This window comes from Homo sapiens, chromosome 12 (assembly GCF_000001405.40).
Source record: "Homo sapiens chromosome 12, GRCh38.p14 Primary Assembly".
Classification (NCBI taxonomy): Eukaryota; Metazoa; Chordata; class Mammalia; order Primates; family Hominidae; genus Homo; species Homo sapiens.
The window spans coordinates 8100092-8305021 of record NC_000012.12 but is presented as its reverse complement, the minus strand read 5'-3'; the positions used below and the strand labels follow the sequence as shown (position 1 = coordinate 8305021).

Here is a 204930-nt window from a genome sequence, read left to right as displayed (position 1 = left end):
AATTGGATAAAGAGTCAAGACCCATCAGTGTGCTGTATTCAGGAAAACCATCTCATGTGCAGAGACACACATAGGCTCAAAATAAAAGGATGGAGGAAGATCTACCAAGCAAATGGAAAACAAAAAAAAGGCAGGTGTTGCAATCCTAGTCTCTGATAAAACAGACTTTAAACCAACAAAGATCAAACGAGACAAAGAAGGCCATTACATAATGGTAAAGGGATCAATTCAACAAGAAGAGCTAACTATCCTAAATATGTATGCACCCAATACAGGAGCACCCAGATTCAAAAAGCAAGTCCTTAGAGACCTACAAAGAGACTTAGACTCCCACACAATAATAATGGGAGACTTTAACACCCCACTGTCAACATTAGACAGATCAACGAGACAGAAAGTTAACAAGTATATTCAGGAATTGAACTCAGCTCTGCACCAAGTGGACCTAATAGACATCTACAGAACTCTCCACCCCAAATCAACAGAATATACATTCTTCTCAGCACAACACACTTATTCCAAAATTGACCACATATTTGGAAGTGAAGCACTCTTCAGCAAATGTAAAACAACAGAAATTATAACAAACTGTCTCTCAGACCACAGTGCAGTCAAACTAGAACTCAGGATTAAGAAACTCACTCAAAACCACTCAACTACATGAAAACTGAACAACCTGCTCCTGAATGACTACTGGGTACATAATGAAATGAAGGCAGAAATAAAGGTGTTCTTTGAAACCAACGAGAACAAAGACACAACATACCAGAATCTCTCGGACACATTCAAAGCAGTGTGTAGAGGGAAATTTATAGCACTAAATGCCCACAAGAGAAAACAGGAAAGATCTAAAATTGACACCCTAACATCACAATTAAAAGAACTAGAAAAGCAAGAGCAAACACATTCAAAAGCTAGCAGAAGGCAAGAAATAACTAAGATCAGAGCAGAACTGAAGGAAATAGAGACACAAAAAAACCTTCAAAAAATCCATGAATCCAGGAGATGGTTTTTTGAAAAGATCAACAAAATTGATAGACTACTAGCAAGACTAATAAAGAAGAAAAGAGAGAAGAATCAAATAGACACAATAAAAATTGATAAAGGGGATATCACCACCAATCCCAGAAAAAATACAAACTACCGTCAGAGAATAGTACAAACATCTCTATGCAAATAAACTAGAAAATCTAGAAGAAATGGATAAATTCCTCGACACGTACACCCTACCAAGGCTAAACCAGGAAGAAGTTGAATCTCTGAATAGACCAATAACAGACTCTGAAATTGAGGCAATAATTAATAGCTTACCAACCAAAAAAGTCCAAGACCAGACGGATTCACAGCCGAATTCTACCAGAGGTACAAGGAGGAGCTGGTATCATTCCTTCTGAAACTATTCCAAACAATAGAAAAAGAGGGAATCCTACCTAACTCATTTTATGAGGCCAGCATCATCTTGATACCAAAGCCTGGCAGAGACACAACCAAAAAAGAGAATTTTAGACCAATATCCCTGATGAACATCGGTGCAAAAATCCTCTATAAAATACTGGCAAACCGAATCCAGCAGCACATCAAAAACTTTTCCACCATGATCAAGTGAGCTTCCTCCCTTGGATGTAAGATTGGTTCAACATATTCAAATCAGTAAACATAATCCAGCATATAAACAGAAACAATGACAAAAACGATATGATTATCTCATTAGATGCAGAAAAGGCCTGTGACAAAATTCATCAACCTTCATGCTAAAAACTCTCAATAAATTAGGTATTGATGGGACGTATCTCAAAATAATAAGAGCTATCTATGACAAACCCACAGCCAATATCATACTGAATGGGCAAAAACTGGAAGCGTTCCCTTTGAAAACTAGTACAAGACAGGGATGCCCTCTCTCACCAGTCCTATTCAACATAGTGTTGGAAGTTCTGGCCAGGGCAATCAGGCAGGAGAAGGAAATAAAGGGTATTCAATTAAGAAAAGAGGAAGTTAAATTGTCCCTGTTTGCAGATGACATGATTGTATATCTAGAAAACCCCATTGTCTAAGCCCAAAATCTCCTTAAGCTGATAGGCAACTTCAGCAAAGTCTCAGGATACAAAATCAATGTGCAAAAATCACAAGCATGCTTATACACCAATACAGACAAACAGAGAGCCAAATCATGAGTGAACTCCCATTCACAATTGCTTCAAAGAGAATAAAATACCTAGGAATCCAACTTACAAGGGATGTGAAGGACCTCTTCAAGGAGAACTATAAACCACTGCTCAACGAAATAAAAGAGGACACAAACAAATGGAGGAACATTCCATGCTCATGGGTAGGAAGAATCAATATCGTGAAAATGGCCATACTGCCCAAGGTAATTTATAGATTCAATGCCATCCCCATCAAGTTACAAATGACTTTCTTCGCAGAATTGGAAAAAACTGCTTTAAAGTTCATATGGAACCAAAAAAGAGCCCACATTGCCAAGTCAATCCTAAGCCAAAAGAACAAAGCTGGAGACATCACACTACTTGAGTTCAAACTATACTACAAGGCTACAGTAACCAAAACAGCATGTACTGGTACAAAAACAGAGATATAGACCAATGGAACAGAACAGAGCCCCCAGAAATAATGCCACATATCTACAACCATCTGATCTTTGACAAACCTGACAAAAACAAGCAATGGGGAAAGGATTCCCTATTTAATAAATGGTGCTGGGAAAACTGGCTAGCCATATGGAGAAAGCTGAAACTGGATCCCTTCCTTACACCTTATACAAAAATTAATTCAAGATGGATTAAAGACTTAAATTTTAGACCTAAAACCATAAAAACCCTAGAAGAAAACCTCAGCAATACCATTCAGGACATAGGCATGGGCAAGGACTTCAGGTCTAAAACACCAAAAGCAACGGCAAGAAAAGGCAAAATTAACAAATGGGATCTAATTAAACTAAAGAGCTTCTGCACAGCAAAAGAAACTACAATCAGAGTGAACAGGCTACCTACAGAATGGGAGAAAATTTTTGCAATCTACTCATCTGACAAAGGGCTAATATCAAGAATCTACAATGAGCTCCAATAAATTTACAAGAAAAAAACAACCCATCAAAAAGTTGGCAAAGGATATGAACAGACACTTCTCAAAAGAAGACATTTATGCAGACAAAAGACACGTGAAAAAAATGCTCATCATCCCTAGCCAGAGAAATGCAAGTCAAAACAACAGTGAGATACCATCTCGCACCAGTTAGAATGGCAATCATTAACAAGTCAGGAAACAACAGGTGCTGGAGAGGATGTGGAGAAATAGGAACACTTTTACACTGTTGGTGGGACTGTAAACTAGTTCAACCATTGTGGAATTCAGTGTGGCAATTCCTCAGGGATCTAGAACTAGAAATACCATTTGACCCAGCCATCCCATTACTGGGTATATACGCAAAGGATTATAAATCATGCTGCTATAAAGACACATGCACACGTATGTTTATAGCAGCACTATTCACAATAGCAAAGACTTGGAACCAAGCCAAATGTCCAACAACGATAGACTGGATTAAGAAAATGTGGCACATATACACCATGGAATACTATGCAGCCATAAAAAATGATGAGTTCACGTCCTTTGTAGGGACATGGATGAAGCTGGAAACCATCATTCTCAGCAAACTATTGCAAGGACAAAAAACCAAACACCACATGTTCTCACTCATAGGTAGGAATTAAACAATGGGAACACATGGACACAGGAAGGGGAACATCACACATTGGGGCCTGTTGTGGGGTCGGGGGAGGGAGGAGGGATAGCATTAAGAGATATACCTAATGTTAAATGACGAGTTAATGGGTACAGCACACCAACATGGCACATGTATAAATATGTAACAAACCTGCACGTTGTGCACATGTACCCTAAAACTTAAAGTATAATACAAAATAAAAAATAAAAACTTTGGCTGTTGGCTCCAAATATCCTGCTTCATCATCTCTCCACTCCAGAAACTTTTCACATGCTTACAAAGGGTGTTCGTTTCTCATCTAAGTATTTGCCCCCCAGCTCCACCTGCAAGAAGGTGGAAGTAGGGCCTCTGCCTGGGAGGGTAACTCTCAAATGTAAGGCAAGACCTGTCTCTCCACCAATATCTCCAGGACTGAAGGACTGTGAAAGTCTGCATATTGATCAAGCTTCTCCCTCCCTTATCCGAAGGGACTTACTTCCTTCAAGACACTTTTCCTCTTCCCAACTAGCTCCATGCCCCAATCCAGTCATCTTCCAACTCATCTCTCCCCACCTGCATGCCACACAAGAGGAACGTGACCACAGCACCTGGAAGTTCCTTAAAATTGAATGGTGTGTCAGGCCGTGTGTAGTGGCTCATGTCAGTAACCCCAGCACTTTGGGAGGCTGAGGCAGGCAGGTCATTTGAGGTCAGGAGTTCGAGACTCCTGGTGAAACTCCATCTCTACTAAAAATATAAAAATTAGCTGGGTGTGGTTGTGCTTGCCTGTAGTCCCAGCTACTTGGGGGGCTGGGGCAAGGGAATCACTTGAACCTGGGAGGCAGAGGTTACAGTGAGCCAAGATTGTGCCATTGCACTCCAGCCTGGGTGATAGAGTGAGACTCTGTCTCAAAAAAAAAAAAAAAAAAAGAAATCGAATGGTGTGATTAGCTTATGATTTTTTAAAAATGGGATGATGTATTCATTTTCTAAGCTGCATAACAAATCAGCACAAATTTAGCAGCTTAAAACATCCATCTATTACCTCTCCTTTCCTGTGGGTCAGGAGTCTGGGGGTGCAGCTTTAGCTGTGTCCTCTGCTCAGGTACTTACAAGGTTGTGATCAAGGTGTCGGCTGGAATTAGTGTCTCATATGAGGCTTGGGGTCTTCTCCCAACCTCACATGGTTGTTGGCAGAATTTATTTCCATGCAACTGTGGAACTCATGTGGCTGGCTTCTTCAAAACCAGCCAGGCATGGTGGCTCACGCCTGTAATCCCAGCACTTTCGGAGGCCGAGGCAGGTGGATCACCTGAGGTCAGGAGTTCGAGACCAGCCTGGCCAATATGGTGAAACCCCGTCTCTACATAACTTAGTAGAGCATGATAGCGCACACCTGTAATCCCAGCTACTTGGGAGGCTGAGGCAGGAGAATCACTTGAACCCAGGAGGCAGAGGTTGCAGTAAGCCAAGATCGTGCCACTGCACTCCAGCCTGGGCAACAGAGTGAGACTCCATCTCAAAAAAAGAAAAAAAAAGAGAAAGTACTTATATTCATTCTCAAGGGCTGCCACAACCAAGTACCAAAAGCTGGGTGACTTGAAACCAGAGAAATTGATTGTCTTGTGGCTCTGGTGGCCAGCAGTCTGAAATGGAGGTGCCAGCAGGGCCACACTCCCTCCTGCACTTGTCGGGGAGTCCTGCCTTGCCTCTTCCTAGCTTCCTGTGGTCTCCTGGCAGTCTTCAGTGTTTCCTGGTTTGCATACACATCAGTCCAATCTTCCATCCAATCCATGGCCTTCTTACCTGTGTCTCTGTGACTCGGCGTGTCCTCTCCTTTTTTATAAGGACACCAGTCATTGACTTAGGCCCTCCCTACTCCAGGATGACTTCATCCTAATCAACAGCATCTACAATAACCCTCTTTCTTTCTTTCTTTCTTTCTTTCTTTCTTTCTTTCTTTCTTTCTTTTTCTTTCTTTCTTTTTCTTTCTTTTCTTTCTTTCTTTATTTCTCTTTCCTTTCTTTCTTTCTCTCTCTCTCTCTCTCTCTCTCTCTCTCTTTCTTTCTTTCTTTTTCTTTCTTTCTTTTGAGACGGAGTTTCCTCTTGTTGCCCAGGCTGGAGTGCAATAGCGCGATCTCAGCTCAATGCAACCTCCGCCTCCTGAGTTCAAGCAATTCTCCTGCCTCAGCCTCCTGAGTAGCTGGGATTACAGGTATGCGCCACCACACCCAGGTAATTTTGAATTTTTAGTAGAGACGGGGTTTCTCCTTGTTGGTCAGGCTGGTCTCAAACTCCTGACCGCAGGTGATCCACCCGCCTTGGCCTCCCATAGTGCTGGGATTACAGGCATGAGCCACCACGCCTGGCCCGCAATAACTCTATTTCTAAATAAGGTCACATTCTGAGCTACTAGAATTTAGGATTTCAACATGTTTTGAGGAGGACTCAATTTAACCCATAAGAATACTATGTGGGCCACACATGCTGCTTCACATCTGTTATCCCAGCACTTTGGGAGGTTGAAGCAGGAGGATCATTTCTCAGGGCGTAGGGGGACACCAGATGCATAAAACCACAGCGTTGACTGGTGTGGGGGCTCACCCTTGTATGTTTGGGAAGCTAAGGCAGGGCGATCACTTGAGCCCAGGAGTTTGAGGCCAGCCTGGGTGACATAGTGAGATCTCACTTCTAAAAAAAAAAAAAAAAATTTAATTAGCTGGCCATGTTGGTACCCACCTACAGTCCCAGCTACTCAACAGGCTGAAGCAGGAGGGTCTCTTGAGTCCAGAAGATCAAGGCTGTGGCGAGCTGTGATTGCACCACTGCACTCCAGCCTGGGCAACAGAGCAAGCCCTGTCTCAAACAAACAAACAAAAAAATCATCTCCCTTGTCTTCTGATTCCATGAGCGACAGCTCATAGAAAGGAAGTGAAGCAGTGAAAGCATCCCCCAAAAAGGGACTTTTCAAAACCAGCCTAAGCAACATAGCAAGACCTTGCCTTTAGAAAGTATTTAAATTTGAAGGAAAAAAAAAAAAAAAGCAGTACTATGGCACAGAGTTGACAGCTACAGGTGTGGCTACATCCAGGTCCTAAAACTGTATTATCAGAATGAACCCTCACCCTCCCCCCGCTTTCCATTTTACTTTCTTAAGCATGAATGTGGAATTTCCAAGATTGTCTCTCCTTTGGCTAATCTGCTTCTCAGACCCAATCACTGTGGCCAGGGTGGTGGAAGGATACTGACATCCAGGCTGGGACCACATGCCCCAGCTCCAGATCAGGGTGGGGAATGGCCAGTCGCACACATGTCATGGGGGACTAGTGATTCCTCGGCGGAAAATCGGGGACTGTCATTGGAGAGGAGCGATAGAAGAAAGGCTGAAACAGTGCAATGTATCTCCTGCACCAGCCTGGGCCTCGATGTCTTGAGTACTGATGACCCAGTACTCAGTCTAGGGCAATCCCAACTCCATCTGTGGGGCTGCCCACAGTACATGGACCCCCTCACTGGATTTGCTGACCACACGTGCAAACAGCCACTTCCCAGCCCCACTCCCCGCAGTCCCCCTGAACACTGTCAAAATTCCCCTCAGTTCTCACCAAGATTAAAAGCAATTCTGAGGATGAGCGGCTCATTCTGCTAGTTTAACTCTCTCGATTCCTTCCCTCTCCAGAACTCTGTACTTACTGCTCCGTCACTGGTAATGACAATGAACATCTTCACAATCTCAGGTTTTATTGCAAAGTGATTGAGGACCAGTTAGAATAAGTTATGCTGCAGAAACTAAAGAAATCTCGTCAAACAAGTGGTATGTAATAGAAAGTCTTAGGGCAGCCGTGTATATTTTCTCCCCCAATGACTCAATTGAAAATGAGAAGCTGTTACCGCCATGTTCCGGGCAGAAGCTATCAAAAGTATAAGCCATGATATTATAATTTGATGATTTTTCACCCTTCAAATGGATATGGCCCAGGGGTGAAAAGTGGATGCTCCGTAACTAGATGATGGTCAAGAGTTATAAAAATGAGGTCGTCTCTGTTCAACATTTCTCCTTTCTTGAAAGGATACTCAAAGTCATGCTCAGGGCCTCTAATGGCCAGAAATAAAGTTCCTCCCAGTTCCAGAGCACCTCAGGACAACCCCAAAACCAGAGCAACTGCTTATTGCCATGTAGACTATGTACTGTGCAATTCCTGGGGTGGCATTTTCATAAATATGTGGGTGGCGCCCCCTGGAGGTATGCAATGCACAACTTGCACAAATGGTAAGTCATCGTAACCCAAAGTCCACAAAGAAGAGGTAAACAAAATTCCCATCGATGTTGCCATCAGTCATGAGTCTGCCTTTTCTTCATGGGACAGTAGCAAAACCAATTTGGCCAAGTGTGCTTGGATGATCTCTAAGATGGAATCAGGGTCTCTCACTTTCAGCACTATTGACATTTGGGGCTGGATCATTCTTTTGTCTTAGTGGGAGTTGTCGGGGCATTGTAGGATGCTTAGCAGCATCGCTGGCCTCTACCCATTAGCTGCCAGTAGCACCACCTCCTCCAGCCGCAACCACCAAAATTGTCTCCAGACATGGCCACATGTTCTCTGGGGGGCAAAATCACTCCCGGTTGAGAAGCCCTGAAGTAAAGACATAATACGCAGATCACATGTAAGTAAGACAGCCTAAGGGCCACACAGGGGATGCTGTACCCATGACAAAGACAGAGTCTTAAAGAGGTTAAAGAGGTGGAGAAAGAGAAAAGAAATGAAGTCCCAGCTGCCGAGAGAAACAGATGCTGACTAGATGTTGTTGACAGTCATCTTTAAACTGAGTTAAAAGATGCTGAGAAGCCATCAGCTCCCATCCTGCTCTCCAGGGACAACGCTGCTGAAAAAGGCCTGGAGATCAACAAAGCCCCAAACACAGGTGCACTGAGTAAAGAAACCAGAGATTGAGACAAAAAAGACATTCCCTCAAAGACTACTCATTTCCAAGAGGGGAGAAAAAGTGGAGTCATGAAAAACAGTTGAGGCTGGGTAGAGTGACTCGCACCTGTAATCCCAGCACTTTGGGATTACTCCCAGGCTGAGGTGGGAAGATTGCTTGAACTCAGGAGTTCAAGACCAGCCTGGGAAAAATAGCAAGACCTTGCCTCTAGAAAAAGGGAAAAAATTAGCCAGGTGTGGTGATACATGCCTGTGGTCTCAGCTACTTGGGAGGCTGAGGTGGGAGGATCGCTTGAACCCAGGAGGTAGAGGCTGCAGTGAGCCGGGATCGCACCACTGCACTCCAGCCTGGGTTACAGATCCTGTCTCAAAAAAGAAAAAAATTAAACAAAATTAAGGCCGGGCACGATGGCTCATGCCTGTAATCCCAGCACTTTGGGAGGCCAAGGTGGGCAGATCACGAGGTGAGGAGATTGAGACCATCCTGGCTAACACGGTGAAACCCCATCTCTACTAAAAATACAAACAATTAGCCGGACATGGTGCTGGGTGCCTATAGTCCCAGCTACTCTGGAGGCTGAGGCAGAAGAATGGAGTGAATTCGGGAGGTGGAGCTTGCAGTGAGCCAAGATGTCACCACTACGCTCCAGCCTGGGCAAAAGAGCAAGACTCCATCTCAAAAACAAAAAGAAAATTAAAATTTTTTTGAGACCAAGTCTCACTCTGTCACCCAGGCTGGAGTGAAATGGTGCGATCTTGGCTCACTGCAACCTCTGCCTCCTGGGTTCAAGTGATTCTCATGTCTCAAACTTGTGCCTCAACATGACTACAGGCATGTTGTCACTATGCCTAATTTTTGCATTTTTAGTAGAGATGGGGTTTCACCATGTTGTCCAGGATGGTCTTGAACTCCTAGGTTCAAGCAATCTACCCACCTCAGCCTCCCAAAATGCTGAGATTACAGGCATGAGCCACCGTGCCCGACCTCTAACTATTCATTATGGAAATTTCCCATATGCATAAAAAGCAGGGAGAGAATTACACCATGAACCCCCATGCACTCATCATCCCACTGCAAGAACTTGTCAATATTTCTCCAATCTCATTCCAGTTTCCACTTTTCTTTTCCTTCTTGCTATTTTAGGATATTTTAAAGCAAATTCCAGACACTTCATTTCACCCACATCCATAACACACCAGGGTGCATTCTTGATGTAAGGATTTTGTTTTGTTTTATAACCTCCATTACATTGCCACAGTTAATAGATTTAACATGAAGAAACTAAGATTCTTGCAGGTGGAGAAAAGATCTAATTACCACCTTAAAGTCTCCCTTATTAGCGCTTCTCAGATCTGAACGTGTATGCAAATCACCTGAGCATCTTGTTAAAATGCAGATTCTGGCCCAGGAGGTCCTTCCGGGTGAGCCCTGAGAGTCTTCAATTCCAAAAGCTCCTAGGTGATGCAATGCTGAGGGTCCATGAATCACACAAGAGGAAGAGTCGGCCAAACACCCACAACAACTGGGTGCAAAGTCCTGACTGTTCCTGACTGCAGGGCCTTCAGTGAACGGGGAAGCTGGGGAGCATTTGGGAAAGAAGGGAGGTTTTTCGTATCAGCTCCAGGCCTTGTAGAACTGCCAGGGAATAACAGACACAAGGTCAGCAAAGTCTAACCAACAGCACGAGTGCATTCATATTCCACAACCACTGCAGCAAAGAACCATGAAATGGGTGGCTTCAAACAATGTCTGGGCCGGGTGCCGTGGCTCACACCTAAATAATCTCAGGACTTTGGGAAGCTGAGGTGGGTGGATCACTTGAGGCCAGGAATTTGAGACCAGCCTGGCCAATATGGCAAAACCTCGTCTCTACTAAAAATACAAAAATTAGCCATGCATGGGGGCAGGCACCTGTATTCCCCACTTCTTGGGAGGCTGAGGCAAGAGAATGGCTTGAGCCTGGGAGGTGGAGGTTGCAGTGAACTGACATTGTGCCACTGCACTTCAGACTGGGCAACAGAGCAAGCCTCTGTCTAAAAAAAAAAAAAAAAAAAATTGTCTGGAGGCCAGAAGTCCAAAATCAATCAAAGGTCAGCAGGAGCATGCTTCTTCAGAGGTTCTAGGGGAGAATCCATTCCTTGCATCTTCCAGCTTATAGAGGCTACTAGAATTCCTCAACTTGTGGCTGCATGATCCAATCTCTGCCTCTGTGATCACCTTGCCTCCTCCTCTTCTGTCTGGGTCTCCTCCTCTGGAGGAAGAGTGTCAGGCCTCTGAGCCCAAGCTAAGCCATCATGTCCCCTGTGACCTGCATGTACACATCCAGATGGCCAGTTCCTGCCTTAACTGATGACATTATCTTGTGAAATTCCTTCTCCTTGCTCATCCTGGCTCAAAAAGCTCCCCTACTGAGCACCTTGTGACCCCAACCCTTCCTGCCAGAGAACAACCCCCTCTTTCCTTTACCTACCCAAATCCTATAAAATCGCCCCACCCCATCTCCCTTTGCTGACTCTCTTTTTGGACTCAGCCCACCTGAACCCAGGTGAAATAAACAGCTTTATTGCTCACACAAAGCCTGTTTGGTCGTCTCTTCACACGGATGCATGTGAAATTTGGTGCTGTGACTCGGACTGGGGGACCTCCCTTGGGAGATCAATCCCCTGTCCTCCTGCTCTTTGCTCTGTGAGAAAGATCCACCTATGACCTCAGGTCCTCAGACTGACCAGCCCAAGATACATCTCACCAATTTCAAATCTGGGAAGCAGCTTCTTTTTACTCTCTTCTCCAACCTCCCTTACTATCCCTCAACCTCTTTCTCCTTTCAATCTTGGCACCACACTTCAATCTCTCCCTTCTCTTAATTTCAATTCCTTTCATTTTCTGGTAGAGACCAAGTAGACACGTTTTATCCATGGACCCAAAACTCCGGTGCCGGTCACAGACTAGGGAAGGCAGCCTTCCCTTGGTGTTTAATCATTGCAGGGACGCCTCTCTGATTATTCACCCAGGTTTCAGAGGTGTCAGACCACGCAGGGCTGCCTGCCTTGGTCCTTCACCCTTAGCAGCAAGTCCCGCTTTTCTGAGGGAGGCCCAGGAACCCCGACCTGTTATCTCTGTGCCCTGATCCCTTATTTCCATGCCCCACCCTCTTACCTCTGTGCCCTGATCCCTTATTTCCACAACCTGACCTCCTATCTCTGCACCCCAACCCTTTATTTCTGTGCCCCAACCCGTTTCCCACTTTTCTGGAAGGCAAGAATGCCCCACCCCTTCTCTTCATGTCTCTATTCTCTCTTTTCTCTGGGCTTGCCTCCTTCACTATGGGCAAGCTTCCGCCCTCCATTCCCCTTTCTTCTCCCTTAGCCTGTGTTCTTAAAAACCTAAAACCTCTTCAACTCACACCTGACCTAAAACCTAAATGCCTTATTTTCTTCCACAATGCCACTTGACCCCAATACAAACTCGACAGTGGTTCCAAATAGCCAGAAAATGACACTTTCAATTTTTCCATCCTACAAGATCTAGATAATTCTTGTCATAAAATGGGCAAATTGTCTGAGGTGACTGATGTCCAGGCATTCTTTTACACATCGGTCCCTCCCTAGTCTGTTCCCAGTGCAACTCATCCCAAATCTTCCTTCTTTCCATCCCACCTGTCCCCTCAGTCCCAACCCCAAGCATCGCTGACTCTTTCTAATCTTCCTTTTCTACAGACCCATCTGACCTCTCCCCTCCTCGCCAGGCTGAGCTAGGCCTGAATTCTTCCTCAGCCTCTGCTCTTCCACCCTATAATCCTTTTATCACCTCCCCTCCTCACACTGGGTCCGGCTGACAGTTTCGTTCCATGACAAGCCCTCCCCAACCTGCCCAGCAATTTCCTCTTAAAAAGGTGGCTGGAGCTAAAGGCATAGTCAAAGTTAATGCTCCTTTTTCTTTATCCCAAATCAGATAAGGTTTAGGCTCTTTTTCATCAAATATAAAAATAAACCCCAGTTCATGGCTCGTTTGGCAGCAACCCTGAGATGTTTTAGAGCCCTAGACCCTAAAAGGTCAAAAGACCGTCTTATTCTTAATATACATTTTATTACCCAATCTGCTCCCGACGTTAAATAAAACTCCAAAAATTAAATTCCTGCCCTCAAACCCCACAACAGGACTTCATTAACCTCGCCTTCAAGGTGTACAATAATAGAGTAGAGGCAGCCAAGTAGCAACATATTTCTCAGTTGCAATTCCTTGCCTCCACTGTGAGACAAACCCCAGCCACATCTCCAGCACACAAGAGCTTCCAAACGCCTAAAGCGCAGTGGCCAGGCATTCCTCCAGAACCGCCTCCCCCAGGAGCTTGCTACAAGTGCCGGAAATCTGGCCACCAGGCCAAGGAATGCCTGCAGTCCGGGATTCCTCCTAAGCCATGTCCCATCTGTACGGGACCCCACTAGAAATCGGACTGTTCAACTCACCTGGCAGCCACTCCCAGAGCCCCTGGGACTCCAGCCCAAGGCTCCCTGACTGACTCCTTCCCAGATCTTCTTGGCTTAGCAGCTGCAGACCGACACTGCCTGATCGATCGCCTCGGAAGCCTACAGGACCATCACAGACGCTCTAGGTTACTCTCACAGTGGAGCGTAAGTCTATCCCCTTCTTAATCAATACGGAGGCTACCCACTCCACATTACCTTCTTTTCAAGGGCCTGTTTCCCTTGTCTCCATAACCGTTGTGGGTATTGACAGCCAGGCTTCTAAACCTCTTAAAACTCCCCAACTCTGGTGCAACTTAGACAATACTCTTTTAAGCACTCCTTTTTAGTTATCCCCACCTGCCCAGTTCCCTTATTAAGACGAGACACTTCAACTAAACTATCTGCTTCCCTGACTATTCCCGGACTACAGATACATCTCATTGCCACCCACCGTAACCCACAAGTAGAAGATACCTCTACTCCCTCCTTGGCGACCTATCATGCACCCCTTACCATCTCATTAAAATCTAATCACCCTTACCCCGCTCAATGCCAATATCTCATCCCACAGCATGCTTTGAAAGGATTAAAGCCTGTTATCACTTACCTGCTACAGCATGGCCTTTTAAAGTCTATAAACTCTCCTTACAATTCCCCCATCTTACCTGTCCTAAAACCAGACAAGCCTTACAAGTTAGTTCAGGATCTATGACTTATCAACCAAATTGTTTTGCCTATCCACCCCAAGGTGCCAAACACATATACTCTCCTATCCTCAACTCCTCCCTCCACAACCCCTTATTCTGTTCTGGATCTCAAACATGCTTTCTTTACTATTCCTTTGCACCCTTCATCCCAGCCACTCTTCGCTTTCACTTGGACTGACCCTGACACCCATCAGGCTCAGCAAATTACCTGGGCTGTACTGCCGCAAAGCTTCACAGACAGCCCCCATTACTTCAGTCAAGCCCAAATTTCTTCCTTATGTGTTACCTATCTCAGCATAATTCTCATAAAACCACACGTGCTCTCCCTGCCGATCGTGTGTGACTAATCTCTCAAACCCCAACCCCTTCTACAAAACAACAACTCCTTTCCTTCCCGGGCATGGTTGGATACTTTCATCTTTAGATACCTGGTTTTGCCATCCTAACAAAACCATTATATAAACTCACAAAAGGAAACCTAGCTGACCCCATAGATCCTAAATCCTTTCCCCACTCCTCTTTCTGTTCCTTGAAGACAGCTTTAAAGACTGCCCCCACCCTAGTCTTGGTTCCCTGACCGGGAAGCGAGGTAATTGACGGAAAGTCAAGGCAGCCCGTTAGGTGGCTTAGGCCTGCCCTGTGGAGCATCCCTGAGGGGGACTCCGGCCAGCTTGAGCGACGCGGATCCTGAGAGCTCTCCCGGGTAGGCAATTGCCCCGGAGGAATGCCTCGTCAAAGCAGTGTGTGGTAGGCCCCCATGGAAGATCAACACAGTGGCTGAACACAGGGAAGGAAGAGGCACTTGGAGTCCGGACATTTGAAACTTGGTAAGACTGGTCTTTGGAACTTGCCCACTCCATTTGAGTGGAAGCGTGGCCTGATCACCCACGGTGTGCCTGTACTGGCACTTTGGTTTTTGTTTTTGACTTGACTTGAATTGCTTGATACTTTGGTTTTGGTTTGACCTGGCTTGGATTTCTGGATACTCTGATTTTGGTTTTGATTCTGGTTTGGTGAAAACTGAAAAAGTGTGTGTGTGCCCTTCTTACCCATTCTTTGTTCTGTGGTGTGCGTGTGGTGTGAGCTTGGTGTTTTGTCTCGAGGAAACGTGGGTCAGATACAAAGTAAGCCTACTCTGCTGGGAACTATGTTGAAAAATTTTAAGAAAGGATTTAATGGAGACTTTGGGGAACTTAGAACTTTGTGTGAAATAGATTGGCCAACATTAGAAGTAGGGTGGCCATCAGAAGGAAGCCTGGACAGGTCCCTTGTTTCTAAGGTATGGCACAATGTAACTGGTAAGTCAGCACACTCAGACCAGTTTCCATACATAGACACTTGGTTACAGCTGATGCTAAACCCCCCACAGTGGCTAAGAGGGCAGGCAGCAGCAGTGCTAGTAGCAAAGTGACAGATAGCCAAGGAAGGATCCCGCTCCACCCGCAGAGGGAAATCAACTCCTGAAGTTCTGTTCGACCCAACTTCAGAAGATCCACTGCAGGAGATGGCACCAGTGATCCCAGTGGTGCCCTCTCCTTACCAGGGAGGCAGGCTCCCCACTTTTGAGTCCACAGTGCTTGCGCCTCCACAAGACAAACATATCCCTAGGCCACCCAGAGTAGATAAGAGAGGAGGTGAGGACTCGGGAGAAACCCCTCCCTTGGCAGTTCGTTTAAGACCCAAAACGGGGACACAAATGCCCCTGAGAGAGCAGCAGTATACTGGGATAGATGAGGATGGTCACGTGGTGGGGAGGCGTGTTTTTGCGTACCAGCCCTTCACCTCTGCCCACCTTCTCAACTGGAAAAACAATACCCCATCCTGTACCGAAAAGCCACCAGCTCTGATTGATTTGCTCCAAACTATTATCCAGACCCATAACCCCACCTGGGCTGATTGCCACCAGTTGCTCATGTTCCTCTTTAACACAGATGAAAGGCGGAGAGTGCTCCAAGCAGCAACTAAGTGGCTAGAGGAACATGCACCAGCTGATTACCAAAAACCCCAAGAGTATGTAAGGACCCAGTTACCAGGAACTGACCCCCAGTGGGACCCACATGAAAGAGAGGATATGCAAAGGCTAAACAGAGACAGGGAAGCTCTCTTGGAAGGATTAAAGAGGGGAGCCCAGAAGGCCACAAATGTTAGCAAAGTCTCTGAGGTCATTCAGAGAAAAGAAGAAAGTCCAGCACAATTGTAGGAGAGACTGTGTGAGGCCTATGGTATGTATACTCCCTTTGATCCCGATAGCCCTGAAAATCAAGGCATGATTAACATGGCTTTAGTTAGTCAAAGCGCAGAAGACATTAGAAGAAAACTGCAGAAACAGGCTGAGTTTGCAGGGATGAACACATCACAGTTATTAGAAATAGCTAACCAGGCATTTGTAAACAGGGATGCAGTAAGTCGTAAGGAAAACCACAGAGACAATGAATGTCAGGCCCAGCGAAACACCGACCTGTGAGCGGCAGCAATCAGAGGGGCCCCCCACAAAGAGGCAAGGGAAGGGGGGCCCCGGGAAGGAAACTCAGCCTGGCTGTCAGAGCTTGCAGCGTAATCAGTGTGCTTATTGTAAAGAAATAGGACATTGGAAAAACAAATGCCCTCAGCTAAAAAGAAAACCAGGTGACTCAGAGCAGGAGGCCCCGGACAAGGATGAAGGGGCCCTGCTCAACCTGGCAGAAGGGTTATTGGACTGAGGGGGACTGGGCTCAAGGACCCCCAAAGAGCCTATGGTCAGGATGACAGTTAGGGGTAAGACATTGATTTTCTTGTAGATACCGGTGCTAAACATTCGGTAGTAACCGCCCTGGTCACCCCCTTATCCAAAAAGATTATTGACATCATCGGAGCCAAGGGAGTTTCAGCATAGCAAGCTTTCTGCTTGCCTCGGACTTGTGCTGTAGGAGGACATAAAGTGATTCATCAGTTTTTGTACACACCTGACTGTCCCTTGCGCTTTTTGGGAAGGGACTTGCTTAGCAAACTGAGAGCCAGTATCTCTTTTACAGAGCATGGCTCTTTGCTGCTAAAGTTACCCAGAATGGGAGTCATTATGACCCTTACGGTCCCCCGAGAAGAAGAATGGAGACTTTTCTCAACTGAGTGGGGCCAAGAGATAAGACCAGCTCTGGCTAAGCGGTGGCCAAAAGTGTGGGCAGAAGACAATCCTCCAGGGTTTGCAGTCAACCAAGCCCCCGTACTTATAGAAGTTAAGCCTAGGGCCCAGCCGGTTAGGCAAAAACAGGAGCCGGTCCCCAGAGAAGCTCTTGAAGGTATCCAGGTCCATCTCAAGCACCTAAGAACTTTTGGAATTAGAGTTCCTTGTCAGTCTCCATGGAACACTCCCCTCCTGCCTGTTCCCAAGCCTAAGACCAAGGACTACTGGCTGGTACAGGATTTGCGCTTGGTTTATCAGGCTACAGTGACTTTACATCCAGCAGTACCTAACCCGTACACATTGCTGGGGTTGCTGCCAGTTGAGGACAGCTGCTTCACCTGCTTGGACCTGAAAGACGCCTTCTTTAGCATCAGATTCGCCCCTGAGAGGCAGAAGCTGTTTGCCTTTCAGTGGGAAGATCCGGAGTCAGGTGTCACTACTCAGTACATTTGGACTGGGCTTCCCCAAGGGTTCAAGAATTCCCCCACCATCTTCGGGGAGGCATTGCCTCGAGACCTCCAGAAGTTTCCCACCAGAGACCTAGACTGCGTGTTGCTCCAGTACGTTAATGACCTTTTGCTGGGACACCCCATGGCAGTCGGGTGCACCAAAGGAACAGATGCTCTACTCCGGCACCTGGAGGACTCTGGGTACAAGATGTCCAAGAAAAAAGCTTAGATCTGCCGACAGCAGGTATATTACTTAGGATTTACTATCCGAAAGGGGGAGAGCAGCCTAGGATCAGAAAGAAAGCAGGTCATTTGAAATCTACCGGAGCCTAAGACCAGAAGGCAGGGGAGAGAATTCTTATGGGCTGTGGGGTTTTGCAGACTGTAGATCCCAAATTTTGCAGTATTAGCCAAGCCGTTCTATGAGGTCACAAAGGAGGGGGGACCTGGAATTTTTGAATGGGGATCCCAGCAACAGCAAGCCTTTCATGAGATAAAGGAAAGACTTATATCAGCCCCAGCCCTGGGGCTACCTGATCTAACAAAGCCTTTTCCATCGTATGTGTCAGAGAGAGAAAAGATGGCAGTTGGAGTTTTAATCCAAACTGTGGGTCCCTGGCTGAGGCCGGTGGCCTACCTCTCTAAACAACTAGACGGGGTTTCTAAAGGATAGCCCCCGTGTTTAAGGGCCTTGGCAGCAACTGCCCTGCTAGTACAATAAGCAGATAAGCTGACTCTTGAACAAAACCTGAACATAAAGACCCCCCCCATGCTGTGGTGACTTTAATGAATACTAAAGGACATCATTGGCTAATGAATGCTAGACTCACTAAGTACTAAAGTTTGCTCTGTGAAAATCCCCGTGTAACCATTGAAGTTTGTAACACCCTGAACCCCGCTACCTTGCTCCCAGTATCAGAGAGCCCTCTCGAGCATGACTGTGAAGAAGTGTTGGACTCAGTTTACTCTAGCAGACCTAACCTCCAGGACCAGCCTTAGGCATCAGTAGACTAGGAACTATACGGGGCTGGGAGCAGCTTCATCAACCCACAAGGAGAGAGATGTGCAAGATATGCGGTGGTAACTCTGGACACTGTTGCTGAAGCCAGATCGTTTCCCCAGGGCACTTCAGCTCAGAAAGCTGAACTCATTGCTTTAATTCGGGCCTTAGAACCCAGTGAAGCTAAGAATGTCAACATTTACACTGACTCTCAATATGCCTTTTCAACCCTTCAAGTGCGTGGAGCATTATATAAAGAAAAGGGCCTATTGAACTCTGGGGGAAAAGACATAAAATATCAGCAAGAAATCTTGCAATTATTAAAAGCCGTATGGAGACCCCACAAGGTGGCAGTTATGCATTGCAGAGGACACCAGCGAGCTTCCACCTTGGTGGTTTTAGGGAATTCCCGCGCTGACTTGGAGGCTCGAAAAGCAGCATCTGCCCCCTTCCGGGCATCAGTCACAGCCCCCATGCTCCCTCAAGCACCTGATCTTGTACCCACTTATTCTAAAGAAGAAAAGGACTTTCTCCAGGCAGAGAACAAGTGATGGAGGAAGGATGAATTCGGTTACCGGATGGGAGAGAAGCTATGCCACAGCTGCTAGGAGCTGCAGTTGTACTGGCTGTGCATGAAACCATCCATCGAGGTCAGGAGTCACTTGGAAAGTTGTTAGGCTGGTATTTCTACATCTCGCATTTGTCAGCTCTTGCCAAAACGGTGAGGCAGGGGTGTGTTACCTGCCGACAGCATGATGCGAGGCAAGGTCCAGCCGTTCCACCCGGCATACAAGCTTATGGAGCAGCCCCCTTTGAAGATCTCCAGGTGGACTTCACAGAGATGTCAAAGTGTAGAGGTAACAAGTATTTACTAGTTCTTGGGCGTACCTACTCTGGGTAGGTGGAGGCTTATCCAACACGAACTGAGAAAGCTCGTGAAGTAACTCGTGTGCTTCTTTGAGATCTTATTCCTAGATTTGAACTGCCCTTACGGATCGGCTCAGATAACAGGTCGGCATTTTTGGCTGACTTAGTACAGAAGGGGGCAAAGATGTTAGGGATCACATGGCAACTGCATGCTGCCTACTGGCCTCAGAGTTCCGGAAAGGTGGAGCGAATGAATCAAACTATCAAAAATAGTTTAGGGAAAGTATGTCAGGAAACAGGATTAAAATGGATACAGGCTCTCCCTATGGTATTATTTAAAATTAGATGTACCACTTCTAAAAGAACAGGATATTCCCCTTATGAAATATTATATCATAGGCCCCCTCCTATATTGCGGGGACTTCCAGGCACTCCCTGAGAGTTAGGTGAAATTGAGTTACAGCAACAGCTACAGGCCTTAGGAAAAATTACACAAACAATCTCAGCCTGGGTAAATGAGAGATGCCCTGTTAGCTTATTCTCCCCAGTTCACCCTTTCTCCCCAGATGATCGAGTGTGGATCAAGAACTGGAACGGAGCCTCTTTGTGTCCACTGTGGAAAGGATCCCAGACTGTCGTCCTGAGCACTCCCACCGCTGTGAAGGTAGAAGGAATCCCAGCTTGGATCCACCACAGCCATGTAAAACCTGCAGTGCCTGAAACCTGGGAGGCAAGACCAAGCCCAGACAACCCTTGCAGAGCGACCCTGAAGAAGACGACACGCCCTGCTCCAGTCACACCCGGAAGCTGACTGGTCCACGCACAGCCAAAGCATGAGGAAGCTCATCGTGAGATTCATTTTTCTTAAATTTTGGACTTATACAGTAAGGGCTTCAACTGACCTTACTCAAACTGGGGACTGTTCCCAGTGTATTCAACAGGTCACTGAAGTAGGACAGCAAATTAAAGCAATCTTTCTGTTCTATAGTTATTATGAATGTATGGAAACAATAAAAGAAACTTGTTTGTATAATGCCACTCAGTGCAAGGTATGTACCCCGAGAAATGACCGACCTGATGCGTGTTATAACCCATCTGAGCCCGCTGCAACCACCGTTTTTGAAATAAGAAGAAGAACTGGCCTTTTCCTAGGTGATACAAGTAAAATAATAACTAGAACAGAAGAAAAGGAAATCCCCAAGCAAACAACTTTAAGATTTGATGCTTGTGCAGCCATTAATAGTAAAAAGCTAGAAATAGGATGTGGTTCTCTTAACTGAGAAAGGAGCTAAAGAGTAGAAAATAAATATGTTTGTCATGAGTCAGGGGTTTGTAAAAATTGTGCCTATTGGACATGTGTTATTTAGGCTACTTAAAAAAAGAACAAAAAGGACCCGGTTTATCTTCGGAAGGGGGAAGTCAACCCCTCCTGTGCTGCCGGTCACTGTAACCCACTAGAACTAATAATTACCAATCCCCTAGATCCCCATTGGAAAAAGGGAGAACGTGTAACCCTGGGGATCAATAGGACAGGGTTAAACCCTCAAGTTGCCATTTTAATTAGAGGGGAGGTCCACAAGTGCTCTCCCAAACCAGTATTTCAAACCTTTTATGAGGAGCTGAATCTGCCAGCACCATAACTTCTGAAAAAGACAAAAAATTTGTTTCTCCAATTAGCAGAAAATGTAATTTTCTTACTTAATGTTACTTCTTGTTATGTACGCGGAGGAACCACTATCGGAGACAGATGGCCTTGGGAAGCCCGAGAGTTGGTGTCTACTGATCCAGCTCCTGATATAATTCCAGTTAGAAGGCAGAATCTAGCAACTTCTAGGTCCTAAAAACCTCAATTATTAGACAATACTGTATAGCTAGAGAAGGGAAAGACTTTATCATCCCTTTAGGAAAGCTTAATTGTGTAGGACAGAAGTTGTATAACAGCACAACAAAGACAATTACTTAGTAGGGACTAAACCACACTGAAAAGAATCCATTTAGTAAATTTTCTAAATTAAAAACTGCTTAGGCTCATCCAGAATCTCATCAGGACTGGACTGTTCCCTCTGGACTATACTAGATATGTAGGCACAGAGCCTACATTCGGTTACCTAATAAATGGGCAGGCAGTTGTGTTATTGGCACTATTAAGCCATCCTTTTTCTTATTACCCATAAAAATGGGTGAGCTCCTAGGTTTTCCTGTCTACGCCTCCCGAGAAAAGAAAGGCATAGTTATAGGAAACTGGAAAGATAATGAGTGGCCCCCTGAAAGGATCATTCAGTATTATGGGCCTGCCACATGGGCACAAGACGGCTCATGGGGATACCGAAACCCCATCTACATGCTCAATTGGATCATACGGTTGCAGGCCATCTTAGAAATAATTACTAATGAAACTGGCAGAGCTTTGACTGTTTTAGCTTGGCAAGAAACCCAAATGAGGAATGCTATCTATCAGAATAGACTGGCCTTAGACTACTTGCTAGTAGCTGAAGGAGGAGTTTGTGGAAAATTTAACTTAACCAATTGCTGCCTACAAATAAATGATCAAGGACAGGTGGTTAAAAACACAGTCAGGGACATGACAAAGGTGGCACATGTGCCTGTACAGGTTTGGCACGAGTTTAATCCTGAGTCTTAATTTGAAAAATGGTTTCCAGCTATAGGAGGATTGAAAACCCTCATTGTAGGTGTATTGCTAGTGATAGGAACCTGCTTGCTGCTCCCCTGTGTATTACCCTTGCTTTTTCAAATGATAAAAGGTTTTGTAGCTACTTTGGTTCATCAGAAAAACTTCAGCACACGTGTGTTATATAAATCACTATCGCTCTATCTCACAAATAGACTCAAAAAGTAAAAATGAGAGTGAGAACTCCCACTAAAAGGTGAAAATGCTCAAAGGAGGGAAATATGGTGTGAGGCCACCACTTCTCCTGTTGTCCTTCCCAGTTTCTCCCCAACCTCCCCTTTTCCCTAGTTTGTAAGACAGCAAAAAAGGGAGAAAGCAAAAAGTTGGAAAAAACAGAAGTAAAATAAATAGCTAGACGACCTCGGCGCCACCACCTCGCCCTGGTGGTTAAAATATCAATAATATTAACCCCTGACCAAAACTATTGGTGTTATCTGTAAATTCCAGACATTGTATGAGAAAGCACTGTAAAAACTTTTTGTTCTGTTAGCTGATGTATGTAGCCCCCAGTCACGTTCCTCATGCTTACTTGATCTATTGTGACTTTTTCACGTAGAACCCTTAGAGTTGTCAGCCCTTAAAAGGGCTAGGAATTTCTTTTTCAGGGAGCTCGGCTCTTAAGACATGAGTCTGCCTATGCTCCCGGTGGAATAAAAAAACCTCTTCCTTCTTTAATCCGGTGTCTGAGGAGTTTTGTCTGGAACTCGTCCTGCTACACTAGCTCTCCGTGACTCATCCCAACCCTTTTCATTACACACAGCCGAAGTGCAGCGCTGTGCAGTTGAAATTCTTACACAAGGACCAGGATCGCGTCCTGTAGCCTTTTTGTCCAAACAACTTGACCTTACTGTTTTAGGTTGGCCGTTGTGTCTCCGTGCAGCAGCTGCTGCCACCCTAATACTTTTAAAGGCCCTTAAAATCAGAAACTATGCTCAACTCACTCTCTACAGCTCTCATAATTTCCAAAATCTATTTTCTTCCTCACACCTGCCACATATACATTCTGCTCCCCGGCTCCTTCTGCTGTACTCACTCTTTGTTGAGTCTCCCACAATTACCATTGTTCCTGCCCCGGACTTCAATCCAGCCTCCCACATTATTCCTGATACCACACCTGACCCTCATGACTGCATCTCTCTGATCCACCTGACGTTCACCCCATTTCCCCACATTTCCTTCCTCCCTGTTTCTCACCCTGATCACACTTAGTTTATTGATGGCAGTTCCACCAGGCCTAATTGCCACACACCAGCAAAAGCAGGCTATGCTACAGTACAAGCCACTAGCCCTCCTCTTAGAACCTCTCATTTCCTTTCCATCGTGGAAATCTATCCTCAAGGAAATAACTTCTCAGTGTTCCATCAGCTATTCTACTACTCCTCAGGGTTCTTCAGACCCCCTCCCTTCCCTACACATCAAGCTCAGGGATTTGCCTCCACCCAGGACTGGCAAATTAGCTTTACTCAACGTGCCCCAAGTCAGGAAACTAAAATAACTCTTGGTCTACGTAGACACTTTCACTGGATAGGTAGAGGCCTTTCCCACAGTGTCTAAGAAGGCCACCACGGCCATTTCTTCCCTTCTGTCACACATAATTCCTCAGTTTGGCCTTCCCACCTCTATACAGTCTGATAGCAGACCGGCCTTTATTAATCAAGTCAGCCAAGCATTTTTTCAGGCTCTTAGTATTCAGTGAAAGCTTTATATCCCTTACAGTCCTCAATCTTCAGGAAAGGTAGAACAGACTAATGGTCTTTTAAAAACACACCTTACCAAGCTCAGCCACCAACTTAAAAAGGACTGGACAATACTTTTACCACTTTCCCTTCTCAGAATTCAGGCCTGTCCTCAGAATGCTACAAGGTACAGCCCATTTGTTGCGGGAAGTCAGGGACCCCAAACGGAGGGACCGGCTGAAGCCATGGCAGAAGAACGTGGATTGTGAAGATTTCATGGACATTTATTAGTTCCCCAAATTAATACTTTTGTAATTTCTTATGCCTGCCTTTATTTACTGCAATCTCTAAACATAAATTGTAAAGATTTCATGGACACTTATCACTTCCCCAATCAATATCCCTGTGATTTCCTATGCCTGTCTTTGCTTTAATCTCTTAATCCTGTCAGCCGAGAAGGATGTATATCGTCTCAGGAACCTGTAATAATTGCGTTAACTACACAAATTGTGCAGCATGTGTGTTTGAGCAATATGAAATGTGGGCATCCTGAAAAAAGAACAGGATAACAGCAATTGTTCAGGGAATAAGAGAGATAACCTTAAACTCTGACCGCCGGTGAGCCGGGCAGAACAGAACCATATTTCTCTTCTTTCAAAAGGAAATGGGAGAAATATCACTGAATTCCTTTTCTCAGCATGGAACGTCCCTGAGAAAGAGAATGCGCACCTAGGGGTGGGTCGCTGAACTGGCCCCCCCGGAGCGTACCTCTCTCTTATAGTCGAGATTGCAGAGGTGAAATAAACGCCAGTCTCCCATAGCACTCCCAGGCTTATTAGGAAGAGGAAATTCCTGCCTAATAAACTTTGGTCAGACCGGTTGATCTCAAAACCCTGTCTCCTTATAAGATGTCATCAATGACAATGGTGCCAAAGCTTCATTAGCAATTTTAATTTCACTTCGGTCCTGTGGTCCTGTGATCTCGCCCTGTCTCCACTTGCCTTGTGATATTCTATTACCTTGTTAAGTACTTGATGTCTGTCACCCACACCTATTCGTATACTCCCTCCCCTTTTGAAACTTCCTAATAAAAACTTGCTGGTTTTTGTGGCTTGTGGGGCATCACGGATCCTACCCAAGTGTGATGTCTCCCCCGGACGCCCAGCTTTAAAATTTCTCTCTTTTGTACTCTGTCCTTTTATTTCTCAAGCCAGTCGACGCTTAGGAAAATAGAAAAGAACCTACGTGATTATCGGGGCAGGTCCCCCGATACCCATTGGATCTCCTGTATAGACACTCCTTTTTATTAGGCCCCAGTCTCATTCCAGACACAAGACCAACTTGGACTGTGCCCCAAAAAACTTGTCATCCCTACTATCTTCTGTCTAGAAGAGATTCACCGTTCTCAACTACTCATATATGCCCTGCTCTTGTTTACACTGGTGGTTTACACTGTTTCTCCAAGCCATCACAGCTGATATCTCCTGGTGGTATCCCCAAACCACCACTCTTAACTCTTAAATAATCTTTGCTGGCAAGGCTATGCTGAACCTCCCTAGGCACTCTCTAATTAGATGTCCTAGGTCCTCCCAATTCTTAGTCCTTTAATACCTGTTTTTCTCCTTCTCTTATTCCGTTTAGTTTTTCAATTCATACAAAACTATATCCAGGCCATCACCAATAATTCTGAATGACAAATGTTTCTTCTAACAACCCCACAATATCACCCCTTACCACAAAATCTTCTTTCAGCTTAATCTCTCCTACTCTAGGTTCCCATGCCACCCCAATCCCGCTCGAAGCAGCCCTGAGAAACATCACCCATTATCTCTCCATACCACCCCCCAAAAATTTTCACCATCCCAATACTTCACCACTATTTCATTTTATTTTTCTTATTAATATAAGAAGACAGGAACGTCAGGCCTCTGAGCCCAAGCTAAGCCATCATATCCCCGGTGACCTGCATGTACACATCCAGATGGCCGGTTCCTGCCTTAATTGATGACATTCCACCACAAAATAAATGAAAATGTCCTGTTCCTGCCTTAACTGATGACATTATCTTGTGAAATTCCTTCTCCTTGCTCATCCTGGCTCAAAAGCTCCCCTACTGAGCACCTTGTGACCCCCACTCTTACCTGCCAGAGAACCCCCCTTTTTCCTTTACCTACCCAAATCCTATAAAGTGGCCCCACCCCTATCTCCCTTCGCTGATTCTCTTTTTGGACTCAGCCCACCTGCACCCAGGTGAAATAAACAGCTTTATTGCTCACAAAAAGCCTGTTTTGTGGTCTCTTCACACGGACGCGCATGAAAAAGTGTGTCCTTTTTTTTTTTTTTTGAGATGGAGTTTCACTCTTGTTGCCCAGGCTGGAGTGCAGTGTCATGATCTCAGCTCACTGCCACCTCCTCCTCCTGGGTTCAAGCAACTCTCTTGCCTCAGCCTCCCCAGTAGCTGGGATTGCAGGCATGCGCCACCATGCCCGGCTAATTTTGTATTTTTAGTAGAGATGGGGTTTCTCCATGTTGGTCAGGCTGGTCTCAAACTCCTGACCTGAGGTGATCCACCCGCCTCGGCCTCCCAAAGTGCTGGGATTACAGGCATGAGCCACTGCGCCCGGACAAAAGTGTCCTCTTATAAGGACATTTGTCTTTAGATGTATAGCCGACCTAAATTACTCCAGGAGAATCTCAAGATCCTTAACTTAATTACATCTGCAAAGACCCTTTTTCCAAATAATGCCACCTCCACAGATTCTAGGCACAAGGATCTGGATATATCTTGTGCAAAGCCACCTTTCAGCTCACTACACTAGAAAGAGGAAAAACAACGAAGTAAAAAAAGGCACAGAAGAAAGAACAGATGCAGCTTGTGTGGCAGTGGCCATCAAGGCAGGCTGGGGTAAAACTGTGTTAACCGAACCCCCAGACGGATCTCAAGTGTGGCCGTCTACTCCCAGCTACTCACAGAGAACGTTTCTGTTTCTGACAGCAGAGTAAGAGAAGGGGTGGGAAGAGAGATAGCCCATTCTCTGTTGGCCTAATTCCTAAGGAATTGTGCCTCTGCCTTCGGGTCATTCTCAAGTCTTGTTCAAGGATGAAATGATTTATTGATGGCCGTAATTAAAAAGCAATGGCAACAGAAGCAGCCTCAGCATTTTTCATTTGTACTTACACATGAGCAAGAGCAGTTTAGGGAAACGGGTGTCTTCAGGTTCTGTTTTCTCCATCTAGAAAAGGGCTGCCTTCGTGGAATGCTGGTCCCAGGGAGAAGCCTCATTTCTATAGCAGGAATTGATAGAGTTTTAAATTCCGATTGGTACACGGAGCTACCCGTCCTCATTTCAAGCACTTCTGGTTTGTTCTGGGTTCAGTGGATGAGCAATGAGTAGAAATCTGGGGAGGAGGATTTGGAGTGAGCGTGGTTTTGATCCCCAGAGGGAGCTGTTTTTCCATCAATGTCTTGACTGTGATTCAGAATGGGCTTCTCTGCTCAAGATGGGAGTACTGGGCTGATTTAAGGCAGGTGATTGACTTGATTTGGTGGCTACTTTTATACTAGCTGGTTAACGAGCTATTTTCTTCATTAGTTTCAGGCATGTGAGCTTAATGAAGCATTGGACCTCCCAAATTACAATGAAAATACAGATATAGCTTATGTGGTAGGTTCAAAGGAGTTAGTGAACAAACACAGTAGGGCCATAAATTATTGTTAAAGACATGAATGCATGAAAGTGTATCTATGTCCAAATGGACTCTCTACAACCATACTGTTCCACCTGAAAATTTGTACATAGAAATTCAGCAAATGCTTGGACAGGGGATACTCTCAGAACTATTCTGACTAAATAGCAGGTTTTATTTTCATATCACTAAAGTAATTTCTTCTCAAATTGACTCTGAACTAAATCTTATGATACCTCCTTGCTCCGATTGTACTTAACCACCTGCAATTAAGGTGGAGGCAGTGGTAAGAGGAGCTGTTGAATGAAATTAAACATTTGTTGGATGCCTACTGAAGATAAAGCCCTGTGCTTTGTGCCAGGAAGATTCCAGAATAAATGAGGCACAGACCTACTCTCAGGAAGCTTTTGCAAACTAATGGAGAAAACACATCTGCAGGCAATGACTTATGGTATAAGAGGAAATGGGGCCAGGTACGGTGACTCACACCTGTAATCCCAGCACTTTGGGAGGCCGAGGTAGGTGGATCAATTGAGGTGAGGAGTTCAAGCCTCGCCTGGCCAACATGTCGAGACCCTGTCTCTACTAAAAGTACAAACAAAAAAACAACAACAAAAAAATAAGCCAGGCTTGATGGTGTGCACCCGCAATCCCAGCTACGTGGGAGGCTGAGGCACAAGAATCACTTAAACCTGGGAGGTGGAGACTGTAGTGAGCCGAGATCCCGCCACTGCACTCCAGCCTAGAAGACAGAGCGAGACTCTGTCAAAAAAAAAAAAAAAAGGAAATAAGATTGGTGTTGAATGGGAAATCTAGGCAGGATGGAATGACAGGAGAGCGCCCACTTGCCCAGCTCCAATAACACTTTTGACAGCCATGACAATATTGCAGGGACACCCATTCCTCATGGTATCTGAAGTCCCATGAAGGCTTGAGTCTGGAGGCTGGTTCAGTCTTGACTTTAAGATCAGGGGATACAAGGAATGATTTTCATCTATCCCAAGCCAATAGTCCAGCCAAAAATCTAGGTCTGAGATGATGAGAAAAAGCAAGTCATCACCCATGTCAACCATTTCATCATCATCATCATCATCATCATCATCATCATCATCAAAAACAAAAGACAGACCTGTAACCGTCTTGTGTGCCTGGCTCTCATCTTAGTTCAAAATATAGAAGTAAATTCTATGGCCAGCGAACAATGACCAAAATAGCTCTCATCACTCTTGTCTGCCACCATGTAAGACATTCCTTTTGCCTTCCACCATGATTTCGAGACTTCTTCAGCCACATGGAACTGTGAGCCCATTAAACCTCTTTTTCTTTATAAATTACTCAGTCTTGAGTAATAAAATAGTGGTTTGTCCACAACATCAATGAACGATGCTGTTACTTGTTCCAAACACATATCATTTAAGAGGTTTGGATAAACAACAACCTAAAATAAATAAGCACTAAGCAAACTCAGGGCTACATAAACCCTGTGGTGAGGTAACTGACAATGGGTACAACTGGGACACTTTACTGTTAAATCACCTCTATCTACATGTGCCCAAGCTGTGAGGTACTTGGTTTTAATCCTAAAAAATCATGGTGCACATTTATTCCTGCCTTCCAACTGGGCTCTAATGTCACCTCCTCAGAGAAGCCCACTTTTCTGTGCTTCCACTCTGCTTTTTTTCAGCATTTAGTAGAGCATCAGTCACCATCCATATCTGGGAACAATGATTGTAAGAAACAGAAACCCATTTGCATGAGCTTGAGGACAAGGAGCACACCTTATCTCTAACAGGCAAACTCATGGGCACAAGAAACAAATGAGCGGCCATGAGAGAATGGATACTGCAGTTACAGAAACCAAAATTCCTCTTTCTTGCTCTCAGAAGCCCATGGTCTCTTTTTTTTTTTTGAGACGTAGTCTCCCTCTGTCGCCCAGGCTGGAGTGCAGTGGTGTGATCTCAGTTCACTGCAAGCTCCACCTCCTGGGGTTCACGCCATTCTCCTGCCTCAGCCTCCCAATTAGCTGGGGCTACAGGCACCCGCCACCACACTCAGCTAATTTTTGTATTTTTAGTAGAGATGGGGTTTCACCGTGTGAGCCAGGATGGTCTCGATCTCCTGACCTCGTGATCCGACCATCCTGGCCTCCCAAAGTGCTGGGATTACAGGCGTGAACCACCGTGCCCAGAAGCCCATGGTCTTTCTTATGAGCCCTGTGGACTTTCTTATCTCTTCTTCTCACTCACAACCAATTTTCCCTTTTTGCTGGTGGCCCATCATGGCAGCCAGCAGAGCCCACCGCCAGCTGATCAGTCAGTTACTGGATATCTTGGAGAGGGAGGGAGGGAGGGAGGGAGGGAGAGGGAGAGAGAGAGAGAGAGAATGACAATTGGGCTTCTGGCCAACCAATTGAGTATAGGGAGGGGAAGTACCATGGTACAAATATGGCGCCAAGACCTGCTTTCCAGCATGGCCAGTGAGTAGGGAAATTGAGGGAAGGTACCTGCAAACACAGCAGACATCTCAGAACATGCTCTCTGTTCTTAGTTCTCTCTCCTGCCTTCTCCTAGATTGTAAATATCACAAGACAATCTAGGATAGTACCTGGCTCAAAATATTTGAGAAAGAGAAAAAGGAAGGCATTGGATCAAACTGTGGACTTCATGGTTTCCTAAATTCACTCTGCAAGTTTTTGGGTTTTTTGTTTATTGAGACAGAGTCTTGCTCTGCTGCCCAGGCTGGAGTGCAATGGCATAATCTTGGCTCACTGCAACCTCCACCTCCCAGGTTCAAACAAATCCCCTGCCTCAGCCTCCTGAGTAGCTGGGATTAAAGGCACGCACAGCTACACCAGCTAATTTTTGTATTTTTAGTAGAGACAGGGTTTCACCATGTTGGCCAGGCTGGTCTCGAACTCTTGACCTCGTGATCCACCCACCTCGGCTTCCCAAAGTGCTGGGATTACACGTGTGAGCCACCACACCTGGCTGACTCTGCAAGTATTTAAGTGAATGAATGTCAGTCCCTGAGAATCAGAATTTCTTCTGATTTAACGGCATTAAATCTCCATTAGGTTTAATCCTGGTCAGCAGCTGTGGGGTGTCCTGGGTTTGGGATCAGTGGGATGAGGAACAAGCAGGTTCTCCAAACCACCACTCAGGGAGGGGAGGTGTTAACTAGGCCAAAGATGATGGGTGGGGTACGTGCCTGGGTTTCAAACAGCTTATGCCAGGCCTAAAAACCGATGCTGAGGCAGAAACTGTATTAAGCAAATTGATGACACAATGGCGGGGGTCAAAGAGTTTAATATTGCTAAGAAGATACAAATATTGATCATGCAATATGTTATGGTTATCACGCCATCTCCTGCTACGCGCCAGGTTTCCTTTACCATGAGATGGAAGAGATTTGTGGATCTGACCTAACCCTCCAAATTGTAAGGTCCCTGAGAGTGGGCTCATGACATTCATGTTTAATAAATGTGGCATAAAGCCTCACGCTGGCTGCCATGTGGCCCAATGCCAGTTCGATGCTACATTCAAAGAACCATCATTCCAGCATGCAAGCATACTGAAAGGCAATCGAAATGTTTACCGCCGATCCTCAAGACAAACACCAAAGAAAAATTATTTTCAAAATGCATAGCAACACTTTTAAAATCTTATTTTCCCAACTCTTTCTCTCTCTCTACCACATTCCCAGGAGTTTACCAGGAGCAAAACTATCATAAAGACCCAGGAGCAAAATGATTAATGACTTCACTATATCTGATTCTGATTTAGTTGGTTTAGAGTGGTGTCCGGGCAAACGTATTTTTTAAAATCTTGCTGGGCACAGTGGCACACACCTGTAGTCTCAGCTACTCAGGAGGCTGAGGCAGAAGAATCACTTGAGCCCGGGAGTTTGAGTCCAGCCTGGGCAACAGAGCAAGACCCTGTCTCTGAAAAAAAAAAAAAAAAAAAAAAAAAAAAGCAAAAACAAATCTCTCTCAGCTGCAGTCAGGGTTGATAACTAGTTGATCAAAAATTTGTGGCAGCCATCCTTCACAATGGACCTTAATATTCCCACCTCCTGGTGTTATTCATTGTGGAATCTGTCTTAGCTAGTCCTCAATTGGTTCTGGTATCCAGGCCCCACCTTGAGAGACTAGTCCCACCTCCTACCCCACACATGGTTTTACACTTACTTTCAAGACTGGCCTAAAAATGTAAAATGTATTTGTTTTGACCTTGTTTCCAATGAAACAACTATTCTAAACATCCATTTAGGATGGTTAGGGAAATTTGAACACCGGCTAAATATTAGAAGATATTTGCTTCAAAATAACCCAGATTGGTAATGAGATGATGGCGGCAGAGGCTGGTGATAAGCACAGAGGGCTTCATTATCAAATAGAAACAAGTGGAAAAAACAGAATTTTTCCATAATACAAATGTAAGGTAAACAGGAAAATGTATTGAGTGCATAAAAAGAATCTGTGGTCTCACAGGCATTAGATTATAATTTGAACATCAAAAATAAAAGTGACGGCCAGGTGCAGTGGCTGATACCTGTAGTCCCAGCACTTTGGGAGACCGAGGTGGGTGGATCACTTGAGCCCAGGAGTTTGAGACCAGCCTGAGCAACATAGTGAGACCCCCATCTCTAAAATAAATAAATATAAATAAAAGTGACTAGAATTGATTATAGAACATCAACTCGATTTGAGTCTATAAAGATTACTGGTGGAGGGGGGCAATGGGGAGAAGGAGGAAGAGAATATACTTGTGACCTAGATTATTTTCCTTAGTTTTGAGAGAATCTTCGGGTCTCCTGGGTCTTCTAGCCCAGTATTAATGTTTATTTTTTATTTATTTATTTTTTTTTAAATTTTTTTAGATGGAATCTCACTCTGCCACCAGACTGGAGTGCAGTGGTGTGATCTCGGGCCACTGCAACTTCCGCCTCCCAGGTTCAATCTATTCTCCTGTCTCAGCCACCCAAGTAGCTGGGACTACAGGTACCTGCCACTTCACTCAGATAATTTTTTTTTTTTTTTTTTTTTTTTTTTTTGAGACAGAGTCTGGCTCTGTTGCCCAGGCTGGAGTGCAGTGTTACAATCTCGGCTCACTGCAAGCTCCACCTCCCAGGGTCATGCCATTCTCCTCCCTCAGCCTCCCGAGTAGTTGGGACTACAGGCACCTGCCACCACGCCCGGCTAATTTTTTTGTATTTTTAGTAGAGACAGGGTTTCACCGTGTTAGCCAGGATGGTCTCGATCTCCTGACCTCGTGATCTGCCCGCCTCAGCCTCCCAAAGTGCTGGGATTACAGGCATGAGCCACTTTGCCCGGCCGCACCCAGCTAATTTTTGTATTTTTTGTAGAGATGGTGTTGCACTATGTTGATCCAGGCTGGTCTCAAACTCCTGACCTTAGGTGATCCGCCAGCCTTGGCATCCCAAAATACAAGGATTACAGGCATGAGCCACCACACCCTGCCTATTTTCCTTAGTTTTCAGGGAACCTTTGTGTCCCCTGGGTGTTCTAGCCCAGTATATCTCAAACTTTGCTGCACCGAGGACCTTGTTGAAATGCAGGTTCTCATCGCGAGGCTCAGTGGGCCGGCAAATCTGCATTGGTTTAGGAAGCTCACCCTGAGTAGCAAGCTTCAGTGAGGACCAGGCGGGCCCCTGCCTGCCAACGCCCTCTCAGCTGGGCTTAATTCTGGCTCTCTCCTGCCAGGGTTCCTCCCCTCAAAATCGGAGCTATTTTCAAAAAGTCTCTTGGAAAAAAGGTCCTGTTTTAAAATTGGGGTGTTCAGGATTGGCCATCTGCTCACCATGGGGTTTTAAGACCTTTGCCCAGACCCCTGCAACCAACTTAGAACTGACATCTTTACTCTTGAAGGCCCCACTCCACACCATATTAAATTCACTAAAATCAACCCCCATGACAGGCATATCTCAGGCATCACGCCCTCAGAACGGCGTTGCAGCTGACCACTTGACAATGTTGCAAAGCATTAAACATGCATTCATTTCAACCTTGCAGTTTTCACATTTAGGAGCCAATTGTCTTAGGTCTAAAGCATTCATGCCGAAGCATTTTTATGGGCCCCAGACACTATGCTTCCCAGCCTTCATGGCCTCTCCAATGCTGGTTCCTACTGCCCCACCCCTGGGTTCTGGCCGGCTAGCCCGCGCCACCTCACTTCTCCCCCATTCAAGTGTGCCTTAAAGGTGTGGTTTCCAAACTCATCTACACTTTAGGGTCACCTGGGATTTTTTTTTAAATCTTCCAAAACCCAGGCCACACCCAAGAACAATTAAAGCTCAACCTCTGGAATGGGACATAGCATCCGTTTTTTGTTTTGTTTTTGAGACAGGGCCTCGCTCTGTTACCGAGGCTGGAGTGCAGTGGCACAATTATAGCTCATTACAGCCTCCAACTCCTGGGCTCAAGAAACCCTCCCACTTCAACCTCCACGGTAGCTGGGATCACAGGCGGGCACCACCACACCTGGCTAATTTTTAAATTTTTTTATAGAGACGGTATCTCCCTATGTTCTCCAGGCTGGTCTCAAACTCCTGGCCTCAAGCGATACTCCCGCCTCAGCCTCCCAAACTGCTGGGACAATAGGCATGGGCCACCATGCCTGGACATCAGCATCTGTATTTTTTGAAGCACAGACGAGTTTGGGAACTACTGCGCTAGAGTGAGCTCGGTTTCCTAGACCTGTCTGACCGTAGGATTCGGCTGGGCTGCTTCTGAAAACAGAGCACCCCAGGCTCCTTCCCAGGTAATTCTGATTCATTAGGTCTGGGGTGGGCCCCGGAATGTGCATTTTTTATGAGATCCCTCTGGGTGAATCAGGCTAAAGCCAGTTTGGGATCTGAGACCTTGGAGATCATTCCCCAGCTTCCCTCCTAACCCAGTTCCCAGCTTGGCCCACCTCACCCAGGCTGTGTCACATCTGACTTCACAGATTACACCTGAGAGGGAAGCCCCAGCCACCACAATGTGAGAACATTTTACAATGACCAGGATATGCCAAATACATTTTAAAACTCATTCAGGATTAGCGTTCACCTTAAACTTGACGGACTCTGAGAACGGGCTGGCCACGTGCTGTGCACAACCCTTAGTGCTCTTCTGTGACTAATATTTGGATAATTGATTGTTGGAAGCTTGGGAAGCCTCTCTCTCTCAGAGGGGTCGAAGTTAACTTCTTTATTTCTGAGGTAGGGAACAAAATGAGGATGTTCTGCCTTTTGCTAGACTGAATACTGTCCTCCAAAAATTCACATTCACCAGGAATCCCAGAATGTGACCTTATTAGGAAATAGGGGCAGGGCATGGTGGCTCATGCTTGTAATCTTAGCACTTTGGGAGGCTGAGGCAGGAGGATCACTTGAGGTGAGGAGTTCGAGACCAGCCTGGCTAGCATGGCAAAACCGTCTCTACTAAAAACAGAAAAATTAGCTAGGCATGGTGGCATGCACCTGTAATCCCAGCTACTTCAGAGGCTGAGGCTGAAGAATCACTTGAACCCAGAGGCAGAGTTGCAGCGAGCTGAGATTGTTTCACTGAAATCCAGCCTGGGCAACAGAGCAAGACTCCATCTCAAAAAAAAGAAAAGAAAATAGGGTCTCTGCAGATCTAATTACAAAGAGGTCATATTGGAATAGCGTGGACCTTAAATCGAGTAATAATGGCATCCTCATGGGAAGAGAAGAAGAGACAGAGACACACAGGGGAGAAGGCCACATGAGAATGAAGGAAGAGAATGGAATGATGTGGCCACAAGCCAAGGAATGCCAGCAACCATCAGAAGCCAGAAGAGGCAAGGAAGGATTCATCCCTAGAGCCTTCAGAGGGAGCACTGCCCTGCCCGTTTCAGACATCAAGCTTCTGGAACTGGAGAGAATGACTTTCTGTTGTCCTGAGCCACCCATTTGGGGAACTTTGTTAGAACAGTCACAGCCAGCTCATGTGCTCCTGGATGCATCTCAGGCATTAACAAGCACTGTCTTGGATGAGTCAGGGGTGGCTCATCCCTGTAATCCCAGCACTTTGGGAGGCTGAGGTGGGTAGATCACCTGAGGTCAGGAGTTCGAGACCAGCCTGACCAACATGTAGAAACCCCATCTCTACTAAAAATACAAAAATTAGCTGGGCATGGTGTTGTGCACCTGTAATCCCAGCTACTTGGGCGGCTGAGGCAAGAGAATCACTTGAACTGTGGAGGCAGAAGTTGCAGTGAGCCGAGATTGCGCCATTGCACTCCAGCCTGGGCAACAAGAGCGAAACTCCGTCTCAAAAAAAAAATAGGAAGTACTCTCTTGACTGTGGTCATAAAAATATTTGATTAAGGGTTAGCCAGAAAGCCTGACCCTTTCACAGATGGACGGAAGGGCCAAAAGAGAATAGATTGTTTGCAGTGGGGCAAGAAGGATAAGAATCCTATGGAAAAAAAAAAAACAAACAGAGGGATTTGTTTAGTGAGCGCTGGGGAGAGGCATTTGTTTTCTTGCTTACAAAAGAAACACAGGTTGGGTGCGGTGGCTCAAGCCTTAATCCCAGCACTCTGGGAGGCCAAGGTGGGTGGATCACCTAAGGTCAGGAGTTCAAGACCAGCCTGGCCAACACTGTGAAACCCCATCTCTACTAAAAAGACAAAAACAAAAGAAAAAGAAATTAGCCAGGCATGGTGGCGAGCGCCTGCAATCCCAGCTACTCGGGTGGCTGAGGCAGAGAATCACTTGAACCTGGGAGGCAGAGGTTGCAGTAAGCCAAGATGGCATCGTTGCACTCCAGCCTAGGCAACAAGAGTGAAACTCTGTCTCAAACAAAAGAAAGAAAGAAAGAAAAAAAAACATAGTTTTAAGTCCACTCAGTGGAGTTTAAAAATACATTCCCATTGCACAGTGCTTTTGGAATCTTTTCTAAACTTCTGTTGCACATGATCTAATTTGATCTTCATAGCAACTCCCTGAGATGGATAGGGCAGGCCTTTCTGAACACCCATTTTCTAGTTTGCATTAAAAGAATGGAATTGGCTGGGACCAGTGGCTCATGCCTATAATCCCAGCACTTTGTGATACAGAAGGGAAGGGCTCAGAAGGGAAGAATGTGGTCCCTTTAAATGATATGGAAGTGAGGAAGGGAAGTACTGGGTAGAGGAGGGTGTGGTCCCTGGCTAGGGCTCCACCCCAGGGCCTGTTCCCACGGACCTAGGTGAGGACAGGCATTTTTGTTTTCCTGCCCAAATGTTGCATTTCCCAAGACCACCCTGGCTGCCACACCCCCATTCTGTGCCTATGAAAACCCTGAGACCCTAGCAGACAGACACACAGGCAGTTGGACTTTGAGAGGAGCACATCAGCGGAGGAACACAAGGGTGCTGGACGTCAAGAGGAACGCACCAATGGGCACCGGCACACCGTAGGCCACTGACTGCGGAACAACCCAGAGTTTGGCTGGGACAGTCGGAGAAGAGTCAGGCCACTCACCCGACTCCAGGGGTAAACCATCTCCCTTCTGGCTCCCCCATCTGCTGAGAGATACTTCCACTCAATAAAACCTTGCACTCTCAAGCCTGTAATCCCAGCACTCTGGGAGGCCGAGGCGGGCAGATCATGAGGTCAGGAGATCCAGACCATCCTGGCTAACAGAGTGAAACCCCGTCTCTACTAAAAATACAAAAAAATTAGCCGGGCGTGGTGGCGGGCACCTGTAGTCCCAGCTACTCGGGAGGCTGAGGCAGGAGAATGGCGTGAACCCAGGAGTCGGAGCTTGCAGTGAGCTGAGATCGCACCACTTCCGGTACACCAAGACAAGAACCCCGGGACAAAGAGAGCCCTCTGTCCTTGCAATAAGGCGGGGGTCTAATTGAGCTGACTAACACAAGCTACCTACAGATGGCTAAACTAAAAGAGCACCCTGTAACACACACCCACTGGAGCTTCAACTATAAACATTCACCCCTGGACACTGCCATGGGGCTCCCTGCCTGTCTGCATGCTCCCCTAGAGGTTTGAGCAGTGGGGCACTGAAGAAGCAAACCACACCCGCATCGCATACCCTTCAAGGGGTACAATGGAACTTTTCCCATTTCATCGGAGAGGCCAAGGCAGGAGGATCACTTGAGCCCATGAGTGTGAGACCAGCCTGCACAACATAGCAAGACCCCATCTCTACAAAAAAAAAGTAAACAAAAAAAAATAAACATTAAAAATTAGCGAGCTGTGGTGGCACACACCTGTAGTCTCAGCTACTCAGGAGGCTGATGTGGAAGGATTGCTTGAGCCCAGGAGGTTGAGGCTGCAGTGAGCCAAGATTGAACCACTGCACTCCAGCCTGGGCGACAGAGTGACACCCTGTTTCGACAACAACAAAAGGAATGGAACAAAATAACTTCTCAAATAGCTAGCAGAGGCAGATCTGGTTCTCAAATGCAGGTTTTCCAGGTTTCAATTCTTATTTCTAGCAGTATTATGGAGAAACATGATCACTAATACATGAAGGAGAGGAGGTTTCAAGTTCTGATGAAAAGATGGTAAACAGAGGAGTTAGTTGACTAGGAGTGACTAGGAATTGGAAGAAAACGCATGATACCACTTAGAGGAAAGAAGAAAAATAAGCATAGAGGTGACTGAGCAGACAGAAAGGACTTGGAATAAGCGTGGCTGGCCCTGTCTCTGCATTTTTTCCCTTGCATTAGTAACTTCCCTGATGACTTGGATGAATCTTCTCTTCAGGGCACCTCGTGTTCCCTTTCTGTCCACTTCTCCTTTCCCAGGGCCCATACAGTCTGGGGAAGCATGCTCTGCAGGCTTCTCATCTTTCCTTCCTTAATCAGCCCCTAGCATCTCTACATAACCGATATACACCTGGAGTTCCACATGTCCCAGTCTTTGCACTGCAGTGAATTCAAAGAATGGTAGACTCTAGCTGGGCACAGGGGCTCACATCTGTAATCCCAGCACTTTGTGGGGCTGAGGCAGGTGGATCACTTGAGCCCAGGAGTTCAAGACCAGGTCTGGCCAACATGGTGAAACCCCATCTCTACTAAAAATACAAAAATTAGCTGGGCTTGGTGGTACATGGCCTGTAGTCCCAGATACTGGGGAGGCTGAGGCGGAAGAATTACTTGAACTCAGGAGGCAGAGGTTGCAGTGAGCTGAGATCGTGCCACTGCACTCCAGCAGCCTGGGCAACAGAACAAGGCCCAGTCTCAAAAAAACACAAAGACAAAACTAAACCAAAAAAAAAAAAAAAAAAAAAACACGCACACACACACAAAAAAACAAAGGTAGACTCCAATAGGAAAAATTCACTCAAAAGCAATTCAAATAATTATTCAGTCAACCCAGTTCTATCTCAGTTCTTTATTATATATATAAACTTATTCTGTCCAGATTCTCTAGTTTTCTTTTTCTTATCTTTTTTGTTTTCTTTTGAGACAGGTCCTCACTCTGTCAGCCAGGCTAGAGTATAGTGGCACAATCATGGCTCACTGCAGCCTCAACCTCCTGGGCTGAAGTAGTTCTCCCACCTCAGCCTCCCAAGTAACTGGGACTACAGGTGCATGCCACCATGCTCCGTAAGTTTTTGTATATTTTGTAGAAACGGGGTCTCACTATGTGGGCCAGGCTGTTCTTGAACTCCTGGACTCAAGAAGTCCACCTGCCTCAGCCTCCCAAAGTGCCAAGATTACAAGCATGAGCCACTGCATCTGGCTGATTCCTTCGTTTTCTTTTTCTCTTTGCCCATTGCTTGGATTCCATAAGCAGAAGGAAAACCCAGGGGCTGACTTTGTAGGCAAGACTCTTTCCTTTTCAAAACATAAATTGGTTCAAGTGGTACCAAAACTGAAACATGTTTACAACTTAACATCTTTTCTTCCTAACCCTTCAATCTCTTGAGCAATGAGAAAAGACACTGGGCTCTTTATTTGTGTAGGGAAAAGAAAGAGAGATCAAACTGTCACTGTGTCTATGTAGAAACGGAAGACATAAGAGTCTCCATTTTGAAAAAGACCTGTACTTTAAACAATTGCTTTGCTTAGATGTTGTTCATTTGTAGCTTTGCCCCAGCCACTTTGCCCCAGCCACTTTGACCCAACTTGGAGCTCACAAAAACATGTGTTGTATAAAATCAAGGTTTAAGGGATCTAGGGCCGTGCAGGACGTGCCTTGTGAACAAAATATTTATGAGCAGTATACTCAGTAAAAGTCATTGTCATTCTCTAGTCTCAATAAACCAGGGGCATAATGCAACGTGGAAAGCAGAAGGGACCTCTGCCCTTGAAAGCAGGGTATTGTCCAAGGTTTCTCCCCATGTGATAGTCTGAGATATGCCCTTGTGGGATGAGAAAGACCTGACTGTCCCCCAGCCTGACACCCGTAAAGGGTCTGTGCTGAGGTGGATTAGTCAAAGAGGAAAGCCTCTTGCAGTTGAGATGGAGGAAGGCCACTGTCTCCTGCTTGCCCCTGGGAACTGAATGTCTCAGTGTAAAACCCGATTGTACATTTGTTCAACTCTGAGCTAGGAGAAAAGCTGCCCTGTGGCGGGAGACGAGACATGTTGGCAGTAGTGCTGCCTTGTTATTCTTTACTCCGCTGAGATGTTTGGGTGGAGAGAAACATAAATCTGGCCTACGTGCACGTCCAGTTATAGTACCTTCCCTTGAACTTAATTATGATATAGATTCTTTTGCTCACATGTTTTTTGTTGACCTTCTCCTTATTATCACCCTGCTCTCCTACTACATTCCTTTTTGCTGAAATAATGAAAATCATGATCAACAAAAACTGAGGGAACTCAGAGGCCGGTGCCAGTGCAGGTCCTTGGTGTGCTGAGTGCCGGTCCCCTGGACCCACTGTTGTTTCTCTATACTTTGTCTCTGTGTCTTATTTCTTTTCTCTGTCTCTCATCCCACCCGACTAGAAATACCCACAAGTGTGGAGGGGCAGGCCACTCCTTCGATTTGGTGACACATAGCCTGTGCCCTCAAAGAACACTGACACCCCAGTAACATCCATTCAAAGAGCTTCTCCATACCTCCCCTCCTTTATCCCCAAGGACACTGGGTCAGACATCACGGAGTCATTCACAACATGATGTTTAACACCGAGACGCTCTGCAATTGCTCCTTCAAGACGACTCAGAAGAAGAACCAGTGCTGAGAAAATCGTGTTCTCTCTCTCTCTGGATCACCGCCCAGAGACAAGGACTGCCAGAGACCCTGGCTTCCCCAGCTGCTACCTCTCATTCCTGTGCCTGTGGGATGAGAGTTCGAAGCTGTGTGACCTTGACCAAGTTACTTACCCTCTCTAAGCATATGTTTCCCTAAATGTGAAATAGGGATGATGGTGATGTGTTTATTTCACAGATTTGATAGAAGGATTAAATGAGAGATGCATCAAAAGCAGTGGGCACAGGGTCAATGCTCAGTGAGCTTTCTCTTTTCTTATCAATAGACAGGTCTTCATGAGGACAGAGACTGGCTTCATCTCGACTGTAGCCTCAGGGCTGGCCACCATGTCTGCACCCAGCAGGACTTCAGTAAATATCTGTTTATACACTAACCGCAGACTTAGGCATAAAAGCCCTTTGGAAGAAAGTTGACCATTTCATGCACCTTCAGACTATGAAGAGCAATGATGACAACTTTAGCTTGAGAGGGTCTCAGTGCCCATTCATCACCACTGTGAAAAGGCAGAAACCAGAGCTGTGTGTTTAACTCCCAGCCCCAAAACCTGTTGGCTTTGCTTTATCACTATGAACTTCCAATGCTATCCCTTAAGAATGGGACCTCTCTCTTCTTCCCCAAGGCACCAGCCTTCACCCCAGACCCATCCTTATTAGCTGGTGGCTCCTGTCTGTACTCTGAGCCCATGCTGTGCTCGTCAGATAGCAACATGGGAGAATATAGCAGCCCAGAATGCAGGCTGCAGAGTTAGGTCCCCAGAACAGGATCTCAGCCGGCTCCATCCTTCCTCAGCTGGGCGACCGTGGCCATTGACTTCCTCTCTATGCCTCAGTTGCTCCATCTGTGAAATGAAGATTGTCACAGTCCCTTCTTCAAAGAGTCACTGGGAGGATTAACTGAGAAAATGCAGGGAAGGTGCTTGGAACTAAATGCTCAAAAAAAGTCCATCTGGCCAGGCACGGTGTCTCACGCCTGTAATCCCAGCACTTCGGGAGACCGAGGCAGGTGGGTCACTTGAGGTCAGGAATTCAAGACCAGCCTGGTCAACATGGCAAAACCCTGACTCTACTAAAAATACAAAAATTAGCCAGGCATGGTGGCAGGCACCTGTAATCCCAGCTACTTGGGAGGCTGAGGCATGAGAATCTTTTGAACCTGGGAGACAGAGGTTGCAGTGAGCTGAAATGGTGCCACTGCACTCCAGCATGGGCAACAAGAGCAAAACTCTGTCTCAAAAAAAAAAAAAGTCCATCATTCTTATTAATGGAGGCCAAATCATCTCAGCCTTTCTTTGGATGATCAGTCCCCTCCAAGCCAGTGTTATCCAATAGACCAGAGGTCCCCATCCCCCAGACCACAGACCAGTAGTGGTCTGTGGCCTGTTAGGAACTGGGCTGCACAGAAGGAGGTGAGCAGTGGGCTAATGAGTGAAGCTTCATCTGTATTTACAGCTGCTCCCCATGGCTAGCGTTACTGCCTGAGCTCTGTCTCCTGTTAGATCAGCAGCGGCATTAGATTCTGATAGGAGCACCAACCCTATTGTGAACTGCATGTGGAAGGGATCTAGGTTGTGTGCTCCTTATGAGAATCTAATGCCTGATGATCTGTCACTGTCTCCCACCACCAGGAGATGGGATTAACTAGTTGCAGGAAAACAAGCTCAGGGCTCCCACTGATTCTACATTATGGTGAGTTGTATAATGATTTCATTATATATTATAATGTTCATAACAATAAAGTACATAATAAATGTAATGCTCTTGAATCATCCTGAAACTTCCCCCCACAAATACATGGAAACTGGTCCTTGGTGCTAAAAAAAATTGGGGACCACTGCAATAGACTATTCAGTCATGGTCCAATCAAACATTCTGCAATGGCGGACTTGCTCTACTCTGCACTGTCCAACATGGGAGCTGCTAGCCACCCACATGGGCTGTTGAGCCCTTGAAATGTGGCTGGTGAGAATGAAGAACTGAATTTTCAATTTTCTCTTAACTAATTTTTTTTTTTTTTTTCTGAGACAGAGTCTCACTCTATCCTCCAGGCTGGAGGGCAGTGGCGCAATCTCGTCTCACTGCAACTTCCATCTCCCGGGTTCAAGCAATTCTCCTGCCTCAGCCTCCTGAGTAGCCAGGATTACAGGAACCCGCCATCATGCCCGGCTAATTTTTGTATTTTTGTAGAGACGAGATTTCACCATGTTGGCCAGGCTGATCTTGAACCCCTGACCTCAGGTGATCTGCCCAACTTGGCCTCCCAAAATGCTGGGATTACAGGTGTGCCACCATGCCTGGCCTCAATTCATTTCTAAATCACAAAATCTAAACAACAAGTGGCTAGGAGCTACCATAGTGTACAAGGCAGCTGTAGAATTACAGGAAATTGCCAATGACCCTGTCCTGCTTCAAGTTGACTTTTCTCCCTCATGGTGAGACTCCAGATTCTTTCCTCTTCTCTCACATTTTTTAGACTTTTAGGATTAGACCATGAAAATAAGTTCTGTCCTTCCAAGAAAATAACGTTCATAACACTTACTGTGTACCAGGCTGATTTCAGTGCTTTACATGTATTAATTTACAACAACTCTGAGGCAGGAGCTGTGATTATGCCCATTTAACAGATGACAAAACTGAGGCACAAAGCAGTGCTGGAACTTCTCAAAGTCACACAGGTAGCAGGAGGCAGAGCTCGGATTTGAACTAGCTTTGTGTTCAGCAACTCACAGCTCTCACCTATGACATAATATTACTTCTGTGGTCAAAACACTTATACCTGGATTTCACAGGAATCTTGTGCTTGCCTGGCTGCTAGGAAGGTTTTCATCATCTTCCTTATCTCACAGTTCAAAACCCATGGCCTCCCTGCTCTTGCTATGGTGGCCGTTCACTGGCAGGAGGCTTCTGGGAAGGTTCTCCTTTTCTGTCATTTTTCTTATTCGTGGTTTTTGGTCTCATTGGTGTTTATCTGCAGAACTTTGTTTCCTTCTGCTCAATTCATAATCAGAGTGCTTTTCCTCCTGGCTCAATTCATAAGTGTTTGTGCAAAAAGAGGTTGGCGCAGAGCCAGGCGACTGACAACACCCGGCTCATCTGGCAAGTGGATATCAAATTGTTGTATCTCGTTCTGCCATTCACAGCTCCTGCTGTGGGGCTGGGTCATCTGCCAGCTCTCCAAGGAGCTGGCGGGAAACTGCTGCAATCAGAGCGAACCCACAGCCCGGGTGAGCCCGCCTCGGCACAGCACTCCAGCTGTGGGACACATCTCCATTGCCAGGCAGGGCTGTGGGAGGGCCGCCTGCCGCCTGTCCATCACAGGGAAAACCTATCCTTGTCCCGCGTCCTTTCCAGGCAGCCTGTGTGGGGATTGCTGTATTCACCTTTAATATGGCTAAAATGATTTCCTTCAATGACAGTAATGCTGCCAGAACCCATCAAGATACCCAGGAACTGATGTGCCTTGGCAGATGATGCTGGAAAGATGGGATTCCCGACAGCCTTTGCATCTGTTGCTCACAGCCCACGAGCATCTCCACTGTCCAGCAGGTCAGGGCACGGTCTCTCTCTCTCTCTCTCTCACGGTCTCTCTCTCTCACGGTCAGGGCAGAAAGAGAGAGAGTCCATCTGGAGCAGACTCGGATTTTAAATGACTGTGCCCGATATTTTAACATGATCAATGGCTGAGGTATTTCACCAAGTTCAGGAGTCCCAGTTCTCAGAGAGAGGCACCAGCCATGACTGTAAGACCTGGGCAAACCGTACAAACCAGACAGCAGGTCTCACCCCTCCCCAGAGAGCTCCAGAGAGTATCAAAGAGTGAAACAGCAGAGGGATGGTCTGGGTGGGGTCATCGTGGCTGGCAAGGGTCTGTGACAGCACCTTGTTAGGCTACTCCCAAGAGGAAATTTGGACAGAAGGTGGGAGGGCAGCTCTCAGTGCAAGCCAAGTCTCCTGGAAAGTAACTTCCAAACTTTGGAGGATTGTGAGCAAGATGGGACCAGCAACTTCTACCTAAAAGAATGTTAATAGCAAGATAACTCATCCTAATATTGGTCCAAGCTAGGTCTTTATTATGTATCATAAAGGCTCAGAGAATAACAATGTAACCTCCAAAAGGGCTGCGGGCTTTGAGGAATCTCAGGCAACTCGCTTCCTTCTGCTCAGTGACTCCCCTGGAGCACAGCAAAGCAAGGAAACGCGTAGAGCCAAGCTTGAGTTCTGAATTTCAAATACAGGGCGTCCATCTCTTTCTACCCATTGTTCCCTAGAATCAGTAACTAACTCCTTCCCCTTAACGGCACATACTTCCTACCAAAGCACAAGCGCGATGGGCTGTCCATGAGCCTCCCCAAAATGTGTGCACCTTGTGATATAAATTCTGTCACCGAAAGAGACCAGACAAAATGCAAAACCAAAGAGGAGCCTTTCCTTGAATTATAGGTTCTAAAGAGTTTTGGAACCTCTACAAAGCCCAAGAGTTAGGAATTGCCTGGAAGAAGCACCAGCTCTTGTTTTAAAGAGGCAATTTAAGAATAATAGTCATGCTGATGCCACACTACGCTACGGGAGAATAATGAACCTAATAAAACTAGCGATTTTCCAATTGCTTTTCCTGCTGGAAACACTGATTATGCTAACTAAAGGGTAGAATAGTAAATAGCCACTATTTTGCATCCAATTAAGTATTCAGATTATTTCTCAGAAGTATTTGTTGAAAATAGCACTTCTGATAATCATGGGTCGCAAATAAACAGAGTCAAGTGTGGTGTGGTACATGTCTGAGCGTGTGCGTGTGCACACATGTGTCTTTCTGGAGCTCATTTTATGGAGATCCCGCATAGCTCCCCAAATTCCTATGAGACCAAATAAGAAAAATCACAGTTTCCTAAGACTACTTAGGGATATCTTTGGAAAAGGTGTGTATTGAGAACACAGCATATGGAAACTATTTCACGTTAGCAATATCTGTGATTTAACATTGCAAACATTAGAAATACAACCGGTTCTTCAGAGCCACCTAAGCCCCTCATAATGGCAATATTAGCTTTTTCTAAATAATAAATTAGCCAGTCAAACTGTGTTCTACAGCATGTTAGAAGTTTCATACTTCTAGTCAATGTCACATTTCAAGGCAAAGTCGATTTATATGTAAGTTAAACGAAGTGCTGTCACTAAAAATTGAGAATTATGTCTAATGCCAATCAGAAATGGAATAAATAAGTATTAGAAGATTTGTGAGTTAAAGCAACCATAGAAATGCTATCATCAGGAAGGAAAATGTATTACCTGCAGAGGTTACACATAGGACGCTAGAACCCAGAAGAGAAAGAATCTCTGTAAATATTTCCGTTAAGTTAATCAAGAGTGGCTGGGTATGGTGGCTCATGCCTGTAATCCCAGGACTTTGGGAGGCCAAAGCAGGTGGATCACGAGGTCAGGATTTCGAGACCAGCCTGGCCAATATGGTGAAACCCTGTCTCTATTAAAAATACAAAAAATTAGCCGGGCATGGTGGTATACACCTGTAATCCCAGCTACATAGGAGGCTGAGGCAGGAGAATTGCTTTAATCCAGAAGGCAGAGGTTGCAGCTAGCTGAGATCACACCATTGCACTCCAGCCTGGGTAACAGATCACGACTCCAATTTGAAAAAAAAAAGAAAGAAAGAAAGAAAGAAAGAAAGAAAGAAAGAAAGAAAGAAAGAAAGAAAGAAAGAAAGTTAATCAGGGTGAGAATAGGATGAGTTTTTCATCCACAAAAGGAGATGAGATTCATGCATTCTTTCAACATGCAGTCCATCAATAGTGAGCACCTGCTCTGAGCTAGGCCCTTCCTAGGTCCCAGGAAATGGGTAACCAACCAGACATGGCCCCTGATTTGGAGCTCACATTTTAGAGCAGCTAAATGGACAATAAACAAGTAAGCAAATGAGGATCATCTTAAATTGGGGGAAGTTCTTTAGAGAAGCACTTCCATAAAGCTGAATCGCATCATAGACTATGAATGCCAGGTGGTAGGGAAGGTAATATCTCACCTGCTTGTGGATAGCAGCACTTCTGAGGCCTTGCAAAGTATTTAGTACTAAGATTTCTGTCTTAGGTCAAGTTCCCTAAAAGCAGAGCCTGAGGCAAGGATTGAGTGCATGTAATTCATTCAGGAAGAACTCTCAGGAGATAGGAGTAAGGAAAACAGGATATGGCAGGGAAGGAGCTAAGTGAGATGTGGTCTCAGCTGGAGACCGGCTCCAGTCTGATCTCACAGGGAGCTCCAGAGGATGAACTGCACCACCATGTTATCCCAGCCTCAGGTCTTTTGTTCTCCTGTGTCAGCCGGTCCCTGGCCAAGGGCTGCAGACTCTCTCGGGGCCCCAGCAGACCGGAGGAGAAGGAGCATGGTCTGTGGTCTACTCTTCTGTGCACACCCACCCACCTCTTCTCCAGCTGACACTGCTGGAGGAGGAGAGGGAGAGATGTCATCTCCTCCTATGGCAACCTGTGGGATGGCAATGGCCCTTTTCCTGTTGGGTGTAATCTGCTGCCATCTCTTGCTGTCTGCAGCCTGACACAGAAGGGTGAAGGTCACCAGGTTCCACTGACAGGGGTCTTTATCTCAAGCAGCAACCCGAGGACCGAGGGTCCCTTGCAAGATTCAGCCACATTTCATGACTGTCTGCAATACGCCCCATGCCTCTGATGGAAGGAACCCAATGCCCCATGCTGCACTCATTTCTGTCAGACTAGGGTCCCTGATCTCAATTTCCCTCTGCAGTCCCCAACTCTGGGGCCTGCAGACACATTTCAGATCCCTCCTTAGTACCTCCCAGGAGGCAGAAGCCAGAGGAAATAATCCTTGTCCCAAAGCCCCTGACCATGCCACCTCACTGCAAGCTCTTTCTCCCTCTCCTGGAAAAATCAAGCTCGTTGAATACTTACCAATATGCCCACATGCATTTAGTCCCCATAACCACTTCTTGGGGCAGAATTACCATCCCCAAGTTACAGATGAGGAAACTGAGGAGAGCATTTATATAACATGCATCTAAGTGGTGGACAAAGGATCTAACCAGGCAGTGCGGCACCAGAGCACCCATTTTTGTTGTTCAGAGAGATGGGGTCTCTCTCTGTCCCTCAAACTGGAGTGCAGTGGCCTGATCATAGCTCACTGAAGCCTTGAACTCCCGAGCTCCAGCAATCTTCCCGCCTCAGCCTCCCGAGTAGCTGGGACTAGAGGCATTCACCACCAACCCAGCTAATTTTTAAAAAACATTTTTGTAGATATGGGGTCTGATTCCAAACTCCTGACTTCAAGCGATCCTCCTGCCTCAGCCTCCCAAAGTGCTGGGATTACTGTCGTGAGCCTCTGCACCCAGCCCAGAGCACACTTTTTTTTTTTTTTTTGAGATGGAGTCTCACTCTGTCACCCAGGCTGGAGTACAGTGGCAAAATCTCGGCCCAGAGCACACTTTTAACCACCATATCATTCTGCCTCTGGGTAGGTTAGTCAAGCTCTGTAGCTGATCAGATGTCTGTGGAGAGAAAGAGACATCAGTCTCCCCTTCTTCCAAACACCCCCAAATTTTACAAGTGATTTTCTCAGATCCCTCAGCATCAGGAATGGGGATGTGCAGGGCAGCCTGTCCCCTTCTCAACAGCCCAGCAGATATCCCAAGATTACATCTCATTGGCTCTGACTAGGACATGAGCCCAAAGCTGACCAGTTGCTGTAGCCATGGCATGCAGCACCCTCGGTCCTCTGGCCAGGCCAGAGCTACATCCCACCTCTGGATCCTCGGGTTGAGTCAATACATCTTGAACCAGGCGCGGACTGAATCTCAAGGGGGAGTCAGAGTAATGTGACCCAGCCCAGCAGGAAGTGGGTGCTGAGCAGGCAAGCATTCATCACCCACTGCACACACCAGGAAAGGCTTGTGGTGGCTTAGTCCCACCTGGAGGCAAAGAAAAGAGTGCCTGCTCCATGCCAAAATGTGAAGCCCAACACTGTATCTTAAAGCTAGCTGGCTTTGTAATCCCAGCCACTTGGGAGGCTGAGTCAGGAGAACCACTTGAATCCAGGAGGCGGAGGTTGCAGTGAGCCAAGATCACGCCATTGCACTCCAGCCTGGGTGACAAGAGAGAAATTCTGTCTCCAAAAAATAAAAAATAAAAATAAAAAAATAAAAAGCTAGCCTGCTTAATGCTCACAAAGATGCCATCTACTTTTTGGCATTCTACAGGTAGAAACACTGAGACACGGAGACACTGGGAGATTTTAAAACTCACCACCAGCCGGGCACGGTGTCTCATGCCTGTAATCCCAGCACTTTGAGAGGCTGAGGCAGGAGAATTACTTGAACCCAGGAGTTCAGGACCAGCCTGGGCAAATTAGTGAGACCTCATCTCTACAAATATTAAAAAAAAAAAAAATTAGGGCTAGGTGCGGTGGCTCACACATGTAATCCCAGCACTTTGGGAGGCCAAGGCAAGTGGATCACTTCAGCCCAGGGATTCGAAACCAGCCTGGCCAACACGACAAAAGTCTATCTCAACTAAAAATACAAAACTTAGCTGGGCATAGTGGCACAAGTCTATAATCCCAGCTACTTGGGAGGCTGAGGCACGAGAATTGCTTGAACCCAGGAGTCAGAGGTTGCAGTGAGCTGAGATTGTGCCACTGCACTCCAACCTAGGTGACAGAGTGAGACCGTGTCTCAAAAAAAAAAAAAAAAAATAGGTATGGTGGCACATGCCTGTGGCCGCAGCTACTCAAGAGGCTGAGGTGGCAGGATCACTTAAGCCCAGGAGTTCAAGGGTGCAATGGGCTATGATTGAACCACTGTGCCACTATATATACACAGGTATACATATATATGTCTGTATATATATACACATATATATACATGTATATGTGTATATATGTGTGTGTGTATATATATATGTATATATATATAACACACATGCACAAATTCACCAGCACCAACTCAGAAATTACCATCTCCCTCTATTCTAAGGAAGTATTTTTCATTTTGCCATCTCTGAAGTTGGAATACACCTTACAATCACTGGAATGTCACGGTCTCATTGGCAGCATTTTTCTGCTTAGTAGCCCATAAAATAATAGCACATCTTGTAACTAACAGTGTTGTAGATGCTATGAGATCCTGGGGAAGCCCAGAATCTAACTCCACCCTGTCTGACTTCAAAGACCACATATTTTCTATGCCTTTGGACTGGGGCACAGATGTAGACAACTCGAGCTTTGCTGATTGTGAGAAAGGTATGGGAAATGGCCCTGATGGAATTTTCTTCTTGTACTTGCAGGGGAACAGAGCGGCATCATTCCACTGTTCCAGGGGAGGTGCTAAATATGAGGGTGAGGTTGTCAAGCGGTCCCTGGTGGAGTCCTACACTCACCCAAACAGCAGCGAGACAGAGCAGAGGGAGAACATCAATACCGTCATGAACTGGTTCACCAAGGAAGACTTTGACTTTGTGACACTGAGCTACAGAGAGCCAGATAACGTGGGACATTGATTCGGGCCAGAGGCAGAGAACAGCAAGTTGATGATTCAGCAAATCGACAGGACCATCGGGTATCTGGTGGGAGCCACTGAGAAGCACAGCCTGCAGAGCACCTCAGCATCATCATCACATGAGACCGTGGGATGACCACCGTGAAGAAGAGACCCAATGTCAACAAGATCCCTTGTCCAACTACATGAAGTTCAGGGACTTGGTCAAGTTTGATATTGTGGGCTACAGTGGCTTTGGGATGCCCCTGCCCAAATTGGGGCAAGAGGAAACCCTTTACCAGGCACTGAAGAATGCATACCCTCGCCTCCACACCTACAAGAAGGAGGAGCTTCCAGAACACTTCCATCTTGCTAAACATGACCGGGTTCTGCCAATTGTGATGTATGCCAACTCTGGTTACAGTATCAATAGGGTAAGTTCATTCTAAAATGAATAAAGTCACCTTAGATCTAGGAGACAACCATTAGGGAAGGGTGGTTCTGCAAAAATCAAACATAAGTGCACAGCCAGGCACGGTGGCTCACGCCTATAATCCCAGCACTTTGGGAGGCTGAGGCAGGTGTATCACCTGAGGTCAGGAGTTTGAGACCAGCCTGGCCAACATGGTGAAACCCCAGCTCTACTAAAAATACAAAAACTAGCCAGGCGTGGTGGCGCACATCTGTAGTTCCAGCTGCTCTGGAGGCTGAGTCAGGAGAATCGCTTGAACCTGGGAGGCAGAGGTTACAGTGAGCCAAGATCATGCTACTGCACTCCAGTCTGGGCAACAGAGTGAGACCCTGTCTCAAAAAAAATAATAATATAATATAATATAATATAATATAATATAATATAACAAAACAAAACAAAATAAAATAAAATAAGTGCACACACTATGAGTTGTAGCCCACAGGGTCCTAAATGTTCCCCACCCCCCATCCAACCAATGCTGCCACAAGTTACCGTTATACAAGATTAATGACCAATTCAACTTGACAAGGCTGATTTAAAAATAAAAATAAGGCTGGCCATGGTGGTTCACACCTGTAATCTCAGTGTTTTGGGAGGCCAAGACAGGAGGATTGCTTAAGGCCAGGAGTTCAAGACCAGCCCAGGCAACATAGGGAGACCCCCATCTCTACAAAAAACTAACAAATAAATAAATAGCCAGACATGGCGATGCATGCCTGTAGTCCCAGCTACTCAGGAGGCTGAGGTGGCAGGATTTCTTGAGCCCAGGAGGTCAAGGCTGCACTAAGATGTGATTGCACTACTGCACTCCAGCTGGAGCAACAGTGCAAGACCCCGTCTCTAAAAAATAAATAAATGATAAAAAATAAACACCAACTTCATTATTCAAAATTGTGCACAGTGCTTCACTAAACATAGAACAGCAGTTCTTTCATTTTTGTCTTCCCAACAACCCTATAAAATAGATGCTCTTAGTTCCGCCATTTTAAAGAAGAAATCAAAACCTAGAGAGAAGTGACTTGAGATTAAAAATGTAAGGTTGGGCTGGGTGCAGTGGCTCACACCTGTAATCCCAGCACTTTAGAAGGCTAACGTAGGTATATTGCTTGAGCCCAGGAGTTTGAGACCAGCCTAGGCAACACAGTGAAACACCGTCTCTATAAAAAATGCAAAAAATGTAGCTGGGCGTAGTAGCACGTGCCTGTGGTCCCAGCAACTCAGGAGGCTGAGGTGGGAGAACTGCTTGAGCCCGGGGGTGTTGAGTCTGCAGTGAGCCATGATCACGCCACTGTGAGATAGGAGGCAGGACTTGACTCCACAGGCAGGGCTTGGACACCAGACCAAATTGAGGACTAGCTAAAACAGGGCTGGGGCAGAAGCAGCTTTCCATCAGAGATGCCCACCACTGTGCCATGTGAGTTTACTATTGCCAAGGTAACACCAGGGAGTTACTGCCCCTTTCCATGGCAATGACCCAATGACTCAAAAGTTACTACCCATTTTCTAGAAATTCCTGCATAAACTGCCCTTTAATCTGCATGCAATTAAAAGTGAGTATAAATGTGATTGCAGACTCTCTGCCGCTACTCTCTGCCTCCAGGGTAACCCTGCCCTACAGGAGCAGTCACAGGGCTGTAATGCTGCCTCTTCAATAAAGCTGTTTTCTTCTAAACCTCTGGCTTGCCCTTGAATTCTTTCCTGGGTAAAGACAAGAACCCTCACGTGCTATTGAGAGGTGACAGCATGCTGGCAGCCCTCGAGCTCACTCTCGGCACCTCCTCTGCCTAGGCTCCCACTTTGGTGGCACTTGAGGAGCCCTTCAGCGCATGGCTGCACTGTGGGAGCCCCTTCCTGGGCTGGCCGAGGCTGGAGCCGACTCCCTCAGCTTGCGGGGAGGTGTAGAGGGAGAGGCGTGGGCAGGAACCGGGGCTGGGCACGGCGCTTGCGGGCCAGTGCGAGTTCCAGGTGGGCATGGGCTCACTGGGCCCTGCACTCGGAGTGGCTCGCCGGCCCCGCTGGACTCGGGTAGTGAGGGGCTTAGCACCTGGGCCAGCAGCTGCTTTGCTCAATTTCTCACTGGGCCTTAGCTGCTTCCCTGCAGGTCAGGGCTCGGGACATGCAGCCCGCCATGCCTGAGCCTCCACCCAACCCGCCGTGGGCTCCTGCGTGACCTGAGCCTCCCCGATGAGTACCGAGCCTCCCCGATGAGCACCGAGCCTCCCCGATGAGCACCGCCCCCTGCTCCAGGGCACCCAGTCCCTTCAACCACCCAAGGGCTGAGGAGTGCCAGCACAGGGCATGGGACTGGCAGGCAGCTCCACCTGCAGCCCCCATGTGGGACCCACTTGGTGAAGCCAGCTGGGCTCCTGAGTCTGGTGGGGACTTTGAGAACCTTTATGTCTAGCTAAGGGATTGTAAATACACCAATTGGCACTCTGTATCTAGCTTAAGGTTTGTAAACACACCAATCAGCACCGTGTCTAGCTCAGGGTTTGTGAATGCACAAGTCGACACTCTGTATCTAGCTAATCTAGTAGGGACTTGGAGAACTTTTGTGTCTAGCTCAGGGATTGTAAATGCACCAGTCAGCACCCTGTCAAAACAGACCCATCAGCTCTCTGTAACACAGACCAATCGGCTCTCTGTAAAATGGACCAATGAGCAGGATGTGGGTGGCGCCAGATAAGGGAGTAAAACCAGGCTGCCCCAGCCAGCAGTGGCAACACACTGGGGTCCGTTTCCAAACTGTGGAAGCTTTGTTCTTTTGCTCTTTGTAATAAATCTTGCTGCTGCTCACTCTTTGGGTCCACACTGCCTTTACGAGCTGTAACACTCACCTCGAAGGTCTGCAGCTTCACTCCTGAAGCCAGCGAGACCACAAACCCACCAGAAGGAAGAAACTCTGAACATATCCGAGCATCAGAAGGAATAAACTCCAGACACGCCGCCTTTAAGAACTGTGACACTCACCGCGAGGGTCCGCGGCTTCATTCTTGAAGTCAGTGAGACCAAGAACCCACCAGTTCCGGACACGCTATGCTCCACTTCGGGGCTCCCCTGCCCTGCGTCAACTGCACTCTGGCCTGGGTGGCAGAGAGAGAGACCCTATCTTTAAAAAAAGAAAGAAATGTAAGGTTAAGTGCTGCCCCCAAGCCTGAGTGGCTGATCATTATACAGAGTACACGAAGATCACCGAAAAAGTCACCACAGAGGCCCCCTGCCGCTGGTTCTCTTTTGCCCATATCAAAAAATATGCAAGCCTGTTCATACAAAGACACACACAGATGCTCGTAGCAAAATTATTCATAATTGTCAAAAGGTGGCAACAACACAAATGTCTATCAACAACAGATGAATAAGCAAACAAGTACAGTCCACCCGTGTGATGGAACATTAATCAGCCACAATATGGAATGAAGGGCTGATTCATGCTACAACCTGGATACACCTTGAAACCGTTAGGCTAAGTGAGAGAAGCCAGACAAATATTAGATGATTCTATATATATATATATGCCCAGAATATGAAAATCCAAAGAAACAGAAAGTAGATTAATGGTTGCCAGGAGCCAGGGGTGGGGACAGTCAGGGGGAAATAAGGGGTAACTGCTAATGGATACAGGGTTTCTTCTGGGGTAATTAAAATTTCTAAAATTGATGGTGATGATGGCTGCCCAACTCTGTGAATATATTAAAAACCACTGAATTATGCACTTTATTTATGTATTTAGAGAGAGGGTCTGGCTCTGTTGTCCAGGCTGGAGTGCAGTGGTGCAATCTCAACTCACTGCACCCTCCACCTCCTGGGCTCAAACCATCCTCCCACTTCAGCCTCCTGAGTAGCTGGGACTACAGACACACACCACCATGCCCAGCTAATTTTTTTGTATTTTTGGTCGAGACAGGGTTTTGCCATATTGCTCGGGCTCATCTCAAACTCTTGGGTTCAAGCGATCCTCCCACCTCAGCCTCCCAAAGTGCTGGGATTACAAGTGTGAGCCACCATGCCCGGCCAAATGATACACTTTAAATGGGCAAATTGTATGGTATGTGAATTATCTTTCAATAAAGCTGTTATTAAAAAGCAGCTTTAAGGGCCAGACATAAGGGCCATGCCTGTAATCCCAGAACTTTGAGAGGCCAAGGCAGGAGGATCACTTGAGCCCAGGAGTTCAAGACCAGCCTAGACAACATGGCAAAACCTGGTATCTAAAAAAAATTAAAAATTAGGCTTGGCGTGGTTGCTCACGCCTGTAACCCCAGCACTTTGGGAGGCTGAGGTAGGTGGATCACTTGAGGTCAGGAGTTCAAGACCAGGCTGGCCAACATGGTGAAACCCTGTCGCTACTAAAAATATTTTTTAAAAATTAGCCAGGCATGGTGGTGGGTGCCGAGGCTGAGGCAGAAGAATGGCTTGAACCCGAGAGGTGGAGGTTGCAGTGAGCCAAGATTACGCCACTGCACTCCAACCTGCTGGGCGACAGAGCAAAACTCCATTTCAAAAAAAAAAATTAAAAATTAAAAATTAGCCAGCTGTGGTGGCTCGTGTTTGTAGTCCCAGCTACTCAGGAGGCTAAAGTGGGAGGATTGCTTGAGCCCAGGAGGTTGACGCTGCAGTGAGCCAAGATTGTGTCACTGCAGTCTGGCCTCAGCAACAGAACAAGACCCTGTTTCACAATTTTAAAAGCAATTAAAAAAAAAAGCATAAAGAAAACACAAAAACCAATGCTAACTGTAAGACATAAATGAGGTGGTCTATTTTTGTTAACTACCAACTAACAATTCATGGCAGACACAAATTTTAAATGATGCTATAGCCGGGTGCTGTGGCTCATGCCAGTAATCCCAACACTTTGGGAGGCTGAGGCGGGTGGATCACCTGAAGTCAGGAGTTTGAGACCAGCCCGGTCAACATGGTGAAACCACGTCTCTACTAAAAATACAAAAATTAGCCGGGCGTGGTGGCAGGTGCCTATAATCCCAGCTACTCGGGAGGCTGAGGCAGGAGAATCGCTTGAACCCCGAGGGGGCGGAAGTTGCAGTGAGCCAAGATCGCACCATTGCACTCCAGCCTGGGCGACAGAGTGAAACTCCATCTCAAAAAATAAATAAATAATGAAATAAATGATGCTATAAACCTCATGTGAGGGAAGACTGTCCCAGGTACAGCTTGAAGAAGCCTTGCTGTGAATAGGAGCCAAATGCAATAACTATGTTTGCAACTTGCTTCATGTTAGCTTGTTGCGACTCCAGAGTGTAACAGGTATGAGAAAACTCATGGGGTTACTGTTTAATGTTGGTGGAAATATTCACATTAAAATACAACAGTTTATCACCTAAGGTATATTTTATCCCTCAAGTGGCCCAGAACACTGTGATTATTGCACACCAATCGCACGCCCGTAGCAAAGGCCTTGCCAAGGAGAAATTCCACAATCACCTGGCCTATTTGTAAACCTGGTTTATGACGTTTTGTAACAGGATATCTTGACAGTAGCATGAGGACATTTAACGAGGCAAGAACATTCCCCACTGACCAACCAGATGGTTTGAGGGAACAGGATGCAGTGCTCAGTTTAATCTTCTGCTGGACCGACCATTAGGCAGAAAATCCTTTGGGTCAATGCCTCTCACTGAATCCACTTCTCAGATTCCTGTCCACCTGCCTGCTTTGCAGTGCAGAGTAAAGTGGGCCTTCCTTGACTCTCTTCAGGGACCAACGTGCTTGAGGCCATCATGAGGACATTCATTCTTTTTTTTTTTTTTCTTGAGAGAGTCTCACTCTGTCGCCCAGGCTGGAATGCAGTGGTGTGATCTCAGCTCCCCACTGCAACTTGTGCCTCCCAAGTTCAAGTGATTCTCCTGCCTCAGCCTCCTGAGTAGCTGGGATTACAGGGACGTATCACCAGGCCCAGCTAATTTTTCTATTTTTTGTAGAAATAGGGTTTCACAATGTTGGCCATGCTGGTGTCGAACTCCTGACTTCAAGTGATCCACCTGCCTCGGCCTCCCAAAGTGCTGGTATTACAGGTGTGAGCCAACGTGCCTGGCAGAGGGCTTTTATTCTTGATGGACTGCTCCATAGCCTCAGAGACAGTCGGACTGGTTTCTTCAACCAGAGCGGAGCAGACAGGCAATTTCTGTATCCACCAGGACAAATATTAGACCAACTCTTCAATGTACAGAGAGCATCACGTTTCTTATATGCTAGAATATCTGTTGGTCTAAAATATAAATAAATAGTATTGTAGCCAGCCACAGGGGCTCACACCTATAATTCCAGAGCTTTGTGGGGCTGAGGCAGGAGGTTCATTTGAGGTCAAGAGTTCGAGACCAGCCTGGGCAACATAGCAAGACACCCCCCAAGACACCCCCCCCACCGCCACCTGCCATCTCTGCAAAAATTAAAATAATTAGCTGGGCACAGTAGTGTGGGCCTGTAGTCCCAACTACTTGGGAAGCTGATGTGGGTGGATCGCTTGAGCCCAGGAATTTGAGGCTGCAGTGGGCTATGACTGCATCACTGTACTCCAGCTAGACCTTGTCTCAAAAAAAAAAAAAAAAAAGTGTTGCAATTGACATTACTTTATCATTTGAAAAGAGGGACAGACAAGAAAGGTATTTGGCATTTACCAAGCAATTACCCAGAATCCTCATCCCATCCTACACCCACCCTTCCCCTAAAAATGTATGTATATGTTTTTATGCCATAAAAAATACATCTGTTTGGCTCTGGAACCAGATTGCTTGGGTTCAGTTACCTGATCTAGCATTTGCTCCTGATGACTCAGTGCAGAAAAGCTCTGTAACTCAGTTTCCCCAGCTGTAAAATGGGGAATGGCGACTTTACTGGGCTGCCATGAGGGTAAAGGAGGTAACATATATTTATAAAGAATTCAGAACAATTCATGATACATAGTAAGCTCTATATATTTCAGCTTATTATTACTGTCAGTACGATTATCATCATCTTGCTGTTTCCAATGGGTACGCTTTCTACATTCTCTTTCTTAAAGACCTTTAAATCCTTGGTATTCTCTCCACCACCACAGAGAGCAGTGTCCTTGTAGTTTAAATTTTCAAAGACTTCATGGATCCAATAAGCATGACATTAACTAAGGGTCAGTTTTCTTTCAGTGGATTGGAATCTAAAATGGCTTTTTTATTGTTATTATTGCCCAGGCTGGTCTCGAACTCCTGACTTCAAGTGATCCCCCCACCTCACCCTCCCAAAGTGTGCTGAGATTACAGGCATGAGCCACCATGCCCGGCCCTCATTCTCTTCTTTTATAAGGACACCAGTCATTGCATCTGCCCCCTCACCAGCAGCTCCCAATCCAGGATGACTCACTGTTACTTGATTACATCTAGAAAGACCCTATTTCCAAATAAGGTCACATTCCTGTGTACTGAGGATTAAGATTTCCAATTTTTTCCCTGACTCAATTTTTTTTTGAGTCAGGGCCTCACCCTGTCACCCAGGCTGGAGTACAGTTCTGTGATTATAGCTCACTGCAGCCTCAAACTCTTGGGCTCAAGGGATCCCCTGACCTCAGTCTTCCAAGTGGCTGAGACTACAGGCGCACACCATCATGCCCGACTAATTTTTTTTTGTTTTTTTGTGGGTTTTTTTGTACAGGTTAGGTCTCACTCTGTTGACCAGGCTGGTCTGACCTCAAGCGATTCTCTTGCCTTGGCCTCCCAAAGCAGTGGGATTACAGGCGTTATCCCATGCCTGACCCTCTTTCTACATCTCAATCATTGCATCATTAGCCTGAGCTGCCCATATCCCTTATTCTGCCCATCCCTGACCAACCTCCTCCTTTAACATAACTTCCACCTCGATATGATGGGGCCTGCTGGGCACTGCAAACAGCCTAAGGAAAGTGGAAACTTTACTTAACCTTAAATTCTCTTACAAAGTCCACATTGAAAGTAATTTATATTTGAACTACAAAAATTTTCTGTAAGTTGAAACATGACCTATAAAGGTCTCTACACCCTGAAGCAACGATTTAGAAAGAAATCAATTGGTCCTTTTCTGCAGAAATCATTAACCATAGGAGAGATAAAGGAAAAACTTCAAGGTACTGATTGAACTTCCATGCCCATAGCTTAACTTCTAAAAGGCAACCATTCCATACTGTTAAACTGCCTTAGGTTGTTATTACTGTTATTAAAGACACCCTCAAAGCCAGAAGTTGAATCTTGACTGTAGTTCTTGCACATACACGCACACTCTCGCAATTGAAACCACTCAGATTGTCCTAATGCTGCTACCCATAGCAACACCACCTGGAATTTTACGTTTGTTTTTAAGCATCCGTCGTAATCTTCACTTGCTCCTGAACACATCGCACCTGTGAGAACCACGTGACATTAAAAAAATCCCTTCAGTGAGGCCGGGCATGGTGGCTCACGCCTGTAATCCCAGCCCTTTGGGAGGCCAAGGCAGGTGGATCATGATGTCAAGAGATTGAGACCATCCTGGCCAACATGGTAAAACCCTGTCTCTACTAAAATTACAAAAATTAGCTGGGCATGGTGACGCGTGCCTGTAGTCCCAGCTACTCCAGAGGCTGAGGCAGGAGAATCGCTTGAGCCCGGGAGGCAGAGGTTGCAGTGAGCTGAGATCCTGCCACTGCACTCCAGCCTGGCAACAGAGGGAGACTGTCTAAAACAAAAAAATCCCTTCAGTGCCTTGATCCTTCCAGATTCAGATCCAAGAGAGATGACATTTGTTCATCACCAGAGACTGCACACCAAGATAAAGATTTCTTCTGGCCGGGCGCGGTGGGTCACGCCTGTAATCCCAGCACCTTGGGAGGCAGAGGTGGGTGGATAACCTGAGGTCAGGAATTTGAGACCAGCCTGGCCAACGTGTTCAAACCCTGTCTCTACTAAAAATACAAGTGGCCCGGCAGGGTGGCTCACGCCTGTAATCCCAGCTACTCGGGAGGCTGAGGCAGGAGAATCGCTTGAACCTGGGAGGTGGAGGTTGCAGTGAGCCAAGATCGCACCATTGCACTCCAGCCTGGGCAACAAGAGAGCAAAACTCCGTCTCCAAAAAAAAAAGAAAAAAAGATTTCTTCTGTGTGCATGGCTCAGCTCTGTGGTCCACTAGCGTCCTTCCTCAGTCTGCTTCCAATCTATGGACTCAGGAAAGACTGAACCAACCTAGATTTATTAATATTTTAGTATAACATAATACAATGTTACTTACTATGGCATTGACCATATATGCCCTTTTGCTCCTTGGAGGAAAGACAATTAATAGCTATTATGTGAGTTAAGAAAATAAGCCCAGGATTTATGAGTACAACTAACCTGTTCCCATTGGTTTTCCTTGTCTCCTGCAGGCAGAGAGCTGATCAAAACAGCAAAAGCAAAGCAGTGCCCCTGGCCCAGTTCTGAAGCCAACCTTCCTTAATCACCCAGACCCATCCCTGGTTAGGACTTGCTGTGGATTCTTAGGTGACTCCATCTCAGGATACAGGGACTGAGAGGGTGTATGCACCATCTCAGACCCAGAAACCGTTGATTCTGCCTAAAAACACAGCAATAACCACATCCCATCCTCTTGATTTAAATGAAAGTGTTTGGAGGAATAAAAGATGAACCTTTTTTTTTCTTTGTCAGATCTTGCGCTCATTTGGTTCTGGTGTGGAACAACAGCTATAAGAGAACAAGTGTATTCAATTAGAATTAATTCCCCTCTCTTATTCTCATAGCTGAGCAGGGCTCAAGTGGCTCTCATCTGAAAGAGGTAATAAGATTTTATCTGTCTCCTCATCTACCTTTTGCAAGTGTACTTAACAAATTCGCTCTCGGGACTCTTCCAAATGGAGTTTTATGAGGAATTTGCTAAGGTAAACGTTTTAGACTTTGAACACAGTTCAGATTTCAGGGGCAGTACTGAAATCTGAACTGTGTTGCTAACTGCCCTGCCTTTCAACTCAAGACACAATAACTTTGAACTAAAATAATTATATTTTTGTTGTTTTCCACTCTGTCCCCACGTCTATATCACCACCACCCCCAATCCCACCCCGCAGGAGCTAACTCCTCCTTCCTGTCCCTGCAAGATCAAAACTCCTCCTGCAAGCCCCGCTAGCTCTGTCTGCTCACCTTCGTGGCAGATATCGCTATCGTACTTTTATCCTCATTTGTGTGATAAGTATTTCAATGTCCACTTCTTCCACGAGCCCCTGAGCCCCTGGAGGGCCTGGACCACACCTACTTTTTCTCACCGTTACATCTCCCTTGTCAGGCACATGGTAGGCGCTTAATAAGTATTTTTGATGAACGAATGGCTTGTTTGGTGACAGTCCAAAGGCTGGGGGACAGAGGGAAAGCTCCCTCGTTTCGGGCCCCAGACGGGTGGCGCTGATGGAGAGGAGGTTAGGATAAGGCCTCCAGGACCGAAGCGCGCACCCGTAAGGCCTCTGCTAAAAAGACCTTCCTGAAGGCGGAGGAACTGCGAGAGTGCCTACGTTAGCCCAAGACCTGACCCGTCGATCCCAGGGACCCTCACCCTAACTGGCCCCGCCTCCCGGGCCCCAAACTCGGACTCCGCCCCGCCCGAAGCTCCGGATCCTGGGGCCCGCCCCTGGCCCCGCGTAGGCAGACCGTGGGCTCGCTCCTGGGCCTGCCTCAAACCCTCCGCAGGTAACGCCTCCCGAACTTGAGCCACATTCCGATCCTCTCCTCAAACCCCTCCCCGTTTCCCACACCCTGGACCCCTCGCTCCGTCTCGGCCCCGCCCCAAGCCCAGCTAGGTCTCGGACCCTGAGCCCAGCCCCGACCAGCCTCCCAGTCCCTGGGTCCCTCCCGCCACCGGCCCCTCCCTAAGCTCCGCCTCCCAGGGCCCGCCTCCTGAGCGCAGCCCAGCCGGGACTCGGCACCGCCTCCCGGACCCTGGGCCCCTCCCCACGTGGGCCCGTCCTAAGCTCCGCCTCCCAGAGTCCGCGCACCGCCTGGCCATGTGCCAAGACATAGTCAACGCCCCGCCCCTGCCCCGCCTCCTGAGCCCTTCTCTGGGTCTGGCCTTAGCCCCGCCCTAAGACCTGTCTCCTGGGCTCTGCTCTGAGTCCCGCCTCCTGAACCCAATGGCGTTTATCCCCGCCCTAATGCCCGCCTCCAGGACTCTTATCCTGCCCCCACGCAAGGCACTGCCTCCAGGACGCCACCAACCTGGACGCTTCCGAAGCCCAGCTTCCAGGATCGCCCTATCCTGGCCCCGCCCCAAGACCCGCCAACCTGGTCTCTACCCAGGACCTGCCCCAGTGAGGCTTATCCTGGCCCTACCCCAGGCCTCGCCCTCATGGCGCTCATCCTGGCCCCACCCCAGGCCCCGCCCTCCTAAGGCTCACCTTAGCCCCGCCCTAGAGTCCGCCCCCAGGACGCACCTCCTGACCCTACCCCCCAGGCCCCGCCCCCTCCCTGCCCCCGCGCACTGCCCCGGACCCGCCCCCTCTTCAGTCCAGGCCGGCTTCCTCCAGGTCTCCCGGCAACGCTGCGGCCCCGCCCACGTCATGGCGCCCGAGGAGAACGCGGGATCGAACTCTTGCTGCAGGGTTTCGATCGCCGCTTCCTGGCGGCGCGCACACTGCGCTCCTTCCCCTGGCATGTGGGCGGCGGGGCGAGCGGAGAGGCCCGCGGGGCTCGCGGGAGTCCAGGGGCAGACGGGATGGGTCTCCGTGCTGAAACCCCCGGCGCTCCGGCTACGTGAGTTCCTGGGCTCTCCCCGGTCAGGGCCGCCAGACCCGGTTCCGTCCCTGGGGCCTGGCCAGAGTCGCTCGCACCCCTTCTGCCCCGCGAGCTGGCGGCGGAAGCTGGGGGTGTCTCCACCGCCTTGGGGGGCAGACGCGCGCTCGGTGTGGGGTACAGTTCACGATCCTTTTCACGACTTTTAAAAGGCAGTAATCGTTCTGGTCACTGGGACACTGGGACACAGCTGCACTCGCCCATTCTAAAAAGTCAGCGCCCTCAGGCCCGCGGGTAACCACCTCCTCCTGAGCGCGGTGGCCAGATCACAGGCTGTGCCTCGTGCCTCAGTGTTCTCATCTGTATGTCGAGCACTGCACAGAATTGGCTCATGCGCTGAGGCTTTCACACCTGTGATGGAAGAGAAAGAGAAGGGGGTGGCCTCTCCTCTCCCTGGGGACCTGCCATTCTCAGCACAGGCGCATGGCAGGCAGCAGCCTCCCTTCTGCCAGCAGAGGGGCTTAATGCACCCCGCTCCATTTGTAATTCATGTGCAGTGAGCTCACTGGGATGAGTCAGTTTGGATATATATTCCTCCCTGGGTCTGCCCCATTTTATGGGGTGTTGCTTAATCATTTGCATTCTTCCATTGACATAAAATATTTAGCACTCAGAGATCATTTCTGGTCAGGAGAAATTTGTGCATTTTTAATCCAAAATAGAAACCTTCATAAAAGCATCATAGGTCTCCATTCAATATTGACTATAATTGTTCACATGCCCACGCTGAATGCTAACTTGGGCTCACCCTCAACACCCACGAGGTGGGTACTATTATTATCACTCACATTTGACCAGAGGGATTGTTTGATTAGGGTGAAGTAGTTGAGAGTTCAGACCCAGGAGACAGCCTGCCTGCTTCGAATCCTGGCCCAACCCCTTGCCCTGTGTGACCTTGGGCAAGTGACTGCATCTCTCTGTGCTATTGTTTTCTTATTAATGGGGGATATAATGATACCTACCTCTTAGGGTTGTTGTCAGCGTTGAGTACAAAAGCCTGTGGATCAGTGCCTGGCTCATGGTAAATGCATGTCGGTGTTAGCTAGTGTTTTATTCAGTCTCAAAATGTTTAATAAATGCCTTCCGTGAGCCAGGCACCATGGATCAGCAGTACCCATGATAGATGAGGCTCTGCTTGCATGGGAGAGCCAGAGAATAAACAGATAAATGAATAAACAAGAAAAGACCAGATGAGAGTGGCTTTAAAGCCAATAAAACAGGGAAATGGTGAATGGAGCAACTGGGGAGAAGAGTCACCAAAGTCAGGGAATCATGGAAGCTTTCCCCAAAGAGGTGGCATTTGAACTGGGGCCTGAGTGGTGAAGCAGCCAGCCATGGGAAGGGTTTGGGGAACAGGATATGCAAAGGCCCTGTGGTGGAAACAAGCCAGCTGTGGTTGAGGAACAACAGCAAGGCAGCCAGTGTGGCTGGAGTGGAGTGAGCAGGGTGGGCCAGGGGTGAGGGAGAACAGGCCAGAGAGAGGGATTAGCACCAGGTCTTGTAGGGCTTTTTATGGCATAGAAGGAGCTCTGAAGCAATGAAGTGCCTTGCCGTGTGCCACATGCCAGCCGAGACAGTCTGCCTAACTCGGGAGCCAAAGTTCGCTGCTGGGCTTGAGGCCCCTATAAGAGGACAATGTAACCCAGGCTGGTATGGGCACATTCTGCATTTCCACTTAAACTCAGATGGCAAGCCCATCAAACCTTGGTGCCATGGCTGCCCTGGTAATTCCTGGCTGACCAGTGCAACCAGGGAGCTGGCCCATGACCTGGGTGGCAGCTGAGTAGCCAGGACTCATGCGGCCAAGAGTCAGCCTTCTTCCTGTGACTCATCCAGGTGCACCCTGCGACATCTGAAGGTCAGGCTTTCAGCCGCTGTGGCTTCCACTTCCAACTGGCTCCACGTCCCCAGGGAGGGATCACATAGAGCTTTGCCAACACATTCTATTGCGTGTTTTAATGTTCCTGTGAATGCGCCCTTGAGATTTCTCCCTCCCCCGTCCACACTGAGCTTAGAAGCAAAGTTAAGAGACTCATCAGATTCTGAGCTGCTGCGGGATATTTTGCAGAAGGTAAGAATCCCAGAGTCCCTGGGACTCATGACTCTGCCTCCTGAATCTCTCCGGAAGACCTGAGAGAAGAACCACAGGTGTGCTTGTACCCTTTAAAAACAGCCCTCTTCAAAGAACAAAACCATTGAGTCAGCACTGCAGGTGGGTGTCAGCACCTCCGACAGCTCCTGCGCTTTCGTTTTCTATCTAAGACTTAGACAAAGACATCAGAATATACAAAAATCTGCAAGAGGGGGGAAATCTAGGGAATGTTTTTTAAACCATCCACAGCAAAAACAGAGATGACAGGTGCAAAACAGCTTCTAGCATTTGGTAGATGCTCAGAGACTTTCTTTTTTGCATTCATGAGGCCTGTCCCACCCACTCCTGTCTCTTCTAGACCTAAATGGGCCCTTGCTTTGCCCAGGGTGGGGTTTGGACTCAAGTGCATCTGCATGCAGGTGAGAGCCAGGATCACCACCCGGCCCAGCCACAGCCTGACCTTGGCCTTGAGGGCCAAGTGCAGATCACCCTGCATCCTGGGTCTTCACCTTCGAAGGGCCATGAGCCCTTCTGAAAAGACAAAGCAATAGACTCCCTCCCAGAAAGAAGTGCACCAAAAGAATACCTTTTCCATACAAACTCAGGGGAGGCAGACATCCTCCACTCCCACCCACCCAGCCCATCCTAGGAGCCCCGGAAAAGAATTCCTGTGCTAGAGGTGAACCAAGATTATCCACGTGGAAAAGATGCAGCCACAGCAGGGAAGACTTTCGGGGCAATACAGTAGGTCAGGGCTTCGAGCATGGAGATACCTGAAGTTGTCTTGCACCTTGCTCTGAGTTTCACCCTGAGCCTCACTCTGGTAGGTGGTGAAGCATGAGATATAGGGAGAGCTGCTTTAAAACCCAGCACAAGGCTGGGTGCACTGGCTCACACCTGTAATCCCAGGTCTTTGGGAGGCTGAGGTGGACGGATCACCTAAGGTCAGGAGTTCAAGACCAGCCTAGCCAACATGGCAAAAACCCATCTCTACTAAAAATAAAAAAATTAGCTGGGCATGGCGGTGCACGCCTATAGTCCCAGCTACTCAGGAGGCTGAGGCAGGAGAATCGCTTGAACCCAGGAGGCGGAGGCTGCAGTGAGCCAAGATCTGGCCATTGCACTCCAGCCTGGGCAACAGAGCGAGACTCTGTGTCAGAAAAAATGAAAAACCAGCACCAGCATGAAGAGCCTGTGTATTGCGTGGGGTACTTTGCTGCCCTTGGGCAGAATCTGCATCCCTCCCAGCCAGCAGGCGCTGCGGACCGTCTCCTCCCTCTCCCTCCAGGCTCCTGTTTTCCCGCCGTCCCCCCTCCTGCTGCACCAGTCCCTCTGCCCTCCGTTCCATGTGCCAGCCCGTGGCCACCTCAGAGCTTGCACAGGCTGTTCCCACTGCCTGGAACTTGCTCATCCTGCACTTGGCTTCTCTCGGCTTTAGCTGGAGTCACCCTGAGCGCCCCCTCCCCTCCATCCTGTCCCCAGGGACACATGATCCAAGAGAGCAGTTGCTGAGTGGGCCTTCCCACCTCTTCCATAGAGCCAGACAGTTGGCGACTGTCCTTACTGCAAACCCTGGTTCACACTGGCTCCCCTGGGAGGGAGGTGGTTGGGACCCACATGCCCTGTGTTCCTGCTCAGAATGGGCGTTAGAAATGCTGCCATAGCCTGTGCCACTGCAGTGGAAGCATTTTTAGGAAACGGCTTACATCTTAAGACGAACTTCAGATGCGTGGGGCCAGAACGCTGTGTCCATCTGCATCTTTGCTGAGGGATCAGGTAGCCTGGAGTTTGCCCTCTGTTGTGTTGGCTTGAAGCTCATAGGAGACTTAAGACGGGCTCTCGAGCAACCAACGTTCTGTCCTTTGCCGTAGACTGTGAAGCATCCTGTGTGTGTGTGAAGCACCCGCCGTCAGTCAAGTATGCCCGGTGCTTTCTCTCAGAACTCATCAAAAAGGTCAGTTATGGGCAGTGTCCGCCCAGTAGCCGGACAGCATAGCCACCTGCGTGCTGGAGCCCCCGTCCTTCCCAGGCCCTGGGCCTGCTTTGCAAACCCCAGCATGGCAGGGGCCTCCGCAGGCAACTGGCTGCAGCTGAGTGTGACCCATGGGAGACAGTGCAGGGTGGGAAGAAGGGGAGGCCAGCGTCTCTCCCTCACTCTGCCTCCTGGGGTTTCCACAGCAGCTGCTTCTCTGGGGCCCCATCTCCTAGCATATGAATTCTCATTCCTACCAGGCTGGTCCAGCCCACAACACTGGAACCCTCACTCACACCCTCTGTCCTGCCCGCCGAAGGGTTTGGAGTTTCCTGCTCTTGTCCGTCTCTGGGTTGCCCCACGGGCCCCTGTTGGAAGATTTAGCTCTTGCCATACCTTTGGAACTAGTTCCTCTGGTGAATTCTCTTCATTGATCCTGCTGGAATGAGCTCTTTCCTGACTGCTATAGGATGGATTTTATTTTTTACTTGTTTATTTACTTTTTTGAGACAGTCTCACTGTGGTGCCCAGGCTGGATTACCGTGGCACAATCTCGGCTCCCTGAAATCTCTGCCTCCTGGGTTCAAGCAATTCTCGTGCCTAGCCTTCTAAGAAGCTGGGACTACAGGCACACGCCACCATGCCTGGCTAATTTTTGTATTTTTAGTAGAAACAGAGTTTCACCATGTTGGCCAGGCTGGTCTCGAACTCCTGACCTCAGGTGATCCGCCTGCCTCGGCCTCCCAAAGTGCTGGGATTACAGGCATGAGCCACTGCACCTGGCCTAGGATGGATTTTAAAGATGGGCCTGAACATGCAGGGTTTGACAGGAGGATGTCGAGAAGCCGTTCCTTAGTAGGCAGTAGCAGACCTGCTGAGTGAAAGGGCCACACTTTTAGCAAATAAACAATCCCCTGCTTCTCCAATACCTGCTTTCTCCCTAGTCCTCCCCAAAAGGGTGCATCTGTGGTTGCCAGCCGGTCTGCCCTGTGCCACCACGAGAGGGCAGCAGTCACCCAGTGTACCCTGCTGCTGCCTTGTGAATCCTAGGACGGGGCCAGCTGTGGAGAAGCAGCCTGCTGACAGCCACAGCCTGCAGCATGGGCCGCCCTCACAGTTCTGCCTGGGCTCACTTAAAAGCACCTTTTGTTTTCCTCCTCTCTGTGTTTGATCCAAACACAGAGCTCTCTGTCATGGTCATGTGGCAGCTCTCACGGAATCCTTGTCTCCTGCCCTAGACTACACCTAACCCTCCCCTCTCAACACCTCTTGTTGAAGGCCCTCCCGTCCAGGTTTCCCTACGAAGTGGAATTATTTTTTTTTAGAGACAAGATCTCTGTTGCCCAGGCTGTCCTCGAACTCCTGGGCTCAAGCAGTCCTCCCATGTCAGCCTCTAGAGCAGCTGGAACTATTCGACACACACCACCACGCCCAACGAAGTGAATATTTTATATACCAGCTGGCCGGTATTACACCATTCCATCCCAAATCTCCCCTCCAAACTTGGTGAAAATCATCTGGCCATTTTTACAGATTAGTACGAAAGCAAACAAGCTCTCACTCTGTATGCCCCCAGCACGAGGCTGTCCACACGGAGCCTTTGGACGAGCTGTACGAGGGGCTGGCAGAGACTCTGATGGTCAAGGAGTCCACCCAGGGCCACCGGAGCTATTTGCTGGTATGAGAAGGGCACCCTCCTCCCCCTCACAGCCCAGATACCCTTCCTGCACAGAAAAAGTGAAAACGTGGGTGTGGGTTCAAATCCTGACTCACCCATTCTGCAGTCTTAGACATGAGGTCCATTAACCTTCTTTAGCCTCAGTTTCCCTGTCTGTAAATCAAGCACTTCAACAACAACAGCATGTCTCGTGGGGTTGTTGGGCATTTGTCCAATAGGTGACACACACTACCTGCTTCACAAGGACCTGGTGCTCAGTCCTCAAAGAATACTTGACAGGGCTGGACATGGTGGCTCATGCCTGTAATCCCAGCACTATGGGAGGCCAAGGTGGGTGGATCTGAGGTCAGGAGTTCGAGACCAGCCTGGCCAATATGGTGAAACCCTGTCTCTACTAAAAATACAAAAATTAGGCCAGGCGTGGTGGCTCATGCCTGTAATCCCAGCACTTTGGGAGGCTGAGGCAAGGGGATCACCTGAGGTCAGGAGTTTGAGACCAGCTTGGCCAACATGGTGAAACTCCATCTTTACCAAAAATACAAAAATTAGCGGGGTGTGGTAGTGGGGGCCTGTAATCCCAGCTACTCGGGAGGCTGAGGCAGGAGAATCTCTTGAACCCCGGAGGTGGAGGTTGTAGTGAGCCGAGATCGCGCTATTGCACTCCGGCCTCGGCAACGAGAGCGAATCTATGTCTAAAAAAAAAGTATAAAAATTAGCCAGACATGGTGGCACACGCCTGTAGTCACAGCTACTTGGGCAGGTGAGGCAGGAGAATTGCTTGAACCCAGGAGGCAGAGGTTGCAGTGAGCCAAGATCGTGCCACTGACTCCAGCCTAGGTGACAGAGCTCAAAAAAAAAAAAAAAAGATAAAACATAGATACAGAAAACCACAAAGGAAAAACATAGCATACTGAATCATCACAAGGCAGCCACCCCTTCATAGCCACACCCGGCCTCTGGCCACCACTGACCTGTGCTCCATCGCCAGAATTCCGTTGTCTCAGGAATGTTCGATGAATGGAATCCTGTGTGGCCTGAGATGAGTGTCTTTCATGCCACGTGACAATCTTGAGGCCCGTGAAAGCTGTTGGTATGTCAACAGTTAGCTGCTTCTCATTGCTGAGTGGCGATTGGTCCTGTCATGGTTTATTCAGCCATGTGGTGGATGGCTACTTGTCTTCTAAGCCACTTGCCTTCTGATCGCTGGACTGACTCTCTCGCCCTCTCTTGGTGCAGCCCTCGGGAGGCTCGGTCACAATCTCCGAGAGCACAGCCATCATCTCTCACGGTACCACAGGCCTGGTCACATGGGACGCCACCCTCTGCCTTGCAGAATGGGCCATCGAGAACCCAGCAGCCTTCACTAACAGGTGACCTCGGGGCACAGGGCAGGGCACCAAGGCAGGCTTACCCTGGTGCAGTCGAAGACACGGTCCCCTTTCCTCCCGCCAGGACTGTCCTAGAACTTGGCAGTGGTGCCGGCCTCACAGGCCTTGCCATCTGCAAGATGTGCCGCCCCCGGGCATACATCTTCAGCGACCCTCACAGCCGGGTCCTCGAGCAGCTCCAAGGGAATGTCTTTCTCAATGGCCTCTCATTAGAGGCAGACATCACTGCCAACTTAGACAGCCCCAGGGTGACAGTGGCCCAGCTGGACTGGGACGTAGCGACGGTCCATCAGCTCTCTGCCTTCCAGCCAGATGTTGTCATTGCAGCAGGTAATGCCCAGCCCCGGGCACCCTGTGCAGGCGGTGTCCTTGCAGCTCTACCCAGCTCTTGGCTCTGGGAAAAGGGAACAATGGACGCTGTCAGGCATGGACATGATGGGGCTTCCAGAAGAGTTACTCTGGGCCTCCAGGGTGACATCAAAGGACAGGGGTGCCTCTTAAGGTGACCTTCAAGCCACAGCCCTCTTGGTGGAGACAGGCATACTCCCGTTACAGTCGTCGGCACATGGCTCTGTCCCAGAGCCATGCCCTGTGTCCTTCAGAGACCACAGGAGGAAAACAACCACTTCTGGGACGAGGACAAGGCCCATGAGAGAAGGTGGTATTTGGCTGGGCCACCGAAAACCCCTCACCCCTGCAAGCACACTCAGTCCCCTCTCTGGTGAAGCAGAGCTCTGCCTGTGGTCCTGGGTCCCAGCCCTGAAACCCACAGGTCCAGCGGTGGCCAGGGACACAGGCCCACCCCTGCAAGCCAGCAGACCAATCGGCAGACACCTGAAACACGAATTTCATGGCAGGGTCAGGCTTTCTGTCATTCAAAGCCCTCTAGATAGGCCAAGAACCAGAGCTGGTTTTTTAAGGAACACCAGTGAGTCTGGAGATTTTTTTCTTTTGCTTCGGTCTTTTGCAGCTTTCTCTACTAAGGGTTCTCCTTTTTCACCCAAGTAATTGCCTTTCCATCTAATGGCCCAAATGGTCAAATGGCATCTAATAGTCTCATAGGACCGCTGCCTCTCTGGCCTCGCCCTGCTGCTGAGGTCAGCATGAACTGGAACTTTCCACTTGTCCCTTTCAGTAACCTGAAGCTTTCACCGTAGACGTGCTGTATTGCCCAGAAGCCATCGTGTCGCTGGTCGGGGTCCTGCGGAGGCTGGCTGCCTGCCAGGAGCACAAGCGGGCTCCTGAGGTCTACGTGGCCTTTACCGTCCGCAACCCAGAGACGTGCCAGCTGTTCACCACCGAGCTAGGTGAGCCCACACACCCACCCGGGCCTGCATGGTCCCTGAGCTGTCCCTGCAGGACTCCAGTGGAAGTGAAAGAACTGGGCACCGGGGAAAAGCTAGGATGTCCCACACTCCTACACCATGCAGGGAACTCGGGCACAGGCCGGTGAGCAGGGTGGGCTTGGGGCATGGGGTCTTGCGGCAGGAGGAGGGCAGCTCAGCACAGGGAGGGAGGGTCTGAGCCCAGCAGCCCTACTATGTGCTTCAGAGCACGGTTCCCTAAGCCCTTGGGCCTCGGTTTCCTCATCTATAAAATGGAGGTGGTGGGAGGGGCAGTCGGGGTCAGGGCTGGACACAGCTGTGGCCTGCAGGATGCTGGAGCACAGGCTGTACAGGCGGATCCTCCACGCCACTGTCCTGAGCACCCAGTTGATGGAAGACGAGCAGGGTGACTATAGAGAAGGGAAACTGGCCCCGTAGTGGGCCAGCCACTGTCCTCAGACCTGACATTTGTCAGCCCCCAGCACCTGTGAGGGTGTGCTGTCATTGTCCCATCACACCGACAAAGACACTGGGACACACAGAGGCCAAGCGACCCCCGAGCTCCCGCAGACTGCAGCCCGGCCACCTGGCTCTAGTGCCTCCACACTACACCCAAGCCCCCCATTGCCACCAGCCTCTGCCCCAGCTCCCCCTGAGCACAGCCCCTCCTGGCAGCCATCTGCACAGATGCACTCGCAGCAGCCTCTGCCTGCACACAGAGACACAGACGACCCAGTACCTGCCCACGTGGGGCAGCCCGTTAACTACAGAGTCAACAAACAAGCCAGCACATGAAGGCATACTGGGTTCCATGACAGAGTCCCGCACAACCTCGCACAGGAGGCTGGCTGGGCGTGGGGCTCAGGCCTGTCATCCCAGCACTTTAGGAGGCTAAGGCAGGAGGACTACTTGACCCCAGATGTTCAAGACCAACCTGGGCCACATAGTGGGACCCCGTCTTCACAAAACATACAGAAACTAGCCAGATGTGGTTGCACATGCCTGTAGTCCCAGTTACTCAGGAGGCTGAGGTGGGAGGATGGCTTGAGCCCATGAAGTGGAGGCTGCAGTGAGCCCTGATCTAACCACTGCACTCCAGCGTGGGCAACAGAGCAAGACCCTGTCTCAAAAAAGCAAAAAAGCAAAAAAAAAAAAAAAAAAAAAAAGGAAGTCTTTCTTCAGATACTTACGTGAAAAAAACCTGCAATATCTTTTAAGTGAAAAAAACAGTGCCAAGCAGCACACATAGTATAAGCCCCAACCAACCTTTTTTTTTTTTTTTTTTTGAGACAGAGTCTGGCTGTGCCCTGCCACTTTCTAAGCTTTGCGAAGAGTGAGTTGACTGAGCAGCCAGGTAGATGTGGGTTCAGATCTCTGCTTCTGTCCTGCTGTGCCAAGTGCTGGGGCAGACACAGGCAGAGAGTGGACAGCGGCATGGTGCCTGCTGCTAGCCATTTCTATGCAAAACCAGATGTCTGGTCCCATCCTGGAGGCCAATTCTAGGTATGTGGGTGGGCCTGGGAACCTGTGAAACAAGTAAACTGACTTAGACACCCCCCACCCCGCCAGGCCTGTCCTAGCAGCCCCACACAAAACGCTCATGTCCTGTCCCCAAACACCGCCATCCTTAAACACGTGCTTTGTTTCCAGGCTGGGCCGGGATCAGATGGGAAGCAGAAGCTCATCATGACCAGAAACTGTTTCCCTACGGAGAGCACTTGGAGATGGCAATGCTGAACCTCACACTGTAGGACTCACACACGACTCTAACGGGATTGTAAGAATCAAGTCACTCTCATGGGAAGAATTTTTATATGGGAAAGCGGCTAAAACTTTCATTGGACTGGAATGTTTGGAGATTGTTAAATTCCAAATCAGGAACCACAAACTGCCCTCTAATAAGATATCAGCTGTCTAAGCGTGTGGGTGCCGCCTTTCTGCCAGTAGTTCTGGTTCTTAAGAAAAGCACCATAAATCAGACATGAAAATTCTGGCTCCAAAAATAGCATTTTCTTTGTGCAAATAAAAACGTGTGTATCAAGTATGACGTTCCCCCAACGTGGACACACTTGGTTCCTCAGAAAGCCAAGCCCGCTGCAGCTGCCACATCCCAGGGCTTATGGTGCAGCAGGTGCTTTTTTCAAGACAGGAATCAAAGTGTTAGGAACACGGCAGACAGGTGACACCTGGATACCAAATGCAGGATGAGGAGTACTGCAGAGGTCACAGGGAAGTCACAGAACAGTAATACGCTAGCAGGGGCATGGGGCGTGAAGAACAGAAGAAGACAGGAAGCGTTTCAGAGACTCCAAAGAAGAAATCAGGGCCCACCACAGCTTCCCGGGTCATTCACCAGGTGGCACCACTGCCGTCATTTCAGCTTCTGGCCACTGGGAGGCGCTGCTCGAAAGGGTTTGCCCTGAGACTCCAAGAAGAAGCTGCGGGAAGGACAGCAGGGGCCCTGGGGTTTTAGCCTCTGGCCCAGGAGTTATGTGTCCATAACCAAAGGGAGCATAGTCTGCACCCAGCTCTCATCCCATCAGAGCTGCTGCGACTCCCGCAGGTTCTTCTGGAACTGGTTTAGCTTGCCTGCAGGATCAGGAGAGTTTGAGAAAAGCATCTGCAAAATGCTAAAGAGCAGAGCTTACCTCATTGCCTGTCCCCATCTCATCCCAGGTCACCACCTGGCTGACCCCAGGTCCCCGACCCAACAACAACCCCTCCCAAGTCCCTAACTCCCTCACTTGGACTTGAGACCCTTCACAACCCAGCAGCGCTCCGCCTCCAACGTGACATCATGCTTTCTGGAAACTTCCCCGTATGTCCCACTTTCCCACACTTGGTGCCCTGGAGCACCTTCCGGCCTCTACATGCTGTACGTTCCCCTGTGAGCACCCTCCTCTCGGCCTCTGGCCAACACAGTCCCACCCATCTGTGGGTAACAAACGGGTGTGTGTGTTCTTTTCAGCCTTGCTAAACTGTCTGAATCAAGGATCACAAACTACAGCCTGCAGGCCAAAGCCAGCCCACAGCCTGTGTTTGTAAATAAAGCTTTATTGGAACAAAGCCACACCCCTTAATCTACAGATGATCTGTGGCTACTTTCACACCACAACAGAGTACCATGGTTCTGACAGAGACTGGGGGACCCTGTCTAAATGACTTCTGACCTGGACCTTTACTGAAAATCCTCCCAATCATTCTGTTGACAAGAATGGTGTATTACTTTTTGCAATAAGAAACAAGTAACCTTTGCAGAATTCCACCCATCTTTCAAGGCTGATCCCAGAAGTTCCCTCTGCCCACGCACCTACCTGATCCTGATCACTTCCTAAACTGCAGCCCGGCCCACCCGGCTCCAGCATCATTTGTGGAGTCTCAGCTCCATAAATCCAGAGGGCAGGTGGGGGTGTGTCCTAATTTTCCCGAGCCTACTGTACCGAAACAGGACAGCAGAGTAGGAAGCCTCTGTGACTTCTGCTCCCTCCCTAGCTTTTCCACCAGACCCTGCATGGTCCCACCCTGGCTGTGTGAAGCAGGGATCAGGGAGCGTGGCTCGATGTCAGTCTCCAGAACCCTGTCCACCCTGGCGTGGTGGCAGACATGGCTACCTGCAGCTGAGCTGCCAGTTCCTCTGAGTCCTCAAAGACCAGGCCATTTTCTTTATGTTTCACCAGCTCATGTAAACTGCAGAGAGAACCAAGGGAGCCTGAGAGCTGCCTGGGGAAGACACCAGACCCCTGGGGTGCCCAGCTGGGCTCCCACCCACCCCACGCTCAAGCCAGGCTGGGGGTTGGAACAGGGGGTGTGGTTTCTGGGAGCTGGTTCTTAGATTTGGCATCTGAAGGGTATAAAGGCCTGGGGGGGGTGCACATCAAAATGACCAAATCGATTTGAGGAGAGAGCCTTAAGGAAGGTTTGTACCTTCTGTGCTGGATGCTCTTCAAGGACTGAAGAATTATTTTTGCATGTTTTTCTTAATTCCATGGCCATGGAACAAGTAAAGGCAACCCCCTGGGGACTGGTTCAGCACATAAAAGATGACTTTTCTAGGACACCAGATTTGATCCCGACATTCCCTGAGCTCAGCTCACATGAGGGGCTCGCATCCCTGAATCCCATCCAGGAGCTGGCTCCTGAGCAGGGGCCAAGGGCTCAACTTGTGCTGGGGCTACTGCTTCTAGAATCTCCTCTAACGCCGCCCTTCCAAACACCCGTCTATGCTGGGTGCAGTGAGGCCACAGCATGACACTCATTTAACTCGTTCAAACCCAGCACGTGAGCTTGGCCAAAAGGGACATGGTGGGAGAGAAAAACAAAGAAAACCATGTAAGCCTGCAGGCAATTCCCGCCAATTCTACTCTAGGAGCAAAAGCCCCGAGTGGAGTTCTTGTATTTAAGGTACTTTTTTTTTTCATATTGGGTTGGTGCAAAAGTAATTGCCATTTTTAATGGCAAAAACCGTGATTACTTTTGTACCAACCTAAATATAACATGAGCTCTAAATGGAAGCAACTACTTCAGTGAGGCTCAGCCCAGCCACAGCAACCGCAGGGCTCCTCCTCGTGGCCTCCAGTGTGTGCTGGACTGACCGAGGGGCAGGGCCTCACTGTGGGCAGCTCACTCTGCACTGCTTCCCCCTCAGTGGTGGATCTGTGAAGCTATCCCCAGAAAGATTGGGGTTCTGCTCCTACCACTTGAAGTTCACGGCACACGCAGGCAAACAGCACCTGAACATGTCCACCACCTTCATGGGCAGGTCCAGGCCACTGGAGGATGTGTCCAGAGAGACACCCAGGTCCACTAACCCTGCTAGGCAAGAGGGGTGGGTCAGAGCGCTGGTCTCTGCCCTGGGAACACAAATCCTCCCAGCACAGTGAGACAACTTCCCCCGAGGGGAGTGAAAATTGGATAAGGTCCCCGACAACCCCAAGCACAAGTGGCTTAAGGTGGCCAAGCAGCCACACGGCCTGGGTGGGACATCTGAAAATGTAAGTTGACACTTTTTCTACATAGCCACAATTTGTTTTTTGTTGTTGTTGTTTTGTTTTGTTTTGAGACAGAGTGTCACTCTGTCACCCAGGCTGGAGTGCAGTGGCACAATCTCAGCTCCCTGCAACCTTCACCTCCCAGGTTCACCTCCCGCCTGTAATCCCAGCATTTTGGGAGGCCAAGGCGGGTGGATCACCTGAGGTCAGGAGTTCAAGACCAGCCCGGCCAACATGGTGAAACCCCATCTCTACTAAAAAAAAATACAAAATTAGCGAAGCTAATTCGTGGCAGGTGCCTGTAATCCCAGCTACTCAGGAGGCTGAGGCAGGAGAATCGCTTGAACCCGGGAAGGCAGAGGTTGCAGTGAGCCAAGATCGCGCCATTGCACTCCAGCCTGGGCTACAAGAGCGAAACTCCGTCTCAAAATAATAATAATAATAATAATAATAATAATAATAATAATAATAACAAGAGCGAAACTCCGTCTCAAAATAATAATAATAATAATAATAATAATAATAAACCACATCACACCCACCACAAACCAGCTGTCAGTGTGAAAATAAAGCCAAATAGCTTAACATTTCTAAAGACTAGCTGGGGCTAGGCATGATGGGTCAGGCCTGGAATCTCAGCACTTAGGGAGGCCAAGGCGAGAGGATCACTTGAGGTCAGGAGTTCAAGACCAGCCTGGCCAACATGGTGAAACCCTGTCTCTGCTAAAAATACAAAAATAAGCCAGGTGTTGTGGCGGGCTCCTGTAATCCTGTAATCTACTTGGGAGGCTGAGGTGGGTGAATCGCTTGAACCCAGGAGGCGGAGGTTGCATGAACTGAGATCGTGCACTCCAGCCTAGGCAACGGAGCAAGACTGTCTAAAACAAAGACTAGCTGGAGAATCCTGCCAGGAAAAGGCCCTCAGACTCCAACTGCTCTGCTCACTCGAAGCTGGAAGATGCGGCTCTAGAGACGCATCAGGACCAAGCCACGACTCCCCACTTGGAGAAATCAACGCGGAAAGAGACGGAGGCAAAGGAGAACCATCGCACTGGGAGAGGCGACGCTGTTTGACACATCGTCCCTGTACCTCCCAAAGCCACTGCCCTCCCACACCTGGGCAACAGTGGCCCCAACCCCAGGCCCAGCCCTCCTGCAGGAAGGAAGAGGACTGAATGGAGGGCGTGGCAGACTGAAAGGACGTGGCCTCCTCAAACCCCTTGGTAAAGGGCCTCTGGGGCCACCTGGCAGGGAGGGGCTGGCACACCAGGAAGTAGCCTCCTCCCGGGAGTTCAGCTAGAGCCCAGGTCCTGTCCCCAAGTGGCCTCCAGAGCCACCTTTTCTGAAAAAAGTACATCCTGCCCACCCCTGTTCCCCCTGCTTAAGGCCCCGCGTCCTCCCTGAGCCTCCTGCTGGCCTCTCACCTAGAAGCGGGGGTAGTCCTCGGCCCTCCAGCCAGGGGGTGCAGACCTGGATGTGCTGGAAATGCTTCTGGTGGATGAGGCGGCTGTAATACTCCCTCAGAGGCCCTTTGCCTTCACAGAGAAAAGCAGACACTGCCATGGACCCGTCTCTCTCCGTGCCACGTGGCCCCAGGCCCAAGACACTCCCCCTAGGAGGGATCCTTTTCCCAGAAGCTCCACCCCTCGGCAGCTCCAGTCAGGCCCCATCCGGGCCCTTCCAGAAGCAACCCAGGAGCCCCGAGACCTGCAGGGATGTGTGCACCCTGACCCCTGACGCATAGCCCTGCACCTGCAGCCAGCTGGCCTCGGGCTTGAAAACATGGCGGGGTAAGCACTGGCCTGGCACCCGACCGCCCACTGGGTGGACCCAGCCTTCTGTCTGTGTTGTGCGCAGGGGACACGAGGACTCCCGCTGCCCTGACACAGCCCCCAGATCACATGGCGCAGGTTCCAAGCCGCCCCTGCCCTGCCACAGCCCCCAGAGCACACGGCGCAGGTTCCAAACCACTCCTGGGAGCCTAGAGGCCAAAGGAGGGAGGAGAGCAGGACCAGCAGCTGGCCCAGACCCCGCCTCTTCCCACACCGCTTCTGCTTTTCCCCCTCCTCACTGAGTCATCTTGAAAGGGCTCAGCAGCAGTAACTGAGGGACAGGGGCTCTTCCGTTTGAAAAATTAAAAGAGGCTTGGTTAAGGCAACAATGACATGACCGGGCACAATGGCTCATATCAATAATTCCAGCATATTGGGAGGCCAAGGCAGGTGGATCACCTGAGGTCAGGAGTTCAAGACCAGCCTGGCCAACATGGTGAAACCCTGTTTCTACTAAAAATACCAAAATAAGCTGGGTGTAGTGGGCACCTGTAGTCCCAGCTACTCGGGAGGCTGAGGCATGAGAATTGCTTGACTGTGAGACGCGGAGGTTGCAGTGAGCTGAGATCACACCACTGCACCCCAGCCTGGGCGACAGAGACTGTGTCTCAAAAAAAAAAAAAAAAAAAAAAAAAGACATCAATGAAGAAACAAGAAAAAAAAAAAGATGCTTGGAAACTACTGAAAAATTAGAAAGCTTGGTATGTACAGATTCACATCTGGGCTCCCTGCCCTGCTGTGAAACCCTCTGAGCTTCAGTTTCCCACATGTAAAGCAGTATAAGACCCTATGGCAGAGAGCTGCAGTGGGGATTAAGGAGACAAGATCGTGGGAAGCACAAGGTAAAGGCGGCGTGCCCCTCCCTGGACTCCAATGCCTGGAGTCTCAAGACCAGCTGAAAAGGGAGCCAGGCACTGAAGGACAAAGCGGTGTTGACTTTCTTCATCTGTGTTTCCCAGTGCGCTCCAATTCACGGTGGTTTCCAAGCGCATTCTGGAGGAGAAAACACATGAGTGTGTGGTCAGGGTTCTCTGCTGACAGACCTACCGTGGGGAAGAAAGAGAAGCTCTGAAGATGGATCATGGCCGTGACTGCATGTCAAGGAGAATCTCCATGATGACACGGAGGCCTACGTCGAGATAGAGTAAATATGGTCCAATTAAAAGGTGTCTATTTTACCACATTTTTTAAAACAAAACAAAACACAAAAACAAAAAAGATGGAAAAGAAGACAGGGGTACAGGCACCAGTGTTACATATCTGACGGGGAACATCTATTCTTCAAAGCTTGCAGCTGTACACGTAGGTTTTAGAATGTCTGTCAGCAGTGGACATGATCTTAGAGTGGGCTGTGCAGATAGACCTTTCCGAGTCATGTAATTGGATTAAGTTAATTGTAATTAACCTACATGTAACTGATTAGGTTAGGGTACGTTCCACGTCAGGTGACCAGAGGCAGTATAAAAGGCAGCCTGGAAAGCAGAGGTCCCTCTCTGCCCCTTCCTCCGTCTTCCTGGATGCTGCATCGCTTCCAGCGGGGCTGCTCCAGCACCTGCCCATCTCAGCGCCAGCCGGGGAAAGAAAGTAGACGTGTAATTTCAGGTTAGTTTCACTGAACAGTTGTTTGTTTCACGCAATCCCTGAGGGGTGGGGGGGAAAAGAGACAAAGGAGGCCGAAAGAAAGCGATCACACTGGGGCTTGCTGATGCGGTAGGGTGTGCTCTCGTTACTAGTAATTCTTGGAACAGAAAACGAGAAAGCATTTCCGTCTCCATGTGTGGGATAAGACCAAGGTGGGAATGCGAAAAGAAATGTACTGCAGCATGCTGAATTGGTGGGTAAATGGAAAAAGGACTTTGGAAAAAAGGGTGGTTTGCCCTTCAGCCGTGTAAGACATTGATACGATATGGCACTTGTTCACCGTTCGTTTAGATGAATTCGTGTGGCATGCGTAAAATACCAGAAAAATAAATAAAGAGGGGCTGGAGCTAAAGCCAAAAAGATAGAACAGGAAAGACCATCACCTGCTAGTGTGGTAGAGAGGAAGATAACTTCTCTCTATGAATTTGTGTTTGGAAGTTGCCTAATGAAACGGCAAGAGTAGCGATTCAAGTTGTGACAGGAGGCATCCCTTATCCCAGATTTCAAACAGACCTGCCAAAGGGTGACACACGCCATGCCCTGTGGCTTCGATCATTCTGTCGGTCAAGGGAGATAGAGTCATCGTGTCTTCTACCGGAGTGAATCGTGATAGACCTAAGTCCAGTCTCCAGAATCAGTTGTTAGTTTGGGGTTGAAAGCTCAACTCCCCATACCTAGGCCACGGGCCCTGTGGCAGGCGAGGTTTACTCTTGGACTAGGTAATCATGGCAGAGGAACACACAATATCTGAGGATGCACACAGCACATTGTGTTCCACAGATTTGACCGACTGGTGGTGAGGTCTCCTCATGACCACACCGGCAAGGAATTAGCGGGGGGCTTCCTGTGGGTGTGTGAATATCCAATGTGCTTAACCATCGACTTGTGTGTGTTTGTGTGTGTTTCAGGTGACCCGACAATCAACCCCTGAAAAAGGCGGTCATAAAACCCCCAGGAGACGAAGATGATGGCACGTCGTGACCCCAAACCTGGGGCAAAGAGACTGGTGAGAGCCCAGACCCTCCAGAAGCAGCGGAGGGCCCCAGTTGGGCCAAGGGCTCCCCCGCCCGATGAAGAAGATCCCAGGGTAAGTCTAGCCCTGGATCTCTTGGGTATTGGGGTGGGGGTGGGGGCGGGGGGACGGGGTGTCACACGGTCCTCAGAGACTGGGTTGGATTCCAAAGAGTTCTGTCACCACCACCCAGGTTGCTTTTCCCATCCAAGGTGGGCGTGGCTTGGGACCTCCTCCCCGGCCCGATAGGCCCCTTGAGAGACTCTTGGGGGCAACCTCCCTTTCTACTTAGAGTCCTGTGTAGCCACGTTTGGCTGTGTTGTTGACATCGGGTTCACCATCGTGCCCCTTAGGACCTTGAGTCCTGCCTTTTAGAGTTCCTCCGTCACATGGGCTTTGGGAGGGAACATCGTATCCGAACTCTCCCAGCACTTAACGGCCCCCATGCCGGTGTCCCCTCTTTGGAATCCTTATTCAGCTCTGAATTCACAATCCGTCTCAATGTTGACGTGGGATCGGTGCCTGTGGCTTCAGCTCACTCACTGACATCACTTCCTTTCCACCCACAGCTCAAGTGCAAAAACTGTGAGGCCTTTGGCCACACGGCCAGAAGTACCAGGTGCCCCATGAAGTGCTGGAAGGCAGCCCTGGTTCCACCGAACTTTGGGGAAAAGGAAGGGAAGGAAAACCTGAAACCATGGAAGCCCCAGGTTGAAGCGAACCCTGGGCCCTTGAACAAGGATAAGGGAGAGAAGGAAGAGAGACCAAGGTGAGCAGTGGGAGTGGTTTTCACCACTCTTAGGGTACTGCCTCCTAAGGACATGGTGTCTCTGCACCTGCACACCGTGTGCCTTTCCGTCTCCGGGCCAGGGAAGGAACGCTGCAGAGAAACAGACCGGAGCTCTGTGTCTTCCGGAGTTCCACACCCAAGAGCTCCTTTGGCTCTGGGAGATTCAGGGACGGGGAGGGGCGGGGGCGCTTCGTGCAGGTTCCCCACGACAGGGGGAAAAGTGATGGAATCCAAATCACAGTCCTTAGTTGGGAAGCCTAGAGGGCCACCTGGAGGATGGGAAGGTTGGCACGTGAGGGAAGGTGCAGAGGCGGAAAGGGCACCAGATGTCCATTTCTGTATCACAAAACACGGAATGGGACTGGGCCCCAGACAGGGTTCTCCCCGTCTCCTGGGGAAAACCAGGGAGGACGGCCTGACCTTTTTCTGTTCTGCAGGCCACAAGACCCGCAGAGGAAGGCTCTCCTCCACATATTTTCCAGGAAACCTCCAGAGAAGCCGCTGCCAAATCAAAAAGGATCCACGGAATCTTCTGATTATCTGAGGGTGAGGGTCACCCTGGGCCCCTGGTCTTTTTCTCCTCTAGGTCACCCTGGTTGATTTCCTTTCAGCTTCCCGTCTGCGGGAGGGAATCGGGGAACCCCTCTTTCTTGCCTTCTTGGGGTCAGACACTCCACGATCCTTCCAGGTCAATTTGATTCCAGGCGAAGGCATCTGAAGATGCCGTATTTCCTGTTGCTTTCTTTCTGTCCAATTATGGCAAGCCTGCCAACAACACGTTCCTAGCGGCATGAGGAAATTAGTCCCTCAGAGGCCCCAAACGTGGAGAAGGCTAAACCCAGGAACATGCATATGTTCAGAGAAGACGTCCTGAGTACCCTTGAGCCACCAACCTGCCTTCGGAAGGGCATCAGTCGGTTCCACTTCATGGAAGGCTGAGTGGAGGCGCTTTGATCCAGCTAATGCCTAAGACGCAATCTTTTGAACAATGGTGTGCTTAGATCAGCTACACATAGCTCGAGAGCGCATCTTTCATGTGTCTTGTCCTGATCAGCACTCAGGTGGAGGGTCTGTCCCTACTTCCAAGGACCGCCTGTCGATAGTGTACTAAGAATTTCATGGCGTGTGCACCTTGTCTTTGGATGTGGTTGATTTTCATGTTGGCTCCATGCTGAGGAACTTCTAACCTGTGTTGTTTCCTCTCTTTCAGGTTGCAAGCGGGCCAATGCCGGTCCACACAACCAGTAAGAGGCCGCGTGTGGACCCTGTCCTCTCTGATCGCTCAGCTACCGAAATGTCTGACAGGGGCTCCGTCTTAGCTTCACTGTCTCCCCTCAGAAAAGCCAGTCTGAGCTCCTCCTCAAGTCTTGGACCAAAGGAAAGACAGACAGGGGCTGCGGCCGACATCCCTCAGACTGCAGTCAGGCACCAGGGCCCCGAGCCTCTCCTCGTGGTGAAGCCGACACACAGCAGCCCTGCGGGTGGCTGTCGAGAAGTTCCCCAGGCTGCCTCCAAAACCCACGGCCTGCTCCAGGCCGTCAGCCCCCAGGCACAAGACAAACGTCCTGCGGTGACCTCACAGCCCTGCCCACCAGCCGCCACACACAGCTTGGGCCTAGGCTCCAATCTCAGCTTCGGGCCAGGAGCCAAGAGATCTGCCCCGGCTCCGATTCAGGCTTGCCTGAACTTCCCCAAGAAACCGAGACTGGGTCCCTTCCAGATCCCCGAAAGCGCCATCCAGGGAGGTGAGCTGGGGGCCCCGGAGAATCTCCAACCTCCGCCAGCCGCAACCGAACTTGGACCACGTACGTCACCCCAGACAGGCACGAGGACACCCGCCCAGGTGCTTAGCGGCGACCGGCAGCCTCCGCACAGCAGACCTTGCCTGCCTACTGCCCAGGCCTGCACCATGTCCCATCACCCAGCGGCCAGCCATGATGGGGCCCAGCCTCTCAGAGTGCTCTTTCGGAGACTGGAAAACGGACGCTGGAGCTCCAGCCTGCTGACGGCCCCCTCATTTCACTCTCCTGAGAAGCCGGGAGCCTTCCTCGCTCAGAGCCCTCATGTCTCAGAGAAGTCTGAGGGTCCCTGTGTTCGTGTCCCACCAAGCGTCCTCTATGAGGACCTTCAGGTTCCCTCCTCCTCAGAGGACAGCGATTCTGACCTGGAGTGAGACTGCAGGTGGCAGGGGCTCCTTGGCCTCCAGCTCCCGTGACTTGGAGGGGACTGTGGGACTGAGGAGCACAGAGCAGAGAGCAGACTCTGTGCGGTGACTCCGAAGCTCCCCGGCTGTGGCCCTTCTGTGGATGTGGGAGCCCAGGCCAGGCAGGGAGCAGATGCAGGGACTCTGCCACGTTGAATTCTGGTGAGGGACATTGTAGTTCGCATGGTTCTCTGGAAACGCGCCAGGAAAAGCTTCCGTGCCAGTGATTCGTTGCCTCAGAAACTGCATGACGCGCAGGAGTCAGACTTCCGCTGGGACGTCAATAGGAAACGGGGGAATTACTGTGTATTTGCTCTCTAGACGACTGAATAAGGGAAAAGTTAGGGAACCCTGAGAGGTGCAGCCCTTCCGCTGTGCCCCGCCCTGAGAGCAGTGTTTCGGACGCTGGGAAGCGCGCTGTGCAAAGCGCTCTCGGGGTCTTTCCTCAGCCTCGAAAAGTGGGCTCTGGAATCCCTTTGTAAATAGGTGTGTTGAATTTGTTTTGAAGTGAATAAAATTCTCAAAAAGATGACATATTGTCTTTTGACTTTCATTCCGTGTTTGTGTTTAACTGATTTTCCAAGTGAAGGGGTGGCCTGCCCCTCCACACCTGTGGGTGTTTCTAGTCGGGTGGGATGAGAGACGGAGAAAAGAAATAAGACACAGAGACAAAGTATAGGGAAACAACACTGGGTCCAGGGGACCGGCACTCAGCACACCAAGGACCTGCACCGGCACCGGCCTCTGAGTTCCCTCAGTTTTTTTTATTATGATTTTCATTACTTCAGCAAAAAGGAATGTAGTAGGAGAGCAGGGTGATAAGAAGGAGAAGGTCAACAAAAAAAACATGTGAGCAAAAGAATCTATATCATAATTAAGTTCAAGGGAAGGTACTATGCCTGGACGTGCACGTAGGCCAGATTTATGTTTCTCTCCACCCAAATATCTCAGTGGAGTAAAGAATAACAAGGCAGCACTACTGCCAACATGTCTCGCCTCCCGCCACAGGGCAGCTTTTCTCCTAGCTCAGAGTTGAATAAATGTACGATCGGGTTTTACACCGAGACATTCAGTTCCCAGGGGCGAGCAGGAGACAGTGGCCTTCCTCCATCTCAACTGCAAGAGGCTTTCCTCTTTGACTAATCCACCTCAGCACAGACCCTTTACGGGTGTCAGGCTGGGGGACAGTCAGGTCTTTCTCATCCCATGAGGCCATATTTCAGACTATCACATGGGGAGAAACCTTGGACAATACCCTGCTTTCAAGGGCAGAGGTCCCTGCGGCTTTCCACGGTGCATTGTGCCCCTGGTTTATTGAGACTAGAGAATGGCAATGTCTTTTACCAAGTATACTGCTTGTAAACATGTGGTTAACAAGGCACGTCCTGCACGGCCCTAGATCCCTTAAACCTTGATTTTATACAACACAGGTTTTTGTGAGCTCCAAGTTGGGTCAAAGCGGCTGGGGCAAAGTGGCTGGGGCAAAGCTACAAATGAACAACATCTCAGCAAAGCAATTGTTTAAAGTACAGGTCTTTTTCAAAATGGAGTCTCATGTCTTCCCTTTCTACATAGACACAGTGACAGTCTGATCTCTCTTTCTTTTCCCTACATCCAAGGGCTTGAAAATTTCTTGACTTGTTCTCAATCCAAATCGTTATGTCTCTGAAACAGAGTTGACTGAGGGGACCGCAGGGCTGGGCAGGACCTTTGACTTCGTATACATCCACAGGAGCAAGAAAACCTCAGCCCCACTCTACCAACACACACCTAGTAAAATTCCGCCAACTGAATCTCACGCACGCTAACACGTGGGGAGCGTTGCTTGCACCACGAGTCCCCATTTGGCTCAACCGCCGATGCCAAGTGTGTGGTTCCAGTTGCGACGGCCCCCCGTGAAGTGGCTTCCGGATGTGCGAATGAACCAGGCAGAGTTTCACTGGCCAAATAGAGCCCAGCAAAGCTGAAGTTAACTCCCAGATTTGGGATGTACTTCAGAGGTAAAACATTCATCCCATCTTCTTTCCGGATGTCTGACACCGGGCCTTTCCATGGTTCTCCCCCTGATCCTAAGAGTAGCTGAGGTAGAGACTCACTGAAAGATCTAGGCAGGGATATCCCATCATGCCCAGGCTCTCTCCATTCTCTGACCTGGGAACAACTCTGAGCAGGATTCCACATCTAGGAGGCCTCGGAACTGAGCGCGATTTTCTGAGACACACCAAATGGCTGCTCCCTTTCCGCCGCTGTTGAGGGTCGTTATCCTGATTATCCAGATCACCTAGAAAGTATCCGTATCCAGAATCAATAAGATCAACTCTCTGCTCCTCTGACAGCAGAAGGAGCAGGACCACAAGGAACCAAAGAGCGTGGAAGGAAACGATGTGACAGGAAAGCTCAGAGAACGGCCACAGGGGGTCGTCAGCAGGCCTTCCAACCTGAATCATGAATAATTAATGAAGCGCAAATCAAAGGGGACTCGAGTTTCAGCCTGTGCAATTCATCCAACGGGAGATCGCCGGAGGGCCAACACGATTGAGAAACTGGGAGTCGGGTGCTGTGTCAAGTGGGACGCGACTGGTTCCAAAGCTCAAGAAGACCTTGGGTCACTTGGGCTACATGAGAAAACGCCCCAGTGTGCTGGTTCAGCATTCCGACTCCTGCCTGTCTCTTCCCGTCCAAGGAACACCGACCCTAACTCGTGCAGCTGCAGATGACCATGGGCAGAATTAGGGGACGTGGCACAAAAGTTCACCGACACGGGAGTTCCACAGAAGGTCCGGTGGATCTTCGCAAATCCAGAGACATGGCAATGGGACCCAGGGAATTAGAGCCTCACAGGCACCTGGGAGACTTTTCAGGCATAATGCCTAGAGTAGCAAGACGAGCTGAAAAAGGAGCCAGGCACTGAAGGACAAAGCGGTATTGACTTTCTTCATCTGTGTTTCCCAGTGCGGTCCAATTCACTGTGGTAGAATTCATGTATTTATTTTCCGTCGGCTTGTATTTGCAAACTTTTGATGTTATTGATTTTTGGTTGGAGAGTTTCGGTTTGAAAAAGTAGATATTCTGAAGATGGAGGTTGTCCAAGATTGTATCTCAAGGTGAGTCTACTTGATGCCAGCGAAGCATACTTTGACATATAATGCATATGTTTGAATTATATTTTGTCTTTTTTACCACATTTTAAAAAATCACTTCGTGAAAAATGTCAGAGTTAGATACACCAATGTTAAATTTCTCATCACATGTCCAGAGGCACTGTAAAATGCAGTCTAGAATGCAAAATTCCCAGCCACTTCTATGTGGAACTTTCTGCAGAGTGGGATTGTATCCAGCGTTTTCAGAGGGCGCAGGTGTGGTACGAGTTGGTCCTTGGCTTCCTGCTGAAGTTGGAATCCTGCAGATAGCGTAGGGGCGGTTTCAGCCTGTCCCTTCTTTCCAGGTCATCACTAACCTTTCCTGAGCCCCCATGGGGACTCAGAACTTATCTAGAGTCACAGGCCGGCCTGGGATGCTGCCCTTGAGCCTTTGTGCTGTCCATGATGGTTCCATGCCACTGATCTGCTGGGACACATTCTGCAGAGGGATGGGCTGGCAGGAGCTGTCCCTGCCTTTCTGAAAATCAGGGAGATTTCTGGTGTCTGAAGCCACATAGAAATATCTGTGGAGTCTCAGGTAGGCCAGGGATGCCATTCACAGGCTCCTATTCTTCCTCTTAATGGCAGCAAGAGTGATTTCTGAGTTTCCTAATTGACTTCGAAATAATTTTGTTGATTTTGTTGTGACAAAGACCACTCCTCTTTCTGTGGCATCCAGTTCACCTTTAGGGTTTTTTGGGATTATGTGGAAACTCTTGCATTTTTCCAGAGCCTCACTTCATCGTGGATGTTCTCAGGAATGCACGAGCTGATCCCTGCCTTGGTGGCATCTTGAAACATTGAGGGAGGCCCCTTAGGTCCAGGAGGCACTAGGAGGTCCATCAGGAATTGAGAGGGCATGTGTCTGCCCATCTGTAGCTGGAACTTCTATTTGCCTTCAGAATGCAGATTCTTCCTGAACTAATAAATTATCTTCATCTTGGTGTAAGTAGCCACAATATAATAATTCATAGTAACTCTATTAATAAATATAACTGAACATCAACAATGAAGATAATAATGACAATGTTAATTATTATAATATTAATAGTAAAAATAAAACAATGGCATTAGAGATTAGAGATTCCCCTAAGTGAAGGACAATGTACAGATATAGGGACACGTGAGTTGTTTGGACTCAGAGTCCAATGAAACGTGTTCCTCAAAGGCAAAGGACAAGCAGCATAAGGAAAACACAAAGTTCATGGATGACCACATGGGCTACCTTGGAACTCATGTGGAAACACTGCAGGCAAAGTGTACCTGGTACTGGGACTGCCCACCAGCCAGCCCCCACCCACCTTCATGAGGTAGGACAGCAGGATAATGGGGAAGGGGTCCATGCAAGGGATGCAAGGCTCGTGTCACACCTGATTCAAAGAAGCACTGCTTCTGACAGATGTTTATCTCCTAACACTGTGTCACCTCTAACTGCCTGGCTCCATGTCTGCCATCTGTTCTTCTTAGGTCACAGGAGGGACAGACATTACTGTCCACCTATCTGCATACAGAGCCATTGGAGGCCATTACCCTTGTTGCTTCCTCTTTGGAAAGGGGCAACATACATGGCAGATGCCATTCTCTGTCTCTTTGGAAAACTTTGTCAGCACATTTAAGGTTTTCTTCAGCCACAGAAAGCCACCTGCTTCGAAGTCTCATCCTCCACAAGTGGCAAGCACACAATCATTAATGGAGGCAAGGGGTACATAGGCTTTGCCATTTGATTCAGTTGGGACAAATAGGAGAGGACTTCTTAGCTCTACAGCTCTGTCCGTATGGCCAGGTGACAATGTCAGGCTGCACTGCCATTAGACTTGTCCCTTTGCACATAAGGCTTCCCTCCAATCCTTTCCACAGATGTGGATCCTGACATCACTTCCTAATAAACATCGTGCACACTAAACTTCATCTATATCCAGTTCCCTGGGAACCAAACCTGTGACAAAAGTGAAAAGTTTCTAGGGAAAATAGGGTTTCCTTATCAGACAGGAATCAAATTCTGCTGAGCTAGAAAATAAAGTCAAGTCTGATGCCTCTCATGATTTTTTTTATTAGGACATTACCACTGCCAGCAAGAATTGTGTGCATCAATTTGTGGGGACAAACATCATATTGGAGTGGGATGAGGTTGTTGTGGGTTGAGGAGAAATGCTGATGAATGGACTTTACCCTCAACTTGGATTCCGGAGAGGACACAAAAACAGCTGGAAATAAAAGGTGTCCGAAAACATTTTTCTGGTTTTTCAAAACTTCAAATTTCAGGTTGGGAGACACTGTATGTTTAAATTCTAAAGGGATGTAGCATACTGAGAAGAAATAACTATAGACGAAGTGTCCATTTTATGAATAATACAATTTATGGTATGACAGGAGACCAAGGGACATAACACAATTTTGGAGTTAAAGAAATTAACAGACATTCTCGATAATTCCTCAGCTATTATGGCAGAGATGCTGGGACAATGGATGTCCATGTAGCAGTACTTTTTTTTTTTTTTTTCTGGGAGACGGAGTCTCACTCTGTAACCAGGCTGCGCTGCAATGGCGCAATCTCGACTCACTGCAACCTCTGCCTCCCGGGTTCAAGCAATCCTCCTGCCTCAGCCTCCCAAGTAGCTGGGACTACAGGCACATACTACCACACTCAGCTAATTTTTGTACTTTTAGTACAGATGGGATTTCACCATGTTGGCTAGGATGGTCTCAGTTTCCTGATCTCGTGATCTGCTTGCTTTGACCTCCCAAAGGGTTGGGATTACAGGTGTGAGCCACCATGCCTGGCCCTTGTGGCAGTACTTTTGAACTTAATGGCTGAAAGCATCCACCTCCAAACTTACGTATTATATCTGCAAAGGAGTACAAACCATGTGATAAATTTTAAAGGGAAGACAAGCCTGTGGGAATTCAACAGCCCTGGCAATGTTTTGAACTTCTTTTTATTAAACATGTAAGAAGTAAGTGAAGTTCAAGACCTAACAGAATTGCCAGGAATTATCTGAGGAATTACCAAGATGACCATAGACACTATGAAATCGTTATGATGTCCTCTGCTGGAGTTTCCTCCTACAGCCAGCGATTTTAAGCAAGAAGCAAATGTCTCTGCAGGCATAAAAATTCAACCCAAATGTACTATTCAATTTTAAATGAGATGACAATAAAATTATGTGCTATATAGCAACAACATTTTTTTTCTTTCAGACAGAGTCTTTCTCTGTTGCCTAGGCTGGAGTGCAGTGGGACACTCTTGGCTCACTGCAATCTCTGCCTCCTGTGTTCAAGTGATTTTCCCACCTTTTTCACAATGTATCCTTATCCTCAAACTCATCCTCCTAAGTAGCTGGGATTATAGGCCTGTGCCACCATGTCTGGCTGATTTTTGTGTCAGCAAAATTATTTCTGGGGCGGAGAGTTAGGAATCTTTTTTCTCCCACGCCCAAAAACATGTTCTCCAAATGATCTGTCAATAGAAATAACTGATACCTATATTTGCTAACCTACCTTTTTCTTTCTTTAAATTCAGAACTAGAGTGGGGAAAAGTGATATTAAGAAGGTTCTCTTAATTTTCAACACAAGTTATGGGCTAGGCGCTGTGCTAGGTGCTACAGATACGCACTAATATACCCACAATAGTTTTGCCTTATTGCCTTCTATGTTCTAATAATGCACCAAAAGAAAAGTATAGATTAGCTTTTTATTTTTTTGAGATGGAGGTTAATTCTGTCACCCAGGATGGAATGCAGAGGCGGGATCTTGGCTCACTGCACCTTCTGCCTCCTGGGTTCAAGTGATTCTCCTGCCTCAGCCTCCTGAGTAGCTGGGATTACAGGCACGTGCCACCACACCCAGAAAATTTTTGTATTTTTCGGAAAGACAGCTTTCATCATGTTGGTCAGGCAGGTCTCAAACCCCTGGCCTCAAGTGATCCACCTATCTTGGCCTTCCAAACTGCTGGGATTACAGTCATGAGCCATAGTGCCCAGCCAAAGAGAGTAGCTTTAAATAGAAAATATGAAACTAAAAGAAACGTATGCTCATCAATTTTATACTGTATTTGGCCAGGTGCAGAAGATCGACTTGTAGTAATGTAAGGGAATAAGGTCAATTCACATCTAATTGTTTGGACAAGTCACCAGAAATCAAAAGTTGGAGGAGTTGTATCTTTTGAGGTGGGTTGCACAGGCAAGCAGCAAGTTGCTATCTCTCCAAAGTCCTAAACTGTTCTATTTGTCCTACTGTGGAAAAATGAGTCTTCAACTTGATTTCAATTTATATAGGAAAATGCTCAATAAAACTAATAAGGGCTACATTCCAGGACACAGCCAGACCACACATATACTGAACCTTGATTCTAGAGACACCTCCTGTTCAATGTAATTGGATTTTCAAGACAACAAAAATATAACTCTGACACAATATTGGAGAGCCAAAAGGAAAGGACATTTTGGGTTGAAATTTTTTCTTTTAAAAATGTGTCCTTGAGTTCTATTAACAATAGCTGAAGCCTGGGAACAGCTCAAATGTCTATTGAGAGGAAATTGATAAATTATATGCATATTATAGAGTAATATTTATCAATAAATGGGAATAATCAACTCTACGAATCGACATCATGATCATGGATCAATATAATCTTTCTAACCCCGAGAGAGGAAAGCTAAGCTAAAAAGTGTCCTATAATATAAATAAATGTATACAAAATTCTAGAACAGACAAACCTAATATAAGCTAAAAAAGTTCAGAAAAGCCAGGTGCAGTGGCTCATGCCTGTTATGTCAGCACTTTGTGAGGTGGGTGGATCGCATGAACTCAGGAGTTCAAGACCAGCCTGGCCAACATGCTGAAGCTACCCCATCTTTACCAAAAATACAAAAATTAGCCCAGTGTGGTGTGGTATGCAGGAACAGAAAACCAAATACTACATATTCTCATGTATAAGTGAGAGCTAAACATTGGGTTATACACTGTTTAGCTCTCACTTATATGGAAACAACAGACACTGGAGATTCTTAGAGGGAGGAGGGAGGGTTGGGTGCAAGGCCTGAAAAACTACCTATTGGGTATTATGTTCACTACGTGTGTGATGAGATCATTCATACTCTAAACCTCAGCAGCACACAATACATCCATGTAACAAACCTGCACATGTATCCTCTGTGTCTAAAATAAAAATTAAAAACGTAAAAAATGAACAAAGATATATGAGCAGGCATTTCTCGAAAAAGGAGATACAAATGGACAACATATATATAAACAATTCTTACCCTCTCTAGTCATCACGGGAATGCAAATGAAAACTACCAAGAAATATCACCTCACACCTGTTAGAATAGCTATTATCAAAAAGATGGATGATAACAAGTGGCGGTAAGGATGTGGAGAAAAGGGAACCTTTGTATACTGGTGGTGGGAATGTAAATTAGTACGGCCACCTTGGAAAATAGTATGGAGGTTTCTCAAAAAATTAACAATAAAAATACCATTTTGTTCCAGCAATCCCACTTATTTTATATATAATATATATATCCATATATATATATGTAAATATATATATATGAAGTCATTGAAATCAGTATGTGAAAGAGATATCTGCGCTCCTATGTTCCTTTCAGTACTGTTCACAATAGTCAAGATCTATGAAGAAGTCATACATGTTATCATTCATTCATGGACGGCTGAATTAATGTTATATATATATATGCACAATGGAATATTATTCAGTATTATATAATAATGAAACCCTGTCATTTGTGACAACATTGATGGATCTGAAGGGCATGAAGTCATGTGAAATAAACCAAACACAGAATGACAAATACTGTATGATTTCACTTGTATTTGAAATCTCAAAAAAAAACTCAGAAGCAGAGGGTAGACTGGCCAGGAGCTGTGGTGCAGGTAAGTGTGTAGGTGTGATTATAGTACAAAGTTTTAGATATACCACATAAATAAGTTCAGGAGGTCTAATTTACAGCATAGTGCTTATAGCTATGAATACTGTATTGCATACTTAAAATATAATAGGAGGGTGAATTTTATGTTAATTATTCTTACCAATAAAAATAATAATTAGAATGGGAGGGAGAACTTTGGGAGGTGATGAATATGTTTATAATCTTGATGGCAGTGATGCTTTCACAATGTACCCTTATTCTCAAACTCACTGAGATATACACATTAAATAGGTACAGCTTTTTGAATGTAATCATGTCTCAACAAAGTGTTTTTAAGGGGGGTTGGTTAAAAAATTTAAAAAGGAAGGGTAGATGTTCCTTTGCCCTTCTCTCATGCCTTTTTTCTCCCTGCTGTCTAGAATTCAGAAATAATAGGTGGGAATTTATCAGCCAAACTAGGACCTTTTCTAAAGTATAGCAGAGCAGAGAGCTGGAAGGGACCTGCATCCCTAATGATATTAGAAAGTATCTGTACTAGCCCTGAATGGTATAACTACAGGTTAATTTTAAGTGAAAAAGAAATCAACTTCTGCCTTGTTTAATCAAACTTATTCAGGCATTAATTTTATAAACATGTAGAGAATACATACTCCTTATGAGCAGAAACAATGTTTATGCCATATGGTCCATGATGGGTGTTCAATAATGTGTGATGATAATAATGAAGACAATAGTGATAAATAAAAGAAAATAAAAAGCAGTGAAACAAAGTGGTTTAATAGCTATACATAGTTATTTTGTTGAAAGATTCTGCTGCTAATATTTCTCAATATTTTTGTATGCTGGTACAAGTAAGGAAATTTACATTGTCTAATAAAAATTATTTATCAATTTATGAAACAGTAAAAATTTCATAGAATGGGGCTAAGAATCTGCATTGCAAACTAACTCTTTCAGTTGATTTTATGCACAGTAATTATTGAGAATCCCCTTATCTAGGTCCAACGGATCTGGACCTACATAGGTGCTATCAAGACTTAAGGAAGAAAATTTTCCTGACTCTATCCATACCTCCAGTTAGTAATAGATCTAGAGATTTAGAACTGAAATCCAGACCTCCTGCTTCCATGTGCAGTGACTTTTCACTGTCCTGTTTTGCTTCACTTGATGAAGAGGATTTGAGAATAAATGACCACATGATTCAACTCCTCCTCAGCTCTGAGGAATATAGCCCTGTCCTGGCAAACAAGAAGCTCCTTCAGTAGTAGAGGAGGCAAATATACGTTCACTAATCTAACATACAAGGCAGTAGGCACTGTACCATAAACAAGGCACTGTGGGGGTTCAGACCAGGGGCAAAGTGGGGATTAATAGGGCTAGTAAAATCTGGGAAGTGTTCACTAACAAAATGTCTAATCATTAACTAAACTAAAAGGTTTCTCAACATGGCCTAATTAATTGTAACTTAATATAAATGGTTGTTTGTCCATAAACCTTAATCTTTTGCCAAAATATTTGTAGCTTATGTTCCCATTTAACAAGGTTTTCTGGTCAAAACTGTGCACCCACATCATTCTAATGAACTTAGTGTCCAATAAAACATGGACTCTCAGTCGTCCCATGAAGGTTATTTTGTGTGCACAGTACATCTCTGTGAATATGCCTAATGAGGTATGGAAGGACACTTATTATCCAAACAGAGACATTCCACTGGTGCTAGAGAGTCACAGACGGAAGTTTTCTCTGCCTACTGGAAATAAAGCCAAGCTTTCTTCTTTCCTCAGCCGTGAGGATTGCTGTCCTCCTCTTTATCATTCTCTCTTTTTTTTTTTTTTATGAGCCAAGCTCCACCAAATAACAAGATAAACTTTGTGTAAGACTTGGTAAGAGTAGAGTGTCTGACACCTTATGGTGCTATAACACTCAAAGCAAAAGCAAAATCGCCTATGACCAGAAAAGGGAGTCACATAGGAAATCTAGAAGACCTATTGGCTGAGAGACCTGCAGCCTCATAGTTCATTAGCTCTCCATAGCAACTCTCACATGAAATGAAGTCAGTGGTGTTTCAAGTGCTTGAAACCCTCTTTACTCTACTTCTAAATGTGAATTAATTAGGCAAGTTTACTAGCAGTTACTAGACCTCAAAAGCAAAATAATCAGGCATTATTCTACTAAATATTGGTCTCCATAACTCCTCTATTTTCTTTTGGAAAAGTTAGTTAGTCTAAGACATTTGGCATAAAGGCTATGCCAAAGCTTTGGTGGGGTCAGCCAGGAAGGATTCGTGGGGGTCTCCTTGGAAATATTGCAATAATCTAAGAAATCTTCAACCTATTGCCCCTCAGTACTGTTGGTCCCCTGTACTGGACTTTTCCCCTTAAGTTTGATTCCATTTCCTAACATTATCCTTCCCTCTTCCTCCTCAGCAACTAGTCTTCTAAATTAGAACTTAAACACAATGACCAGATATGACCCTGCAACAGAGCATGCCCTTCTGCATTGAGCATGCAATCATGTATCACAGGTATAAGACCCCTTGAACAGACATGGTTTTGGTGATTCTGTGTAGGACTTATTGCTTTTACCCAAGAAGATGATCAGGCATCCTAAGTAGATCAGAAAGTTTTCTGGAGCTCTTGAATGTGTATAGGCAAGAAAGATTAAGCAACCTGTTGCCTTATATGAGGCAAACTATCTTCTCATATTTTCTTTTGAATTCAGGATTTCAAGGTTGGGGAAGGAAGGCCGGGCGCGGTGGCTCACGCCTGTAATCCCAGCACTTTGGGAGGCCGAGGCGGGCGGATCACGAGGTCAGGAGATCGAGACCATCCCGGCTAAAACGGTGAAACCCCGTCTCTACTAAAAATACAAAAAATTAGCCGGGCGTAGTGGCGGGCGCCTGTAGTCCCAGCTACTCGGGAGGCTGAGGCAGGAGAATGGCGTGAACCCGGGAGGCGGAGCTTGCAGTGAGCCGAGATCCCGCCACTGCACTCCAGCCTGGGCGACAGAGCGAGACTCCGTCTCAAAAAAAAAAAAAAAAAAAAAAAAAGGTTGGGGAAGGAGTGGGAAAGTAGCCATGGACATGTGAGAATGTGGATGATCCTTGTACATTGTAAGGGATGGTCAAATTCTATGCTTTATGTTGTTTGCTAAAAGACACTTTCCAAAGTTTTCAACAGAAAATATGGTGGCACACATGCCTATTCTTGGTGAACCCAGACTTTTCTATCTAGTCTGTAATAGTAAATTTAAAAGGACGGCTTAGGGTAAATGAATCCTTCAAGTTATAAAGATGAAGGGCAGTTTTTGGGCAATTCCCATTTTGCTGTAGGAAAACTAATCTGGAAGAAGTAAAAGGGAGAGATTGAAGTGGAGAGAACGGAGATGGAAAATGAGTTCAGTTGATCAAATTTTTGTTAAGCGCCCACTGTATGTGGGGCCCTTACAAGGAAACAAGCAGACAAAGAACAAAAGCATGTGATGGCCTTGCTCTTAAGAAGCCCGAGGCCAGTCACCTGGATTGCTACATACCAGGAAGACGTCAACAAGCCCCTACAATACAGCACTGGCATAGGATGAAGAAGAGGTTTCTTTCTATGACATAAATAGCACACAACCAAAAAAGAAAGCCAAAAGATACACAAGGCTCGAAAACCTAAGGCACCAACCCTTAAGAGATCTGATTGTTGGTGGTGACTTTGAAAGGAAAATTATTATTAGGATTATTTTAGTACTAAGAGTTTTGAGCTGTCTATCCAAGATTGTCATCTGCACCTCTGCCTTAGGTAATACTGGGTGTGTGTGTGTGTGTGTGTGCGCACGTGTGTGTGCCTTTGCATGTGTTTGAAATATATTCTGTATCCCACATTCCACATAGGTTTGGGGCTGATCTGAAACTATACTCTTAGGGATGGGGTTAAGCTACTCTATCACATTGCGAAGAGTTGATATGTAAGAGACTCTTAACCTTTTATAAATTACCTTTAAAATGTTTCCTTTTCTGTGAAGGGAAGAATAAGAATTTGTAAACAAATGCAAAAATATCTTTAACTAAACAAAAGAACAGTTCGTTAGCCTTGTTATGATTAGCAGAGAGGATAGCTGCAGACACTGTAAAATCACTCAGCAACAAGATTTGACAAAACCTTAAATATGGCTCTATTTTTCCTGTTTTATAGAGGAAAATATTAAGGCTCTGGGAACTGAAGTGCTTTTCCCAACAGTGGAGTAAATGTCAGAGTCAAGGCTGGGTTTTACATCCCAGCTTTCCCTATACATTCCACCCTATGGTTCTGTTGTGCTGTTCCTTTGTGTGACTCCGTAAAGCCTGGTTAAATGTGATACCATATCAAATTGTGTTAACTCAGTAGCACATAACACCAGGGAATTGATTTATAAGATTTTTATCCTGGTGGTGTTGCTGAAGACCCATCTGATGAGTAGTTATCAAGTAGTCATCCCGGCTAAATATATGCGTTTGATTTTTAATTTTGAAAATGAAAAATATTTTAAAATATATGTCTTACATCCATATCCCAGGAAATTCTAATCAAGTTTTAAAACTTCCAAATTTAGATAAACTAAAGGTTTTTTGTTTTAATTTTCTTTCAATGAAAATAGAAGAAACTAATTGGATAGAACAGCACAGCAGAAGCATTACTTATAGCCAAAAATGGGATACAACAAGACTGAAGAAGAAAATGCAAGACAGTGCTTAAAAAAGCAGTCTAATGAAAAGTGAGGTCTCCTCTGATGTCCTTAGGTAGACATTGCAGCAGAACTGTAAAGTTTTTCTGGAAGGCTGGGGAAGAGAGGAGGAAACAGAGAAGGGGCAAGAGGAGAAAATAGAATGAGGCTCAGAATACCAAGCCTTAGTGCTGTCCCTATCGCCTTCCTCGCTAGATCACTGGGTGATCCTGGGCAAGTTTCTTCCTTTCCCTCAGCTCATTTCCTCATCTGTAACGTAAGTGACTAGACAAGATAGCCTATGATGTTCATTGTAACTCTAACTTTTCTTCCCAAAGCAAATAGCTGGAAAAGACACTGTGCTTACAATATGCAACAAATAAAAACAAAAGATTTTTAAAAACCCCTAGTGTAACTTGAATTCTTACAAATAAGCAATGGTACATCATAATTTTACAAAGCCCTTTTGTGATTTCGTTTTTAAAATCACGTCAAGTTTTATTTTACTTCATAATAAGATAATGGGAGATAAGTGTTAAATGGGTTCATAAAAGAATGTTTGTAAAAGACACAATAATCCAAAATAGGTAATTGTTATATTAGTAGTTCCCTTTACTGGGGGGGAACAGATAAAAAAGTGTTAGGAAAAGCTTCATAAAGTGGATTATATAGAATGTGCTTTAAAAGAGTTTAGTGTTTTATTGAGTGGGGAAAGAGCAATATGGGGAGTTATTGTTCAAGGGTTAAAGCTATACAAAATGAGTCAATTACAGAGATAGGCTCCAAAACATAGTACCTATAGTTAACAATGAGGTACTTTGTATTTAACAATTTGTTAAGAGGGTCGATCTTAGGGGTTCTGACAACAACAACAACAACAACAAAGGGACGTAGGAAACATTTGGAGGTGATGGATATATTATTACCTGGATATTGGTGTGGTAACAAGATAATATATATGTGCAAACTTGCCAAACTATATCCATTAATTATGTACTGTTTGTGTATAACAGTTTTACTTCAGTTCCTACTATATTGCCTGGCAAACAATAGATGTATAAAGTGAGATCAATGATTATTGCATGTGCATGTCAAAAATAATAAAGAAAGCAGGTGACAATAAAGACATCCTGAATCTTTGGGAAATAAATAGCATTCACCTGCTTTCTCATCCATTGAGATATCACCACATTTATGTACTTGTGTGTCCCTGGAAGTTTCCTGTGGGAGATTTAGTTATTCTCTTTTCGTTAGGCTCTACTGACCAAGAACAAATCACAGACTCAGAGAGCATCATAAAAAGGCCCAGACCCACAATGCCCAGAGAATCCAGGCTCAACCCACATTGATGCTGGCCCTTCAGCCGTGAGACTCCATGTGCTTCTCCTTATTCTCCTTCTTTTTTCAATTCTCTTATCCCCAGGTAAGTTGGTAGCTGATTACTATAAGGTTCTGCAGATGAGAAGGCTATATCCCTGGCCAGACAAGATCCTAGAATCAGTCCTGTGGGTTCAAGAACCTAATATTTACAGCTTCACTAGGATTATAATAGGGAAAAATAGAAAAGAGACTCATTTAGCAGTAGCTCCTGTTGATAAGATTCCATCCATGTCTTTTGACCTAGTGAGTGGATATAATAATGGATGCTGCTGAAATTCAATCCTGTCAGATGAAACTGCCTGCATATAAATTTCCATGCCCCACCAAGCATCTCAAGATACAAAGTAAGGATACAACAGAACATGACCTCAATGAGATGCCTTTGCGGGACATGGAAATTTATATGTAGGCAGTTAGATCTGACAGGATTGAATTTCTATGGCATCTATTGTTATATTCACTTACTAGGTCAAAAGAGATGGATGGAATCCTATCAATAGGAGCTACTGCTAAATGAGTGTTGACAAATCTGAAAGTTTTATTCTAAGAGACAAACGGAAAAATTATAATCCTAGAATAAGTGAAAATTATATGAGAGACTTTTCAAAATAAATTATGTTTTATATGGTTATGAATAAAAAATGATTTGCAAAGTGAAACTGAGGACCAGAAAGCAGAGTTAAAGGAACTTCAGACAAGTGAATTAATAAGGAGCAAAGACACCAAGAAGTGCTGCTCACGGTATATTACAGGTAACCACACAGAAATGGGTAACATTACTTTCAATACAAAAATGGCTAAAATTTAATGGGCTAAGCACGCATTTTGGGGGCTTTTGGAAAAAAAACAGCATAATAACCCTAAAGAAGATAAAGGGAAAATTATAAATACAAAATATAAATTAATGAAACAAATGAGAAAAAACTAGTATTTTTAAAAATGTTTTTCAAAAAGTCTAATACACTTTATAATAATCTGGCAACACTGAACAAGAGAAAATGAGAACATGCTTAAAATAACTATTGCAGGAATGAAAGGTTAATATCAAAACAGATGTTTCAGAGATTCAAATAATTTTTAAATTTGTGTATTATATTCCCTCTTTGCTGTGTACTTGGGGATTTTCCTGTTGCAGTTCACTATATCACGACTATGTCATCAATTTTGATGCTAGTAAATTATTACCATCAGCATACAAATATGCTGTTGTTTTTCTGATCTAAGAAAAAGAATGTCCTTGCTTTTCTTCTGATGCCAGCTGTCATCCCATTTTTTGCTCTACTTTTCAGCAAAACATCTTAAAATAGTTGTCCATACTCTCTTTCTTCAATTCGTCTCCTCTCATTGTTTCTTAAATATATCCCAATCAGGCTCTCTCCCCCTTTTTCGATCATGATATTGACACCACTTTTGTCAAAGTTACCAATAATCTCCACATTGCTAGATCCAATGATCATTTTTCACTATAACTTTAATTGGCCTATTAGCAGCATTTGACACAAATAATCACTACCTTCTTCACAGTATAATTTCTTCACTTGGCTTCCAGGATGGCACATTCACTTGATTCTCAGCCTGTCTCACTGGAGCTACCACTTCGGCTTCCTTTGTTTCTTCCTCATCTTTTGCATGACACCTCCTATAGGAGAGCTCCAGAGCTCAGTTCCTGGTCCTCTTCTCTTCTCCCTCACCACACACTCTTTGGAGGGGCTCAGCAAGTCTCATCCCTTTCAATTCTCCTTTTGGACCTCCTTTTGAACTCCAGGCTTATAATAAATTATCTAACGGCATAACTGATATATCTACTTGGACACTTGATTTCAAAAGTAATATATATCCAAAACTGAACTCACGATTTTCCCTCAGAAACCTCTACATACAGATTTTCTCTTCTTGCAGAGTGCCATGGTCAGCATTGGAGCCTCTCTTAGCTTTCCTGTCCACTTTCATCTTCAGCAAGCCTCTATCTCTGCACCTCAAGAATCTCTCAGGGCTCCCATCCCTTGCCCAACCACGGGCAGTAGCTGCCTCACACTCAGTGAAAGACCAGAAAATCTACTTCTCTCAGCTACCTGCCCTCCCCTGCCTTCAGACCTCATCAGGCCTCTCTTCTTATGCACCTGTGAGAAAAGAGAGTGAAGGGGGGATTCTCTCAGCTCCCCAACCCACTCCCCAGTAACAGAGGATTTTCCCCGATTCTCACAGTGCGACCTTTACCTTTCTCCAACCTCAAATTGCAGCAGTTCCTACATGCCTGTCCCTCAAAAGTGTCGCAGGAAGTTCTCCTGCTCTCCATCTGATTTTACCTAGGAGCACACAAGATAGGTCATGAAAAAACCATTAGTGGGATCACACCTGTAATCCCAGCACTTTGGGAGGCCAAGGCACTGTAATCCCAGCACTTTGGGAGGCCGAGGCACTGTAATCCCAGCACTTTGGGATCATGAAGTCAGTGGCCAACACGGTGAAACCCTGTCTCTACTAATACAAAAAATTAGCAGGGTGTGGTGGCACGTGCCTGTAGTTCCAGCTACTTGGGAGGCTGAGGCAGGACAATCGCTTGAACCCTGGAGGCGGAGGTGGTAGTGAGCCGAGATCATGCCATTGCACTCTAGCCTGGGTGACAGAGTGAGACTCTGTCAAAAAAAAAAAAAAAGGAAGAAAAGAGAGAAAGAAAGAAAGAAAGAAAGAAAGAGAAAGAGAAAGAAAGAAAGAAAAGAAAAGCATTAAAGCATTAGTGAGTGAGTGAGTGTGTTTGGGCCCCTACAGATGCTAAACTATCACAAGCCCACATTCAGCCTTTCAACATTTGCTTGAGGTTCACTTGTTTCCTTCTTATCTCCATCAAGGGCAGCTTCCTCCTGCTTCTGCTGCTGCAACTCAGGTACACACAAATCATCTGTGGATCCGTTCTTTTTTCAGTAGGGCTTCATTACTCTGAATTTAAGTTAATTAGCTTTTTTTGAGACCTCAGCTCTGTCTTTTAAAATGAAATCTATGATCTATAGATTATCCAGCTTATTCTCTTGGTCAGGGCAAGAGCATTTTTCTATAGCTTTCTAAACTCTAAACAAAAGTAAAAGTTCACTTCTTTTCAGAATCCCCCCATGTCAGAAAGTATTACTATTATCATCAGTTTAGTGATATTTATGGAATTCCAAGTTGACTCTGAGATCAGCTTTTGGGTTAAATTCTTTCTTCCTGATATATAGCCTTTGAAATTTTATTTGCTGCAGATCTCTTGATAGTGAACAATTTTAGTTTTTATCTGTCAATTTCATATTGTTATTTTTGTTCTTGAAAGACAGCATTACTGAGTACCCAGTTCTATACTAACAGTTATTTTCTCTCAATATTTGTTGATACTAGTTTACTCATTTTTAGTTTTTGCCTTATTATAATAATCAGATAAATATTATTTCATTATAAATTGCCCTTTTTTCAATGTTTGTATGGTCTGGTCTTTGGTTTTAATGTTTTATAATTTATAATTTAACTAATGTGAATTTATTTTTATATCATCTGTTAGAAATACGTTCTTTGAATCCATGGATTTATACTTTTTCCTAATTTCTTTTGAGACTCTCTTGAAACGGTGAATCCTCTTACGCTTCTCTCCCCCCATATTTGAATTAAATAAATGTTAGACCTTGTGTTTCCATGCTACATTCTGGGTATATCATTTAAGCATTTTTTTCTTTACTAATTATCCTGTTACCTATATCTAATATATCATTAATAACTTGCATTTATTTTTAAATTTTTTTTATTCAGACCTGCCTTTTTGTTTTGTTTTGTTTTTTTTGGAGACAGAGTCTCACTCTGTTGCCCAGGCTGGAATGCAGTGGTGCAATCCTGGCTCACTGCAACCCCCACCTCCCGGGTTCAAGTGATTCTCCTGCCTCAGCCTCCTGAGTAGCTGGGACTACAGGTGCACATTACCATGTTCAGCTAATTTATACATATATACACTTTTTTTTTAGTAGAGACAAGTTTTCACCATCTTGGGCATGCTGTTCTTGAACTCCTGACCTCATGACCCGCCCGCTTCGGCCTCCCAAAGTACTGCGATTACAGGCATGAGCCACGACGCCCAGTGAGACCTGCCCATTTTTTCTATCATCTATATTGTTTTACTATTGTTTTTACATCTTTGTAATAGTAGATTGTTTCTTTAAACAATCGATACACAGCTGCTTAATTATTTCTCCACATTGACAATTTCAATACATTTAGTTTTCAAAGATTTAAATGTGCTATTCATTTCATTAACTTTTATTCATGGTGTCTTGCTTACCTGATCATTTTTAATACTGAACTCATTGCTCATCCTTAATCTGCCATCATTCTATGGTCTGAAATGAGAATGCTATTATCCAAACTTCCTCTGTGAAACTGACTCAATGCTTTATCTCAATATAGAAGTTCCAGGATTAACGAACTGGAATTTCTGATGGCCCAAGAGTCAGTAGTACCACCATTAGCATTGCTGATAATAGCAGATCTTCCCAGAAGATCTGGGAAACCCTCACACCCCTCCATCAGCTAGCCAATACAAAGTGCCCAGTGCTCAAGCTCCAGTTCACAGACTATTTTTGTGTTTGAAAAAGGAGATATTTTAAAAACTTGCCTAACCGTTTTCAAGAATAGAAATGTTTCAAAGAGATCCTCTAAAATGTATTTGTTCAATAGCAGCAGTCATTTGAGACCAGCTAACTTGCAGTCATGGCCAAAAGCCTAAATCTTTCTTTCATTCTAATCACACATATATTGTACCTTTCGGAGATATCTCAGATTCAGATGTATTCATACTGTTCTATGATTTGGGACACTGCTATAGATTCTTCAAAATGTTACAACATTCCAGTGGTATTTTGGGAGGTATAGAAGGAGAGGGAAAACAATGGGCTCAAGTCTCCCCTGACTTCTCTTCTTACAACATATTTCATTGTCCAAAACTTTTAGAACTATATTAATATAACATTGACAGTGGGTATTCTTCTTTTCCTTCTGATTTTAATAGGATTGAAGGAAGTGTTTTGCTATGAAATTGCTATATGGGTTGTAATCAGACAAATTTTGACTTTTTAAAGGCAATATTCTTCTCATTATTTTAAAATGTTTACCAGGATTCACAGTATTATTTTCAATTCTCCCCGTTCAAAGGCATATTTAAATAACTTGATGAAAGGGGAATATTATATATGTTACTCTGCTATGGAAACAGAAAAACCACCACCAAATTGTATTCTAGATACTTTGTACACCAATTGCACCATCTTTTTTTATCTAAGACATTCAATTCTTCCACAGGTGGGAGCACATGAATTAGTATCATTTACTACTTGTAGTTTTCACTACAGACTTTCAGACTTATGGTGCCTAAAGGAAATAGAATGCTTCTAGCTGGGTTTAAAAGCTACAAATAAACAGAGGAAATATACACTATTTTGAAAGTACCATTTGAGTGTTATGTATGTATTTCAATATTATGTTGCTAATTTTAATTGTTCAAGGTTAAAGAGCTTAAACCTCCTCCTCATGCATTCCTGAATCATCATTACTCCCACACATACATTGTTTGATACAGCATAAACCTAAGTAAGTAAAGATGTGGCAAAATGAAAAAAAAAATAATGTTATATCATTCTCATCTAGGAATGGCATCAGTAGACAGATGTGAATAAAAGTAATGTGATTATAATTTTAAAAATCATATTTAATAGGATCCATTTATTATTAAATGAACATTAAATTACTTAATGTATAATAAATCCTTAACACAATGAAAACTCTTAATGCAGAGTGAGACCAAAATGAAGGTATTAACTGTTTTCTTCCTAATCCTTGCTTTAGTTGTTCTTTCCACCAGATCGTCACTTTATTTGAAGGATATTGTAATAGCACAAAGCCATCAGCTTTACCATTAGAGAGATCTTCATTAAATTATCTTTGTTGTAATAAAGGTCATCTGGAGGAAATACTGGTCTGAATACAATAATAAATGTTAAGCTTTCTAGTATTTTCCACTTTTAGACACAAATTGAAAGAATCATTTATAATGTCAAAAACACTTTTTTCTAACTAATCTATTCTATGACTAAGACACTATTAGCAATTAAAGTAGATAGATCAAATCTAAATGTGGAGAGAAAAAGTAATTTCTACTTATGTTTAAACAGATGAAAGCATGAATAAATTGAAAGCCTGAAATATTAGCTTGGGGGAATAACGTCACTTTCGGGGAGCAGGAGCAGGATATACCAGCCTTTAGCTCTACACACTCCCCCCAAGAAAAAAATATATAGATAGTTATGTACAAACCAAAATAGCTCTGGGAGGGTTCAAGGGACCATTTAAGAAACTATGGCAACACAGTGAAGCCAACAAAAAAAAAAGAGAGAAAGAGAGAGTGAAAGAAAAAAAAAATAGCCATATAGAAAAAACAGCTGCTGAAGTCTGCATACCTGAGATGCGAGAAACATCTTTTTTGGCTAGAAACAAAAGCAGAAAGGGACTATCTGTATCAGCCACAAGGTGGAACCACCATGGCCCTCAGTAACCCACTCTGGCAGAAGACACTGGCATTTTTTGCCACTGGAGTAAGCAACATCCCTTTCTGACAGAAAACCCAGAGAAAAAGATGAAGATGTACCATCTCCTCCCACATCCCTTTTCCCCACCAAAAATGCAGTGACTGTTGGGCCAAACCAGGATTGGAACTGCTACCTTTCTTAAACTGCATATGTCTCTGACATATGAGCAGCAACCATTTCAAGAGCTCCCACATAAAAACGCTCATACTAAATTTATTCTGTTACTTAAGTGTGTTTATGGATTGACATTCCATTTGTGGACTAACTATCTCACTGGATCTTCTTTCCTGCAGTAAGAGGTGCTTTGGGTCCTGCGGAAGTTCATTGTCTCAGTTTGTCTGGTGTTTGCAGAAGAGATGTCTGCAAAGTAGTAGAAGATCAAATTGGTGCCTGCCGAAGAAGGATGAAGTGCTGTAGAGCATGGTGGATTTTAATGCCAATTCCAACACCACTTATCATGTCAGATTATCAAGAACCCCTTAAACGTAAGTTGAAATGAAACTGAGACAAAATAAAAATACATCAAAAGTGAAGTTATCTGCATCTAAGAATATTAAAATATACATATTAAGTACTTCCATCTTGATAACCATCTTGCATTTTCACTTATCAACATAAATGAATAAATACTAATTTCAAATATACCCAAGTACTATTTCTTTGTGAATCATTAACAGATCTTAACAAAACTTTTAAAAATGAGAAAACTGTTACTTTTGTTTTCCAAGATGGTGGACTGAAGGCATTGTTAGTCTGCCTCTTGCACTTGGAAAGACAAAATGCTGTGTAGAGACTCACACTGTGAACTTTCTTTCAAGAAGCTACACAGGAATTTAACAGGAAAATTGAAAAAAGCCACAGACCATTTGAAAGAAACAGCAGGATGCAGCTTACACCATAAGCTAGGCAGAAAATTGTAAGTTTCCAGGGTGTGACAGGAGGGTAAACTGACTCTAAGATATACACTTCCACTGGGAAACCTATCAATCCAGGCCGTGAGGGAAGGCCTTAACCCTACTCAGCGCTGGAGCTGATTTAGGGAAGAGTGGTGAGTATATGAGGAGTGGCATTGGGATGTGCTTTGAATCTCCAGCACATTCCCAGTTTCTGGTAGAATGGAGGGAAGCCATTTCTGATTCTACCTCAGACAGGACCTCCTAGAAGTCTGCCAGCTAACTCAGATGGTGGTCACAGGTTGAGACAACCTCCCAACTGAAATGTGTGATATAATCTTGACTGGGGACAAACTCCCCAGGCCAGAACTGAGAGGTGAGTGGGAAGTGTGCTGCAGCAGCAAGCACAGGAGCTGGGGGACCCTGCTCTGTAGGTGGATCAGGAAGGGTGTGGCCTGAAGGTTGCAGTTGCTGTCTCCATAGGAGAGGCTTATGGTATGGGTCAGTTTTGAGTTCTGAGCTCAGACTTCTTGAAACTTAGCTAGCTACTCCCAGTGGAACACTGTGGGTGTGAGACCTGCCTTGCCAAGTGTGTGGGAGCTGGATGGGGCTTACTACCAAGCTGCTACTCCCCATTCTTCATATGGACTCTCCTTGTACAGAGGCAGAGACAGCTTCACTTCTCTCTGGAAAATTACTCCAGTGGCCCAAGAACTGCCTTCCAATTCCCACTGGATCCACTGCTTGTCCCACACATAGAGAGCCAGAGCATCACCTTACCTGACCTAGTTCCCACTTGGTTTTGCTCAACCACCTACCCTGGTAGATTAACACAAATAACAGAAGAAACTTTTAGAAGCTCTATGGCTCCACCTATTTCCTGAGACACCAGAGTGCCTCCCATGGGTAACATAAGGCAAGTCCAAATCTCACCACTACCACCACAGCTGGCAGTCTTTTGGAAGCACCACCTCCTGGCTGAAGGCCTACTGACAGTCCTTTACAGCATCTGCAGGTAGAATAACATAGCACCCAGGAAGGAGAAAAGTTGTGAGTGACCACATCTGTTACCATTGCTTGCATCACTCTGGCTAACCAGGAGGCCCTGAGTCTGTCCATGTGATGAGTTCATTACTACTACAACTGGCATTTGAGAAATCCAATACACAACACACTAGGACTATTTATAACCAAGGAATCTTTCAGAGTCTACATCACTCCCCTGCCATCCCCATCTGATCAGCTGCTGATACACACTGCTGTGAGACTTGAGGACAGATTACATCACTGGGTCCATTGCAGACATTCTTGAGCACCAGCCTAGTGTGCAGCAGCCCCACTGGGTAGCTAGACCCAGAGAAGCAGCAGCAGCATATGCAGTAATCAGAATTTCAGGGACTCCCCTTGAGTCCCAGAACATTCCACTTGTGGGAAGTTGTTTGGTGGCTTGTTTGGTTTTTTTTTTTTTTCCAGCAGAGGAACATGTGCATGCTAGGCTCAGCGAGGAAAGTCTGTAGCTATATCTCAACAATCAGGCAGACTTGATGCTCAAGAAGAGTCTTGGAGAATGGAGATTTATTTTCCATGTCATACACTACTGCAGACACAATAGTACTGTACTCAGAGTCAGTGTACTGAGGTGAGTGGCCATAAAACCTACTGAGACACCAGCCAGGACAGCTAAAGGAGTACTTGCATTACCACTCCCCCAACCCCAGGCAGCACAGCTTGCAGCTCCAAAAAAGACCGCTTCCTTCTGCTAGAGGAGATTAGAGGAAAGAGTAAAAAGGACTTTGTCTTGCATCTTGGATATCAGTTGAGCCACAGTAGGATAGGGCACTGGTCAGGGTCATGAGGTCCCCATTGTGGATGTAACTAACTTTTTTTTTAATTTTATAGGCTGATAGGCAGAAGGGACTTGTCTCAAATAAGACTTTGGACTTGGAGTTTTGAGTTATGCTGGAATCAGTTAAGACTTTGGGGGACTGTTGGGAAAGCATGATTGGTTTTGAAATATATATAAAAGACATGAGATTTGGGAGGTGCCAGGAGCAGAATAATATGGTTTGGCTCTGTGTCCCCACCCAAACCTCATCTCAAATTATTATCCCCACACATCGACAGAGGGACCTGTAATCGCCATGTGTCGAAGAAGTTTACTTCATGCTATCCTCATGATAGTGAGTGAATTCTTAGGAGATCTGATGGTTTTAAAAGTAGGAGGTTTTTTTTTCTGTGCACTCACTTCTCTCTCCTGCCACCTTGTGAAAAAAGGTGCCTGCTTCTGTCTTGCCTTCCACCGTGACTGTAAGTTTCCTGAGGCCTCCCCAGCGATGCAGAACTGTGAATTAATTAAACATCTTCCCTTTGTAAATTACCCAGTGTGGGGTAGTGTCTTTACAACAGTGTAAAAATGGACTAATACAGGATCCCTGAAATATTCTGAGTCCCTTTGGAGGCAATAATCTCTTCATACCAGCATGGTATACTGATGAAGTTCATCCTGATCTCATGGGCTGAGAAAGAATTTATACATACCCTTTATGTGCCAGCAACTCTATGTGCAGGCTTTTGAGCCCCAGAATGGGCTTTCTTGCCCCATCTAGTCTATCTAACATTTTTCTAAGCCAACTCAATATCTCTCATCCACACTGGGATAGGTCCTAAATTGCTGTCTGTTGCTCACCTGAGATAATGAGATGTTGTTAAATCAGGTGTGTGTGACCCGGATACGTCTATCTGGAGTGGCAGGAGAGGGTCTATCTGTTCACAAGAGTCTCTGCAACATTTTCTAAGTCAGTTCAGAAGCTTATTGATTCACCTTTGCAGGCAACGTAGCCATAAGAAAGGTCTCCAAAAATTCCTGACCTTCTGGAAATTTTTAAAGTCTCCGCAGGTGTCCAGAGGTGACTGTAGCTGTACAGAAAGTCACTGCCTGGATAACTGGCCTGTTAAAGCAAATGAAAAATACGCTAAGCCCACTAAGGATACCCAGAAGCCATGGTATTCAGGTAATTTTTGTCTTTCTTGCAAGTGGGAGAATACTGAGGATTATGCCCTCCTATAGCCAGTGAAGGTTACTCCAGTGCCTAGATGTACCAGTCAAGAGAGGCCATGGGAGAGCAGATGGCAGAAGGGCAGCCAGGTCCTTTCACTGGGGTTTACTGCTTGTCATGAGCTCTGCTGCTGGGCAGCATGTGTGATTTCTGACTGCTGCCATGTCTTCAAGAAGCCTTGCCCCATCAGCCAGCTGTCCTACCTCCTGAAAGCTGGTGCATGTTTGTTAGCATGGAGATCCAGAACAAGAGTCACTTTAGTATTTATCCATAGAGTCCCCATGTGTGCACACGCCTACCTGCAGGTTGTTTTTCCTATTTTTCTGAATGTTAATCTTTGCCTTCTGGAACTCAATATTACCCCATGTGGCCAAATACGGGATAATTGTCAGGGGAAACTGCTCTTTAGGTCCCAAGTCCACGGGGTTAGTAGTATTATCAATATTAAAATTATTAATTATGGATATTAGTATCATAATAATCATCATCATTCCTGTTAATACTCATCAATATGTTTATTATTACTATCATTAAGATGGTTTATTAATGTTATTATTCAGTAATAAATGTTTAGTTTCTCCATTCACTCAGTCAAACTGGAGACTGACTCCAGATATGACTATGGATATGACTGCATATGACTATGAGGGTTACCCTGCAGATATAGACATGAACAGCTGTCCCAGAGACAGCTCTTGCAGCCACCAATTGCTCTTTCATAGGATGAGTTCCTTACAGGAGAGAAGGGCTGATCTCCATGATGTGGTTTCCTCAGGGTCTCATTAACAGCTGGTGATACAGGAGCACTGCCTACCCCTCTTCCTCACGTGAGAGTGGTACATTCTCTGTTGTCATGGCTGAGATGGCTCCATCTTGAACATATAAATTCCAGGTTGTAGAAGCAAAAAAGCAAAAAATGCATTGGATCTGCATAGGGAACTGCAAGCCATCCAGGAACCTCAGGACACACTCAGAAACAACCACGTGGACCACATCGCCCAAGCTCAGCTGCATGGCTCTCCGTTGGGCTAGGATGAGGACCTCTTCCACCAGGCTCAACTGGAGTCCTATCCCTGGTCCCAGGACCACAAGGAGCATCTCTTTTTTTGGAATCACACTGCTCCACTCGAAGGACAGCCCTCAGTTCTCTGTCTTCAAAAGAGGCTGCAAATGGTGCTGATTGGGAGGGAGCCGCCAGCAGCATCACCCTCTACAACTTTAAAATAAAAATGTCTCCCAGAGTGGGATATTATGCTGACCCTACCTAAAAGCACATTCCCTAGATGTTGCTTGTTGCCTGGAGTTTGAACAGCATTGTCCAAACTTTGCCATTGAAGAACAAGGAAACTTACCTGGGGTAGTTGCAGGTGTAGGCCTAAATCCAGGTGTGAAGATCCTTGAACTGGGGGTGTTTCTGTACCTGTAGAGATTGCAGACTGGGAAAGGTAAGGCTCTGGTCCTGCAAGACTCTCTAGAGGTTAAGAATGTGATCTGCAGAAAGACATGAACTAGCACAGGCAACTGTAGAACATCTGCCCCCAAGAATCATAAATGCCTTTTCACTCATCCTGCAGAATGTATTCTCTACTTTAATGATTGTGTGGGATGTGACTTTAATTTCTAGGCATGGGGATTGATCTTAAGAAAAAGCAGGGAAAGTGCCTTACCTGTCCTGGGACTCTGCTCCACTTGCCAACATTTGAGTGGATTAATTTGTGTGGTAGTCAAGCTACAGGAAATAAAGGGACCAGTCAGTCTTCCACACAATGACACAGAGGCCAATTATCACAAGTCCAAATCTCCATTTGTCATCCAGCTCACATTCCCGCTGTGGCACAAGGTCACATGCACTCGTGTCCAACTCCAAATAGTAGCTTTGCATAGTATGTCAGCACTCTCCCACCCATCACTTCTTCTAGAAGGTCTTCCTCTGGATTGGAAATGGCCTGTGATAAAAGATAATGACCACAGGAAGCAGTTGTATTTTTAGGATCTGATCCACATGAGAAGGTAGGACATCTAATTTGGTCTGAGGACTTTACCTATGCTAACATTTCAGGTAACTGACCCCTGTGTCTATAGATTTACAATGGGAATGGAGTGAGAGATGATGAAAACTGTTTTCTTTCCTAGTGAGTATGAGGTGGAACCCTTACATCATGCTCTCAGTTGCCTGTTCTCCATACAGAGCCATCTCCCATTTAGAGAGAAGACATGGATTGTCAGTGGGAGCAAGCCTGAGACATGCCCACTGGCAGCTCCCAGAAACCCCTGAAACCTGGCCACATCATGAAGTTTCAACTGTGGGTCTCATGCCTCTCTTGGTATCTTGAATTCAGAACATTTAATGTCATGGCAGGCCAGGGAACCTCCTCTGCTCTAGTTTGGCTCTCTATCACACATTCACACACACACACACACACACACAAAGTCACACACACTCACACATCAACCTACTGGCAAACCAAGGTAGAAACACACACACACACATACCTGCTCAATCCAGGCCAATATCCCTGATGAACATCAATGCAAAAATTCTTAATAGAATACTAGCAAACAGAATCCAGCAGCACATCAAAAAGCTCATCCACCACAATCAAGTCGGCTGCATCTTTGGGATGAAAGGCTGGTTCAACATACACAAATCAATAAATGTAATTCACCATGTAAACAGAACTAAAGACAAAAACCCCATGATTATTTCAGTAGACTCAGAAAAGATCTTTGATAAAATTCAACATTCCTTTATGTTAAAAACCTCATGAAACTAGGTATTGCTGGAACATATCTCAAAATAATAAGAGCCATTTATGACAAACCCACAGCCAATATCATATTGAATATTCAAGAGCTGGAAGCATTCCGTTTGAAATTCGGCACAAGGCAAGGATGCCCTCTCTCACCACTCCTACTCAATATAGTACTGGAAGTTCTGGCCAAGGCAATCAGGCAAGAGAAAGAAATAAAGCATATTCAAATAGTAAAAGAGGAAGTTGAACTGTCTTTGTTTGCAGATGACATGATCCTATATCTATAAAATCCCATCATCTCAGCCCAAAAGATTCTTAAGCTTATAAGCAACTTCAGTAAAGTCTCAAGATACAAAATCAGTGTGCAAAAATCACAAGCATTCTTATACAGCAACAATAGACAAGAAGAGAGCCAAATCACAAATGAGTTCCCATTTACAATTGCTGCAAAGAGTATAAAATAGCTAGGAATATAGCTAACAAGGCAAGTGAAGGACCTCTTCAAGGAGAACTGCAAACCACTACTCAAGGAAATAAGAGAGGACGCAAACAAATGGAAAAACATTCCATGCTCATGGGTAAGAAGAATCAATATCATGAAAATGCCATACTTCCCAAAGTAATTCATAGATTCAATGCTATTCCCATAAACTACCATGGACATTCTTTACAAAATTAGAAAAAACTACTTCAAAATTCATGTGGAATGAAAAAAGAGCACATATACCCAGGACAATCCTAAGCTAAAATAACAAAGTTAGAGGCATCATGCTACCTGACTTCAAACTATATTACAAGGCTATAGTAACCCAACAGCATGGTAGTGGTACAAAACAGACACATAGACCAATGGAATGGAATAGATATATCAGAAATAAGATTGCACATCTACAACCATTTTATTTTTGATGAAAACCAGCAATGGGGAAAGGATTCCCTATTTAATAATAAATGGTGCTTGAAAAACTGGCTAGACATATGCAGAAAACTGAAACTGTACCCCTTCCTTATGCCTTATACAAAAATGAACTGAAAATGGATTAAAGACTTAAATGTAAAACCCAAAACTGTAAAAAATCCAACCCCATATAAAAGTGGGCAAAAGCTGGGTACAGTGGCTCATGCCTGTAATCCCAGCAGTTTGGGAGGGTGAAGTGGGCAGATAACTTGAGGCCAGGAGTTCAAGATCAGCCTGGCAATGCTGGTGAAACCACGTCTCTACTGAAAATACAATAAATTAGCCGGATGTAGTGGTGCGGGCCTGTAATCCCAACTACTCAGGAGCCTGAGAGAGAAGAATCACCTGAATCTGGGAGGCAGAGGTTGCAGTGACCCAAGATTGTGCCACTGAACTCCACCCTGAGTGACAGAGCAAGACTCTGTCTTAAAAAATAAAAATTTCAAAATTTCAAAAGTGGGCAAAGGACATGAACAGACACTTCTCAAAAGAAGACATTTATGCAGCCAACAAACATGAAAAAAAAGCCCAACATTACTGATCATTAGAGAAATACAAATCAAAACCACAGTGAGATACCATCTCATGCCAGTCAGAATGGTGATTATTAAAAAGTCAAAAAACAACAGATGCTGGTGAGACTGTGGGGCAATAGGAACACTTTTACACTGTTGGTGCGAATGTAAGTTAGTTCAACCACTGTGGAAGACTGTGGTGATTTTTCAAAGATCTAGAATCAGAAATACCATTTGACCCAGCAATCCCATTACTGGGTATATACCCAAAGGAATATAAATTCTTGTATTATAAAGATACATGCATGCATATGTTCATTGCAGCACTATTCACAATAGCAAAGACATAGAATCAACCCAAATGCCCATCAATGATAGACTGGATACAGAAACTGTGATACATATACACCATGGAATACTATGCAGCCATAAAAAGGAATGAGATCATGTCCTTTGCAGGGACATGGATGAAGCTGGAAGTCATTATTCTCAGCAAACTAATGCAGGAACAGAAAACCAAACACACATGTTCTCACTTACAAGTGGGAGATGAACAATGAGAGAACATAGACACAGGGAGGGGAACAACACACACTGGAGTCTGTCTTGGGGTGAGTGGGGAGGGAGTGCATCAGGATAAATAGCTAATGCATGTGGGCTGAATACCTAGGTGATGGGTTGATAGGTACAGCAAACCACCATGGCACACATTTACCTATGTAACAAACCTGCACATCCTGCACATGTATCCCAGAACTTAAAATGAAATAAAATAAAGTTTTAAAAAACTTTATTTTTTCTAACCTTCCAAAATGCAGGGATTACAGGTGTGAGCTACCATGCCTGGCCCTGTTTTAACATATCTGAACAAGATTTAAGACATCAGTTTGAAAAGAGACCCTCTATGGCAGCAACATGAATTCTGTCAAACCTGAAGCAAGAACAAACATCAAATTTACGGTGAAGCTGGGGTACAAAAAATGGTGAAATAAATTATTCTTTATGAAAAGTCTATGGGAAAAATGACCTGAAGAATCAGTCATTTACAAATGGATACCTTATTCTAAGAAGAGATAATACAATGTTGAAGATGAAGTCAACAGAGGAGGGACATCCATACCAATTTTTGAGAAAAAAAAATCGTTTCTATGCCCTAATTGAGGAGGATTGACAATTAACAAGAGATATTATAGCCAACACCACAGACATCTCAATTGGTTCAGCTTACACAATACTGACTATAACGTGAAAGCTGAGAAACTTTACATTTGATGAGTCCCAAATACCCTTGTGCCTAGATCAGCAGTGGACAAAAGCAGAGCTATTAGTGGCTATTTTGAGCAAGCGGAATCAAGATCCTGAAGCATTATTTTGAAGAATTATAACAGGGAGTGAAACTGGCTTTATCAATAAGATCCTGAAGACAAAGCACAATTCGAGCAATGGCTACCAAGAGGTAGAAGTGGTCCAGTCAAAGCAAAAGCAAACTTCTCAAAAGCAAAAGCCATGGAGGTTTTGGGGATGCTCAAGGCATTTTGCTGGTTGACTTTCTGTAAGATCAAAGCACCATAACATCTGCTTACTAGGAGAGTTCTTAGAGAAAATTAGCAAGTACTTTTGCAGAAAAGCGCCCTGTAAAGCTTCACTAGAGAGTCACTCTGCACCACAACAACACTTCTGCTCCTTCCTCTCATCAAACATGGGTAATTTTGCAAGAGTTTTCATGGGAAATTATTAGGCATCAACATTACAGTCCTGATTTGGTTTCTTCTGACCTTTTTTTCCCTAATCTTAAAATAACTGTAAAGGGCACCCGTTTTTCTTTAGTTACTAATAGAAGACTGCATTGACAAGGTTAAATTCCCGTTACCCTCAGTTGTTTAGCAATGGACTGAATGGCTGGGATCATCCCTTAATGGAGTGTCTGGACCTCAGTAGAGCTTATATTGAGAAACAAAGTTTATATTTATATTTTTATTGTTAATTCCATTTTTCACTGACATTTTTAAATCCCTTCACAATTCACATTTGTCTCAAAGGTATTTAAATTTAGAAATCATATCAAGTGTGAAATAAAGAAAATTATATAGAGAGAGGGAGAACAGAACCTATAAATATGCATGTTTGTGTACATACATCCATATACATACATATGTGTGTGCATGCAGTAATTTTATTCTCCTAAAGCAATGCCTCTGCCTTCCACCCTCACTGCACATGTCCTAGTCCTGTGATGTCCCTGGAACTGAGCACCTGATTTCCTTCTCTGCCTCCCACATGAACAGGGAATAGAAATGGAAACCACGCTCTGTGGTTGCTGTTGTGAAAATCCATGTTCCCCACAGGCTGAGTTTGGCATCTTACATTCTAGTTCCCATTGTAAAAAAGCAAGCAACAGACAAAAACTACAAAAGAAAAAATGAAATAGTTGAAAGTCTAGAGCCACAGAGGTTCCGGATCCACCCACCGCCCACGGTGACCTCCACAGCCCTCCAGGCCTGAGGGCAGTTATGCCTGAACAGCCTGCCTCTTCACCATCCACGCAGGAAAGTGACTTTAAACTTCAATAGCTATTACTCTGTTCCACAAGGAACCAGGTCAACATTCAAAGTCAGTGGTCTGACAACTCTAAGCTTTGGCCGGAAAGTATTGGAAGCATTTAACTTGCAGTGGATGAAGCAGCCCGGCCCCACTGCACACAACACACTCACAGGGACTCAAAGGAAGAGACTCAGGATCCGCTGGGTGGAAGTGAGGACAGACCCAGAAACACAGGGGGTGGGAGGTGGTCAAACCAGGAAGGCTCAGGACCTGACCTCCTCCTAGGCCCTGCCCCTCTAGAACTCGCACTTTTTTCTGACCCAGAAGCGGATTTCACTGATGGAAAAGATGTTCAGTATTTCTGGTCCAGCCCAGTAAGCTGCTCCCCTTGCTCAGCCTTCCACACCCCTGCAGACGTCACAATCCCTGCACCCACTAACCTGACAAGGGAGCTATGCATCACCTGGAGACAGTCCTAGGCCTGCACTCCTGTGATGGGGTCCAGAGTCTGCATCCATTTCTGGTTAAAACTGCTGTAAGGCTGGTGGCTGTCTTGGCCTTCCCTGCTTCCTCTCTGTTCACTTCTCCCCTCCTCACCCCATGTGAAGTTTTTACTCAGGAGATGGATTCTCACCCCTCTTGGAACATCAAGGACAGTGCCAGGACACCACACCATCCCCTTGACCCTGGGATTCTGTAGACCTCAGTCTTCTCCTGAGGTCCCCTCCCTCCCTACCTCATTTTTTCCATACTTCTGGGGCCTGGGCCTGCTACACCTCAGGCTTCCTCTTCACAGTCACAGAGTGAGGGAGTCCCCTTCATCCTTGGGCTCTGGCCACAGCTCACCTGCTGCAGGACACTCAGCAGCTTTCAGGAGTTCATCCAGACATCCAGCTGGAAGTGGGATTTCCTGGAAGGAAAGCAGGAACCCAGAATTACACTGAATTCTAACACCAGGGCCCAGATTCCCCTTCTGCATGGGACACTAAGCTGCAAACACTACACAGGCACTTAATGCTCAGCTGTCCTTCTAACATCTGGTCCAATTGTGTCCCTCCTCCTTGGAATATCTCAGAAAATGTATCGCCACCTAGAGTTGTTTGAAAGCATCATCCTATGTGATTCCAGACCATCAGGGGGTGCAATGGGTCCTCACCAGTATTTCCACTCTGCTTGGAAGACTTAGAAAATCCTGAGGCTGCTCAGAGGGTCAGATTCCCATCTCTGTGTTTCAGTAAAACTTCAGTCTTCCCCGGACAAGTGAGGAGACAGAAAATGTCTAGTCCCTGGCACATCTTTTGCAAGCAATGGCGGCTCCCAGGAATCAAAATTATCAACGAATATATTTTTGAGACTCTGGTCAAAAGAAGAGTCATCCTGCAATTTCAGGTAGGATGGAGTGGTTCTGTGGCTCCTGAGGTGACTTTGAAAAGATCTTGACTCTCAGAAGGACCAAGGAGGACATTTCTGGCATTTCCAGACCAGGAAGAGTGAGTGATGGACCTCCAGTGTTACTTGGAAAACTTTTTGTTGGACAGCTTTGTAATAAGAGGATCTTGCTTTGGCTTTCAGGCCTTCACATAGGTTGTTTAGCTCATGGAAGTGTTTCTGCATTTCTGCATAGGGTCAGGATGCCTTCTCAAGTCGTCCCTGCAATTATGAGACAGTTGCTTTCTCCAGAGGTCACTTAGAATAATACAAGAGGCTTCACCCTCAAAGGGACACCAGACAATATAGCCACAGTTCAGCCAAGATTATCTGTATTTACATACCTGTAAAGTAACACTCCTAGTGATCTCCATTAACTTGGACATCTTTCATGAATAGAGAAACTCTAGTGATTGTTATCTAACAGCTGCCACAAAAATTAACCAATAAAAAGAAATGATAAATGAAAAATAATTAATAATCATGATAATGAACGCAATGACCTAAATAGTATGAATTTTAATACTGGTGACAATATGAACATAAGGATACAAGAATTAATGTGGAGCTTCCCCTAAATATATGAAGACTTCACAAATTGGGTCCTCCTTGTGTAATTTGGAGTCAGAGTCAAAGAATTTCTCTATGAAATGTGTTCCATGATGGCAAACATCAAAAACAGGAGGTGAAAGAAAAGCAAGCCGCAGGAGACCGTGGGCTAATATGAACACTTGTGTGCAAACCTCTCTCATCAAGAACTACCAGCCAGAGATGAAGGGACTGTGATTTGTGTCCTGCCCACCACTGGGTACACAAAAGCTTTCAGTAGTGCAACCAGATGGCTGGTTTGGCCTGGCTCCCTGCAAGGAAGACACGTCTCTGATCCCCACCAGCCCATCAGTCCTGGAACTCAGAATCCTACATGCAGTAAACATGAAGCTCCAACTCCATAGCTGACTTTACTTCCTTACTGTCCTTCTGCCATTTGGTGTTGCAGGTGCTCTCCAGATCTGGACTTATTGGCTCCCCTACCTTTACCAAGTGAACTCAGGATGTATCATTCTCAGTCTTCTCCTGCCAGTCCAAAGTGAAACTCACCAATACGGGCATAACCTGGATGGGCTTCCTTGGAATATTTAGAAAACAATGAGCTTGCTCGGGGGTGGTGTGAGCTCTAGGAGTAGAGTTACAGTCTCCCATGGAAACCTGAGAGGACTTAGAATATTCCCAAAGGCCTAAGCTCTCCAATCTGTCCTGGAAACATCAGGAATGATATACTCGGTCTTCCTGAGGCTCCAAAATTTTTCTAAATAAACTCAGAGGTTACAGAACGATTTTTCTCTTGGGAACTGAAGTGGAGTTATTTGCCTTCTGCCAGCATCTCACTTTTTTTTTCTCTAAGTTAGCTTTTGAGCCCAGAAGTAGATATTCCTTGTATTTGATTTACACAGGGAGCTTCCTAGAATGCCCGTGCCTCTGGATATTTTCTGCATTCACTCAGGTATTGACAAAATGCTGCAGTTCTACTGAAAATCTCTGAAATGACCATTTGATCACCTGAGTAACTTTAGAATGTGTCTTCTATGGAAGCCCTGGAGCCTCCCTTCTGGTATTTCATACATTGCTGGTACCAAGTACCCAGGGTGAAACCCTCCATCAGACATTGTTGGCAATTCCAGTATGGAGATGACACTAACGTGATGGGGCTCAAGAATCAGATGGTAGAAGACCAGCTGGGAGGTGAAGTCTCAGTAGGCTAGGGGCTTAATGTTCGACGCACACCAGACTTCTGAGACTCAGGAGGCAGGTGTGGATCTGTCTGCCCAGTGCCTCTCATCTACAGCCTGGACCAGCTATTTCTTGGGGTGAACTACTGAAGGCTTTTGTACGACCTGTGTCAGGCAAGACTCTGGCCAGACCCTTTGCCATAGTCCATTTGTAATGTATTTCCACATGGCACAGGTATCTCCACTTTTGCCCATGCTCTCATGTGGCTCAGAATTATTCTCCCTACTGCCACTCTTCTTTGCCATCACAGAATATATTTCAAGATGTAGCCCTAAGCTTCTCCATCTAATCAATAACATGAGGGCTCGTATGGGAATATTGCCACAGGCTTACAGGAATATTTCTTAAATATCTGCTTTTTTATTACTCTCTTCATTAAATTGACATTTATATCATCACCATTATGATTGTTATTAATGTTATTATTATATTGGTACAGTTCTTTATCATGGATATATTTGTGGTAGTTTTTATGCAATGTTGAATAATTTTTTTATGTTCCTGAAGACTGTTGAATTTGCTGAAGATGATTAAAAGACAACCTTAAAACATAAATACCACAGCAACCCCAGGACTCCTACTGTACTGCCTGGTGTCCTGTAGAAGAATGGGCTTCCTGAATTATTCTTTTATTTTTCAGGCAAGTACCTATTCATACCAGCATAGGAGACTGATGAAGTGCACCCTCATCTTGCCATGGGCTCAGAAAGAATTCATACATATGCTTTATGTGATAGCAACTCTATGTGTAGGCCTGTGAGCCCCAGAATGCACTTTTTTTTTTTTTTAATGTTTTTTTTTTTTTTTTTTTTTTTTAATTGATCATTCTTGGGTGTTTCTCGCAGAGGGGGATTTGGCAGGGTCACAGGACAATAGTGGAGGGAAGGTCAGCAGATAAACAAGTGAACAAAGGTCTCTGGTTTTCCTAGGCAGAGGACCCTGCGGCCTTCTGCAGTGTTTGTGTCCCTGGGTACTTGAGATTAGGGAGTGGTGATGACTCTTAAGGAGCATGCTGCCTTCAAGCATCTGTTTAACAAAGCACATCTTGCACCGCCCTTAATCCATTCAACCCTGAGTGGATACAGCACATGTTTCAGAGAGCACAGGGTTGGGGATAAGGTCACAGATCAACAGGTTCCCAAGGCAGAAGAATTTTTCTTAGTACAGAACAAAATGAAAAGTCTCCCACGTCTACCTCTTTCTACACAGACACGGCAACCATCCGATTTCTCAATCTTTTCCCCACCCTTCCCCCCTTTCTATTCCACAAAACCGCCATTGTCATCATGGCCCGTTCTCAATGAGCTGTTGGGTACACCTCCCAGACGGGGTGGTGGCCAGGCAGAGGGGCTCCTCACTTCCCAGTAGGGGCAGCCGGGCAGAGGCGCCCCTCACCTCCCGGACGGGGCGGCTGGCTGGGCAGGGGGCTGACCCCCCCACCTCCCTCCTGGACGGGCCGGCTGGCTGGGCAGAGGGACTCCTCACTTCCCAGTAGGGGTGGCCGGGCAGAGGCGCCCCTCACTTCCTGGATGGGGCGGCTGGCCGGGCGGGGGGCTGACCCCCCCACCTCCCTCCTGGACGGGGCGGCTGGCCGGGCAGAGGGGCTCCTCACTTCCCAGTAGGGGCGGCCGGGCAGAGGCGCCCCTCACCTCCCGGACGGGGCGGCTGGCCGGGCCGGGGGCTGACCCCCCCACCTCCCTCCCGAGCGGGGTGGCTGGCCGGGCAGAGGGGCTCCTCACTTCCCAGTAGGGGCGGCCGGGCAGAGGCGCCCCTCACCTCCCGGAAGGGGCGGCTGGCCAGGTGGGGGGCTGACCCCCCCCACCTCCCTCCTGGATGGAGCGGCTGGCCGGGCAGAGGGGCTCCTCACTTCCCAGTAGGGGCGGCCGGGCAGAGGCGCCCCTCACCTCCTGGACGGGGCGGCTGGCCGGGCGGGGGGCTGATCCCCCCACCTCCCTCCCAGATGGGGCGGCTGGCCGGGCAGGGGGCTGACCCCCCCACCTCCCTGCCGGACGAGGTGGCTGCCGGGCAGAGACGCTCCTCACTTCCCAGACGGGGTGGCTGCTGGGCGGAGGGGCTCCTCACTTCTCAGATGGGGCGGCCGGGCAGAGACGCTCCTCACATCCCGGACGGGGTGGCAGGGCAGAGGTGCTCCCCACATCTCAGACGACGGGCGGCCGGGCAGAGACGCTCCTCACTTCCCAGATGGGATGGCGGCCAGGAAGAGGTGCTCCTCACTTCCTAGATGGGATGGCGGCTGGGCAGAGACGCTCCTCACTTTCCAGACTGGGCAGCCAGGCAGAGGGGCTCCTCACATCCCAGACGATGGGCGGCTGGGCAGAGACGCTCCTCACTTCCCAGACGGGGTGGCGGCCGGGCAGAGGCTGCAATCTCGGCACTTTGGGAGGCCAAGGCAGGCTGCTGGGAGGTGTAGGTTGTAGCGAGCCGAGATCACGCCACTGCACTCCAGCCTGGGCACCATTGAGCACGGAGTGAACGAGACTCCGTCTGCAATCCCAGCACCTCAGGATGCCGAGGCTGGCGGATCACTCACGGTTAGGAGCTGGAGACAAGCCCGGCCAACACAGCGAAACCCCGTCTCCACCAAAAAAATACGAGAACCAGTCAGGCGTGGCGGCGCGCGCCTGCAATCGCAGGCAGTCGGCAGGCTGAGGCAGGAGAATCAGGCAGCAGTACCGTCCAGCTTCAGCTCGGCATCAGAGGGAGACCGTGGAGAGAGGGAGAGGGAGACCATGGGGAGAGGGAGAGGGAGAGGGAGAGGGAGAGGGAGAGGGAGAGCCAGAATGCACTTTCTTTCACCAACTAGTCCACCTAACTTTTCTAAGTCAAATCCCCTCTCCATGCTTGGATAGGTCATGAATGGCTTTCTGTTACCTACCTAAGATGAAGGGATATTGCTAAATCAGGTTTGTGGCCAAGAAACTTTTACCTGGAGTGGCAGGAGAGGGCCTATCTGTTCACCAGAGTGTCTGTAACTTTTCTTTTTTCTTCCTTTTTATTTAATTAATTAATTAATTAATTTATTTATTTATTTATTTATTTATTTTTTGAGATAGAGTCTCGCTCCGTCGCTCAGGCTGGAATCCTGATCTTGGCTCGCTGCAACCTCCGATTCCCAGGTTCAAGCGATTCTCCTGCCTCAGCCTCCTGAGTAGCTGGGATTACAGGTGTGTGTCACCATGCCCGGCTAATTTTTGTATTTTTAGTAGAGAGGGGGTTTCACCATGTTAGTCAGACTGGTCTCAAACTCCTGACCTCATGATCCGCCTGCCTTGGCCTCCCAAAGTGCTGGGATTACAGGCATAAGCCACCGCACCTGGCCTCTGCAACATTTTCTAAGTCAGTATAGAAGCTCTTTGAACCACCTTTTCAGTCGAAGAACTCATGAAAAAGTCCTCCAAGAACTTGTGACCTTCTGGAAATTGTCAAAATCTCTACAGGTGTCCAGAGTCATCTAGATCTGTATTGCAAGCCACTGACTGGGTTCCAGCATTATTAAAGCAAATGCAAAATATGCCATGCCCAGCAAAAAAAATCCAGAAGCCATGGTATTTAGCTGTTTCCATCTTTCTTCCCTCCTGCAGTTGGGAGAGTACTGAGTATCATGCCCTCCTGCAGCCTCTGGAGGACATGCCAGTGCCTAGAGGTACCAGTAGAGAGGGGCCATGAAAGAGCAGATGACAGCCAGGTAGCTGGGAATGACATTGTCCTGGGGCTTATTGCTTGTCATGAACTCTGCCACTGGGCAACATGTGCAGGTGTGGACCCGTGCCTTCTCTGGATCCCTGCCCCATCAGCCAGCTGTCTTATCTCCTGAAAGCTGGTAGGTGTTGGTCAGCATGGTGTTCTAGGACCAGGGTTATATTAACATTCCCTCTTAGGCTGAAACACCAGAAGTTAACACAGGAGTCCACAGGTGTGCACATACTAACCTCCAGATTGTTTTTCTTCTCGTTCTAGATGTTCATCCTTGCTTTTGGGACTTGAAATAACCCTACACAGCCAAATATTTATGCCTATTATCCACTTATGGAAAACTTATATGTCCCAAGTCCATAGGGTTAGTATTATTATCAGTATTAAAACCATTAGTACTAGTATCATGATGATCATTATTCCTGTTAATAGCCATCAATATTTTTATTACTGCCATTGTTAATATGGATTTTTCATTATTGTACAGCAATGAATATAGTTTATCCATTCACAAATGGTGTTCAGTTACCAAAGATGTCCAACAAGGCATGTTCTACAGACATATACATACACAGCTGTCCTGGAGACCCAGCTTTGCCACCAATTGCTCTTTCGTAAGATGAGATCCCCCAATACCCACCAGTTTTTCAGGACTCGACCTGAGCTGGCTCAGCTAGACCTGGAAAAGTTTCCTATGCCCAAATGTACTTGGAAAAATTTAAAAGTCTCTTCAGAGGCCCAGTAATAGCTTTTGGCAGCTTCTAAGACCAGGGAGGGTTTCTTGGCCATCCAGAGCCATTCAAATATTCTAAGTAAACTCAAGGATCCAGAAACCCCACTTGCAGTCATGAAATACCAGTGAATGGCCTCTGTGAGTCTCTTCAAGTTTTTCAAAGATGACTGCCTGGGAAGGCTGGCCAGGAAGTCACCCAAGCCCAACCTTCTGCAGGATGTTCTATGTCAGCCAGGGACCCAGTGAATTGCCATTGAACAGAAGGGAGGAACAGAGACAGCATGCCTGAGCTTCTGGAAACATTCTAAGTGTCCTTGTTGGCCCAGAAAAGACTGGTGCTACCATATGAGGCACAGACTTGGCAACCTACCTACTCCAGGAACCACAGAAGGTTTAAAGGTTCCCAGGAAGTCCCAGGAAGGGCAGCCATGGCCCTTTAGAGCCATCAGATTGTATTCTAAGTCTACGTGGGAGACAGTGCGCTTAGCTTCATAAAAACACCAGTGGAGGTGCTAACACTTGCCCCAGTATCCAGTCTTTTCTACCTCATCTCAGAGCCAGGCAGCCACTATTTCCCAAAGCTGCTGTGCAATGAAAGGGGAATATTCTAAGTGCTCTCCTGTGCCCACGAAATTCTGTGGCTGTGCTGAAAGACAGGAGTTGTCCTCCGGAATGCTCTTCAGAAATCTGACAGCACTGGTCAAGATTAAAGAAGCTCAATTCAACGTCATACAAAACCAATCCCCCCCAAAAAAAAAAAAAATGCATAGTGAGACAAAATGAACACACCTGCTAATAATCATAAATGACAATAATAACAACAATGATGATCTTAGTGATAATGCCACCAACACTGTTAATGGCAATAACAATAAACCTGAGGTAATGAGTGTTAGGGTCCCGATTCACCGATGTGAAGGATGGCGACAATTTCTGGCCTCACAGAAATAAAGGAAAAGTAAACACCTGGAGGAGGAGGAGGTGAACCTGGAGCTCCCGCCGGCCTCTGGGCGCTCCTTGGTGGAAGGAGAGGGTCTTGGTCCTGAGCCTGCCCGGGATCCACCTACACCAGAACCCCGGAGTCCCAGTCCCTGGATGGGCTCAGTCCCACCCAGGCCAGACGCCCCGGAGCCCCGTAGCCCGGGTCCTCCAGCCCTCGCTGCCGCCTCTTCTCGCGGAGCCGGGGCCGCCCCCGCGCCACCTCAGCCTCTGCGGGGCTCTGGGAGGGCAGCGCCGAGGATGCTCCGGGCCCAGCGCGGGTATCCGAGCCCAGAGTGGGTATCCGGCCTCAGGCGGATACTGACGCCCTGAGGGCGCGGAATAGGGCGGCCTGCGCAGGGCCCGCCATCTCGGGCCTTGCAAAAAGAGCGGCCTCTCCAACGCCCCTACCGGAACCTCCCCGGAGGCCCCAGCCCCAAAGCCAGGGCGATGGCGCCTCCCTGACCATGGGTGAAGAAAAACTCAGGTCCTCCCTGGAGACCCGGCCCGCCGCGGGAGGCAGACCGCGCATGCGCCCTGCATGGCCGGAAAGATGAGTTTCATTGCCCTCTGCCTGCCATGAGGTGGCAGCACAGGACGTTTGGCCTTAGCGGTGGACCTGAGTCTGAATCACTGAAATTCAGGGGTAGATTATTCAGTACTTTTCTTTTGGAAGATCAAATGGAAATTGAGTACGATATCTTGTGCTTTAATTGAAGAAGATGGAAATAAAGAAGCAAATTCAAAAATCAGTATACAAAAGTCGATTGATTCCCTCTATGTGGAGGGAAGATGAGCTTGAATAAGAGAAGCATTCTGTGTTACGCTTTAATAATGGCTGGAGATCTGCCACCATGCATTTGTCAAATCCCATAGAATTTCATAGCACAAATAGTACATCTCAATGTGGCTCAGGAGTACATATAATGTCAGCCACAGTTTGTGGGTAAATTACATATTTAATTAAATAGATTAAACAATAAATAATGATATGAGCTCTGCCTGGACACAGTCCTTGCCTCTCCAACCAGTTTGCCAAGGGCTTGAATTTCTTGCTCATTATCCTCACACTTGACATAAACCCTGGCTGCAGAGTAAAATCAATCACTTGTGGAGATTTTTTAATATATTGATTTGTCAACTTCAACCACGGATAAGGCCATTTAGCCTTAGTAAGGCCGATCGTATTAAGATTGTGCCTGTTTGGCAAAATTTCAAGTCATCCCACTTGATATTCAGGAAACATTTTCTCTTGAGTTTTAGGTTCAGTACTGAGGCTCCTTCACGGACAATACATTTTCCAATTCTGAGGACAAGGCAGAGGAGGGCCCCTCTGTGAGAACTTTCATTTTGCTTCGGGAAAAGTACATTGAATCGAATATAGGAAAGGCTTGCAAGGTGGCTGACAGGTTCGGCTGTTTTATCATGCTGGTGTTTTATCTTCTGGACTGCAGTAAAAGGAGCACAGCTGTGTCTGTCTCTGTGTAATAACTCAGGACTCACCTGAATAAAATGTGGGGTGTCATGAGATGAACTGCTACTTCCAGTTAGAGAGGCTCCAGGGACAAAATTTCAAGAGCCTTCTGAGGGATAGAAGAGAAGAGCTGCCTTATTCTCTGATCCCAGGTAACTGCTCAGAGACAGAGGCAAGGGCTGCGGACACCCAAATGCATATACTAGGGGTCTTTGATACAGCCTCCATTTCCCTGCTAAATCTATGCAATGACACACTGAGAAATCTAGCAAGTGGGGCTGAAGATCCCTGGTGTGTCAACTCGAGGGTTGGATGGAAACAAGTGGTTTTAGTGGACGTTGAAGTAAAGGGAGGTGAGCTGTGAGGAAAGAGCTGTTAAAGACTGGGGAGACTCAGAAGTTGGGGTAGAATCTCGACCAAGAATCTCACCCAAGGAGTGCAGATGCAAATCGATTTGTTAGGGCTGCATAAATGAAACAAGGGCTTCGCCAACATACTAAGTTTTTTCAACAACAGATTGTATTCTTTCAATATTTGTAAGTATTGATCTTTTGGAAAAGTTTAATGAGATTTCTTATATAATTCTGCATTCAATTTATTCCCTGGTCACTTTACTATTATGCATTTATATGCCACATTTTTATGAATAGATATTTTCTCAAATTTCTGAATTATTTTGCTAAAGTATGTGTTAAGAGTTTTTTCTAGAGGTCCACCTTCTTGACTCACTTTTCTGATGAGAAATCTATCAGGTTTCTCCACAGTGATTTTCAAGTTTGATAGCTCCTCAATGTGAGAAACTTAATGTCAACTAAGAAATGAATTACCACTAAAGAATTTTCTCCTTTCAGGATGCTAACCATGTTTTGTCCAGTGTGAAATCTCACATGTGCCACAAGTGTTGCTCTATGAAGAAAGGATTTCTCATGATTTTTCATTGCATAACTTCTCCAGTAAGAAGTATTTGGTATTCCAAGAGAATTCATTGCCCTTGGAAAGACTTTCCCTTCTTATTTAGCTTATGAAGGCTTTCCTCTCTTATTTTCCATTTTAGCAGCATTTTATCACTCTGTTTTCTTGTGAACATCAAGCCTGGTGCTTGGCTGAATGTTTATTCACAGAAAATACAAATAAAGGGTTCATCCAAGTAAAGTTTTCTCATGTTATTTGACAATAAATTGCAAATAAAAATATTTTCACACTGAATGCAGAGTTAGAGATTCTCTACCTGAAAGTCCCACATGTTTTAAGTTAAAGCTGTTGCTGAAGACTTTTAGTTGACTATGTTGACAGTTTCAGCTCTCTCATGTCATTTATGCTCAGATCACTAACAAGTCTTTGGTACATACATGTCATACAATTTCTCTTCCATATGAATTTATTGATGTGGACTGAAGAATAAAGGTAACTGAAGTATCTTCCATGTTGATTCCAGTATTTCTTCAAAATATGAGTCCTTTGGCATGTTTAGATGCTACAACTACAGCTGAAGTCTCTTCCACATTCCTTACCTTCGTCATTCCTAACACAGTGTCATCTAAAGTCAGAATATGTTCTGAAGAAGTTTATAATTTTCTCTCCAGCGTGAATTTTCTGATGCTATTTAAGACTAGTACATTGACTGAAGGCTTTCCCACATAAATGGCATTCATATGGCTTTTCTCCAGTGCATGTTCTCTCATGTCATCTAAGGTCGGAAGACAGACTGAAGGCCTTCCCACATAGAAGACAAGCATGTGGTTTCTCTCCAGTGTGAATTATTTTGTTTCCTCTAAAGCCAGAGCTTTGACTAAAGGCTTTCCCACTTTTATCACATTCATAACACTTTTTTCCAAGGTGAGTTCTCTCATGTCTTCGAAGGTTAAAGGATTGAATAAAGGCTTTCCCACATTGATGACACTTATATGGTCTCTCTCCCGTGTGAGTTTTCTCATGTCTTCTAAGGTGAGAACACTGAGTGAAGGCTTTTCCACATAGATGACATGCATATGGCCTCTCTCCAGTGTGAGTCATCTTGTGCCGTCTAAGGCGAAAGCAATTAGTATAGGCCTTTTCACATAGATTACATTGATATGATTTACCTTTAGTATGAATTTGTTTATGTGGTTTAGGGGAGAAAAGATTACGAAGAGATTTTCCACACTGTTTGCTGACATAGGGTTTCTTTCCACTGTGAGTTAACAAACGCTGAGTTATTGTGGAACTGTGAGTGCAATCTTCTCCCGAATCATTACATTCAAAAGGATCCTCCAGAATGAGAGAGTTCTCCTTTGGGACAAAGATTAAAAGCTCTTAATGGTTTACCCACATATATCTATACATTCATTTCACTACCTTTGAATCCTAGACCAAACATTCAGTGGTAGACCCCAGTTGAAAGCTTTCCAATGTTTCTTGTGTGAAAGGAAATTAAATTTTGGGACCCCAAACTCATTTAACCAAATGGAAAAATCAAGCTGGGAACTGGGTCACAGAAACCTGCCTCCCCCTTCTGGTTCCTAAATAATACGGCTACAAGATGAAAAGCTACACGCCTCCCCCATATTTTGCCCACAAGGAAATTCCTCATGAGCTGTTAAAATTACACCATGGCAATGCAAACTGATAACTTGTCTTTACAGGTGCAGTCATCCCCAGTTCACCAGACACAAATGCATATCTGATTGTTTCCCTGCCCAATTTTGCCTATGTTGTCTTATGTAAAATGCAGCTTTCCTGCATTATTCCTCTGCCTCATTTGTTTATGTCATCTTATGTGAAAAAATCCAGATTCACTGAGCCAGAAAAATGCATGAATGACTATTTTTTCTACCTACCTTTTACATGAAAATTGTGTACTTCTCAATATCCCACCCTTTCCCCTTTAAATTTGGAGCCTTCAAAATCTTCTTTGGAGAAAGGCATACACCTGTCCCCTGGGTGCATGTCCTTAACTTTGGCAAATAAATCTCCTAAAATGATTGAGACTTGTCTTGTCATTTTTCTCGATTGACATTTGCATACACATTATCTCCTGCAGACACAGATATGTTCTCTTCTGTAAGATCTCAACTGCAGAGTTATTGCATAATTGTGATGATATCAATATCTTTCAATGTCTGGGCATGAGCAATGTATATGCACTTGTTCTATTTTAGAGATCTCATGTTATGGTTTAGAACACAGTTCAATGTATTCACTAAATTCAAAGTATTCAATTTTTTTTTGCTTAGAAAGCACTTAATGCCAGCCTAATTACACTCAGGTGATTGTGCTTCATTACTAACTTAACCCATTACCATGTCTTTAACTTAGATGACTGGTGTACACAGCTATAAAACTTACCATTGTCATACTGGTGGATGCGTCTTTTCTGGTGATAGGATGCATGGATATCATGTGTTTTTTCTTAAGGGCACTTTCCCTGTCTGAAATAATTGAAAAATAAATTGTTACATTGGTATTATGGTAATAAAATTGTTTGAAAAGCCCCAAGGCCCATTTACTTTTTTTCAAAAGTTGACACTTAGATGTGGCAAGTGTGTCAAATGAAGAAACTACTTGAATAGAAGAAATAGATTGTACAGTGTCGGCAATTAGAAAAGATTTTTAAAATTAAAATGTGAAAAGAGTTAAAATGGAGATGAGATATCAGGCAGGTAAATAGAGGGATAGTCTTCACAGGGGTATCAGGGAAAGAGTCAGCATATGAAAGTTTAACCCCAGCCAAGTACATGAATTATCCTTTTCCTAAAAGTGAAAGAAAAGTAAAAAAAGAGGACACAAGAGTAGCATCTGACACATGAACAAAATGACAATAACATCTAAGGAATTCTGCTCCAGTAGCCTAACCTACATTTTAGAAATTATCACTCATTTAATAAAACCACTAATTAATATTCAACTGATATTATTCATTGACAAAGCACCTCCTCCTATTAGAGCACAGGACCCTGTTGCTTACCTGGATTCTGGTCTTGAAGAAATTCTCTTCCTTCCCGCCACAGCTCTTTTCCTTGCTCCAGCTGCAAAATTATATAGGATTTGCTTATCTGGTACCCTGTTAGTGGAAAGAATACATGTGTTTTGAGTTCACTGTCAATAAATGTGCATTATCACCAAGTGTAAGGCAGGCTATCAAGGAAGAATAAAAACAGTGAAGGTCAGCTCAGGCCACAAGACCTAGAACACAGAAAACTCCCCAGGACTTTTCTGACCCAACATGAGACTGGAAAATAAATCTAAACAAAAGGGCCATCAGGAAAAGGAAATTCAAAACAGTCAGGACCTATGAATGCTGAGTCCATGCCTAAGTTCCAAGACACAATGCATAATACACAATCTTTTCAGAAAGAGAGTAATTAAATCTCTGCACAGTGTGTTTATTATTATTCTCACACAGAACAAAAAAAAATTCGATTTACAAAAATAATTGGTGTTCTATATGGAAAAGATATTGCTATTGTTTTCACTAATTGGTCTCAGCCTAAGCATAGACTAAAGCAGAAGAGTTATTTAGAAAATATTTAATTTAATACATTGAAAATATTCGTTAAGTTCCCAGGTCTGTTATGAGTATTAGAGACTGAGTACCAAAGAAACCATGAAATCCTTGTCAAGACTACATTCTAATTGAGTGACAAACTAAATAAAATAAAATAAAAAGAAAGATATTTATTTCAGATAGATTTAGAAAGTTCAAACTTTTTTCAGATGAGATCTGTGAGAGAAGCAGAGAAGAGATTAGAGTGAGATATGGGGAAGCTGTTCTAACACTTATTGAATGAATGAGCGAATGTGTGTCTACATATGTACGTGAATGTTGAGGGACTCACCGAGGGACACCAGGTGACTGATATTTTCCAGCATCACATCTCTGTACAGCTTTCTCTTGGATGTGTCCATCATGGCCCACTCTTCCTGGGTGAAGTCAATAGCTACATCTTCAAAAGTCACTTTCTTCTAAAACATCACAGACATTTTAGTTTAGACAGAGAAATCCCTTTCAATGTCCGGAAGAGGAAGGCTGAGATGACATAGCTAGGAGCTGGGTATGCAGAATACTCAGTGTTTTGGGTTCCAGCCAGTTCATTCTCAGTACTAAGCTGGTATCTGCCTTTCAGATTCACTCACAGAGATATACCCACTCTGAATCCATTAAACTTTACTATAAAGAAATATCGCGTGAGGTGTGGCATAATATAACCCAGATATTTTTCAGTAATGTGTTAATCACCTCTACATAACTGATTATAAAATTTTCACTTGAACATTCATAAATAAAATGAAATTTACCATGAATTTCAAGTAAATTACGGATTTGTCACAAGGCAAATAACCATGATTTACTACTTTTTAAACATGACTGTGATGAAATAAACTATTTCTCTAATGAACCACAGGTTTCTCACCAATCAAATGGTTAAGAGACCTATGATGTGTTTTGAATAATCTAATGGACTAATAGAAAACGTGTTTCCTATCTAGCAAATATTTATTAAATATAAGTCATTGATCCCTTATTCATTAAAAAGTTAGAAAGTAATGAACCAGACTCCAGCATTCTTCAGAACTGAAAAAGCTTTATGCAGAATATAGGATTCAATTCATACATATAGTCTCTTTAACGTTATATAATTCAGGTGTTCATGACAAGGCTTAAAGACAGTCTAGCAGCACAAGACAAGACCGCTGAGGCTGCTATACTGAGGAAATCTTAGTCCGATGATTCCTGTGATATGAAGCCTCCTGTTCTCAACTTTCTCTCGGCAATCCAAACATCAGTTATCATTGTTTCTCTTTTAAATTTACCTTCTCACTTCACTTGTTCAAAGATTTAAAAAGCCTCTTCATTGTTTTTTTTCTAACCAGCCCGTATAAAGCATTTCCACAGAACCCTAAATTGTACTCTATCTACTATATTCCTTCTTCTGAGTGTGCAACCGTAATTAAATAATTATATTTCTTATATGTTACTTTCACTTACCAGAAGGCAAAAAGGTTAATTACCAAAAGGTAAAATGAATGGGGATAAGAATAATAATGACTTCTTTAGTTGTCCTTTCACAAAGTTTTTAGAAGCTCAAATATATTTTATCAAACTCTTCTTTTCCCTCAACACTGCACAGCAAGTCCTATCACACTGGATTTATTGAACTCAGCTGCTAGAACATCAGACTCATTGTTGGGCTGTGATGTTCTGCTCTTCGCTCATCTCTATCGCTTGCATTCATCACAATCCTAAGTCTATTTCAGCCAACAGTACAGTTAATGGGTCAATTATTTCCCTATGAGATTATAGGATGGATAGAAGAAAAAGAAATATATAAATGAAACCTCTCATATCTTTTTTTGTAAATAGCCTTAATAGGGGCTGGAATAAAATAGTGTAATATTAGAAATTATATTGATAATTTAGGAGTCTTTGACACACGATACCCCACCTAGAGTCCTGAGAAAACTTAATTGGAGGCCAGATACCTGAAAGCCTCCTGATTGCATTTGGAATACCCAGGCTAGGTGGATTTTACATCATAAAAACAAACAAACAGAAAAGAATAAAAATGAAACACCCATGCAAATTGGAGAAAAATGCCCACTTGCCAGCAATATGGGTATAATTTCAGTAGAAAGAAGCATCCCCTACTCACTAGTGAATGCATTGTCCGGAACTCAGTTTCTCTCTGTCTACCTCTGGATTTCCATGTGCAGACACTTTAGGCACTAAGAAAAGCTGAGGTTGGAGAAAGAACATGTGAGACAGCAGTCTTGTGCACAATTTTCAGATCAACCGATGAAAAGCCAGACTTTCACTGAAGTGTGACACCAGCTGCACCACAGCCTAACCAACAGACACAAACACGCAGAGGCCTCTCCTCTTTTCCCGTGGTCAAAATTAGGAAGCCTATGACTATGGTTGCTAATAAAGAAGGAACACAGATATCTTGTGAATGAGAACATCAAAAGCACGGAGTTTTGTATGTTAATTGGCACAAGTCCAGATATTCAATTCCCTCACTGATTTTAAAACACAGGGATCCCTGACTCCATCCACATGTGGAATATGATTTCCACCTATAGATAAACACTGGGATTTCTCAGATTTTATTATCCTAGCTTTATGCCCTAGCAATGTTTCTCCAACACCCACCACAGCCTTCTGAAGCTTTACTCCACTTTTATTTTCACTCAACTCTGACTTTTGTATTTCCCCTTGGAACCTGGAAATAATCAAGTAAGAATCTGTTTTAGGGTCGAGTGTGGCGGCTCATGCCTGTAATCCCAGCACTCTGGGAGGCCAAGGCAGGTGGATCACCTGAGGTCAAGGGTTCAAGACTAGCCTGGCCAACATGGTGAAACCCCGTCTTTACTGAAAATACAAAAATTAACTGGGTATGGTGGTGCTTGCCTGTAATCCCAGCTACTCAGGAGGCTGAAGCAGGAGAATCTCTTGAACCCGGGAGGCAGAGATTACAGTGAGCCGAGATCCCACCACTGCACTCCAGCGAGGGTGACAGAGCGAGACTCTGTCTCAAAAAAAAAATCTGTTTTAGGATGGGGGTAATCAATCCAGGGATTTATTTCACTTAGAGGGTCAACACTCCCATCCTGCTAATCTAGCCCTTAAAATCTCCTGCATCAGAAATTAGCAGGAGTACCCTGAGTCATGGTGTTTCTGTCCTGTGCATACAGTCACAATCCTCTAGGATGCTCAGAAAACACAAAATGACGTAGGGGTGGGAGAAATTTAGCAGCTCAATCTGATATTTTACTAACGTGGTATCTAAAATTCTTGCAATCGTGGTTTATATTAGTCTTTGTTAGTTGCAATATCTCTGATTATCATGATACATATTTGCTGAGAAATACCGATGTCCATGTATATATTCGTACATAGATATGTAGGTATATAGGTGCATATGTTTATATGAATGTATGTGTTTGAGACAGGGGGAAACATGCATGTATTATTTCCCTGCTAAAAATATAAAAATAATTAAATACATTTTATGTACAAGTGATAATTATGTGTCATAAACAAAAAATTTACTGACCCATTTGTACATGAAGTCCAGGAAAAATAAAAAGGGTAACTTTGTATTAATTGTGACATTGTGCTTACAGATGTACATATATTTCCTTATTTAACCCTCATAATAACCCTGCTGATTATAATTTATTTACCAATTTAATAAATGATCAACAGAGTTTGAAAAATATGACAAAATTACAAAATTAGAAAATGACCCAGCAATACTTTTAATTATATTCTGCCTGTCACTGCCTCTTCTTGCTTTTTGACAAAATTACTCCCCTAACCAAGGTTCTCTATGATTCTGGGGACTCCAGAATTTAGACCCCAATTCCCAAACATCATTGTGTCTATTTTTACTGCCACATTTAATGCACATTTACAGACTTCAACAAGCACTTTTCAATATCAACTTTTTTCTTATTCCTTGGACTATTTTCTACATCTGTTCATCAGGACTCCAGTAACATATGACTCCATCTGCCTTCCATGAATGTACCTGACAGTACATGTATTATGTAGTCTATAATTCAAGCAGAACAGCTATTCCTTCAAAAAAATAAGATATTAGAGAAGGCCTACAAAGCTTCGGTGAAACCAGCTGTAACCCTTAATATTATTACCATGTAAGCTCTTCCTCGAATATCAAAATAAGATTTGGGCTTTAGAGAATATTTGTGTGTAATTATAACCCAAACATGAATGAAAAGTCATTACCTGGTCATATACAGACTGTGCCAGGGACAAAAAGGGACAAATATTATAAGAAAGTTAAAGCATACTTATTTCATAAAGGACTCTTGTGTGGAATCTATAAAAACTATTTCAAGATGTAGAGATTAAATATATTTTAAAACACATACATACACAAGCAATCTTTAGGAGAAACTTTTAAAAACATGTTATGGGTCTAAAATTTTCATTAATTCATGGAAAAAAATGTATTGACAAACTTTTCACCAGAGCAGGAATAACAACTTATGTATTTGGTGACTTCAAGATGAGAGCCTGCACAGCTTAGGATCTCCCTCCAGATGTCTCTCTCTCCTTTTTTTTTTTGGGGGGGGGGGGAGAGTTTCGCTCTTGTTGCCCAGGCTGGAGTGCAGTGGCGCGATCTCGGCTCACTGCAACCTCCACCTCCCGGGTTCAAGCAATTCTCCAGCCTCAGCCTCCTGAGTAGCTGGGATGACAGGCATGCGCCATCGTGCTCGGCTAATTTTGTATTTTTAGTCGAGACGGGGTTTCTCCATTTTGGTAGGGCTGGTCTGGAACTCCTGACCTCAGGTGATCCGCTAGCCTCCGCCTCTCAAAGTTCTGGGATTACAGGCGTGAGCCACCGTGCCCGGCCCAGATCTGTTAAAAAGTCATGAGGAAGGAGCCATTCTGCACCCTCAATATTACCTTAATGTTTTAACGGCAACTGTAAAAATTAAGAGGCCGACTTGTGACCTCCTAGCCCTTTCACGGCTATTTAGACACACCTTAGTGAAGTATTAGGAATGCAGTATTAGGTCTCAAGTTCCTGGACAACAAAACCATGTTCTCCAACAGATCTTCAGTAAAAATAGCTGATGTCTATATTCTTTTGCCTGTCTTTTCCCTTCCTTTAATTCACAACTGCAGTCTCGAAGAGTGCTATTATTTAGTAGATTCTCTCACTTCTCAACACCAGTGCTATACAATGTTGAATGACATCTGAGGTGCTAGGGAAACAGCAGCTGACATTCTAGCAATGAACACATAGAAATGCAAAGACCACCACAGAGTAAAGGAGAATAGATTTTTTTAAAGTATGAAACCAAAACGAATATATATCAGATTACACTATAAATGGAAAATCCTGTTATCTTGACGGGATTGCAAGTCAGATTACACTATAAATGGAAAATCCTATTATCTTGACAGGATTGCAAGCCTCTCATGGCTTCCAACATCCAATATATTCAAAGCAGTTCAGGAATGGTGAAAGTGGAATGGAATTTAAAATTATTCTAAGGTTTTATGTGTGAAAGCACCGTGCCCTGAAACAAAATATTTATTTTTAAAGTGCATAATGAACACTGCATACAAAGTTTGTGTAACAGGAGAGAGGAAAAATCTCACATTTTAAAAAAAGGAATATGCAACATATTTACATACAATAAAATAAAATTAAATTAAAATACAGCAATAGAAGACAGAATCTAACATCTGAAAATCAAGGGAGAAATCTATTTTAAATAAACTTGGCACAATTTTTAAAGTAAGTTATGAAAAATAATAATACCTGAATATAGTACGTAAAAGTACCAATACAATAAAGCTAAAACAGTATCCATAGAAAAATTATTTGCTGTACATTATTTTAAAAAAATAATCTAAGTACTTACCTCAATAAGGTAAATGAATGAAATTTAAAAATTGCTTGAGAAAATCTGTGACAGGAAATGAATATAGAGAAGCAGAATATAATTTAACTATAAACCACACAAATAGAATTTAAAAATAAGTGGTAGCCAACATGCCCAACACGATTTTCTGTGATGAAAGAAATTCTCTATATCTGCATTGTCCAATGCAGTAACTACCACACATATGTAGTTACAGAATTTCTAGTTTGGCCACGAATTTGGCTATTACTACTAAGGATATGCCATTTAGTTATTTAATTATAATTAATTTACAGTTTATAGTCACATGTGACTAGTAGTTACTATATTGGCCAATGCAGATCTAGAATCTTGGAGGAGGCAGTTCAAATAATGAGATATGGTCAAAACAAAAATGGAAAAGGCACACAAATAATGAACACAGAATATGAGAATGTCAAGTAACAATTCACACAATAAAATGTAATAATGAGATGCTGCCTTGATGGGACAAATGTCTAATGATATACAAGGCTTGTCTTGTTACAGATAGAAGAGCATGAGCAGGGCAGGAGAGGGCTCTTCCCCTACCCACTAGAAATGTCAGGTGACGGCCTGTCAGTTATCACATTGCCTCTCTAAAAATGATAATTAGGCAGCATCAGAGAGAGGCCGTTTCCTGATGGTCTACACCTGTTAACATCAAAAATGTGAACTAAATGCAGACCCCAGGAAGAAGCAACTTCTTGGGCGTGCATGTTAAGAGACAAAAATGGCAAAGCATAATCTTCCGGGGGCACACTCCACCGGAAAAGGAAAGAAAGCTTCAGATGGACATGGATATAACTCCCTAAACACACCGTGCATGCTCAATTTCAAAGGGTAAGGAAACCACTGTGCATGCCGGAAACTCTCCCTAAAGGAAGAATCATGGGAAAGTGGCAAACCCATCGCAGGATCAAGGTTAAAGCCTCTTCTCTTTTCTTTCTTGGACCTTCAGGCATCTGCCTGGGTCTCTTCCAAGAGAATTTTCCTCTCCTTCCTGTTCTAAAGCCTTTTTAAATAAACTTCCACTCCTGCTCTGAAACTTAGCGCTCAGTCTCTTTTTCCGCTGTATGCCCTTCAGTCGAGTTCTTTCTTCTGAGGAGGCAAGGACTGAAGTTTCTTATGGACCCATGCAGATATGCTGCCAGTAACTGGAATCTCTTCTACTGGTAACAGTATCATTGTAAGGGAATGAGACCAGTTCACATCTCAGTGCTTGGAGAACTCACCAGAAATAAAAAGTGGGAGGATGCAGTGAACTTATCTACCTTCCAAGGCAAGTCCCACAAGCAAGCAGCAAGACTCTCTTTCCCCAAGGTCTTAAACTCTTCAGATGCTCTTTCTCTGGGAAAATGCATCCTCTGATTGGCTTCCCCTTATATATGAAAAAAAATTAATAAACCTAATCACCACTACATTCCAAGAGACATGCCCTGATTGCACAGACACTGAACCTAATCAAAAACTTCCTTCTGGAGACACTCCCTGTTCAGTTTGATTGGATTTTTGAGACTACTACTAAAAACCCTCACACAAAGTTGGAAACCAAAGAGTTAAGGCTATTTTGAAGTAAAAATGTGAAGATTAATTCCTTTTTTTATTCATAAGTACTTTTGAGTGTATTATATGTACTAGAAAGCATTCCCAGTCAAGGGATACAGCAAGAAACCAGACAAACTAGAGTCTTATGGAGACTCTATATTCTAAAATTCTTTGGAGGTAAACTGGACTTGAAAACAAATGGAAGGTGAATAGATATAAAAAGTTTCAATGTTCATCATGATGTAAAAAAATAAAATATATTGCAGAAATGAAGTCAGGAAGTGTTATAGGGGTCATGTAGCACTTGTAAGACCACTGGTATTGTCTGAAATTCAAGCAGGCTGCAGAAATTTGGGTAACTAAAAGGAAAGCAAATGCTAATAGAAGACAATGAAGAAAGGGCCTCAAAGACATTTCAGAGACCTTGGCTGGTGGCAGCCCCTCCCCTCAAAGGCCTGGAGGCCTAGGAGGGAAGAATGGTTTTGTGGGCTGGGCCCAGTGCAAGCGCAGGACAGTGCTCACAGCATTCTAGGTCTCAGCCACTCCAGCTCCAGCCATGGCTAAAAGGGCCCCAGACATAGTTTGGGCCACCGCTTTAGAGGGCGCAAGCCACAAGCCTTGGCAATTTCCATGGGGTATTAAACCTGCAGGTGCACAAAGTACAGGAGTGCACTGCTGATAAACATATACCTGAGACTGGGCAATTTACAAAAGAAAGAGGTTTAATTGGACTTACAGTTCCACATGGTTGGGGGGAGGCAGAAGGCAAAAGGCATGTCTTACATCACAGCAGGCAAGTGAGAGAATGACAGCCAAGCAAAACTGGTTTCCCCTTATCAAACCATCAGAACTTGTGAGACTTATTCACTACCACGAGAACAGCATGGGAAAAACTGCCCCCATGATTCAGTTATCGCCACTGGGTCCCCCCACAACATGTGGGAATTATGGGAGTACAATTTGAGGTGAGATTTGGGCGGGGACACAGAGCCGAACCATATCAGAAGCCTTCACCTGGATCTCTAAAGATGTATGGAAAAGCCTGTATGTCCAGTAGAAGTCTGCTGGGGTGGAGACTTCATGGCGAATGTCTACTACAGCAATGCAGATGGAAAATGTGGGGTTGGAGCCCCCACAGAGTCCACACTGGGGCACTGCCTAGTGGAGCTCTGAGAAGACAGCCACCATCTTCCAGACCCGAGAATGGTAGATCCACTGACAGCTTGCACCCTGAGCCTGGAAAAGCTGCAGGCACTCAACACTGGCCCTTGTCAGCAGCCATGGGGACTGACCCTTGTATCCAAAAGAAAATAAATTGTTCTACCATAAAGATGTGTGCACTCATATATTTATTATAGCATTATTTGCAATAGCAAAGACATGGAATCAACCTAGATGCCCATCAATGTTAGAGTGGATAGAGAAAATACAGTATATGTACACCATGGAATACTATGCAACTGTAAAAAAATTATGTCCTTTGCACCAACATAGATGAAGCTGGAGGCCATTATTCTAAAATAATGCAGGAAGAGAAAACCAAATACCATATGTTCTTAATTATAAGTGAGAACAAAGCATTGGTTACACATGGACGTAAAGATCGGAACAACAGATACTGGGGACTACTAGAGGGGGAAGGGAAGGTGGGGACAAAGGCCTGAAAAACTATCTATTGGGTATTATGTTTTCTATCTGGGTTACAAGATCATTCATACTCCTCAGCATCACACAATGTGCCAATGTAAAAACCTGCACATGCATCTCCTAAATCTAAAATAAAAGTTGAATTTTTTTTTTAAATGGGCAAAGATCTGGCTAACACGATGAAACCTTGTCTCCACTAAAAAAAAAAAAAAAAAAAAAAAAATTTAGCTGGGCGTGGTGGCAGGTGCCTGTAGTCCCAGCTACTTGGGAGGCTGAGGCAGGAGAATGGTGTGAACCTGGGAGGTGGAGCTTGCAGTGAGCCGAGATCACGCCACTGCACTCCAGCCTGGGTGACAGAGCGAGACTCCATCTCAAAAAAAAAAAAAAAAAAAAAATGGGCAAAGATCTGAGTAGACATTTCCCAGAAGAACGGATACAAATGGCCAACAACTATATGAAAAAATTCTTACCATCTCTAATCATCAGGGTGATGCAAATAAAAACCACCATGAAATATCACCTGATAACTCTTAGAATAGCTATTATCAAAAAGATGTATAACAAGTATTAGTGAGGATGTGGAGAAAACCCTTGTATACTTGTGGTGGATATACAAATTACTATGTCCATTTCAGATAATAGTATGAAGGTTTCTCAAAATTTTTTTAAATAAAACTACCTGCTGATGAGGCCGTTGAGATATAAGAACACTTTTACACTGTTGGTGGGAATGTAAATTAGTTCAACTATTGTGGAAGACAGTATGGTGATTCCTCAAAGACCTACAACCAGAAATACCACTTGACCCAGCAATCCCATTACTAGGTATATACCCAAAGGAATATAAATCATTCTATTATAAAGATACATGCACACATATGTTCATTGCAGCACTATTCACAATAGCAAAGACATGGAATCAACCCAAATGTCCATCAGTGACAGACTGGATAAAGAAAATGTGGTACATATACACCATGGAATACTATGCAGCCATAAAAAGGAATGAGATCATGTTCTTTGGAGGAACATGAATGGAACTGGAAGCCATTATCCTCAGCAAACTAACCCACGAACAGAAAACCAAACACTGCACATTCTAACTTACAAGTGGGAGCAGAACGGTGAGAACACATGGATATTAGGAGGGGAACAACACACACTGGGGCCTGTTGGGAGGCAGGTGGAGGGAGAGTATCAGGATAAATGGCTAATACATATACGCAATGGAATATTATTCAGTGTTACATAATAATGAAACCCTGTCATTTGTGACAACATGGATGGACTTGGAGGGCATTATGTTATATGAAATAGGCCAACCACAGAATGACAATTACTATATGATTTCACTTGTATTTGAAATCTAAAATAGACAAACTCACAAAAGCAGAGAGTAGAATGGTGGTTGCCAGGGGCCCTGGTGCTGGGGAAATGGGTAGATGTGGTTAGAGCACAAAGTTTCAGATATACCACGTAAGTAAGTTCTGGAGGTCTCGTTTACAGCATAGTGCTTACAGCTAAGAATACTGTATTGCATACTTAAAATTTGCTAAAAGGGTAGATTTTGTATTCTTACCAATATTTCTTTCCAAAATAAAAATAATAATAAAGGGGGGGACTCAGGGAGGTGAAGGATATGTTTATAATCTTGATGGTAGTGATGTGTTCATGGTGTGTACTTATCCCCAAGCTCACTGAGATGCACACCTTAAATATTACAGCTTTTTAAATGTCATCATAGCTCAACAAAGTCGGTTAAAAAAAACAAGAAGGGGGTTGGTTAAAAAACTTAAAAGGAGGGGTAGATGTTCCCTTGTTTTTCTCTCTTGGCTTTTTTCCTTCCTGCTGCCTGGAATTCAAAAATGATAGGTGGGGATTTAGCAGCCAAACTAGAGCCTCTTCTAAAGTATAGCAGAACAGAGAGCTGGAAGGGGCCTGCGTCCCTAATGAATTTGGCAGGTATCTGTACTAGCCATGGTAGGTAGAACTATAGATTTAAGTGAGGGAGAAACAAACTTCTGCCTTGTTTAAGCCACTTTGTTCAGACATTAATTTTATATACATATAGAGAACATATGCTCCTTTATGAGTAGGAAAAATGTTTATGCCATATGGTCCATGATGGGTGTTCAACAATGTAGGATGAGGCTGATTATGATGACAATGGTGACAAATAGCATGAAATAATAAGCAATGAAAAAAGGTGGCCTAATAGTTGTGTATGGTTACTCTATTTAAAGATTCTGCTGCTAATATCATTCAATGTATTTGTATGCTGGTGGGAGTTTTATTAGATGTAGACTAAGAAAGTTTACATTATTTAATGAAAAATACTTGACCAATTTAAAAAAAAATAAAAATATCATGAGATGGAACTAAGCGTCTGTATTGCAAAGTAACCCTCCCAGTTGATTTTCTGCATAGTAATGATTGAGAATCCCCTGATCTAGATCCAACAGATCTCGATCTTTATAGGTGCTATCAAGGAAGCACCTAAGGAAGACAATTTTCCTGACTATATCCATACCTCCAGTTAGTAATAGATCTAGAGATCTAGAATCCAAATCCAGACCTCCTGCCTCCATGTGCGGTGGTCTTTCGCTGTTGTTTTGTTCCACTTGGTGAAGAGGATTTGAGAATAGATAGCCACATGATTCAACTCCCTCCTCAGTTCTGAGGAATATAGCCTTGTCCTAGCAAGCAAGAAGTTCATACAGTAGTGGATGAGGCAAATATACATTCACTAATCTAACATACAAGGCAGTAAGTACTGTAACATAAACAAAGCACTTTGGAGTTTCAGACCAGGAGCAAGTGGGGTGATTAATTCTTAGCAGTGCTAGTAAAGTCTGGGAAGTGTTCACTAACAAAATGTCTGGTCATTAATGAAACCAACTGTGACAGTATCTCTCACGTGATGGGCTTAGACAGCATTTCGCTCTTGTCTGATAGCACCCATTTTCCCTTGTGGCTTTCTTTGACTCCTACTTCTTTTAACTTTTCTTGCTCTCCGTGGGAGAAGATAGGGACTGCAGCTGGAGGGGGAAGACAAAGGATTAGGTGGGAAATGGATGCTGCTTGAGAAGAGGCAGCTTGTTTGGCTACTTGGTCAGCTAGATTATTCCCTCAGCTCTTGAAGGAAAGATTCTTCTAGTGACCTGGAACATGAACAACTGCTATCTCTTCTGGCAGCTGTAAGTTCTCTAGTACTTGGATTATCAAGTCTCTATAGACTAAGTTTCGGCCTTTACTGTTAATGAGGCCTCGCTCTGCCCAAATTTTCTGAAAGGTGTGGACTACTCCAAAGGCATACTTGGAGTCAGTATAAATAGTCCCTTTCTGGTTTTGCAGAAATTTTAAGACTTGATTTAGTGCAAACAACTCACATGTTTGCCCAGACCAGTCATTAGGTAGGGTGTCTCCATCTACTACTGAGTACCTGTTATGCCTTTTCTCTTTTATTACTTGAGAACAACCATCTACAAAAAGGTGTCTTCTGGTTTGAAAGGGAGTTTATCTAAACATTTATGCCCAAGTTCTTCTGGTCTGGGGGCATAGGTTCTTTTCTGGGTTTGAATTTCCTGTTAAGAAGGCAGCAGGGTTAAGTGAATCATCAGTGGTTAGGGCTAAATCAACTTTTTCTAACAAGATAGCCTCATATTTTAAAATTCTTGATTCAGTAATCTACCTTTCTGCCTTCTGACTTAGGATAGTTCCGACCTGGTGAGGTGTGCTCACAATGGAGTTTCCTCCAAAAGTTATTTTTCTACTTTCTTCTGTAAGCAAAGCAGTTGCCGCTACAGATTGAATGCATTTGGGCCATCCACAGGTTACTGGGTCAAGGATTTTTTATAGGAAGGCTATGGGTTGCCGGCGGCCTCCGTGCTTTTGGGTAAGTACTCCTAAGGCTACTTCCTTGTTTACTTTGACAAAAAGATGGAATGGCTGCCTAAGGAGGGTAAAGCTAGGACAGGGGCAGTTACTAATAGATGTTTTAACCTTTCCACCTGTTGCATTTCTGGTAATTGGAACAGGAGATATTACAACTGACACCACTGATCATTCAAGGCTACTATGAACACCTTTATGCACATAAACTAGAAAACCTAGAAGAGATGGATAACTTCCTAGAAAAATACAACCCTCCTAGCTTAAATCAGGAAGAATTAGATACCCTGAAAGACCAGTAACAAGCAGCAAGATTGAAATGGTAATTTAAAAAATTACCAACAAAAAAAAGTCCAGATGAATTCACAGAAGAATTCTACCAGACATTCAAAAAAGAACTGGTACCAATCCTTTTGACACTATTCCACAGGATAAAGAAAGAGGGAACCCTTCCTAGTTTATTCTGTGAAGCCAGCACCACCCTAATACCAATACCAAGAAAGAACTTAACCAAAAAAGAAAACTACAGACCTGTATCCCTGAAGAACATAGATGCTAAAATCCTTAACAACATACTAGCTAACTGAATCCAACCATGATCAAATGGGTTTCATACCAGAGATGCAGGGATGGTTTAACATATGCCATTCAATAAATGTGATACACCACATAAACAGAATTAGAAACAAAAATCACATGATCATCTCAATAGATGCAGAAAAAGCATTTGACAAAATCCAGCATCGATTTATGATTAAAACTCTCAGCAAAATCCGCATACAGGGGACATACCTCAATGTAATAAAAGCCATCTATGACAAACCCACAGCCAACAAAATACCGAATGAGGAAAACTTGAAAGCATTCCCTCTGAGAACTGGAACAAGACAAGGATGCACACTCTCAGTACTCCTCTTCAACATGGTACTGGAAGTCCTAGCCAGAGCAATCAGAAAAGAGAAAGAAATAAAGGGCATCCAAATCAGTAAAGAGGAAGTCAGCTGTCACCGTTTGCTGATAATATGGTCATTTATCTCGAAAACCCTGACGATTCCTCCAGAAAGCTCCTAGAACTGATAGAAGAATTTGGCAAAGCTTCTAGATATAAGATTAAGGTACAAAAATCAGTAGCTCTTCTATACACCAACAGCAACCAAGTGGAGAACCAAATCAAGAACTTAACCTCTTTTACAACAGCTGCAAAAAAAAAAAAAAAAATACTTAGAAATATACCTAACCAAAGAGGCAAAAGGCCCCTGCAAGAAAAACTATAAAACACTGCTGAAAGAAATTATAGATGATACAAACAAATGGAAACACATCCCATGCTCATGGATGGGTAGAATCAATATTGTCAAAATGACCATAGTGCCAAAAGCAATCTACAAATTCAACACAACACCCATCAAATACCATCATCATTCTCCACAGAATTAGAAAAACAATTCTAAAATTCATATGAAACCAAAAAGGAGCCTGCATAGTTAAAGCAAGACTAAGCAAAAAGAACAAATCTGGAGGCATCACACTACCTAATTTCAAAATATATTATAAGGTCATAGTCACCAAAACAGCAGGGTACTGGTGTAAAAACAGGCACATAGACCAATGGAACAGAATACAGAACCCAGAAATAAAGCCAAATACTTACAGTCAACTGATCTTCAACAAAGCAAACAAAAACATAAAGTGGGGAAAGAACACCCTTTTCAACAAATGGTGCTGGGATAATTGGCTAGCCACATGTAGGAGAATGAAACTAGATCCCCATCTTTCACTTTATACAAAAATCAACTCAAGATGGATTACAGACTTAAACCTAAGACCTGAAACCATAAAAATTCTAGAAAATAGCATTGAAAAAACCCTTCTAGACATTGGCTTAGGCAAGGATTTCATGACCAAGAACCCAAAAGCAAGTGCAATAAAAACAAAGATAAAGAGCTGGGACTTAATTAAACCAAAGAACTTTTGCATGGCAAAAGGAACAGTCAGTAGAGTAAACAGCCCGGAGACTGGGAGAAAATCTTCACAATCTATACATCCAACAAAGGACTAATATCCAGAATCTACAACGAACTCAAACAAATCAGTAAGAAAAGAACAAACAAAAAAGAAAACAAACAATCCCATCAAAAAGTGGGCTAAAGACATGAATAGACAATTCTCAAAAGAAGATATACAAATGGCCAACAAACATATCAAAAAAAATCCTCAGCATCACTAATGATCAGGGAAATGCAAATCAAAACCACAGTGTGATACGACCTTACTCCTGAAAGAATGGCCATAAAGAAAAAGTCAAAAAACAATAGATGTTGACATGGATGCGGTAATCAGGGAACACTTCTACACTGCTGGTGGGAATGTACAGTCACTATGTAGAAAAGTGTGAAGATTCCTTAAAGAACTAAAAGTAGAACTATAATTTGATCCAGCAATCTCACTACTGGGTATCCACCCAGAGAAAAAGAAGTCATTATACAAAAAAGATACTTGCACATGCATGTTAATAGCAGCACAATTCATAATTGCAAAGTCATGGAACCAGCCCAAATGCCTGTCAATCAACAAGTGGATAAAGAAAATGTGGTGTATATATTTATACCATGGAATACTACTCAGCCATAAAAATGAATGAAGTAATGGCATTTGCAGGGACGTGGATGAGACTGGAGACTATTATTCTAAGTGAAGCAACTCAGGAATGGAAAACTAAACATCATATGTGCTCATTGATATGTGGGAGCTAAGCCAGGAGGACACAAGGCATAAGAATGATACAATGGACTTTGGGGACTTGGAGGAAAGGGTGGGGGGACAAAGGATAAAAGGCTACAAATAGGTTGCAGTGTACACTGCTCGGGAGATGGGTGCACCAAAATCTCACAAATCACCACAAAAGAACTTACTTATGTACCCAAATACTCCCTGTACCCCAGTAACCTATGGAAAATTTTAAAAAATAAAAATCAATAGTGAAAAATCTTAAAAGTAGTCAGGGAAAGGAAATATATCATATCCAGAGAAAAAAACGTAAAGAAAAACCCAAGACATTTCATCAGATGTTTGGCATATTTATAAAGATACACTTACAATTGCCATTTGACGCATCAATTTTATTTCTAGAAACGTATTCAAGAGAAGGGAAAAAATATTTACAAAAATACTTCCACATAAATATTTATAAGAGATTTTCTTAAAGGCCAAATCCAGGAAAAAAACAAATTTCCATCAATAGGAAAATGTATAGATATTTATATGTATGTTGCATTTATACAATGAAATACTACTCACTAGTAGAAGGAAATTAACTACTGGCAGCAAAAATAACATAGATAAATCTCAAAAACAGTATGCTAAACAAAAGAAGCCAGACACAAAGGAGAACATACTGTATAGTTTTGTTTGGATGAAACTCTAGAAAAGAAAAATATAATCCACATTTAGAACAGCTCAATGGTTGTTTGGGGTTGGGTGGAAGCAGGATTGACTAAGAAGGGGTTTAGAGAACTTTGCGGGTAATAAAAATGTTCAATTTGATTGCATTTTAAAGAAGAAAGAAAAATTATCTGAGAATTGAGGGTCCTTTTAAATTATCAGGCCTAGAGAAACATTAAAATGAGAGCAAACACATCCTACTCCCTTTCTTTGAGCTATGTATTCATGTCTTAAAACTGCTTGCTATTGCCAGGAGTGATTACAAATTAACTTAATGATGTCACACTGGACACTATAATCCATGATCTATAGTTAATTATTTATAGCCAATCACTAATCAGTGTTATTTCTGTGAACCAATGAGAATTCCTGACAAACAATTGTGTACCAACCCACTCACTGTCTGCCTCTTTTTCCTTTAAAAACCTGCCTGTAACAAAGGCCAGAGGAAGCTAACAGCCAAGAGTATTTGGGTCTGTTCTTCCTGGCTTCTGCCCTCACTTTGGCTCAAGAAAACTCTAATTATAATTTGTGTCTCAGCCCCTTCCTTTTAGGTCAACATTTCACAGTTTACAAGTATAAAAACTTGTCAAACTCATTGAAATGTTTACTTAAATGGATATATTTTGTGGTATACAAATTTTACTTCAACTGATTCAAAAAGAAGGCAATGAGCATGATAGAAACCATTTTCTCTTCTCCCTATACTCCTTCAATTCACCCAGAAGGAATTTCCATTAACAAGTCCAACATGTTTCCTATTTCTTCATTTCTCACAATATCCAAAACACTTTATATAGGGTCAAATGTTCTCATTATTTCCACTGGAGAGAATTAATTAATCAAAGGCCAGTATTCAAGTGTTGCTTTTCTCAAGGAAGTGAGAGGAAGGACTTCTTTTTTCCCCCTCAGGCAGCCTATACAATTCTCCCAAAAAGGGTTTCTATTTTAGACTTGGGTTTGGGCATAGTAGGAAATGCTTTTTGGCTTTAAATCCAATTCACATGTTTCAGTACAGCTTTACCAGTAATAAAGTGAGTGTTTAGATTGCTTCCTGATTCTTTTGCCTATTTCATAATTTACTTAGAATTCAGACTACAGTGTCATTTCAGCCTATTAAGTTTGAAATGCTTATTTAGGGTCTCCAGTTGAAGCAGCAGGACTTACATGGAATTCATAACAGAGAACAAGCTGAATAGGAATGTGGACATTAGAACAGGAAGTCTGATTACTCATGGCAAAGTTATACCTTTAAGCGGAATTGCATTTCAAAGTAGATCAGGAAAAACCCCTTGCAATTTTCCATTATGCAGATTTTTGACGAGTCACTGGAAAAGAGGAAGGTGGATTAGTTCCCTTAGACTTCATTATGTCTGTCAAGCTAAAGAGTTTCATGTTCTTAAAATCCTTCAGAACACAACCCTCTCACAGAGCAGCTTAACCGTAATGTCACCCTTATTCTCTCTCATGTGTTTTAAGATTAAAACTGGCATCATGATTCTGACTCAATGTCAATTCTCTCCAATCCTCCTGAATATACTCACTCTTCTACATATCCAATCCAAGAAAGAAAACTTTCCTATCTCAGAGCTTGCTTATATTTATTTTATCTGTTTATAGATTTACATATCTTTTCAATGTCCATCATATTAAAATGGAAAAGCTACAGTTCAGAGCAGGAACTCTGTTACATGCCTCATTGTTCCCCTAATACCAGGAAAATACTAATTACCCAATAAAAATTTGTTGACTCACTGGCTGCCTGTGTCTCTGTATTTTATTTCTGAAGAAAACTCATGGGCCTTTTTAGAGTTTCTGAAGTTTTCTGACTGCTATTACCTATTTTTTTAAAATAAGGAGTAATTTTTAACTAAACGAGGGAAGGTTTTAATGTTTTGATATATCTTAAACATCTCGCAATAAAAACTATCTTTATGTTTTTGGCGAGAACATGCACTGATATCTTTGTTTTCCACTTCATCTCTTTACTCCTTTAGTTCATTTTTTTGTGATTTGTGAAGACTCAACCCAATTTAATTACTATTCATTTTTCTTAGTCTATCTACTTCCCCTTGATTACTGATTTATTCTTAAACTCAATTCTCTCTAGCACTTGATCTTGAAAAATGAAATTGGAACTAACTTGGGTGACAATTCTGTTTCTTTCTAATATCCTAAAGTCTGTGATATTCTTTTTTTAACATCCAAAAAATTTTTTTATTTATCTAAATCGTCATGTTTCCAATTTACATAAGATAGCACCTTAGGTTACTCTCCCACAGACTCTTATTATATGTTTTTTATCACCATATCAGAAAGTAGACCTATTTTTTAAATCAGAAAAATAATAAAGCAGAGAAATGGGAGATCTTTAAAGCCTGTCACAATAGCAAACCTTAGATATTAATTTGGTGGTGCAGGAAACAAAAGATATATCTCACTGCCATATTCCTTGATGAAATTATTCTTTGAACACATTTTTCTCTAAAAGTATAAAAAACTCTCACATTAAGATTAAAGACACTAGTCTAGATATTATAATTATGGAAGATGCTAATTACTTTGAGTATGACTTTTTGATCCATTTAAGCACTGGCAACCCTAGAACTGGTAGTAGCAATTTGTTTGGTGAGTACCACATGCATGGATGAGTTCAGAACCAAAATTGGGAAAATACAGCTAGACTCAGGCAAATAAACTAAAAATGAGAGCCAATTATCAAAAAGCATATTTTAGTACTTTTAAGGTCAAAGAAGAAAAATAATCAAGTCTATAATACATATTTGAAATCTGTTTTTTTTTAAAGGTAGAAAAATTAGAGATTGGCATGTTAAGAAAAAGAGAAATATTTTGAGGGACATTTGTTTAAAAAGCTATATCATAAGTGATGAAAAGATAGTTCCATTTCAAGTAAGAATTTACAAAGTCAACTACAATGAAACAGCCACTGAGAAGTTGGGTGGAAACCACAGGGATACTCTCTGAGGCTTCTCTTGGGTCTACAAGCTCCTTCTATCAAATATGCAAGACCAAAAGCAGAGGTTTATACTTTTCTCAGTCAAAAGGCTTGGGAGACCAGTTACTTAGGAGTCTGGAGTATAGAAAATGATGACTAATAACCTAAGATTAATAATACTGGGGAAAATTTAAGCTAGAAGAATCCTAGAAACATCCTGTAATCAAATGGCCAAATACAAACTTAGGCAATACAAAGCAGTCTCAGCTTACTATTATCTTTTTCCTTCAAGAGCATCCTCCCTTTGATACCCTAACTTTCCCCAATTTTTACTATTTTCTTCAATTTTTCCACTCCCAAATTTGTTAGTTTTTCTTCTCCTCTCAGTTGCCCTTAAGTGTGACTTATTTTCCTAATTTCATCATTTTCTAACCTATTATCATGTTTCAATCTCTATTTCAGTCCTAAGATTATCTAACTTTACAATTCTTCCACTTTGTACATTTGTTTACTTTAAAAAAAAATCAGTCTTAGATTTAACATCAATTCCTAATCTTCCATTCTTGGTTTTACTTTTAATCTCCTCCCTGTAACTAAAAAGAAAAACAGTTCTCATTTCCACTCTGTGGTTATTCTTCTAGAATCACTGCATGTACAACTCCAAAGTGAGGCAGACAGGAACCACCTGTGTGGGTTTCTTTGAAGCTCAAATCTCATTCTTTATCTTGACAAAAATACAAGCAAAAGAACATTCAAAAATTTAAAGAATGTTGACTCTCCAAATATGTTCAAATAATTCTCATGATGTTTTATGTGAAGTTTCTCTTTTTGATTATCATGGTTGATCATGCAAAAAACAAGCATTTAAATGGCATAAAGATAATTTGTTTATATGCCTTCAAAATATAAACAAATATTCAATATCACAAAAATCTATTGCTATTTCTATATACTTTTCTTAATGATAAGTAGTCATTCGAAGTTGTGTTAATAAGTTAATGTCTTAAGAAGAAACACAAGAGAGAGCTGAATAGTAACAGCTCTGGTCTGCAGCTCCCAGTGAGACCAACAGAGAAGGCGGGTGATTTCTGCATTTCCAACTGAGGCACCTGGCTCATCTCATTGGGACTAGTTAGACAGTGGGTGCAGCCTGTGGAGGGTGAGCAGAAGCAGGGTGGGGTGTTGCCTCACCCAGGAAGCACAGGGATCGGGGAAGTCCCTCCCCTAGCCGGGTGTAGCCATGAGGGACTGTGCCATGAAGAACAGTGCTATCAGGCCCAGATACTATGCTTTTCCCATGGTATTCACAACCCACAGACCAGGAGATTCCCTCAGGTGCCTACACCACCAGGACCCTGGGTTTCGAGTGCAAAACTGGGCAGCCATTTGGGCAGACACCAAGGTAGCTGCAGAAGTCTTTGGGTTTTGTTTTATTTTGTTTTGTTTTGTTTTTATACCCCAGTGGCACCTGGAATGCCAGCAAGACAGAACCATTCACTCCCTTGGAAATGGGGCTGAAGCCAGAGAGCCAATTGGTCTCATCAGTGGGTCCCAACCCCATGGAGCCTAGCAAGCTAAGATCCACTGGCTTGAAATTCAACCTGCCAGCACAGCAGTCTGAAGTTGACCTGGGATGCTTGAGCTTCACTGAGGGGGAAAAGGGTGTCTGCCATTACTGAGGCTTGAGTACGCAGTTTTCCCCTCACAATGTAAACAAAGCCACCAGGAATTTGGAACTGGGTGAAGCCCATCACAGCTCCACAAAGCCAGAATATAAATGACTAAATGGAGCTGAAAAATACAGCACGAGAACTTCGTGAAGCATACGCAAGTATCAATAGCCAAATCTATCAAGTGGAAAAAAAGGATATCAGAGATTGAAGGTCAACTTAATAAAATAAAGTGTGAACACAAGATTAGAGAAAAAAGAATGCAAAGGAATAAAAAAAGCCTCCAAGAAATATGGGATTATGTGAAAAGACCAAACCTATGTTTGATTGGTATACCTGAAAGTGATGGGGAGAATGGAACTAAGTTGGAAAACTACTTCAGGATATTATCCAGGAGAACTTCCCCAACCTAACAAGGCAGGCCAACATTCAAATTCAGGAAATACAGAGAACACCACAAAGATACTCTGCAAGAAGAGCAACCCCAAGAGAGATATTTGTCAGATTCATAAAGGTTGAAATGAAAGAAAAAATGTTAAGAGCAGTCAGAGAGAAAGGTCAGGTTACCCACAAAGGGAAGCCCATCAGAATAACAGCAGATCTCTCTGCAGAAACCTACAAAGCAGAAGAGAGTGAGGGCCAATATTCAACATTTCTAAAGAAAAGAATTTTCAACGTGGAATATCATATCCAGCCAACCTAAGTTTCACAAGCAAAGGAGAAATAAAATCTTTCCACACTTGCAAATGATAAAGGATTTTGTCACTACCAGTCCTGTCTTACGAGAGCTACTAAGAAAGCACTGAATATGGAAAGGAAAAGCCGGTACCAGCCACTGCAAAAACATACCAAAATGTAAAGACCATCAACACTATGAAGAAACTGCATCAAATAATGTGCAAAATAACCAACTAGCATCATAATGACAGGATCAAATTTACACATGACAATGTTAACTTTAAATGTAAATGGGCTGAATGTCCCAATTAAAAGACACAGACTGGCAAATTGGATGAAAAGTCAAGACCTATTGGTGTGCTGTATTCAGGAGACCCATCTCACGTGCAAAGACAAACATAGGTTCAAAATAAAGGGATGGAAGAATATTTACCAAGCAAATGGAAAGCAAAAAAAAAAGCAGGGGTTAAAATCCTAGTGTCTGATAAAACAGACTTTAAATCAACAAAGATTTATAGGACAAAAAAGGGCATTACATAATGGTAAAGGGATCAATGCAACAAGAAGAGCTAACTATCCTAAATATATATGCACCCAATACAGGAGCACCCAGATTCATAAAGCAAGTTGTTAGAGACCTACAGAGAGATTTAGACTCCCATACAATAATACTGAGAGACTTCAACACCCCACTGTCAATATTAGTCAGATCAATGAGACAGAAAATTAACAAGGATATACAGGACTTGAACTCAGCTCTGGACCAAGCAAACCTAATAGACGTCTACAGAACTCTCCACCTCAAATCAATAGAATATACATTCTTCTCAGCACCACATCACACTTATTCTAAAATTGACCACATAATTGGAAGTAAAACACTCCTCAGCAAATGCAAAAGGATGGAAATCATAACGAACAGTCTCTCAGACCACAGTGCAATCAAATTAGAACTCAGGATTAAGAAACTCACTCAAAACCACATAATTACATGGAAACTGAACAACCTGCTCCTGAATGACTACTGGATAAACAACAAAATGAAGGCAGAAATACAGAAGTTCTTTGAAACCAATGAGAACAAAAACACAACGTACCAGAATCTCTGGGACACATTTAAAGCAGTGTGTAGAGGGAAATTTATAGCCCTAAATGCCCACAAGAGAAAGCAGGATAGGTCTAAAATCGACACCCTAACATCACAATTAAAAGAATTAGAGAAGCAAGAGCAAACAAATTCAAAAGGTAGCAGAAGACAAAAAATAACTAAGATCAGAGCAGAACTGAAGGAGACAGAGACACGAAAAACCCTTCAAAAAAATAATTGAATCCAGGAGCTGGCTTTTTGAAAAGATCAACAAAATAGACTGCTAGCCAGACTAATAAAGAAGAAAAGAGAGGAATCAAATAGACACAATAAAAATTGGTAAAGGGGATATCACCACTGATCCCACAGAAATACAAACTACTATGAGAGAATACTATAAACACCTCTACATGAATAAACTAGAAAATCTATAAGAAATGGATAGACTCCTGGACACATACACATTCCCAAGTCTAAACCAGGAAGCAGTCAAATTCCTGAATAGACCAATAACAAGTTCTGAAAGTGAGGCAGTAATTAATAGTCTACCAACCAAAAAAAGTCCACAACCAGATGGATTCACAGCCGAATTCTACCAAAGGTACAAGGAGGAGCTACTACCATTCCTTCTGAAACTATTCCAAACAACAGAAAAAGAGGGAATCCTCCCTAACTCATTTTACTAGGCTAGCATCATCCTGATGCCAAAACCTGGCAGAAACACAATAAGAAAAGAAAATTTCAGGCCAATATCCCTGATGAACATCGATGTGAAAATCCTCAGTAAAATACTGGCAAACCAAATCCAGCAGCACATCAAAAAGCTTATCCACACAATCAAGTTGGCTTCATCCCTAGGATGCAAGGCTGGTTCAACATATGCAAATCAATAAACGTGATCCATCACATAAACAGAACCAAAGACAAAAACCAGATGATTATCTCAATATATGCAGAAAAGGCTTTCAACAAAATTCAACACAACTTCATTCTAAAAACTCTCAATAAACTAGGCATTGATGGAATGTATCTCAAAATAATAAGAGCTATTTATGAAAAACCCACAGCCAATGTCATACTGAATGGGCAAAAGCTGGAAGCATTCCCTATGAAAACCGGCACAACACAAGGATGCCCTCTCTCACCACTCCTATTTAACACAGTATTAGAAGTTCTAGCCAGGGTAGTCAGGCAAGAGAAAGAAATAAAAGGTATTCAGATAGGAAAAGGGAAGTCAAATTGTCTCTGTTTGCAGATGACATGACTGTACATTTAGAAAACACCACCGTTACAGCCCAAAATCTCCTTAAGCTGATAAGCAACTTCAACAGAGTCTCAGGATACAAAATCAATGTGCAAAAATCACAAGCATTCCTATACACCAATAACACAAACAGAGAGCCAAATCATGAATGAACTCCCATTCACAATTGCTACAAAGAGGATAAAATACCTAGGAATACAACTTACAAGGGATGTGAAGGACCTCTTCAAGGAGAACTATAAACCACTGCTCAAGAAAATAAGAGAGGACACAAACAAATGTAAAAACATTCCAAGCTCATGGATAGGAGGAATCAATATTGTGAAAATGGTCATATTGCCCAAGGTAATTTATAGATTCAGTGCTATCCCCATCAAGCTACCACTGACTTTCTTCACAGAATTGGAAAAAAACTACTTTAAATTTCATATGGAACAAAAAACGAGCCCACATAGCCAAGACAATCCTAAGCAAAAAGAACAAAGCTGGAGGCATCACGCTGCCTGACTTCAAACTATACTACAAGACTACAGTAACTGAAACAGCATGATACTGGCACCAAAATAGATATATAGACCAATGGAACAGAACAGAGGCCTCAGAAATAACATCACATATCTATAACCATCTGATCTTTGATGAACCGGACAAAAACAAGAAATGGGGAAAGGATTCCTTATTTAATAAATGGTGTTGGGAAACTGGCTAGCCATATGCAGAAAACTGAAACTGGACCCCTTCCTTACATCTTATACAAAAATTAACTCAAGATGGATTAAAGACTTAAATGTAAGACCTAAAACCATAAAAACCCTGAGGAAAACCTAGGCAATACCATTCAGGACATAGGCATGGGCAAGGACTTCATGACTAAAACACCAAAAGCAATGGCAACAAAAGACAAAATTGACAAATGGGATCTCATTAAGCTAAAGAGCTTCTGCACAGCAAAAGAAACCACCATCAGAGTGAACAGGCAACCTACAGAATGGGAGAAAATTTTTGCAATCTATCCATCTGACAAAGGACTAATATCCAGAATCTACAAAGAACTTAAACAAACTTACAAGAAAAAAACAAACAACCCCATCAATAAGTGGGCAAAGGATATGAACAGACACTTCTCAAAAGGAGACATTTATGCATCCAACAAACATATGACAAAAAGCTCATCATCACTGGTCATCAGAGAAATGCGAATCAAAGCCACAGTGAGATACCATCTCACACCAATTAGAATGGCAATTATTAAAAAGTCAGGAAACAACAGGTGCTGGAGAGGATATGGAGAAATAGGAACACTTTTACACTGTTGGTGGGAGAGTAAACTAGTACAAACATTGTAGAAGACAGTGTGGCAATTCCTCAAGGATCCAGAACTAGAAATACCATTTGACCCAGCCATCCCATTACTGGGTATATACCCAAAGCATTATAAATCATGCTACTATAAAGACACATGCACACGTATGTTTATTGTGGCACTATTCACAATAGCAAAGACTTGGAACCAACCCAAATGTCCATCAGTGATAGACTGGATTAAGAAAATGTGGCACATATACACCATGGAATACTATGCAGCCATAAAAAAAGGATGAGTTCATGTCCTTTGCATGGACATGGATGCAGCTGGAAACCATCCTTCTGAGCAAACTATCACAAGGACGGAAAACCAAACACCACATGTTCTCACTCATAGGTGGGAATTGAATAATGAGAACACTTGGACACAAAAAGTTCGAAGAACTTTTTGATTTCTGCCTTAATGTCATTATTTACCCAAGAGTCATTCAGGAGCAGGTTGTTCAATTTCCATGTAGTTGTGTGGTTTTGAGTGAGTTTCTTAATCTTTAGTTCTAATTTGTGCTGTGGTCTGAGAGACTGTTACTATTTCAGTTCTTTTGCATTTTCTGAGGGGTGATTTACTTCCAATTATGTGATCAATTTTACAGTAAGTGCCATGTGGCGCTGAGAAGAATGTATATTCTGTTGTTTTGGGATGGAGAGTTCTGTAGACATCTATCAGGTCCACCTGATCCAGAGCTGAGTTCAAATCCTGAATATCTTTGTTAAATTTCTGCCTTGTTCTGTCTAATATTGACAGTGGAGGGTTAAAGTCTCCCACTACTATTGTGTGGGAGTCTAAGTCTCTTTGTAGGTATCTAAGAACTTGTTTTATTAATCTGGATGCTCTGTATTGGGTGCATATATGTTTAGGATAGTTAACTCTTCTTGTTGAATTGACCCCTTTACTATTATGTAATGCCCTTCTTTGTCTCTTTTGACTTTTGTTGGTTTAAAGTCTGTTTTGTCAGAAACTAAGATTAGAATCCCTGCTTTTTTCTGTTTCCCATTTGCTTGGTAAATTTTTCTCCATCCTTTTATTTTGAGTCTATGTGTGTCTTTGCATATTAGATGGTTCTGTTGAATACAGCACACCAATGGATCTTCACTCTTTATCTAGCTTGCCATTCTGTGTCTTTTAATTGGGTCATTTGGCCCATTTACATTTAAAGTTAATATTGTTATGTGTGAATTTCATCCTATCATCATGATGTTAGCTGGTTATTTTGCAGACTTGTTTATGTAGTTGCTTCATAGGATCATTGGTCTGTGTACTTCAATGTGTTTTTGTAGTGGCTGGTAATGCTTTTTCCTTTCCATGTTTAGTGCTTCCTTCAGGATCTCTCGCAAGGCAGGCCTGGTGGTGATGAATTTCCTCAGCATTTACTTGTCTGAAAAGGATTTTATTTCTCCTTCATTTATAAAGCTTGGTTTTGCTGAATATGAAATTCTCAGTTCAAAATTGTTTTCTTTAATAATGTTGAATATTGGCCCCCAATCTCTCCTGGCTTCTAGGATTTCTATTGAGAGGTCTGCTGTTAGTCTGATGGGCTTCCCTTTATAGGTGACTTGGCCTTTCTCTCTGGCTACCCTTAACATATTTTCCTTCATTTCTACCTTGGAGAATCTGATGATTATGTGTCTTTGGGTTGATCTTCTTGTGGAGTATCTTACTGGGTTCCTCTGTATTTCCTGAATTTGCATGTTGGCCTGTCTTGTTAGGTAAGGGAAGTTCTCCTGGATGATATCCTGAAGTGTGTTTTCCAACTTTGTTTCATTCTCCCTGCGTCTTTCGGGTATCCCTATCAGTCGTAGGTTCAGTCTTTTAACATAATCCCATAGTTGTCGGAGGTTTTGTTTGTTTCTTTTCATCCTTTTTTCTCTAACCTTGTCTACCTGCCTTATTTCCACAGAATTGTCTTCAAGTTCTGATATCCTTTCATCCACTTGTTCTATACAGCTATTGATACTTGTGTTTGCATTGTGAAGTTCTCATGTTGTGTTTTTCAGCTCCATTGAGTCATTTGTGTTCCTCTCTAAACTGGTTATTTTGGTTAACAGCTCCTGTAATGTTTTATCATTATTAGCTTCTTTGCAACGAATTAGAACATACTCCTTTAGCTCAGTCAAGTTCATTATTACCCATCTTCTGAAGCCCGTTTCTGTCAATTCATTCATCTCAGCCTCAGCTCAGTTCTGAGCCCTTGCTGGAGACATGTTGCGATCATTTAGACACTCTGGTTTTTTGAGTTTTTAGCACTTTTGCATTGATTCTTTCTCATTTTCATAGGTATATCTACCTTTGATCTTTGAGGCTGCTGATCTTTGGATGAGGGTTTTGTGGGGTCTTTTTTGTTAATGTTGTTGTTGTTGCTTTCTGTTTGTTTTTCTTTTAGCAGTCATGCCCCTCTTTCCCACGGCTGCTATGATTTCCTGGGGGTCCACTCCAGACCCTATCCACCTGGTTCCCTCCCACCCCTGGAGATGTCACCAGTAGAGGCTGCAGAACAGCAAAGATGGCAGTCTGCTCCTTCCTCTGGGAGCTCTGTCCCAGAGGAACACTGACCCCATGCCAGCCAGAATGCTCCTGTAGGAGGTGTCTGGAGACTCCTGTTGGGACATTTCACCTAGTCAGGAGGAGCAGGATCAGGGACCCACTTAAATAAGCAGTCTGGCTGCCTCTTGGTGGAGCGTGTGTGCTAAACTGGGAGGAATCCTCCTCGTCCAGACTGTCCTGATTCTCCAGAGCCAGGAGGCAGAAAAGACTAAGACTGTTGATCCATGATACCACAACCGCCCCTCCTCCTAGGAGTTCCTCTCAGGGATATCAGTGTTCTGTCCATAAACCCCTGGCTGGGGATGCTGAAATTCCCACAAGGAGGCCCCGCCTGGTGAGTTGGACTGGATTGATGTCCCGCTTAACGAAGCAGTCTGGCCACGAACTGTCCTAGTCACTGTGCTGCGCTGTAGGGAATTGCTCCCTGTCCAAACCGCCCAGTCTCGCTGGGAGGGGTGGCAGAGGAAAACGGCCAACTGGAGCCGCAGTGATGGCAGCTGCCCCTCCTCCTGCAGAACTCCGTCTTCTTAGGCAGTCTCCAGCCTGCTGCACTGGCCGGGAGGGATTCCAAGCCAGTGGGTTTTAGCTTGTGACTTCCGCGGTTTCCATGAGAATAGGGCCTGCTGAGCGAGGCTGCTTGGCTCCCTGGCTTTAGCCCTTTCCCATGGGAGTAGACAGATCTCTTGCCTCACTGGAATTCCCAGAACTGGAGTATGCAAAAACTCCTGTGTCTCAGTGCCTGCTCCAGCAGCCACCCATCTGAGCAGCCACCGTGAGTCTGCACAGCTCTGTGTTTGCGACCCAAGGCCCTGGTGGCATGGGCTCACAAGGGGACCTCCTGACCAGCTAGTTGCAAGGATCCCTGGGAAAAGTGTGGTTTTCAGGGAGGGGTAGCACAATCCCTCACCTCCTCCCTTGGCTGGGGGAAGGAGCTCCCTTTGCCCCGTGCAGCTGCCGGATGGGCCCTCACTCCACCCTGCTTTTCCTCGCTCTCCATGGATCGCACCAACTTGCTAGTTAGTCCCAGTGAGAGAACCTTGGTACAGCAATTGAAGATGTAGAATTCATTCGCCATTTTCGTCCTTCTTGGTGGAAGCCGCAGAGTTGTTTCAATTCTGCCATTTTGGCTGCTCCCCTCTTGATGGAGTCTTCAGAATTTTCTAAGTATAAGATCACATTGTCAGCAAAGAACTGACGTGAGGTATTTGGTTTTCTGTTCCTGAATTAATCACTAGGATAATGGCCTCCACCTGCATCTTTGTTGCTGCAACGGCCATGACTTAATTCTCTCTTTTTTATTGTAATTTGTTCTTTTTTTTTCTGTTTTCGACTTTTATTTTAGGTTCCAAGGTACATGTGCAGGTTTGTTACATAAGTGAATTGGGTATTGCTTAGGTTTTTTTGTACGAATGATCTCGTTACCCCAGTAGCGAGCATAGTACCCAATAGGTATGTTTTCAACCCCTGCTGCCCTCCCAATCTCCCCCCTCTGGTAGTCTTCAGTGTCTCTTGTTCTCATCTTTATATCAGTGTGTACTGTGTTTCACTCCTACTTATAAGTAAAAACCTGCAGAATTTAGTGTTTTGTTCCTGTGTTAATTCACTTAGGATAATAGCCTCCAGCTGCATCCATGTTGCTGAAAAGGACACGATTTCATTTTTCTGGCCGTGTAGTACCCCATGGTGTATACGTACCACATTTTTAAAAATCCAGTCCACGGATGATGGGCATCTAGGTTGATTCCATGTTTATGCTATTGTGAATAGTGCTGCAATGAACATACAAGTGCATGTGACTTTATGATAGAACGATTTATTTTCTCTTGGGTATATAACTCAGTAATGGGGTTACTGAGTTAAATCATAGTTTTAAGTTCTTTGAGAAATCTACAAACTGCTTTCTACAGAGGCTGAACTAATTTACATTTTCACCAGTAGAATGTTTCCTTTTCTCCACAGCCTCGTCAACATCAGTTATTTTTTGTCTTTTTAGTAACAGCTGTTCTGATTGGCATGAGATGGTATCTCACTGTGGTCTTGATTTGCATTTCTCTAATGATTAGTGATGATGGGCATTTTTTCTTGTATTTTTTGACCACATGCATATCTTCTTTTGAGAAGTGTCTGTTCATGTTCTTTGCCATTTTTGTGGGATTGTTTTTTGCTTGTTGAATTGTTTTTTGCTTGTTGAATTAAGTTCCTTATAGATTATGCATATTAGACCTTTGTAAGATGCATAGTTGGCAAATGTTTTCTCCCATTCTGTAGGCTGTCTGCTTAGTCTGCTCTTTGGGGTTAGTTACTACAGAATTATTGTGTTTCTTTGGTGGTATCATGTTTTCTTGCTTTTTCATGTTTCTTGTGTCCCTGCTTTGACATCTGCATGTCTGGTGGATCGTTCACCCCCTCTGAATATTACAGGGTGGCTTTAATAGGAAAGGCATTCACCTGCAGATGGGTCTTAGTGTACCCATTGGGAAGGATATGGTGGCTCTACTTCCCAATAGATGCAGTGGCATAGCCTCTGTGCAGCTTCTTCGGCTGCAGTCAACATCAGTGATGACTATGCATGTCTCAGCCAAAATATCAATTCCTCAAGAGGCAATATATTGCTTCAGTACTGGCCCAGGGGTCATGGCTGCTCTGGGTGACCAAGGCATTAATTCCCTAGGAGGCAGAATGCCATTTCAGAGTAGGCTCAGGAGCATGATTCCTCTGGGCAGCCAAGATACCACTTCCCCAGGAGACAGGCTGCCATTTCAGCTCAGGCACAGAGGGTTGCAAGTGCTTTGGGCAGCCAACACACTATCTCCCTGGGAGGCAGTGTGCTGCTTCAGCTCAAGCCCCTAGGAGCAGGGCACAGCAGCAACTGGGAGGTAAATAATGCCACTCTGCCACAGGTTAGTCCCACAGGGTAGGGTGTAGCAGCACCTCAGCTCAGGGATGGTATTCCACCAAGCAGGGGTGGTTCAGTGGCAATGAAGTCTCAGAGACAGAAGTGTGCCATAGCCTCTCACATGTAGAGCAGGACACACTCCAGCAGTGGTTCCAGGTCCAAGATGCTGCAGTACAGCAGCCCCATCAGCCGTGATGAATGGGGCACAGTGTCAACTCCTCTGGAAGGAGCACAGTCATGTGAACTCCAAGAAGCTCCCTCAGGTGGGCTATGCACCTGTGACAACTGCAGGAGTTTCCAGTGGTGAGGACTATAGATGTCCAATGTGGCAATAGAGGCTGCTGAGGGCCTCTTGCTTATCTTTTTTCTGCAGTGAGAAATCCTCCCTGGTTCTGACCTGATCCCATCTGGTGGCAGAGGCAAGGTGTTTCCTTCCATTCTCTATGAGACCATCCTGGGTTTCTATGCTCTACAGGGTTTCTGCTTCTCCTTTGCTGTACTCTGGTGCCCTCTTTTAGCTGTTCTCATCAAGATGTAGTTTTTCAGTCATGCTTTTGTCCTTGTGTGGGGATGAGCACTAAAGGCTTCTAGTGTAGGTTAGCTTGCTAATATTACTCCATTTAAGTATTTCAACACATAAACATGGGATATCTTTTCATTGCTTTGCGTCTTAAATTTCCTTCATCGATGTTTTATAGTTTTCAGTGTACTGATTTTTCACCCCTTTGGTTAAATTTATTCCTAAGTAGTTTATTCTTTTTGACAGTTTTGGAAATTTTTAAAATAATAACTATTTAAAATAATTATGTAATAAAGTTATTTCTTAATAATTAAAAATAGTTAACTACTTTAAGTGATTATTTAGTAATAATTTTTAAAATAAACTCCCAGGTATATGGTCAACTAATATTTGACAGGGGTGCCAAGATGAAAACAAGATAAGAAAGGACAGTTTCCTCAGTAAATGGTGTTGGAAAAACTGGATCTCCACATTCAAAAGAATGAAACTGAAACCTTATCTTCCACCACTCATGAAAATTAATTTAAAATGTATCAAAGACTTAAATGTAAGGCCTAAAACCATAAAATTCATAGAAAGAAAAACAGGAAAAAAGCCACTTGCCATTTGTCTGGGGAATGATTTTTTTAATAGATATAAGAAGAAAAGCTCCTGTGAACATGGCACTGAGAGTGGCGTGGAGCTTGCAGGCAGTGGTCTGTAGTCTGCATGCACCCTCAGCACCTGCTGGGCCCTGCCTGCAGAGGCTCTGGTGGCTGAGGGTGGGTGCCTTCCAGACACGTTCTGCTTTCACTGCATAAATTCACAGAGAAACGTCAACACATAATAACAGAAAATGGTATTGGAACAGTGGGAATCAGCAATTTGCACAGGAGTCTTTGGGAGCTGTTGTTTACTGTAGTTGGCCTGAAGTTGGGACAAAATTGGGGCAAACAAGATGAGTTTGGTGCTTTGGAAAGTATGAAAGCTACTAATGAACTGTTTTCTCCTTTATCAGAAGTAACTGAAATTAATGAATCCCTTGAAGAAAATCCAGAGTTGTCAACAAATCCATCGGGGAACCAGCTCCCAGTATTTCAACATAGGTTCTTTTCTATTTTCCTTAAGTGTTGGCCAGTCTGAGAAATAAAGAGAAAGAGTACAAAGAGAGAAATTTTACAGCTGGCCTCTGGGTGTAACATCACATATTGGTAGGACTGTGATGACCCCGAGCCGCAAAACCAGCAAGTTTTTATTAGGGATTTTAAAAGGGGAGGGGGTGTACATACAGGGAGTAGGTCACAGAGATCACATGCTTCAAAGGGCAATAAAGATCGCAAGGCAAGGGCAAAATTAGAATTACTGATGAGGGTCTATGCCCCGCTGTGCTGATGAGGGTCTATGTCCCACTGTGCACGTATTGTCTTGATAAACATCTTAACAGGAAACAGGGTTCGAGAGCAGAGAACCAGTCTGACTAGAATTTACCAGGCTGGAATTTCCCATCCTAGTCAGCCTGAGGGTACTTCAGGAGACCAGGGTATATTTCAGTCCTTATCTCAACCGCGTAAGACACTCCCAGGGAGGCTGTTTATAGACCTCCCCCCAGGAATGCATTCCTTCCCCAGGGTATTAATTATTAATATTCCTTGCCGGGAAAAGAATTCAGCAATATCTCTCCTACTCACACGTCTGTTTATAGGCTCCCTGCAAGAAGAAAAATATGGCTCTATTCTGCCGGACCCCGCAGGGAGTCAGACCTTATGGTTATCTTCCCTTGTTCCCTGAAAATTGCTGTTATTCTGTTCTTTTTCAAGGTGCACTGATTTCATATTGTTCAAACACACACGTTTTACAATCAATTTGTACAATAGTGGTCCTGAGGTGACGTACATTCTCAGCTTACGAAGATAACGTGATTAAGAGGTTAAAGTAAAGACAGACATAAGAAATTATAAAAGTATTAATTTGGGGAACTGATAAATGTCCATGAAATCTTCACAATCTATGTTCAGAGATTGCAGTAAAGGCAGGCATAAGAAATTATAAAAGTATTAATTTGGGGAACTGATAAATGTCCATGAAATCTTCACAATTTATGTTCTGCCTTGGCTCCAGCCAGTCCCTCCGTTTGGGGTCCCTAACTTCCCGCAACACAAATCTTGTTATGAAGACGATTGACTGATCACGATGACACTCAGTAACCCTTCAGAACTAGATGAACTACAACTCACATCTGTAATCCCAGCACTTTGGGAGGCCAAGGCAGGCAGATCACCTGAGGGCAGGAGTTTGAGACCAGCCTGGCCAACATGCTGAAACCCTATCTCTACTGAAAATACAAAAATTAGCCGGGTATGGTGGCACATGCCTGTAATCCCAGCTACTCAGGAGTCTGAGGCAGGAGAATCACTTGAACCCGGGAGGCAGAGGTTGCAGCGAGCTGAGATCGTGCCACTGCACTCCAGCCTGGGTGACAGAGCAAGACTCTATCTCAAAAAACAAACAAAAAAATTTTCTAATGATTGCAGATAAATACAATATGCTTCTTTTTCACAGTACCCTATGATTTTTAGACTAGGCTCTAATATTCAGAATTCATGAAATTATCTATGGTAAACCTAGTTATTAATATTATGTAATTCAAGGATAACATTGTTGTCTTAAACCTAATATAATATTGTAACTTGCTTACATCAATATCTGGATTTGGGTCAAAATACTTAATCATCTTTCCATTGGAAGTAATTGGGAGTAGAGAACTTTTTGTTGGTGGATGTACATACAGTGTCAGATGAAGAACAACACTATCTTAATTTCCCAAGATAGTACATTTGCTGGTGCTATTTTTATACAGTGAAGCAACAGCTTTGAAGCAAAATAAGAAATAAAATATTCAACTTCATTTAAAAAAAGAAAACTGGGAAAGAAAAACAGAAATAGACAAATAGGATTGCATCAAAATAAAAAGCTTCTGCACGGCAGTGGAAACAATCAAAAAATGAAAGAGTAGCCTACAGAATGGGAGAAAATATTTGCAAACTATATATCTGACAAGGGGTTAATATCCAAAATATGTAAGACAGGGGTGTCCAATCCTTTAGCTTCTCTGGGCCACATTGGAAGAATTGTCTTGGGCCACACATAAAGTACACTAACATTAACGACAGCTAATGAGCTAAAAAATCTCATAACATTTTAAGGAAGTTTACAAATTTGTGTTGGGCTGCATTCAAAGCCATCCTGGGCCACATGTGGCCTGCAGGCTACAGGTTGGACAAGCTTGATGTAAGAAATTTGTACAACTCAACAGCAACAAAAAAAACAAATAATTCAATTTACAAATGGGCAAAGAAACTGAATAGACATTTTTCCAAAGAAAACATACAAATGGCCAACAGGTACATGAAAATATGTTCAACATGACTAATCATTAGGGAAATTCAAATCAAAACTGCAATGAGATACCACCCACACAGCTGTTAGAAGAGCTATTATTAAAAAGACAAAAACTGACAAGTATTGGTAAGGATATAGATAAAAGGAACCTTTGTGCTCTGTTGGTGGGGATATAAATTAGTACAGCTATTATGGAAAACAGTATGGAAGTTCCTCAAAAGACTAAAAATAAAACTATCTGGCGGGGCGTGGTGGCTCACGCCTGTAATCCCAGCACTTTGGGAGACAGAGGCAGGTGGATCATGAGGTCAAGAGATCGAGACCATCCTGGCCAACATGCTGAAACCCCGTCTCTACTAAAAATACAAAAATTGGCTGGGCATGGTGGCGTTCACCTGTATCCCAGCTACTTGAGAGGCTGAGGCAGGAGAATCGCTTGAACCCAGGAGGCAGAGGTTGCAGTGAGCCAAGATCATGCCATTTTACTCCAGCCTGCCGACAGAATGAGACTCCATCTCTAAATAAATAAATAAATAAATATAAATAAAACTATCATATGATCCAGCAATCCTACTTCTGGGTATATACCAAAAGAAAATGAAATCATTATCTAGAACAGATATCTGCACTTCCATGCTTATTGGATCATTATTCACAATAGTGAAGACACGGAAACAACTTAAGTATTGGCCAATGGATGAAAGGATAAAGAAAATGTACTATGTATATAAAATGGAGTAGTATTCAGCCATAAAAAAAGGAAATCCTGTCATTTGCACAACATGGATGAATCTGGAGGGCATTATACTAAGTGAAATATAATAAGTCATACAGAGAATGACAAATACTGTACAATTCTACTTATATGTAGAATCTTAAAAAGTCAATCCATAGAAACAGAGGGTAAAATGATGGTTGTGAGGGAATGGAGGGCAGTGGAGAAAATCAGGCAATGTTGGTCAAAGGGTACAAATTTTCAGTTCTAAGATGACGAAGTTCTAGAGATCTAATGTGCTGGATGGTGACTATAGTTAATAATGATGCATTGCACACTTGAAATTTTTTGGGGAGTAGATCTTGCTTTGTGTTTGTTGATACCAATGGACAGAATGGAGTAGATCTTAAACGTTCTCACTACACACAAGATTGTTAACTATGTAAGATAATGGGTGTGGGTTAAGTAACTTGATTACGGTAATCATTTTACAATATATATGTATGTCAAATCACCACAGTGTAAACCTTAAATATATACAATTTTATTTGTCAGTGTATATATATATATTATAATATATATATAAAATATAATATATATATATGTCAGTATATATATACAATTATATATCAGTATAGTAGGGATGAAGAGAAAACCAGACAGGAGGAGACACCACATCATATAATTTTATTGGTAAATAATTCTTTAGCAACCAGATAAAAATTAAGAGAGACTCATGTTCTCTCCATGTGTGCACAATGGGGGCCTCCAGTACAGGCTCTGGCACATGAAAAAATGCTCAATAAATGCTCACTTTATGAAAAAGTGAATCAGTCAATGTACAGACCAATTCTCTCATAAGTAGAATAGTTGACAGACCACCTAAATTCTATGGACCTCCCTTACACATGAATAAGAAGAGCTTATTATCTATCCCTACAATGACAGATACCAATCCAACCACCTGTTCATGGAGAATGTTCAGTTCATAAGTGGATCTTCATCATCTCACAAACTGACCTTTGAGGACCAAGACAATTAACATCATTCCAGCCCCATCTTTTGGGTGATTTACGAAAATTTAGCACAACGCAGCGCTCATTGGGATCACTGGGCTCACGTGGATGCCAGAATCTGAAAGCGACAAAAAGGATGAGGGCATTTCTTCAAACAGAGCTTTGAAAAGGGTTAGAGACAGGGGTGAGGAGCGAGGGATGAATTTCATGGAACATAGGGTCAGATATGCCCAAATCCACCTTTCTGCTACTCATCATGCAGCTTCTCCTCCATCTGCATTTCCGGCATTTCCTTTGAAAACTGTGCCTATGTCACTCAATGTTCTCTACCTTACTGCTTTGAATATCCTCACCATAGATTTTCTAGAGGTTCTCTTCTATTTGTCCATCCTTATGTCCTGTTCCTATGGGTCCATCAACCTATAGGGTGTCCTTGTATGATGAAAAGATTTTACCCTGGTCCCACTTATCAATAGAGTTTTTTCCTTTTTTTAATGCACTGTTTTTAAAGTCTAGAGAACTAGTAAAATCTTTTGAATCTTCTACTTATCCTTGTTATTGGACAAGTAATTTAACTTCCCTGATTCTCAGTTTTTCTATCTAAAAAATAAGGACTAGAGTAATATCACTATTTATTTCATACAGTGGATATGAAGATCGAAGGTGGTAATCCAGTAAAGTATGTATTTTATGTAATTTATGTAATATATGTAAAGTATGTAATTTATGCAATTAAAGAATTACATAAATATGAGATATAAGATTATCAGAATTTAGCATTTTTGCTTCATAAGAAGCATTACATCTTCAGCCTGACTGGGTGTGGTGGCACATACTTGTCATCCTAGCAACTCAGAAGACTTGGGTGGGAGGATCAGTTGAGCCCAGGAATTCAAGGCTGCAGTGAGCCATGATTGCACCACTGCACTCCAGCCTGGTTGACAGAGTAAGACCCTGTCTCAAAAAAGAAAAAAAAAGCATTATTAAATCTTAATAATTGGTTATGATCTTAATCAACATGGGTTTTCACTATGTAGAGACAGGTAAATATACGGGTTAAAAGCACAGTAAGATCCACCTGATTTGAGAACAATTGTTGACACCACTGGGTGACCTTAGCTGAATTATCTACACTCTCCAAGCTCAATTTCCTCATATCTACAGTGGGAAAAATAACAATGTGTGCCTCATAGGGTTCTTGCGCAGATTAAATGAGATAATGAAATTATTTAACCTAGTACCCAAGAGCTAAAAGAAGAGTGAGCTATTTTACTTTTATAGCTGATAGCTAGAATACCCTAAGCTCTCTGCATGATCCAGGACCCAAGATTCTTTTATCTCATTCTATACTCACGTGGAACTTTCATTGTATGGTGTCTGATCAACCCATTGCCAATGTCGCTGACCTTCTGGATCTGAGAGCCCCACAAAATAAGCAGATTCTTCTTGCAGATTCTGGAAGATGAAATCCTGAGGGGGGAAAAGAAGGAGTCACAGCCTTTACAGTATTCAGCTTAAACTGAATTCTTAATACCTTAGAGAAACAAGAAGAAAAGGAGAGGATCCAGCAACAGCTGCATTAGAGCTCTACGTAGGAATGGGGATCTCTGGCTGAGCAGGGCAGAATCAAAGACATCGCTTGTAAGCATGATGTTCAGTACATACGGAAGGAATTTTTTTTTTTTTTTTTTTTTGAGATGGAGTCTCACTTTCTGTCCCAGGCTGGAGTGCAGTGGTGCAATCTTGGCTCACTGCACCTCTGCCTCCCAGGCTTAAGCGATTCTCATGCCTCAGCCTCCCCAGTAGCTGGGACTACAGGTGTGTGCCACCATGCCTGGCTAATTTTTGTATTTTTAGTAGAGGCTGGGTTTCACCATTTTGGCCAAGCTGGTCTTGAACTCCCGGCCTCAAGTGATCCGCCCGCCTTGGCCTCCCAAAGTGCTGGGATTACAGGCATGAGCTAGCATGCCCAGCCAGTATGGAAGCAATTTCTATGATCAGAATGAATTCTCATCTCAGGTTTACTTCCCCTCTTTTCTTCACTAAGGGATTACATTCTTCAAAGTTGTACATGAGAAAATTTTGGCAGATTCAGTCATTTTCCTTTCATAACTTCAGGGATTCTTTATTTTCATTCCTGAGTGTTGATTGTGATTCATCATGAGTTAACTTTATTTCTTTTCTCTATTCAACTTAATACCTCTTCTTTGTTAAGTAGTTAATCATGTATAAAACATTTACATATTGAAATAACAAATTGATATTTCAGACTGAAACATTTTCATCCTTCCATTCAACCCTCATATATTTTTAATGTCACAATTTCTTCCGGGGAGGTTAGTTTTACTGAAGCAGGAAGGAGGTATGGAATATAAAGGCTTAGGAGCCCTTTCTACCTATTTTATTGAAAGCCTTCTGCCACAGCGCAAATATCCCAAAGTAACAAAAACCTCCTTCTTAGCCAAGAGAGATATACAAAGATCAGGCAGGGCTCACAGCCCCATTATCTATTAGAAAGTACCTGCTCTTCTTGAGTGTTTATCACCAGCAGGTGAGCCTCCATTCTAGCACAGTCCTTCTCACTGTCTTGCCAAGATGCTGATTCAGTAGAAATAAAGTAGCAGTTGGAACTAAATGACTTCCAATTCTTTGGGCAACAGCTCCAGGCTGTCTCTGTATTGGGAAGAGGGGCACATACGTGCAATATAAATAATCACTCTTAAAAGTGTGTGTATTATTAAAATTAAGAGCCAAGAGAGAGCACATGGAAGCTGGAACTCCCCTCCACACTCAGATGCAACCAGGAGCCCCTGCCCCTCAGGTGTCAAGGAAGCCAAGTCTACCTCAATCAGGCAGTAATGAGGCAGGGCCCCTTTTCTCCTGCTGAAGTGCCATCTGAAAAGCCCAGCTATTACGAAAACATGTTTAAATAAGATCCAGACTCTGAGAATATAATGCAAAAATATCCAGAGTTCAATAGAAAATAAGTCATTATGCTAAGAACCAGTAAGTTTTCAAATTTAATAAAATATAATAATCAATAGATGCCTACAATCAAGACAACAAAAATGGGGCCGGGCACGGTGGCTCACATCTGTAATCCCAGCACTTTGGGAGGCTGAGGCAGAAGAATCGCTTGATCCCAGAAGTTCAAGACCAGCCTGGGCAACACAGCGAGAACCTGTCTCAAAAAAAAAAAAAAAAAAAAAAGATAATAAAATTGTTAGAATTATCTGACAAAGATTTAAAAGCAGCCATGATTAAAAAAAAACAAAAAACAAAAACGCTTCAACAAGAAGATACAGACATGCTTGAAACAAATGAAAAACTAGAAAGTTTCAGCAAAGAACTAGAAGATATAAAGAAAAACCAAGATTTCACCATGCTTGGGGCGCCTTCCTTCCCCATGGCGGGACACCTGGCTTCGGATTTCGCCTTCTCACCCCCTCCAGGCGGTGGAGGTGATGGGCCAGGGGGGCCGGAGCCGGGCTGGGTTGATCCTCGGACCTGGCTAAGCTTCCAAGGCCCTCCTGGAGGGCCAGGAATCGGGCCGGGGTTTGGGCCAGGCTCTGAGGAGTGGGGGATTCCCCCATGTCCCCCGCCGTATGAGTTCTGCGGGGGGATGGCGTACTGTGGGCCTCAGACTGGAGTGGGGCTAGTGCCCCAAGACGGCTTGGAGACCTCTCAGCCTGAGGGCGAAGCAGGAGTCGGGGTGGAGAGCAACTCCGATGGGGCCTCCCCGGAGCCCTGCACCGTCCCCTCTGGTGCCGTGAAGCTGGAGAAGGAGAAGCTGGAGCAAAACCCGGAGGAGTCCCAGGACATCAAAGCTCTGCAGAAAGAACTCGAGCAATTTGCCAAGCTCCTGAAGCAGAAGAGGATCACCCTGGGATATACACAGGCCGATGTGGCTCACCCTGGGGGTTCTATTTGGGAAGGTGTTCAGCCAAACGACCATCTGCCGCTTTGAGGCTCTGCAGCTTAGCTTCAAGAACATGTGTGAGCTGCGGCCCTTGCTGCAGAAGTGGGTGGAGGAAGCTGACAACAATGAAAATCTTCAGGAGATATGCAAAGCAGAAACCCTCGTGCAGGCCCGAAAGAGAAAGCGAACCAGTATCGAGAACCAAGTGAGAGGCAACCTGGAGAATTTGTTCCTGCGGTGCCCGAAACCCACACTGCAGCAGATCAGCCACATCGCCCAGCAGCTTGGGCTGGAGAAGGATGTGGTCCGAGTGTGGTTCTGTAACCGGCGCCAGAAGGGCAAGCGATCAAGCAGTGGCTATGCACAACGAGAGGATTTTGAGGCTGTTGGGTCTCCTTTCTCAGGGGGACCAGTGTCCTTTCCTCTGGCCCCAGGGCCCCATTTTGGTACCCCAGGCTATGGGAGCCCTCACTTCACTGCACTGTACTCCTCGGTCCCTTTCCCTGAGGGGGAAGCCTTTCCCCCTGTCTCCGTCACCACTCTGGGCTCTCCCATGCATTCAAACTGAGGTGCCTGCCCTTCTAGGAATGGGGGACAGGGGGAGGGGAGGAGCTAGGGAAAGAGCACCTGGAGTTTGTGCCAGGGCTTTTGGGATTAAGTTCTTCATTCACTAAGGAAGGAATTGGGAACACAAAGGGTGGGGGCAGGGGAGTTTGGGGCAACTGGTTGGAGGGAAGGTGAAGTTCAATGATGTTCTTGATTTTAATCCCACATCATGTATCACTTTTTTCTTAAATAAAGAAGCCTCAACACAGTAGATAGACAAAAAAAAAAAAAATGGAAATTTTATAATTGAATAATATAATAACCAAAATAAAAAGCTCAGTGGATGGACTCAGCAGAATGAAGGGGATAGAGAGATTAGTGAATTGGAAGACAAAACAACAGAAAATGTCAACTGAGCAACAGAAACAAACTAGACAGAAAAGGCTGGGCACAGTGGCTCACGCCTGTAAACCCAGCACTTTAGGAGGCTGAGGCGGGCGGATCACCTGTGGTCGGGAGTTCTAGACCAGCCTGGCCAACATGGCGAAACCCTGTCTCTACTAAAAATACCAAAAAAAGGCTGGGCGTGGTGGCTCACACCTGTAATCCCTGCACTTTGGGAGGCCGAGGTGGATGGATCACCTGAGATGAGAAGTTTGAGACCAGCCTGACCAACATGGTGAAACCCCATATCTACTAAAAATACAAAAATTAGCAGGGCATGGTGGCGCACACCTGTAATCCCAGCTACTCAGGAGGCTGAGGCAAGAGAATCGCTTGAACCCAGGAGGCAGAGGTTGCAGTGAGCTGAGATCGCACCACTGCACTCCAGCCTGGGCAACAGAGCGAGACTTCGTCTGAAAAACAAAAACAAAAAAAAAACAAAAACAAACAAAAAAACCCACAAAGAAACAAAAAAACTAGACAGAAAAAAAAATAAACAGAGCCTTGTAAAGTGACCCCAAATGTGTATACACCAAACAAAGCTGCAAAATGTATAAAGCAAAACTGATACAATTGAAAGAGGAATTGACAAATATACAATTATAGGTGGATACATCAACACCTCTCTCTCAACCATTGACAGAACTACACAGAAAATCAGCAAGAACATAGAACTTATAAACATCATCAATTACAAGGATCCAATCCACATTTATAGAACGCTCCACCCAACAACAGAATACCCATTCTTTTCCAGTGCCTCTGGAACATATGCTGAAACAAACCATATCTCGGGACATTAAATAACATCGACTAATTTAAAATTGCTGAAATCATATCGTTTTCTCCAACCACAGTGAAAAGAAACCAGAAATTAATAAAAGAAATAACACAGGAAAATCTCCATACGCTTGAAACTAAACAACACACTTTTAAATAATCCACGAGTCAAAGGAGATGTCTAAAGGGAAATTTTTAAAAATACATTGAACTGAATGAAAATGACAATACAAATTATCAAATTTCATAGGACACTATTCTCCAATCAAAGGAACTAGGGCTCCTCAAAGAAATATCTGATTCCAGGATAGGGACATGAAATGTACAATGTGAGTCTCAAGCATTTTGCAGTCCCAGAAAGTGAGGAAGTGCTAAACCAAAACAAAAGAAAAAACACGTGGTGATATGTTAAAGGGTCACAGGAGTCAAATGAAAAAGTTCCCAATGTCCAAAGCTGGAACTACAAAATAGAGCAGTATTGGATTATAAACCAAAATTTAAAATAAATATCCATGAGTTGGACACACAGTGGGGAACAACACACACTGGGGCCTGTGGTGGAGGGAGCAAGCCGGGGAGGGAGAGCATCAGGAAGAACAGCTAATGGATGCTGGGCTTAATACCTGGGTGATGGGTTGGTCTATGTAGCAAACCACCATAGCACACATTTACCCATGAAACAAACCTGCACATCCTGCACATGTACCCCAGAACTTAAAAGTTGAAGAGATATATATATATATAGATATATATATCTCCATGAGTACATGCAGATATAACTAAATGATTATATAAATAAATAAATGGAATAAAAGAGACAAATATCACCTGGACAAAATTTCAAATAAATTATATAGATACTTGTGATGGTTAATTTTATGTGTCAACTTATCTAGGCCACAGTGCCCAGATATTTGGCCAAACATTCTGGATGTTTCTGTGAAAATGCTTTTGGATGAGATTTACATTTAAATTGCTGGACTTTGAGTAAAGCAGATTGCCCTCAATAATGTAAGTAGATTTCATCTAATCAATTGAAGATCTGAATGGAACAAAAAGAGGGACCTCCTCTGAGCAAGAGGAAACTCAGTGGACTGCCTTTGCACTTCATCTGCAGCACTGGCTCTTCAAGGTTCTGCAGCAGATGGTCTTTGGACTCAAACTGCAACTCTTACTCCTTCCTGAGTCTCCAGCCTGCTGACCATGACTGATACCATAATCCACCCTCATGAATGGAGAGCATAACTCCCCAGTCCTTAAGTGTGGACTGAACCTTCCAAAGAGTGTAGTATGGAAAGGGGTGGGGAGGGAAAGAGTAACTTCACAGTGGAGAAACTTGACAAACACTACCTTAACCAAGTGATCAAGGTCAACATCAATAGTCAAGAATCATTTTGATAATATATGCCCTTGATATGATGTAATGAAAATAGCATTTTACATCTGTGATCTTCCTCCCAAAAACCAATAATCCCAGTCTAATTATTAGAAAAACATCAGACAAATTCTGATAGATGGACATTCTATAATATACCTGACCAGTATTGCTCAAAACTGTCAGGGTCATCAAATATGAGGAAAATCTGAGAAACTACCACAGCCAAGACGTGCCTAAAGAGACATGAGAATTCAATGTAACGTGGTGTTCTGGATGGGGATCCTATTACAGAAAAGAAAATGAGGTGAACACTAAGGAAACCTGAAAATTGTGAATTTTAATTAATAATATACCAATATTAGTTGATTAGTTGTAAGAAGTATACTATATTCATGTAAGATGTTAACAATAGGGGAGAGCATGTGTGCAGAGCAAGGGAAAAATGAGATCTCTTTGCATTATCTGCTCAATTTTTCTGTAAATATAAAACTGTTCTTAAAAATAACCTATTGGCCGGGCATGGTAGCTCACTCCTGTAATCCCAGCACGGGGAGGCTGAGGTGGGAGGATTGCTTGAAGCCAGGAATTCAAGAACAGCCTGGCAACATGGCAAGACCTTCTCTCTACAAAAATTCAAAAAATAAAAATAAAATTGGCCAAGTGTGGTAGTGGGCACCTTTGATCCCAGCTACTGGGAGGCTGAGGTGGAGGATTACTTGGAACCCAGGAGATCAAGGCTACTGTGAGCTGTGGTCACACTACTGAATTCCAGCCTGGAAAACAGAGTGAGATCCTATCTCAAAAATAATAATAATAATAACAATAATCTATTAATTTAAATAATTTAAATAATTCACATCCATAAAAAAATCATCATCACATTTTCATCACATGGTTTTAACTGATATGTGAAAAAAAGAGCAAATGTGTATAGAAAGTTCCGAAAGAAGCAAAGGTCGAAGAAGTCTAAAAGCAATGTAACCTTTTTCACAATTAAGCTTCTATTTTTTTCCATAGACAAATTAAAGATATATGAGTACATATACGAATTTTAGGACCAGGCACCGTGGCTCACGCCTATAATCCCAGCCCTTCAAGAAGCTGAGACAGCCACATCACTTAAGCTTAGGAGTTCAAGATCAGCCTGGGCAACATGGTGAAACTCCATCTCTACAAAAAATACAAAAATTAGCTGAGTGTAGTGGCGTGTGCTTGTAGTCTCAGCTACTCAGGAGGCAGAAATGGGAGGATCACTTGAGCCCGGGAGGTCGAGGCTGTAGTGAGCCATGTTCGCACTACTGCACTCTAGCCTGGGCAACAAAGTGAGACCCTGTCTCAAAAAAACAACAACAAAAGAATTTTATGTCCTATATATTTGTTTTTTTGTCTTTTGGGTTTTTTTGAGGCGGAATCTTGCTCCGTCGCCAGGTGGAGTGCAGTGGCACAACCTCGGCTCACTGCAACCTCTGCCTCCCGGGTTCAAGCGACTCTCCTGCCTCAGCCTCCCGAGTAGCTGGGATTACAGGTGTGTACCACCATGCCTAGCTAATTTTTGTGCTTTTAGTGGAGACGGGGTTTCACCATTTTGGCTAGGATGGTCTCGATCTGTTGACCTTGTGATCCACACGCCTCAGCCTCCCAAAGTGCTGGGATTACAGGTGTGAGCCACCATGCCCAGCATGTCCTAGATATTTGTACATTTGTAGCTTAAATTATTGTGAGACTCAACTTTTCAGTATGATCTACCTGGGAATCTTACTGGAAATATTGATTTGGGATCCTTACATAGTACATTCAGCAACTGAATTCTAGGCACATTAATTTTTACCTTCCACGGGCATATTTTTTTTCACACACTCCAATGTTGTATGAACCAGCTCTTTTGTAGTCTTTTTTTCAAGAAGCTGAGAATATTTTTGAAAGAAAACTGGAAAAGAGAATAAAGACCATTTATTTTCCTGGTAGCATTATGACTTTGCTCTTTATCGTTACTTTCTTGCATTCTTTATTGAAATAAAACTTACAAATGCCCTATTACTGGAGTAGAGGGAAAAGATTTCCCATACTGAAACTATAGATATCTCTAGGAATAGCTGAAAGATCAGTAGTTGGAAGAGGACACAACAGTTCCATCATAATGGATCTAAAGGGACTCCACATTCTCCTTCAATACTTAATATAAGATGCATGCAAAGGCTAACTCTTGGGGGTGGGGGGATGCAGGGCAATAAACACTTGTATTTAAGGATGTGCGCACCCTGGGACTTTGGAGCAGATGGGAGAGGGGCAAATTAATTCTGAGGAGTTCTGGGTTACCTTGAAGAATGGAGAATTTTAAAAAGAACCCCACATGGATCAAGAGGGCATTATTTTCTTCCTCTTCTCTCCATTACTCTCTCCATCCCAACTGGCTCTTACTCCTCAGCACACCAACGCTCTCATGTTTCTCCCAGTTTAAAACTAACCCACCTCTCCCTCTAGAAACTGAACTTTTGGCCGGGCACATTGGCTCACGCCTGTAATCCCAGCACTTTGGGAGGTCGAGGCAGGTCAGGAGTTCGAGACTAGCCTGGCCAAGATGGTGAAACCTCGTCTCTACTCAAAGTACAAAAATCAGCTGGGCGCAGCGGCAGGTGCCTGTAATCCCAGCTACTCGGGAAGCTGAGGAAGGAGAATTGCTTGAACCTGGGAGGCGGAGGTTGCGGTGAGCTGAGATTGCGCCACTGCACTCCAGCCTGGGTGACGGAGCAAGACTCCATCTCAAAAAAAAAAAAAAAAGAAATTGAACTTTTTGTCTTTCCTCCCTACCTTTCATTTGCTCCTTGACCCATCATAGTCTGGGTTTTACTTCCACTATTTCACTAAAACCATCCCTAAAGTGGATCCTCAGTAATATCCTAGGGTTACTTAGTCCTCTTCCTATTTGACTTCCTTAAAGGCTTGACCCCAGTTGCCTTTCCCCTTAGCTCTTGGGACACTACTCTTTGTTGTTTTTGTCTTACCTTTCTTGCTGCTGCTTCTTACACTCTTTGATGAGCTCCGTTTCCTCCATCCACCTCTTTTAAAATGTAACATTTCCCAGAGTTCCATCCTTATCCGTCTTTCTCATACTAAGTTATCTCCGTGAGTGATATCATATATTCCCACGGCATCACCTGCTACCTCTATGTGAAGGACTTCCAAAGCTCAGACCTCTCTCCCTAAATCCAGACAAATGTGTCTCCCAGTAGACACATCCATTTGAGGTTCTCACAGCCATATAAAACTCAACATGCCCAAAACTTAAATCACCATCTTCCAACCCAAACCTGCTACTGATCCTATATTGTCTACCTCTTTGAAAAACTTAATGATTTCTGAGTTTACAAAGTCAGAATATTGGAGCCATACTTTACTTCTCTGGGTCCCTTATTTCCCAGAACTGAATATTCATCAAGCCTCTACCTCCTTTATCATTCAAAATTACTTCATCTTCTCTTTTTTCGCTAACACTAGCCATAGATCAGTCTGACAATATTTCTCAATTGAATTAATGAATTATCCTTCTAACCTCTCTTTCCCTCCAAATTTGTCCTCATTTATCCATTTTCCACACCTCTGTAAAAATCATGTTTCTATAAGTCCAATCCAATTATATCAATTCCCTGCTTAAAATTCTTCAATTTTCTCTATGACTGTGACATTGCAAAAATGGCCACAACTTTCAACATACCCTGTATCTACACTGCTTTGCAATGTGATTTTGCAGCTTCTTCAATCAAGAAATGTGGTCTATTTCTCCACCGCCTGGATCTGGGCTGCCTGTAAGACTTCTTTTGGCCAATAGAATGTGCAGGAGCAACTCTGCGCTAGTTCCAAGGTGAGATTTCAAAAGGCCTTGCTTACTTCCGCTCTCAGTCTTAAAAGCCTGCCAGTTGCCATGTGAACAAACCCAGGCTACCCTGATGAATGATAAGAGAAACGTGGCCAAATCTCTCCTGCCATTCCATCTAACATCCTGTTCCTCAGAAGCTAAGTTGCCTGTGGCCAGTACCCAACCACATATACATGAGTGAGTTCAGCCAGGACTGGGGAAATCTCCCAACTGACACCAGTCTCAATTGCCAAGACACAGATTTATGAGCTAAATAAATAGTTGCTGTTTTAATCCACTAAGTTTTAGATTGGCTTATTAACCAGCAAAAGATAATTGATAAAATAACCTTTAGGAGGGAAAAAATCCAAACTCTTTATCATGATATACAGCAGTCTTCATGATCTGAGTCCTGTTTCTTTCTGCCACCTACAACTTCATTTCTTAGTTCTTTACTTAGCACCATATGTTCCAGTCATGCATACTTACGTTTCCCCAAATTCCATGCTCTCTCATATCTCTAGGTCATTCTTGGTACACACAGCTCTAGATGTCACCTCCTCCGGAAAGCCTACCTCAGCCTCTTGCACTTATTATACTTCTTAACTGTACAACACTTACCATACAATGTTATAACCACTGGTTCATTTTATCATTCTCTAAATTTCTTGAGACCAGGGGCTGTGGCTCTGTCTTGACTCTCTGTCTGGCACAGTGCCTGACATACAGTAGATGGACAATACTTATGAAATGACCAAAGAAATTAATAAAGAATCTACCTAAATGTATACTGCTTTTTATGCCTTTTAAAAATTTTGAGCCAGGCGTAGTGACTCATGCCTGTAATCCCAGCACGTTAGGAGGCTGAGGTAGGCAGACTGCTTGAGCCCAGGAGTTCAGGACAAGGCCAGGAAACATGAGAAAACCCTGTCTCTACTAAAAATACAAAAAAAAAAAAAAAAAAAATTAGCTGAGCATAGTGATGCACACCTGTAATCCCAGCTACTTGGGAGGCTGGGGTGGGAGAATCGCTTGAACCTGGGAGGTGGAGGTTGCAGTGAGCCAAGATTGCACCAATGCACTCCAGCCTGGGTGACAGAACCAGGGGGAATAAAACTCAACAAATGCTGAAAGCCAAAGATACGCAGCAATCCACCTAATTTGCAAAATTGACTTTTAGATCCCACACAGTCTTGAGCAGGGCAGGAATAATCAGAGTAAAAGCCAGTGGAGAACTCTTCCTGAAATATTTCTTCCCATCTCCTTGTTGTCTACCTGCTCATCCCAAAACATAAATGTCTGTGCATTCAAATCAGACTGGCCTGATAAATGCTACCAAGGAAACATAGATTTGTCCTCACTTACATAGTGTCTAGTATAGAGATGATGCCCCATAGATTTCACTCTACAACACAAATACATACACCCACATTTATGCTTCAGTTTCTCTAAATGAGAAGGGATTCCATTATTTTTACAGGACAGTAACTAAATCCAAATAAAGAGCAAAATTCACAGTGGATTCCCATGAATTATGTCTCCCCAGAGAAAATTTCATTTCAGATTTCTGGATAAGCTCATTTTCAAAAGTCAGTTTTTAAAGGATACCCTCTGTTCATGGACAGCAGATATTGCTTATTGGTTCAGTTGGCATACTTACTGACAAAAGCAATAAAGAATGAGATTGCCAATAGCAGGAAAAATATCAACAGTGAGGCACAAAGCAGCTTGGGGAATCCGGTATTACTTTTGTGAGGGGCAGTCCTCTCCTTGGAAGCTGAAGAAGAAGCCAAATTAGTTTTATCAGTAATAAGTTTGGTCTTTACTTCCTCTTCTTCCTCCTCCTCTTTCTCTCTCTTTTCTTGGATGACACACAGTTACTAACGGTATGACATTTGAAATCACATGAGAATAGGAATAGAAAGGATATAATAATATTCACTGTAGAAACTTTAAAAAATACATAAAAGTACGAATTCCTACAATTGAGGATAACTGTTATGCCATATAACTTATAATATACCATAATATTTTGGTATATATCTTTCTAGCAATTTTTTGAATGTATATATACACATATGCAAATTTTCCCACGATTGACATACCATAAATACTGATTTCTGACCTATTATTTTCCTTTACACTATATCATGAACATTTTTCATACCATTATATTTTCTTCTTTAACACTCCTTATTATGGTTGCATAGTATTTCATCATATATTTAAATAATGGTTTCCAACTTTAAATAATGCTATAGCAAATAAATCTTTATAATCATTCCTCATCACATGTTTAGAATAAAGTCAGTCTTTTTAGTTACCATCTCATGGTTAGGAATCACTTTCTTCGAGTTATGATATTTTGTCAAATGATGGGGGAAAAAAATTCAGTATTATATAATATGATTACATTTTTAGTAAAATACATATGCACATTATATGTATTTGTATGTGGAAGGATATTCACTAAATTGCAAATTATGATTTTCTCTAGATGATAAGAGTAATTATAATTCAAATATCTGTGTACCTCTGGTTAATTTTTTCTACAATGAACATTAATACTTGTGTAATAAAGAAATTATATAAAGTTTTTAAGGAGAAAAAATTTCCCTAAGTGCTCTCCACACCTTCACAGAGGTATTTTAGAAAGCGTAACTATAGTCCTGACCCCTTCCCCCATAGTTTCTTGTACTCTATATACATTCTTTTCTCTCTTTTGCTCTATACTTGAGATATCACACATGACACCCAAATCACCTTGCATCTACTCCCAAACGTAACAGAGTCTGTCTCAGAGATGCAACACGCAATAGGTTCTCTGATTTCAGAAAAAGTTTCCTGGAGATTTAAGAGACTTTCTTTGTAGACTTTCTAGTCTTTCATTTGCAAAGGCCTTTTGTTACATTTCCATCCATTACCAACAAATATACCCTCACCACTGTCCACCCAAACTCTTTCCCTCTAACTGATCAAAAAACAAATCTCACAAATTCATCAGGACCCCCTGCATCTGGATTGATGGTTTCAGAAGCTGTACTCAATCTCTTAACCCCAGCCCCACTCAGCCTCAGAAAACACAGGGGCATCAGAGCACTCGCCTTAGCTCAGAACTGGAGTGGATTTCTCTCACCTCTGTTTCAGTAAGCAGAGTGGAGGCTGAAGAGAGTGGCACAAAATCTTTTCTTCTCCACAATACAAATGTACACCCCGTAATGCGTATCTGCAGGCCACTCAATCTTCTGGGACTCTTGTGTTTCCCAGACATACTCAATCAGACAACCAGCAACTGAAAACACCTATGCCTTATTCATAAACCCTCTCCTCATCCTTCACCTCGTCATTCACTCTGACCCCTAGAAAATGATCTTTACCTGCAGAAGAGGCTGTGTTGATGCCTGAGGACTTGAATTCATTTTTGAACCTCACTTCAGCATAAGTGATTTCCGAAGTCATAATGGGAAGAGAGCTTCTGCTTTCTTCAGAAAATCTGTTTCAGATCTTTCTTAAAACATCTTATAAACAGGAACCAAACATGGTGGTAAATTACCTCCTTCCTTTCACTCAACTAGTGGAGAGCAGAGGCACCAGATAGGCACATATCCTCAAGAGGGGTCTCATGAGAACTAAGAACCACAATAAAAACTAAAAACCGCAGTTCACAGAAGCCCTTTCCTCAGGACCAGTATAGTGAGAATCACAGCCTTGAAACAAATGCAAGCAAATGCAATAAAAGTGGGAACTCAAAGGGTTGCGGAAAGAGGAAGAAAAATAAAAGAAGAACCAAGCACTTAGAGTCTTTCTGGAGAACTGCGTTTTTCACCAGTAAAAAATACAATTTCTGTGCTTCCACACACAAATGTAATTACTTTTGACCAAACATCCTGAACATAGACTTATGTTGCATTCATCTCATCAATTTTGACTGATCAGGCAACTTGTTAGTACCACATTCTAAGAGTATCATTGACACAAAACTCACATATCAGCCTCCCCACCTTCACGAATTAGTTTCCTGTAGCATGGTGGGGATGGCAAAGTTTAAACCCCATGTCTTCTGAAGCTGTTCCTCCATGCTCTCTGTGTTTCCTTGTTGGTAACTAACTCTATCAAAAGTCTGCATTCATCTTGCTAGAATCTCCAGAAAGCAGCTCCCTTTACTGGATGTTGGAGGAGAGGGAAGGCCAGCCTTTATTCCATGCTTCCCTAACCTTTTAATCGCCACATCACCTCCAATATATATGACTATTTTTTAACAGTTAGGAGAATTATATAGAATCACAGTATAGAAGGGGATAAACTTAAACAAAGTACTAAATATGACTTTTTCCAAAGGCCTAGAAGAAAACACTCCAAATATTAAATCCTTCATGTGGAATCTCTCCATAGACATGCTCCCAGCTCACACCTGGATTCTCTGCCCTCAACTCTCCGCAAATGATCCTCCTTTTAATCTCCCCCAGCTGATTCCTTCTCCTGCATAACACACATGCATACATGCATGCACACACACACAAACACACACGTCTATATTTCTATATTATTTCTATATCTAAATATATTGAACACCATGAGTTCACACTAATTCCTCTAATTCCAATCTAACACCACAAGTTTCATTCTAGTTTTCTCCCTTCCCACATTCCTAACTCCTTTCTGTGACACTAAGAAACCTGCTTTCATTGTCTTTCACTTATTCCTTATTTGATCAATCTCCTGGATGTCGTCAATCTCCCACCTGCTAAGATGTCCCTCTCTTCCTAGTTGGGCTCTGACTCCCCAGTCCAAGCCACCATCCCCTGCGCGGATGCCCTCCCTCCTCACTCTGAGAGTGCCGGCAAAGGGCCAGCCCACTCCCCACCCCCATGAACATCCCCCAACAAACATCCCCCTCACCCTGCCAAGGCTCTGACTCCCTGTGCTAGGCCATTCCTCTGCAGGAAAGCCCTCCTCACTCTGCTTGCACTCTGATTCCTGATGCTGGTCCCCTAGTCACCACTTAGACCCCCTTAGGTTCTAATGCTCCACACAAGGTCACCCTATGGGTGGAAGCCCTCCTCACCCTGGAGGGGTCTGATTTCCTCACCGGGCTATCCTACCACATGGACCACCTCCTTATCCTGCTAAGTTTCTGAAACCCACACCAAGTCCTCCCTCTGCATAGAAGCTTTCTTCATCCTGCTTGGGCTCTGACACTCCATGCAGGTCCTCCATCCCCCAGCAATAATGTCCATCTTACCCTACTTAGGATCTGAGTTCCCTCACTGGGCTACCCCACCACATGGACACCCTCCTTATCATGCTTGGTCTCTGAAACCACACCAGGTCTACCCTCTGCAAGGATGCTCTCTCTCCTCATCCTGCTTAAGTGCTGAGTCCCAACCCCAACTGGGCCAACACTAGGCATGGGTGCCCTCCTCACCTCTCCCACATGCTGACATACATACCAGGCTGGCCCTAGAGTACTCTGCTCAGCCATTTGCGACTCTGACTCCCTATAGAAGGTAACCTCATACATGGATGCCCTCCTCACCCTGCTTGCACTCCAACTCACTGCACCTGACTATCCCACCACATAGATGCCTTCTTTACCTCTCAGACTCTGACCTCTCACATCAGGCTACCCCTACTATGGACACCCTCCTCAATCTTATCCTCTGACACCCTGCACTGGGCCATTGCCAGGAGTGGACATCTCCTCGCTCTGGTTCCCCATGCCAGGACACTTTCCCACCCCTAAGGGATGTTCTTCTCACTCTGCTTGGGCTCCAGAACCACTGTCAAGCCAATACCCTGCATAGTCACCCTTCTCACCCTGCTAAAGCTCTCCCCCTGTGCCAGGCCACTGCTGCTCTCCCAGCCACCTCACCATAGACACCTATCTTGCTACTGCTTTATTTAGAATCAAATTATTTAGTAAGAAAAGGGAAAGGGGAATGACAAAGCATAAGGGAAGGATAAGGGAATTTTAAGTTCTCCACAAATTAATGATTGGGCCTAACCAGCACATGCACGTAGACAGGTATACATGCACACATATTCCCTGAAATAACAATCATTGATTCTCAGAGTCTTTACAATCTAAGCTCATAATTAGAAAGCAAACCATATTCCTAAAACTATAGCTCTCTCCCTGGAATAAGTCACATTATAACTGGATTACACCGTATCACCAACAACCCCAAAATCCAAGTGGCTTACAACAACAAACATGTATTTCTCACTTACATTACACTTGTGCTTAGGGCCACCTTGGAGTTGACTGCAACTCTGCTTGGCCCCTCTCCAAGTGTTTTCTCATTCTGGAAGCTGAGATCACAGAATAGCTCCTTGTAAGCTGAACCATGTAGTAGCATCCTTTATTCAGATAAGGTGTACGTTGTATTTGCTCTGATTCTGTTGGCCAATGCAAGTTACCTGAACAAACCTGCAAGTGAGACAGGGAAATATACTTTGTCTACAGAAAGACATGTCAAGGGTATCAAAGTTTAATCCTTTCACAAAGGAGAACACAGACATTTGGAAACAATAATAGAATCTATCCCCTTATCCCTTTAAATTATTTATCCAAGAGATCTCTTGGGCAGTGATCTCCAAAATGGGGCACAAGTACCTTAGGCAGTATAAAAGAGGATCTGCTAAGGCACAGAGAAAAAAACACTAAAACATCTATTTACATTTATTTAAAGTTTTAAGGAAGATAAGCTTTACTAGTATTGATTGCATGTCATGTGTGGTATGGTACCTATTATGAGGGAAGACTGGAAGTTCCACAACTCTGAGAGGCTGACAGTGTGCCTTCACTTGTTCGTTCACTCTCTGAATATTGCATCATGTTGCAGTTAACCTAGGTAATAAAGAATTTGCCTGGATTTTGTTCCCACTTCCTGGAGGTAGCCTTTAAATCCTTGGAATTTTCCAAATAATAGGATTGTCTTTGTTATTCATGGTGGGCCCGTATATCTCATGCTAATGAGGTCTCTCATGATGGGCTCTAAGATAGTTTATGCTAAGAAGGTGATTCAGGGTGGGGCTGGCCATGCCGGAAAGACCAGTCATGTGATTGGCGCATTGAAGCCCTGAGCCATGTTATATCAGCCCAGGTGGGGAAGGGAAGCTAGAGACTGAGTTCAACTTGTGACCAATGGTTCAATCAATCATGCCTACATAATGGACCCCAGTAAAAACTCTGGGCACTGAAGCTCCCCTGATTGGCAATACTCTGTGTATTATCACACATTAAAGTTCTAAGAAAGTGATATATCAATGGGGTCAATGGAAATTTCCATTTAGGACCCTCTCAGTCCTTACCCCATGCATCTCTCCCTCTGGCTGGTTCTGATTTGTATCCTTTTGCTATAATAAAACTGCAATCATAAGCATGGCACTATCCTGAGTTCAGTGAGTCATTCTAATAAATCATAAAACCTGAAGGGATCATGGGAAACCCCAAATTTGTAGTCAGTTGATCAGGAGTGAGGACACCCCTGGGAACCCCTGAACTTGTGGCTGGTATCTGAAGTAATGGCAGTCTTATGAAGGGCGTGCCCTCAACCTGTGAAATTTGGCCTAAGTCCAGGTAGTTGATATCAGAAGTCAATTTAATAGCTCAGTATTGTTAATTTCATGAAAACAAGATATTCGTTAGACTATTTATATTGATATGATGGCAAGTGACCATTCTGTTCACTGTGAAATTAATCTCAGTATTTAGAAGTAAGGATGGAGTAAATAGGGCACTTTTATTTTTAAAGATTTTTTACTGTTTGATATTTTATAAGCATGTATTTCTTTCATAATAAAAAGACACAGGCTAGGCATGGTAGCTCATGCCTGTAATCCCAGCACTTTGGGAGGCCAAGGCGGGTGGATCACCTAAGGTCAGGGGATCGAGACCAGCCTGACCAACATGGTGAAACCCCATCACTACTAAAAATACAAAATTAGCCAGGCGTGGTGGTGCATGCCTATAAGCCCAGACACTAGGGAGGCTGAGGCAGGAGAACCACTTGAACCTGGGAGGCAGAAGTTGCAGTGAACTGAGATCGCACCATTGCACTCCAGCCTGGGCAACAGTAGCGAAGCTCTGTCTCAGAAAACAAAAGCAAACAAATAAAAAATCTATCTTATTTTCACCAAAGATGAGACTAAGACCATTTTTGCAGCAAGGCTAGCTAATTCAGCTGGTATTAGCTTAGTGTTTTTGAGGTTCATCCATGTTATAGCTCATATCAGTTTCTCAGTCCATTAGTGTTGTTAACAACAAAATACCTGAGACTGGGTAATTTATAAAGAAGAGAAATTTATTTTCTCAGTTCTGGAGGTTGGGAAGCCCAAGATCAAGGCACCAGCATATTCAGTTATCTGGTGATGATTGTATCTTCTAAGGGGAGGAACTCCATGTCTTCACATGGCAGAAGGCAGATGGGCAAGAGATAGACCAGCAATGCATGATGCCTTTTTTATAGGAGCCTTAATTCCATCCACAAAGCCCTCATGGCCTAACCACCTCTAAAAGGGCCCACCTCTTAATATCATCACACTGGCAATACCTGGGTTTTGGATGATGATGTGGTTTGGATCTGTGTGCCCACCAAATCTCACATCAAATTATAATCCTCAGTGTTGGAGGTGGGCCTGGTAGGAGGTGACTGGATCATGGGGGTAGATTTCCCCCTTGGTAGTGTCCTCGCCATAGTGAGTTCTCGTGAGATCTGGTTGCTTAAAAGTGTGTGGCACCTCACCCCTCTCTCTCTTCCTCCTGCTCTGGTCGTGTGAAGTGCCTTGCTCCCACTTTGCCTTCCACCATGATTGGAAGCTTCCTGAAGTGTCCTCAAAAAGCAGAAGCTGCTATGCTTCCTGTATAGCCTGCAGAACTGTAAGCCAATTAAAGCTCTTTTTCTTTATGAATTACCTAGTCTCAGGTTTTTTTTTTTTTTATAGCAGTGCAAGAATAGACTAATACAGAGAGGGACACATTTAAACCACAGCAATCAGTAATTCATTCTTTTTTATGGACAAATAATATTCCATTGTATGTTGAATCTCAACCTGACAATGTAAATTATTAGCTTATCTTCACAGGTAGAAGACAAGAACAAGACCAGAAATCATCCCTCTGTCTACTCCCAGATGAATGCATAAATGACTTTTCTTTTACCCCCACTTTTCACATGTAAAATGTAGATTCATTGAGTGCTAACCAGAGCCTCACAAGAAAGTAACCACTTGCCTCCTTGTCTACTCTCCCTTGCCTTTTTTTTTCCCCTTTCCTCCTTCCCCTCCTGCTTGCTCTTTTCCCTTAAAATACTGAGGTCCTCAAAACCTTCTTTGGAAAAAGCACCAATCACAGATGCTCCTGTGATTTGTGTTTTGTTCCTGGGCATGCCCTCAACCTTGGCAAAATAAACCTGTAAATCAATTGAGACCTGCCTCAGTCACTTTTTGGTTTACGCAAGTAATGGTTGTCATTCTTTTTGGCATCTAATTCTCCTTATGTTTGAAGAATATTCCCACTTTATGAAACAGAGCTCTTCATATTCTACAACAGCTGCAAATCCAGGCATTTGCTTTCAGAAATTGTACCATAAATACTTGAAAGCTATAGAAGTGAAATAGAGGAAACTTGAGATTTATTATCCAATCTGGTTGAAGCTGAGAAAAGAGAAAGCACGACTAGTATTAACAGATGGGACTTGGTAGTCCTTGCCATGCAATGACAAAATAGGCAAATTGAAACACATTGTCACCTAAAAAAAAAGTTCCCATTGGAGACAAGCCTTTAAGAGCCCAAGCAGGCTGGGTGCGGTGGCTCACACCTGTAATCCCAGCACCTTGGGAGGCCAAGGCAGGTGGATCACCTGAGGTCAGGAATTTGAGACCAGCATGGCTAACTTGGTGAAATCCCATCTCTACTAAAAATACAAAAATTAGCCAGGTGTGGTGATGAGCACCTGTAATCCCAGTTACTCAAGAGGCTGAAGCAGGAGAATCACTTGAACCCAGGAGGCAGAGGTTGCAGTGAGCCGAGATCGTGCCACTGCACTCCAGCCTGCGCAACAGAGAGATTCCACTTCAAAAAAAACAAAAACAAAAAAAAAAAGAAGAGCCCAAGCAACCCCAAGGGAAAGAATTTAAGAAGTGTAGAGTAGAATAGTTGCTTCTTATGGCACTGGATAACCCAAAGGAAGAGAGTAACAAACTCAATATATCCTAAATTCTTGACCCAAGGAAAAAACTGAAAACTAGAATTTCTATAACTATATTAAAAGAATTCTTTATTGCTTGTAGCTGCAGGCTGAAGAGACCAAAAGCCAAAGTTTTAGTTGGACTCGATGGTTAAAAATTGCAAATCCAGTTGAATTCAAGCTTTGCTATGTCTCCTAAGTGAAAACGAGAGGCTTGATTGTGATAAAATGTGATCTCAAGAACTGATAAAGAAATATATGGAGGATACCCATATATTGCCCAAAGCATCACAAACACTCCAAGTCCAAGAAGTTTCCTATCCCCACAAAAGCAGCAGGTATAGTGAGAGCCTGAAGTCACCCTCCGGTTATTTCCCAAATTCCTGTTGTCCAGAATCCCCACACTGTCTCCCTGACCTGTGAAGTAAGGTCCATTATGATGGAAAACCAAATTGAAGCTCCTGAACTTCCCCTTCCTAGCAAAATAAAATCAAAAGCAGTAAAGCATCTATAATGAAATCACAAAGATTAGTACCACTAGCAAAGGATTCAAAACTGAAGCATAAGCAATTCCTATTATATTCTTGATTTAAATCACTCATCTTGCCAATACAGATGGGTCATAAACAATGGGAGTAGATGATCATACATTTAATCAGGAGGTGACTCCAATTTTAGCTGCTTTCCAAATGCGAGGTCTAGAGCAAGTCAATACAGTACTCGGCCCTTAATGTATACCTATTAACGGCCAGGTACGATGACTCACGCCTGAAATCCTCACACTTTGGGAAGCCAAGGCAGAAGGATCGCTTGAGTCCAGATCTTTGAGACCAGCCTGGGCAACATAGTGAAACCCCACTTCTACAAAAATAAAAAATAAAAATTAGACCGGGTGCGGTGGCTCACACCTGTAATCCTAGCACTCTGGGAGGCCGAGACAGGTGGGTCATTTGAGGTCAGGAGTTCAAGACCAGCCTGTCCAACATGGTGAAATCCTGTCTCTACTAAAAATACAAAAATTAGCCAGGCAGTAGTGGTGCACACCTGTAATCCCAGCTACTTGGGAGGCTGAGGCAGAAGAATCGCTTGAGCCTGGGAGGCAGAGGTTGTGGTAAGCCGAGATCACACCTGCACTCCGGTCTGGGTGACAGAGTGAGACCCTGTCTCAAAAAATATATATATAGATTAAAAATTAGCCAGGCATGGTAGCACACACCTATAGTCCCAGCTTCTTAGGAGGCTGAGGTGGGAGGATCACTTGAGCCCAGGAGGTTGAGGCTGCAGTGAGTTGTGATCGTGTCACTGCACTCCAGCCTGGACAACAGGGCAAGACTCTGTCTAGAAAAAATTAAATATATATATATGACATATATGTATATTATCTGGTGGATATTATTTCTTCCAGTTAATAAATAAGCAAAAAAATCATCATCAAATTGCTTTTCTCCTGGCAGAAACAATATACCTTCATCATCTTCAGACCTATATAACTCTTCAGATCTATATAACTCTTTCAATCTGGCCTACCATTTACCCTGCAGAAAACTTAAACATCTCACCGTTTTACAAGATATCCTGCTGGTTCACTCCATTGATGATATCCTACAGATGCTACAAGGAAAGCAGGACAATACAGTACCCTAGATGCCTTGGTAAGCCTCATGCCATTGAAGTCCTGGTCTATCAGGCAGTGGTTCTCAGTGTGGTCCTAAACCAACAACATCACCTGGGAACTTGTTAGAAATGCATATTCTTAGGCTCCACCTTAGATGTACTAAATCCATAATTTTGAGAATGGGGCCCAAAAATTGGTGTTTTAACCAGCCCTTCAGTTGATTCTGATTGATGTCTGGGGCACTTAAATATCCCCTCCAAAATATCAAATAATGTGCCATTTTGAAAGGCAGGATTCATAGGCCTCTTTGGATTTTTAAGGCAATATATTTCACATTTGGGTGTTCAAACATATTTGCCAGAAAATCGAAAAGCTTCCAGGATTTGGTGACATACTGAAAAGGCTGTTCAGGTGGTCCAGGCCACAGGTAGACAGACAGTCTGCACTTAGCCCTAATAAACTAGCGGTGCTTGAACCCTCTTTGGCAAATCCATGCAGATTGGAGCCTAAAGCAAACCAACCTGGAGATTGGTAGGAGAATTCAAAGGAGGCCAGTAGGATAGTTCAGAGGAAATCATTCCCTCTCAGCGAGTAATTGGTCTATTCTTGAGAAATGCTATTGGGTCCTCAGTGAATCAGAATATAGCAACATGGGACAACAGGTAAAGATGCAACTTGAGGTAACCTTCATGAGCTGAGAGTCATCTAACTGGAGTAGAAAATCATTAGATGCAGTAATGGCTAAGGGTTTGGATTTAAATACACAAAAAAATGAGGAAACAAAGCCTTGGACAAGCACTAAGCAGGGAGCTGGAATTGAGACTTCCATATAATTCATAATTTTTGCAAAACTGTAAATTAAGCAAAAGGTAAACTAGAAAGAGTTCAGCAGTAATACCTCTCCCTGGGCTTTGGGTGAAAAAAGAAAAATTCGTAGGAAAGTACAAGGTGAGTCTACAATATTTTGTTCCATCAGAAATAAAGGAATTGGCCGGGCGCGGTGGCTCACGCCTGTAATCCCAGCACTTTGGGAGGCTGAGGCGGGTGGATCACGAGGTCAGGAGATTGAGACCATCCTGGCTAACACGGTGAAACCCCGTCTCTACTAAAACTACAAAAAATTAGCCGGGCGTGGTGGCGGGCGCCTGTGGTCCCAGCTACTCGGGAGGCTGAGGCAGGAGAATGGCGTGAACCCGGGAGGCAGAGCTTGCAGTGAGCCGAGATCACGCCACTGCACTCCAGCCTGGGCGACAGAGCAAGACTCCATCTCAGAAAAAAAAAAGAAATAAAGGAATTGCTCAAACATTAATGCAAGTACGTCAAAAAGCAACAAATTAGCTTGAAGGCTACTAGCCAATTTTAGGGCAATTTGAGCACCGTATGGACTCCTCTTTTGTAGGTATCATATCTTCACCTTTTACTTCAGCTCTTGCTACAGAAACCAGCCTCGGGCAAGTGCAACCTGATAACACCTTGCCTCAGCCAACCATGAATCTCTTGCTTTCCGTCCCAGGGATCCTCTGACATTACAAGTACGAATGCCCCCTGTACAGAACAAACCTGAAACTGTGCAGGTGCCAACACACCATGAGGAAACCCTGATCCAATGATGGAAGGAAGCTAGTGGATAAATTGTCCCCTCTTTTATCACTTGGGGACACAATTTTAAGGTGCATTCTACACAGCTCCTCAGAGCTCCAGAAGAATGGAGTCTCAGTTGCCCAAAGCAGTAACCAACTTAATAATGCACCCTTGTATTAGCTTTCCCTCTTCCCCATTTAACTCTTCTAGTCTCTCATTCCTGTTAGGCAATAAGAACCTGGGTAGGGGGTGAGACGACAATAAGATCCAAGAAGAGAGAAATCTGAAAGGTGAGCAGATTGCTACAACTGCTTTATTCTGAGGTTTGCTAATTCTGAGCATGGGCAGGAGGCTGAGAATCTGGTCTTTGTACCTGCAGATGGCTGCTGCTAAGGGACAAAAAAGCCATTGGAGCTTTTGGTAGAGCTTTAAGGAGACTTCAAGTACATTGCTAATTTCTCCCTAGAACGTTTTCTGAATTTAAAGACTGTACAACTCAACACTAAAACAAAAACCAATCACCTAAGCAGAAAGCCAAATTTGTCAAAATGTCAACAATTGTTAAATATGGACAATGGACCAACAACGACAGACTGGATTAAGAAAATGTGGCACATATACACCATGGAATACTATGCAGCCATAAAAAATGATGAGTTCATGTCCTTTGTAGGGACATGGATGAAACTGGTAACCATCATTCTCAGCAAACTATCGCAAGGACAAAAAACCAAACACCGCATGTTCTCACTCACAGGTGGGAATTGAACAATGATAACACATGGACACAGAAAGGGGAACATCACACACTGGGGACTGTTGTGGGGTGGGGGGAGGGGGGAGGGATAGCATTAGGAGATATACCTAATGTAAATGACGAGTTAATGGGTGCAGCACACCAACATGTCACATGTATACATATGTAACAAACCTGCACGTTGTGCACATGTACCCTAAAACTTAAAGTATAATAATAAAATAAAAAAAAATGGACAATGGATATATGGTTATTAACTGTATTATTCATTCAACTTCTTTTGAAAATATTCATGATAAAAAGTGGAAGGGAAAATCCCAGGCCTCTGTGTATGTAAGTTTGGAGTACCAACTTATATTATCTATGATATATGTAATTTTGGAGTACAAACTTATATGACTTAGGATATAAAGGAGACTCTGAGCCAGGAATTTAACTTAAAATTAGGTCTCAATCTGATAATAACCCTGAGGACTTAGAAAAGGCAAATGCAAAACCACTCCAAAGAAATACTCCCACAACTGAGGTAGAACAGGATTGCCCATAAGGAAAACACACTAAAGACAAACTCACAACTAAAACTTAAACACATGACAACACATGAAAAAAAAAGATAGTAAATAAATATATGAAAAGAGCACAATCTCACTGTAGTAAGAGAAATGAATATATTTTTCACCCAATATATTAACTAAATATTTTAAAAATAAACTGTTGACAAAATAGAGAAACAAACAGCCTCAGAATTTATATTAAGTATATGAATTAGGCAGAAGATAATATAGAAATAAATCTATCAAAATTTTAAATGTTGGGGGAGGGAGGAAGGGAGACAAGGGTTGACACATTACTGGATACTATGCTCACTACCTGAGTGATGGGATCAGTCATATCCCAAACTTCAGCATCACGCAATATACCCACGTAGGCCAGGTGCGGTAGCTCATGCCTGTAATCCCAGCACTTTGGGAGGCCAAGCTGGGCGGATCACCTGAGGTCAAGAGTTTGAGACCAGCCTGACCAACATGGAGAAACCCCATCGCTACTAAAAATACAAAATTAGACGGGCATGGTGGTGCATGCCTGTAATCCCAGCTACTCAGGAGGCTGAGGCAGGAGAATTGCTTGAACCCAGGAGGCGGAGACTGAGGTGAGCAGAGATTGCACCATTGCACTCCAGCCTGGGCAACAAGAGCAAAGCTCTGTCTAAAAAAAATAAATAAATAAAATACACACACACACACACACACACACACACACACACACACACATATACACACTCACATAACAAACCTGCACATGTACCCCCTGAGTCTAAAAAAAAAAGTTGAAGTTTTTTAAATTTTAATTAATCGCATTTCACCCACCAAGTCCATTTCTGGGGAATCTATCCTTTAAATTTTTCATTTAAGTATATATTATATGTAAAAGATGTTCAGTGTAAAATTTAGTGTCAAAAATGTCAGAAATGTTACTATCAACAAGGACAGTGGTTAAATATATTACGGTACATCCATACTTTAGAGAACCTGAATAGCTCTAAACATAAACTAAACATAAGCAAATACAAATGCATAGGCAAAGAAAGAACTTCAGAACATTATTAATTTTTTAAAAAATAATATAAACAATTTACATGTAATTTTTATTTTATTAAAGGATCTTTGCATAGGCAGATACACACAGAGAGAGAATGCTTTAAAAAATGTCTAGAAGGCCAGGTGCAGTGGCTCACACCTGTAATCCCAGCACTTTGGGAGGCTGAGGCAGGTGGACCATCTGAGGTCAGGAGTTCAAGGCCAGCCTGGCCAACATGGTGAAACCCTGTGTCCACTAAAAATACAAAAATTAGCCGGAGGTGGTGGTGCACGCCTGTAATCCCAGCTATTTGGCAGGCTGAGGCAGGAGAATTGCTTGAACCTGGGAGGCAGAGGTTGCAGTGAGCTGAGATCAGCCACTGCACTCCAGTGTGGGCAACAGAGCCAGAGTCTGTCTCAAAAAAAAAAAAAAAAAAAAGATGTTGGGCCAGGCGCGGTGGCTCACACCTGTAATCCCAGCCCTTTGGGAGGCTGAGGCAGTGGATCACAAGGTCAGGAGATAGAGACCATCCTGGCTAACACAGTGAAACCCCATCTATACTAAAAATACAAAAAATTAGCCAGGCATGGTGGTGGGCACCTGTAGTCCCAGCTACTCGGGAGGCTGAGGCAGGAGAATGGTGTGAACCTGGGAGACGGAGCTTGTAGTGAGCGGAGATCACACCACTGCACTCCAGCCTGGGCGACAGAGCGAGACTCCGTCTCAAAAAAAAAAAAAAGTGTCTAGAAAGATGCACACAAAATTATTGACAATGGTTTACTTTGCAGAAGGGACTGAGGAGAGAAAAGGGCAAGCAAGGGGGGCACTCACACTGTTCCATATACTTTATCATGTCTTTATCATGTGACAAACACTGTATTAGGAGTTAGGGGATGGGGGAAGGAAGGGACATGATTCCTAATTTAAAAACCTGATGTCTAATAGAGAAGCATGTAAATAAATAATTTCAATACAATGGGAGAAGCACAAGACCCCGTTATACACTGTGCAGTGGTGGCACAAAAGAGAAAGAAGAGATGGTTTCTGCTTGAGCTTATGAGGAAAGGTTCTGTAGTGGATGAACAGGAACTTGGGAAAAAAGTATTTGAGGCAGAAAGACCAAAGGACGTAAAGGCACTGTAGTATGAAATAGTGCAGCATATAATTAGATCGGTCTGGCTGGAATATTAACACAAATATGGAGGTTTCCTTTTTATAAAATGAAGGTACAGAGGTAGGCCACAATCAATTCATTAATTATTATCTTTGACACTAGCATGTTGTCACTTTAGGTACAAATTAGTAAAGTTTTTTTTAACCTCTCTATGCCTCTGTGTCCTCGCCTGTGAAATATGGATAACCATATTTCACCCCAGAGGGTAAGAATTAAGAAATCCCAGAAGTAAGAATCCCAGGGGTTTGTGTGAAGATTGAGTGAGACAATCTTTATAAAGCACTTCCCCTAGCAAATGATCGGTGCTCAAAAAATACAGGATAAGAAGACAGTTGGTTTGGGGTTTCTTACTTATGTGAAAAGGTATATACTATAAAAGCTATAAAAGGGGTTGAGCAGGATTACAAAGACAGAATAAGAATTTAAATCCTTACTATGGAATCAGTCTGAAATATGTTTCAGAAGCATGTCTCCCTGTCATCCCTTACTCCCCGTTTCTCCTCTATCAGATGACTCTTCCTACTTCCTGCCCCAATCTTGGGGCATCTACCTCACTTCTAAGACAATAAAAAAAGAACTCCTGTCATTTCGCCCTTACACCATCCCATTACACACCTGGAGAGCCAGAATTAGAAGCAGTACTAGTACCAGCAACAAATATTTAAACGGCACTTACCATATTCCAGGCCCTGTTCTAGGGACTTCAATTACTTTATATATTTTTTAGAGACAGTGTCTCACTCTGTCACCCCAAGCTGGAGTACAGTGGCACCATCATAGCTCACTGTAACCTCAAAATCCTGGGCTCAAGCGATTCTCCCACCGTAGGCTCCTAAAGCACTGGCATTACAGAAGTGAGCCACCATGGCCAGCTAAGCAATTTAATTTTAAAATTTGTTTTAAAGTCACAATATTCCATAGGTACTATTTTAATTTCGTATATGAGGAAACTGAGGCAAACAAAGTTTAACTAATTTTTCCAAGGTCAAAAAGCCAGTAAGTGGCAGAGACAAATTTTGTAGCAAAGTAGTCTGTCTTCTCCCAAATCCATGTTCCTGACCACTACTCTTTACTGCCCATTAATCCTCTATTATGGGTGGAGCTAGGAGGAGGGGGTGTCATTAAAATTAAGTATATTCCCCATTCAAGTATTTATTAAAGTATTAAAGTATGAAGAAGGGATCATTTGGTACTTCATTTTCTGCCTGCCCAAACAGCTATTTTTCTACATTCTCAACAAACTTTGGATCAGTTACAGGCTTAGACCAGACTAAATGCCCCCATCCAGTCTTCATTTCTTTCTTTTTAAATGCTTCCCCTGTTCTCGTCCTATCTTAGATTGTTGAAAAAGAAAATAAAAAATAAAAAACAAATGCTTCCCCTGCCACCAGGAGTCTGAGCAAATTCCTACAACTATTTCAGTTGCTAGGAGGAGCATGCCCTCTAGTGGTCGCATGCTAATATGCAGCCAGATGCAGCACTGACACAAAGTGCTTCAATGACTTTTTTTTCCAATAATAGGTACGTTGGCAGAATACAAATAGTAGGAACAAAGAAAATGTTGAAAAGCAAGTCAAAAAATCCATAGTGGGTCTTAATGCATTATTTTGTTTAATTGAGGGGATGATGTTATCCTTAGATTGATGGGGCAGAACATGAAGTCACAATGGACAATTATTTCACTACTGGCTCAGATGCAGGCAATTTAAGTATACCAGAGCTTTTTTGAAAATATACCACCCTGTATTGTAGGTCTTTGAAAAGGAAACTGAAGATGACAGTTCTAGCAAAATTTTGAAATAAATGTCAAACCATAAAAATGCTGTGAAAACCATCTATATAAACCCAGGCTAAGGACCCACAAGTAAATAAAATTCTCCCTCTTTCCTTCCTTTGAATATGTGACTGATGGAGAATATGTGATTGATGGAGAACTCCTGAACATTAGTCCTATAGTCACATATGTATTTCCTTCATGTACAATTCAGAGGCAATTTAAAAAATGGTTTTTGAAAAGGCTACAAAAAAACTAAAACATGAGCAAAGTGCAATGCAATTTTAGCCACTTATAATTAAAATGAGACGGTAAACTACCAAATGTATCAGCAACTCTACTACATGGTACCTGGTGTTCCATCCCCAGGCCAAAAAGTCTATATACCAAAGTAAAATCTGTCTTCATTACTACTTACTTGGTTCTCTCATATTGACTGGCTCTGAAGCACAAAAATGAGATTTTCTTCACTCAAAACCATACAATTGCATGGAAATTAAACAACCTGCTCCTGAGTGACTTTTGGGTAAACAATAAAATTAAGGTGGAAATCAAGAAATTCTTTGAAACTAATGAGAAATATACAATATACCAGAATCTCTGGGACACAGCTAAAGCAGTTGTTAAGAGGGAAATTTATAGTGCTACATGCCCACATCAAAAGGTTAGAAAGATCTCAAATTAACAACCTAACACCACTCCTAGAGGAACTAGAGAAACAAGAGCAAACCAATCCCAAAGCTAACAGAAATCAAGAAATAACCAAAATCAGAGCTGAACTGAAGAAACTGAGTAGCAAAAAGCCATACAAAAGATCAAGAAATCCCACAGTTTGTTTTTTAAAACAACAAAGATTAATAGACCACTAGCTAGACTAATAAAGGAAAAAAAAAAAAAGCAGAAGATCGATATAAATACAATCAGAATGACAAAAAGGGCATTACCATTGGCCCCACAGAAATACAAAAAACCCTCAGAGACTATTATGAACACCTCTATGCACACAAACTAGAAAACCTAGAAAAACTAGAAATGGACAAATTCTTGGAAACATGCAACCTCCCAAGATTGACCCAGGAAGAAATTGAATCCCTGAACAGATCAATAACAAGTTCTGAAACTGAATCAGTAATAAAAAGCCTACCAACCAGAAAAGGCCCAGGACCAGGTGGATTCACAGCCAAATTCTACTGGATGTATAAAGAAGAGGTTCCTGCTGAACTATTCCTACTGAAACTGTTCCAAAAATTTGAGGAGGAAGGACTCATCGCTAACTGATTCTCTGAAGCCAGTATCATCCTGATTCCAAAACCTGGCAGAGACAGAATAAAAAAGGAAACCAGGTCAATATCCTTGATGAGCATAGATGCAAAAATCATCAACAAAATACAAGCAAACCAAATCCAGTAGCACATCAAAAAGTTAATCCACCATTATCAAGCAGGCTTTATCTCTGGGATGCAAGGTTGGTTCAACATACACAAATCCATGAATGTAATTCACCACATAAAGAAAACTAAAAACAAAAGCCACACAATCATCTAAATAGATGCAAAAAAAGGCTTTTGATAAAATTCAACATCTCTTCATGTTAAAAACCCTCAACACACTAGGCATTGAAGGAATATACCACAAAATAATAAGAACCATCTATGACAGACCCACAGCCAACATCATACTGAATGGGCAAAAGCTGGAAGCATTCTCCTTGAGAACTGGAACAAGACACGGATACCTACTCTCACCATTCCTATGCAACATAGTACTGGAAGTTCTAGGCAGGACAATCAGGCGAGAGAAAGAAATAAAAGGTATCCAAATAGTAACAGAGGAAATCAAATCATCTGTTTGCAGATGAGATGATTCTATACCTAGAAAACCCACAGTCTCTGCCCAAAAGCTTCTAGATCTGATAAACAACTTCAGTAAAGTTTCAAGATAGAAAATCAGTGTACAAAAATCCAACGTCCAAGCTGAGAGGCAAATCAAAAATGTAATTCCATTCAAAATGCCACAAAAAATAATCATAAAATAAAATACCTCGGAATACAGCTAACCAGGGAGGTAAAAGATCTCTACAGCAAGTATTACAAAACACTGCTCAAAGAAATCAGAGATGACACAAGCAAATGGAAAAATATTCCATGCTCATGGATAAGAAGAATCAATATTGTTAAAATGGCCATACTGCCCAAAGCAATTTATAGATTTGATGCTATTCCTATCAAACTACCAATGACATTCTTCACAGAATTTTTTTAAAACTATTCTAAAATTCATATGGAACCAAAAAAGAGCTCAAATAGCCAGGGCAATCCTGAGCAAAAAGAACAAAGCTGGAGGCATTGTGTCGCCTGACTTCAAACTATACTACAAGGCTACAATAACCAAAACAGCATGGTACTGGTACAAAAACAGACACATAGACCAATGTAACAGAATAGAGAGTCCAGAAATAAAGCTGCACACCTACAACCATCTTATCTTTGACAAAGTTGACAAAAACAAGCAATGAGGAAAGGACTCCCTATTCAATAAATGGTGCTGGGATAACTAGCTAGCGATATGCAGAAGATTGAAACTGGACCCCTTCCTTATACCGCATACAAAAATCAACTCAAGAGGGATTAAAGACTTAAATATAAAACATAAAACTATAAAAACCCTGAAAGATAACCTAGGAAATATCATTCTGGACATAGGAATGGGCAAAGATTTCATAAAGAATATGCCAAAACCAATTATGACAAAAACAAAAACTGACAAATGAAACCAAATTAAACTAAAGAGCTTCTGGACAGCAAAATAAACTATTCACAGAGTAAACAGACAACCAACAGAATGGGAGAATATATTTGTAAACTATGCATCTGACGAAGATCTGATATCCAGAATCTATAAACAGCAAATTAACAAGCAAAAAACAAACAACCCTTTAAAAAGTGGGCAAAGGACAAGAACAGGCACTTTTCAAAAGAAGACACATGGCCAACAAGCATATGAAAAATTGCTCAACATCAGCCGGGCACGGTGGCTCATGCCTGTAATCCCAGTACTTTGGGAGGCTGAGGCGGGTGGATCATGAGGTCGGGAGTTTGAGACCAGCCTGGCCAAGATGGTGAAACCCCGTCTCTACTAAAAATACAAAAAACTTAGCCAGCCGTGGTGGCACACACCTGTAGTCCCAGCTACTTGGGAGGCTGAGGCAGGAGAATTGCTTGAACCTGGGAGGTGGAGGTTGCAGTGAGCCGAGATCGTGCCATTGCACTCCAGCCTGGGTGACAAGAGCGAAACTCCATCTTAAAAAAAAAAAAAAAGAAAAGAAAAATTGCTCAACATCACTAATCATTAGAGAAACACAAATCAAAACCACAATAAGATACCATCTCACACCAGTCAGAATGGCTATTATGAAAAAGTCAAAATAACAGCTGTTGATGAGGCTGCAGGAAAAAGGGAACACTTATACACTGCTGGTGGGAACATAAATTAGTTCAGCCATTGTAGAAAGTAGCGTGGTGATTTCTCAAAGAACTTAGAACTACCATTCAACCCAGTAATCCCATTATTGGGTATATACCCAAAGGAATATAAATCATTCTACCATAAAGACACATGTATGCCGCATACGTATGTTCACTGAAGCACTATTCACAATAGCAAAGTCGTGGAATCAACCTAAATGCCCATCAATGGTAGACTGGATAAAGAAAATGTGGTATATATACACTATGGAATACTATGCAGCCATAAAAAAAGAAAAAGAACATGTCCTTGGCAGCAACATAGATAGAGCTGGAGGCCATAAACCTAAGTGAACTAATGCAGGAATAGGAAACCAAATACCACATGTTCTCACGTGTGAATGAGATCTAAACATTGCATACATATGGACACAAAGAAGGGAACAACAGACATTGGGTCCCTGAGTGGGGAGGGGGAGAAGGGAGAGGATTGAAAAACTACCTATCAAGTACTATGCTTATTACCCAGGCGACAAAATAATCTGTATATCCAACCCCCATGACATGCAATTTACCTATATAATAAACCTGCATATATACCTCTGAATCTAAAATAGAAGTTTTTTAAAAAAAGAAAGAAAAGGTGCAGGGAAACATCAAAGATATGGTGGAGAAGGCAGGGATGGTTTGATTGTTTCTTGAAGAGAATCAACTGTCCTGTATTAGGATTCATGGAGAAGCCAGCCGTAGGCTTTCGTATGCACAGAAGCACCCAAATGGCTTGATTTGTAATTATGACCACAGAAACCAATTTATTTGCAAGGCATAAAGTACTTGTTTGCCATCCTAAATACAGAGGAAAAATGGGGAAAATGCACTGGAATGAAAAAAGGAAAATGGAATTTAATTTATTCTGAGGTGGCTTACAATTCAAGGTAAGACCAAGTATTTGTCACAACTGGTGTATCTCATCTAGAAAACATTTAAGGTAATGGACTGGCCTTTCTAAAATGTACTGACCTAAAAAAAAAAAAAAATGAGATTTTCTGCCACTATGGCAAAGCATATAAGGAATACTTAAGTCATGTAGCCAGGAGCAACCCAAATGAAAATGAGTAAAATACAGAAAACACTCAACTTACCAACTTCTAGTCCCTCCTCACTGAAATCACTGTTAATTCCACAAGTACTTCATGAGCATGTACTATCTAGAAAGGTGTATGGGAAGTACTGCAAGTACATAAAAATGAAGACATACATGGTCTTTATATTCAAAGAGCTTAAAACAAGTGAGGAAGAGAATTTCAACAGCAACACTCCCCACCCCTTGCCCCCTCAAATAAACAGATCACCTTTCAGATTGGAAGGATAGGTAAACATTTCATGAAGTAGTATTTGGGCGAGCATTACACAATGGGAAGGACCTCAACAGGCAGGTATAAAAGGGAAGGTATTCTAGGCAGAAAAAATTTTAATTTAGCAAGCACTCAATACTTGTGGCATATGAAAAACAACTAGTGGGGCTGGGTGCAGTGGCTCACGCCTGTAATCCCAGTACTGGGGACGCCAAGGCAGAGGGATCATGAGGTCAGGAGATCAAGACCATCCTGGCTAACATGGTGAAACCCTGTCTCTACTAAAAATACAAAAAATTAGCCAGGCGTGGTGGCGTGCCCCTGTAGTCCCAGCTACTCGGGAGGCTGAGGCAGAAGCCGGTGTGAAGCCGGGAGGCAAAGCTTGCAGTGAGCCGAGATCATGCCACTGCCCTCCAGCCTGGGCGACAGAGTGAGACTCCGTCTAAAAAAAAAAAAAAAAAAAAAAAAAAAAACAACAGAAAGAAACAAAGAAACAACTAGTAGTTCTTAAGTTTGTTAAAGCACATTGTGAGTCAATGGGAAAACTGAGTTGAAGATGAAATTATATTTTGGACTTTATAAGCAAAGAAGAATTATTAAAGGCAATTAATAGGAGAGTAAAAAACATGAGCAGAGCTTTGTTTCACAAACATTACTTTGGGGTTAACATGTAAGCTGAATTAGAACTAAAAAAGCCATTGGCAAGCAGACTGCCTAGGAGGTTATCAGAATGGAGGAAGTGAGGAGTAATACAGGCTCACATTATAACAAGACAAGTAGTATCAAATATAATTAAGGGGAGTTGAGCTAGAAAATTGATTGTCCACATTTTTTTTCCCAAACAAAAACTTAAGGTCTAAGATATACCTCTGTCAATAGCAGTGCCTCAAAATCTCAGTAATGATAAGAAAAGACGCAGTTCAGGAAGTCTCTTAAGTCCTCCTACAGGAAGGCAAAAGCGGGAGGTATATCAGAATCTCTGAAGAAAGCAGTATGTGTTACTTTTTACATATACATATATATATCTTTTTTCCAGCTTTATTGAGGTATGGTTGACAAATAAAAATTATATATATTTAGAATATACAATGTGATATTTTAATATATGTATACATTGTGAAATGATTACAATTAGGCTAATAAACGTATCCATTACCTCACGTAGTTACTTGTGTGTGTGGTGAGAACACTTGAGATCTACTCTCTTAGCAAATTTCAGGTATGCATTATTATTAACTATAGTTACCATCCTGTACATCAGGTCTCGGTGCTTATTCATCTTATAGCTGAAGGTTTGTACCCTTTGACCATTATCTTCCTTCTTCCCTGACCTCCTAGCCTGGGTAACCATGATTCTACTGGGTTTCTGTGAGTTTAACTTTTTCTAGATTCCACTTGTAAGTGAGATCATGCATTATTTATCCGTCTGGCTTATTTCATTTAGTGTCTTCTGCAAACAAAGACAATTTTATTTCTTCCTTTCTGATTTGAATGCCTCTTATTTCTTTTTCTTGCCTGATTGCTCTGGCTAAGTCTTCCAGCACTATGTTGAATAGAAGTAGTGAGTGGGCATCCTTGTCTTTTTCCTAAATTAGAGGAAAAGCTTTCAGTTTTTCACCACGGACAATAATGTTAGTTCTGGGCTTGTGATATATGGCCTTTATTGTGTTGAAGTAAGTTCTTTCTATATCTAAATTGTAGGGTATTTATCACAAAAGAATGTTGAATTTAGTTAAATGCTTTTTCTGCATCTATTGAGATGATATGGCCTTTGTCCTTCATTCTGTTAAGACAGTTTATCACATTTGATTTGTGTGTGTTGAACCATCCTTGCATCCAAGGGATAAGTCCCACTTGATCATGGTGTATAATCTTTTAACAGGCTCTATTAAATATACTAGCCAAATTCAGTTGGCTAGTATTTTGTTGAGGATTTTGCATCTGTGTTTATCAGGGATACTGGGATGTAATTTTCTTGTAGTGTCCTTATCTGGCTTTGGTATCAGGGTAATGCTGACCCTGTAAAATGAATTTGAAATTATTCCCTCCTCTTCAATTTTCTGGAAGAGTTTGAGAAGGATTGGTATTAGTTCTTTCTTTTTAATGTAGGAGAAAAGGCATATAAATTTCATTTATTTCTGCTCTTTTTTTTTTTTTTTTTTTTGAGATGGAGTCTCACTCTGTCACCCAGGCTGGAGTGCAATGGCACAGTCTCGGCTCAGTGCAACCTCCGCCTCCTGGATTCAAGCAATTCTCCCGCCTCAGCCTCCCGAGTAGCTGGGACTACAGGCGCGTGCCACCACACCCAGCTAATTTTTGTATTTTTAGGAAAGACAGGGTTTCACTATGTTGGCCAGGCTCGTCTCGAACTCCTGACCTCGTGATCCACCTGCCTCGGCTTCCCAAAGTGCTGGGATTACAGGCGTGAGCCACTGTGCCTGGCCTGTTACTTCTTTCTTTCTGCTAACTTTAGGCTTTGGCTAGTTCCTGTAGGTGTAACATTAGCTTGTTTGAGATCTTTCTTTTTTCTTAATGGAGGTATAAACTTCCCTTTTAGAACTACTTTTGCTGCATCCCATAAATTTTGATATGCTGTGTTTCCACTTTAATTTGTCTCAAGATATTTTTTTCTTTTTTGATTCTTTGACCCATCGATTGTTCAGGAAACTTTTTAATTTCCACATGTTTGTGAATGTTCTGGTTTTCATCCTGTTATTGATTTCTAATTTCAGACTATTATAGTCAAAAGATACTCAATATGATTTCAATCTTAAATTTGTTAAGACTTGTTTTGTGACCAAACATATTTATACTGGAGAACATTCCACGTGCACTTGAGAAGCATATGTATTCTGCTGCTGTTGAATAAATGTTGTGTATATGTCTCTTAGGCCCATATTGTCTGAAGAGCAGCTCAAGTTCAATGTTTCCTCTTTGATTTTCTGTCTGATCTATCCATTGTTGAAAGTGGGGTATTCTATTGCTGTCTATTTCCCTCTTCAAGTCTGTTAAGAGGGCTGTTCTGCCATTCTTTTGTTCCTTTACTTTCTTAATAAACTTGCTTTCACTTTTAAAAAAAATCTGTTATTTGCTTTATATATTTTGATGCTCCAATCATCTTGATGAATTTACCTCTTTGGGCCAGGCACAATGGCTCACACCTGTAATCCCAGCACTTTGGGAGGCTGAGGTGGGTGGATCACTTGAGGTCTGTAATTCAAGACCAGCCTGGCCAACACGGTGAAAACCCATCTCTACTAAAAATACAAAAATCAGCCGGGCGTGGTGGTACATGCCTGTAGTCCCAGCTTCAGGAGGCTGAGGCAGGAGAATCACTTGAACCCAGGAGGCAGAGGTTGCAGTGAGCTGAGATCATACCACTGCACTCCAGCCTGGGCAAGAGGGAGATTCTGTCTCAAAGAAAAAAAAAAAAGAATTTACCTCTTCAACGTTTATGTAATGACCGTGTCTCTTGCTCTTGTTATAGCTTTTGACTTAAAGTCTATTTTGTCTGAAATACATACAGTATTCCCCCCTTATCCTGAGGGAATACATTCCAAGATCCCCCTTGGATGCCTGAAACCACAGATGGTACTGAACCCTATATACATTATGTTTTCTCCTATATATACACCTATGATAAAGTTAAATTTATAAATTAGGCACAGCAAGAGATTAACAATAAGTAATAATAAAATAGAATAAATATAACAATATGCCAGAGTCACCACTCTTGTGCTTTGGGGCCACTATTAAGT

General features: G+C 43.9%; 3 protein-coding genes, 3 long non-coding RNA genes and 6 pseudogenes across 20 annotated transcripts, besides 20 other annotated features; 6 read left to right on the top strand and 6 right to left on the bottom strand.

Moving 5' to 3' along the window:
- Positions 1 to 9579: 9579 nt before the first annotated feature.
- Positions 9580 to 60999, bottom strand: LOC112268090 (uncharacterized). Its single transcript, XR_007063199.1, has 7 exons — positions 60672 to 60999; positions 60164 to 60218; positions 59871 to 60042; positions 57305 to 57366; positions 53515 to 53653; positions 26861 to 26967; positions 9580 to 10303 (listed from the first exon to the last, which is right to left on the bottom strand). It is a non-coding gene; the product is annotated as an uncharacterized LOC112268090 (long non-coding RNA).
- Positions 19235 to 20434: an enhancer, noted in NCBI's record as "MED14-independent group 3 enhancer chr12:8437184-8438383 (GRCh37/hg19 assembly coordinates)". NCBI's record gives its function as "activates an origin of replication core promoter dependent on BRD2, BRD4, P300/CBP and CDK7 cofactors, and independent of MED14, by STARR-seq in HCT116 cells {active_cell/tissue: HCT116}" and the evidence as "EXISTENCE:reporter gene assay evidence [ECO:0000049][PMID:35650434]".
- Positions 23908 to 24717: an enhancer, noted in NCBI's record as "NANOG-H3K27ac-H3K4me1 hESC enhancer chr12:8432901-8433710 (GRCh37/hg19 assembly coordinates)". NCBI's record gives its function as "activates a minimal SCP1, AML or CMV promoter by ChIP-STARR-seq in primed H9 embryonic stem cells {active_cell/tissue: H9 hESC(primed)}" and the evidence as "EXISTENCE:reporter gene assay evidence [ECO:0000049][PMID:30033119]".
- On the top strand, positions 38384 to 50595 carry ENPP7P5 (ectonucleotide pyrophosphatase/phosphodiesterase 7 pseudogene 5; annotated as a pseudogene).
- Positions 52636 to 53196: an enhancer, noted in NCBI's record as "H3K27ac-H3K4me1 hESC enhancer chr12:8404422-8404982 (GRCh37/hg19 assembly coordinates)". NCBI's record gives its function as "activates a minimal SCP1, AML or CMV promoter by ChIP-STARR-seq in primed H9 embryonic stem cells {active_cell/tissue: H9 hESC(primed)}" and the evidence as "EXISTENCE:reporter gene assay evidence [ECO:0000049][PMID:30033119]".
- Positions 60352 to 60851: an enhancer, noted in NCBI's record as "H3K27ac hESC enhancer chr12:8396767-8397266 (GRCh37/hg19 assembly coordinates)". NCBI's record gives its function as "activates a minimal SCP1, AML or CMV promoter by ChIP-STARR-seq in primed H9 embryonic stem cells {active_cell/tissue: H9 hESC(primed)}" and the evidence as "EXISTENCE:reporter gene assay evidence [ECO:0000049][PMID:30033119]".
- Positions 61044 to 61093: a silencer, noted in NCBI's record as "silent region_4213". NCBI's record gives its function as "represses an Ori minimal core promoter by ATAC-STARR-seq in GM12878 lymphoblastoid cells {active_cell/tissue: GM12878}" and the evidence as "EXISTENCE:reporter gene assay evidence [ECO:0000049][PMID:35858748]".
- Positions 61154 to 61203: a silencer, noted in NCBI's record as "silent region_4212". NCBI's record gives its function as "represses an Ori minimal core promoter by ATAC-STARR-seq in GM12878 lymphoblastoid cells {active_cell/tissue: GM12878}" and the evidence as "EXISTENCE:reporter gene assay evidence [ECO:0000049][PMID:35858748]".
- Positions 61294 to 61673: a silencer, noted in NCBI's record as "silent region_4211". NCBI's record gives its function as "represses an Ori minimal core promoter by ATAC-STARR-seq in GM12878 lymphoblastoid cells {active_cell/tissue: GM12878}" and the evidence as "EXISTENCE:reporter gene assay evidence [ECO:0000049][PMID:35858748]".
- Positions 61884 to 61993: a silencer, noted in NCBI's record as "silent region_4210". NCBI's record gives its function as "represses an Ori minimal core promoter by ATAC-STARR-seq in GM12878 lymphoblastoid cells {active_cell/tissue: GM12878}" and the evidence as "EXISTENCE:reporter gene assay evidence [ECO:0000049][PMID:35858748]".
- FAM86FP (family with sequence similarity 86 member F, pseudogene) lies at positions 62076 to 73973 on the top strand (annotated as a pseudogene). The gene is made up of 5 exons (NR_024254.1): positions 62076 to 62270; positions 66273 to 66355; positions 69288 to 69421; positions 70575 to 70746; positions 72415 to 73973. The product of NR_024254.1 is annotated as a family with sequence similarity 86 member F, pseudogene (transcript).
- Positions 62154 to 62333: a silencer, noted in NCBI's record as "silent region_4209". NCBI's record gives its function as "represses an Ori minimal core promoter by ATAC-STARR-seq in GM12878 lymphoblastoid cells {active_cell/tissue: GM12878}" and the evidence as "EXISTENCE:reporter gene assay evidence [ECO:0000049][PMID:35858748]".
- Positions 62458 to 69607, bottom strand: LINC02449 (long intergenic non-protein coding RNA 2449). Of its 2 annotated transcripts, NR_120454.1 has the most exons (3): positions 69023 to 69607; positions 66108 to 66285; positions 62458 to 62660 (listed from the first exon to the last, which is right to left on the bottom strand). It is a non-coding gene; the product is annotated as a long intergenic non-protein coding RNA 2449 (long non-coding RNA). The 2 variants fall into 2 exon arrangements; NR_120455.1 differs by lacking the exon at positions 62458 to 62660 and having other exon boundaries at positions 66065 to 66285.
- Positions 66959 to 67459: an enhancer, noted in NCBI's record as "H3K4me1 hESC enhancer chr12:8390159-8390659 (GRCh37/hg19 assembly coordinates)". NCBI's record gives its function as "activates a minimal SCP1, AML or CMV promoter by ChIP-STARR-seq in primed H9 embryonic stem cells {active_cell/tissue: H9 hESC(primed)}" and the evidence as "EXISTENCE:reporter gene assay evidence [ECO:0000049][PMID:30033119]".
- On the bottom strand, positions 73258 to 77288 carry ALG1L10P (ALG1 like 10, pseudogene; annotated as a pseudogene).
- FAM90A1 (family with sequence similarity 90 member A1) lies at positions 77404 to 83762 on the top strand. Of its 7 annotated transcripts, none has more exons than XM_047429059.1 (7): positions 77404 to 77542; positions 78544 to 78728; positions 79030 to 79186; positions 80134 to 80312; positions 80807 to 81006; positions 81465 to 81573; positions 82238 to 83762. In XM_047429059.1, the coding sequence occupies exons 4-7, from the start codon at positions 80190 to 80192 to the stop codon at positions 83198 to 83200; spliced, it is 1395 nt and encodes a 464-aa protein (XP_047285015.1). In that variant the 5' UTR covers positions 77404 to 77542; positions 78544 to 78728; positions 79030 to 79186; positions 80134 to 80189; the 3' UTR covers positions 83201 to 83762. The 7 variants fall into 7 exon arrangements, with proteins under 7 accessions (XP_047285015.1, XP_016875036.1, NP_060558.3 ...); XM_017019547.2 differs by having other exon boundaries at positions 79008 to 79186; NM_018088.3 differs by having other exon boundaries at positions 78544 to 78750.
- Positions 77793 to 77842: an enhancer, noted in NCBI's record as "active region_5931". NCBI's record gives its function as "activates an Ori minimal core promoter by ATAC-STARR-seq in GM12878 lymphoblastoid cells {active_cell/tissue: GM12878}" and the evidence as "EXISTENCE:reporter gene assay evidence [ECO:0000049][PMID:35858748]".
- Positions 80562 to 81761: an enhancer, noted in NCBI's record as "CDK7 strongly-dependent group 2 enhancer chr12:8375857-8377056 (GRCh37/hg19 assembly coordinates)". NCBI's record gives its function as "activates an origin of replication core promoter dependent on BRD2, BRD4, P300/CBP, MED14 and CDK7 cofactors, with strong dependence on CDK7, by STARR-seq in HCT116 cells {active_cell/tissue: HCT116}" and the evidence as "EXISTENCE:reporter gene assay evidence [ECO:0000049][PMID:35650434]".
- DEFB109F (defensin beta 109F (pseudogene)) lies at positions 86111 to 105423 on the top strand (annotated as a pseudogene).
- On the bottom strand, positions 104022 to 124813 carry FAM66C (family with sequence similarity 66 member C). The gene is made up of 8 exons (NR_026788.1): positions 124270 to 124813; positions 116797 to 117290; positions 116377 to 116550; positions 111367 to 111502; positions 110541 to 110819; positions 110226 to 110309; positions 108504 to 108765; positions 104022 to 105314 (listed from the first exon to the last, which is right to left on the bottom strand). It is a non-coding gene; the product is annotated as a family with sequence similarity 66 member C (long non-coding RNA).
- Positions 123950 to 124449: an enhancer, noted in NCBI's record as "H3K4me1 hESC enhancer chr12:8333169-8333668 (GRCh37/hg19 assembly coordinates)". NCBI's record gives its function as "activates a minimal SCP1, AML or CMV promoter by ChIP-STARR-seq in primed H9 embryonic stem cells {active_cell/tissue: H9 hESC(primed)}" and the evidence as "EXISTENCE:reporter gene assay evidence [ECO:0000049][PMID:30033119]".
- Positions 123950 to 124494: a biological region, named in NCBI's record as "H3K4me1 hESC enhancer GRCh37_chr12:8333169-8333668".
- Positions 124375 to 124494: a silencer, noted in NCBI's record as "silent region_4208". NCBI's record gives its function as "represses an Ori minimal core promoter by ATAC-STARR-seq in GM12878 lymphoblastoid cells {active_cell/tissue: GM12878}" and the evidence as "EXISTENCE:reporter gene assay evidence [ECO:0000049][PMID:35858748]".
- Positions 124645 to 124774: an enhancer, noted in NCBI's record as "active region_5930". NCBI's record gives its function as "activates an Ori minimal core promoter by ATAC-STARR-seq in GM12878 lymphoblastoid cells {active_cell/tissue: GM12878}" and the evidence as "EXISTENCE:reporter gene assay evidence [ECO:0000049][PMID:35858748]".
- ZNF705A (zinc finger protein 705A) lies at positions 124976 to 148007 on the bottom strand. Its single transcript, NM_001004328.3, has 6 exons — positions 147930 to 148007; positions 132385 to 132467; positions 130570 to 130696; positions 129699 to 129794; positions 129080 to 129162; positions 124976 to 128023 (listed from the first exon to the last, which is right to left on the bottom strand). Exons 2-6 carry the CDS (start codon positions 132394 to 132396, stop codon positions 127439 to 127441), a joined length of 903 nt encoding a protein of 300 aa, NP_001004328.1. The 5' UTR covers positions 132397 to 132467; positions 147930 to 148007; the 3' UTR covers positions 124976 to 127438.
- Positions 160630 to 161129: an enhancer, noted in NCBI's record as "H3K27ac hESC enhancer chr12:8296489-8296988 (GRCh37/hg19 assembly coordinates)". NCBI's record gives its function as "activates a minimal SCP1, AML or CMV promoter by ChIP-STARR-seq in primed H9 embryonic stem cells {active_cell/tissue: H9 hESC(primed)}" and the evidence as "EXISTENCE:reporter gene assay evidence [ECO:0000049][PMID:30033119]".
- Positions 162304 to 164554, top strand: GCSHP4 (GCSH pseudogene 4; annotated as a pseudogene).
- Positions 162748 to 163249: an enhancer, noted in NCBI's record as "OCT4-NANOG hESC enhancer chr12:8294369-8294870 (GRCh37/hg19 assembly coordinates)". NCBI's record gives its function as "activates a minimal SCP1, AML or CMV promoter by ChIP-STARR-seq in primed H9 embryonic stem cells {active_cell/tissue: H9 hESC(primed)}" and the evidence as "EXISTENCE:reporter gene assay evidence [ECO:0000049][PMID:30033119]".
- Positions 166415 to 202115, bottom strand: CLEC4A (C-type lectin domain family 4 member A). 6 transcript variants are annotated; one of them, XM_017019382.3, is made up of 7 exons: positions 202040 to 202115; positions 183916 to 184114; positions 179345 to 179461; positions 175660 to 175758; positions 169286 to 169437; positions 168119 to 168234; positions 166415 to 166882 (listed from the first exon to the last, which is right to left on the bottom strand). In XM_017019382.3, exons 4-7 carry the CDS (start codon positions 175670 to 175672, stop codon positions 166735 to 166737), a joined length of 429 nt encoding a protein of 142 aa, XP_016874871.1. In that variant the 5' UTR covers positions 175673 to 175758; positions 179345 to 179461; positions 183916 to 184114; positions 202040 to 202115; the 3' UTR covers positions 166415 to 166734. The 6 variants fall into 6 exon arrangements, with proteins under 6 accessions (XP_016874871.1, NP_057268.1, NP_919432.1 ...); NM_016184.4 differs by lacking the exons at positions 183916 to 184114; positions 202040 to 202115 and adding an exon at positions 181062 to 181405; NM_194450.3 differs by lacking the exons at positions 175660 to 175758; positions 183916 to 184114; positions 202040 to 202115 and adding an exon at positions 181062 to 181405.
- On the top strand, positions 170170 to 171253 carry POU5F1P3 (POU class 5 homeobox 1 pseudogene 3; annotated as a pseudogene). The gene has a single exon (NR_036440.1). The product of NR_036440.1 is annotated as a POU class 5 homeobox 1 pseudogene 3 (transcript).
- Positions 170559 to 171337: an enhancer, noted in NCBI's record as "H3K4me1 hESC enhancer chr12:8286281-8287059 (GRCh37/hg19 assembly coordinates)". NCBI's record gives its function as "activates a minimal SCP1, AML or CMV promoter by ChIP-STARR-seq in primed H9 embryonic stem cells {active_cell/tissue: H9 hESC(primed)}" and the evidence as "EXISTENCE:reporter gene assay evidence [ECO:0000049][PMID:30033119]".
- Positions 181486 to 181535: an enhancer, noted in NCBI's record as "active region_5929". NCBI's record gives its function as "activates an Ori minimal core promoter by ATAC-STARR-seq in GM12878 lymphoblastoid cells {active_cell/tissue: GM12878}" and the evidence as "EXISTENCE:reporter gene assay evidence [ECO:0000049][PMID:35858748]".
- Positions 202116 to 204930: the final 2815 nt, after the last annotated feature.

What these genes read in the sequence shown, in the direction of transcription:
- FAM90A1 (XM_024449030.2), top strand. Translation starts at nt 80,190, where the DNA reads ATGATGGCACGTCGTGACCCCAAACCTGGGGCAAAGAGACTGGTGAGA. An exon ending in GAGAAGGAAGAGAGACCAAG is followed by an intron (nt 81,007 to 81,464) that starts GTGAGCAGTGGG and finishes TCTGTTCTGCAG; the next exon opens with GCCACAAGACCCGCAGAGGA. An exon ending in AATCTTCTGATTATCTGAGG is followed by an intron (nt 81,574 to 82,237) that starts GTGAGGGTCACC and finishes CCTCTCTTTCAG; the next exon opens with GTTGCAAGCGGGCCAATGCC.
- ZNF705A (NM_001004328.3), bottom strand. An exon ending in TCTTCAAGACCAGAATCCAG is followed by an intron (nt 129,163 to 129,698) that starts GTAAGCAACAGG and finishes CAATTATTTCAG; the next exon opens with ACAGGGAAAGTGCCCTTAAG. An exon ending in CATCCACCAGTATGACAATG is followed by an intron (nt 128,024 to 129,079) that starts GTAAGTTTTATA and finishes TTTGTCCCAAAG; the next exon opens with GAGAACTCTCTCATTCTGGA.
- CLEC4A (NM_016184.4), bottom strand. Translation starts at nt 181,143, where the DNA reads ATGACTTCGGAAATCACTTATGCTGAAGTGAGGTTCAAAAATGAATTC. An exon ending in AAAAAATATGCCCGTGGAAG is followed by an intron (nt 169,438 to 175,659) that starts GTAAAAATTAAT and finishes TTCCCAATACAG; the next exon opens with AGACAGCCTGGAGCTGTTGC. An exon ending in CCATACAATGAAAGTTCCAC is followed by an intron (nt 166,883 to 168,118) that starts GTGAGTATAGAA and finishes TGTCGCTTTCAG; the next exon opens with ATTCTGGCATCCACGTGAGC.